Source organism: Ictidomys tridecemlineatus, unplaced genomic scaffold, assembly GCF_052094955.1.
Source record: "Ictidomys tridecemlineatus isolate mIctTri1 unplaced genomic scaffold, mIctTri1.hap1 Scaffold_78, whole genome shotgun sequence".
Classification (NCBI taxonomy): Eukaryota; Metazoa; Chordata; class Mammalia; order Rodentia; family Sciuridae; genus Ictidomys; species Ictidomys tridecemlineatus.
This window is the reverse complement of record NW_027525752.1, coordinates 599955-824410: the sequence shown is the minus strand read 5'-3', so window position 1 is coordinate 824410 and position 224456 is coordinate 599955. Positions and strand designations below refer to the sequence as shown.

At 37.1% G+C, this 224456-nt stretch overlaps 2 long non-coding RNA genes, 1 other non-coding gene and 1 pseudogene across 5 annotated transcripts; 1 reads left to right on the top strand and 3 right to left on the bottom strand.

Moving 5' to 3' along the window:
- The first annotated feature begins 42929 nt into the window (after positions 1 to 42929).
- On the top strand, positions 42930 to 178829 carry LOC144374619 (transport and Golgi organization protein 1 homolog; annotated as a pseudogene). The gene is made up of 31 exons (XR_013433974.1): positions 42930 to 43153; positions 65795 to 65884; positions 66739 to 66870; positions 95978 to 96092; positions 96516 to 96611; positions 96885 to 97038; positions 100321 to 100486; positions 131509 to 131642; positions 138892 to 138978; positions 140720 to 142041; positions 142660 to 142814; positions 162429 to 162444; positions 163368 to 163456; positions 163698 to 163775; positions 163863 to 163973; positions 165042 to 165113; positions 165293 to 165397; positions 166033 to 166155; positions 166254 to 166359; positions 167364 to 167419; positions 167508 to 167598; positions 167770 to 167908; positions 172601 to 172702; positions 173555 to 173615; positions 173731 to 173766; positions 173843 to 173910; positions 174027 to 174127; positions 174309 to 174446; positions 175409 to 175485; positions 177065 to 177215; positions 178209 to 178829. The product of XR_013433974.1 is annotated as a transport and Golgi organization protein 1 homolog (transcript).
- Positions 145829 to 145935, bottom strand: LOC144374634 (U6 spliceosomal RNA). Its single transcript, XR_013433984.1, has one exon. It is a non-coding gene; the product is annotated as a U6 spliceosomal RNA (small nuclear RNA).
- Positions 178830 to 182148: 3319 nt separating the features above from the next.
- Positions 182149 to 184593, bottom strand: LOC144374631 (uncharacterized). The gene is made up of 3 exons (XR_013433983.1): positions 183988 to 184593; positions 183058 to 183176; positions 182149 to 182923 (listed from the first exon to the last, which is right to left on the bottom strand). It is a non-coding gene; the product is annotated as an uncharacterized LOC144374631 (long non-coding RNA).
- A 16449-nt stretch (positions 184594 to 201042) lies between these two features.
- Positions 201043 to 216856, bottom strand: LOC144374630 (uncharacterized). Of its 2 annotated transcripts, XR_013433982.1 has the most exons (5): positions 216774 to 216856; positions 209059 to 209112; positions 208687 to 208741; positions 201391 to 201454; positions 201043 to 201124 (listed from the first exon to the last, which is right to left on the bottom strand). It is a non-coding gene; the product is annotated as an uncharacterized LOC144374630 (long non-coding RNA). The 2 variants fall into 2 exon arrangements; XR_013433981.1 differs by lacking the exon at positions 201391 to 201454 and having other exon boundaries at positions 201046 to 201124.
- Positions 216857 to 224456: the final 7600 nt, after the last annotated feature.

The window sequence follows — 224456 nt, the reverse complement described above, 5'->3', positions numbered from 1 at the left end:
TCATGGTTCTGAAGGCCTGAGGTCAATTGCCCACATCTGGTTATGGCCCTCTTGCAGGCAGAATCCTGAGGTAGAGCAGACGGGTGTGTGTGTGTGTGTGTGTGTGTGTGTGTGTGTGTGTGTGTGTGTGTTCATCCTCTAGTCTATCTCTTCTTATAAAACCACCAACATTCAATCATGGGGGCTCCACCTTGATGACCCTACCTAATCCTAATTGCCTTCCAAAGACTTCCACCTCTAAGCATCATTGATGGATTAATTTTCCACCCTCTTGATCTTCACAATGAGGACTAAACTCCAACATGAATTTTGGAGAAGAGAAACCATATTCAAACCATACTACCTTCCCAAACCTGTATTAGGACTCTCTTTTTCTTTTGTCCCTATGCAACTAAATTTGGATGCTCTTCTCAGTGATTTTTTTCTCACTGTGGAGCTTTGTGCTACAACGCAGGTTGGTTTATTATCACTGAGAGTTTGCAGGACCTACTCTACTCTGGTCCCCTGAGACTTAATTGAGATCCTCCTGCCCTCACTTGCTTTACAGGTAAGAAAACCTCTCCCAATTCCAGTTGCTTTCAAAAGTTGGCCTTTCTAAATTTCCAGAAAGAAACCATCACCAGGCTTGCCACATAATTTGGGGGCTCAGTGGAAAATGGAATCATAAGAAAACAAAAGATAAAAATTGTCTTCTGTGGTTTTTCTCCCAACTTGTAATGGTGTTTTTTACCTGCTGTTTATTTTTGCACTTGGTTGCACACAGAGAAACTTGTGGGCTGAGTGCAAACACACTTTCATAGGCACTGGAACCTCAATTCACAGTTCAGCACCTGGAGTGCACATATTTAGAACTCTCCCTCAGGTCCCATGGGGTAATTATGGTTGTTAGGCAGAGGCTGAGTAGTGGAAGATGAGAAATCATCTAGAAAGGCAGCAAGACATAGAATCACACAGAAGCTGAGCCTCCAAGTGCCAGTGTATGCTCTGTTGTCCCACTGGGCAAATTCAAAGATAAAATCATTAAGAATAAATCTTTAGCTGGAGGTGTAGCTCAGTAGTACAATGCTTGGCTAGCATGCACAAGGCCCTGGGTTCTATCCCCTGCACTTCAAAAAACATTTTTTTTATTTGTAAAGAAAAAGAATCTAGACAGCAACTGCAGAACATTAACTTCCAAGCAGGATCCCTTTCTAAGTACTATTTCCTTGCTCATAAAAATTGGCCCTGCCTTAATTGTGTGTGTGTGTGTGTGTGTGTGTGTGTGTGTGTATGCACATGCATGCAGGGGATTGAACCAAGGGCCTCATGCATGGCAAGCATGTGTTAACAACCCTCTTTATAGTTATATTGAAGGTCTCAGAACTCTCGGACACCCAAGCTACACATGCCTTTGGGAGGTCAGTGTTTCCTTCTTGTATTCTGGACTCTTAGGGATGCTGGGTTATCTAGCTCTATTGTTGAGGCTGTCTGTGGAATTGAGGTGTTGCTATCCCCATTTCTGTGTACCTATGGGGAATCAGGAGAGATTAAAAAATGATGCTGTGGCTTGTACTCTTCCCATATTCCTTGAAAAAAATAGTGTAACTGTATATAGAATTCTATTTTGATAGTTATTTACATTCAGCTCTATGAAGATATTATTCCACAGCACTGACATGGCTCATGTCCCATTTCTCCCAGGAGCCAGAGGCTTCTATCAGCTCTCTAGTTTCTGTTTTTCTAGGTTTCTCAGATGTGATTTTCCTGCTTTGCAGCCTGGCTGCACATTTTTAAAATTTTGTTTCCCTGTATATGTTATCTATGTGATTGGAGGAAAAGGAGACTTCGGAATATGATCTTTCAACACTACCTTGACTTAATTTAAGATTTGTGTTAGTTGACTTTTGGTCTCTATAACAATGCCTGAAGTAATTAACTTATAAAGAGAAAAGGATTGTTTAAACTTGTAATTCTAGAGGTTTCACTCCATGGTCTACTGACCCCTTGCTTTGGGCCTGTGGCAGGCCAACATGGTGGGAACAGGAAGGGAACAAAACCACATAGCCAGAGAGGAAGAGGCAAGGTCCCACTATCTTCTTTGCGGGCATTTCCCCAATGACCAAAAGATGCTCCCTAGGCCACCTCTTAATAGCACCCAGCGGGGGACCAAGCCTATAACAGTGGGCCTTTCCAAACCATAGCAGATTTTATATTCAGTATTTCAAATTAGTAAGGATTAAAAATTCTGATAAAGTCCAGAGTCTAAGGGGCTTAAGAAAAGATTTATTCCTATACACTATTGTGGAGAGTGTAAATGGGGCAACTCTTTAGGAGAACAGTTTAAGAATATCAGGAAAAGATTTAATTTTCAGGGCTGAGGCTATGGCTCAGCAGTAGCACACTTGCCTGGCATGTGTGAGGCACTGGGTTCAGTTCTCAGCACAACATATAAATAAATTAAATAGAGGTCTATCAACAACTAAAAAAATTTTAAAAGAAGATTTAATTTGAATTCTATTTAATCTACTAATTCATAATATATCTTGCAGTATATAGTAATGCATGCATTTAGAATGTAGATTAAAATATTTATTATAGTACTATGCTTATTAACAAAAAAGAATAAGAAATTCCATAAAAGCCTGTTAAACTCCAAGTTGAATAAAAGATGACATATCCACAAACTAGATGCTATGAAACCTTGCAAAGAATGGGATAGATATGTACATATAGAAAAGATATGAGAAGCCACTCATAAAGAAGCTAATAGCACATATAATATGATTCCATTTGGGTAAAATAACTCTGGAAACTAATCAAGGGACTGTTGGCAGTCATTAACTGCAGTAATTAGAAATGAGGTAAGAAGTGCTTTTATATTTTTACCCTTTCACATAGTTTGCAGTTTTAACATAACTTTTTTGTGCTAATATTTAAAAAGCTACCCTTCATCATTGGTGAGAATGTAAAATGGTTCAGGTACTCTGGAAAGTGGTTTGGAATTTTTAATGAAAGTAAACATATGGTGGTGGGCATGTAGCTCAGTGGTATAGTGATTGCCTAATATGCGCAAGGTCCAGGTTCCATTCCCTGCAAAACACACACACACACACACACACACACACACACACACACACACACACCAAACAAATATGTGATTACCACATGGCCCAGTGATTGCACTCATGGGCATTTATCCCAAATAAATGAAAACTCATCTTTACACAACATGTTCATACATGTTCACAGTGATTTTATTTTTAATAGCCCCAAACAAACCAACTCTCCTTCACTGGGCAAATAGTTATATAAACTGTTCTATCCATACCACAGACTACTTCTCAGCAATAAAAAGGAATGTCCTATTGATAAACACACAACAACTTGGATAAATCCAGGAAACCAATAACAGTAGACTATCTACTGTGCAATTCCACTTATATCTCATCTTTTAAGTGGCAAAATTATGTAAGTGGGTGACAATGGTTAGAGATGCAGTGGAAATGGGGAAGGGGAGGCAGGAGCCTGGATATATAAGGCAACATTAGGGTCCTTTGTGATAATTTAACCATTGGGTATCTTAAGTACAGTCATAAAGACATAAACTTACATGTATGATAAATTGCATAGAACTAAACACACACACACAGACACACACACACACACACACACACATACACACACACAAATGAGATGAATTTGGGAAATCTGAATTTGGTAAGTCGATTGTGCCAATGTCTGTTTCCTGGCTGTATTGTAACAGTTTTACCAAATACAATTGAGGGCAAAGAATACGAAGCCCTCTATATAATATTGCTCACAAATGCAGGTGAATCTATAATTATTTCAAAAATCTTTAATTAAAAAATTCAGTTCTTTAGATTGTTTTCCTCTGTGCAGATCTCATAAATTATTTTTATTAGGTTTTCCTAAATATTTTATAAATATGATTTCTATTACAAATTAAATATTTCTATTATACATTCTTTTTAAAAATTATTTGTCTTTTTTGGAGAGAGAGAGAGAGAATTTTTTAATATTTATTTTTTAGTTTTCGGTGGACACAACATCTTTATTTTATGTGGTGCTGAAGATCGAACCCAGCGCCCCGCGCATGCCAGGCGAGCACGTTACCATTTGAGCCACATCCCCAGTTCTATTACATATTCTTAATAGTTATTACTAGTTTAGAGGAATGAAATTCATTTTTTTATACACTGGTGCCCTATTGATATGGCAATTTTGCTAGTTGCTCTTATTTGTTCTTACAGATTATTAGCCAAGTCTCATTTACTGTGGGTTTTCAATGTGAGAAACACTGAAAATTTTAATATGATTTTTATAAGTGTATTGAGAAAACCATGTGATTTTCTTCTTTACATGCACTCAGATAGTAAATTGCACTGGTAGATTTTCTGATAAATAATCTTGATGTTGAATCTTCTCTGATGGCACTCCTACTTTTCTGGGATCAACACTACACAATCACTTTGCTTCATTAATTTAAAAAATAATATTGGTTTCATTATCTAATATTCTATCTCTGATTTGTGAATGTATGTTCACCCATGAAATCAGTCTGTCATTTTCTTTGATGGTAATTTACTTGCTCTGTTTTGGTATGAAGGTTATTAACTGACTTCAGAAAATGAGTTTGGAAGCTTATTTTCTGAAACAGATTGTGTAAAATAGTAGCTACATAAACAGAACTTTGGTAGAATTTTCCGATATGATATTGTCTGTTTCAGCACCTTCTGGGGCAGGGAAGAATCTGATCAATTTTAGTATTTTCACTTGTTATTAGTCTTTACAATTTTTTTAAAGAAATGGTTTTCTTTTTTCTGGTATCAAATTTGTCATTTTAACTTTTTATCACAAAACTTCCCACTTCATCTAGGTTTTTATGTTTAATTGTCTCTGGTTCCCATAATATTCTTGTCAATGAATTTTAAATTAAATTGTTGTTCAAATTTATCAAATAAATACTTTTCTCTTGTGTTATTTGCTTTCCATTACTGCAGCAAACACCTGAGATAATCAAACTAAAAGGAACAAAGATTTATTTTGTCTCATGCTTCTAAAGGTTCCGGGCTATGGTTGCTTTAGGCCTAAGGTAACACAGTACATTATGGTGGAGAAGCATGTTCACCTCCTGTTGACTAGGAAGCAAAAAGAGAGGAAGAGAAAGGCCTGAGGAAGTTAGGTCATTGGGGGCATCGCCTTGAAGGATCTGCCTCCAGCCTGGTTAGGCCTTATCTCCTAAAGATCTCACCACCTCCCAGTAGCACCACAAGCTGGTGATCAAGCCTTCCACATAAAAAATTTCTAGCAAAGAAAGGCACTTTTTCCTAACATTTCCAAACCACTAATAACTTCCCATTTTTCCCAGATAATCTTCCTATGGAATCTTGAATTTAGTGAAAGCTTAATACCTATTGCCATCCTCAAGATTTTTCTTATCATCATCCTAGAAATTCTTTTTGCTGCTTCTACCAATTTTTTAAAGATATCATACTAACCTCTTTTTTTTTAAAAAAATTATGTCACATTTCAGTAACCAAATAATTCTCAGAAAGTATATACTGCAATGGCAAATATATGTTTTAAGACCCTACTATCTAAAATTATTTTCACTCTATCCTTAGGCAAGATTGATTGTTTAAGTTATATAGAAGTCTATGAGGAAATTTTTTTTTTCAGTAGCAAGGTAAAGGCACTATTTGCTGTGTGAGGACATTTTAATGACTCCGTTTATATTCCTGATGTTTTGAACATATTTTCGGCTCTTTTCCACAGTGTTCTGAAATATCACAGTGGTTTATTTCATGAAATTCCCTTTTATACCTAGTATCAGGTATTCAGTGGGAACTTCGGATCTGGAAACTCCTGCCCTCAAATGCCTAAACTCTTTCTAGTATTATTTTCTTGTTATTTATCTTTCTTCTGTTTTATCTGTTCTCACATTTTGGAACCCCAGCTATATGGATATTTGTTCTCCCAAATTGCAAATTGGTCATTTTTTTTCTTTTCTCTCTTAACATTTATCTGTTTGTTGTTTTACGACTTTGGGAGAGAGAAACTACTCTTTATTATCTGTCCTGTTTTCTGTAAAATATTTTGTTTTCCCATCATATTTTTAATTTCTGAAAATGTTTGTTTTCTCAATGGTATAAAAGCTTCATGCTCTTACTCCCTGGAGTAAATACTCTGTTTTATTCCTTGGCTTCACTGCACTTAGGCACTTAGCATTCTGTGGACTGGAACTCATATTCTAAGAGTCCTTCTACTTTCCCACTTTTATAAGTTTTTAATATCTCTTAATGGATGTTATCCTACTTCATTTTTTTTACACAGATGCTTTGTTTTCCTTCTTTACTCTGATTTTAGAGGAATTTTTCATATAAATTTAATATTGCATATTTAAAATATCCTTACTAAAATATCCAATATATTCATGTTAATTCTCCTACATTTTATGTCTTCTTTAATTGTATTTTCAAAGTTTTTAATAATCTTTCCAGGTATTAATCTATATAAACAGATTATTTCTAATAGCTAGGTTTTATTTTTGCAATCATCTTATTTGTGGAAAATTAAGAAATGGATTATAGAAGTTCATAACTTACTAAACAAATTCCAAAAATAAAGCTCAATATGTGGTAGTAATAATACGTAGTACAAAACCATTTGAATAAAAAGTGTGCTAGTAGGACAGGAGCCATGGAAGTAGCCTAGACCTTCCAGCAGAGCCAAGTATGTGTTCATGTATGTGTCTACCTTACAGATGCACATAAAAATACTATCAAATAGGTTCGTTTCCATAAGAAAGTAAATTTAAGCTAATAGAAGAAGTCGGACAAGAAGAAAATGGACAAGCCTCATTCAGAACTGGTGATTTCTATTTAGCAAATGTAAACTTAACATATTAATGGCATTGAGCTTTGCTTTACTCTGCATATAGAAAATACAAAGAACTTCTGTAAATCAGCAAGGAAAAGACCAATAATTCAATACAAAAAAAATGGTCAAGAAACATGAGAAAGCCTTTGGATGAAAAACTAGGCAGAATATCTCTTAACTGAATGAATGTGTGCTTAACCTTGCTAATGATCTTGGTATAAAAAACTAAGCATCATGTTACCATATTGACATGATAGAACCAAAAATCTGAAAACTTGACCATTTTAAATGCTAGCGAGTATGTGAACTTTGGGAATTAACAACTAATGGAGCCTTTCTGTAATGCACTCAGGAAAAATTATATAATTGTATACCTTCTGACTCAGGAGTCTTCCTTTAGGGTATTTCCCATGAAAAAAGAAAAGGGACTTTAGTTGTGAGAGCCAGGCTCTGAGGTTAATGTGGATAGCCTTCCCTACAGAAATGGATAGTGATAGTTATATGTGCACATAGTACATATCTCAGCACCAAAGTTAAAGAATTAGAATTTACATATATCAACGTACGTGTAGTTAGTGAAATAAGCATTATTTGCAAAAATCACATATACATACAACAACTCTTATTACACTTTTGTTTACGTGAATGTGTTAAAGTGCTTTGAAAGAACTTTATGTCTACGTGTGCCCATTGCAAGGACGAAGGTGGGGAGCAGAATGGGAAAGGGGATTGTGGATGAAGGATACAATTAATAAGTAATATAGATAAAGAATTAATAACTGATTGAGGAAGGGAGTAAGACAACACAAAAGGAATTTTGGAAATATTAATGGCTAATGTGCCATAAACCGAGGGATAGAGTTGAGTTGATTTTGTTCATCTGTGTTCCTTTAAGATAAAAACTCGTTAAAAATTAAAGGCCAGTGATTCAAACGTCATCTCTGGAGAAACTCACAGCCCAGCTGGAGACTTGGGTAACAGCTACAGAGATGGCTATTATTCTCAAGAGGACAGTAATCTCACCACCCAACAGAACATTACTATATAATATGACAGAAAATCTATCAGGGGAAAACAAGACTGTGACCTTTTAGTGATCTTCCAGGGGAAAGCGTTTTTCTATATTCCATTAGCACTGAGATTGATGATTCAGGTTTAAGGTATAAGATCTCTGATCATGTGCTTGGATTACATAAGAGACTCAGGACTGATGGAGGGCTGCTGGATGCCCAAATCCAACCAGTTTGTGCTCCATCCAAAAGAGAGCTGATTGCTGATTGAAGAGCCCATCTTGTGCTGTGTCATGGTGCGTTATGATGGCTGAGGACAAAGAGATAGGAGAATGAAATACTTGAGTCCACATTAGAAGCCAGTAGTTATGAAGGCCCTATTGTGTGCCAGGTGCACATGTAGGCTGCATTAATCAATCTTCATGACAAGCCCAACAGTCAAGTATGCTCATCTTACCCTTTAGAGATGAGAACAAGAGAGATAATGTAAATTGCATAAGGTCAACTGGTAAAAACAAGCTAAAGTTCAAACCCAAATATTTCTGGCTGTTTGTAATATATAATCTAAAAGGCTAGAGTTGCATCTCATTATCTATGTGGATTCATCCAATGCTGATTTTATCATCTTCTTCGGTATGCCAGTCACAGGGTTTCTTATTGTTTCTAAGATAAAATGCTGTGCCTACGCTTCTGAGACGGTACAATAGGTAGTCATGTCAAGATCTCCACTCCTAATTAGTTCACAGCTGCTGAATTAGGGACCAGTAATGGCTTGAATTTAACTACTACAACAGCCAGGAACCTAAGGGATGGTCTATAAAGACAAGATTTTCCCTGATAGTTATTATGGATGTGAATTAAATAAAGTAGGACCTATCTCTTTAGAATTTAAAGTGAGAGGTTTGGTAACAATGAACCGATTGATAGGTAATGGGGAAAATGGAGCCACACAGAGAACAATGGACAAACACACATCACACTTTACATAATTACATATATTGGTTACAGAAAGGCTTAAGGAAGCCATAGGGAGTCAGGAGGCTGAACTGAGAGCAAAGGCAGAGAGAGAGAGACAGTGCAAAGAGTCACTGAATGTGGTCAGATAAATGAGGAACCAATAAAAGAACTTGTTCAGGGCACAGAACTGTCAAACCACAGGAATTTATTCCAGGCCAAGCTCCAGATGTATGGCTGGTTCTCTTTCAGGTTCGACTGTTAGCCCAAGATGTTAGGTTGGGGTTGGCTGTGGGTGGTCAACATAGGTAGAAGAAACTGTACTCCCCTAAAGCCTGAGGACAGAGATTCTGAAGTTTGTTGTTTTCCAGGGCAAGACTCATGATGAATGAACAGAGCAAGGAGGAAGAGCAGGAAGAAAAGACTAACATTTAACAGAGTCATGAGATGAGAGGGAAAGGGAGAGAAAAGGGAAATTGCATGGAAATGAAGGGAGACCCTTATTGCTATACAAAATTACATATAAGAGGTTGTGAGGGGAATGGGAAAATAAACAAGGAGAGTAATGAATTACAGTAGATGGGGTAGAGAGAGAAGAAGGGAGGGGAGGGAAGGGGAGGGGGGATAGTACGGGATAGGAAAGGCAGCAGAATACAACAATTACTAATAGGGCATTATGTAAAATTGTGGATGTATAACCGACGTGATTCTGCAATCTGCATTTGGGGTAAAATTGGGAGTTCATAACCCACTTCAATCTAATGTATGAAATATGATATGTCAAGAGCTTTGTAATGTTGTGAACAACCAATAAAAAAAATAAATTAAAAAAAAAAGACTCATGATGAGTGAGGGGTTGTATCATTCAGTGGTCTGATGTGTTTGATCAGATCCCGGGCCTGGTTTCTCCAGTACAAATTTGATATGCCCATGCATCCATGTGCTTCCATGTGCTTCTGATTAATATGATAAGTCCACAGGTGTTCATTTTTATTAACATGATTAAATTATTTATTGTGACTTAGATTGTGACTTATGGTTGTTCCAGGCAGATGATGGTTGTTCACTTGTACAAACAAAGGGTAGAGTCATTCCATCTCAGCACATGAACTCAAAACGGGGTAGCAAGTAGCATATGGCAAACTATTGCTTTCCAAAGTGGCGTAACTTAGGTTTAGGCACAACCTGAAAACTAGTGGTCTATACAGCATGAAGTAACTCAAAGTAAAGCACAGCCTGCTCTCTACAAAGATCCACCTCAGATTAAGATTCCTGTTGTTCATTTTCTTTAATGAATCCTTAAGATATACTCCTAGTTACATAAGGTATTGTGGAAAAATCTGTATAGAAAGGGGGAAAAAAGCCTATGGTAATAACTGTTTTGCTTTCTTAACTTCCTAGAAGGTGACCTTCAACTTTGAACAAGAATACTAAGTCAGGAGTAATAATAGATAGCTAGAAAGTGCTTCATGCTTCTGTTATCAATGACTATGAGCCACACAAGTTGCCTGATCTGACTATGAGCCACACAAGTAATCTGATCTGCAGAGACAGAGTTAATAGTGTCATTCTGACTTAGAGGTGCTTGTGAATTAGGGAATAGGGGTTGTGTTCGTTAAAGAATAAAAGTGAAGCAGGAGTCATGTGTGAGAATGGAAGCCAGTGAAGGTTAGGATGACATCTCAAAATATATGTGGGGAATGTACTCAGAATCCCATGTGGTTAAGTTAAATAATCATGGTGGTTCATTTAGGAACCCATTTGGGAGAATGAAGAGAGAACATCCCAAGAAATCCAGAAGCAAAATAGCCAGAACATGTTGGTAGCAAGTGGAATAACTGACCATCTCCATTTTACTGCAACTGCAGTGTTTCCTGAGATATGAGATTTTCCAGAACTATATTCAGGAGAGTCCTGGGCAATCTGGGAAACTAGGTCAATTCTTGCAAATAACAGAAGCCCAAACCTCAATAGTTAAGTAAAGATAGGCAATTTGTTGACTCCAAAGAAGAAAAGCCCTAAAACATAATTCACAATGTCTCAGGAGAGGAATATGAAGTTCAGGGAGCTCCTACCTTGAGTATCTAGGGACTTTATCTCTGTCTAAACATGATTTTGAAGAGCATCCAGGCCAAGCATCCTTTCAGATCCCATTCATCTGGGTTTGAACTTAATGAAGAACTGGTTTTTAAATGAAATCATTGCTTACCAAATAACAAAATAATTCTATGGCTTCCATTTTTTTTTCCTACTACAATCAATTATCAGGAGAGCTCAAAATATATTCATGGTGGTAATCCCCCACGTCCCTCTGGGGATTGTTGTTTAACTGGCCTGGGGATCGCCAGAGCTTGGGGAGTCTTTAAAGATCAGGAAGTTATTCTTATGTGCAGATCCATTAATTTGGGATCCACTCCTATGTCCTCTCCCAGAATAGCCCTGGGATTTGAGAAGAGGAAGAGTAAAGTTGTGTGGATACTTAAGTACTCAGATTATCACCAGAAGACCATTTGCAAGCCCCGTGAGTTAGCTAAAAGCCCATTCTTGCTATTCTGCCCAGATGAGGAGTAGGTGCACATGATTAGGAGATTTTGCAGGTAACTGAGGTGGACCCTGGCTAGAGAGATGCAGACTCCTCCATTATCTTTCCCCCACCACTGTCATTACCATCTATCTAAGCTTCTCTGAAATTGATCTCAAATAATTAGAGAATAGAATCATGGTTACCAGATTCTGAAAAGGGTGTGGTAGAGGGGGAATGGAGAAAGGATGAATAATGAGTAAAGATAGGGGTGCAGTTGGATAAAAAGAATAACTTCTAAATTTCTATAAGCACAGTAGGATAACTTGACAGTAGGATTGATTGACAAGAATTAATTGAATATTTCAAAATAGCTAGTAGGATTTTGAATGTTCCCAGCACAACAAAATCATACATGTCAAAAGTGATATATATGCTAATTATTTTGATCTGATAAATACATGTTACATACATGTATTGAAATGTCACACATGGTAAATAGGTACAATTATTATGTGTAATTTAAAGAATGTAATAAAGACATTTTAAATATCTCACAGCTTTCATGAACACACATACACACACAGAAGCTTCTGACAGATGTGGTATTAAAGTCCTGGCTCTGATACCTACCAGTTGACTTTTGACATCAACTCATTCTCAACTTTGGTTTCTTTATTCCTAAAATTAGGATAATACCACATCTTGTACTTGAACCATATTATGCAACTGGTATGTGACTAATGCAGTATATACTGCTAGTCTCTTCCTCCTTCTCACCACTTTGAATATCTGAGTCCCCCAAAAGACTCTGTGAACAATGAGATATTCCTGCCATAGCCAAGCATGTCCTCAATCTTCACATTCTCAGTTTGCATGAAAATACTGCTCCAGCATCCCCAGCTGCATCTTTAAGACATTATGACTGTATAACTCATAGTTTCTCAGATTTATGCATGTGTAGTCAGAATATTTGAATCAAAGCTGAAGTTTCCAGAGAGAATGACTATGGGATTCCACAGTGGTGGTTTTAATATTCTACTAATGCAAATTATGTTTTAAATCATACTTTTCTTGTATCATGACTTAGCAGATTTCAGATTCCATAGATGATAGATATTCAAAACTTATAACTCAATGATTCTCTGATATTACGGCACTGATTTTCTATGTTGGTGACTGATATGCAGAAAAGATAAATCTGAGTCTACAGCCCCTATGCAGAGGATGTTTACCTTCAAATCCCTACCCCAAGCCAGTCTTGACTTATTTGGCCATGAGAGATCAGGGCTGAGACCCTGAGAATCACTCACAGGAAGCTCCTTCTGAGAATTTGGCTCTGAAATGCTGGTTCATTAAAGAAACTGCAGCTACCAAGTCAGTTGAAATTTCAAATTGAGATTTAATTTGTATTTGTCCTTTTAAAAGAGAATGGATACTGCTTAAGTAATAATTAGTAAAGCCAAGCATTTGGATGGTGAGCACAGAATAAGGATAAGATAATGACATTTCTCAGATTGATGTAGGAATCTTCAAATTTAATGACCTGATAATTTTAAGTTTGCATGACTTGACAATTCTTATGCACAAATAGACACAAAAAATTAAACAAATTAATTCAACAATATGGATAGAAAAGTTAGGCTATCAAAAGGGAAGGTGACCAAAAACACACTCAACAAGAGATACAGACCATAATGAAAATGACAGTAACTCCTTTCCTCTTCTTCTATGAACACACAGAAAGGAGAGAATCCCAGCTGCCCCTGGACTTCTTTCTTTCCTCAGATGTTGTATGCCTAATCTAAAGATGAACACCTCAGTGGCTTGCTAATCCAGTCACATTCACTCTTTTGTCATCTGGTGGCTGTAGCTGACCTTGGAGCTGGAAAGTCAAATAAATCAGAAAGCTTTGTGTGGGGCCGTCTGAGCTGATGGTCAAGGGGCTGTGATTTGTACAGAAGGGAATCAGACAGAAGGAGATCTCAGTTCTTCCCCTAAATGCACTTTATTTCTTTCAAATTCCAGAATATACTTCCCATTAACTTTTTTTTTAGATTTATGTATACATTAATTGATTTGCTATTTATCTTAGTATTTTCAAATGAAACAGAAAACCAGACCAAAACAAATGTAAAGATTAGTTAATTATGATTATAAGACAATGCCTTTGTCCCCACCTCCCAGGTCAAGAAATAGAAGTTTGCAGCCACCCCCAAAAGCCCTCCTCCATGCCCCATCTCAGCCAGTCCCTTCCTCTAAATGTAACTATACCAACTTTTATAAGAAGACTTTGCTTTCATTTCTTCATGGTTTTATCATTTCAAGTGTGTGTACTAGACACTATACTATAGTTATGTGTACTGTAGCAACTTGCTAAATATCTTTCAATCTAAAGATTACTCCTCTACCCTTTCTCCTCCATCTTCTGTTTTTCATAATTTATCTGTTGAAGAATCAGAGCTGTTGTACCTATGAAGTTTCTTACTTCCTGAATTTCAAATTCACTGGGCAACTCAACATGTTTTTCTGACCTATCCATTTTCTGCAAACAAGGAGCTCAATCCAGCTAATCAATCAGAATCAGGTTCAATCCTGTTGATGAGGCTATAGTTGATGGTGTAGTCTTTCAACAGGATTGTGGCTGGTTTTCATTTTTCTCATGTCACCAAATGATACTCAATGGATCCATTACCTGGTTGATCATTGTAAAACTGCAAAATACTTACTTTATCATTTTGCTTTCATTTATTCTTTTAAATATGTTAAAGCATGTTTTATGACCCGAGAATATGATCTATCCTGGTGAAGCTTAGCATGCAAAGTAGAGGAGATGGTATATTCTGCCGTTGTTGAATAAAGTGTTCTGTAAGTGGCAATTAGATCCAGTTGATTGATGGTGTTGTTTTTTTCAGCTATTTTCTTACTGATTTTCTCCCTGCTGGACTGTCAATTGCAGATAGAGGAGTATTCAAGTCTCCAACTAGAACAGTACACTCCTCTATTTCTCCCTGAAGGTCAGTCTGATTTTCCCTCGTGTATTTTGATGGTTTTGTTAGGCTCATGTATACTAAGAATTGGTTGAATTAATCAACTTAATCATAATGAAATGTCTCTTTTTAATCCCCAATAACGTTCCTTGCTCTGAAGTCTTCTTTGTTTGAAATTAATATAGCCATTCCAGCTTTCTTTTGATTAGTATTAACATAGCATATTTTCTCTGTACTTTACTTTTAACCTATTTGTATATTTACAGTTAAAATCAATTAGTGATAGACAATCTATTGTTGGCCCAGATTTTTCAATATAAACTTTAACACTAATTCAATTTCATTTTCAAATACAGTACACCATTTCAAAGATCTTATGACACAAGACAAACTCCCTCGTTTATGTTTGGGAAAGTTGTTTATTTCTCTAGTTTTTGAAAGATAATTACTCTAGGTACAGAATTCTAGTGGAGATTAGAATTCTATACCTCTAACTTCTGCTGTCTGACTCTACGAGTCCCACTCTTTTTGATCGCACATCTGCGTGAGATCCCGTGCCATTTGTCTTTCAGTGTCTTGCTCATTTCAGTTATCACTATGCCCTTCAGAATCATCTATGTTGTCACAGTTGATGGGGTTTTCTTCCTTTTTAGGGTTGAATGGTATTCTACTGTGTAGTATTCTACATTTTCTTTTTCTTCTCATCCACTGATGGACTCTGAGGTTGTTTTCCTATCTAGGCTATTGTGGATAATGCAGCAGTGAAGATAGTATCTCTTTGACATTGATTCCATTTCCTTTGGATATCTTTTCTTCCATTTTCTTTTAATTATTTCTTAGACTTTTCATCCCTCTGCCTACATCACCAGTCTGTTCTTGCATTCTGACCACTTTTGCCACAGAGCTTTATACTAATTATAGTTGTTTCAAATTATCAGTCTGAGAATTCCAAAATCTCTGCTTTATCTAAGTCTGGTTCTGATGCTTGCTCTGTCACTTCAAATAATGTTTTTCTTCTTTTATTACCCTTGAAGTTTTTGTTGTTGTTGTCAAAAGCCTGACATGATGTACTAGATAAAAGAAACTGAGGTTAGTAGCTTTCACTGTGGGGTTTCACACTTACCACGCTAGGAGTTAGCAGTATTTACCATTTGCTGTAGGTGTCAGAAGCTATAATTTCTTTCCATTTTGTTGTTTTTGTCTTTCCTGTTTTCCTTAGGTCTCCTAGAGATTTTCCTTAAATAAGGTCTGAGACATGCCATTCTATGAATTGTGATCTCCTGTTGTCACACAGGAGCCCAACTAGTGGGTTGTCATGGTGTGAGGAGAGAGACATACTCCATAGTTCCATAATTAGGTCTCAGTCTTTTAGTGGGACCATACCCTTGGGCTGTGACCTTCCTAAGTGCTTCCTGGTGACCTGTTTGCCCCCAGTGTGAGACAGGAAGTATGGGAGAGATAGACTTGGGTACTTCCTTCCCCATAAGTCAGTTAGACTCTGATAAAATAGTTTCCATTGAGGAGAGGCCTTGTTAAGAACAAAATATTCTGGTCATGCTTCAAAATGCATGTTTTCCTCTCCCTCTGGTGGAAGCACAGATGTGGAATAAACTGAGATGTCCTTTGATGAATAAATGGATAAAGAAAATGTAGCATGCATATGATAGATTATTATTAATCCACAAAAATTAAATTTGGGGGGCTGGGGTTGTGGCTCAGCGGTAGAGTGCTCGCCTCGCACAAGCAAGGCCCTAAGTTTGATCCTCAGCACCATATTTAAAAAATAAATAAATAAAATAAAGTTATTGTGTACAACTATAAAAAAATAAATTTTTTTAAAAATAAAATTTTATCATTTTTAGCAACATGGATGAGTCTGGAGTACATTATATTGAGTGAAATAAGCCAGACACAGAGAGACAAATACTACACATTCTCACTCACTTATATGTGTAATCAAAAAAAAAAAAAGCTGATCTCATTGAAGTAGATTAGAATGATGGTTACCAGAGGCTGGGAAGGGGTGGAGGATAGAAAGAGGTTGATGATGGGACACAAAATACATCCAGACAGGAACATGAGTTCTAGCATTCTATAGTGCAATAAAATAGCTATAGCTGACAATAATTTTATAATATATTTCTAAACAGTGATAAGAAAGGATTTTGAATGTTCTCAAAGCCATCAGCCATACCTGAAGTGCAGCAGTGGCTAATGATGACATTTCTGTTGTCGCAGAACTTTCTATTGGATGATGCTGATCTGGAAGGAAAGAAAGGACAACTGATAATGGCAGTTACCTTGGCATGGTGGGGACAGGGATCAAATGCATATTTATTGCCTTCACTGTGGCCACTGTCCTCAGCACTGGGGCTACCCGGATGCATAAACAGACCCATGGCTGCCCGGGGAGCCGCCATGCTGGAGGGTGGTTTGTCAAGAGGAAAAGCAGGGCCAGGGCCTGGGTACAGAGTGTGGGCCAGTGACACAGGGTGGCCATGACACATTGTTTTCACTTACCTGCATGCTTTTCAGATGAGGAGACTCCTTACTTGTATAATTTACACTTTGTAAAGGAAACAAGGGGCTGGGGTTGTGGTTCAGGGGTAGAGCGCTTGCCTAGTGTATGTGAGACAGTGGGTTTGATTCTCAGCACTGCATATAAATAAGTAAATAAGATAAAAAGGTCCATTGACAACTAAAAAATATTTTTTTAAAAAAAGAAATGAAAGCCCTCAGTTGCTGAGAGAGGAAGACTGGATTCCCATCTGATTCTCACCCTAATGTGCACCTTGTGGCCTGACCCTTCTGGGACTTTTCTTTACCTCCCTTGTGCATTGGGCAGGAGCTCTGGGCCACCCGCCTGCCCTCCTGGGGTTGGCTGCATCTGTGATCCTCTCTACCTGCCCAGGAGACCCGTGGAGCCTTGGGAGGTGTTAACATGGCAAGCTTCTATGGGAACCTATTGTGAGAATTACAAACACACACACACACACACACACACACACACACACACACACACACACGGAGAAGGCAGCAGAGGAGGCCTCTGAAGCCCCAGAGGCTTGAAAATCCTGCAAACTGCCTCTGGGCACCTGGGTTAAAGTGATCCAAGCTCCTGAGACAGCAGCTCCAGCAGCGAAGATGGCCCTGCAGACCCTTCCTAATGACATTTAGCAGCGTGTACCTTCCCCTGGGCACCTTTACACAGACTAATTTATTTAATCTTGAGGACAACTCTGCCAGGTCAGCACAATATATCACCTCCAATTTACAGATGGGGAAACTGAGATCTCAACTACTACCTAACACCTGATTATTATTTTGGGGGGGTACCAGGGATTGAACCCAAGGGCACTTAACCACTGAGCTACAGTCTCAGCCACTTTTTGTATTTTATTTAGAGACAGGGTCTCCCTGAGTTATTCAGGCTGCCTCTGGACTCCCCATCCTCCTGTCTCAGCATCCTGAGCTGCTGGGATTACAGGCGTGTGCCACTGCACCAACCTAACACCAGATTATTAAGTGGGGAGGCTGGACTTCAACTCAGAGGGCAGCCTCCAAAGCCCTGGGTCTTAACCACCGTGCCTCAGCACCTGCTGCATACAGCCAACTAGGACAGAAAACAGAAGAAATCGAGGCTTTGCTTGTTGAAAGCAGTGTCTGCTTGTGTTTGGGGGGCACAGACCAAGTGGGGAGGAGCTCTGAGGGAGGTTACTAGAGTCTCCCTGCTTCTCCTTTGCCAAGATATTCTCTGGATACCCAAGGGACCCAAAGCCAGTGCCAGCTACAGGAGCAAGGGCTTGTGGGCCACGGGAGGCCTTCAGCTTTTATTCTGAATAAAGGTGGGAAGGACTTGGAGAGCAGGATTGGCAGGGCAGTCCTGGTTCTTCCCAAGGGAGGCTTGGTGGGGAGACTGGGGTCCCCCTCCTGGGCCCCACTTGACTCCCCAGTGCAGAGTCCTGGGAGAATGTCTTTAAGCTCGTCCTCAGCCTGCTCTCTGGACTCCCCTGTACATTTCACTGGGGTCTCCACCTGACTCAGCCATTCTCACCCGAGCTGCAACTCAGCCTTCCTCTTGTAGCTACAGCTACTGGGTTGCAGTACCCATTTTGCCATTTACCAGCTACGGGAATTGGGTAAATCTGTGCCTTAATCTATTCCTTTTCCTCCTCCTCCTCTTCCCCTCCTTCCCTTTCCCTCCTCTTCCTCTTCCTCCTCCTCCTCTTCATCTTCTTGTACTGGGGATTGAAACCAAGGACACTTTATAGCTGAGCTACATTCCCAGTTCTTATTTTTTGAAACAGGGCCTCACTAAGTTGCTGATGCTGGCCTCAAACCTGCAATCCTTCTGTCTCAGCCTCCAGAATTGCCAGGATTATTGGTGTGTACCACCATACCTGGCTTCAGTCCCTATTTCTGCAAATGGGGATGGAAAGGTTACTAATTAATAGGTTTGTTGAGTGGATTAGCTAAATTAATATGAGTGACATACTTGGTGTTGTGTCTGACACAGAATAAGAACTTAATAAATACCAGCTGTTTTGATAATTGCTGCTGCTGTTTTCTTTCTTTCTTCCAGCTGGTCCTGGAGACAGGGTCTCGCTAATTTGCTTAGGGCCTCACTGACTTGCTGAGTCTGCCTGGAACTTGTGATCCTCCTGCCTCAGCCTCCTGAGATGCTGGGATTGCAGGTGTGAGCCACCATGCCTAGCTCTTTGATCCTTCTCTCTTTCTTTTCCTTCTGATTTTGCAGTGCTGGGAATCAAAACCAGGGCCTTGTGCATACTAAGCTCATGCTCTACCACTGAGCTGTACTCCAGCCTTGTTTCTTAAATAAGTCCAGGGAGCCCAATCTTCACTAGCAAAAAAAAACTTTTCCACCCTTTCAAGCATAACGGAGATGTTAAATTACAAGCTTGGGAGTTCTACAGAGATCCTGGTCCCTGGCACAAACCTAGATAAGTTTCTGTTGCTTATAAGCCACCTGAGCCACCTCAAAAGACAAAGCCTGAAAGTTGGCACCCACAAGTGGGGGAGGAGCTGCTGTTGCAAATATTCATAGTGTGGAAGAAACTTTGGAACTAGAGGAGTTTTGAGGTGCACGCCAAGAGAAACCTACGTTGCCATGAACAGACTATTAATATTAAGGGTGAAAAAAATATATATTAAGGGTGATTCTTATAAAAGCCCAGAAAGGAAAGAGGGAGCTTGCCCTTCTGACCATCAAAGAGAACACTTTTGAGGCCAGGAACAGAATGCTGAGGGGTTATGAAGAGTAAGCCATTCTGATGAGGAATGTTATTGGGAACTGGGGGAGAGGCAACCCTTGTTATACAGTGGCACCAAATTTGACTCAGTTGTATGTCATGGTGCTTCATGAAGATGGAACCTTGTGAGCAGTTAAATTGAATATTGCAGGGCATGGTGGTGCACACCTGTAACCCCAGTGATTTGGGAGGCTGAGGCAGTAGGATTGCAAGTCAGAGGCTAGTCTCAGCAACTTATTGAGAACCTGTCTTGAAATAAAAAGTAGAAAGGGCTTGGGCTGGGGATGTGGCTCAAGCGGTAGCGCGCTCACCTGGCATGCGTGCGGCCCAGGTTCTATCCTCAGCACCACATACAAACAATGATGTTGTGTCTGCCGAGAACTAAAAAATAAATATTAAAAAATTCTCTCTCTCTCTCTCTCTCTCTCTCTCTCTCTCTCTCTCTCTCTCTCTCTCTCTCACTCTGTCTTTAAAAAAAAGAAAGGGCTAGGGATATAGCTCAGTGGTAGAGCACCCCTGGGTCCAATCTCTGGTATCTCTCACACACACAAAAAAAAAAAAGAAAGAAAGAAAGAAAGAAGTATGTTTTTAAGCAGTGTTGTAGGTGTAGATAGTTCTTTCCTAAGTGCTTACAGTAAATGGGAGAAGACAGAAGTGTTAATCAAAAGGTCTGAGCCCTGGAATACTGGGGGAAAATGAAATGCTGCTCAGGAGAGAATAAAGGTGTCACCAGAGGACATTCTGATAAGGTTAGTGTGGGTCTGTTGTCCTAGAGAACTGGAGAATGACTGAAGGCATTGCAGGGGGTCACTGGCCTGCCCCTCCCATCACAAGCCCGGATTGCCAGACCCCGGCAATTTCAAAGGAGGTGTGGGTGCTGTGGGGCCTTGGCTGCCAGTGTCGCCCCAAGGCTCCCCACCTACATTCTGTCTCCTCAGCCACCCAGTTACAGCCCCAGGGAGTCCCGGTATGGCACACGCTGTGCCCCCAAATCTGGGGAGGGGGGTAAGGCTGCATCCACCTGTTACCGCTGTTGACCCCAATGTTGAAGAATATCACAGAGAAGCATGCCGAGGCGAGGTCAGAGTAGAAATTAGAAGTTTATTAAAGGACAGCAGGAAAGACTTCTCAAGAAGGAGACCCAAGAGGTGGAATCCGTGGACCTGCGGTTGTCTCCCCTTTTTATAGTTCTTTCGGTGATGGAATGTAGGTGCAAGGCCCGAGAGGTGGGGCACAGGTGGGCCAAAGAAGAAATCTTCATTAACATTTCTTTGGGATGGGCTCTGGGCCTTGGGGACATTAACATGCCAGTTGTTCCGCTGTTCCGGGAATTCGTTCTCAACCTGGCCTCCCTTTTGGATCTCACTGGATATTAGACCCGGTTTACCTGACCACACTGACTGCCTAACTTTAAATCTGGCTTCACACCTAGGTTTCCAAGAATGGCCACAATCTCGGGGGCTCAGGCAGAGAGTAGCTGCAGGAACAGCAGAGAATCCCCCGAGGGAAACGTCCAGCAGGGCTCTGGGGCAGGGCTGCTTTGGAGCCCCCAAAGCACAAGTCCAGCCCCGGAGAGCCCCAGGCTCTGACTCTAACCACCAGAGTGTGCAGAAGCTGCAGCAGCAAAGCCTTGGAGTCGGCTGTTCTGGGAGTCTGTCCTGGGAGTCAGGCTGTGGGGGCAGGACCGTGGGGGCAGGACTTCCACCCTAGGGGGTCTGGAAGGCCACAGCCAACCCAGAGAGCCTAGGGGCAGAGACTTGAGTCCAAGACCATTCTCAGGCCTCGGGGGTTGGAGCTGCTCTCGGACCTGTTACCCCTTCTTCCTCCCAGTTCCTCAGGAATGTCTCCGCTGAGCAATCTGCCTCCTGTGAGTCATCCAGTCCTTCCCAAATCTAATTTAGATAATCTTTAGATGAGACTTTGGACTTAGACTTTAAAGTTCAAGGAGTGAGTTCAGACGTTGAGGCTGTTGGGACAGAACAAATGTATTTTGCATGAGAGACAAATAGGAATCAGAGGGCTGGGAGCGGCCTCTGGGAGGGAGTGATCTTGCCTGAAAGCCAATTCTCCAGAGTCCATAGGTAGACACTGGAGGCTGGAGGGAGATTTCCCGTCCACCCTCTGAAATTTTACTGGAGTGAATTGACATTAGGCAGATTAAATAGGAGAAAAGATACACACATTTATTAACATGAATGTGGAAAAAATCAGAGACATGACTCACACAAAACATGAGACTCTCCAGCAGCCAGCTTAAGTAACTTTCTGAGCTACCTTAATGAATAGTTTTGAATAGGGAGGTTTTTGGGGGATCTGGAGGTGCTGGTGACCAGGGATGGCAGAGGAGAGGGGAGAGATACCTGGTAACAAAGTTTGTTTCATTATAGGTAAAGTCTCTCAGAAGAATAGATGAGACGTCTGTCCAGATAGGCAGGTGTCCTGGTGTGGAGATCTTTAGTCTTTTCTCTCTGGTTAATCTTACCTGATTAATGAAATTTCATAATTGTTGCAGTCCTTCTGGGAAAGGGACCTCAGAGGAAGCCCCTCCCAGCACTTTGGGAAACAGAGAAAACCCAGAGACAAGACAGTGGCGGGTCAGGGGCATGTGAGGGACTTCCCAGGGCGACCTGCTCTCCTGGGTTCCAAGTCAGGGCACTTTGGATCCGGTGTGTCGTGATCTCGGTACGGCATCTACACACAGAACTTTTAAAAGTGTTTCCTCAGGTTTCTTATTACTATAGTGATTTAAGTTACAGCCAACAACTTAGTCCAACTTTTCATGGCCGAGAAGGAGTGGGAATGACATCACTCCCAGGAATCAGACGCCGATACAGCAGCCCTTCAGGTAATCGTATAGGACCGAATTCTTCATAGGCAGGGCAATCATATCAGGTATTAGGAGACCGGACCTTGAAAGGGGTAGGTCATGAGGATGGAGCCCACCTGGATGGAATTTGTGATCAGTGTCCTTATAAGGGGCCCCAGGCAGCTGCCTCCCCACTCTTCCACCCTTGAGAGCACTGTGAGAAGACCCCAGCTAACCAGAAGGCAAGGCCTGGCTACTCACTGAATCCGCCAGTGTCTTGATCTTGAACTTCTCAGTCTCCAGAACTGTGAAAAATACACCTCTGTGGTTTATAAACCGTCCAGTTTATGGTAATTGGTTATAGCACCGCCTGGATGAAGACAGCGGGCGGGCGGGCGGGTGGGTGGAGGTCTAGGGAACAGGAAAGAGGAGCTAAGCAGGCCAAGAAACCCAAGTACAGGGACGGAGAAGCACCATCCGCTCACTACAAAAGGCTGAGTTCTCCTAGTAGAGAGCATCTTCTTGTCAGAAATAGAAAGAAAAGTGTGCATCCAGTGGGGAAGCGACAGAGAGAATGACCAGAAAAATACACATGGCTCCTGAACATGTCGAAAGAATGCTCACAGAAAACGAAATACAAACTAAACTACAGAGACGCTGCCTCCCTCAGCGAGGCTGGTGAAATCGGGCACCACGCACTTTGCTGCTGGGGACGTGCATGGTAGGGCCAGTGTGGCACCATCTGGCAGTGTCAGTCACCACTACGGAGATGCACTTGTTGATTTAGAAAGTCCATTTCTGGTCATTTATCCTGCAGGATATGCTACAAAGCATAGAACAGCTATGCTTTGTAACATTGTTAAGGTAAAAAGAGGTGGGGTAGAGGCTGGGGGTGGGTTAGAGGCTGGGGGTGGGTTAGAGGCTGGGGGTGGAGTAGAGGCTGGGGGTATAGCTCTGCTGTAGAGCACTAGGCCACCAGTTCTATCCCCAGCACCAGAACAGAGTTAGGAACAACTCAAATGTCTATCCCAAGACTAGTTAAACGAATTACGGTTTATCCATAAAATTGAATGCTACATGGCTATAAGAGGAATCAGGAAAGTGTAAATGCACTGGCACATTATAGGAAGGGCAAAGCAAGATGACGCTTCTTGTGTACCAGGGTGAGAGAGGAGAATCTATATTTATATTTACTTTTTTTAAAAATATTCATTTTTTAGTTGTAGTTGGACATAATGCCTTTATTTTATTTATTTATTTTTATGTGGTGCTGAGGATGGAGCCCAGGGCCTCACACGTGCTAGGGGAGAGCTCTACTGCTGAGCCCCAGCCCCAGCTCTTATATTTACTTTTATATGCATGAAAACTCTGGAAAAATCGACAAGAAATGAACAATAGTGGGGTGGGGCTGTGGCTCAGTGGTAGAGTGCTCACTTAGCACATGTGAGGCATTGGGTTCGAAACTTAGCACCACATTAAAAAAATGAAATAAAGATATTGTGTCCACCAACAACTAAAAAGAAATTAAAAAAGAAAAATGAACAATAGTGGTTAGCTGTGTGTGTATGTGTGTGTGTGTGTGTGTGTGTGTGTGTGTGTGTGTGTGGGTGTGTGTGTGTGTCATGAGAGACTTGTAGAGATGGGAATCAGTTCAATAAAAAATAAGTGTGGGATGGGGCAGGAGTTGAAGCTCAGCAATAGAGCACTTGCCTTATACGTGTGAGGCACTGGGTTCGGTTCATAGCAACACAAATAAATAAGCAAATAAAATAAAGATCCATCAACAACTAAAAAATAAGTGTGGAAGTTGATTTATTTAAACTGGATTTAACACACACAATCTCTCTCTCTCTTTCTCTCTCTATCTATACACACACACACACACACACACACACACACACATATATATATATATATATATATATATATATATATATAAATGTTATTGAGAAACATTACCCATAGCATACAATGAATCCATTTAAAATATACAATTAAAAAATAAATAAACATAGGATTCAATGCTTTTTAGTGAATTCACAGAGTTGTGCAACCACCATCAAGTTTAGAACAATCAAGTTTAGAACATTTGCATCACCCCCCCCAAGAAACCCCACACCCGTTAGCAGCCCCCCCCCTCCCTGCATCCCCCATCCCTAGACGACTACTATCTATAGATTTGCAGATTCTGTACATTGCCTTAAATGGACTCACACAATCTGTGTCTTCTTTCACCCAGCATAAAGCTTCCAAGATCATTCCCATAGTAGCATGTGTCAGTTCTTTCTTTCTTTCTTTCTTTCTTTCTTTCTTTCTTTCTTTCTTTCTTTCTTTCTTTCTTTCTTTCTTTCTTTCTTTCTTTTCTTTCTTTCTTTTTCTTCTTCTTTTTGGCTGAATATTATTCCTTTACACTGACATAACACATTTATCTTTTCATCAGTCAATGGATATTTGGTTTTATGTTTTTGTTTTGTTTTTTGGTACTAGGGATTGAACTCAGGGGCACCCCGACCACTGAGCCACACCCCCAGCCCTATTTTGTATTTTATTTAGAGACAGGGTCTCACTGAGTTGCTTAGCACCTTGCTTTTTGCTGAGGCTGGCTTTGAACTTTCAATCCTCCTGCCTCAGCCTCCTGAGTCGCTGGGATCACAGGCCTCGGCCACGGTGCCTGAAGTCAATAGATATTTGACTTGCTTCCACTTTTTGGCTGTGATATCCAATGCTACTCTCAACTCTCGTGTATGGTTTTTCTGTGGACGTGAGTTTCCATTTCTTTTGGGTCTACACCTAGGAGCAGAATGGCAGTCAGGGTAGCTGATTTTAACTGTTTGACAAGCACTAGTTTATTTTCCAAAGTAGCTCCATGATGTTGTTACATTTCCCCCCAGCAGGGCAGGAAGGTTCTAATTTTTTGATACTTTTTACTTTAGTTTCTGGTGTCCTGCTGGGGTTGCGGCAGCCCTGGCATGGTAAGCATGAGCTCTACCCCTGAACTGCCTCCCAACCCGGGCCCTGCTTTCCTTTGTGCACAGCATCGCTGTGTGAACAAGGTGTGGAAGAGGTGCAGGCAGGCAAGCCAGGCAAGGCTAGGGCTGGGCCTTCTTTCATTTTTTCCTCTAATATTGATGGTTCCATTGTTGGTGTGTGCCAGGCCAGCCAATGTCACCCCGCTGTGCATCTCATGTCTCCTTTTGAGCCCCCTCTTTTCTCATAACATTATAAATATCAATTACCGACACACAGGAAGTTCTAATTCATTCATTGTAACTGCTGCGTGGTGTGCCACCAAGTGACCAACCCATATTTCATTCACCATTCCCCAGGGGTGGGATTTCAGCTGCCTGCAGTTTTTACTGCCGAGCTCAACCCTGTGCGGGGAAGGGTGGGGTGGGGTGGGGAGGGGGGGTGGGGGGGTGGGGGAGTGGGGAGGGTGGGGTGGGGTGGGGGGGCAGCCCTCTATGGCTCTTTTTTTTTTTTTTTAAGAGAGAGTGAGAGAGAGGGCTGGGGATGTGGCTCAAGAGGTAGCGCGCTCGCCTGGCATGCGTGCGGCCCGGGTTTGATCCTCAGCACCACATACCAACAAAGATGTTGTGTCTGCCGAGAACTAAAAAATAAATATTAAAAAATTCTCTCTCTCTCTCTAAAAAAAATAAAAAGATAGAGAGAATTTTTTTAATATTTATTTTTTAGTTCTCGGCGGACACAACATCTTTGTTGGTATGTGGTGCTGAGGATCAAACCCGGGCCGCACGCATGCCAGGCGAGCGCGCTACCGCTTGAGCCACACCTCCAGCCCCCCTCTATGGCTCTTCTCTGCTCACTTGGCCAGAGTTTCTTTGGAGCACATTTCTAGAAGCAGAGTTTCTGTCAATCTCTAGATGTGAGCTGGTATCTCATTATGTTTTTAAGCACATTTCTCTGAATACTTCTGAGTGGTAGCAACTTTTTATACGATGATGAGCCCTTTGGGTTTCCTAGTCTCAACAAAATGCCTTTTGAAATCCTTTATTATTTGTGATTGGACTGATGCTTTCTCTTCATATCTCTCTCTCTCTCTCTCTCTCTCTCTCTCTCTCTCTCTCTCTCTTTGGAAGGGGTAGGTACTGGAGATTGAATCTATGAGTGCTTTACCACCGAACTATATCCCAGCTCTTTTTATATTTTTTATTTTGGGACAGAGTCTCCCTAAATTACCCAGGCTGGCCTTGAACTTGCGATTCTCCTGCCTCAGCCTCCTGAGTAGCTGTTACAGACTTGTGCCACCTCACCTGGCTGGAATATTGAACTCTGATGTAGGCAAGTGTACTATTCTTCCCCTCATAGTTTATGTTCTTTGTGCCTGGTTTAAGAAAATCCTTTCTTGGAGTGGGGTACAGCTCAGGGGTATAGCACTTGCTTAGCTCCAGCACCACGAACAAACAAAAACAAACAAACTTCTTCCTGTCTCAGTTAATTTAAAGATATTCTGGATTTGCCTTCCTTAAATCATCTCAGAGCTTTTGAAGACAAAATTCTTAAAAGTATAATGTGGTGGGCTTGGTGGTGTGTGTGCCTATAATCCCAGCTACTTTGGAGGCCCAGGCAGGAGGTAAGTTCAAGACCCTCCTGGGCAATTTAGCATAACCCTGGCTAGACAATAAAATCGCATTAATGATGCCAGAGGAATCTGTAAGATGCTCTTATATTCCATAAAAGGGCGCATGGTTTAAAAACTTGAGAAGCAACAGTGATCGCCTCTTCCCATCCTCGGGCCTGGGGGGTACCAGAATACGCCACTTGAAATGTGCTTCTTTGGCATATGGATATTCTGAGTTAAAGGTCACTGAGAACCATCAGAAAAGCTTAAAAATAGGAACCACATTTTCCTTTTGTAGAGGAAATTTACATCGATAGAGGAAATTGAGTCACTTTCCTGTAAATTGCCTCCCCTCACCCCCCCAGTAGCCCCCAAGCCCTTTGTTCTATGTTTAGCACATGTTGTCACTGAAGCCCAAGTTCCACTCACCCCTGAGGTCAACAGCACTGGGAGCTCCTGCATACACGTGATGGATGCCCACGTTAATGAACTTGTGTTCCTGCTTCTTATTAGTTCATCTTGACTGGTCTAGTTTAAAGCGTCCAGTGAGGAGCCTCAGATGGGTAGATGAAAAGCTTTCTTCTCTACAGACCTCGAGCTAAGGCCAGAATTGTATTCGCTGTCATGTGGGTTTGATGGATGGTGGCTGGGCTCTGGGATGTTAAGGCCCTGGACTCGATTCTCTTTCCCTGCCTTTGATCAACAGCCTTCATTCCCGCTTGTGACCCTGGGGCTTAGTTGGGCCATAATTCCCCGCTCTGGCCCCATTTCAATGCTCTGGCTGGCTCAGAGCCCTCCCCTGGGACTCGTGGGACACTTGTGGGGAAAGGGAAAGAGAAGCTGAAACAGCTGTTGCTCCTTCCTGAGACCGTGACAATATCTGATTCCTTCAGACACCTGCCACAGCATACTGTCCTTGGCCAATCGGCTTCCATTGTGGCCACAGGGATGGCCTTTCCTCGAAGCTGGGTGCTATCTGGAGCTCGGTCCATCTCCCGAGAGTCACTCGGTGGTGAATGAACTGGGCTTGGCTTTGGGTTGTCAGTTCTCAGGGACTGGGTTGTAGAAGGGGCCATGGGTGGCTTCAAAATGGGAACTTCCCATGGAAACTTGCCCGCAGCTTCCTCCTCTAGGGCCATTTCAGGATCTTCCTGGGCCCCTTGCATTACTTTTAAGTCCCTACCACATCCTATTAAGCCTAAGAAAATTGCCTCTTCACGTTGTCAATAGGTGCAATTAGATACAATCATCTGAATCCAGAGGCAGTTGATTGATACTACATTTTGTAGACATTTTAATTAAACATTGGTTAGTTTCAATTTTACAGTGTTTTGGTTTTTTTTTTTTTTTTTTTTTTTTTGAGTCAGTCTTGGTCTCCAGGTCTCCCATGTCTTTATGTGTCCTTGAAATGTTCACACAGTCAGGCTCTGACTTATGGAGTCTGATGGTGAAACAGTCCAGCCACCAACGTTCATCAGACCAGACTGACCAAGATCCTGATAGCCACAGAAATGCCAAGGATTCCCCAAGCACCTTCCTGGGTTTAAAATCATGGGCTGCTTCCAAAACCCTTTATACAGAGTAAGTGGATATTGCAGAGATTCTTTCTCCCCTTGGCAGAATCAAGGAATCTTGCTGGACCCCTTCATCTGTGTAAGATCTTGGAATGGGGTCTGAACCCTCTTCTACGTACGGATAAAACCACAGGATATTTGTAGACTTTCAGATTGTGAGTACAGCCGTGGCCTGTTGGCTAGCCTCCTCCTCTGGTAAGGGGCATATTTAGAGAATGGCCTCCTATCTCTCGCATCCTGAACGCACACAGAGTCCCCCAGGTTCATACCATGGGATCCCAGATCTAAAAGAGTCTAGCAAATGGACACCCTTCTCTTGGCAGAGTTGTTCATTGTGAGGAGTTCTCTCCTGTCTTAGGATAGCCAGTGTGGAATCTGCTTTGACAAAAGGTCTCCACAGCCGGTCTCTGTCTGTAGAACTATGAAATACAATAAAGCCTCCTCATTATGAAATCACGAAACACTCCTGAGTACTTCCTGAGGATAGAATTTGGGGGTCGTAAAACAACTTCTTCTTCTTGTATATAGAATTTTGAAGAACAGTTAATCATGGGATGTTTGCAGAGCCCCTTCTTGTGCCTTGAGTTTTGTTCTGTTTGCAGACCGCCTGCCTGGGTAGGAAATCATGGAACGTCCACAGAACCGCTTTCCTTATCATGATGGAACATCTGCAGAGCTTCCTCATCTGTGTGGACTTGGAATGTTAGCAGAAACCCCTTCTGTGTGGAATTATGGGAGGCTGATTGAGCTCTCTCCCACATATGTGCTCCGGGAACCCTGACTGAGCCCCCAATCCTGTAGGAACTCCTGAAATGCTGACTGAGCCCCCAACCATGGAGAGACTCCCGAAATGCTGACTGGTCTCCTGGTGGTGTAGAATCACAGGCTGTTACTTAAGGACATTCTTCAGTATAAAAGCTTGAAGTCCTCAGGAGGGCTGGAGGAAGAGAGCAGACATGGGCCATGGCTGTGCTCTATTACATGTTGGAGAGAAGCAGAGGATACAAAGTGCGTGGCCAGATTATGGAGGGTCTTAAAGACCAAATGAAGGTTAGGAATAGTTCTACAGACTATAAAGAGCCACCAATGTTTTGAGGTAGAAGAATGATGTGATGCAAATTATATTTGAAGAAGCTTGGGGCTGGCTAGCTCAGTTGGTAGAGTGCTAGCCTTCCATGCACAAGGCCTTGGGTTCGATCCCCAGCACCAAAAACAAAACAAACAAATTATATTTGAAGAAGCTTAATCTGGTAAGAGAAATAGATCAAATAAACTGAAGGGTGGTAGTTTATAAAAATAATTTTAAAGACAAAACAGAAAATTGATATTTACTAAGTACAATAACCTATTGTAAATACTTTCATGAAATAAAGGCTCATCCTCTAAAGCGAGGCTCAGCAAACAATCACCTCTGGGCAAATCTGGCCCACCACTTGTCTTTGTAAATAAAATTTTATCAGAACAGCCATGCACATTTGTTCATTTACTGTCTATGGTGGCTTTTATGCTACAATAGCAGATTTAAGTAGTTGTGCCAGGGATTGTACAGCTTGTTAAAACCAACAACATTTACTATCTGCCTTTTACAAAAGAACTTGGCTACAGAGCTATAGAAAACTAAGAACAGGGCTGGGAATGTGGATCAAGCGGTAGTGCGCTTGCCTGGTATGCGTGCGGCCCGGGTTCGATCCTCAGCTCCATATACAAACAAAGATGTTGTGTCCGCCGAAAACTAAAAAATAAATATTAAAAAAATTCTCTCTCTCTCTTTAAAAAAAAAGAAAACTAAGCAAAAAATTGTAAATGACTTAAATAGACCTCATCAGAAAAATGATTTTTAAAAAAGTGTGACCTAGTTATATGATAAAATATTATATAGCAGTAGAAATAAATAAACTCAATTTTCATGTATCATTATGGATTCATGTTACAGAAATGATGTCAAGAGAAAGCAAGTTGCAGAAGAGTATATTTATATTCAGTTAGGATAGGCCAGGTTATGCTGCAGTAACAAACAGCCCTGATATCTAAAGCTTAAAACAATGTTTTCTTTCTTGTTCATGCTATGAGTTCATCACTAGTCCAAGGCAGTTGGAGGATTCCTTTTCATTCTAGAACTCAGCTGCTCTGTAGAACATGATGGTTATTTGGTAGAGAGAAAAGAATGGCATAGGACCCACTGACTTTTATAGCTGCTGACAGGAAGTGATAAGTGTCCCTTCTGCTCTGAGTCTCATTTCTCCTGAGAGTGACTGATTAGCCATAGCTCAGCTTTAGGCTACCAGGGTGAATCTCAGGGTCAACCACTGCTCAGCCTTCAGGAGTTCTTGGCACTGGGAGCCCTTGATGGCTGCAGTTATATGCATGCTTGTGCTCTCGGCTGCTGCTCCTGGAGTTTGAACTTATAGTCTCTGCTCTGTGATGTTATCTTACTCCTGCATGTTTATGGATTATGCAATGGCTTCCTCAGGGCGTGGGCCTGGGACCTGCTGTAGGAGAGTCGGAAGGGGTGAGCAGGGCAAGGTGATACTTATGATTTTTACCTTTAGGCTGGATCCTTCTTTTTGTGTTTGGCTTGGGCTAACCTGCAGCTGGGCTGTTAGAAGCACAGGAGGCTCAACTATGCTCTCCTGAGATCTACTCAGGGGCCTCCCTTTCTTTAGGCCATTCCCCTGCTCCAGAACCTCCAAGGGCTCTGTACAGCTCACAGGAAACAGTGTAAGAACAGCAAGGCTCCCGTGGATTGAGCACTGTTACATGCCAGGAACTGGAGGGACTCTTTCCCGAATCCTCTTGGCAACTCTAAGGCAAGGAACTATAGGATCTCCATTTTACAGTTGTGCAAATGAAGGTCCAGGAGATGAAGCAACTGGTGTGAATGAAAGAGGAAGGCCAGGAGGAGGTAGGACCGGTTGATCACCAGATATGGCTGGCTCCAGGGGCCTGCTGAGCTCCAGGGTCAAGGTCTTCCAGTCTCAGTTCTCACCTTTTCCTGTTTCTTGCAGGAACCAGCTGCTGCAGCCAGCCAGGTGCCTCCGTCACTGCCCCTTGAGCAAATCTGTCTCATGTCCCTTCAAAGTCAGTCTAGAATTTCTCAGGTTGCCTTCCCTAAGGCCAGCTACAATGAGTCCTGCCTTCACCTCCTTGTACCATCTTGCTCACCTCCCTGTCATCCCACAGCAGGACTACAGGAACCTTCACTTAGTCATCTCTGCCCCTGTCAGGCCCAGCATGCGCTCAAAGCACATCTGGTGTCTTTCCAGCATTTGTTCAACAATTATTGAGCACGTACTGGCCCTGGACACTGTGTAACATGCAAGAATATGGCAGAAAATGATTCAAAATCCCTGCCCTTGGGGAATGTAGTTTCTGATCTGGGAGACAGAAAAACGAACAAGTGAATACATGCATGGACCATACGATGGCAGGGGATGAAAAATGCCTCAGACGGGTCAGGGATGGACAGAGAGGCTGGGGACAGGGAAGCTCCCTTGGAGGAAAGTCTTGGGAGAGGTAACACTCGAGCAGGAAGCAGAATTCAAGTCTGTTTGACGGAGGGATTGAGCAGTCCAGGGAAGGAATGAATGAAAAACGAATACCCAGGTGAGCTGGAAACTTAACTTGGAGATGAAAAAGGAGCATGATGGGGGGAATTGAGACAGGGACCCCCGATATCTTTTTTCTCCCTTCTTCCATTAAAAAAAAAAGTAACCTGTAATCCTAGCTACTCAGGAGACAGAGGCAGGAGGATTGCAAGTTTGAGGCCAGTCAGACCCTGGCTCAAAATAAAATAAAATAAGATAAAAAGAGCTAGGGATACAGTTTAGCTCCTGGATCAGTCCCCAGTACTGCCAAACAGGAAGAAAAAGAGGGAGAGATGTAACAGAGGTTGGTCATCAGTATTTAGTCTGGATGTAGCAAGACCTCCTTGTCAAGGCCTCCAGAATAGACCAGAAATTATAAGGATATGATACGATTGCTAATTTACTTGTTCTTGCTGCCCCCCTTCCCCCACTGGAAATTGAACCCAGGGGCAGGCACTGTACCACCAAGCTTTATCCTTTTTATTTATTTATTTTTAAATTTTGAGACAGGGTCTTGCTAAATTGCCTAGGTTGGCCTCAAATTTGTGATCCTTCTGTCTCAGCCTCCAGACTTGCTGGGATTATAGGCATGTGCCATCGCAGCCAGCAAGGATAACAATTGTTGAATTCAGGTGGAGAGTGTACAAATGTGTTGTATTGTTCTTTTTTTTTTCTTTTTTTTAAAGAGAGAGAGACACACACACACACACACACACAGAGAATTTTAATATTTATTTTTTAGTTTTCGGCAGACACAACATCTTTGTTTGTATGTGGTGCTGAGGATTGAACCCTGGCCGAACGCATGCCAGGCGAGCGCGCTACCGCTTGAGCCACATCCCCAGCCCTTGTATTGTTCTTAAAAGTCAAAACTTTTCTGTGCATCTAAAAATATTTCTTAGACATGGGTGTTAAAAAGGGTTATTATATTGGCTAAAGAAAAAGTATTCAAAATCAGATTAGTTTAGAGAGTTTGGTTCAGGGCCTTTCCACACTAACCTCACCTAATCTACATCACATCCCTGTGGGGTAGGTGGCACGGGGTGGGGTGCATATCACAAATGAACAGAAACTCAGAGAGATAAGAGGTTTGCTCAAGGTCACACAGTAAAGTTTAGGCCAAGCCAAGAGTTGAACCCACATCTATCCAAATCAAAATTCTCTGCTTCTCTTTTTAAAGCCTCTTCTCTCCCATCCCATTTCCCAGGGCTGTTGGATAAGGCGAAACCCATGTGCATTTGCCATGTGTCAGGCATTGCATGTATCAGTCAAATCCTCAGAACAATCTCATATGGTCATTACTAATGACATTCCCATTGTATTAAGGTACAGAGAGTTTAACTAACTTGCTTAAGGTCACAAGCTAAGAATGGAAGAGCTGGGAGTTAAAGAACCCCGGCAGTCTGGCTCTATAGCCTCCCCTTAAAAGGGTCAAGTTAACAGTGGAAAAAGTTCAAATTGCTTTAGGAATATAGAGTAGGATTAATTTTGGTTCTCACAGAATCCCTGAAAAGTTCCCCACTCCTGGCTTCTGACATATTCCAAGACAGGGCTCTGGTTTCAGATGTTCCCACATGGGGGACACTTGCCTCTTGGATTCATCTGGGAGCTTCTTGAAGATGGTGGGGTGCTGCTGTCACTCCCCATGGGTCTCTAGCTATTGCTCACTGCCTTCTGAGGTGCTCTGGATCAAGGCTGGTCTTTAGATATGGTCCTGTGCTAAAGTGATGGGATAGGACACCAATTTGCCTACAGAATGAGCTGCAGGGTCCAGAGAGACCACTGAGGCAGTTTACGGCTCAGTAGTCAAGGGCCTGCCTTCAGAGTCAGGCCAGTTTTGCGTGGAAGGGCGTGACTTGCTTCTCCTTATAGCAATGTCAGTTTCCTCTTTGGTTCCCTATTCCGTGGGATGTGCACCTGTCTACAGGTCTCCTACTTCACTTGCTGGCCTTGGGTTCAACCTGGGGCCAGAGTGGCCTTTCTCCACCTCAGGGCCTTTGCCCTGCTGTTCCCCCTGGTGGCACTGTTCTGTCCTCACTTGTGGCTGGCTCTTTCTCACCCTTGGTCTCAGCTGATGTCAGCTGCTTAGGGAGACCTTCCTTGTCTACTGTAGCCTGCTGCCAACACATCCTCCTGTTTTATTTTGCTCATATCTGTTATTAGTACCAGATAATTATTGATTGACTTGCGTTTATTCTCCTCCACATGAATATAAGTTCAAATAAGACAAGAGATTTAATCTGTTTTGTTCTCAGCACCAACAACTGCATCTGGCATCCAATAAATAAATAATGAATTGATTGAATGAATAAATAAACGAATGAATGAAAGCCGAGCCCCCCAAGCATTACAATCCCAGTTCTTCTGCTGCAGTGGGCTATCAGACCGTCAGACTTTGCAGATGGCCCCTTGGCCCCCTTCTCGAGGAGCCTGAGCGCAAGCCGGCTGGCTCTTGAGACACGCTCCCAGCAAGCCTGGGCGGTGGCCCCGCGGGGAGAGGGGCTGTCGTCATTTAGTGACGCTCCCTAAAGCCGCTGCGCGGCCGCGGGGGCTACTGGGGTCGGGTGGCGAGCGCGTGGGTCTTTTGCGACGGTGCCCGGCGGCGCTGGTCCCGCCCCTCCGCCCCTGTGCGACCGCCCGCCCCGCCCCCGTAGCTGCGCTTGCTCTGGGCTCAGGGCAAACCAGCTGGGCTTGACAGAAGTTAGGGTTAGATTAGCTTCATTTGACAAGGATCAGTACGTCTGATCCAGTTGCTAAATCTTGGAAGACTAGAATTTTCCATTCTATAAGCACAATTCCATGACATCTTGCCTTTCTTTTGCTCTTAAGACATCTTCATCTTAGTTGTATCTATTTCTACAACCTCTCAAATCTGAATAATTGACTTAGATCCATCTAATGGTCAGCTACATACCCCTGTCCCGTAATTCACTTGATCCCCTCTGTCACCCCTTTAATCAAAGCTTTCCTATGCCTGTGGTTCCATTTCTGTGTAACTGGTGTCCAGGTTAGGCATTCTGACATTTTTTTTCTTCATCATTCATTCAGCAAGTATACGAGGTAGGTTCAAGCACTGAGGGGATGAGGGGATGACACACATTTATAAAATAGGATGCAAATCTCTGAAGAACAATGGAAGAGGAGAGGCAAGACTTGGACTCAACTGTAAAGTTACCTATAAAGCAAGGTGGGAAGCTGAAGGTAACTGTGGACTTTGCTCTTCCTCATGGGAAGAGCCTCACTCCCGCTGCACTGTGCAGACGTGGCTGTAGCAGAGCTCTTGCTAATGTCTTTTAAACACACTTTCTCCCTGTGTCTCTTCCAGTTCTTCCATTAATGTGGGAAAATCTTCCCTCACCTTTTGTTTATATTGCTGCTAGAAAATGTGGTCAACGCAGAGCAATATTGGTGCTCTGCCTCCCCTACCTGCATTTGGAAATGTAATTATGTGTATTAAAAATATTGTGTCACTGACTTCTAAGGGTCACAAGTGCCTAGTTTCCCCCAGAAACCCAGCACAGGTCATCTCCAACTCCTTAATGCTTTAATTGAGAACTTTCCCTGAAGCTTCTATATTTCAGAGAAAAGAAGTTCTTTTAGTGGTGTTCTCCTTGATTGCTTTCCAATATTTCAATGAACTAGTTTTCAATTATTTATCATTATAAAAGTATATTGTTCCAGTGGTGAAGTAAATAACTTCTGTGGGCTACCTGCAATGCCACCATTTATAATATCATGTATTTCATTTGCCATATGACTATAAGTTGTGGCCTTCCACCAAGGAACATACTGTCCCTAAATACTTGATTGTGTATATCCTTCCTGTTTTCAGCCCTGGCTGCATTTAAAATTGTGCCCTTATGCATTGCCAAACTGGTTGGCTTGTCCATGAAAATTGAATCCTGTGGAATCCCTGGCATTTTCTGTGGACGTTTCTTCCTGCTCCCCATTAAATAGAATTTTTAATGGTTTTTTAGGGCCTTCTGTATAATAACCCTCTTTTCTTTCTTTCTTTCTTCCTTTCTTTTTTTTTTTTTGGTAGTCCTAAGGACTACACCTGGGCTTCATGCCTGCTAGGCAAGTGCTCTACCACTTAGCTGTATCCCCAGCCTTCTTTATTTTTTATTTTGAGATAAGGTCTTGTTAAGTTGCCAAGGCTGGGATCCTCCTGCCTCAGCCTTCCAAGTAGCTGGGATTACAGTCATGTATAGTGACACCTGGAGTAATGTCACTCTTCATAGAATTATTTTAAAAAATCACAGTAGCAGAAGGAATCATGTTTCTCAATTTACCTTAGTCTGGAATGACTTTGAGCACCTAGCCTGATATCTATCAATAAATATGTATTAACTATCAACTGTATACAGGGCTTAGTACTAGGTGACACCAAAAAAGATCTAAGAACAGCCTATTCTCACGGAACATATAGTGTGCTTACAATGAAATAAAGTAAAACACAATCAAGGAACAGGTCAGTCTTATTGTGAAGTGACAGCAATGATAAAGAAGAAGAGAGAGGAATCAAATATTATACCATTGTTCTGGTATAATCCAAGAGGCGAGCATCTGAGTATTCTTCCCGTTTTTCTCTATGGTATATGTGATATAGCTCATGTGGTAGGAAGTGCTTAGAGGTAGGCCAGCTCTTTAAGGAGATTTCTCAGAGGGACTCCCTGATTTCTAGTGTGTATTCTTTATAATCAGAGGTACTCTGTAATTGGCAATATCTTATTCTCTATGGGGAACAATAAATGATATGTCAGAGTATTTTCTCTTCTCCTTGTTCTGTGTTTTTTGATCCGTTTACTTAGAAAAATCTTGAATCTTCAGAGACCTGGGTGCATTTGTGAATTAAAAGAAAACACTGGTACATTTTCAGTAGGTCTTTGGACTCCCAAATCTTTTCCTACACTCTTTTTTTTCCAACAGTCAGCCTTGTTTTTTGGTCCTTCAGGTACTTCCTGGTTTCAGTGCCATGGCTGAGTTTTCTTTCCTTATAGTCAAAAGGTTTGCTTTCCAACTAGCATCTCTCTTCTTTGTGGCCAGTGTGTCGATTTGACATGGGGTAGTTAAGTATGGGCAGAACCTTGGTGGGGGGAAGATGACGCTGTGGTTTCCAGGACTTCACTCCTACTCTTCTGTTTCACTCTTCTTCTCTCTTTGTATGTTGAAAGTAATATGTGCTTATTAAGAAAAATATGAAAAAGTTACACAGTTTTATTGTCTTCACCTAGGCTATTGCATTGCAGTTGTCATTTTGCTGTGTTTTCTGGACCTTTTTTTTAATTCATGAGTATTTAGTTTTTATAAAATGTATTTGTAGTTATTCTACACACACCCTTCTTTTTTCACTGGTAGGAATCACTTTTCATTTTTGTTTGATAATTTATAATCCTCCTAGTTAAAAAAAAATTAACAGACTGCTGTGTATCTTTGTTTATAAAGTGTTTTAATGTGTAAGCCTCTTTCTGCAAGTAGAGTCTCCTGTGTGTGATTTCTAGGTCACAGGACACGACTTGTTGTTGCATTCTATACTGTTAGGTTTTACATATTGTCATATTTCTTTTCTTTCTTCCTTTTTTTTCAGAGTTCTTTATTTTATAATTTATTTATTTTTTATGTGGTGCCGAGGATCGAACCCAAGGCCTCACTTGTGCTAGGCAAGGGCTCTGCCACTGAGCCACACCCCAACCCACAAGTTGTCATATTTCTTTTTTTTTCTTAAGAGAGAGTGAGAGAGAGAGAGGGAGGGGAGAGAGAGAATTTTTAAAAAATTTTTTAGTTTTTGGCGGACACAACATCTTTGTATGTGGTGCTGAGGATCGAATCTGAGCCGCACGCATGCCAGGCGAGCATGCTACCTCTTGAGCCACATCGCCAGCCCGTCATATTTCTTAATAAATTAATTTTCTTGAAAAAACAGGTTCCATTTCACTTCCAGTCACACGTTTCACTTTTCATTTCACATAGTATAAAGTTTATTGCTCTAATTGGCCTTTTTTCTTTTTAAAAGAGTTATTTTTATTTTAATCAACAATCTTGAGCATTTTATCTGATTTTCCCCCACTATAGATAGTGATGCAAGGAATATTCTCTCATGAATTTTATCTTTGTTTTTTTTTTAAAAAAATTTGTTTTTTTTAGTTTGTAGTTAGATACAATACCGTTATTTTATTTATTTATCTTTATGTGGTGCTAAGGATCGAACCTAGGACCTCGCACATGTGAGGTGAGCACTCTACCACTGAGCCATAACCCCAGCCCCTGTCCATGTTTTTATGATTATTGAAAGGGAGATTGCTGGACTGAAGAATATAAACATTCCATGAAACTAATAGCCAAGTTTCTTTTAACTGATACCAATTAACACATTTACCAGCATGTGCAATCTTCCTAGTACTAAGAGTAAGCATTTTAAAAAAATATTTATTTTTTAGTTTTAGGTGGACACAGTATTTTTGTTTCACATTTATGTGGTACTGAGGATCGAACCAGTGCCTCATGCATGCTAGCAGAGCACTCTACCATTGAGCCACAACCCTAGCCCCAGAAATAAGTATTTTTTTTAGTGCAAATTTCAGGGAATGTGAGAAGGAAAAGACCTTGGTGTTTCAATTTACATTGCTTTTATTACTAGGGAGGCTGAACATTTGCTCAAGTTATTTGTTGGTTAATTGCATTTTCTTCAGCTTTGCTTTCAAGGCCCTTTTCACCTTATCTCGCATTATTCAAACTTACAAATATTTATTAAAGCCTGCCAACTACCTTCTCCCATTCCAAACATATACCCACACACTAATCAAGCTAATCTCCCTATTGTTCCTTTGAATGTTAAGCTTTTACTTTGAGTGCTTTTGTTCATGGTTTTTCTGCTCCTAAATGCCTGCCTCTCCCTTCTTCTTAAACTATGCTGATTTCCATCCTTGGGTTCAGTCCAATGGTCTTCCTAAAACTGGTTTTCTGGAGAGCAGACTCTGGGGCTGCAGCTCTGTAGTAGTCCATACTGCCTTCTTCAGGCTCTGCCCTAGGAGCAGGCAAAGAAGATGAATGTAGAAATAGGCATGTCTACATTTGATTTCTGGTGTAAGTTACTTAGTCCCCTGAGCCTCCATTTCTTTGTCTCAGTATCCTTATAAAATGTGAATGACAATAGAGTCTGCCTCTGGAATTGTGAGGAGCAAATGTGATAAAGCTAAGAGGGCCTAAGGCTGGTGTAGAGGGCCTAAGGCTGGTGCTTAGTATATAGGAAACTCTCCTTTAGTGCCCATTGTTTTAATTGTCATCTCAGCATTTGTTGTTTTTTTTTGTTCCATAGGACTCTCCTGTACCACCCCAGAGGCTGTGTACTGTCTCTTTCTTGTAAATTAGTTATGTACTCTCAAGTGAACACAAGGTTCTAAAGGGGAGGGATTGCATTTTAAGTCTTTGCATGTCCTAATGCACTATGCTGCTTGAGTATAGTTGGGTAGCTTTGGTAGTGGTGGAAATTAGAGGAAGGCAGTGATGAGGACCTCATTTTCAGCTTTTCATAAGACCTTTACTAGGAGAACTTTCTCCTAGGGCCTTTTAAAAAATGTTAGCTTTTGTTGCTTATTCAGCCAACTGGAGTTACTCAGTAGAAAATGTTTAAGAGATCCAGATTATACCACCGGATTTCACTTTTCCATATAGTGTTTCAAAGTGTTGTATTCATTAGTATTTGTGAGAGGGCTGGGGATGTGGCTCAAGCGGTAGCGCGCTCTCCTGGCATGCGTGTGGCCCAGGTTGGATCCTCAGCACCACATACCAACAAAGATGTTGTGTCTGCCGAGAACTAAAAAATAAATATTAAAAAAAATTTTTTTTCTCTCTCTCTCTCCTCTCTCACTCTCTCTTTAAAAAAAAAATTGTGAGAAACCTATGGTTAATGTAAAGGGGGTCCGGCGGATCATCGGAGGGAGAGACCACACAAGAGACTTACTCCATGCAATTGACAAAAGGGGATTTATTGGGGATCCATTCCAGCGCACTGGGGCTCTGTGCTCACTCAAGGAAGGAGAGCAGCCCAGAGCCCAGAGCAAAGGTCAAGCAGAGCTTAAGTACACTTTTTGGAGAGGGCGGTGGGCTTTGCATACATCAGAACAAATCATCATGAGGCGCGGGGAAATTGAACAACAACTCTGAGACGTGATTGGCAAATCCATTGGCGGGAACAGCTCGGGCAGGGGTGATTGGTCATTCCTAAGCGGGTACACATTCAAACTGATTGGTTCGGGCCCTGTGACAAACTGCACAGGGCCTTAGGCTAAATGGCTAGTAGGGTGTTGTCTTAACTATCTCAGGAAGCTGGGTGTAACAGAGGAACTCAATAATAACCTAATCTTTTACATTTTAATTCAAGCCTTCCAGCTTAGAAACTTTACCCTTTCAGTTAATACCACAAGAAGCCATAAACTAAACCAGATTCTTTCCCCTTTTAACTTTCACATGCCCTGGATTAATGGCAATGTTACTCCCTCATTTACACCTGGTATTTCCTAGCATTCTCAAAAAGCTGAAACAATGATTCATGTTTAGTCACTGTGTAACTGGCTATTTTCATTTATTTAAAATAAAAATAACAAAAAATATCCCCGGTAAAGATCTCCACGTATTTTAGCTAGTGACAGATGCTCTGATCAGTATTTCTACTTAAGTCAGGCATTTTTTACATACACCTCAAGCCTTGCAATTAAGCTTTATGTCTTTCCAAGCATAACAGTTAACTAATAAACCAAAATATCAGCCTGGTCTGGCTTAGCTCAGTGGTCTTTTGATTTCTTCCAGTCTGTTTGATGTGGAGGCTTATTGAGATTTATCTACTGAGCTGTTCATAGTTTGTAGGGCTGGGAGCATTGACTATATTATATAAGATTCCATTAGTGACAAAAGAGTGTGGACAGTCTCTGCAGTGTAGATAGTCTAGCCAGTTGTACTGGTCATGATTTTGTTGAAATTTTTAAGACTGTTGTTGAGCTTTTTATTAAATACTCAATGGTTTTTCTTATTTCCCAGTTTATACTCCAAGCCTCAAAGCAGATATGCTTTGATTGGTTCAATTTAGTAGAAAGTTTCTTAACTTTCAGTATGCAGATTTAAAAACTTTTCCAGTTATTTGGACTAGTTATCATCAAGGGAAGTAAAAATAGAAATATATAGTAATCAATCATAAATATTGCTAGATGGGGAGGTAAACATCATTCCATTATATTGTTCAAGGTGGAAACAGCATTGGCATATCCAACTTTATAACAAAGCCTGCAGAGGGCTTTCTTATACTTATCTTATGTATTCCTAATAGGAATGTTCAATATGGAAAGTATTATTGTCCTCATTCTAGATGACACACTTGGAGTTTAGATGATTAATTTGCTACATGCCTCATACCTAGTGTGAAGCAGAGCTGGTGTTTGAATTCAAATGTGACTCCTAACCCAGTTATTTTTCCATTACATCAAAGTTTTTTTTGTTCAATAATATACAGTATTTCTAAAAGTAACAAGAGTTTTGCCAAGCAGTTTTCCAGTGGTTTAATCATGTCCTCTTTCCTGAGAAGTTGAGTAGAATTACTCATGTATACCCTGCAGGAGATAAAAAAAAAGTGTCATATTAGAGGAATAATGAAACTTATCCATTTTTTTCTCCTTTAGTTGCTTCATGTACAGAATTGGGAAACTACCTGTAGGGCTTTTGTTTGATTAAGTTAGGAGTTGGCATGAGCAAATGCATGTTAGCATTCATTTGCTCATGTAGGTTTATTGACGTACTCCTGTGTACCACCAATGTGCTAAGCATTAAAAGGCACATAAGTGGAAAATCTTTGCTCTTAAGCATCTCAGAATCCAGCAGAGCAGATATGTTCCAAAGTACATGACCATAGTACGGTATAGAGATGGCAAGAAGAAATTTAAAAGCTTGAAATGGAGATAAATGGTATCTCTCAGACAGGCTTCCTATAAGAGTCAGGGTCTGAGCTTGAAAGATGAGTAGAGATTAGCTAGATGAAGAAAAACTGTGTGGAGAAAGGGAGCCAGGAGAACAGGTGTGGCATAGATGGGTTGGTGTGAATGTGTATCTTCAACCCAGGCTTTCTTGAGCACTTTAATGTGAATACTCATTTAAAATATTGAGTCATGGAATTCTTCTTGTGGGATATTTTGCAAAGAACTGTGTTTTAAAGAACCCATTTTGGAAAACTGTATGGACCAAGTGGTGAGAAAAGAAAGTTGTGCTTTGGGGAAAATTGAGGCAGGCAAGGAGGATGGAGAGGGATATTGATTACAAGAGAGAGTATAATAGTAGATTTGATAGGACTTGATGGAAAATGAGGGGACCAGGGAAGAGGAAAGATAGTGGAGTTTTGGCTTGGATAGTTTCTGGGACCATTTGTAAAGGTGAAGATTTAGAAAGAACAGATTGTTGAGGGAAGATTTCAAGTTCAGTTTTGCAACTATGTTTTGAGATACTGAGGCATGTGGAGTGGGTCATATCCATTTGGCAGTTAGATATGTGAGTGGAGTCTGGGCTAGATGAAGGAGTCATCTGTGTGGAGATGATATACCGTACCAAGAGTGAATGAGATCACCAGTGGGGTGAGGATAGATGCCAGGAGACATCAGTAAGTAAGTGATGTGTGCAGGAAGAGGATCTGTCAGCTCACAAGCATTTCAATAATCTAAAATTGTTTGGGATATGCTTTTCTGTTTCAAGATCCATCAGTTGTGTTTTATTTTGTTACAGAGTGCCTGAATCCACCCATGAAGGAAGTCTATTCTGTGGATTTGCCCTCTCAAGATTCAGGGTAGTCGTGGAGGAGGTGCTTCACCCACACCCTAAGCTCGCCAAGGAGCACAGAGTGATTCCCACCCAGCCCTTCTGAATTCAGTGGGAAAGGTGGAGCCATCTTGCATTGTTAAGTTTTTGAGTGTTGGGTTCCTTAAATGTAACTGGAGAAATAATGAAAGAGAAGTAAGTATTCCACTGGATTAAATGAATTCAATGGATTTTAATTTTCTTGATAAACTGTTATTAAGAAATTGTTTTGGAGATTTACTCCCTGAGTAGGATTAGCTAACCTACATTTTTCATTTGAATAAGTAGTTCTTTAATTAGAAATCAAGATTGGAGTAATAGTTTCTCCTTGCTTTAAATAGTGTAGAGAAGGTATGTGAAACTGCCAAATGAAGGTTTTCCTCCTCACAGTGGTGTGAAGCAGGGAAAACAAGAGGAAGTTATAATGTTAGGGGAAAGGGTTCTCTTCATCCAGTATACCTGCTTTTATCTTCAATTCTGGAAGTCTCGATGGAAGGGTTTTTTACCCCCTTATTCTTGTCATGCTAAGAGTTGCATATTTTCTGGCAAAAAGTTCATTACTGGCTAGGAGTGCACAAGAAATCCTTTACCAGAGAATTAAGTAAGCAGAAGTGTGTCAAAACAAATATTCAATTTGAAAATATAGTCCTGCAGGAGGGGCGGGGATGTGTGGGTAGTGGAGGAGGCCAGGGCATGTTCTAAGATTGAGTATTTATTTCATAAGAATTCTGTGTTCTGAAGGACTGTTGTTTGTAGGAACTCTGGAGGAATCAGGATTGTGCTGCATTAAATGTACTGATGAGCACGGATAGTTTTTCTGGGATTTGGGGTTTGCTCTTGTGTTTAGTGTGCAGCTCATATGATGACAGCCTTTACTATGAGTGAAACATTTTGATAACAAATAGCCTTTTAAATTTAATTCAAGAGGCATTTAACAAAACTTTTGTTTACATGGAAAAACTCTGAGGCTTGAGAATATTAAACACACATAAACAAACATGCACATAAACAAACATGCACATAAACACCAGTCCACTTCATAAGCATTTATTTGGCTAGGAAATGCCAAATTTATGTAACTCCAATCTTAAAAGTATTTGTTGATTGATTCTAAAAAGCAAAACCTTGTTTTTCCTTCTAACTTTTCCTTCTACCTTTTCCTTGTTACTTTAAAAAAATCATCATATAAATGAATAAGAGCATAGACTGGGTAAATAGAAGTTTTGTATACTTCCTTGCTATATAGTTGCTCAAAACAACTACTAGAGAAGTCACTTTTCAAATTGGAGAAACATTTTTTTAAGTTAGCTGACATTTTCTTTTTTTTTTTTTTTGTCAGTACCCACTGGGATGGGTGTGGGCGCTAACCATGTTAAGTAAGTTTCAAGATAAAAGTTATTGCTTGCAGAAATGGACTTGAGTTCTTCTACAGGATTTCCTGACTGTATATTTACCTGCAGCTGACATTATTTTCTGAGAGAATTTTTAAAATAAAATATACTGCCTTGTAATATTGCAATAAGTGATCACACATGATAGAATGTATAGATAAAAATAAGCCCTCAAAATAATATTAATAAAATACAGACCCTTCATTCTTTTCTCCTTTTGGCAGATTTTAGGTCTGTTGCCATAAGCAGTTCAAGGAACACATGCTTGCATCCAGAGCACTGGGAGGAAGTCTGCCTGCACTTTGATTCCCTGATTTGATACATGTTAGTTACTGGAAGAAAGATGAATTAATGTAAATTTCTTTAGTTTTAGTAACTCAGAAGAGTAAAAAATTGTTGAGGGCTTGAAAAGATCATGGTGCACCATTGGAATTTGACTTTAGTAAATGTAACATTTGTTTTCTAAAGAATTATAACAACATACTTAAATTCCAGAACAGTAAGCAAAATAGCTTAAGTTCACTGACTTGAAAAAACATTCTTTTATACTGCACGGTTCTAAAATAAATACTTAAAAGAAACAGAGAACAAGCCATTCTATCTTGGATTTCATTTTCCTTCAGATAGAACAGCTAGAACAAACATTCTTGCTAGTTAACATTGCCTGTGTTTTTATGAAGTTAATAACTGACCTGTCAATCACGCCCTATATAAATATGGTAGTTTAATGCTTTCTGCTTTAGAAGCACTTTTATTTACAAGAGCTGCCAGCCAAGATTTCCAAAGGACTCCATGGGCTTTTTGCTTTGATCTGTTTTGAGGGCTGGTCTCTTTATACCTGTTGGTTTGCTCTTTATGATACCTTTGTGTAATCAGGTATGGGGAGAGCAGATGTGCAGAATAAACACATCTTAAGGAAACCAAAGCTCAAGAAAAATCATGTAATTATGAACCAACAGCTCTAGAAAAGAGAGAGAGAATATTTTCTTAAATCAACTTAGTTGCTGTTATGAGAAGAGAACAGATGTCATGATATTCACCCCAGAGAAGCCTCAGCTTTTCTTTTAAATCTCAGCTTCTAATGGATGGAGGTTGTGTGTGTGTCCGTTACCCCTTAAATTTGTAACTTGCTGAGATGTTGCAGCTCTTCTCTGTTGTCTTTTACCTTTGACCTTTTTTCATTTCCCTAGGAAATGTTTACCACATGTCTCTGCAAATAATCATTGCTCATTGGGAATCATTACCTTTGAATTTTGAACTGGAAATGCCTTTTAATGTTTAAGGGAGGTTTCAAAACAGGAGAGCTTTGGATTAGTTGTTTTAAGATTTTGATTTTTGACTTCCCCAGCACTTGAGGGTATTGAATGCTTGATTCAATTTTTTTTTTAATCCTTCAGAATGCCATACATATTAGTCAGTGAATGAAAGAATGATGGAAATAAAGAGAAACCAGAGTTCTTGGTTCCAGAATAACCTATTCACCTTTCAATTAATTGTAGCCCTAACAATTCCTATGCATTATATTCACATATTACTTTTCTTTAGGAATCTGAATGTTTGGACATGTTAATTTGATTAAAACAGTTTCCCTTACTTTTTTTTAAACTAGGAATTTTATCATCACTTAACTGAGCTTTTGGAGGAAACGAGATTTCCAGGCATTCAGAGCTCCACTACTTTGGGAGGTTCTCTTTATGCATTTTGTGTTGATTTCGCTGACATTTTTTGGTCAGCACTTTTATCCTTTTGTAATACTGGCATCAATTTTAGATTTCCTGTGGAATTAAAAAGCAGGTTTTTTATTAGTCAGTTTTCTCCTTTCTTGCTCAGAAAACTTTCAAACTCTAGTCTTTTAACAGTTATTGCATTTTATTTTGTTTCTAGTTCATATTTTTTAAATACTGGTATCTCTAGGATAACAAAGTATAAAATGCAGCCCCAAATACCCTTGGTTCAGCAGCTTTCCTCAGATAATCACTTGCCAGAGTCAAAGTATTTGGTGAATGTAGAGGTATGTTAAAGCCAGGTTTTAAACTCTTGTTTCCTCTGCAAAGACTTTGGGGTCAAAGGTGGGAAAGCTCTGAGGTTGCCTGGAGCCAGTGCACAGGAGCGCAGTCTTAGTTGTGCTGCCTGCATTGAGGCAGAAGGGTATATAAAACTCTAAAGGGTATAAAACTGCCAAAATTATGGTTTAGCATCTTTGGGCCTTTGGTTGCAGAGCCCTTTGTCAGAAATGGTTGTTGTAGGACAGTCAGAGATCAGGCCAGAGAAGCAAATTAGGAGTAAACTAGGGCAGGACATGCTACAGACAACAGGGAAGAAACTGCCTCTACAATGCACCCAGGGACACTCCTGAAGTCGCATGGGTCCACTTAGTTGGCAGATTAGCTGAGAGTCCCCTCCAGTGTTTTTCTTTTGCATTCATCCAAGGTTCAAACCTATAATTAAATTTTCTGAACAAAGACCCTATTAACCCACACCATCCAGACTGATGACTAACAGCTCTTCCTTCCAGGTACATAAAGAAACCTGTAATGCTTAAAGGAAAATAAAGACCCTAGTCAGGTTTTTGGGAGAGGGTGAAGTGATGGAGTAGGTGTAGGAGGATTAGATTTGCCTTTCAGAAGTCATTTTTTAGTGCTGTTTAAAATGGATCTTTCGGTAGTTATAGCTCTTATTCAGATATGTATGATTTACTGCATGATCTAAAACTTAGTCACAGTGATATGACTTTATTTAAATATCTATGAAAATATGTTGGTTTTTCAACTTTTAACACATTAAAAAAAATTTGCTCTACTTCTTTTGTGTGGACAGTGTAGACTTACATGAACCTGTTTAGGGAAGACCCAAACACAGTTCATTGTGATACTTCTGGGCCACATCATCAAGTGTCTTACCAGTAATTGGAAATAATTCATTAGTTTGGAGTTTGAGGTCTCCACAGTCTGGCCTGCTCTACACCAGAGCCTTTTGCTGTAGCCTTCCCCACCATGGCTGCCTTACACATCTCTGCCTTAGCAGTGTGTCAGTCTCTTCCTTCTCCACACATTCTCTTCTTCCTCCTTCAGCCTCGCATGGCCCAGGGAGAGGTGATTCCCATCTGTCCTTCAAGACTGAAGGGCACCTAGAACAGTGTAGGGCTCTTCTCTGCTTTTCTCAGTCTGCAAACATCCTGGTGAGTCCCACTCCTTGTGAAACCAGCCTTGCTGAGCATCCCTCTTTGGGCTCTCCCCAATTGATTTGGCCTCCAGAGCAACAATCTACTACTTCTCTGGCTGTTAGAATGCCAGCCTTTCAATCTGGTTTGCATTTTTTTTTTGTTTTTCCATTCATTTCTGTCTTATTTTTTAAACTTGATTTAAAGTTCCTTAAGGCCTAGAATTATGTCTTTCTTATATGTGTGACTATGCTTCAGAGCACTTAGTACATAACACTGGCTTGTCAGTTGGTTGATGGATTGGTGCGTGTCTCAGTCCCAAGGCTTGATGTATTTGCTGTCTGTAAAGATAGTGAGCTATTTTCAGAACCACGGGTACCTTTGTACCAGGTTTATTTTTTGGCTTTGAACTTGGTAGTGGAGATGTTAGTCCCCAGTTCTGCCCAGAAAATCTGTTTTCCAAATTTTTGCATGAACAGAATGGTGTTACAGTCACATCCTGGAGCAGTTTCACCTGGGCACTGCCAACTCTTACTTGTGCTGACTGGCTGACCTGTGTTGAGTGTTCCTCAGATCTTATTTCAGCTTTCTGGGTTATTTTTATTTTTAATTAAAGGAAAGCTTATTTCTAAGACTTTCTTGGACCAAAGGCAAGTGAATATTCATTAAATGTTTACTTTCTTGACTTTAATTTACTTCAGCAGGTGATAACTTAGGTAGGATTAGGCCTTGACAGTGATATGACAGGGTCCTTGTTCATGGTAGTTATTGACTTTTCCAGTATTAACCTTTTATATATAGCACGAAGCCAGCATTCTGGTGTCCAAACCATATAAGGAACTGGCTTTCTTTTAATTTTGTGTTTTGAGTTTGAGGAAGATGCACAGTATGCCAAGTTGGGACTTTTGAGACTTCAGTGCTTAACTCATTTGATCTGAAAATTACTGGTAAAATTATGACTTTTGCCAACTGTAAAACCAAGTCTAAGTAGTGAATGGCCTGGTATGACTAACACAACATGCTTTAGGCCTCTGAAAGCTTAGACAGATTCTGAGAAGAGGTTTTCATAGGCAGTAGACAATACTTCACATTCACATAGCATCTTTTCACACTGCTGTATTTATTCATTCAGTAAGTATTTTTTGAGCACTGGCTAGGAGCGAGGCATTGTCCTAGGTTCCTGGGATATAATGATGAGCAATCACCAAATATTCTACTTCTTTGCTATTATTTTGACGTTAATTTCTAGTCTGCTTCCTCTTACTAGAATGTCATCAGCTCCATGGGGAGGAGTTCTTTGTCTTATTCCCTGTTGTATCTCAAGCACCAAGGGCCGGGTCTGACAGAGCAGAAGCTCAGTATTTGTCAAATGTATGAATGAAGGTCTTCAAGGAAGGATTTAAGTGTTGCCTTGAGAGCATGTGGGAATGTATGTTAGAGCACATGGGAATGGTCTGGGGCATCAAGGAAAACATCCAGAGAAAGAAGTAGATAATGGCAGAGAGGAAGGCCAGGAAATGTTTGCCTGGGAGAGAGTGAAGGTGGGGGTGACCGCTTCTGTGTAAAAGCCTGGGGATGAAGTGTGCACAATGCAAGGAGGGACAGCCCGAGGTGAACAGAGGACCTTGTTAGCCAGCTGAGAGCAAAGAAAGTATTTCAAAGCACAGGTATAACAGGATTAGCTTTGTTTAGTATAATAATTTTGACGGCTGCATGGATGATACACTGTAGCTGGATGACAAGTAAAAGTTGAAGACTGGGGACATCCATTTGTTTACTTGGATGGTTTTGTTAGAACAGTATTGAGTAAGATACCCAGATTTTGAAATTTTGTGCATCAGTATTTTTTTTTTAATTTTGAAGATCAACATAGAGAATCTTTTTTCTTTTTGCTTCTCAGACTTAATACTTTCAATTGTCATAACTTCAGTTTCATTGATCTTTCTTCCTCCTATTCAAATATGTCTTTGAATCCCTGTAATGTATTTTTCATTTTGGTTACTATAACTTAGTTAATATTTCCATTTTGTTAGTGTATCATTTTCTTGTCTTTGCTCATGTCTTCCTTTAATTCTTGGAGCATCTTTTTATTTTTTGAGCCACATTCCCAGTCCTTTTAACATTTTTTTAAATTTATTTATTTTCATTAGGTATATATGACAGCAGAATGCATTTTGATTGTATAGAATGCATTGTACACAATTGCAGCACAACTTTCAGTTTTTTGATTGTACATGATATATTATCACATCATATATATGTTTTATATATATATATATATATATATATTCACATCATATATATACATATATATACATGATGTATTGTCACATGTCCCTAGGATAATAAAGTCCATCCCATTCTATCATCTTTCCCACCCCCATATTTCCTTCCCACCCTCCCTTCCCTTCTCTTTACCCAAAGTTTCTCCATTTTTTACATACCCCCATATGGATCAGCATCCACTTATCAGAGAGTAGATTTAGCCTTTGATTTTTTGAGGATTGGCTTAATTCGCTTAGCAGGATAAACTGATTCTTTGAGCATCTTTTTAATTTTTTTTTTTTTGTAGTTGTAGATGGATAGAATGCCTTTATTTATTTTTATGTGGTGCTTAGGATCGAAGCCAGTGCCTCACACATGCTAGGCAAGTAGTCTGCCTGTGAGCTACAGTTCCAGCCCTTCTTTGAGTATCTTTAAGTCAGTTGTTTTAAGGTTTTTCTAGCAAACCCACCATCTATATGGTCTTTCTCAGGGAAAGTTTCTGTTGTGATGATGTTGTTTTCCTTTGAATGGGCCACACTCTCCTGTTTCTTGGGATTTTTCTTTTTTTTAAAATCTGGACATTTAAATCTAATAATGTAGCTCTAGAAATCAGATTCTGTCTTTTCTCCAGAATGTGTTGATTTTTTTTTTATTGTTGCTGTGCTGGAGATTAGCCTGAAGTATAAGTTTAAGTTCTTTTCAGTTCTTTTTCAACCTGCACCTTTTATTGGATGTGTGTGGTGACTTTTTAAATTTCCTTGTATATGTAGTTGCTTTTTTAAAAATGTCTGACTTTCAATAGGGTAAGAAGTAAAAAATGAATGGGTAGAAAAAATGAATGGGTAGGTTAATAAAAGAAAGAAAAAGGTCTCTGGCTCATTAAATCTCCTAGATTTTTCTTCAATCAGAGGAGGAGGAACTTGGGGGAGGATTACAACAATGGCTGCCTGCCCATGGGTTTGTGTCTCTAAAATCAGAGTTGTATCTGTCAGTAATCAGTATGTAGATCCTCAATTTTTGGACAGAGTTCTTCTTGTCCTATAAATTTGTGCAGGCTCTCCCAGAGAAGATCTGTAGTTACCTGTCGTGAGACTGGTGCATAGGCAGGTGCTACAATGCTGTGAACTGAAATTGGCCAAAATTTACTACTCTCCAAATCTTAAGGTTGACTCCAGAGTTTCAAAATACTTACATTTGATACATTCTGCCAGTGCATTTGTTGTCTGAGGAAACAAGTTCCTGGTGTTTCTTACTTGGCTATCTTCCCAGAATCCTCTCTTCATTTTTTTAAAGAGTTTTATTTTTTATTTTTTTTTATTATTTCATTTTTATTTTTAACTATTGGGATTATATTTGAGTAAAGTAGTCTATTGCTTTAAAGCTTTAGAAAACAACAGCCTTGGACTAAACTAGTATGTTCATTCTTGTGCTTAACTCTTGTCTGAGCAGTTGTGACAGGCAGAGTAATGGCCCCTAAAGAGACCAAGTCTAAATTCCTGGAACCTGTAAACGTTACCTTGTACGGAATAGATGGAGTGGGGTGTTTGTTAATGTAACTAACTTAAGGGCCTTGAGATAGGGTGATGTATTAGTCTATTTTTTTTTGTTACTACAAAGAAATACCTAAGGCAGACTAATATTTGGGAGGCTGAAAGTCCAAGTTCAGGTGGCCCAGTTGGTTCTGCTTCTGATGAGGGCTTAATCGTGGACAGCATGAAATGGTAGGGAACATGTGTGGGAGCCAGAGATCACATCACCAAACAGGAAGCCAGAGAGTGATTAGGGGTCTAGAGATTGGGCTTGCTCTTATAACAACTCTCGGGAGAGTTCAGGGTTTTATGAATTCTGGGAGCAGCTACTTAATATTAATATCCTTAGGACCTTCCATTAGAGCCCCCACCTCTTAAATAGTGTCTCTCAGCTCCCACCTTGCCACATTGGGACCAAATCTCCAACACGTGAACCTTTGGAGGGTAATATTTTAAAACTATATCCAAGCCATAGCAGGTGACTCTTTTGTATAATTTGGATGGGCCCTAATGTAATCACTTATAGACATGAGGTAGAGGGAGTCTTCAGAGAGAGAAGAGGAAAAAATGGCATGATTGCAGAGGCAGAGATTGAAACAATGTGACTTCTTATGGTTTGGATATGAGGTGTTCCCCAAAAGCTTGTGATCCTGGAATGTTCAGAGGTAAAATGATCAGATTATGAGAGTTGTGAGCTAATCAATGGATTAATCATTTGAATGGGTTACTAGGTGGTAGCTAAAGGCAGGTAAAGTTGGAGAGGGTGGGTCACTAGAGGTGTGCCCATAGGGATTATGTATTCTGTCCCTGGCTCCTGCTCTCTCCCTGCTTTCTGGCTGCCATCAGCTGAGCAGTGTCCTTCTGATACACCTCTCTGCCATAATACTCTTCCTCACCTTGGGATCAGAACAATTGAGTTGACTGTGGACTAAAACTTTGAAACCATAAGCCAAAAATAAATGTTTTCTCCTGTAAGTTGTTCTGGTTAGGTTTTTGTTCAGCAAATGAAATCTGATTAACATAGCTATAAGCCAAAAAGTGCTGGCAGATACTAGAAGCTGGAAGAGGTAAAGATAAGATTCTCCAGTAGAGCCTCCAGAGGTGTCATGCTGACACCTTGATTTTCATACCATTGACTGCTGGCCTCTGGAGTTGTGTTCCTTATTATCAGCTTTTCTTTTATTTATTATTACTTTTCCCTGAAGTTTAACACAATGCTTTCAGTTTTATGACTATTTCACTTACATATTGCTGCATAACAAACCATCCCTGAGTTTAATGGCTTAAAATAGCAACAATTTATGATTTCTATATTTTTCTTGGCTGACTAGATTCAGCTGGGGGTGGTGGTGGTTTCTTCACTGTGTGATGTCCTATGGAATCACTCAGAAGCTGCATTCATTTGAGACCTCAACCAAGGTTGGAAAGACCAAGATGACTTCACACTTATGTGGCTGCAACTGGAATTGCAGGCATCAGTGACTGGGGACTGACCGGGCTTTAAGAGGATAAACACGGAAGTTGCCATGCTTATTAAGTCCTAAGCCAGAACTAACACAGTGTCACTTCTGCTGCTTTCTGTTGATTAGAGCAGATCACAAGGCATCCCAAGTTGAGGAACAGGGATGAAACAAACATACAGAAAGGAGGATTGTGGGGCTGGGGATATAGCTCAGTTGGCAGAGTGCTTGCCTCAAATGCCCAAGGCCCTGGGTTCAATCCCCAGCATGAGTAAAAATAATAAATAAATAAATAAGGAGTTTTACACAAGGGAAGGTAGGAATTTGCCAGTCATCTCCAGAAAGTATACAACAGACTGTTTAGAAAATGGACTTCAGCAAGAAACATTTTTTTTCTTTCTTTCTTTTTTTAAAATATTTTTTGGTAGTTGAACACAATACCTTTCTTTCTTTCTTTCTTTCTTTCTCTCTTTCTTTCTTTCTTTCTTTCTTTCTTTCTTTCTTTCTTTCTTTCTTTCTTTCTTTTTCTCTTTCTCTCTCTCTCTTTCTCTCTGTCTTTCTCTCTTTCTTTCTTCCTTTCTCTCTCTTTCTCTCCTTCTCTATTTTTCTCTCTCTTTCTCTCTTTCTTTCTTTCTTTCTATGTGGTGGTGAGCATTGAATACCCAGGGCTTTGCACATGTGAGACAAGTGCTCTACCACTGAGCCATAACCCCAGCCCCTTCAGCAAGAAGCATTTTCTAAGAAATAATTTCTGGTGTGAAAACAAATCCATAGAAACTGCCTAAATAGAAACCTGCACACATGAGGCGTTTAAGAGATGCATGTTTTCTCTGGGTGCAGTGGTGTTTACCTGTAATCCCTGTGACTTGGAGGCTGAGGCTGGAGGATTACAAAGTTTGAGGCTAGCCTCAGCAATTTAGCAAGAACCTGTATCAAAATTAACAGCTACCAGTGAAGTGAGTGCAAATATGTTTCTAGGACTACTTCTGGACCAGTGACTTCCTTGGCAAATGGCGGAGCACTTCCAGAACTAAACCTTTCACTCCCTCCCTGGATATGGTATTGTGATAGCCAGTTTAGCCATTTGGAAATTCCCCATCTTGAGAGCAGCTTCTGAAAGGGAAGGGTTACAAAAGCATTCACCAAGTCCAGCAATTTCTCTGTCGTCTGCAGAGGATTAGAAGGGAAATGAAGAGACTGGGAGGATAGCTAATCCATCAGCACTTAGAGACCCTGGGGCAGATCCTTTCCTGGGCTTCCTGCATGGTTTGCCTGTAGCTGAATAAAGGGACTTCCTGGTAGAACCACTGCTTGGGTACAAGGGCTTGGTTTTTCTTTTGCTTTTTTATTGCTAGGGTTGAAACCTAGGACCTTGTGTGCAATGCTCTTTACTCCTGAGCTATGTCTCTAGCCCAAGGGCTTTGTTGAGTATGAGATTCTGACTGTGAGACTCCTGATTTCTTTCTAATCATTCTTTTCAGTTTCATTTCATTTCATTTAAAAGAAAATTCTTATGTAATTGTTATTCACTCCTTCTTTTACTCATTGCTGCTCTGGGGAATATGTGATGGTGTTGCCTAGTAGGAGGTAGGGATAGGATTCCAAGAACAGAGTCAGAGATGTTCCTCCTGGAGAGTTTCCAAAGCCAAATTTCTCTTTTATGAGTTGTTTCTATTTTTTTATTTTGCATTTGATCATATCCTTTGAAATGCTTGTGTGTGCTTTGTCTTCCTTTGTACGTTTGTTTCCACTTGGAGGATGTTGTTTTTCTTAAGATGAGCTTGCTATTTTATCAGCAATCAGTGTGGCAAGGAGACAGGCCCTTTTGCTGATTTCTGTCCTCTGAGTTGGTTTTATTAGCCCAAATCTAGGGAGTTGCTCCGTTTTAATAGTTTATTTGGTTTCTATTTGAAACACCAACTGAAAAGCTCTAGGTTTTTGCCTTTAGCCATTGTTTCCATCTAATGACTAGATTTATAGTGTTTGCTCCATGGCCTGTGAATAAGTCCTGTCCTTTTCAAAGCTGGGCATCACCTATGCCTTTGCTGCTGTTGCCCAGCAGTTCCTCGAGCCTGCGGGGTTTTGTTTGCCTTCTCTAGTTTTTTCCTTTTATATCTTTGTGAGTTGCTCCATTGATCTTGGTTCCTGGGATGATTGAGAATGATGTGGGATGTATATATATATAGGGACTAGGGGTGAATATACCTTCTTTTTCCTTAACACATTTTGCAAATTCTTTGTTTTTTTCATTGCATAATTATTTTCATCATAATAATGCTTTTGTTATGAAGCATATACTTCTGGCATTTTAACTTTTTCTGTTTATGGCCAATCTAGGTTCTTTGACTGGGTTATGAATTAAATTTACATAAGACAGATTAGCAGGACAAATGCTATTTTAATTATGTGCATATACATAGGAGAGTCCCACAAAATATGAGACTGGGCCAGATGACCGACACTTATGAAGTTTCCCAAGCTCCAGAGAGGAACAGGGATCAGGGATTCTGGGGAGATGGGAACAAATATAGCAAGGTGAGAGGAGAAATTATATAGTGAATAAAGACTGTCTTGTGTGCAGATCAGCAGTGTCTCAGGTAATAAAAATTGTCTCTGAGCAGCCCTCTTCCTGAAATAGATCCTTTCACTAACGTAGATTTCCTTTATGGACAGAAATTATTTTATGAAAGCTTTTTAAAGTTATTCCTGTGACTGTAGTTTCTCTGAATAACCAGATGAAAATATGGCAGTGAAGCGTATGTGGTGTGGGGTGTCTGATCTGTCCTCATACGTGTAGTCATACTCTTGGGTGGGATTCCCTGGGCCCAGCAGTCCTCCCTCCCGTTGTACCTGTGTATCCTCCCTGGGGGGCTAGGGGTTTGTGCACCTCTCTTTCACAGTCTGGCATCCTCAACTTAAAGCTGCCTTATTCTCACCCTGTGTCCTGGCTTGTGTGTTTTCACCTATGTCTGCCTGTTTATCCCATTTACAATTTTTGGTTGTCTTTTCTCTTCCTGGGAGCTTGAACTTACAGAGCTTTTCCCTTTTGGTTATCACTTCTATTGTTTTCATGAAGCTGCTGAACTAGTTTTGACCATATAAATAAACAGGTTTTAAATGGCTGTCACTGGAGTATTCACCCCCAGGGCTTGTGGTGGTAACATCAGTCTGTTTGCTTGTTTGGATGAAATCAAATTGAACTGTTTATAAACCAGTGAGACAAGCTTTATCTATTTGTGTTTAAGAAAATGTCAAGCCCTGGCAGGATACTCAGTTTATTGACCCGAATGATGATTCTGAATGCCATTAGGTGTGGCTAATTGTGAGCTTCATGAAATTATTCTGTTCCCATCTTCATCCTAATTTCTTTCTCTTCGTCTGTCTTAAGGACTCTGTCCTTTTGTTTGCTTCATGCAGTAAGTTTGCATTGGATACAGTTGTGAACTGGACATCATACTTAGTATCAGAGAGACTGTGGAAAAAACATTAGTTAGAATCTCTGCCTAGGCCCAATTTATCATCTGGTGGGATAAATACACAAACAAAGAGGAAGTTCAGTGTATGACATGCTGCAAGTTCTGTGATGGGGAGAGCACAGGTTGCAGTGCAAAACCAAGGACAGGTACCTAACCCAGATGCTATGGTTTGGATGTGGTTTGAGCATGTCCTCTAGGGGTTCATGTGTGGGGAGCTTGGACCTCACTGCAGCAGTGTTTACAGGTGGTAGGACCTTTAAGAGGTAGAGCTTAGAGTGAAATCATTTGGGGGTACTGCCCTCAAAAAGGATTGAGGTCATTCTCCAAAGAGTGAGTTGTTGTAAGAGTGAATATGACCCCCAAATCACTCTCTGGCTTCCTTCCTGGTGTTTTAGAGAAAGACCTCTTATCACAACAGAGTTAGATTGAAGCCGGTGGTGGGAAGCAAAAAGGGTATTATAGCATCTGGGGCAGTAGCAGTAAGGATGGAGAGAGGTTGACTCAACAGACCTTCTGGAGGTAGAAGCAGCAAGATTTGCTGGTTGATTGTGCATGGGGTGTTTCATTTCTGACTTGGGGAGTCAGATGGCTACTGGGTGGGTAACAGTCACTGAGAGAAATAAAAGGGCATTGAAGGATAGGTTTGAGATCAACCATATTAGAAAATTTTTCTTCTCTAAGTTTATTTATTCATTTATTGCCAAAATATTTTCTGGCCCAGTGGCATTTATGTAATATTGTGTTGTGTATCAGGAGGGACGTGAAGAAGTGTGAGTTCCAGTCTTCAGAAATTCAGCCATAGTTGAGGTAGCAAGGTAAACATTTAGTGAGTGACTGTTGGGTCAGCAGTTTTCTACGCTATCTCCCTGCCTCGTCCATCTTCTTTGTTTCTCTATGTCCTGCTCATAAACTTTTCAGGCCAGGCACAGATTTACATTTAGATGGGAGAAATAAGTCCTGGTATGTGATCGCACAGTAAGATGACTATAGTTAAAATAATGTATACATATTTCGAAATAGCTAGAAGAGAGGATTTGAATGTTTCATCATAAAGAAATAACTTGTTTGGAGTGATGGGTAGATATGCTAATCATCCTGATTTGATCATTACATAGTGTACACATGTAATGAATCACTGCATTGTATCCCATAAATTTGTACAACTCTTGTGTCAACTAGACTTTTTTTTACAAGGGAAACTTTCAAATCCAGTAAAACATAAGTGAAGCTGCTTAGCTTGGCATTCACATTTTTAAGAAACTTTTGCCAGTCTACCTTTTCTACCTTCTCTTGTCACAAAGTCCTTTTGTCTTACATCCAGCTGGGCCTACCCACTCTGTTTTATCTTGTTTTTAATTCAGTGTTACTAGTATTTCAAGACTCATCTTGTTTTCCCTCTTTCCCACAAAACTTTCCCTAACCTTTTTACCCCCAATGATATGTTTTCCAACTCTGAACTCTTATTATAAACATCATTCATTTGACCCTGACATACATATCTTGTTTTCTAAACAGATTTTAAGCTCCAAGAGCAGTAACTATCTTATATTGTTAGTTATCTCCCACAGGATCTAGTACAGTGCTCAATAGGAAGCTTGTAGGTACTTTTAAAAAATATTTACTACCTTTGTGAGAAAATTACAATCTAATGATAATTTTAATTAAGTAGCAAGTGAAAAACAACAGTCAGGATTCAGAGGAGAAAGATTCGTATATGACCTAAAATGGTACCATGATCTTAGCCTTTTAAAGTAAGACTGTATTACAGACCTGTATCCAGGTATGGTCACACTGCCTATAATTCCAGCTTCTCTGGGAGGAAAAGGCAGGAAGATTGCAAGTTTGCAGACAGCCTCAATAACATATTGATACCTTATCTCAAAATAAAAAATAAGAAGGGGATGAGAATGTCCCTTGGTGGTAATCTTTCCAGGTTTTAATTCCTTGTACAAAAAAAAGGGCAGACTCATAGACACCCCCAAACCTTTGAACTACTTCCACAAAGAAGCACTATTGTAAGTAGTGACTTTGCATTCAGTGTGGCCATAAAAACAAATATAGCCATTGTTACTTGGAATCTGTTATTAGCAGATTATCATTCTAAGCTCTGTATTCAAGGTGCTGTAGACTTTTGGATTTGAAAGTTATAGATGAGTGAAGTTTGAATTAAGTCCCTAAGATAACAATATCTCCCTGTCCTCTACCTCTTGGGGCTTTTTATAATACACATAACTGTTAATATTACATATCTTTCAGGCACAGTATGTAAATATTTAGCCAAGTCTTTAGGAGCTTTTGGCAGATACAGAGTTGAGATGATGCTCCCTGGCAAGCACACAGAGCTCAGCTCTTTTGTTTGTAGTAAAATGGAATCCTGGTCTTTCAAGTGAGCCGAACCAGAAATAGGGTCAACATTTTCTTACAGGATGGAGGAACCTAAGAATGGTAGTCTTGAAGAACACCTCCTATGTTCTCAGAGTGCTCAGGTGAAGTTAAAATTCACTTTAGAAAATAATTTTGGTTTTCCTTAAACACTGATAAGTGCATAGTTAATTCTTGAAAGTCCTATGCCATCTAGCATGGTGACAGTGATTTTAACAGTATATACTCGGTTCTCTGTATATACAAGTTCTGCATTCATGTATTCAACCAAGGATAAAATGAAAATATTTTGGGGAAAAATGCATCTGTGCTGAACATGTTCAGGTTTTTCTTCCTATTAGCCCCTAAACAATACAGTGTAACAACTATTTACATAGCATTTATATTGTATGAGGTATTATTAATCATCTAGAAATGAATTAAAGAATACAGAAAGATGTACATGGGTTATATGTAAATACTATGCCATTTTATATAAGGCATCTATGCATTTGGGACCTGTGGGGGTCCTGAAATAAACCTACCCACCATGAATACTGAGATACAACTGTGTACTTTTGAAAAGATGTTGTCAAAATCCTACTTAGCTTCTAAAATAATTAAAATATCCACCAAATGTTTACCTTTGAGTAGTATACCTTATTTATATATATATATCTTTCAAGATAAACTAGTTGGTAAATATTTGATAAGGTATCTGAATGAAGTAATTTACTATTTGGGACAGTTAGCTTTAATTCAACTGTTTTAGTTGAGTTAGTTGTTTTAGTTGTTTTAATGACTTCAATCTTCAATAGTAGTTCTGCAGCTCTTTTTCATGGCAGTATTGTGGTCAACAGAGCTAGTTACCTATCAGGACACTTTCTTAATCAAAGTGTGAGAATCATATGATCTGCACATGTACAATTGCTTATTTTTCTCTCTCTCAATCAAGAGATACCAGGCAACTAAGAAGTGGCTTATTCCCTTAGACATTAATAATTGAGTCCTCAAGAGGACATGTCCACTGACCTTTTTAGTTGTATATGAAGAGTTTCTATTGGGCAAGTGCATTTAGAGATCCTTCTGTGAGTTGTGATTTCGATAGGTATGTCCATCTTTACATTGAGTTCATCTTTTGCTTATTGATTCATTAAAGTTCTTTATATATTTTGTGTATTGATTATGTAACTCTTAGATACATTTATTATAAATTATCTCCTTAATTGTGACCTGACTTTTATTTTTAATTAAAAACAGTTTTATTATGAGAATTTTCAACATATGTAAAAATGAAGAGAGTAGTATAATTGACCCTTACATACTCATCACTTGGCTTCAGCAGTTAGCAACATTTTGCCAATCTTATTTCCCCCGTTTTTTACCTTCCCATAAAGGAGATTGCAGATCCATGTCATTTTTTTTCCTGTAAATTTACTCATTATGTATTAATGAGTGATAAAGAAGTTTAAGAAGAAATACCACCATCCTATGATCATGCCTAACGAAGTTAATAATTTATTAATATTCAAAATTTCCCTTTTGTTCTATAAATATCTTTTTACAGTTGATTTATTGGGATGAGGAGGAACTGAAACAACTTCCACACATCGCTTTTAGTCTTTAAAAATTTTTTTCTTTTCTTCACTGTACTGGGGTTTGAACCCAGAGGCATTCTACCACTAAACTATATCCTCAGCCTTTTAAAAATTTTTATTTTGAGACAGGGTCTTAATACATTGCTGAGGATGGCCTTGAACGTGTAGATCTTTCTTTCTCATCCTCAGGAGCAGCTAGATTACAGATGTGCACCACTGTACCCAAAATATTTTATAGATAGTATGTATGCTTCCTAATTCATGAACCCTTTAGATGCATATGTCATTTTTAGTAATGCTGAGGTTGATCAGTGGATTTATTGCAGATTGTGTCATCTTGATCTTTTTACAAAATTCCTTTCACTTAATAGTTTTAGCGTCCATCAGTAATCTCTGCCTAGACTCATTAGTTTGTTTTTTTTCTTTTATCAGGTGTTGTAAAATGATGATTGTATAATTGTATTTTCTTTCAACATGTATTAGCTGGATGCCCCTCTACCCATATTCTCCCAGTACTGGGTGCTCTACCACTGACCTACTTCTGTAGACCTTTTTCATTTTTTCTTTTCAGAATCTCACTAAGTTGTCCAGGCTGGCATTGGAATTGAAATCCTGCCTCAGTTGCTGGGAATATAGGAATGGGCCACTGCACCTGGCAGAATTCTTTTATAAAGAAACTATTTTTCATCAATTACTTGTTCGTATATAATGCAGGTTTTTTAGGGAATGTAGGAAAATGCTTTTATTACTAATTTTCTTCATTTTAACTTTCATAATATTAAGTTGCTGTCTTAGCAGCCTCTAGTAACCATATGGTCAGCAATTTTATGTTAGTGTCCTGAACTCCAGTAACCACAGGAAGTATGAAGAGAGACAGAAAATACCTGTATGCTCAGTAGGTTGCATCACAGGAGTGGATCTCAGAGTTAAGGAACCAAAATCTTTTATAATGGGTAGTATACATGTCTGCCCTTTGCTCCAGATGGAGATATTCTGTCTCCTAAGGCTATTCATTACATAAACATCCTTGAATAGAGTCCAAAACATAAGTAGCCATTGCCTTACTTTTCAAGATGTGTAGTAAGGAGAATTTTCTCTCAATTTTATCCATCCCTCATTTCTATACTATCTTGATTTTTGCAGAATTTTCCCTTGAGTACGTCATGCTGTCAGCTCTTTTGATTAATTTGACTGACAAATTGGGACTAAGCCCATTTATTTTATCTCATACAACATTTAGTTTAGGTTACTGTCAACAGGGATCCAAGCAGCCGGATAAGTATAACTTTCAGTATAACATCAACCATGCCCACCAGCATCTCAGATCCAATCAGTTGCACAAATTTAATTAGCCAATAGAGTCTTTGGTTTTCTCTTGAATTTTCTATATTGACCTTTCCACTTAGCCCAAGGCATTAATCCAGATAGCTTAAAATGTATTAGTGATTGCACAGGGTTTGTCTTAACATGTAAATTGGAAGTCAAGGACAGTTTTTCATCCATAAGAACCCTGTTCATGATTTGAAGCAAACCTGAGTGACCTCAGTTGAGGTACAATGAAGACTTCAGTTGAAGTCAGATGATAAATATGTTGTTTTTTAATTTTTTAAAAAAACATGTTTTTTAATTGGAGGACTCTCATAGTAGTATGTGTAAAAATTGAGTGACTTACATCTTTAGGAAGCTTCTGTGAATAACCAGCATGGCCTTGTTTTGAAGTCATTTTAACAATCATTGGAGGGCACATGATCAACTGGTGGCATTCCCTTAAACATTTGAAAGTCTTTTACAACTGCGCCTAAGTGCATATTTTGAGGAGTGAGGCAAGTTAATGCCTGCTTTCAAAAAAGAAATACAATCCCAGGACACGCATGATGCCCCTGTAAAAAGATAGCATTTGGACTTTTTGGAGCTCTGCAGGATCCTTCCAACATTACCTAACAACAAGCTCTAAATAACAAAAAACTTTAGAGTTTATCAGTGAGTCCAAGTAATTAATTCTAGTCTTTGGATTTGGAGATACTGCTTGTAGGTGGTATGTCTAAGTTGTTTTGTTATACCACCAGCTGAGAGGCATTCACCTCCCTCAGACAGTGCTTGAGTGGTGGCCTCAGAAAAGGGGAAGACATCCGGAGTTTTTGACAGGTGTTTTGCATAGAAGGGTCAGCCATTGGAGGCAGGGCCATTATGTACAGTTTTTGATAGATTTTTCAGTAAGGTTAAGGGGAAAGGAAGTCAAATTGTGAGCAGATGGAGGATGACAGACCCAGCAGATGAATTTAAAGTGGTTACAACAGTTTGGGAGAGACATAGCAGAGCATTTTCCTAGGTGAGGAAGACTGTAGGGGCAGTTTCTTTCTTATTTTTTTTAATTATTAAAGATATTTATGGTCTAGGGTTGTGGCTCAGCTTTAAGACTCTCGCCTAGCATGTGTGAGGCTCAGGTTTGATCCTTAGCACCACATAAAAATAAATAAATAAAATAATATAAAGGTATTATGTTCAATTACAACTAAAAAAATTAAAAGAGATATTTATTATTCCTGATTGCATAATATAGGTATAAGTGCCAGCTACAGAGTTTCTGTTTTGTGCTCTGAGTTATATGTATGAGAACCCTACACTTTCTTCTCATTACAGTCTGTGTCTGTACCTGCTAATCTAAATCCAGCAAGGAATTTATATGGTGTAACACAGTTGACTTTATAGAGGATGCTTCTTTTTGCTGCTTCTGTTTAAAATTTTTCTTCCACAATGTCTGTTTTCTGCTTTTCCTCTTTTTGGAAACTGATTTTTTTTCCTCCTGAAGCAGTTTCAAATGACACAGAACATTGGCATTCTTCCTTCTGTTGTATCTTCTAGGGTCAGGGATGTTCCCCTCCCAGGTGTCCAAGTTGTTCTCCCTCTACCTCCAGAGAATCAACTGCCCCACTTCGTAGCATCACCTTTCCCCCATCATTCTCTACTGCAGCAAGGCTTTTTGTCTGGAATGGTCATGTACAAGAGGGGCAAGAAACTTTTATAAAACTCCACTTTATCCCACTAGGGCTACCAAAGGATCAAGGAGTGAATCAGCAGCGTACTCAAAAAAGTGGTTATTATCTTATGATACAAAACTCAGCCTCGGGAGAATTCAGATGTGGTTGAACAGAATGAAGTTTGAGTCTTCTGTACACCCTTTGGCTAGAGTATGCAGAAGATGTACCAACTAGGCTGTCTCAGGATATCCTTACTGGAAAAAAAGAAGCAGGCCAGGAATAATGAGGACAGAGCCATAAATTTCCAAAATAGGGAAAAACTTTATTTATTATTTGTTATTTTACTTTATGGCTGTTTTTGAGTCTTCAATTCAATGGAATTTAATTTTATATATAGTAAGAGGGCAGGATCCAATTTTAATTTTGTTAGATAATCTATTACCATACCATCCTTTTCTATAATCTGCAGTATCAGCTTTTCTGTTAATCAAGTTTCCATGTATGTGTCTGTCCTTGTGCTCTTGATCCTTTTTTATTGGCTTAATAATTGTCCCCACACTATCCTAATTACTAAACTTTTCTAATATTTCTGGCTATCTGATTGGTGAGTCTTCCAACCTTGTTTTTTAAAATTATCTTTGCTTTTCTTAATTCTTATCACTTGGTGTGTCTATATTAATTTTGGAATCTGCTTTTGTTAGATCACTTTCTCTCTCTCTCTCTCTCTCTCTCTCTCTCTCTCTCTCTCTCTCTCTCACACACACACACACACACACACACACACACACACACACACACACCCATTACTGTTTATATTGGAATTGCATTGTCTTTATAACCAACTTGGGGAGAATTTCATCTTTATAATATTAAATCTTTTAAGCCATGAGCACAGCACATCTCTCCTGTTTGAGGAACATCTCCTTAAAAACATGATATACCAGTGCAGGGGGTGGGGGGAGAACCTGACTTCTCTGTCACCCTATACACAAAAGTTAATTTTAGATGGATCATAGACCTCAACATAAAAGCTAAATCCATAAAGGTTCTAGAAGAAAACAAGAAATGTTTTACTTTGAAGTAGGCAGAGATTTCTTAGGCCATGAAAAGCATGAGACATAAAGGGAGGAAAAGAAGGTAAAGTATTAGACTTTACCAAATATCTAAAAACCTCTGCTTATCAAAAGATTTTAGGAAGAAAATAAGTTAGCAAACTACAAACTAGGAGAAAGTATATGCAGTGCATAATTATGACTATATAAGAAAGGAAAGAAGCAACCTGTTTTTAAAATGGACAAAAATCTTGAATAATGTTAGTCAGCATCTATATATCAGAGAGAACATTTGACATTTGGTTTGGGTGAATTGGCTTATTTCATTTAGCATGATAATATCCATTTCTATCCATATACCAGCAAATGCCATAATTTCATTCTTCTTTATGACTAATATTCCATTGTGTATATGTAACACATTTTCTTTATCCATTCATCTGTTGAAGGATACCTAGGTTGGTTCCATAGCTTAGCTATTATGAATTGAGTTTCTGTAAACATTGATATGGCTGTGTCACTATGGTATGCTGATTTTATGTCTTTTGGATATATGCTGAAGAGTGGGATGACTGGGTCAAATGGTGGTTCCACTGTAAGTTTTCTGAGGAATCTCCATACTGTTTCCAATAGTGGTTGCACCAATTTGCAGTGCCACCAGCAGTGTATGAGTGTACCTTTTTCTCTATATCTTCACCAACATTTATTGTTACTTATATTCTTGATAATTGCCATTCAGTCAGGGACCATTTTATTTCACTGACTACATTTGGCAATGTCTGGAAATATTTTGATTGTCATGATTGGAAGGAGGAGTGTCATGCTATTGGCATCTATTTGGTAGAGGCCACAGAGCCTGCAGGGCACAGGACATAAATAGCCTGCAGTGCACAGGATGTTGCTCCGCACTGCCCACCAAAACATAGGGTTATTTGGTCCAAAATGATTAGTACCAAGGTTGGGAAACCTTGTTCTAGAACGTACCCTTATCACCAAAGCTGAGTCAGCATCAATCAGATTTTTGACTGTACGCATAGTCCAAATCAATTGCTCAGACTTGGCATTTTCACATGTTAAGTATTTCTTCCTGACAGACTTAGTATCAAATTTTCATAAATATATGTAATCTGGGCTGGGGATGTGGCTCAAGTGTAGCGCGCTCACCTGGCATGTTTGTGGCCTAGGTTCGATCCTCAACACCACATACAAACAAAGATGTTGTGTCTGCCGATAACTGAAAAATAAATATTAAAAAATTCTCTAAATAAATAAATAAATAAATAAATAAATAAATAAATAAATAAATGTAATCTTAAATTTGGAGTTAAAAGTCCACAAATCCAAACATGTCCAAAGTCAAAATTATATGTATCATTTCTGTTAAATTTAAGTTGCTATAGGTTTTGTTTTTAACTTGCACTAAGTATCCAAACAAATGACCTTTGTCACTGTTCTTTAAAGTGTATGTGAGGGGAATGGATCAGGGGAAACACATGATAGTAATTGATCTTTTTTCTTTCTCCACAGAATGACAGGCAGAGAGTTTTTCTCTCGTTTCCCAGAACTCTATCCCTTCCTTCTCAAACAGCTGGAAGCTGTAGCCAGTACAGTGGACAGGTAAAAAGTTTTTCAGAAGCCCATGATGATTTCTTCTGTTAAGAGTTATTTTCTGCCAGGTGCGGTGGTACAGGCCTATAATCCCAGCAGCTCAGGAGGCTGAGGCAGGAGGATTTCGAGTTCAAAGCCACCCTCAGCAAAAGTGAGGTGCTAAGTAACTCAGTGAGACCCTGCCTTTAAATAAAATACAAAACAGGGCTGGGGATATGGCTCAGTGGTCCAGTGCCCCTGAGTTCAACCCCTAGTACCACCCCCCAGAATCCCCCAAAAAAGAGGGCTTCCAGTCTCATCAGGGCAGTTAGAGAAGTTCATCGTTGCCCTTTCAACCACACCCTATCACTGGTAGTGGGATTTTTAGTATGGACATTAGAACATGTGCCATTATATTCTGCCAGGGGTATTTGCATATTGTGTGAATATATGTGGATAGTCTATAATAGGAAAATAAAATTATATCAATTAGTTTTTCTTCTGTTTATGATACATTTCCTCATATTAGTAGTTTGTGCAGACAGACTTTGGCCCTAGTATGTTCATGCCTTAAATACATTTGGACACCAAAAGTTTCACATTTCATACTCAAGAGTAATAGACTCTGCTTAAGCAAATGACTGACTTTGAGAAGAAAATCATGTGCAAGAGCCCAATCCCTGATTTTTCCTAGAGTTTTTTCCCTTTTGATGAATACTAGGAAGATATGAAATAAATGGAGAAAAAAGTGAAAAAAAAAGGAAAACTCAAAAGAGTCTCACTTCATATACAGAATTAATTAATTACTTAATGAGAAAGGGTTTGAAGATAGTGCCTCAATTATTAAAGTTCAGATCTTTTGTGTACATCCACTTTTTTTTCAGTGATCTGGGGCAATTGGACCATCACCCAAGCATGTTCCTGTTACTTTTGGTGCTGGAGAGACTGTATCCCTCCCTGATGGATGGCACCTCTTCTGCTCTCAGCATTGTACCTTTTGTTCCCTTCATTATGAGGTAGTATCATCCTAAGTGAAAATACTGGGGGTGGTCATGGGAATTTTGTGAGGATATTTTAGTTTGTTTTTATTTCAGAAATTATTATATAATAAGAGATGTTAATTAATTAGTTTATGTTTTTCCTTGGGAGGGATCTTGTATATACAGGAGCAGGAGGCTTATTGCCCCTGTCCCAGACCACCCTCCAGTGTTTTAGTGGAAGGTTCTTCTCTCATGGGTGCACCCACTGTGTAAGTAGTGTTTTCCTTGGAGACCTGCCTGCTAATGGGTGTGTGGTACTGATACAAGGTACTCTTTTGAAAAACATAGCCTGGGTATTTGCATTATCCCTGTGTTGAGCTCACCCAGCATGGTGCAGACTTGCTCCTGGCATATAGCCCCTGTTGAGCAGTTCAAGAGGACATCAGGACACCTGGTTCTTCACTTGGAGGAATGTGCTAGGGCATGCAGGGGTGGCTTGTTGATGGCAATGCCATGTAGTACAAGTTCCCACTCATCTCCTTCAAGCTTGGAGTGCCTAAAAAATGAAACATGAACATAGAATATGCATGGAATTCAGAAACAGGCTTTCCTGCTTCGGGAGCCCATGGCCCCAGTTTTCATTTTGGATTAAACACCACAATAAGCAGGCCTTCAAAAAGTATTCACATTTTCTTGAGAAACACTCTGGAAGCCTATAGTACTGGTTAACTTTTACCTTTATGCTTTCTTCTTGACAAAACGGCAACTTCATTTTATTGTATCCACTGAAAATTGAAATGGACTTGGAGCAGAAGGATAAGAATACCAAACTCAAGAGAGTGTGTTTATTATTTATGTGGTGCTCTGGGTTCTACTTCTGGTTTCACAGAGCCGACTTATGCAGTTTATTGTGAGAAACCATTAAACATGAGATTCTGATGTGTGCTAGCTGTGGCCATTTGCTTGCAACAAGTCCTGGCTGTGGCTCTGTTATCTTTGATCACAGAGATGACTCACTCAAGCTGGTTTTGTTTCCTGATACACAAAGTTACCAGTCTCCTTCATTCAGCATTTGGTGATTCATTTTAGGAATTTGGGTGGTCAGTTTTACTTTCAGGTTCCCTTTTATGACTATCTGGGGGAAAAAACCCAAGATATAGTTTTAGAAAGTTAATGTAAGGGAGAAACACAGAGAATCCCAGTGTACATTACAAACAAAAATATGCCATGGAGGGCTGGAGATGTGGCTCAAGCGGTAGCGTGCTTGCCTGGCATGTGTGCGGCCCGGGTTCGATCCTCAGCACCACATACCAACAAAGATGTTGTGTCTGCCGAGAACTAAAAAATAAATATTAAAAATTCTCTCTCTCTCTCTCTCCCCCTCTCTCATTCTCTCTTAAAAAAAATATGCCATGGAACTTGGTCATCAGTCTGTGTTGAAAACATTGTTTGCAGGAGTTTTTTTTGTTTTTTTTTTTTTTCTTTTTTCTATCAGACTATGATGTGTTGGATCCTGGAAGCCACAAATTACTGCATTAAAAATATCTTTCTAAACTTATTTGTTTACATATAATCAGAATGCACATACTACTTATTATCTTAAAAGCAAATATTATATACAACAAAATTGCATTAATATAGAAAATTTAAATACTACTTTGGAGCTACTGTACTTAGTGTGTTTTTTAAAAAAACAAAAACTAAAAAGACACAAAGTAAGAAGTTTTTAATCATATTGTCCTGATGAAAATGTTGTAGTCAATAGTTGCTTTCTGCCTGAATACAGATTTATAGTGCACCACCAGAGGAGAAGCTCTGCAGTGGATTCCTTAGTTGGTCAGTAGGCTGGGATTCATTGAGGGTACGTGTGTCATAAAGCAATGTTTCTCAAATTTTAAGTTATAAAGATACCACTTGGGAATCTCATGAATTCTGATTCAGTAGATTCTGGGATGGGCCTGAAAATCTGCCTTTCAAACAGACTTCCAGGTAATATGATCCTGCTGGTCTAAGGACCACACTTTGAGTAGCGGGATTACATTTGGGATATTAAACATCATCAGTGTCATGTACACAGAGACATTTAATAAACTAGACAGGAGTAGGGTCACACTTGGATGTACTTGGTTAGGCTATTTAAGGAGTTTTATAAAAGTAGATTTTGACTCAGGAGTGTAGAATAAGCAAAGATGTATTCTGAGCAGAGAGGTCATTAGAAAAAAGCCTGCTTTTTTTTTTTTTTTTTTTTTTTGTTTACCATGACTTCTAGAGGAGGAGTTTTCACTCCTATTTTTCCCATTGAGGAAATTGAGGTTCAGAGAGTGAGCCAGTTGCAGAGTTGAAATTTGAACCCAAGAGTGCAGGGCTTTGTCAGGAGTATTATATGTACTCTTTCTATTACACCAAAATAACCAGCTCCCTTTTGAGTTGCCATGCACTTAAGCCACATTGAATGTGCCTGTGAGGCTTGAATGTTATGCAATGAAGAGAGACTGAAGACTATGTCTCCAGTCACTGCATCTGAATACAGGTTGTTTTCAGGGTGTATCCATTGGTGGGATTGCGCATCATTTTGCTTTTCCAGTACTAAAGGTTAGTTGATTGGGTTTATCAGCCATATGTAATCAGACACACATCTGTGGGATGGTGGTCCATGGCCAAATACACTCTTGTCCCTTGACCATCTACTGTGGTAAATGGAAGGAGCCTAGATTAAAATTAGAATATCCAGTTCTGAGTAGCATCAATTTGCTATAGCAACAACCTATGCTACCCCAAAATGTTCACTGGGGAGATGAACTATAAGTGGATCTTTAAAAAATAGCAAATTTGATAAAACTGCACACATTTGATTTAATGACCTCAGAGAACATTACTCATTAAGAATGTAAAATATTGATTATGAATCCTATTATTCCAAAGCAATGTTTGTGGTTCTGATGAAGACTGAGCAGTTTTGATTTGGGGTAGCTGTTGAAAATATGGATGTACACATGGGAAATGGGTGGTCTTTTATCTTGATAGCATCCTTAATGGGAACATAAGTACTTAGAAGAGCTCTCATTAGACCCAAGGATACTCTGAATCTAGCTAAAGAGAAAATTTTCAGGTAGTGGGAGTTGCACAGTTGCTTTGACCATACTAAAGTGAATCCTACAATGCAAAGACGATTAAAAGCCTAACAACAGCTTTTATTTCCCTTGATTTATGTATGCTTACCTGCTATTTCTATCCTCTCTGCATTGCTAAGTACCATTTGTATTTTTAGTCCTTTGTTCCACATTTAAGAATATATCCAAGCTTAAGGTTTTTGTTGTTGTTGACTGAAATCTTAGAAATCTCTGGTTTGGATTTTCTAGTTGCGTGTATGTGCTTGCGTGCACACAGTTATAATTGTTACAACATCTTAGGACAGAAATAATAATATTAATCCCAACATCTTGTTTACAAATTTTCTTTAATCCAGTGTATTTTATGTGCCTGATGTTTTGCTGGATCCAGGTCCGCAGTCCTTTAATATATTAATATGATAACTCTGATTTAGGACTATTCACCCTTCAGTTGAAATACTACAGAGCATAGTAATTCATGTTTTCAAAGGAAATGTGTCTGGCTTTGTGACACGCTCACTAGTGCCCACTGTCTGGGGCTTTCTAGACACTAGAAGTCTTTTCAGAGACTAAAATGTCTCCTGACATGCATCTTTGAATTCCTTTTCACAGGCAAGTTTCAAGTTTCCCTTGAAGAAGTGTAAGAAACCACATATGCCCCAAACCTAGGATCCTGGAGTCTTGAACAGAGCAAAGACCCAGGACTCAAAAGACTGGGTTCTGTCCAGGTTCTGCCATTTACTAGTTGTGACACTTAGACAAAGCTCTTTATTCTCTGCAACAGCCTGGTGATCTGTTTGAGGGAGCTGGGGCAGTTGGGAAAGTGGCTCTGTTGCTGAAAACTGAAATTGGAGCATCTGATTAATATCTGTGGAGAAACTCTGTCATTGCCTTTCATTTGCTTTTGTGGTTGATTTTAAAAGGTCTTCCCTCCCACCCTCAGCACTACACCTTTGGGCTTATTTTTATTACAAATGACTTTCAGCACCTTTTTTTCCCAATCCATTTTAGTCATTGTTCTCTTAAAGAAGTTTTCAGTGAAATCTACTCTTTTTCTGACAAACACTAAAGTACAAATAGCAATACAGTCTTAAACACATGGTATAGGAATTACCTATAGGGACCTATGTAGTAGAAACTTGTTTAGATGAAATATGAAAATCTAGCTGACAAAGAATGGAAAAATACATGTTTTATGTATTTTTAAAATATTTCATGGAAACTTCCTCTCTTATAAGAGGAAGGTGGGAATATAAAAATTGAGAGAAAGGATGGGAGAGGAGGGGAGGAGTAGTGGGGATAGGAATGGCAGCAGAATAGAATAGACATTATGATTGATGTATGTACATTCCATGTATCTATTATATGTCAAATTACATTCTGCTGTCATGTATGACTAAAAAAAAAAATAAAAATGAATCGTATGGTTAAAAAAAAATCCTCTGCAAGATTACAACCCTCCCCCCCAAAAAAAATAAAATAGTTGATTTTTTTAAGATTGTGTCATTGGGAAGTAATATTGACTCTTTTGTTTTCTTTGAAAGTTATATAATTCAGGTATTAACACTTTAGTCCTTACCCAGGCTATGAAGTGAAACAGCTCATTTTCCACGGTAGTGTGTTGGGGCTTTTGCAGGAGGCAGTAGCTGACTTCTCCTTCTATTTGTGATTGTAACACTGGAAACTCTCCTTCAAGATTGCACATCACATTTCTATCGACCATATTCCCAGCATCCTTGTAGATAAATAAAGGACAAGATTTTTTTTTTTTTTTTTTTTACAGAGAAATAAAGAAGCAGAGTGGCTACAGCACTGCTGAGCTGGAAGTCAGAAAAGTCCTCATTTTCTGTCCATCTCAGTTCTGGATCACCTCCCCTCCTCTATAGCCTTTGTCATTAAACCTCTTTTCTTGCCATTCATCACAACTGTAATGTGCTATCATGCTCAGTCTCCCCAAGTAAATCTTAATCTCTTTGCACACAGAAATAGTTGTGGGGTTTCTGTGTTTTTTTGTGGGTTGTGGTACTTTTTTATAATTTGTTCAGGTTTGGATGCAGAGCTAGACAGAGTCACGTAAAAATGAATCAAATTTTGAGATTGTGACTTTTTGTCTGAGCAGTTGTGTATCTCTGAAGTACACAAGGGATTCCTAGTCCTACTATATTAGAGCCACATTTTGTATCCCACTGGTTACTAGTTATGTAGAAAAGAGGCCCTGATAAGTTTCATATTTTACCTAGCTTTTGAGGAGTATTATGTTCTAATATAAGCTCTGACATTTTGTTTATATTGTGACTTCCCCTCTTTGACCCTGTTTCCTTTTCTGTCAAATTAAGATATTGGCCTTGTTGTTACCTAGGTCTGCTCTGGCCTCATGAGCCTGTGACCTGAGACCTTCCTGGACTGTAAACTTCTCTCCCCTGATTGCTTTTTAGGGACTCCTGTGGAAGCCCATCTTTCTGTCCCCTGCTGCATGTTTTAGAGCCATATGAGAGAAGCCTGGATTGATAAGAGTAGGAGAGGGGGTATTTTTTCTGTTTAAAATCATAGAATTATAAGTAAGCCAAAACAGGTGGGAAAATCCTCTCAGATTAATGCAGCTTGAATGGAAGACTCATGCAGGAGAGCCCTGTGTGCTTCAGTGTGATGGGAAGAAATAATTCTGCTTATGAAATAGTGCTCCTAAGATTGCTTATTAAGAAAAATTTTAGAGAGAGGAAGGAGTTGGTAGTATAATGGAGAGAGAGGGCACTTCCTTAAATATATTTCTTCAATATTCAGTTGATAAATGTGTATATGTAATTTACGTAGGGCAACAATGTATCCTTTCAATACATGTCTACATGTATACAGAGTTAATAATCAGATCAGGGTAAGTGGCGTATCCACCACCTTATGTTTCTTTGTGTTGGTAACATTCAAAATCTGAGAACAGACTTTTTCATCCTGCTTTGGCATGTCTCTGCTAATAAACTAGAAACTCCTGAGGCTAGAAAAGAGACATCGTGGCCTATGAGTGAGACCACATACCTGTACCCAGATAAATGATGTGCAAGTGAGCCCAGAATCATGTCAGTAATTTGAGGAAAGTGTAGGATGGGAATGTTATGCCTGGGGCCTACAGAAGGATTTTTCAATAGAAAGGAAAATATTTTATTAATGACCAAACCAGTTGTGTTGATATCAGACTGGATCATTAAATGTATCACTTGCTGAGAACTAGTAAGGATTCCCAAAGAATAAGTCATGCCTGAGTCACCTCATTGTTAATGGGATTACTAGGATGGTGGATATAGATAGTGCAGCTTTATTTAATATTTGATTTACTTAAATGAAAACAGACTAGATTGCATGTTTATCAAATTTGTGTGTGAAGTAAACATTACAGGCAAGGGAATAGAAAATCAAAATAGTTTTCAAGCATAGGCATGACAAACACAATTTCAGCCTTGTGGCCGTTACCTCTGTGTGGCTATTACTTCTGTGTGGCTGGAGGGGAAGGGTTCAGTTGAAAGCCATATACTCTAGTTTCCATTTAATTTGTGATGTGTTGTTTTTGTTTGATTGTTTATATGTCTGATATAGTCCATAATTGAAAAGTAATATTCAAAATAGCTTTAGATTGATGGGCTGAGACTATCAAGATAACATTTAATAGAGATATGTATCATATTCTGATTTTTTCAATTAAAAAATCATACACATGCAAAATGAGGGATATCTGGGTTCATGGAAGTTTTTATGAAAAGTAAACAACAAAAAAGTCTTGTGGAGTGGGATTTCCTTGTGACCTGTGACAATTGTAGTGTGACAATTGCTACTTTTTGATAGCAGAGGCAATAATCCCCCTGAACTCTGTTGCTTAAACTAAACCCCACATTATTCTGTTTATTATTCTGCTCTGGGATCCCCATTTTAGAAGGGTCATTGATAAACTAATATTTATCCAGGGGAGGTGACCAACATAAGGAGGAAGCTAAACATCTGGAAATCATTAGAATGGAGAAGACTTAGAGGCAACGTGGTGATTGTCTTTACATACTTGATTGTCTTTACATACTTGAGGGCAGAAGGCATACAATTTCTTTCTTTCTTTTTTTTTTCCTTCTCGATAAAATAGTTGGAGATTTCAGCTTTTAATATAAAAAAGAGTTCTGTGAAAGTCAGCCTTCTCCATCAAGGACATAAAAATTTTCCTAATACTGAGCTGTCCATAGTGTTTGAGGAAAACTGATCATACGTTGAGAATATTTTCTGAAGGGTTTCTGCAGTGTGTCTGTATTTGGGTTAGATGACTATCCAAGGCATCTATTTGGGATGTCTTATTTCAAAACAGTGGAACCACTCGGAATTTAGTAGATTCTAAATGGGCAGTGAATTACATGTTAGAATCTTCCTTTAATGGAAGCATATTTGATGCATATTTGCAGATTTTTAAATGGATCTTCAGTTTCCCAAAGAAAGGGGTGCAGTTTTTAACGTGGCCTGCAAGGTTATGGTGATCTGCTCCTAAATGGTGCCCTCCAGGAATTAATTCACCTAAATTTAGCTTCTAAATAACTTCTATAACTTTGTTCTGAAAACATTTTTTGGCCTATGTGATGTTATGTCTGAAAAGCATTCCTTATTAATTTAATTATCTTTTTTTTGTGTGTGTGTGTGTGGTTGCTATATTTTTCTCTATTCCAGATGTTGGCTTAAGCCACATTTGTTTTCTGAGAAGCATAAGAAACATCTGAGTCTTTGAGAAGTTAGAGATGCTTTTCTGAATTGATTGAAATAGATAACTCTTTGTGGTCCAAACTTACCAGAGGAACTTTTTGAACGGAGATCCCTGCAGAGAGAGTAGCAGAGTCCTCAAGCGTTGCCCATTACAAAAGTAGAAACACCCAAGAATAGGGCTTTCCCAGTACTGTTAATGTAGAATATCCTCTTCCCCCAGCATAGAATTCCCAGACTCCACCCTTCCTGTGGTTACCACTGATTTCCAGGAGGCTTAGGGAAACAGGGTACAGGAAATGAGTCTCCCTACACCATCCTCATTTGCTAAGAGTTGTTGGTGAAAGAAGGAACCTGCTACCTCATCAGTCTGGAAACCCTGACCTCTTGGTTTAAGTAGTGTGACTGTGTGACACCAGGCCAGGCTTTGGGCCAGATGTCAAGGTGAGATGTTCATTTCTGCTCAAGGGTTTTTCAGTTGCTCACTCTTCCTCTTTGCCTATAGACTAAATTGTGTCCACTCTTTTTTTTTTTTCACAGACATGTCAATGACCCCAGTGTTAGTTTCTTTGAGGCTGATTGTATCACAGGGACATATATTTGAAATAAAACCATGAGACTTTGGTGATGGCATTTTAGGACTTAAATAAAGAAGACATAGAAGCAGCGTTTGGAAGGTTCTTTCCCAGTGCTGGTGGAATCACACTGGGCAACTGCCTACTCTGCCTCCTTACTGTGGCTCTGCCTAGTATTTATTTAGAGAGCTGTGCTTGTGGCCTTCCGAATTCTATGTAGCAGTAGCTGAGGTTCAGCATGTGAAATGAAATCATGTTTTTGTATTCTATGGCTGTTTGCATAAAAATATACTCTGTTGTCTGACACCAATTTTTTTCCGCTCTCCGTTCCTAAAGAGGGCCCAGCCAATTTCATCTCTGACAGATCTCTTTAAGACCTTTTTTTAAGTATGTCCTTGAGCAAGAGGAATGAGGAGTTCACCTCTTATGGAATGCATTCACAAAGCAAGCTAGAAAAACAAAACTTGTAGGGAGGAGCTTTTCTTAAATGTTATCTGTTACTTTCACAGGCCAATTCAGGTCATGTTAGAACAAGTTATTTGATCTGCAAACAATCTCATTCTTAGGTGAAATTTCTGACAATGATGATAATCTGTGGCCTATTGCTGCCATTCACTCTAAAACTTAGAATCCAATCAGTTGATTGTTGGCTAAACATTCCTTGTGTACTTAGTGGTTTTAGGTCTTGGGCAAAATGCTAAGTAAAGAAAAAGGTCTTCATCCTCAAAAAGAATATCCAGTCTAGCTGGTGAGATAGAACAACAGCCTATAGGCCTGACCATGTATATTAACCACTTCCTTATAGGATATCTTTCCTAAGGATAAGGCTTAGTGGGTTCCAGAAAGTCCAGAAAGCTTCCTCAAGTAGCAGAGCAGGGGAAAAAAGGAAATTCAGCTTGCCATCTCGAGGACTTTTAGAAGTCACTCATGGTGATTTCATGTGAGAACAAAGTCAGGCCATGCACTCTGCAGACAGTGGGGCCCAACAAGGGGGAGATTGTGATAGAGCTTTATGATTCATAACTTGGAAGTCATCATAAAGAGCTTTGCTTCCACTTGAACCATGGGTGACCCAAGAAATTCACAAAAATAAATGGCTTATTGTTTAACAGGAGAAACCATTGATATGGAATAAGAACAGTATTTGCCCCAAAGATGGCATTTTACTCTTGTGGGAATACTGAATAGTAATGGGGGAAAGTTTAAATTTAGTAATATTAAAATTTTTAAATGCTTTAGCAATATTTTTCCAAAAGGAACTGTCATTTTCTTGGCCATAAATATTTTCTCAAAAATAGTAGACAAGGTGCTCAGCAGGCATTTTAAATTCTAACTTAAGGATTTCACAGTACCAAGTTCCAAATGCTGACAATATGCAGTTTTTTTATCCTATGTAGTAGGGATCATTTTAAGTCCAGAAGTATATATGTATATTTTTCTTTTCAAACAGATATGAATTAGGGAATAAATAGGCAGGCAAAGATTAATTATAGTAGGCTTCAAATGAAGACATGGAAAAATAACATTATAGTATGTTTTGGTTATCTTTCCCTGACTGGCATAGTTTTTTTCTACTCTGCTTCTGAGTCTTGACCCTTGCTAGACTATAGTACACCCTCCTGCCCAACCTCATTCTCAGGGGACAAGTTCAAAACCCCCACTGGTGCCTGAAACTATAAAGTACCAGATCCTACGTGTACTATGTTTGTTACTATAATACCACACACTATAGCTGTAACTTGAATTGTGGCAGAAAAACTAGCATGAATTTCTTTTTTCTCTCTTTACAGTTTCACAGGGACTACTTCATTTGTTCTTATCATAAATCTTACCACCAACCTGATTATTCTCTTTCCTTATTAAGTTGAGAACTTCTACTTTTTAGGAATCATCTTATCTTGGGCATATCTGAATTTCAAGCATCACTGTTGTTATGACTTGAACACAAGCACTCATTACTGCCATGGTCAGTCTGATAAGTGAGGTGGCTGGCTGTTCACAGGTGGGTAGCATCTATATTGTGGATATGCTGCACAAAGGGCTGACTCACGTCTCTGGTGGAACAGAACAGGGTCGAATGAGATTTATTCATGCTATTCAAAATGGTACACAAACTAAAACGTATCAATTGTTTATTCCTGGAATTTTCCATGTGGTATTTTTGGGCCATGGGTAACTGAAATTGCAGAAAGCAAAACCTCAGCTAAGCAGGGACTCCTTCATTTATAATCTAGTTAAAACAAGCTTCATTAGTCACATTGGCTGGACTAGATGCATTGTGACCTGCATGCTTTTGCTTGTTCCTCCTTAGCTTATTTTTCTCACTCACCTGGAACATTGAGACATTCCGCTGCTTGTCTCTCTCCAAGCCAGTTACAGACATCCTCTTTTTTATAGTATATGTTCTCTTTTTTATGTTTATGATCAAGAAGTTTATTTATTGGCATTGGAGAATGTTTGCACTATTGCATGACTACATGAATTGAAAATATGTAAAATATATATGAAATTGGATGGGCCCCTCTCATGAAAGAGAGAAAAGAGTAAATGGTCATAGGTCAGCATTAATAAGCATTTGTTTCACCATGTGTTCTCATATTACTTGAATTTGTGACAATTCTTCATCACCATTAAATATATTTACTGAGGGCCTGTTCTGTGCCCTTGTCTAACATCCTGGGTCTCATCTCTTGTTTGAAAGAGAAGAGAGGTCTGCAGTCCATCTTCTGTGGTCAGATGTTAGAAAAAGTTCTGTGTTCATAGGCTCCTACTTCCTCCCCTCCTAATCATTCCTCAGACTACTGCAGCCAACTCCTTCTACCACTGCGCTGAAACTGTATCTAGAAAGATGAAATTGTAGTGACCTCCTAGTTAAAAAAGCCATTGGATGCTTTGCAGTCATCTTTTTTGGTTTGTATCTGGAGTTGACACTATTGCAAACTTCCTTTCATATGATACTCTTTCCTCAGTGACCTTCTCTGGCCACTTCTTTCTGCTTCCTCCTGTTGCCTTTCAGACATTGATGCACCTCTTTGTCCTGCCCTCAGCCCACTTCGTTTTCGATCTTATGCACTCTGGAGTTGCCACACACCTACACTGATAAGTCAATTCTAGATCTGGAACTCATAGAATCAAATGAAGCTTGCCCACCCCCCCTGCCCCCCCCAACTGGGAATTAAACCAGGGGTACTCTACCACTGAACCACATCCCCAGCCCTTTTATTTTATTTATTTATTTTTTTGAGACAGGATCTCACTGAGTTGCTTAGGATCTTACAAAGTTGCTGAGGCTGGCCTCAAACTTGAAATCCTATTACCTCAGTCTCCCAAATCACTGGGGTTATAGTGATGTACCACCTATTGGACAGCTTCTTCTGCCTGTGCCACAGGCACCCATAAGTTAGCAGTTTCAGTTACCTTGGCACACTGAGGGCTGAACATCCAGTCCTCTCCTCGTCACATGTAATGCCTGACATCACACTCCATCCACCTGGCAGAAGTTCCCTTCTCCAAAGAAAATGATGGAATCTGGACTCACAGAGGCTTCTCCACCGTAACTGACTGCTCATGCTTGCTTGGTTTTCTTTTCTTTTATTCTCTTCCTTCTCTTCCTCCTCCTTCTTCTTTCTCTTCATTTTTTTTGTCCCTCTAGTGCTGGGAATGGAACCCAGACCTGATGCCTGCTAGGCACTGTACCTCTCAGGGGCACTCCACCACTGAGCTACACGCCCAGCCCTCCTGCCTACTCAATAACAAAGGAACATTTGTCTTTAAAAATATATATATCACTTTCTTCCCAAAGCCCTTTAGGGAGTGTGAAATGATTTTTTTTTTCTTATATTGATTATCATCAGTTTGAGGTAGCAAGTGGCAGGCATTGGTAACTTTCTTTGGAGATAAAAAAAAAAAGATGACACTCCAGAGTCCAGAAGGAATAAATCTAATGTGTCCACAGTGAAAAAAATGACTGTGGAAGGAGTCAGGGACTATGAGTCACTCACTCAACAGATATTTATTGGGAACATCAAAGTGTCAGGCACTAGAAAAATGCAGTGTTGAGTCAGACCCAGGGTTCTGTCATGATGTGCTGTGACACTTCTTGTCCCTATCTTTTGTACTCTGATTTTTTTCATCCTAATTAGTGATTAATGAAAACAATTAGCAAATGTTTACCATGGGCCAGGCACTGTTTTAGAACCTTACACATACTAACTCATTTAATCATCACAAAAGTCACTGTGAGCTTATTATCATTGTTATTATTACTGAGGGAGGGCAAAGGCTGGGCAGAAGAAAATTTAGAAATATGCCCTACCTCAGTCTGCTGGTAAGTGATAAGGCATGGATTTGAATCCAGGTGATCTGACTCCAGAACCCATCTGCCACTGTCTTGGCTATCCTAACTCCTCACCCCATAGCAAGTCCTTCCACTAGCTATCCATGATGCTCTGTGATGTAAGACAAGCTAGTTCTCCACGTGCCAGAGTTAACCTGTGGTTTTGAATAACAAATATTTAGACTTTTCTTTCTTGAAACACTTGCCCCCTTGGGCATTGCATTGGCAGTGGTCTCTTTTTCTAATCTGAAATCCACAGAAAAAAAAGAAAAAGTTGCAGTTAGGTCCAAGTGGTTTTGACAGGTTGCTAAATAAAACTGGCTTAACTGAAGTTCTGAGAATTTCTTACAAAAGAAAATTTCCTTAGTATAGGAAATCATGGGTCATTGCAGTTATAAGTGTCTTAGTAAATAGAAAATGTGGCTTGAGGCTAAGAAGCATAAAATCTTAATGAGATTATTTGTGGGTTGCTATTTATGCATATCTTTTAAACCATTAAAAAATGTTTCCTGTCTTCAGTGTGTCATGTTAAGTTTCCACTGTTGAAATCTTACATAATTTTTGAGAATCTCCAGAGTTGCTAAAAGGAAAGAAAAAAGCAATAGTAACAAAAATTTATGTAGAATTTGAAATTTACAAAGTACTTTCACATACAGTAACCTTTCTGATCATCCCTGTTTTTATTCTCTTAGAAAATAGAATCACAAGGCTTTCAATGAAAATTTATAAAATTACCTATGTTTTCTTATATGGTAATTCTGAACTGATTTGGAAAAACTCAAATCTGAATCAGTGATGTGTTTAAATTACTAATGTTACTCCAAATTGCAGGTAGTAACTTTGGGGAACTTCTCTGACAGATACATAACAGGAGCATTTGGCTGATCGTAAGGTCTATGAAGTGGTTAAAACCTCCTTTGGTTCCTTAGTTTTGAGTTTTCCTTGTGCTTAGTCCCACTTCCCTCCTTCACCAACTTGAGGTGAGGGCACACTGAGGGCGAGGTAGGCTCCTCTGAGGCTTTTGGCAGCAGGGAGAACACTTGGCTAGGCCATTTGTGCCCCGACTACCAGCTACAAGAAATCAAAGATTTCTCTCAGCTGTAGATGAAAACTCTTAGACACATAGGAAAATTTTATATTTCTATATAAATATCATATGTGTGTGTGTGTGTGTGTGTGTGTATGTATATATATAGTTGTAGATGGAAACAATGCTTTTGTTTTTATGTGGTGCTGAGGATCAAACCCAGGGCCTCACACTAGGCAAGCACTCTACTACTGAGCCACTACCCCAGCCCCCATAGGGAAACTTTAGTTCAGCCTTAGAAAGAAAATTAGGCATGACCCCAGTAGTGAGATTTTTCTGCTCAGTATATAAAGTGAGAGCATTAATAAAGTATATATTTGTATGAAAGGTGCTGCTCTACAAATAAATCTGCTCTTTTTTGATTATTAGAACTGTACAGGAAGAAGTCATCTGTTTTGGCATAAACTATGGAAATATATCTAGGTAGCCAAGGAAAAACTGAAGTGTTACTGAAGGATGTGTCACACAGAAAAGAAATAATTTTCAAAGCAGTGGCTGGAAACTTTTCAAACATGAATCTAGGGAGTCCCTTGAGCTGTCTGTGTGGGTGATGGGTGAGTAGTATTGGTTTGGTTCTTGCCGGGCTACTTATTTATTTATTTTCCCACAAAGATTCCTTCTTTCCTGTGAAATGAGAGTTGAAGGTGCAGCTCCATTTCGGTGAAGTAGAATTCATTTATACTTACTATAACTTGTATAAATCTAGTGAAGAGAAACAGGTTTTCTTGCTAAGCTTCAGTATTATATAATTAATATAATACAATTATTTTCTTTAACCTTTTTTTAAAAACTACATGATTTAAGATATTTAAGAATTTAATTCATAAGAGATTGAAACTGGACATAGGAGAAAGACTAGAGAAGGATCAGCATTCTGCTACCTGGTTGAACACATCTCTAAAGTGGCAGCCTTAGAATACCATGTCCTGGTAGAACTCCCTATTGAAAGCCAGCCAGCAGAGCCACTTCTTTATGCCCTACTCCTTACCTGAAGCACTGTGAATTGTCACCAGGGCCCTGAGTATGAACATAGGTTACTCCACAGGATTGCTACTCAGCCTGACAGAAGGGAACTAGTGTCACTGGGCAATCCACACTCTGATTTAGAAAACCCAGGCTGTGGGTTTGGCATTGGCCAGATACCCTGGCTCAACCTTGAATAAATATTCCTGAGGCCTAAATAGGATAGGGAATTCAAAGCCCTATTTTTCCCAAGTTCTTCCATAACCAATCCATGGCTGCTTGTTGTGAGATTTAAGTGGAGAGGCCAGGTTTTGGAGGGGAAACAAGGCGTCATTCTTTACTATAAATTAATTCTCCCATACAGTTCCCTTTTCTCTTAGAAGTGAAACCATTAGAGGGGCCAGATCAAACCCACTCTAGTCATTGACCAGGGCCAGCTTTATCACACACCCTGCCCAATGTAGTAACAACCTGTGTGAAATGACTTGAGAAATCTTAGGCAGTGCCCTCTCCCCACCCAGATATCTCAAATGCAGCCTTCATCTTAAGCCAGGTCTTAAAGACTCAGGTAGACTTTTATTCTTTTAGTATTTGGATTTCATCCCTTCTAAGAAAATGGACATCACAGTGGGAGGTAAATGACTTTTATGTTATTATAGTCACTTATGCCATGATATAAATTAGTTTAAGTTTCTTTGGTTTTGAAAGAAAGATAATTAGATGACAATGGGGAGAAGGTGCAGAATTGGAACAAAGGCAGGAAGCACAGTCATCACTCTTGTGGCCTGGCTGAGGACTCTGTGACTTCTTTCCCATTAGAACTTGCTTCTATGCTTTCAGGGAAACAGGGCATCCTATTTTCCATTTACTTCTCCCTTCTGTCAAACAAAGACTTGGAGGTCTTTTTACGGCTTTGACTCTTCCTTACCCCTTCTAGATGTAGTTCCATTTCCTTTCCAAGATGAAAGCATGTCTTTGTCCCCTCCCAGAATAGTTCCAGGCAGCAGAACATAGTGAATCCTTCCAGATAAAGAGGATGCTGATAAAATGCCAGATTGTTATCAGAGAAGCAAAGTGAGGGGAGTCAAGTCCCTACCATTAATTACCTCATTACAGCTTTGTTTATATCCTGTTCATTTGGGGCATGTTTTTCTTGGACAGTTTCTTATCTGTGTTCTGAACTGCAGTCTGAAGTTTGCAAAACTCCCAAAGGTCAGGAAATAGTGGGTTCCTTCTTTGCTTAATGGCAAGGAAGAGAAGATCAAAGTTTCTATCTTCATCTGGAAGGAAATAGACAAATGCTTGGTTTGGGCAGCCTATTCCTCTCCTCAGTAGACAACTATACTGTGCTGATTGAGCTCTGGCTCTAAATATTGAGGAAGTTACCTGGAAATAGAATGGCATTTATCTCTGTGAAGCCATGAGCATCAAGCAGTGATTGTATATCCAGACATTGAGGCTGGAGTCCAGTTGAATCTAAAGTAATACTACTTGGTAGTTTTAGTAAATATACTTGATGCCACTGAACTGTATTCCTAAAAATGGCTAAAATGGTTGACAAAGTTATGTTTCTTTACTAAACAAGTTCATATCTGACCTCATGTTGTTTTATTCGGTTTGGTCTGCAGCGCAACCCATCTTAGCTAACAAGACTATGGACATAATTCAACCCACCCTCTCAGCTCACTGGTGATGTGGGCTTCTGAAGACCAGAACATTGTGTTTTTCATAAGACAAAATCCTACAAGCATGTTATCTGGTAATATACCTGCAGTACGAATTTGAAGAATAAAAGAAAGAAAAAGCGAATAAGAGAATATACCTCATTCTAAATCATGAAACTTAGTTCTTATTAACTCCAAAAGCCCTCGCTCAGAGCTCCAATGTAAAGTGTCTTGTTTTTACCTTGTGTGCATGTCTCCTGGTTCATCGCTGTCATCACTTGAAGTTAGCTGATAAAGTCAATTTGATTTTTGCAGGCGCTTGCTCATATTTAATTTAGTATTTCCTTAGAAGAGGCTAGAAAAATGAGGGACTTAAGGAAAAGTTAAGGTAAATCTTGAAATATATAAAAGCTCACTTTGAGTGAAAACTAATTAAAAACTAGCCCTGGCCTTTTCATAGGCAAGAAAAAATTGGAATGGCGACAGGGGATGTATTCTTTAGGAAATAAAAACTTTGCCAGAAATAGCATGGGTGGTTAAAGGAGTCTGGTGTGAAAGTTGCATCATTTAAAAAATAATATATCTTTACTTTCTTCTTGACTAATGGTTTTGTCAGAATAACTGTTTAGATAATAAATGAAGTACTTTGAAGTGCATAGGGGAATGAACATTTCTGTGCCTTGTACTAACTGGTGATACAGATTATAAACTAAATGATGCCAAACTTCATCAGTTCATCCCAGATCTGCACACTAGCAAGCTTAGTCAAAGCCGTAGAAATCTACTGAGGAAATCATGAAAATGAATGGAATTGATCCAGAATGTTTTAATTTTCTTCCGAAATGTTATATTTATTAGACCTCAACACCCAAAAGTTAAAACAGTATTGAATTTCACACATAGCACTTTATTTGTAATCTTAGGTTAAAGGTTATGGCTTTGGCATGACTGAAGAATAATGACTCATACATTTTACACTGACTTTATTTTATTTCTGATAGGCATAAAGGAGAGCTAGGGAGTAAGATGATAGTGCATTAAGGCTGAATTTATTAGTTGATTGGACACAAATGGAAATACAGAATGTCACTTAATGATTTTTTTGTTTCTGTTGATATTTGTATTTATACTTTGGGTGAAGACTGTGAAATGCTAACTTATACTTAAAATGCAATATAAAATATCTCTTGACTATTAAAATTAGGAGTGAGAATTAACAGTGATTTTTTTTCTAATAAATGTCTCAAACTATACATAGCTAAAATCTTATCATGTGGACATTTTGGAGAATGTGACCAGTACTCTGCATTTAAATGTGCCCCATCTTAAAATGTAGTCATCATGAAATTAATACATTAAGGCATGGTCACAATCCAGGAAAAGACTTGAAGGTAATATGAGTCTCCCCATAATCAGTAACCTAATTAAATGCTAGATAGCTTCAGCTTTACAATAATGTACCATGCTTCTGAACAAAGATAACACCACCACTGAAACTGTATACTTGTAACACTAGTACATTTTTAATTAGTGGCAGGGTACGTGTGTGTGCTCATTTTTGTTTCATCTTTGGACTTTGCACAGCTGTTTCCATTGTGCATTCATTTGGACTATATCCAGTGAGGACAGTCACTGATTTGGCTTGGTTTTTTCAGAATTTGGAATGATTCAAACTGGTTTGAATCAAAGTTACCTTTTTGCTATGGAAAAGGCAACTTTGGGGGGTATTTAATATATAAAACTGGTTTAATCTACTCAAGAAGAAGAGAAAATCTGTTTTACCTTAATAGCTCACATAGAAAATTGTACCACCAAATGCAGATGAGTTTATTGAAGACGGTCCATCAGATTTGGCATCTCTTGGTTGAATAATTTGAGTTGTATGTACACTTAAAAGTAATACAGCTGAATTTCTTTTAATATATATTATTGCTCAATTCTTTGATGGTAAAAATGCCTTAGAATTGGAGTGCATCAGTTTCAATATTAGTGTAGGCTTTTTTTCTTTCTTTCTTTCTTTAGTTGTACATAATACCTTTATTTTATTTATTTATTTTTGTGTGGTGCTAAGGATCGAAACCAGGGCCTCACATGTACTAGGCGGGCGCTCTACCGCTAAGCCACAACCCCAGCTCCTAGTGTAGGCTTTTGAGTTAGAGGCACCTGACTTTGAATCCAGCTTGTTCACTCACTTCCTTTATGAGCTTGGGCAAGTTACTTAATCTCTCTGAGATTGTCTAGAAGAGAGCATGTGGAAGCTTCAGAACATTGTCCTAAAAACATTTTTGGTTTTTAGTTCTTATGTGATTATTAGGACTTAAGTATTTATTGATTTGATTTTTTAAGAGAGCACAAGGAAAAGTTAATTCTGGTTGGAAAAGTTTAAAAGAAATAACTGGAGTTGTTTAATCTGAGGGAGAGAAGACAGGATGTTCCAGAGATAGGGCTAGAGGAAGAGAAGAGAAAAGAAGACAGGATTATACCTCAACTTTTCTAGTGGATATGATAGGATTTTCTTTAAGAACAGTTTCAGTGAGGCCTGACATAAACTGCACATGTTTAAAATGTATAGTTTGATAAGTTTATATACAATCTAAAACCATCACCATCGTCAAGATAGTGAACATATCCTTCACCCTTTGTAGTCCTTACACAGCCACTCCATTGCTGGCATTGGCTGTTCCGGGTTCTGTCACTCTAAGTTAATTTGCACTTCTTTGTATTTCATGTAAATTAAATCATACAGTACGCGTTCTATTTTGTCTGACTTTTTCACTCAGCCTAATTATTTTGAGATTCAGCCATTTGTTACACATACCCATGATTTTTTTTCCTTTTTATCATCAAATAGAATTCCATCATATTGATCTACCATATATTTATTTATGTAGGCAACTGTTTATTTATGTACTCAACCATTTTAGACATTTATCTTGTATCCAATTTGGGACCATTATAAATGAGTTGCTATGAAGATTTCATGTACAAGTCATATTCTAGACGTGCTTTCATTTCTCTAGAGTAAACATACAGAAGTGGAATACCCATTCAACTATATGGTTGGTGTATGTTTAACTTTAAGAAATTGAACAATTTGTTTTCCAAGGTGATTGTATTATTTTACATTCCCACCAACAGAGTATGAGAGTTCCAGTTGTTACATGTCCTAGCCAACACTTCGTGTGCTCGATGTTTTTCATTTTAGCCTTTCTAGTGAGTATGTAGTTATGTCTACTTGGGGTATTAATTTGAACTTCCCAAACAACTGGGGATCTTGACCATCTTTTACATGTGTTTATGTGCCATCCATATATCTTCTTTGTTGAAGTGTCTGTTCAGAGCTTTGACCCATTTTTTTTAAAGAGAGAGTGAGAGAGGAGAGAGAGAGAGAGAATTTTTACTATTTATTTTTCAGTTCTCGGTGGACACAACATCTTTGTTGGTATGTGGTGCTGAGGATTGAACCCGGGCCGCACGCATGCCAGGTGAGCATGCTACCGCTTGAGCCACATCCCCAGCCCCTGACCCATTTTTTTTAACTGGGTTGTTTGTTTTGTTATTTCGAGTGTATTCTGGGACCAAATCTTTTAGGCATAGATTCATTTATTTCTCTGGCATGTAGAACCAGAAAAACAAAATTAAATTATAGCAAGAAGGAGTCTACTTACACAGAAGGAAGTACTTTTTGACTGTGGCAGTCTAAACATGGGCATGGGTCAACCAAAGGAGGATGTAAAACTTTCCCTGGACTTATTTTAAAAAGGGCTGGCTGTAGTCTATTTGGGATACTGTAGGCATGCAGAAGTATGACTCAGTTTACCTAACTGAAGTTTTCATTTGAGAGAAGATATCTTCCCTGGGATGGGTCTCTTGCTAACATCTTAGTATCCCTTGCTCTTTTGTGCTATTTTTTCCAGGCAAAAAAAGTGCAATTTCTTGGGATTTTTCAAGACTTTTCCTGTACTTTATGATTTTTAAAAAGTCATTCTTTCTGATTTTAGCTTGAAGTATTGCTACGAAATATGAGGAAGGTCATTCGGGGCATTAATTAACTTCAGCAAAAACAATTGCAATCTCTACAGAGCAATCATATTAAAAGAAATGCTCAAATTTCTCTCATCCAGCAGTAGCACCAATCATTGTTTTTGCTGATGGTATTGGACAGATTAATTCAACTCTCTGTAGAGGTAAAATAATTAACTTGATTCTAGAGAGGAGGTTTTCTGTGATTAAAGGACTTGGGTTGTTGTGGCCCTTGGATGGGAAGAGTCAGGGGTGCTTTAATGACAGGATTTCAGTAGAGCTAATGAAAGATTTTCCTGTATGTAGAAAACACTGGTCATTTATTCTCCAACTCCACAGATTGCCCAAACTGGAGGATGTTGGCTCCAACTATAAGGAGATTGAGTATGGTTAGTGTTAGGCATAAAATTTTTATTATCAGCATCAATATTATTATGAGATTAAGCAATGGAACAAGTCAAGAGAGACCATGAAGATATGTGAGAATAATAATAATAAAAAAAAGATAGCCATCTGCCTGGACTGTTTAAATGCCCATTGATTTATAGGATCTTGTTATTGAAGGAAACTGTAGAGATCACTTCTCCTAAAATAACCTTTTACAGAAGGGAATATGAGAGGACATTATGTAACTTGCCTCTGGCTACATTGTTAGATACTAATATTTTAATTTTAGGATGTTGCAAAAGTAATCTCACTTAAAAGAGACACAAAGGAAACCATGTGTTTCTGCTTCATGAGAAGGTTTCACATGACCAAAATAGTCCCTTAAAGCTGATGACTTATTATTTTTTCCTAAGCCCATGAAGATTCTGACCTATGTTTATCTTTGCTTGTCATTAAAAATATTAAAGATTTTTATTCAGGCATTTTGAACTTCTCTCTAAATAAATATGATACTTCAAGTGACTGAAGGGTAATTTGACCTGAAGTGATCAATGATGATAGAGGACAGCAGGGGACATTGCCAAATCCTTTGTGTAACCTAGCCCAGTATGATATGGGTTCTATATTTTGAAGAAAGATTACAATTTGGTGGATGCCTTTGGCTCAAAGTCCTGTGACTGATTTGCCTTTTAAAAGGTAGTACTTTATAAAGCTGTAAGACTTTGTTTTGTTAAAGACTAATTGGATTGGTAGAAAACATATTTAGGCTGTCAATTCATTGTGAATGGGGTCTGCAAATACGAATTCTAACCATTGGAATTAGTGGGCTAAATTGCTTGTAAAGGATTCCACATCCACAGTCATGACAGAAAGAAATCAGTATAAGGCCTTTTATTTGGTTGTGGTTATGTTTTATTTGGACTCATCATTTTGTACATGTTCCCACTAAAGTGAAAAACCAACATATATTTATATAATGTTGTGTACTTGTTGTATAGGGTTTATCTGAGTATAAAAGTGGGATAAAATACTTAAAAGTATCACCCCATGATAATCAATGGATTTATTTTCAAAATTGCATTTGTTGTTGTCTAGGCAAAAAATGATGAAAAAATTTAAATGAAACATAATTTTCATACTTCATCTCTGTTTTGATAAGAATAAGTAATAAGGGATTAATATACAGAAATCATGCATCCTTTCATTTATTTAAGAAATATTTGACACAGTGGGCATCATGATAGGCACATGCCTATAATCTCAGGATCTCTGGAGGTTGAGGTGGGAAGTTCACAAGTACAAGGCCAACCTGGGCTATTTGGTGAGATCTTGTCTCAAAATATAAAGTAAAAAGGAGCAGGGGAGTAGCTCAGAGGTAAGACATACCTGGGTTCAATCTCCCTTACTGCAAAACAACAATAACAACACAACAAAGAGTGTTGGGGATGCAGCTCAGTGGTAGAGTGCCCCTGGGTTCAATTCCCAATTCTGCACAAAGAAAAAGGAAGAAGAAGGAGGAGAAGGAATGTTAGTAATTCCGATTTTCTGTGTGTGGGGTGGGTACTGGGGGTTGAAACCAGAGCCTTGGCATACTAGGCAAGTGCTCTTCCACTGAGCTTGAGACAGGTTTCTCTATGTTCCCTCAGCTGCTCTTGAATTTGCTATCCTCCTGCATAATTCTCCTGAATAGATAGGATTACAGGTATGTTTCACTATACCTGGTTGTAATTCTGTTTTGTGGCTTTTTATCCAGCCCCCATACTGGGGATTAAACCCATGGCCTTGCACATACAAGGCAAGTGCTCTACCTCCTGAGCTACACCTCCAGCCCCTGGCTGTAATTCTAAATAATTAAAACACATTCTTCCAAAAGCTTTTAAAAATAACTACCACACTGTAAACCTTTCCCTTTCTTTGGTGGAAAAATTCCCTTACTTTATTTTCTTGCACTAAAAGGAATGGCATGAATGCTAGCAGCCATTATCTCTGTGACCTTGTGTCCTTGCTACATTATGTGGCTGAGTGCTGTGCCCAGTTCTTGCTACATTATGTATAACCATAGAAATGTGAAGTTGTGTTGCAATTGTGTACAATGAATCCAAATGCATTCTTCTGTCATATATATCCAATTAAAATAAATTAATTTTTAAAAAAGAGAGAGATATATCAAGGTGATGTAAACCACTCCCCAGCTCCTGGCAGCTCCCATTTTCATAGCCTAGAATTTATATTCTGTGGCAGATCAGCCTGGACAAAAGCCTTGGTAACTGAGAGCCAGAGTCAAGGTGGCCTCAAAATCATGCATCTGCTAAGGCCCAGGCTGCTGTTTAGCTTCTCCCAATTGGTCATGCACTGAAGTTTTAAAATATTCTATCATTGCTTATTATTGTCAGCATAAAATGTCACTGCCATAAAAGTATACTTTAGAAAGGTTTTAACATGATAAGAGTCTTAATTTTTAAAGAGCAGTATTACTTTTGAGCTACTTGGTAGGTCCAGAGATTTACACTAAACATTCTACCTCAAAAGCATAATAGTTTTTTTTTTGTTTTGTTTTTTAATATTTATTTTTTTAGGTGTAGATGGACACAACACAATGCCTTTATTTTTATGTGGTGCTGGGGATCGAACCCAGGTCCCGCCTGTGCTAGGCAAACGCTCTACCACTGAGACACAATCCCAGCCCCAAAAGCATAATAATTTTTGCTTTATTTTGTTTGTTAGATCTAGAAGGCTTTCCACCCAGACTTCTGGAGATGTACAGTTTTTAGCTCAGTACTCTCTACTGTTCTTACTTTCCCCTTAATACCCAAATGAAGGACTTTAGAAAATCAAACTTGAAAAATTCTGAATCCACTGCTTTTCTAAGAAATATATTTAAATAAAGAAATTCATGAGCTGTGCAGAGTGCACAATTACAGTAAATGCAACTTTTTTGAGTTACAGGAAAGGAGCAATTAGTTCAGGTGGTGGTAGATCTTTTGATGACATGAAAATGGGTCTAGGAAGGACAAGTAGAGAATCTGGCAACCTTGACCATTGCTGTATTCTCCAAGAATGCAGAGAATGGTTTTAGGGATGCCTGGAATTGCAACATGGTTAATAGTACCAAAACACAGAGAATGACTGCCTTTTCACATTCACTAGATACAAACTTATTTTGTTTAGTATTTCTCTTTTTTATACATGTATATGTATATACACATGCTTTTAAAAGCACATGCTTTCCTCAGTGCAAGATTTAAACCACATGAAAAAGAAGTCTTGTGGAATATCACCAGAATCAACAGAAAATAGATTTGGACTCTGAACCCAGAGAATAGTCAGTAGGTGCCAAAGAAACCCCAGCTTCCTGCCCCTTGTTGCAGCTCATTTGGTGAGGAGGGAGAAGGGTAGGTGTAGTAAGCATGAAGAGCCTCTTTGGTACAGGCAGGGCTGTTTCCTGGACAGTTGTTGAGACAGAACACTGGAGAAAAATAGAGAGAGTGTATATATGTTAATGGAGGTTTTAAGTTTTCACATTATTCCACTTACTAGATTTGATAATAGCTACCACTTTTTGATCACTGTCTGATAGGCATTGTGTTTTACATGCTTTATCTCATTTAATTTTTACAAGGCCCTATGTGGTATATGAAGAATTTAGAAAGTTTACTCGCTTGTACAGGGTCACACAGTATTAAGTGGTAGGACTTGGATTTAAACTTAGGTCTGCTGGATTCCAGAACATGTTCTTGACTCCTGTTCTGTGTGCTCTATGAAGATCCTGTTTCTGCTCTCAAGATCATTTCATTCTAGTAGACATGATGGCCCGAGGGATACTGTGGGAAAGGTAGATGAGTCCTCCCCTGCTCTGAAAGCCAACTGTTCAAGTGCAGTACCTGCACAGTGATTGACTCTGAGGTCATTCCTTAGCAGAGTTCAGATGAGATGTTTCCCAAGGATGCAAGGGTGAAAGGACATTCATTGCAAGTGTTCAGGGAATTACAGATTAAATGGTAGTTGGCTTGACAAAATAAATATAGGAAGAAAGTTTTTTTAAAAAACAAACAAAACCCAAAATGAGCAGTATGACCAGGAGGCTGCTTAGTCTTACCCTACCTTCAGCAAAAGGGTAATCCCAATTGTGGGTTGCCAGTGGGTGACCATTTTCCAAAACCAGGCAGCCATACCATATGAGAAATATTAATGGTCAGGCATTCTTGAATTCCCTCAGTAGGTATCGTGAGGATAGTCAGACACAGCTTATTTGAACTCAGCTCAGCTCCCAAAGTGCTAACTTTGATTAAGTCGGGGCTCCTGTCCATCATCATCTGAACTTTGGGGACCTCTACTATATAGAGAGTATAGCCTAAAAATCAAAGCTCAGCACTGGAGGTAGGGTCTTGGATTAAGGAGGAACCAGGGGAGCATTAATAATTATGTTAGTGAGGAAGAGTCGAAGAGGATATTGGCTAGAGCCTGAAACCAACTAAGACTTTCAAAGACTGAGGTTGCTGTGGGTACTTAGCGGATCTCCCTATAGGTTGGGTGGGCAGAAACACTTTTGGTGCTCTGCAGCCACTTAACCTTTGAATTCTTTAGGAAAGGAACAATTCAAAGGGTGAATGTACAAGGGGAAACACCTTATAAGTACTCTGCTGCGCCCTGTGAAAGGGGAAATTAGAATGGTCTCGGCAGAATAGTTCTCCTGTGCTCAGAATACTGCATTCTAAACTTGCCTGGTATCTGAAGTGTTAGGTACAAAGGTTGGAAGGATGATATATACCTTGGTACTCTCTCCTCCAGAAAGCCATTCCAACTCTCTCTCCCACTTCCCTTTGTTATCCTTCTCCATAGCATGTGTGTCTCTGTGGGTACCACAGATTTGTGACCAGCATGTATTCCCTGAGCTAGTGGTTCCCCGTGAGCAGTGTCCTAATTCCATTTTTATATCACATGAAATAGAGCACACACCTGACTGCCACACTGTGTGGCCATCCAGTGTGTGCCAAAGAATCTGGGGATTCTTGACCTGGATAAACTATATGGGAAAGTGTGTGTGTGTGTGTGTGTGTGTGTGTGTGTGTGTGTGTGTGTGTGTGTACATATACATGTTCATAAGTCTCTCTTTTGAGGAAGTCCATAGTTTATATTAGGCTCCAGTGTGTTTTCATAATCCTGAAAATGTTTATAAAAAACTGAACTTATTTGGAGATTTTCCATATTCTTGTAAATGAATGTGTGTGTATGTGTTTGGGAAGGTGGATTGAACTCAGGGGCACTCGACCACTGAGTCACATCCCCAGCCCTATTTTGTATTTTATTTAGAGACAGGGTCTCACTGAGTTGCTTAGTCCCTTGCTGTTGATGAGGCTGGCTTTGAACTTGGATCCTCCTGCCTCAGCCTCCCAAGCTGCTGGGATTATAGATGAGTGCCACTGCCCCTGGCATGAGCGTGTGTTTTTATATCTGGTAGATACTTTTATGCTTCCTTAACTTCCTGTTGTGAACAACAGCTTAGGGTAGCCAAGGAACTCTCCCTTGGAGCCATGGATCACAATTCTGTCCTGGTCACTGCTGCTTACACATCCTGACAGGGGGTCTACCTAACCTTCCTGAGTTTTATCTTATTTTTCACCTGTTAATTCCCTCTTGTCCTACAGGAATGTTGCATAGTAAAGAGATTACAGGTATACAGGCATCTCATAAACTGCCAAGAACTATACAATTGCAGAATACAAGTATTGTAATTAAAAATACATCATTTTTCTTGTCACACAATGCCAGGATAACAAATATGTGATTAAAATGAACATTGGGCCAGGTGTGGTTGCACAGGCCTGTGTTCCCGGCTAGAGGCAAGAGGATCACTTGAGCCCAGAAGGTCAAGGCCAAACTGGGCAACATAGCAAAACCACATCTTAAATAAATACATAAAGTGAACATGGAATGAATTTATTGGAGTGAGAGACTAGAAGTTGAAAGGCATTAGTATCTGCATGTCTTTTAGGCTTTGTAGATGCCCAGAACAGTCTTAGAGTACACACAGGGCTATTGAGGAAATGATTTTCAGACAATGATAAAAGTTTATAAGACCTTCAAGACCTCAATTTGTTTGCTTTACTTTACAGAAGAAGTGGAGTCTGGGAGATGGAGGGTATTCTTTTTTTCAGAAAGGCTGTAGATGGGCAGGGGATATAGCTCAGTGGTACTTGCCTGGCAGGTGTGAGGTCCTGAGTTCAACCCCCAGCAGTGCAGCACAAACAGAGGCTGGAAACTCTTCCTCATCATTGTTAATAGAGGACAAAGAAAGAACCTGTTTGTCTTCATGTCATCAGTTTATTATCATATCTTTTTAAAACAGTGTAGTATTACCCCATGATTTTAAATCTCTCTTTGGGGCTACCTAGAGGCCAGCAGTTCAACAGTGTGAGCACTTGGCAAGCCATGGGCACAGTGCATCGAAACAACTTTGTGTTTCCAAAGCACCTTCTTGGAGCGCTTCCCGGAGAGCACATCAAAGGGCTGGATGTAGATTACTGCACGCCTCTCAACTGGACTGAGACTCAGAGGTTACTGGGACTTGCCAACTCAAAAAACTCAGTGTCCAAAGCAGAGTGAAAACCCAGATGTTCCAATTTTTTATCCTGGTAGTCACTAGGTTCTAAATTTTCTCACTACTCCAGCTCCCTCCTCTCAATAGCTTGCAAAATGGTAACCTGGAAATGTGTTTTTGCTTAGTATGTATATATATATATATATATATATATATATATATATGTAAATCCAACTATCATCTAACCTTTCATTTAAACAATTTGTACTAGAAGGAAAGTTGAAATTACATTTAATCATTGCTTTATAATTAATGTCATTTAATTAAATATTACTTTAAAAATGGCTTCTTCTTTGGCAATTACATTACCTTTTGAGCAGTTCTGTTTTGCTTTTTAACCTGGTTATGGGGTTTAGAGAGTACCCTAGTATAGGGTATCTGAAAGCAGAAAGTTCTGGCACTTTTCCCACTTTCCATTCTTTCTCCTGTATGGATGCCAGATTCCTTTGGGAAATCATCATTTGCTAAAGGTCAGGAGCAAAAGGAGGGGCATTCTTGAGTGTAGGGTTACTGCTAATTGGAAACTAAACATCTGTAACCATGTCAGAGTTATTTGTATTTGAAAGGAAACATTTATATATAAGAGCCCTTTCGGTAACATAAAACACACTATAACACAGAGTGTGTGCATTGGAGGGGTGGCGATGGGGTGGGGAAGGACAGCCAGGGAAGCTTCTGACAAATGACTGTGCTGTGCTGAGTGAGGTCACTTGCTAATTAAATCTCAAAGCATTTTCAAAGTATTTTCTTTTCTTTGTCAAATGAAGTTTTCTTCCCTCATATGCCAAAGCAAACATTTTACTGTGTTTGCCATTTACAAATGAAACATTTCACCATTTTAATGGAAAAATAAGGAGAAAATGGGTGTGTGTTCAGAACCTAGTCAAAGATCAGTGGGAACTCTCTAGTTTCCTTCTAGAACCTTAGCTCTCAGCGTCTTCCCATGGTATGATGTGAGACTGGTTCTTCCCTTCCCTGAAACTGTGTGCCCATAGGCTTCCTGATACACCTACCCTTTCAGGAAAAAAAATCAAACTGTTTTCCACCTGTGCCTTTTTCTCCTTTCTTCCTAGTTTCTTCTTAGAATAAAATATCTTGAGAATTCCTTTGAAGAAAGTTGAGAATCTACCCCTTTCCCCCGTAGAGTCTAACACCTTCTGTTTTTTCCCACCCTTGCCCTTGGCATCTAAGACATTTCTGTAATTTTTTAAAAATTGGATGAAAGATCACAAAGTCGAGAGAACTTACTTAAGCTAGGACCTGTCATATTGTATGAGCTACAACTGCAGCCCCCAGACCTCTTATTTTTGGAGCTGTTTTCTGAAAGAACTTGTGTCCTTATTCACAGACTGTTTGAAGCAAAATCCAATCAAGGTTTTCAAACAAATATTAAATGTCTTCGTGCAATTAACTTAAGCATCCTTTTCTTCTGCTTACCTCTCATTCTGTTATATTTGATAATTAAATTTTCCCAGTTCACGCAATGAAAGGTGAGGTAGCACTTTTGACCACTGTAGGGTGGTCAAAACCTGAAGTTTGGGGCAGAAATTTCAGTTTGAAGGATGAAACCAGTCAGTTGGACTGATTTCAGATTTTCAGTAGGACCTAGTCCTGCCTTGTGTGTTTTCTAGTTCCTTATTTGTGTGTTGCTGATCATGCTCCTTTTTTGTATGGTTTTCAGGTGGAGTTGGCATGAACTTAAAAGCAGCAGATACTGTTATTTTTTCTGACAGTGATTTTAATCCTCAAAATGACTTGCGGGCAGCTGCCAGAGCTCACTGAATTGGCCAGAACAAGTGAGTGAGTTAGTCATTGGCACCTTTCTGCTCTGGTGGCTTGCAGCTGTGGATTGGGGAGGAAGGTGGACCGTGTAGTGCTGACAACAGTGCCACGTTGGAGTTAGAGTCCACTGGGTTTGAACCCCGTTGTGCTGCTGGCTTGTAGAGCAATGTTGGGGGATCAGTGGTCCCATGATCAGTTCAGACTCACTTTGTTGAAAAGAAGAGTTAAATTCCAAAATGATTAGAAGAAACTTAGAATTTATTTAGTTCATGTTTCTCACGTTAGATCCTAATTCAGTTTAAAAATGAAGTTAAAGCCAGTGGGTGCACATGCCTGTAATCATTATCAGCATGGGAGACTCAAGCAGGAAGATCAAGTTTAAAGCCAACCTTGCAACTTACCTAAACCCTGTCTCAAAACTTTTTTTTTTTTTTAAGGCTAGGATTATAACTTCATGGTAAAGCTCTCCTGGATTGGGTTCCCAGTATCACAAAGAGGAAACAAAGTTGTGTTCAGCTACCCTTTGACTTGAGGTAACATGCCTGCCAGGGGTTATCCTGGCTACAGATGAAGGCCCAATAGTGGTCACTTCATCTTCCTTCCTCTTTCTCTTTTGGGGAAAAGTTCAGGAAGAAGTTGAGGCCAGATTTCTCTAACAAATGCTCAGGTCCCAATGAGCAGTGTCCTTTTCATTGTTTCCTGAATGTGGCATTTGGTTTTGCTTCCTTTTGGGTGTATTTTCCTGGCATGCTTTTTTCCCCAGCTTTGCAGACTTCTAACACTGCTCTCATTTGACTCCCGTACAGGGCTGTGAAAGTGATCTGGCTGATTGGCCGAGACACTGTTTAAGAAATAGTTTATAGGAAAGCAGCCTCCAAACTGCAGCTCACCAACACGATCATAGAAAGAGACCATTTTACTCTGGGAGCCCAGAAACCTTTGGCTGATCCTGACCTCCAGGTAAAATGTGTTCCTTTTAGAGTCTCATGATTTATAACCAGTACTATCTTTGGATGAGAATGCAAATAAAAAGGACCAGCATTAACCACCCATTGTTGCAAATTACACATTTTTTTCATTGGCCTAATTCTTACCCTCTCAGTACCTAACTACATGCAAGGTGCCATACAAGCTAAAAATGAGGGTGGCATTTAAAGGCAGAGAAAATAGAATAAAGAGAATGAGCTTTTAACCATCTAACTTGGATTGAAATTCACATCTTATCCCTTACTGGATGCATGACTTTGAGCATGTAACTGAACATCAAGGATCTAATCTCTTTATGGCTTCTAAAGATGAGTGTGCCACGAGTTACCTCAGAGAGAATTTGTTTAAGTTCTTTTTTTTTCTTCCTTTTTTTTTAATCAGTGATGATTAGTTCCATAGCTCCTCCTTAATCCCAGACGCTTTGAGTAGTGACTTACAGTACTCATTCCATACTCAGAGATGAGTGAACAAGATTAGGAATTCAAAATTATGCTATAGGATATAGGGATGAAAGCACTAGAGTTAATTTGTTGAAGAAGGAAAAATTAGATGGGAGTCAATTGCTGGCTTAGAATATCCTAGAGAGCTCTCTTTTGGTAGGAGGTTTAGAGTTATTCCTTAGCAGAAGCCTTTGAGATAAAATTGAACCTATATTATAATATACCCCAAGTCCTTCTGAGGGATTAGATGCAGAGAGATCAACCCCTATTATCTAGTATGATTCAAGCATGAAGAGAGTAATAAATGTCTGAGAAAAGGTAGTAGCTGTGGGAAAGTCTGCTGTAGGAAACTGCAGAAAAATGACAGGAGTTGGCTATTGTTTTGAGGCAGGCAGTGTGAGAGAGCAAGTTCCAAGATGGCTTTAAGCCTTTAAGCCTGAAAGATGAGAGTAGAAAGTAGGAAGACAGCGATAGAAATTAGAAAGATGAAGATAATGTAGGCTTTAGTCAACAGAATTTGTAGTAAAAATCAATATACATTATTGTTAGAGGGAGACTCAGAAAAGAAAGGAATTAGAAAAATTTGCAAGAAAAACCAGGCTTTAAAAGGATCAGCTTATCAAACAAAAAATTCAAGAGGTATATGAAAGGGAAAAAATTACACAGTATTACAAGCAGAATCATCAAATTTACAACTAGCCCAAGCATGAGTTTAAAAATGGCAGTTTTCTCACATCTGTATCTTTACTCATCAGCATTACAGACAGGGAAGGTGCTGTTTTTGTTAGGGAGTCACTCACCTGCAGGAAAGGGTCACAGATTTGGGGGTACTAGAACTCGAAAGAAGAACCCTAGGTTTTGTTTGTTTGCTTGACTTTAGTTTATCTTAGAGAGTAACTGGAGTCTTTGGCCTTTTGTGTTTTGAGTCTTCTGCATGCTCATCTGTCATGGTGGCCGGGCAGGCTGTGCATTTTATTTTCACACTATTGAAGAGGCAATTTCAAATGGAAGGTGAAAGCTTGAGAGAGAGGTGCGTGTACACTGTAGGTGTCTAAATATACTTCTTCACAGGACCTTGGGAGAGGAGCTCATCATGGGCTGTTGTGAAGGCACAGGCGTCAGGAGTTAGAGGAGATGCTTCCCCAGTGGAGGGAGCTCCAGGCATTCAGTCAGGGGTTTCCCTGTGGCATTGGCTGCTAGCACATCATTGTGAAATGCACAGGCAAAAACTCTGCCATGGGACCAGATCCTGGGGCCAGTACAAACTATGGGCTGGTGGAGAGGACCTCGGTGGGACTTCCTGCCCAAGCCATGGCAAGAAATCACACTCTGGTTCTGTCTTGATTCTTTCCTCCCCACCAGACTGTGAGTTATTTATGGTTGCCAGGAACAAGGGTGATAACTCACTGCCTTGTCTCAAAATACAGCAGGACATTTTTTAAGTTATTAAAAGAATCTAATAGTAAAAGACGTGGTTCTGGTTTGATAAATCTAAGCAGTATAGAGCAGTGAAGTCCTGAAAAAGGAAAGCAGGTTCCTTGTCTTAGAAGGAGAACACAACAGAAACAGAGAACAGATACAGATGCGGTGAACACTTATTGAATTCGTACTGTGTGCTAAGCATTGTGTGACATGCACTTTTTCCAGTTGTTTCAGAAGAAGAATAACAAAAAAATGAGATAGACGTTGTCTTTACCTCCATCTTAAGAAATTTTCCAAACATCAGATTCATGACTCTAATCCGAGCACTCTTTAACTTCCAACTACATGCTCTTAGTTACTATAATAAAGTGGTTTTCATTTAAAAAATGGGTAGTTCCTTAAAGACATGTTGTGAGTGAGCAGTAGCGAGGGAAACCAGGAGACATAGTCCAAGGAGTGGAAGAGGAAGGGTCCCAGTATGGACTGAGCCTCATCATAAATACTTGGCTTTCTTCTGTTTTGGGTACTAAATGCCAAAGCCATAGTTTTCATCTCGGGTATTTTCAAGCTAAAGTTTCCAAGTTACAGAATAGGCAATCTAGAGATAATTAACCAAATCTAAAAGGGCAAAATGAAAATGAAGTCCCATGATGTGGATCCCAATTGGTTCAGAATTCCTAAGAGATAGTACTTAGGGAGGTGGAGAGTTGCAAGTAGCAAATGAAAGCCAGGTAACACTATCTAAGATTCTGGTTCCTGTAGCCATAGGAAGTAGGCTGAGTATATCCCCTAGGGGGAGCAAGAGGGCAGGATGGGGAGTGCCGCAGGATTATCCAGGGAGATTGAAATTGAGAAAGGGCTTTTGGGTCTGGTGATCAGGGTGGTTATGGTTTTGCCAAAGTGGGTCCCATAAACCACTGTAGTAGCAAAGCGGCTTGGCAAGGACAGGTGGCAGCTCATGGTGAGATGAGGTATTCAGTGGCACCTTCTCTTTATAAGAGTTTGGCAGTGGGAGAGGTAAGAAGGTAGCCAACAGGTTCTCTGAGTTCTCTCAGGACTGCTGGAAGTGCCTGTAAAAAATGCTGGTGAGAAGTGCTATAGAAGATGCTGGAATCATTTTATCTGCCCCCACTCCTCAAAAAAATTGGAGGCCCAAATTTTTTTTGGTATTGTAAATAATTGTCAAAGTCAACATCTCTGATCATCATTTATCACCTCTCTGCTTATTCCTCATCCAACTTCAAAACAGCCTGGCAGGTGTCATTTGTGATGGAAGAGAAGAAAGTCCATCAGGGAAAGAATTACCTGGTATCATTTAGACACTTAGCAAGTGACACATCCTCATCTGTGTTTTCATGAGAACTAACTGGATCTCTCGTTTTCTTCATTCAAGTTGAGTGACATACTGAAATTTGGCTTGGATAAACTGCTGTCCTCTGAGGGGAGCACCCTGGAGGAGGTAGACCTGGAGTCCATCCTGGGAGAGACAGAGAATAGCCAGTGGGCCTCTGATGCCCTGCCTGCAGCTGGAGGAGGGATCAGAGAACAGGAGGAAGGAAGTGAGTTGGGGTTAGGTGAGCCAGTGACTTCATCACCTCAAGGTAGGGTGTGAGTGAGATGCCTCCCCACGAGAAGTCCTGTGTCCTGCTCTGGGACCTTTCTTTCCTACCCAGCCCTGTAGTCATCTGATAACATTCTTAAGGATTCCTGGTCCAAGAACTACCAGAGTAATCCTTGTTCCCTTGAAGCTGGACTTTGAATCCAAGTGATGATATTAATGTTTATGGTCCTGTCAGTCTCAAGGATTAAATTTGAACCTTTTCTCCCTTGACGCAGAAATCTTCTCTGGAGTTTATTTGGTAAACCTCCTATCTTTATGGTGGTGCTTTGCACAGTGATTCCTCTTCTCAATAGTAGAATGTTTTTTAAATTGCAACTGATATTTATGGACATTTATTGTGTTCATAAACAGTACTGACTATGTCATGTGCTTTAGGTCGTTTAAGACCCATGAGGTGGGGGGCTGGGGTGGTGGCTCAGCGGTAGAGCACTCACCTCGCACGTGCAAGGGCCTGGGTTCAATCCTCAGCACCACATAAAAACAAAAGTAAAAATAAAGGCATTGTGTCCAACTTCAACTAAAAAAATACATATTAAAAAAAAAGACCCATGAGGTGTAGGAGATCATTTTGTCTTCCTTTTTCTTTTTTCTCAAATTTGGTGGCCCCCCCTTCTCTCTCTCTCTCTCTCTCTCTCTCTCTCTCTCTCTCTCTCTCTCTCTCTCTCTGTATATATATAGTTGTAGATAGACAGCATGCCCTTATTTTATTTTTTTTAATGTGGTGGCTAAGGATCGAGCCCAGTGCCTCACACATGCTGAGGAAGCACTCTGCCACTGAACTACAACCCTAGCCCCAATATTTATCTTTTTGTCCATTTTCTGTTGTGAAATATTTGAATTTCAGACTTGAAAGGGTTTTTTTTTTTTTCCTCATGATTATTTTTAAAATGACTGTTCTCCTGTATCAGCAAGAGGGAGTCAATCTGGGCTGGTGTGAGAGGGTTTTACTGACCTTTTTTAAAAATTTTTATTCATATATGACAGCAGAAAGCATTATAATTCGTATACATATAGAGCACAATTTTTCATATCTCTGATTGTATACACAGTATATTCACACCCAGTTCCTGTATTCAAACCTGTACTTTGGATAATAATTATCACATTCCACCATCATTAATAACCTCATGCCTCCTCCCTTCCCCTCCAACCCCTCTGCCCTATCTAGAGCTTGTTGTTCCTCCCATCTCCCACTCTCTATCCCACTATGAATCAGCCTCCTTATATCAAATAAAACATTCAGCATTTGGTTTTTTGGGATTGGCTAACTTAGCATTATCTTTTCTAACTCCATCCATTTACCTGCAAATGCCATGATTTTATTTTCTTCTATTGCTGAGTAATATTCCATTGTATGTGTGTGTGTGTATGTGTGTGTATACATACACACACACACATACACACACACACCCCACAGTTTTTAATCCATTCATCTATCGAAGGGCATCTAGGTTGGTCCCACAGTTTAGCTATTGTGAATTGTGCTGCTGTAAACATTGATGCATCTGTGTCCTGTAGTATACTGTTTTTAAGTCCTTTGGATATAGATTGAGGAGATGGACAGCTGGGTCAGATGGTGGTTCCATTCTCAATTTTCCAAGTAATCTCCATACTGCTTTCCATATTGGCTGCACCAATTTCCAGTCCTATTAGCAGTGTATGAGTGCCTTTTTCTCCCACATTCTAGCCAACACTTATTGTGGTTTGTATCCATAATAGCTGCCATTCTGATGAGTGAGATGAAATCTTAGAGTGGTTTTGATTTGCATTTCTCTAATAGCTAGTAATGATGAACATTTTTTGATGTATTTGTTGACTGATTGTATATTATCTTCTGAGAAGTGTCTGTTCAGGTCCTTGGCCCATTTATTGACTGGGTTATTTTTTTTTTTTTTTGGTGTTTAGCTTTTGAGGTTTTTTATATACCCTAGAGATTAGTGCTATATCTGATGTGTGAGGGGTAAAGATTTGCTCCCAAGATGTAGGCTTTCTATTCACCTCACAGATTGTTTCTTTTGCTGAGAAGAAAGAAACTTTTTAGTTTGAGTCCATCCCATTTATTGATTCTTGATTTTAATTCTGGCACCAAAAGAGTCTTATTAAGGAAGTTGGAGCCTAATCTCACATGATGGAGATTAGGGTCTACTTTTTCTTCTATTAAATGCAGAGTCTCTGGTTTTATTCCCAGGTCCTTGATCCATTTTGAGTTGAGTTTTGTGCATGGTGAGAGATAGGGGTTTAATTTCATTTTGTTGCATATGGATTTCCAGTTCTCCCAGCACCATTTGTTGAAGATGCTATCTTTTCTCTAGTGCATGTTTTTGGTACCTTTGTCTAATATAAGATAATTGTAGTTTTGTGGGTTAGTCTCTGTATCCTCTGTTGTGTACCATTGGTCTATTAGTCTGTTTTGGTGTCAATACCATGCTGTTTTTGTTACTGTTGCTCTGTAGTATAGTTTAAGGTCTGATATAGTGATGCCCCCTGCTTCACTCTTCTTGCTAAGGATTGCTTTAGCTATTCTGGATCTCTTATTTTTCCAGATGAATTTCATGATTGCTTTTTCTATTTCTATGAGGAATGCCATTGAGATTTTGATTGGAATTGCATTCAATCTATATAGCGCTTTTGGTAGTATGGTCATTTTGATAATATTAATTCTGCCTATCCAAGAACAAGGTCGATCTTTCCAGAAATAGTAAATGAATTCAGCAAAGGAGCAGGATATAAATCAATACCCATAAATCAAAGGTATTTCTGTATATCAGTGACAAAGCCTCTGAGAAGGAAATGAGGAAAACTACTCCATTCACAATAACCTCAAAAAAAAATGATACTTGAGAATCAATGAAAGAAGTCAAAGATCTATACAATGAAAACTACAGAACCCTAAAGAGAGAAATCAAAGAAGATCTTAGAAGATGGAAAGATCTACACATTCCCTTCTTAAAAGGAATTTATATTCTTCAAGAACTTTTTCTTGTTCTCAGCTTGTTGTTTTAATCGTATCCTATTCCCATTTCAAGGATATAATATCCTCCCCGAGGACATTTATTATAGCTTTTTAAAATATATCTCAGGGAGGATATTTATTATATCTTTTCAGAAAGTGTTACCCTGCCCACTGTATTATCTCTTTTTCCTCTATTTGCTTTTCCTTCTTCCTCCTCTTTTTAAAAGTTTTGTTTTGGAGTCTCTCGTTCTTGTTAGCAGTTTATCTGAAACATCTGGTGTCCTCTGATCATCGTGCTGGTGAAATTCCCCAAAGCTGACAGGCAGCTCTGTTGTGAACAGGTGGGTGGCCTTTGGGCCTCATGCCAACAGCACTGGTTGGCAAGCCAGCTTTTGCACTGAGGGAGTCAGATTTGAAGATTTCACTGGACAACTCATTGTATCCTAAGACGAGTCCTATACCATTACAGTGAAATTGGTGGTTTAAATTGGAAAGACAGGGAGCTGAGGGCACATGATGCTCTTGGTGTTTGGTGTGCGGATCCTCTCAGTTCCTCCATACTGTGGTGCCTGTGCTTGTGCATCTGAGTTTTTGGAGAACTGAAAGGGTTTCAGTTCCTGCAGTCAGCCCCAGCTAGATACCAATGTTTTGGTTCCACAGCTCTTTTGAATCTGTTGTCCTCTTCTTATCCACTTTTTATCTTCCAAAGAATTCGTGCACTGTTTCATCTACCATTGCCTCATATATCTTTTTAGAAATCTGTGTATTGTCCTTTAGCTGTTTTGGGTGAGAGAAAAAATAGATGTGTGTGGTCATATTTTTAAGTTGTATTTGATTACCTTAGTACCAAATTTCCACCCTTTTCTGTACTCATCTAGATTGACTTTACTTACTAGAACAAAATAAAATTGCAGTGTTTTCAGAAAGATAATTATATATCTCAGTCTACCTACAAAAAAAAATTACATTTTTGTAGACAGTTTAACTGTTGGATTCTCTACTTGGATAAAAATTTGGAATGTTGTCTTCGATGACTGTCTTGATTCTCTTTGTGGTAGATGGTTCCTCTGGCAGGACCCAGATGAGGGTCTAGACCTGTGGGCTCCAGCTGCCTCTTCGAAACAGAGTGAAGACATAAAGCATGGTTAAAAATAACAAATGAATATGAAAGAGGAGTAGTTAGAGCAGCCCATTCACAATTAAGTATAAAGTAAGGTTGCTTTATCTTTAATGCCAAGTTTTTTAAACAGCACAGTTAAATGGTAAGGTGAGCATGCCCAGAAACCTGCCTTGGGAGCATGTGCAAAACCTAGCCCCGCCCAACTCCTCCTTTGAAGGTGGAAATGGAGTTGCCTGCCCCTTGAGCCGGTACTGGTTAATGGAAGTGAACCAGGAACTAACAATAGGCTGCTGCCTTTTCATTTGTTTGGCCAGCGATTTATCATTCTGTCTCATCCAGAAGGTGTAAGATTTCCATTGCAAATAGAGATTGTGGAGAGGGGTCAGCAGCTGGACTAGGGGAGTAAGATGTTACTTTTCCTGGTGGTCCTTTGGATTTTGCTTCGCTTTCCAACGTCCTGTGCAAACAGAAGCATGGCTGATGGTTCTTAGGAGAAAAATACATGAATAGTCTTTTAATTGGTTCCTTGATCATTCTTTTCTCTTTTATTACAATTTTAGCTTTTAAGTGACTCGGCTGCCTTCTCTACTATTTGGTCATGAATTTCTCTTTTTCCTTCTCAACAAGGATTGTTCTGGGGACCCAAGTGCTGTCAGCTTTTATAAGGAATAAAAATTTACTTTATATGAAATAGGATGGAAGGAGGTTGATTAAACCCTGTGAAATGAGAGACAGTTGGGGAATTCTGGGAAAGATGGCCATGGACAAAGATTCGTGGGATCACAATGTACTTCTACAATATTTGTGAGAGGGATGTGTGAGATAAGGATCAGATTTTTTTTTTAAATAGCATCAGGTATCAACCAGCACTAATGAGTGAAAGCTAAAGGGAGGCAGCTTGAAAGTCTTTGCAAGAAAGGATTTTGTTCATAACTATGACTTCACAAATAATGACTCTCCCAGGATTCTCTGAATTTCCCCTCTGAGAGTGGACCATTTGAGTAGAACCAGAGTATCAAAGAAGAAATTTTAAAGTCTAGTAAAAATTTATATGTGGATTTTTCAAAATGCTACAAATAGTTGATTCTTTGCTGTCTTTAAACAATATACAGTAATCACAAGAAAAGTTCCTTCTGTTCTTTGTGTCATTAGTTCTTGGCCTTACTCAAACCTAAGTGATGATGTGGAGGAAGAAAGCACACAAGATAACATGGCTATTAGCTTCCAGTTTAGAGGCTTGTCCTGGCAAACATTTCTTCTCTTTTCATGAGGTATAAAAATATAACCAAAACCCATCAGGACAGATTTTATATGGCTAAAAATTCATGATTTCATGAAAATAGGAAAGAGTATTTCTGATTTTTCTTAAAGTTCTCAAATACATCTAAATAGTAGATCGAAAAGACAGTGGAATGAGATTACCATCATTACCCTAAGTACACATATAAAGACACAACTAGGGGCTGGGGATGTGGCTCAAGCAGTAGCGCGCTTGTCTGGCATGCATGCAGCCCGGGTTCGATGCTCAACATCACATACAAAAAAAGATGTTGTGTCCGCCGAGAACTAAAAAATAAATATTTAAAAATCTCTCTCTCCCCTCCCTCCCTCCCTCCCTCCCTCCCTTCCTCTCCCTGTCCCTCTCCCCCCCCTCTCTCTCTCTCTTCAAAATAGACACAACTGATGTGACTCTGTATACAACCAGAGATATGAAAAATTGTGTACCATATGTGTAATATGAATTATAGTGCATTCTGCTGTCATATATAACAAATTAGAATTAAAAATAATTTTTTTAAAAAGATTTTAAAAAGTGGGAAAATCAGAAACTAATATCGTTCCATGCTGTACATATCACTTCCCTTTCTCAAGTACAATCTGGCACAAAATGTGTTGAGAAGAGATTCCCCTCCAAAAAAAAAAAATCCACTGGGGCTGGGGATATAGCTTAGTTGGAAGAGTACTTGCCTCACACACACAAGGCTCTGGGTTCAATCCCCAGCACCACCAAAAAAAAAAAACCCAAAATCTGATATTACATCCAATGGCATGAACAAGATTTAAAAAGCCACATAACCATAATGAGAGCACAAAGCACACAAAAGGCTTTCTAGATTCCAATCTAGGAAAAAAAAAAACATCCCAAGGAAGGAGAACAATGTTCTTGCAATTACTTTTCTCTACGGAGTGTCTTAGTATGGTGATGAATGACCTTTTTTAACCCCCAGCACTGAGGATTGAACTGAGGAGTGCTCTACCACTGAGCTACATCTGCAGTCATTAATGTTTGTTTTGTTTTTATTTTTCTTGAGACAGAGTCTCACCAAGTTGCCCAGGCTCTCCTCAAACTTACCATTCTCCTACTTGTCAACCTCCTGAGTAGCTAGGATTATAGGCATGCACTATTGTACTGGCTACAAATTATATGTTTTTAAATCAGGAAATTGTCATTTAGAGAATATTATTCCCATAAGTTTTTTCTATATAAATTATTATAGAGCAAGCTTCACACAACCAATTGAAGAGACATTATCATCAATAGATTATCCTATATTGTAGTTAATTGTATGGAAAAGAAACAATGTAGCAAAAATGAAATCATGAAAACAAAGACATTTCACATAGTAATGTAGATTAAAATGTCATCCAACTATAAATTCCCCCAAAATGCATGGACCAAGATCCTACCCAAGATTGAGACTTGAGGAAGGACTGACTGTATCCTTTAAAGGCACAAACTCATTTTTTCTTCTCTGTGGTACCCTGTGCCACACTGTAAAGAAGCCCAGGCTATCTTGCTGGAGGGAGAGTCCTTTTGAAGAAAGCCCCTGACATATGAAAGACCACATGGAAAGGGAGACTACATAAAGCCAACAGTCAGCACCTTAGTTCCGGACATACAAAGACATCTCAGACCTTGTAGTCTAAATCAGGCATGTGCTGTATGGGTGAGCCTAGGTGACACTGGAGCAGAACCTTGGTTAAAGTCTTGACTTACAAAATTATGAGAAATAAAATGGTTGTTTGTTTGGTAGTGGGGATTGAACTCAGAGGCTCTCGACCACTGAGCCACATCCCTAGCCCTATTTTGTATTTTATTTAGAGACAGGGTGTCACTGAGTTGCTTAGTGCCTCGCCATTACTGAGGCTGGCTTTGAACTCTCGATCCTCCTACCTCAGCCTCCTGAGCCACTGGAATTACAGGTGTGCACCACCACTCCTGGCAAATGGTTATTTTTTAAAGCCACTAAATTTTGGAATTTTTAAAAATATAACAATAGATAACTAAAACACTGTTTATTGATGATTTGTAGGGCTTTTATTTAATGACCAGTTTTATTAAAGAATACCCCATTTATTTCTACTGTGATCAGCAAACAAACTGAAATTCAATATTTAAAATTTTTTGCCAAGAATATAACCTATCTTGCAAGTTTCCATGAGGACTAGAAAAGAATATATATTCTGGAGTTGTTGGGCATTGTCAGTCAATGTCAATAAGGTTAAGGTGGTTGATAGTTTTGTTCAGACTCTTGTGTATCATTAGTGATTTTTTTTATAGTGTTACTATCAGTTGTTAAAAGGGTGTTAAAAATTCAAAGTATAGATTTGTCTCTTCAGTTTTGTCAGCTTTCATATATTTGGGGCATATAAATGTTTGGTTGTATGGTGTCATGTTTCTGTGTTCTTAAAAACACATTATGGTATTATGAAATGTCTTTCTTATCTCTTATAAAACTCTTTATCTTGAATTAAATTCATCTGATGTTAGTATAGCCTCTGCATTCTTCTTGGCTTACTTTTCATGATGTATTTTTATCTATTTCTTGTTTTCGTTCTATTCATATTTTTATTTAATGTAATTAAATAAAATTACATTAAATAAAAATTAAATTTTATTTAATTTATCCATTAGCATTTAGCTTTATTGCTTTACATTATTGTTTTAGCAATGTTTCCAGGAATTATGAAATGCATTCTTTAATTTATCACAGTTTTCATAATTTAAATTGTGATACTTTCTCACATCTCCCCAAGTCCTTTGTGCTTTGTCGTCATACATATTACAGCTGTATACTCTATGTTTTTTACCTTAGTCATGTTTCCAAGAAATTAAAAGAATAAGTATGTATACATATTGCCTTTTATATTTACCTACATTTTAGTACTTCTAGTACTTTTCATTTCTGTTTATGGTGCATTGTCTTTAAAAATATCTACCCCAAATTCTCCACATTCCTGTATCATGTTGCTTCTCTCATTATGAAGTAATATCTATTTCCCACCTGCTGAGTCTGGGCTGGTCTTTTGTCTTGTTTTAATGAACAAAATATATTTTTGGTGAAAGTGATGCCATGCCAATCCTAGACCTAACACCTTGGGAAGGTATATACCTTCTACTTTTATCCTCTAGAAATCTAATCAACAAATAAAAAATTTTAGAATGACTGAATGACTAAAAGCATTTGAGGAGATAAGCTGACCCAACCAGTTGAGCTAGCAGACATGTAAAGAAAGCTATTTTGTCAGTTCTACCTTTGGTTAAACAATCCCTGCTAAAGGAAACCACATAAGCACTAATAAATACCTAGAGCAAAGGACCCATCAGGTTACGTAAAGCCAAATCATAGAATAAGGAGAAATAACAAAGAATTTTTATTTTAAACCATTAAGTTTATTACACAGTAAACTAAAACACACAGTGCATCTGTTTCTACCTGATGGATCATCTCCTTTTATCCTGAAGAGGTTCTTTTAGCATTGTTAATAGTAGAGATCTATTGGTATTGAATTTTCTTACTTTTTATTTATTTGAAAATGTCTATTCTGCTTTCAGTTTTGAAGAGTACTTATCCTGGATTAGCAGTTTTTGTCTTCTAGCACCTTAAACCTTTCCATTAACTTAAATCTCTCATTTCTGATAAGAAGTCAGCTATCATTTTAGTCATTTTTACCTATGCGTAACACACCACTTTTTTCTAATTGCCTTCAAGACCTTTTTCCTCCTAATTGATTATTTACAGTTGACTCTGATGCATCTAGATGTGATTTGCTTTGTAACTAACTTTAGTATTCACTGAGTTTCCTAAATCTGTTAACATCTTTTTTGTTAATTTGAGATAATTTTAGCCATCATTGTCTTAAATATTTTTTCTGTACAATTTATGCCTTTATTCTTCTAGAAATCTAATTATATGTATGTTAGGTCACTTTGTAATGATAGTAACCAAGTCTCTATTTTTTTTCTTTCTGATTTTTAGACCAGATAATTTTTATTGGTCTATCTCCAAGTTAACTTTTTGCTGTTTTTGCACTATAAAATCTGATGATAGATTTGTTTCATGAATTTTTCATTTCGAATACTATACTTTTTATTTCTTTTAAAAAAATTTTTTCATTTATATGTTGACACCCATATCTACTTATTCATTATGATTAAGCTTTTCTTTAATTCCTTGAAATTAGTTATAAAAACTTTTTAAATTTTTTTTTCTGCTAATCCTGTCAGTTCACGGAACTTTTTTTTATATGTGACATTTTCTCTTGTGGTTCTCATTTTTCTATCTTCTTTGCATTCTGGCAAAATTTAATGATATTCTACATGCCTATAATCCCATCGACTCAGGAGGCTAAGGCAGGAGGATCAAGAGTTCAAAGCTAATAAATTATGCATGGCACACATTGTTTAATTTTGCATGTAACTTCTTTTTAGTGTGTCAATGAGGTTTCAGTGACATTGTCACCCAACATTTGGCCTTTGTTGTTCAGGGAATGCCTTCATGATTTTAATACTGGTTTTCCTATTCAGACTGTGGATTGGGTTTGAATATACTGTTATCAACCACCTGGTCTTTTAATTACTCGTCCCAGTAAATTTATAGTTTGTGAAGCATTTGTTTCTCAGATTCATGACACTGTTAGAACCTGAAGTAGTAGCTGATGGGTATCTGTGAATTCTTTTTTTTTTTTTTTTACTTGAAGTAGATTGTCTGAAATAGGCATATTCTCCTCTGTGTTTATCCAAACCTCCCTGTCATGTGCACTACAAGTTACAATTTGTAAGTTACTGTATTAAAATTCTGTCTGTTCATGGTTCTAGAAGAGTGATATTCTCTCCCAAACACTGGTTACTACAGCAGCATTTTTAATGTTGTAAAATAAGAATAAGGGCTCTGAAGGCCAAAGATTTTAAAAAGTCATTTTACAAATGTTACGTTAAATTAAAACTGAGCTTTGCTGTAATACTGTTTTCTCTTCAAAATGTGATGGTACAGGAAAGGTGTTATATGAAGGGGTGATATTGCAGGGGAGCATTTTAAATTGCAGAAGTAAAAAAGTTATAATATTTATAATTTTGATGAGTTTATTTTTATAGGGAAGATTTTTCTCCCCTGAAATTTTTTCTGGAATAGCAAAATGTTTCCATTATTAAAAAATTGAAATTGTTAAAAAAAAAAGAGTTCAAAGCTAGCCTCAGCAACTAAGGGATGCACTTAGCAACTCAATGAGAGCCTATATCTAAATAAAATGCAAAAAAGGGCTGAGGTTGTGGCTCAATGGTTAAGCACCCCTGGGTTCAATCCCTGGTACCAAAAAAAAAAAATTTAAATTATATTCTGGTCATTTATAGATGATACATCATAGGAAGTCTGGATTATATTGTCTTCCTATAAAGGATATTCTGTTTTATGTCTCATGCAGGCTAATTACTGGTGAATTGTTTTGATCATATTAGATTTGGTATTATTATTATTATTATTATTATTATTATTATTATTATTATTATTATTATTATTTGGTACCAGAGATTGAACTCAGGGTACTCAATTACTGAACCACATCCCCAGACCTGTTTTGTATTTTATTGAGAGACAAGGTCTTGCTGAGCTGCTTTAGCACCTCGATTTACTAAGGCTGGCTTTGAGCTCGTGATCCTCTTGCTTCATCTACCTGAGTCACTGGGATTATAAGCATATTCCACCTCACCTTACTAGGTTTGGTATTTTTCTTTATTTCCATATTTCATGGTGCATTATACTTGTACATAATGGTGGGATTTGTTGTTATGTTTTCATACATATGTACAATATAGTGATAAAACTTAGCCAATATCATTCTCGAGTATTTCTCTTTTGCCTGCTTTCCTCTCTCCCCTGATCCCTTTCCTCTATTCTACTGATCTCCCTTTGATTGTCGTCAGATTCCTTTCACACACACACACCTTTCTTTTCCTTTTTTCTTTCTGGCTGCCACATACATTTTCAGCATGAATCAATTTTGATTTCAAATTTAGGTCTACCATTTTTCCTTTACTCTTTTGTGTGTGGTTCTTTTTGCTAAGGTTTATTCCTGAACTCTTAATTAAGTACCTGATATATTAATGAAGCTGCTGCAACCTGACTCTGCTGGAAACCATTTCTTCCAACATTGCCATTTAGCATCATCTTCAGTCTCCTTTATAGTAGTCAAACTCTGCTAAGCCTTAAAGAGTCTCATCTGGTACATTCATATAAAAAATGAATTTCCTCCAGGCTTTTAGTATTCTCTCTCTAACACACACATAATTACATTGCACCCACCATAAATAGCTCAGACATTCTTGTCCACAAAATTCCAACCACTATGATAATCTTGCACTTTGATAATTTTCTCCTTAACTCAGTATGACCACCATCTTACTTGAGCTTCATCTCCCTAATTGTGTTTTGTGCAGCAGGCCTACAGTCATGTCTGAAATTAATACCTGAAAATGTTTAGTTTTTCTAGTTTTATACTCTTTTGTGTCAGGAAAACAAATCAAGTACATTAGATCTATAACAGTTTCAAGTAAAAATACTAACTTACTTATATCTTTGCCAATCAATAGTGGTAGACACTTAGGTCAACTTACATAGAAACTGCAACATCTTATATACTCAACAACAATTTCATTGTCCATGGAACGAAAAATTAATTGAAAGAGTAAACCCCAAAATGGATATCTGAAAAATAAACTGGTCAAAATTAGTAAGGCAATCAGACTTATATAATCATATATTTTACCAATAGCACTAGCTTAAAAGTATGAGTCTACAATAACTAGAAAAATACATGTTAATGGCTAGAGTCATAAAAGTTTCTATTATGATAGGCAGTCTCTTATGATGCTTTAATATTATATGATAGTTGTGAAATGATTACAAACTAATAATGAACATAATCTATTTGCAGATTAAAATGTTCTTCCCTGTATTATCTACAAAGTTTAGATAAACCTCAAAATGCCCTGGAAAAGTAATTTCTTAAGTCTCATCAAAATGAACTGCCAGGTTTTTTCCTACATTTGACATGACACAGTGCCAAGATTTCTAGTCCTGAATACACACTTTCTATAGGGAAGAGACTTTTATCTTGGCATTTAATAGATCATTTATCTCATTTCATACAGCCAATTTTAGTCGTAAGAAAAGAAATGTTTATGTATTTATTCTTCTGACTTTAATCTATAATCTAATCAGGGATCAACAAACTTTTCTTGAAAAGAGACTGATAATAAATATATTAGACTTTGTAGGCAAGTCTTCATTGCCACTCAAGTGCCAGTGTAGCACAAAACAGCCTAGACTGTGGGTAAATAAGTTTCTGTGTTCTAATAAAACTTTGTTTACAAAAGTAAGTGTTATTGTTGGACATCGTGGTGTGCTCCAACAGTCACAACTACTCAGAAAGCTGAGGCAGGAAGATTACTTGAGCCTAGGAGTTTAGGCCAGCCTGGGAAATAAGAGAGAGAGGGGGGGAGGGAGGGGAGAGAAGAGAGAGGAGAGAGAGGGAGGGAGAGAGAGAGAGAGGGGAAAGAATGAAAGAAGGAAGGAAAGAAGGGAGGGAGGGAGGGAAAAAAGGAATAAAGAGAACAATTAAAAAAAAAAAAAAAACAGTGTCAGGATCATCACTGTTCCAGAGTATTAATGTTTATGCTCACAATAGATGTTTGGCTAGGCTGTATACATACATACATACATGCATACATGAAAGCAATTCTGTTCTTTTGTTTGCTTTCTTTTATTTTCTCCATTTTTTTGTTGATACATTATAGTTGTAAATCATGGCAGTATTTGTTGTTACATATTTCCACATGCACAATATAACACTCCAGTTTGGCCTATATCATTCCCTAGTATTTTCCCTTCACTCCTCCATCTCCTGGTCCCTTTCCTACACTCTACTGATCTCCTTTTGATTTTCACTTTCTTTTCCTTTTTCCTCTCTTGCTTCCACATCCGAGAGAAAACATATGCTCCCTTGATCTTATGAGCTTAGCTTATTTTGTGTAACAGAATGTTCTCAAGTTTCATCCGTTTTCCAGCAAATGACATAATTCATCTTTATGGCTGAATAAAGCTCCATTGTGTGTATATGCCACATTTTCTTTATTTATTCATCCTTGATAAGCACCTAGTTTGGCAACTGTGAATTGTGCTGCTATAAACATGGGTATGCATGTACTACTCTAGTATTATGACTTTAATTCTTTAGGATAAACATTGATTAGTTGTATAGCTGGGTTATATGGTGGTTTCCTGCCTAGTCTTTTGAGGAACCTCCATACTGATTTCAATAGTGGTTATATTCATTTACAATCCTATCAACAGAGAAAAAAGTGTCCCTTCTTCTCCACATTTTCTCTAGCATTTATTATTGTTCATATTCTTTTTTTTAAGTAGTTGGACACAATACCTTTATTTTTATGTATTTATTTTTAATGTGGTGCTGAGGATCAAACCCAGGGCCTCCAACGTGCTAGACAAGCAATCCGCTGTTTTTTTTTTTTTTTAAAGGGCGGGGGGGGGAGAGAGAGAGAGAGAGAGAGAGAGAGAATTTTAACATTTTTTTTTATTTCTTAGTTTTCGGCAGACACAACATCTTTGTTTGTATGTGGTGCTGAGGATCGTCGAACCTGGGCCGCCCGCATGCCAGACGGGCGCGCTACCACCTGAGCCACATCCCCAGCCCCAGCAATCTGCTGTTGAGCCACAACCCCAGCCCCATATTATTCATATTCTTGGTGGCTGCTATTCTGACTAGAGTGAGATGAAAGCTCACTGTAGTTTTGATTTGCATTTCCCTAATTCCTAATGATGTTGAACATTTTCATAGATTTGTTGTCCATTCTTATTTCTTCTTTTGAGAAGAATCTGTTTAATTCATTTGCCCAATTAAGCTAGGTTATTTGAGGTTTTGGTATTAATTTTTTTAAAGTTTCTTATATAGTCTGGATATTAATCCTGTGTCAAAGAGTAGTTAGCAGGGCTGGGCATGTGGCTCAAGTGGTAGCACGCTCGCCTGGCATGCATGCAGTGCAGGTTCAACCCTCAGCACCACATACAAACAAAGATGTTGTGTCCGCCGAAAACTAAAAAATAAATATTAAAAAATTGTCTCTCTCTCTTTTTTTAAAAAAAAGAGTAGTTAGCAAATATATTTTCTCCCATTCCGTAGGTTCTTTCTTCATGTTACTAATTGTTTCCTTTGCTGTGCAGAAGCTTTTTAATTTGATGCCATTCTGTTTATTAACTTTTGTCATTATTTTCTGAGCTTTAGGAGTTCTAATAAGAAAGTCATTGCCTGTACCTATATGCTGGAGTCTCAAACCTATATTTTCTTCCAAGGATTTGCATAGTTTCTGGTCTAATTCCTGGGCTTTTGATCTCTTTCAAGTTTGTACAGGGTCTAGTCTTATTTGTCTACATATAGATAACCAATTTTCCTGGCACCATTTGTTTAAAGCCTGTCTTTTCTCCCAATATATTTTTGGCATCTTTGTCAAGAATCAGATGACTGTTAACTGTGTTGGATTTTTTTCTGTGTCTTCTCTTCTTTCCCATTGGTCTATGTATCTGGTTTTATGACAGAGCCATGCAGTGGTTATTTCAATAGCTTTGTAGTATAATTTGAAGTCAGGTATTGTGATGATGCCTCCAGCTTGCTTATTGAATTAGAATTGTTTTGGCTATTCTGAATATTTTATTCTTCCAAATGGATTTCAGGACTGTTTTTTCTAGGTCTGGAAAAATGACATTTATTATTATTATTATTATTTTAAATTTATATATGACAACAGAATGCATTACAATTTATATTACATATATAGAGCACAATTTTTTATATTTCTCTTTGTATACAAAGTATATTCACACCAATTCGTGAGTATTTTGATGGGAGTTGCATCAAATCTGTATGTTGCTCATAAAACCAATTTCAAACATATACAATCATATTAGTAGTGATTTTAGTGTCCAAAAAGAGATCTACTAAACAATAATTACTGGGCTGGTATGGTGACTTATAGTCCTAACTACTCAGAAGGCCAAGCCAGGAGGATTGCTTGAGTCCAGGAGTTGGAGATCAGGCAAAATAGCAAGACCCCCATCTTAAAAATAATAATAATTACTGATGTCAAAACACATCTCAATCATTATGATAGTCACTAACTCTTCATTGTTTTCCTTGAAACTCTAATATACAATTAGTGAATGTCAATTTAGGACTAATTGTGCTGTTTTATAGAGGAGAAAGCTGATTATAATAGTAATGAAATCAGTTATCATGAACTGATTTGTGTTTATTTAATTACAATTATCATGCTGATGACTCTACATATTAAGTCTCCACCTATAGTCCCCTAGGTGCTAATTTTAAAGATATGAGTTTTCATTAAAAATAAGAAAAGAAACCCCTCCATATGCATTTCAATAATTCAAATTGTATCATAATTTGACTATTAACACAAGGGAAAATCAATGCAACTAATTCAGATTTAAATTCAAGATTACACAGTGCAAAAGAGGGAATAGTCTTGGAAAGGGAAGTAGAAAAATGTAAGATCCCTCTTAGAGGTCAGAAAAAATAAATTAAAAAATGTGATTTTATTTTTTAAAGGTAGTGTTAACTTGAAGTGGAAAACAAAAAGCAAAAATCCTTTGAAGCAAAGTCAGTTGTGTTTACAAGGACCTTGAGTTTCTTTGATGTTTTAGTGATTCTGGTTTTTAAAATGTTGATTTGTGGAGGATGGGCACAGGGGATTGAATCTAGGTGCTTAACCACTGATCCACATCACCAGCTCTTTTTTTATATATTTTTTTTATTTTGACGTAGGAAATCCATAAATTACTTAAGGCCTTGCTAAATTGCTGAGGGTGACTTTGAACTCAATATCCTCCTGCCTCAGCCTCCAGAGCCACTGGGATTACAGTGTGCATCATGAAGCCCGGCCTTAAATGTTGATTTTATAATCCTTTCTTTTTAGCTGATAAGAGAAATTACAAAATACAGAATACTTGCAAACTACAAAATATAGGATACTTACAACTAAAGGTGCTTTGTTAATTGATCAGAATTTAACTAACTCTGCAAGTGACTCTCAAACTGGGAGAGTAATACTAGTCTTATCAAGAGAAGTTTAGAAATGCCTGGGGGCATTTTGTTGTTGTTTCACCATCACTGAGGAAACTACTAACATTTTTTGGCCAGGCCCATAGATAGTATATAACCTTCAGCTAGTAGGAACAGTCCAAACCAAAGTACCAATAGAGTTCTATCAAGAAACCCTGGTGCAAAGAAGTAATCTACCAAGGAAAACACAGTTGCAGTTAAGTAAGAGAACAGAGCAGGTGCCGGGTGCAGTGCTGCATGCCTGTAATCCCAGTGGCTCTGGAGGCTGAGGCAGGAGGATCATGAGTTCAAAGCCAGCTTCAGCAAAAGTAAGGCCCTAAACAATTCAGTGAGACCTTATCTCTAAATAAAATACAAAAATAGGGCTGGAGATGTGACTCAGTGGTCTAGAGCCCTTGAGTTCAATCCCTGTTACCAAAGAAAAATAGACCACCCAGGTGACTTGTTTGTACCAGTAGGTCTACCTAAAACGAAAAGGGATTTTATGCAGTCAAATTTTTTTTATTATCCATTTAAATATAATTCTTTATTTCTTTATGTTTGTCAAGAAGTAAATATATTTAAGATAACAATGAAAAATAATAAAAGAATGACAAATGTAGGAACCTAATGATGACTTACACTTTTTGATTATAGACTTGAGATTCATCTAAAATGACAATGCAATCCCTAGCTATTGCAACAGAAATCTTAACCTCTGAGTGAAAAAAAAGGAGGGATGTTGAGATACCTTCAATCATCTTTTCTCACTTCTGCGTAAGTACCAAGAGAGGTTGGCCAAAAATATTTTAAAACCTAAAACATACTATTAAACTTGGCTTTTCTTTAAAATAAGTGCAAGTATATGATATGGCCTAGTGTTAATTTACAATTCCTACTTTCTTATGCTGCGACTGTCTTTAAATGTGCCCAGTTTGAACTGAGATGTGCCATAAGTCAGATATCAAAGACTTATTATGAAGAATGTAAAATAACAGTTATATTTTTATTTTGATTACAAGTTAAAAGGATGACATTTTGAATATATTGAATTATGTAAAATGTGTTATTAAATGAAGCTCATCTGTCTTATTTTTTAAAATATGACTTCTAGAAAATTTAATTTACATGTAGAGTTAATATTATATTTCTATTGGTGGTTCTAAGGGATCAGTGAGAAATAAGAGAAAGATCATGTTCAGATTCTCTATTTCATCATTTGGGTTTGATGTCATTCACTGATCTTCTTATGTATTCCAAACCGTTTCAAATTTCATGTGGATTTGGGTAAGACTGAGCTTTCATACTAATCACAGAGAACTTACTTTCCCATATATGTTTGTTCAGCGTCCCCCACTGAGTATAGTCTTCATAATAGTGTTTATGGTCCTGTTTCTAATTTTATACTGCATGCATCAGTTAAAATGCTGAAGATTCAGGAGGGTTTGCTTTGCTTCAGTGTATGCTCTGGTAGACTATATGTTATCCCGAAGAACATATTTTCTCCTCCACTCTCTCTGTCTCCTCCCAGAGGTGCTTGTGATCTTCCAAGCACACTTTGGGAGGATGTTATCAGCCTTACTTTGTTTCAGTGAGAAGAGAACAGTTTCCATAGTAGGAACTATCTAAAAATGTCTCCTTAGTAATGAAAGCATTTATTGCCAAGACTTTTGTTGCTTTGTCAATTGTCTATATTGGCTGTAACCGCCAGGATTTTGCTGTTTAATTATTCAAACCACATAAATGGGCAATCTTTCATATATTATCTCTATTTCTTCTTTAAAATGAATTATAAAATTTTAACTTTGACCCATATTTGTATAGATGAAATATCTGAGACTCAGAAAAGTTAATGATTTGCCTATAGTCACACAATTAGACTTCTGACTACAATCCTTTTGGCTGTATTCCTTACTTCTGCTGTTGTTCTGGTAAGGAAGTAATTTATATTTCTGAAAACTAAATGGATAAAGCCCAATAGTGCACTGTGGAAATTGAGATGTGCAGGCCACAAGTCCCCAATGTCTGTTCTGCATTTATTTCAACACACCAAATATTTGACCTCCGTGAAAAGAATGCCAAGGTAAATTAGGCAGAACCAGAAACAGGAACTCATATACATGCCATATATTAGTGGCAATTTCAGATGTTTGAGTTTCTTTCTTTGTACAGTTGAAAGTGGAATAATATTTGTCAGGGCTAGACAAACAGTAGGTGCTGGCAGAAGACCTTGCCTTGTATATGACTCACTTCCATTAGTACAGTACACTTCGACATGACTTTTTAATTGTGGGGAGTGCCTCAGCCCTACTCATCATGCCCAGCCTAAACCTCCATCTTCCCTGGATTTAAGGACAAGATACTTGTTTAAATTCCACTTAAGTTATATGATCCCTTTACTTAAAGTCTAATATTTTATGCATTTTTATTCTATTAAGTCTAAATCCTTATGCTTGATTTTCAAGGAATTTCTTATTCTGACCTAAGCACACAAATATATCATCCTTTATAGAATCCTTTCCTCTTAGCAAAATGAGGTGTCCTTACTGTCCTTTAAACATACTTCTTTCTGCTGAGTCTTTTATGCCGTTTAATTCACTTGCCTTTTATTCTCTTTTTAGAATCTGAATCCTATGTACTTATCCAGGTCTAGCTCAAATCCCAAGACTCATCTCTTACTTTTAACTCTTTAGTGTTTACAATTTGTACCAAAATACAATTTAGAATTTATTTTGTGGCAGGGTAGGGCCCTTGCCACCCTCCCACTACACTAACTTTTACCAAGGAGGAAACTGGTGTTACCAAGAAAGACCTGTTTATAATTTAGGAGTTCCCATTCTCGAGATTATAATGAGGATCTAGAGTCATCTCCACCCTTGGAGATAGATCCAAGATTGGGGTCCTTCGGCACAGGTGTAAAGGTTGATCCATTGCCTAAATCTCTTACATTGGCACAGAAGATGATGTACACACACACACACATACACACACACGCCAAAACTCAGGAAGGAATGAAGGGAGGGAGGGAGGGAGGGAAGGAAGGAGGGAAGGAAAGGTGAGCGGGCGGGGGGGAAAGAAAGAAGGAGACCCTTTGAAATCCATTGAGAAATGATACTGTTCTGGTCAACCTCACAGAAAATGGATATTTCTTGTCATTTTCTGACTTACCATATTGTGACCAAGCATAGTGCTATTATTTTAGTTTTTTTACTAAGACCTTTACTAGGATTCACCTGGTTTATAACTTTCTACCTTTAAATATAACTGAATCTGCTGGAAGGTGGTGGCAGAGTCTGTAATCCCAGATATTCAGGAGGCTGAGGCTGGAGGATCGCAAGTTTGAGGTAAACTTGGGGAACTGAGCCAGACTCTGTTTCAAAATAAAAACTAAACTGGGCATGGTGGCACACATCTGTAATCCCAGTGGCTCAGAATGGTGAAACAGGAGAATTGGGATTTCAAAGCCAACCTTAGCAACTTAACGAGGCCCTGAGTAACTCATTGGGACCTATCTCTAAATAAAATACAAAAGAGGGCTGGGGATGTGGCTCAGTGGTTTAGTTCCCAAGAGTTTCATCTCTGATAGCAAAAAAAATTAATAATAAATGAATAAATAAAATAAAAAGGACTGGGGATGTGGCTCAGCAGTAGAGCACCCCTGGATATTTGTACTAGGGAGTACAAAAAAAAAGAATTTTCAATACATATAACTTTTTGTCTAGTTTATTTATTCAGAATCTCCCTGTTTTTGCTATTATCAATAGTTCTTTATTCTTGCTAAGTATGTTTCCAAAATTTATTATCTATTTTCCTATTGATATACATTGGGGATTTTTTTTTAAGTAAACCAGGTTATATTTATACAGTCGAAAATTATTAAGCAATGAAAATAAGAAGTACATTCACATTCAACAACTTGGATAAATCTTATAAAAATACATATGGAGCTAAAAAAGCCACATACCAAAGAACACATGTGTATGATTACACTGTATAAAGTAACAAAACAGGCAAAACTAATCCTTGTTATTAGAAGTTAAAATAGTGCCTAACTCTGGGGGAGCGGAGGGAATAATTAGGGGAGCAATGAGAAAGGGCTCATGAAAGTGCATTTGATGTCCAATTTCTTGACCTGGGTTAGGGTTCACTGGATATGTTACTTTGTGATAATTCATTGTGCTATACGTGATTTTCTTTTGTCTGTTATATTTAATAAAAGAGAAGCTCTATTAACAGTAAAAAAAAATCAATCTCTACATTCATGTAATATTAATCAAATGTCTACTATATGGTTAATATGAGTATAAGGGTTCTGAGGCATGTAAGACAGACATGTTCCCACAGTCCAACATTGGGGATTTTTTGACTATTACAAATAAAACCACCATGAATAGTTGTGCACAAGTCTCAGTGTGGATGTATGCTTTTATTTCTCTGGAGTAAATATCTCGACAGATTTGATTTAATTTGTAAAGCAACTGCCAAACAGTTTTCTAACAGTTTGTGCCATTGTTTATACTACATGTTATAGTCTGCAGTTCTAAGAGAGATACCATAGTCTTCATCTTTGTCAACATTTGTTATGATGAGTCTTAAATTTTGTCCATCCTACTGTATGTGTAATAACATTGCAGTTTTGTTTTACATTTCAACTTATGTTGGATATCCTTTCATGTGCACATTCACCATATTTGTGTCTACTTTGGTGAAGAAAAAAAAGTCTTCTGCCCATCTTTTCAAATTGGGTGATTTTTCTTATTAATAAGTTGTAAGAATCATTTGTATATCCTAGATATCATTCTCTTGAGAGAGATATGTTTTGCCAGTACTTTTTCCTAGTCTGTCAGCTTACCTTTCCATTTCCATAACAATGAACATACAATAGACAAAGTTTGTTGTTGTTGTTGTTTTTGGTACTGGGGATGGAACTCAGGGTCATACCACCACTGAGCCACATCCCCAGTCCTATTTAGTATTTTATTTAGAGACAGGGTCTCACTGAGTTGCTTAGTGCCTCACTTTTGCTGAGGCTGGCTTTGAACTTGCAATCCCCCTGCCTCAGCCTTTTGAGCCACTGGTATTACAGGTATGCACCACCACACCCAGCATGAGACAAAGTTTTTGAGGAGAGGAAAAAAGAGAGCGTGAGGCAGAGAGAGCTAGTTAGTTTTAAAAGCCTCTGCCAAGCAGCTTTTTATATTTTCTTCCAGAAGTTGTATAGGTTTAGCTGCTACATTTAGGTCTGTAGTCTATTCCTACCAGTAGTGTGTGAGGGCTCCCATTGATCCACATCCTTGCCAACTTATTATTATCTTTTTGATTATAACCATCTTGATAGATGTGAAGTAGTATCTCACTGAGGTTGTACATTTCCCTAATGGTGCTGGGTATCCTTTCATTTGCTTATTTGGTTTTGCATATTTTCTTTGGAGAAATGTCTATTCTAATTTCTTGCCATTTGTCTTTTCATATTGAACAATAAGAATTGCTTGTATATTCTAGGTAGTTATATATATTCTAACTACATGAATTGTAAATGTTTTCTTCTATGATTGTATTTTCACTTTCTTCGATGGTAGCCTTTAAAAGTTTTAAATTTGATGAAGTTCATTACTTTATTATTTTTTCTTTTGGTGCTTGGGCCTTTGGTGTCTTAAATACAAAGTCATTGTCTACCCCAAGATTTACCTATGCTTTCTTACATTTAGTTTTGGTTCTTACATATATATGTGTTGTCCATTTTGAATTCTTACATTTATGTCTGTGGTCCATTTTGAGGTAATTTTTATGTGGGGTAGGGCTTAACTTAATTCTTTTGCATTAAAGACTATATAATTTTGAGATAATATTTTCATTTGGAATGCAATTCTAGGATATCAGTTTTTTTTTCTTTCAGAACTTGAAAATGTTGATGTTCTGGTTTGCATGGTTCTTGAATGAATTTTGACATTTTACTTTCACTCCTTTGTACATAATGGTATCTGTTTTCTGTAGATGCTTTTCAATTTTTTTCTTAGCACTGGTTTTAAGCATTTAGTGTAAATTTGTGTCATCTTTATCATTTTTCTTATTCATTGAGCTTTTTGAATCTGAGTGTTCATCAGATATAGAACATTTTTATTTATTATTTCTTCAAATGTGTTTTTCCCACCTCTTTTAGGAACTACCATAACATATATATTGGACTGGTTGAAGCTGTGCATACTGATGCTTTGTTCAGTTCAGTCTCTTTCTCCGTGTTTGATTTTGGAGTCTTTATCACTGCATATTCAGTTTGCTGATATTGACTTCTTCAATGTTGAATCTGCTGTTAATCTCATTCAGTGTAATTTTCACCTTAGCCATTGTTTTATCTGATTTTATCTAATTTTATCTGTTTTATCTAATTCAGACATTTTTATATCTTCTTTTTCTCCTTTACATGCTTATGCTTTTCCATAGCATCTTGAACATATGGTATACAACTGTATTAATGTCTTTGTATAATAACTCTGTCACAGTGTAATTAATGATCATTTTTATTAATTTTCTTTTCAACATGGGTTATATTTTCCTCGCTCTTTGCATACCTCATACATTTTTATTGGATTCCAAACATTGTGAATTTACCTTGTTCAGTACTGGATATTTTGTATTCTTTTAAATATTCTTGAGCTGTGTACAGTTTTTTGCTGAACTATCTTGGAAACATTTTGTATTCTTTTAAATATTCTTGAGCTGTGTACAGCTTTTTTTCTGAACTATCTTGGAAACATTTTTATCTTTTTAAGATTCTTCTAGACAGGAGTTACCTTCAATCTTGGGCTATTTTGTCCCTTTTACTGACTATGTTACTTGATGCCCTTTTATTATAGATTTTCCATTCTAGCTGGTGATTACAAAAATTGATCTGCATGCCAACAATCACCACCACCTTCCATTCTGTTCCTTTCTGAAGGTTCTTTCTCTGGCCTTACATGTGAGCCCATTGTTACATAGCCACAGACTTCAGGGGAACCCTCCATAGATGTCTAGGGAGCTAGTGCATGTACACAGTCTCCCTCCCTCTGCAGTTCTCTACTCTCTCCTTTATTCTGCTCTGGGACTTCTAGCTGCGTCAGTCTCTTCAGACTTTAAAATCCATCTCTTTAACTCAGGAGATTTTCTATTTGAGTTTTCCTTCTCTGGCTGTGGCCTGAAAAATTCTTTCCAGGGAGTAAATTGGGATAATCCTAGCACTCATCTCTCATGCCTAACTTTATCTTAGAAGTCACTCTTATGCTGCTTATTATCTAATATCTGAGAACTGTTGTTTGTATTTTGTCCACTTTTTTTTCCAATGTTTCATATGCGAGGGTAAATCTGTTGCCCCTCTTGGAGAGATTTAGTCTTCCATAAATGTTTAACACTATTCTCTGGCACATCATTTACAATAGATGAGGTTCTTCCTGGTAACAGCAGCGGTAGGCCTACTGAATGCTCCTAGGCAAGTGCCTTCACAAATTTCCAATGGTATATGTTATTATGCTGCCAATTATTTGTTTCAGATATGTTTTTGTCTCATTTAGATTGTACTCTGACATTAGGAACCCTTCATATCTTAGAATTTTATGTCCCCTCCACCCAAACTGGTCACATTTACCTTTAACAATTACTCAACCCTTACCCCGTAAGAATTCCCTTTGAGGTATTAAAGAATAATTCACTTGAGATTATTTATCTCCATGCCAACAATCACCACCACATTCTATCCTGTTCCTTTTCTGAAGGTTTTTAATATAACCTTATATTAAACATGTTAAACATCAATGCCACATATTTAAATGCTATGAGTAAAAGTGAATGCTGATTCATCCACTAATTGTATGTATCCTGGTAGAAAGAACCACCACTACTTTATTGTGGCCAGTTGAGAAATTTTCTTCTCATTATCCACCAGACTAGTTAATATGTCTTTAAGGCAATAAGTTTAAAAAATAATACTGATAAATCAAAATATTGAAAACTCTACAAACTAAGCAGCTAGTTCTTCAGTAACTGGAAGCACTGACTATGCATATAAAAGTATATCTGATTATGAGTCAAAGTAAATATCAAGAAGGTAATATGCAATTAGATCATTTTGGTCTTCTGATTTTTCCACCAATGAATTATCATTAATTTCTATTCTACAATAAGAAAAAATCTACAACATACCATATTCTATAATAAGAAAAATAAGAAAAAATTAAAACTAGTTTTAAAAGATCTACTTAAATATTCCAGTATCATGTAACCAAACAACTACTCTCCACACAAGTATGTTTTTATTCAACAAACACATTCAGGGGTACATTCCTGGAGTTGAGGATGCATCCTGCTGAGAGGTGGACCTTAAATGCCTTGTTCTCATAGCTTATTTCCTCTCAGTACTATTTATATATGGGGGCTTAATAGTTAATATATGTGTTTAGGTTAATAGTGTAGTATATTTATAATATTATTGGAACCATGAGTTTATCCAACAAATCATTTGTTAACTCTCTCATACATTCTAGGCATTTCCCTAGTCACTGATGTAACAGTAGTGAACAAAACAACTAATTTCCTGCTCCTGTTGGAAATTGTGTTTGAGGTTGGGTCAGAGCATTCAAATAGATAAACAAATGTAAGGCAAGTGGTAAGAGAAGTCTAAAGTAGTAAGGCAAGTCTGAAGAGAAAGAAAGGCAGGGTAATGGGCTTGATAGTCATGACAAGAGGCTCTATTTTGTGTAGGATGGCCAGGAAAAGTCTTTATCACATGAAATGCCACTGTTACAGAGACATGATAAAGTGATAACTAGTTAGCTAGTTAGATGATTTGGGCAGTTAAGGTTGAGGCAAAGTTGCAAGTATAAATGCTCTGAAGCAGGGGTGGGATTGGTGTATTTAAATGGAACTAACAGACTAGAGAAGAATGTTAGGAAATGGGGAGAAAAGGATGAGGGGAGTCACATTGAATAAGAACAGTCCATAATAAGGCAGGGCAATCCATAATCAAGTCATGGCTTTTTTTTCCCTGATACCAGAGATTGAACCCCCAGGGGCACTTAAACACTGAGCCACACCCACAGTCCTTTTTAAAATATTTTATTTAGAGATAGGGTCTCACTGAGTTTCTTAGGGACTCACTACATTTCTGAGGCTGGCTTTGAACTCAGGATCCTCCTGACATCCTCCTGAGCTGCTGGGATTACAGATGAGTACAACCAGGCCTGGCTAAAGTCATTGCCTTTTATTTGGAAATGGGAAGCTATAGGAAGTTTTTGAGCAGAGAGACACAATCAAATTTATATTTAAGAATATCACTCTAGTTGCCATCAGGACAATAGATATTGGGGAAAATGAGGGCAGAAGCAAGGACAGAAGAAGGCTATGGGAATCATTCAGGTGACTTATGATGTGGGTTTGGCCTGTATATTGGCTTAGCAGATGCAGAGGAGTGGTCAGATTCTGGGCATGTTTCAAATGCTTATTTGGAAAGAAGGATGTCAGAAAAATAAATGAATAAAATGCTTTATAATTTATATCAAATTCTAGAAAATGCAAAACAATCTATGATGACAGGAGATGTTTGGAGTCAGCCCAGAAAAGGAGAGGGGAGGGATTACAAAGAAGGATGAAATACTTTTTTGATTTTGGTGATAGTCTCATGAGTATATTCATGTCAAAACTTATAAAATCGTACACCTTAAATGTGCAATTTATTGTAGGTCAACTATATCTCAATAAAATTATAAAAATAAAGACATAATATTGTCTAATGGACTGGAGTTGGAATGTGAGAGAAAAGAGATCAAAGGTGGTTTGTAAGTTTTGGGCTTTGAGCACCTGGATAATGGGAATTAAATTGTCATTCTTATTTCTGAGATAGGGAAGACTGAAAGCAGATTTTGAGAGAAAAATGAGTTCAGTTTTCAACATGTTGTTAGAGATGCCTACTAGATACATTTTATAACATAATAAATACATGGTAGAAAAGAAATGAAGAATGACTCAGACAGTTTCTCTGTATGATCCACTGGTTCTCCAGAAAGCGCAGAAGTACACTGGACCAACGGGGACCTCTCATGGCCCCTGTAGACAAATGTTTGTGCACACCTTTTTTTCCCATCGTTTTCTTTATTTAACATTATGAACATGGTGGACTACATTCTTTTATCTAAGTTTTAAAGATTCAGTTAATTTGGAACTGATGGGTTCATTGTTGGAGGTTGATGAATAACCTTAGCAGAGACTATAGTAACAAGCCCTTGGTCACAGACAAACGAGAATGGCTCCACCCAGGATGGGAGCATTGCAGACACTCTTCCTTGGGCTGGCTAGCTTGTGCCTTTCCCCCCTTAACTGTACATATCAGTAATTCAGCTATATTATGATTTAAATCAGATTTTGCTCCTCTTGTCAGAAAGTACAATTGCTTGTTAGTTGATAGGTTGTGATGAAAAGGAGTCTACTCCTTGGGCTTGATACTTAGCTCCATTACTCACTGGATGTGTGACTGCCTCAATTTACTCTAAAATAAGGATTGGAATAGGACCTACTACTACTGTAAAGTACTATTGTTATGAAGATTAAATGAATTGATATGTATAAAACCTTCAGAATAACAACTGGACATAAAGAAAGCATTCAAGAAATGTTAGCTACTAGCTTTCTTCTCTGACAATCGGTTTTGTCAGTTGGTTCCCACTAAGTTGTGGACTTTTTTGGACCAGGACCAGATATCTTGTCTTTTGATTTTCATCCACTCCCACACCATGCTAGGGCTTTGTCCAGCGTCTGGCATGAATGGTAGCACAAAATGAGAGTTAAAAATATGCTTTTGAATTAAATAATTTCTTCCCTTACGGATAAAGATAAGAATCTCAAGATCTTAGCCTGAAGACTAATGTCCATCTCTCTGCCCCCACCTGTCCCCGCTTTAAAAAAAAAGCAGGCCACTGTCTCCAGTTTACACCCTCACTCACAGTTCCATTCACCTTCCCCTTTCCTAATCAGAGGGATCTTGGGGTGGGGCTTCAAGGAACCTCTAGGAGTTTGAAGGGGAGGGAGCCTGGAACCATAGACTAGCTGTGACAAGTCAGGGGTGGGATTTGGTAGTTCAGAAAAGGAGGTACCAGACCAGGAATGGGGGATGGGAGTGATGGTGGAGTGGGCTAGTTCAGGATGAACCAGAAATGAGACGTTGAGGAAAGCCAGAAAGGACCAGTTGGCGGGGGGGGGATGGGTGGGTGATGACTAGAATCACGTGGAGGGTCGCTTGTGAGGGCACAGAAGCAAAGGCAGGTGATTGGACGAGAAGGAGAGTCCTAGTTGCCAAGGCAGCGACTAGAGGAGAAGGTCTTCAGTCGAGGAGAAGGTCTGGACTAGAGAAGGACGGAGCTCCAGCTCCGTGCATTCTCCAGTAGAGTCTGTGGATCGACCCCCAGATATCCCTGCTGAAGTGTCACCCGGGAAAGGCTTAAGCCTTCCCTGGTGCCACCCCTCTGCGCTTGGCTACCCACACGCCCCTTGAGCCCCATCTCCTACGCGCCCACAGACGCCCGCCGCAGCCTACTCCACCGGCTCACCCAGGTGACCACAACATGGCTGTGGCGCAGGTGCTGGTCTTCTGGCTGTTCATGGTGCTCTTCTGGCTGTTCGTGCTGCGGCCGAACTGGCGAGTGCCAGGCCAACCGGACCCGAACACCGGCCAGCGCTGGTCGAAACACAAACTCTGTGCAGACGACAAATGCAGCAGTGAGTGCGCAGGCGGGCGGGCAGCCCAGGGTCTCCACTGTGGCTCTTTGGGGCCGCATGGGGCTCCGATCTCCCGGTGCCCAGCCCCGAGGGCTGGGTGAGGGGGTCGCAGGATGACGGGTGGGGAGCAGGAGTGACAGAGCCTTGGGACCCTGCGTGTGTCACCTCTGGCTCTGCTGGCGCCCCAGCCAGCCCGCTAGGGTTGTGGGGGGCTTCGACTCCCACTTGTTGCCAGTGTTTTATTTTTCTCTACTGACTGAGGCGGGGGTTGGGAAACACGATTTCCCAGGGACAGGTCTCAGTTTATTCCCTTCCAGGATTCGCCTAGGATCTCAGTGGGTGATGGGGATGTGCCTATGCTGTAGCAGAGCGCTTTTCTGCCCCCTCTACAGGGACCTGGGCAGTATCAGGGCAGATGCTCTCCAGGGCTCGGTGGCCCTAATTCCTGTGGCAGGTTGATGGTGGGGCTCCTTGGGAAAGGCTCACTGGCCCCTTCGTCCTTTTGCGTCGTTAAAAGGCTGGTTTTGCCTTTTAACAGGGACTAGAGTTTAGGCTTGGGAAGAGCACCGAGTCCTGGCACGCAGTGTGTTCCGAGGTCTTGGCCCCGACTCTGCTTCAATCCTGTCATTTCTGTGCATAGAAGCCTCCCTTCATATTTGAGGTAGGGTAGCAGGTGGGCCAATAATCTTTTGCTTTTGAAAGAGGCCAAGGATCTGCACCAGCCACCTGGGAACTGCAGCCTCTTCTGTGCGCAGGAATCGGACAGAATTGCTTCCCAGTCCTGGATTGGAGGTGGGCAGTGGGGAGGATGTAGCCATTCAGATTCAGATGAAGAGGTTTGTTGCAATAACAATAATAAATACTCCAAGATTTTTATAAGCCAATTCAGTTTTAGACTCAGTCACTAGTGTTGTTGGAACCTCTTTCCTCTATATATTTACTGGCCCAGAATACTTCTTATGGACTCCCGCTTGGTTTCTAGTAACCTTGCAACTTGATGACCGTGTTGTCCATAAATTGTAAGCAGTACATATTTTAAAATATTCATGCTAAAAAGGCCAAGAAGTTTACCATTGAGCTCTTTATGCCTAAATTGGTGTTACCAAAACCAAATTTTGTAATTTGAATTGTTTGTTCCACTCCAATAAAGAAAAAAGATGTCTCCAATATATGTTAAGAAGTTCCTAGAGGTAACCCTAAGGCTGGAATAAATAAACACTCAGAGAAGCAAAGCAGCTGCCATGATATTTTCTTTCATTTTTGCTATTCTTTGCTATTGAGCGCTATCCTACGTGGGATACCTGGACAATCTCATCACTGATGCTTCGTCAGTACTAAGACATGGTGTTGGTTAGGTTCAGTGGGGTAACATAACTTGGGAAATGGCCTGTGTCCAAACAGATGTGACCAAAAACAACAGGTGGGTCTGTGTTGTGTTGTAGGAAGTAGTGAGGTGTGTATGTAAGGTGTCCTTGTGTGCCTTCCAAATAAGTGCTCCAAAAAAAAAAAAAAAAACTTAATAGGTGCTCCATAGTATGCATTATGTTGTCACCTAATATATTACTGATTTATAAATCCTCTATGACCTAAGGGGGAACAAGAGAAACATTGCCATTTCCACTTGTGATGAGAATTCCCCACCTTAAAGTGTCTCTCACCTTCAACTTGGCCTCTTAATTATATATGAATTAGGATGCTGACAGTTCTGAAAATAGTCCTATTTTAGCTTCAAAAAAACAAGTTACCCTCTCCAAATCTGTGTTTGTTCCTCCGACATATATTTTTATAAAACAAACATTCTTGTGTATTTTACTGCTAATTGGCTTTTAGAAAAAGTGTTATTTCCATTTCTTTGTGCTTTTTACATACATCTATTGTCCATTTCATCTTAAATCAGAAACTGTCTATTTGGTCAACCAAAAGAAAAATGTTGCTTCTACCAGTTTCTAGATCAATTGTGATCCTAGTCCTGCATTTTAAGCATGAAGGTATTGCCTGACATTTTCTCATGGTTAAACTTGTTCCTTGTCAGATAGGATACCCATTTTTGATTTTGTTTATTAAAAAAAATACGAATGAGGATGTTTTGAAACAATCTTAATGTTGGATATAGTCAACAATATTTGCTCAGAGAAAATATATTTCCTGGTTATTTACCCAGATCCTGAACCCAGAGACAGCAACTCTGCTGCAAATGAAATTGACAGTGTTTATGGCTGCATGGTAGCACTTGCAGCCACTTAAAGGTAATGTCTTTTAGCAGTTAGTTCAAGTTAATTAACCCTTTGGGGGTTCCTGGATATTCTAACCTCTTCCCTATTACCTCTGCATGAATCCATACTTAAGCCTGTCCATGTCTACACTTGGATTTACATATTTGCAAAATGAAGCTTTCTATGATTATGAAACAGAAAAAAATTGAGGCCTGCAAGAACCAAGAGTTTCACTGAAACCAGCTATGGTTGGTGGTAGCCACTTTGCTTTTTATTTCTCAGCACAGAGAAAAATAGAGAAGCTTCCTTTTCCCTCGTCTAATTGCAGGGAATATTGTATTTTATAGCAATAAAATCTCTAAGGATTTTAGATACTTTGAGCAGGTGAATTAAAAGTGATTCCAGAGAGTACTGGAAAAACTTGATTTTTGTTCATAGTGGGATTCATATTTCCTGATGAGTCAATATGGACTGTGAAAAATCAAATCCTAATGTTTGTTTTTTCTTTTTTCAATGTTCATATACAGTGTTAATGTATCGAGGTGAAGCTGTTGAAGATTTCACAGGACCAGATTGTCGTTTTGTAAATTTTAAAAAAGGTGACCCTGTATTTGTCTACTATAAACTTGCAGAGGTATCACCAGAACTTTGGGCCGGAAGTGTAAGTAAAAGTTTGACAGGTGTTATATTCTTACTTTTGATGGGTAGCAGTGTAGATTTAAATGACTGATTTCTTGGGGTCTTTGTAGAGTTAACCTGACCTCTTTGCCAGGCCCTGTGCTCCTAACACACCTTAGGCCTGGCACAGCATAGAAAGTCAGGAGACTTTCTGAAACAGAACTCTACTGGTTGTGGTTGCTACCCCTCACATCAAGTTCCAGAAGGCTCTACACATCATGAAGGTCGTCATGGTGAAAACCTGACAATTCTTAGCTTTGCTGCTTCAAAAGGGAAGGATTCATGGACATTAGAGTTAATCCTGTAAATTAAGTCTGAGATAGTAACTCAGGCATGCATATTTAAAGTTGATTTTTTTGTGTATTTTACCTAATCATTTGTGCTGTTTTTACTCTAAAAAAGCAGAATATTATGTTCATTGTGTGCTTCCCCCCCCCTTTTTTTTTGCAACTTCTGGGTCATCCATTTCCTGCTTTTCCTATATTCTATGCCTGAAGGTTCCCCCAGGGGTTCTACTTCCAGCCAGTTGTATGGATCTTCTGATGAAAGACTTGACATTGTTTATATCATGCTTTGATATATTAAATGGGGAGATTCACTAGGAGTGACCTCATTGAGAGGCTTATGAGTATTGTCCTTTTCATTTAAAAAAATGTGATAGGTGGATTGTTTACTTAAAATAGTAGCAAGGGTCTTTGATGACTGTAGGAATGTTCCAGTTTAGAGACATTCCGGGTTGCATCCTTGAAAGTTCTCACCCTAAATAAAACACCACACAGCAGAAAATAAGACAGAAAATAAGAGTAATCCCTATGGAAAACTAGTTTCATTTTGTTGCCATTTCTGACTCTTAGGGAATGATCTTGAAACATGGTGCCTCTGGGTACAAACTTTATATTTAGACAGAGTCCCAGTTGCAGTACTCCATATAAAGAACCATCTATTGTTTCTTTCAAGTATACCAAATAGGATTGGTAACCTTTAAACTTGGAACTGTTTTTCCATGTACCTAAGTGGCATTTTTCATGTAGTAGTCATCTTTCTCACCTTCTTTGGGCTTTTGGATAAATGGGCTTGATTTGCATTTTCTCCTCTCACATTATAGCCTGTTAACTCTGTTCATCCCTAGGACTCTTGCCATTCTGGGTGGCAGCACTCATCCTGTCTTCCTGAGGAGCCCTGCTTTCAGCACCTGACCAGAAAGGATCTTTGCCAACTGAATGAGTGTTTGGGTGGCACTTTGTTTGCATTGCTCCTCTGGCATTCATTTGTCTTCTTTGCCTTCAGTCAGGTTGTGTTTTATCTGAGCTCCCTATAAAGTGAAAAACTCAGTTAGGAAAGGACCCCTGTCTAATCCATCTTCCTTTTGAATATTTCCTTTCAGGGCAGTGGCACTTAAGTAAATTTGTTCTGATAGTAGCTTATGCAGAATTTGTTCTCTTGTGGCAGTTCTTGGCTCCCCACCCACAAATCAAATCAACAGCACCTTGGCAGGGATGATGTATGGAAGCAAAATTAGATATAAAAATTATTTCCAGTCATGAACCTCCATGATTCTGCATCATTTTTTTTCATATCACAAGAAATGGGATACCACCCAGTGTGTAATTATGGAGCTTTATATAATCTATGGTCTCATTTGACACAGATTAAGAAGAGATAAATGTGTTCCCTTTCTCCATACATCTCTGGTTTCTCTCCCTTTTCCAAATTTAACCTTAATAGAATTTTCATCAGAAGGGAATAGTGTATTTCCCCTCAGACTCGCCTCTCATGTCATAAGTGTTATACTTAAGAAATTAAAAACTCTTTAGTTTTCAAAATGATTCTCCTTTTGAGTTTTTAGTTTTTATTCTGCAATGTTGTTGATTTTCTAGAGTCTCAGACTTTATCTGCAGTGATGAAGCTTTTAATTGCTCCGTCTTATCTAATCTTCATGGCAGTATTCTACCACTAATACTGGCTCTCAGATGGTTTCTAGATATAACAAGAACATTCATGAATAGGGATATTTTAGAGGTAGTGATAAGATGCCTTTTTTAATTTTCTTTTTTGGGCATTTGATTTGCCTATCAGTTTCCTTTAATTATTGGCAAGAATCTTCTGTTCCTTTTAGTCAGTAGTTAGTAATAGGAGTGTCTTTCTCAAGGAGAACTTTATATACCTTTTGTACACTTTATGTAACTTCATATAATTTAACTGTTGGTGCTGAAAATAAATGGGGTTCTTTTCTGCAGAGGATTTATTTTGGGTGAAACTGAAGCTTGATATGTGGTTTCATATGCATTATATTGTAATTTTATTTTCTCCCCTGCTGAGGGCCATTGTCAAGTAGGAATGAAGCTTCAAAATTTCCTTGCCAGCGTACCCCATGTTAAATGGATTTCACTGTTGACATTGCATGTAAGGTGACCTTGCTCAAGGACCAAGGCAGATCCAGGTTTAGAGCTGATCAGGTTTGAGGAAGTATCCCACTCCTTAGGGTGTTCCCGGTTTAAGACAAAAGGAGTTTTAGGGAAGTTGGAGGTTGAAGATGATTGCTGCTGGGAGTAGGGCGTGCCTGCAGCCTGAGTTCCCGCTGAGTTCTCCTGGAGAAAAAGTTTTTAGGAGGTGAATTGTTCGGGAGATTGGATTGCCCCTGAACCTTGTGTGGAGGTGGTGTGAGTCGGGAATAAAGAATTGCTGTTTGAATCTACAAGGCTGTGAGTGCCTCCTGATTCTGTGCCCAGCCAAGACTGCAGCATTAATTTTCTCCCCCCTTCTGATTAATTAAACAACAAGCAATGTGGCTAAAGGACTGTGCCTGGTAGGTTGTTCAATTCAACATATGGTTCTTACCCGTCATGGGAGAACTGACCTTTAGACGTCAGTTTCCTGTCTTGGGTTGAATCCACTGCAACCAGATCAACCCGTCACTGACTACCAGTCCAGCATTCATCCATGCTTGTGGATAGGCCTAAGCACCAGTGTGGGGGGGTGAGGTTCTTGCCTCACCTCTGTTGGCCCCCAAATTTAACCTTGGTGCCAGTGGGGGGGGGTGAGGTTCTTGCCTCACCTCTGTTGGCCCCCAAATTTTAGACTATCACTAGTAGAAGGGAGGAGGATAGAGAAATGCCACGACACCAAGCCAATTGACGGCTCCTTTGGAAAAATTGTGTCACTGGTGACACCATCAGCAAAGATGCCAGCATTACCACAATTAACATGGGGTGTGCTGGCAAGGAAATTGCATCACTGGTGACACCATCAGCAAGGATATGCCAGCAGTACCACAATTCGCTGCACCAGACGATAGTTCACAATGCATGCAACTCATATATAGTCCAGGCAAGTTCTGCAAGCAGTTCAAATCGGAGGAGTCTATCAATATGTCCATTTCCTCCAAAAGTAAATCAATTCCTTGATTGAGCATTACTTGTTGAGTTATATTCATTGATGCATCAGTTTATACACTTTACTGTGATAGCTATCATAGAAGCTGTAGTTTGGTTTTCTTAGTCTTTACTGGCACTGGGATGGAGATGGGAATTCTGGCAATAATGTTAAAGAGACATTATCCTGAACAGAATTATTAAATATAATGAAAAGGAAAAGTGAAAGTAAACAAACAGATCTGTTAATCACCTTTAAAAACAATAGTAAGCAAACAGTTCTGTTAACCACCTTTGAAAACAGTCATTAACAGCTGTTTACCTAATTTAGATTAAACCACTTAAATCACGTGAATAAAAAAAAGAAAATTCGGATCCATTTTTTCATGAGCGCTCCTCATATAAAAATATGGACATACACACATACTGACATGCAACACAAAACAGTGCACACAGAACATACAACACATAAGACAATAATAACAGCCTTGTAGCTTTACCTAGGTAAAATCTCCATTGCAATGTTTAAAAACTCCACAGTCAAAAAATAAAACACAGTCAAAAAACAAAGTTGATCAGAAAAACATTAACCTAGGTTTGTATGAGCTCAAAAAATAAAATACAACTTTATGATGTGGGAAAAATGCAATAATAAAATAGATATTGAAAAAAGGCACCGTGGTTAATCACTGTCGCAGATGTAAGAATAGCCAAGCTGGAGCTCTGAATATCAGCTGTTATGGATTTGAGTCAAATTATCTTCTTTTTGGTCTGTAGAAATTGATTTCGTTAGTGTCTCTGGAATCTAAATCGGCTGCTGTTCTCCCTGTGGAAACACAAAAACAGAACCCCGACTCCAGACAAACACTGGATCAGGAGCTTTCCAATGTCCTGTTAGAATATCTTTCCAAAGTACCTTAGGCTTATGTACATTTTTTTGGATACATGTGTCTTTCCACAGCATTAAGTCCTGATGAATCCAAATTTAAAAAGTTTAGAGTAAAAAAAGGGTTATTTTAAGTTTATCTTTGGGGGTATATACCCCTTTAAGATCCTTTTAAATTTAAGTCTTTCAAAAGCATTTTGCCTTAGTTTTTAGAATTACTTTAGTCCTTTTAATTTTTAGATGTGGTTTGAAACCATAGTTGTCTTAGCCTTTTGTATTTTCTATCTGAAATACCTTTACTTGACATTTTTAACCATTTTCCATCTTATTTCTGTCTTCTAGTTTTCTTCTAAGGTTTTTATATTTACCCTTAGTTGCTTTCTTCTCTCCTAGTTTTCTTTTGTTTCCTATTTTGTGGGTATAAAATTCTTGTCTTTCTACATCTTTTTATCTTCCTATATCTTTTTTACCTTTCTACATCTTCTCTCTTTTTTTACCTTTTTGTACTTCTGTTTTTGAAGTTTTCCACTTCAAATTTTTAATCTTCTTTATCTAAATCTTTTATCTTATTATCTTCCCATTTTCATGGGTTATATTTTTTTTCCTCCATCATGAAGGCATCTTAACCACCTTCAATTTAACCTTTTAAAGCTTTTTGCAATGTACTTAGGCATTTTATAACTTTTTACTTTAACAAAGATTATCTCATCTCCCTCTTTTTAGTTTAATAAGTATATTTTAATAGTTTGATGAGTAAAGCAATTTTTTTTCCCGCCATGAAGGTATCTCAACAACCTTCAATTTAACCTTTTAAAGCATTTCATTTATCATCTATACTGTACTTTTAAATGTACTTTTTCACCACCTACAGCTTCACTCTTTTAAACGAGGCTTAGATTTTGTTTAAATCGCTTAATATTAGTTTACATGGCTGCCCTTCAACCAAAGGCTCTTTTTTACTCCATTAAGAAGCTTTTTCTCAATCTTCCATGTACAAATACCTTTTTTTTCTTTCTACCTTTCTCAAGCTTTTAAATTAAGTCTAGTTTCCTGAAAATCTTTTTAAATGACATTTTACAACTTTTCACTTTACCACACAGAGATTATCTCAACTAGAAACATTTCTTTTTCCTTTAACCTTTTATATTAAAATATATTTCCACATCTTGAATCTTTTTATATCTCTTTTTTAACCATTAACCCTTTTTATAAATTCACATTCTAAAACAACCCTTATAAAATTACTCCACTTTAATAAGATGAAATACTTTCATGTTTTTTAAGGTACTGTTATACTGTAATTGAAACCCAGCTGAAACTTCTTATACTCTCTGTATATAAATTACACATGATAGAATCTTAACACTTAGTAACCTTGTTTCAGCAAAGACACAGACCAAAGCAATATTAAACATTTTTCCATTTGCCAATTTATGAAAACACACATAATGTTTAAATATATTACCTTATGGAACTTAATAAGTAAAGAGTACTTGATTTCATATTTACTGGTTGATATTTTAACATTTTAGCTTTGTAAATAAATCAGCTGTCTGTAAAAACCAAGACAAGTATAGTGAACAGAACTAGCCATCTCTTTCTTGTTGAAGAAAAATCCTTCTACAGGATACCATAATGGTCCCATTGATATACTTAATAACTCATCTTTATAAAGCCATGGGCTACATTTTTGTATTGTATCAACATATGCCATAGTTTTTCTTGGTCTTACTGGGGTACCTTCTTCCTCTAACAATTTTTCTTCCTCGGAGGCGAACAACTTCAAACCTTGAGTCAACCATTTTTCCCAGTTTTCCTGAGAAAGTTTTAGGAACAGGCCACTTGAAATGAAAACAAAATAAATCAAAACAAGAACACATTGTTTTTTGAAATGGTCACCCATTTTTTTGCTCTCCTTCAGGAGCGAGCAAATTCACTTACCCCCAAGCTTCAGACATCCCACGTACGGGCCACCATAATGCCGCAGTCTTGGCTGGGCACAGAATCAGGAGGCACTCACAGCCTTGTAGATTCAAACAGCAATTCTTTATTCCCGACTCACACCGCCTCCACACAGGTTCAGGGGCAATCCAATCTCCCAAACAATACATCTCCTAAAAACTTTTTCTCCAGTAGAACTCAGTGGGAACTCAGGCTGCAGGCATGCCCTACTCCCAACAGCAATCATCTTCAACCTCCAACTTCCCTAAAACTCCTTTTGTCTTAAACCGGGAACACCCTAAGGAGTGGGATACTTCCTCAAACCTGATCAGCTCTAAACCCGGATCTGCCTTGGTCCTTGAGCAAGGTCACCTTACATGTAATGTCAACAGCGAAATCCATTTAACATGGGGTACGCTGGCAAGGAAATTTTGAAGCTTCATTCCTACTTGACAATGGCCCTCAGCACTCCCCAAGTGCTTGTAAAAGTAGATTTGGACAAAGCTAGGAAAGCATATACTATCAATACATCTGCTATAGTGGTAATACATTCTAGAGATTTTTGTATTGTTTTTACTTATTAATTTTTATGAATATTGTGTATTGGTTAAGAAAGACATAAATATTGGTTTATGAGCAATGCTACAAAATGTACAGGTAAATTGTTGCTAGAGGTTATTTGGAATTGCATTTATAACCAGCTTTGATTTACATAGTTTTAACCATATAGTATCCAATAATCTTCTATGCAGATCTTTTATTTACTTCAGAAGTCTTAACTTTATATGCTCTGTGTTGAGAATTAAGCTAAATGTAAAAAAGAAAACTTCAGTGGTTGGAAATGTTGCTTTAATAGTTCTGTACTTAATTTTTATTTGGAATAATAATCTCAGTGTAATTGTTATAGCAACTTTCTTTCTTGGTTATACCATATACCTATCTATTATGTGTATATTTCCTGCCACTTCTGAGAAATCTCTTATTTATATTCCTTGTACAGAATTTATTTGATATTTGTCTCTTTTGCACTATAGGTTGGCCGTATGTTTGGATACTTTCCAAAAGATTTCATCAAGGTAGTTCGTGGATATATTAAAGAAGAGCTACAAATTCCAACAGATGTAAGTTATGGATTTCTTTTTTGTTCTCAATTGTAAACTGGCTTATAAATCCATCAGTTATATTCAGTTAACTGCTTCTGAATGTTTTATAATGTGTTTGGGGGGCAATCTAACATTTGTGTGTCAGATTTTCATTTGAAATCAGACTACCTGTAAAAAAAAAAAGTTTGAAAGGCATTCAAGGGTGATTATATTATAATCTGAGAGTTGTCTAATATATTGAAACAGATATTCTAAGAGGCAAATAATTTCATTTTACAGGCAAATCTCATTGGATAGTTATTAGACATTTTAAGTATATTTAGGTTAAATTAATAAACTCTTTTAAACTAGGTTAGAAATATGTACTTACAAAGGTTTTCTTATTCTTAGTCATATATGGGATCATCATAGTCATGTTATAGATTTGGAAAAGGGGACCTGAGCATTTCAGGTGATGTTCAGTCTCAGATCTTTTAAGGCCCCAACTGCTTCCTTTATACAACATTCCTGTATGGTGCTCTGACTTAAATTGATTTTGTGACTGAAAGGATTTCGTGTTCTAGAATTCTCACTTCAGCTGATTATTTTCTAGAGTTTTAAATTGTATAGTAATTGATGCCCACCAACACTGAAACATCTTTGGGCAGCTCTTTGTAGTGGCTGTAGAATATGCAAGCTGCTAGGCTAGGACAGTTCTTAGATTAGATGGACTGAATGGATAAAGTCATCCTGTTTGTTGTTGCTGTTCCTAAAATTTCTTTATAATCTCAGGGGCCATAAAATCACTTCTGTTGCTTGTTGGACTTCATTGTTGGTAAAGAGAGTTCTTGGGATTTAAGCTGTGACAGCAGTTCACTGATTACAGAGAACTCATTTGTTTTGAACTCTGCCTTCTTATTGTATTTCCCATTACATGCATCCCTCATGGCTTAGAAATGCATGTGATGAGGAGAGGAAATCACTCATCCCTACTACGTTGAACTGCCTCCCCCACCCCCCGGAACCCCCGCAGAATATTATGGAGATTTAATTAGGAATGGAAATTTTTTAAAAACATGTCCATTCATACTATGGCTCCTTTTATATCAATTTGCTTACTAGTAGCAAGAAGGAAGACTAGATAATATACACATAATCCTGAGAGAGATCTTAGTGACTGTGAAACCCTGATGAAGAGAAAGGTGTATACCTTGTTGAATCTTGTTTTCAGTTTGTTCTTGTGGTAATAGTAATGTGAGGAGCCTCCTTAATATCATTCTTTATTCCATCCAATGTACTTGTATCTCAGTAAGATACTTTAAAACTGATTCATCTTTCTCAAGGCTGCAGGATCTTCCAGCTTCTCCTGAGCAAATGATTAAGAGTTAAATTTCTGAAACATAGGTGTAGATATTAAGAGCTGGAGGATCCTATAAGTGATACCTTGCCTTTCCCTACTTATGTTCAGAGCAAATTGAGAGAGACCCAAGAGTCAGGCAATTGGAGACCAAATTGTCACCATTTTTACTCATTATGCTTTTTAAAGAATATGACCCATGTTAAAAAAAGAAAGAAAGAAAGAATAGACTTTCTAACACTGTAGTCTAGAAAAAGACAGATTTACTCAGCCATAGATGGAGTTAGGCAGTGGGGGTTGGAAGAGGGTAATCTGGTTGACCTCAAAGATTCTTTAGAACCAATCCTGAATTTGGGAGCGTGGATGAGTTTGCTTTTGTGATACTTTGTTATTGACACATTAATGGTTTTCTTTTCCTTTTAGGAGACAGATTTTGTTTGTTTTGATGTTGGAGTAGATGATTTTGATAATTATAACATAGAAGAACTTCTAGAATTTTGGGAATTGTATGATTCTGCAAATGAAGATTCTGAGAAAGCTATAGAAAAAGTGGGACAATTTCCTGAAGTCTCCCAGGATGTTGAACCTGAACCTAAACCAGTAGTAGCAAACTCACAAGAAATTGAAAGTGCATTCTCAGAAAACACTGTGGATCTTGAGGAACAATTTTTGGCTCAGAAGAACCATCCTCATGCAGATAGTCAAACAGGTAATGCTCAGGGTGAACAAACTTCATTTGAACTTTTTGAAGAAATACTACCAGATAAATTGAAAGTGCCAGAAAGTGAAAAAAAACAAAACCAGCAACATTTCTCAGGTCTCAAACGAACAGGAGAAGACTGATGCTTATAAACTTTTGAAAAAAGAAATCAATCCTTATCTAGAAACCAAAGAAAACAAACAAGAAATGAGTATAATTTGGAAGATTTTAAAGAAAACTGAAACCACAGCCAAAAGGGTAGACATGATGGACAAGGAACGAGGTGATATGGAAATGGGAAAGGAGGAAAGTCCTCTGGCAGATGAGGAAGCCCAGGGACTCTTTGACAGAAGTGACGAGGAAAACACTCAGACTTCAGGGATAAGTGAAGTATTTCAGGATAAAGATTCTGACGATCTTGAAAAAGACAACCCTAAGGAACATCTGAACACTTTAGGGTCTACAGAAAAAGCTACTGGAAAAGAAACCTCAAAAGAGGACCTTGAGGACATAGGGCATATCACAGACGCAAAAAGCCAGGGTCCTGCTTCTGCAGACCTTGAAGATGATATATTCCCACAGAGTCCACATATAGCCCTAAAGCCAGAGCTTAGCAATCAGGAGGAAGACTTGCCCATAATCCGCAGCTTCTTTATAGAACAAAAGTCCTTGCAACGCTTCCTGAAGTACATTAATGTCCAAGAACTGGAAGCCATGTTGCAAGAAATGTCTTTAAAGCTGAAATCAGCACAGCAGGAGAGCCTGCCCTATAACCTAATGCCCTATTATCTAGAAAAAGTTCTAGATAAGGTCTTCCGTGCCTCTGAGTCACACATTTTGAGCGTAGCAGAGCAAATGCTTGATAATCGTGTGAATGATAATACAGACTCAGGAATAAAGGAAAGTAACATATTTGAAGAGGCTGCAGTGCTTGATGATATCCAAGACTTGATCTATTTTGTGAGGTACAAGCACTCCACAGTGGAGGAGACTGTTCCATTGATAACAGCGCCTCCTCTAGAGGAAATCTGGGCTAACGCTGAAGGTAAATACCTGCCTGCGGCTTGGGCTGGAGAAAAGGAGTTGTTCTTCCAGATGTTTTCGTGTATTATTGTAAAGTTCTGTTCAGTTTCCATGTGCCTAAAGGAGAAAGAAGGCTGACTCAGGAGCCCCATATGTTCCTTTATTCATTCTTTTGGGCTACAGTATGAAAGGATATTGCTTATTCTTTTTTTCCTTTAGGACAGTTGGGATTGGTTTGCATGTTCAATAAGAAATTTTATAAAAAGCAAAAGAGAAAGATATAAATGAGAAACTAATGCACAAAAGTAGACCTGTTAACAGTACACATTTTATGTTAAAATTATAAAAGGGCTTTATTAAACATAATTTCTTAATCATAAAATACCTGTACTAGATCATGTGGGTGTGGAGTGACTAGCATAACCTTTTTTTTTTTAGTATTTAATCTCTTTTTATGTGATGCTGAGGATCGAACCCAGTGCCTCACCTGCACTAGGCAAGTGTTCTACCAGTGCCTCACCTTCACTAGGCACTGTGACTCATATATTTAGTGAAACACTCGATGAATATTGAAACTGAAGAGAGACAGTTCTTATTCTATAGCATAAAATAAAATAGCCATTTCCCCTTTCAATTTTAGAGCTACTTATAACAGGAGGTACTCCTGTTGATGCTGCTGATACAGAAAACCAACTAGAGATAAAGGTCGAAGAGCCAGCAGATGCCAACCTTTTGGACAACATACTTTTCTTGTTATATTCATTCTTGCTTTATTTGTCTAAGATGGTAAGTTTGACATAGTTTCTTCAGTTAGAATGTTGATTATTTATTAGTTTTTAAGTGGCTTCTGGTCATGAAGTGAAAAACTTAAAATGTCTTTATGAAAATGACTCTTGACCCTTTGAGTAGATAGCTCCTGAAACAAAAGCCATAGGGGTGTGGCTTTATTGGCTACTTGGTTTAGCACATGAGGAAGATTTGCTATCTACCAAGGCTGGACATTTGCACACCTGTAAAAACTTTGTTCTTCCTTTCAGAACCTTTCATTCTGGCAGGGAGATAACAGCATTCACTTGAAACACAGTAAGATAATGGCAGAAAGAGAGGTATTTATTTGATGGTAGAACATTATTGTCCATAAATGCATTTATTATGGTTGGAAGGGTGATCAGTAAGGTCAGAAAGTGGTTGAGATGTGTTTGAAGCACAGGCAAAGGGCAAACAGGAGTCTGACATGTGGTTTGTTGTTGATTAGACAGGCTGGGGTGGTGGGGGAAGCTGGCAGTCAGAAGAAATGTGTTCAGAGAAATGGAAACATGAAGAAAGGATATTTGGGGAGGGCAGGAGAATGTGAATAGTTGGTGTTGTAAAGTGTGAAGTTGGAGGGGGATGGGCCTGTTGGAGAGGCCAGCAAATCTTAAAGGAAGTCATGAGCCAAAGTAGCATTAGACCATTAATAGTGGGGATCCTTAGAAAGTTTTAAGAATGAAAGGAATTAGGTTAGATCTGTTTCTTAGAAAGAGTCACTTAAGGCTGATCTTTCTAAAGAAAATCATGATCCAAACAAGACATTTAATCTGTCTAGAAGCTTATCTAAGCATTTTAGGACTTACCTCCCCCCTATTGGTATTTGTTGATATTGGACTTTTAGAGTTTAATTATAGGAATGAGAAAGCTTTTAGAGGTTGGAGGATAAGATGGTCCTAGGGCCATTGTGACAGTAATCCTCCTCAACTGAAGTTGTTTCCTGTAGGTTGTGTTATTTCAAGGCTTGTGTAAGAAAGATGATGTTGTTGTTTTCCTTGTAAAATGTATAGATTTTGAAGCCAGGTAGATCTGGTTTCAAATCCCAAGGTTATCATTTAGACGTTTGGGCAAATAACTAAACTTTTGAAAAAAGTTTTCCTCATCTGAAAAATGTAGATAATGCTTACTCCAATCATAAGAATTAAATGATTTGACAAGGTAAAATGTCTGGTGAGGTGTCAGGCATTTTGAAGGGTTTTACCCCTATACACGCCCTAATTCTCATGTAGACAGTCAGAAGGTGGTATAAAGACAATGAATACCTGGGGAGGAAAGACCACCAGGGTGGAAAAGATGTGGTGGGGAGAAACAAATCATTTTTCAGTTGGCTCCATGTTTGTTCATGATGGTGGCAGCCACCTGGGTAAGGGGTATATATGAGCCAGGCAGTTAGAATAATTATATTTCCAGTGATTAAAGCAGTCTTCCACAGTCATAATTTGATTATCAGAATGAATCAGCATCACTTAGAAAGTTAACAGCCTCACGATATGGGAAGGATTTCTTTATTCATATTTTTAGGTATGCACAGAGCCCTCCTCTAGGTCTAGGTCAGGGGACATGAATGTGGTGCAGGTATGGTCAGTGATTGTACGGTGATAGGTAAGACATAGACGTGAGTGGCAAAGAAGAGGCACAATGTTAGGAGACTGATTTGAAAGGAGATTTCAAAAAGGCATTTTGATGGCCCAGTATGTACAGGACATTGTGCGAGGACTAAAAGACTCTAACAGGTGTAAGGCATGATTGTGATTTTTGAAAGCCTTAAGAAAAGGACTTAACAAATATATGCAAAAATTATGAACAAGTCAATGTAAAATCTTAAACAAGTAGTATGATATCTGATAGGACTGGAGAGTAATAGGCTCTGATGTGTTTGGGAGATGTGCACCAATCAGATTCATTGATCAATGGAATCCTAGCAGAATCTTAGTGTTAGAAGAAACCTTGGAAGGCTGTTAGTCTAGTTTCTCACTCATTGCTATTATTTTCTTTACTGTGGCCCTGACGAATAGTTATGAGGCCTGTACACCAGTATTTCCTAGCATGAGTCACTCTCTTACAAGGCTATATGTTCTTCTGTTGTCTAGTTCATCCTTGTATTGACTCCAAATTTTCCTCCACATGATTTCCTCTATAAAATTGAATTCTTTTCTACATAGAAATCCTTCAAATATTTGAAGTTATATCTTAATTTAAAAATTTTTAGTATTTTTATCATGGAAACTTTCAAATAAGAGCAGAGAGAATAGTAGGGGACTATAGGTAACCATAACATACTGTATATTTTAGAATACTAGAAGAAAAGATTGTGAAAGTTTTACCATAAAGAAATGATGTTTGAGGAGGTAGATATATTTAACTGATTTAAACGTTACATAGTGTATTCATGCATCAAAATGTCATGTTACCTACTTCAATAATTATAATGTTTGTTTCTATGTAATAGTTAAAAATAAATTTAATTAGAAAAGCTTTAAAGAAAAGCATAGAGAATAGTATAATGAACCCACAGGCCATCACACAACTTAACAGTAATTCCTTGATAGCCAATATCAGTGAGTTTTTTAAATTTGTTCTAATTGGTTATACATGATAGCAGAATGCATTTCAATTCATTGTATATAAATGGAACAAACTTTTCCTAGTTGTACACAACATGTGTAGTCCTACATGTACCTCGGGTAATGAGGTTCATCTCATTCCACCATCTTTCCTATCCCTCTGCCCCCTCACCTGTCCTACCTCCCCTTTGCCCAAAGTTCCTCCATTCTTTCCATGCCCCTTACCACCCACCTCACCCCCACTATGGGTCAGCATCCACTTTCAGAGAGAACATACAGCTTTTGGTTTTTGGGATTGGCTTACTTCCCTTAACCTGATATTCCCATTCACCCGCAGATGCCATAATTTTTTTCTCTTTTAATGCTATAAGAAATATTCCATTTCATATATGTACCACAGTTTCTTTATCCATTCATCTGCTGAAGGGTTGGTTCCACAAAACTATGGAATGCTTCACAAATGTGGGTGTCATCCTTGCTCGGGGACTATGCTAATTTTTTCTGTATTGTTCCAATTTTAGTATATGTGCTGCCAAAGCAAGCACACTCTGAGTTTTAACAAATGTAGATACCCATGTAAAAACTACCATAATCAAGATATAGAACAGTTTTTTATTCACTAGAATAGGGGTTTCCTTGGGATCCTTCCCAGTGAGTGCCTTCACCACCTGTTCCAGGCAACCATTGATAACTTTTTTTTTAAAAACTATAGATTCATTTTTCCTACAGTACTGTTTCATATATATGCCACTATAAGTGGACTCATATCTAGGAGTGCAATTGCCTCCTACATTTAATGTATGTTTTTATCTTATGTGATACTGTCAAGCCATGCTAAAAAATGACCACAATCATTTTATACTTCCACCAGCAATTTAGGAGACTTCCACTTGACTTCATCTTCACTAGCACTTGGGCCATTCTAGTGGGTATGTCTTTGTGAGTTTATTTCCTGATAATTAATGATATTGAGTGAACTTTTTTTTTTCTTTTGAGATAGGGTCTCACTAACTTCCTTAGGCCCTTGATAAGTTGCCAGCCTCAAACTTGGGATCTTCCTGCCTCAACCTGGGATTGATTGCTGGAATTACAGATATGTGCCATGATGCCAGGATCAAATACTTCTTCATGAGCTTGTTGACCATACTGTTTTTGTACGTCAACTCTCTCTGGCTAGCTGGAATCCAGACTTCTCCCAGCTCAGTGCCAACTGTGGGATTGGTTAGCTTATAGTTGTTTTTGGCCCTCACAGGTACTGCTTAGAACGTAGCCCCAAACTGAAGACCACCTCCATGCAGATTTCTGGAACTCTTTTTCTTTGTGGCTCCCATGTTTCTGGTAGTTTTCTCTACATATTTTTGGCTGCTTAATCTCCTGGAACTCTGGTCTCTCTCTCCTCAGTGAGTCTCTTGTGCCCCTTTTGTGTTCCCCTTTTCAAACTGAGGTCTAGAGGGTGCCTCCAGGTAGAATGCTCACCTATTTGTTCTCCTGCTCTTAGGGGTGACAGTTGCATGTTCCTTGTGGCTTTCTATCTGAAAAATAGCTCTTTAAAAATCTTTTTTGACTGGGCATGATGGCACATGCCTTAATCCTAGTGGCTTGGGAGGCTGAGACAGGAGGATCACAAGTTCAAAGCCAAAAATGAGGTGCTAAGTAACTCAGTGAGACCCTGTCTATAAATAAAATACAAAATGGGGCTGAGACTGGGGATGTGGCTCAGTGATCAAGTGCTCATGAGTTCAATCCCTGGTACCAATATATATATTCCAACTTTCTGGTTGCTTTCAGTGGGAGAACAAGTCTCATATAAGCTCATATAAGTTACTCTCTATTGATTTCTTTTTTTTTTGTAATTTTTTGCAATAATTGAAAAAAATATGTTTGTGGGACTTCTAGGATATATTGTACTTTGGGTGAATAAATGACATCCCCCTGGTACAACAATTTAACCTGTTTTCTCTATTGCCTTTTTTTTTTTTTTTTTTTTTTGGTGGTGCTGGGGATTGAACCTCGGGCTCCATGCATTGTAGGCAAGTGCTGAGCTAACAACCTCAGCCTCTCTCTGTTGCTTTATATTTCTTGGAAATTGGTAGTCAGGTTTAGGTTCAATTCTGTTTCTTATGAAAACTTAATAGGAAATATTGCATTGACATCTGCATGTCCTCTCCTTTGATGTTGACTACTAGTCAACAGTGACCTTGGTGAGATTTGCTAATATATTACAGGTTGCAAAATAGCAATGGTCTGAATTGCTGGGATTTTTCTTTCTTCATTTAAAGGTTGGGATGCCTATACAAATAAAAATTTATGATTGATTATTCTTTCTTTTTTTTGGTACTGGGGATTAAACTCAGGGGCACTTGGCTAGTGAGCCATATTCTCAGCCCTATTTTGTATTTTATTTATATACAGGGTCTCACTGAGTTGCTTAGCAATTCGCTTTTGCTGAGGCTGACTTTGAACTTGCTATCTTCCCTCCTCAGCCTCCCAAGCTACTGGGATTACAAGTGTGTGCCACAGCGCCTGGCTATGATTGATTATTCTTTACACAAATATTCGGTTTGTATAGTTAAGGCAGGAGATAAACATTTGATTCTTTTTCTTCATTTAAACACTTTTCAGAATAGTAAGGTATTATTCTAGCATTATCAAATGATACCCAAAGGGGCTTTTGAAATCTTTTTAACTTTTATTTAAGAGTCAATATGATGTCATGCATTTAAAAATATTTGGTGTGTTTAATCCAGTTAGGAATAGTAATTGTTCTTACCTGATGCTCAATTTCTCCCCCTTTTGCCTTATAGAAGCCTCTTTATCTTGGCTCCTGGGACCCTTTGCCACCACCTAGTGGTCATTTTTACCTGTTTCCCTTGCTTTTGAAGTATGAGATGTTCCAAGTTCATCTTAAACATTCCCTGTCCAGACCTTGAAGGAACTATTTCTCTAAAAGAACTTTGGTTTCTTTCAATAGGAAATGATATTTAGAGGCTACATTCCAAGTACTAGGATTGCTTATTGCTCAAATTGACTGTCATTTGTAAGCCTTTTTAGTAAGTAAAATCCCCACATATTTCTGTAAGCTCAGAAATATGTGGGGATTTTTGATCATGTCATTTAGATAATTCCCATGAAAATTCAGTATGCTAGAGAGATTTTACTTCACTTCATCTATCTTAGATTTGTGTTTTCTTTCTCTGATGTTGGAGTTCCAGTTTTCAATGACATCAATATAATTGTTTACAGTCTTGTGCCACTTAATGACATTTTGGTCATTAGTCCATAATAATGGAGCTAAAAAATTCTTGTCACCTAGTATTTTTAATCTTTTTTATGTTTTGATATATTTAGATATATAAACATTTACAATGTTACAATTGTCTACAGAATTCAGTATAATAATATCTTATAGGTTTTTATCCCCAAAGCGATGATATACCATATATGAATACCTACGTGTGGAAATGGCTATATTTTCTAGGTTTGTATAAGTATACTCAATGATGTTTACACACTGAAATTGCCTAAGATGTGTTTCTCAGAATTTATTCCCATTATTAAGCAACACACGACTATATTTATGTTGTTTAAAATACTTTCAGGAATGTATTCCTGAAATTAAATGAAATTCTCTTGTCTTTAAGCTATATCCCACTAAGGTATGTTTGAAATAATTCATTTCTGTGGTTTGTCACCAACATGATATCACAGGTTGTTTCATTTTTGCTTTCAATATTTAGGTGTTAATTTTTAAAGATTTTTTGTTTATTTTACAATTATTTAAATATTTAGAAGAGCCAAAGTTAATTTGTGAAAATAAGTTGTTTCTGTTTTCTGGTACTGGTGATTGAACCCAGGGCTCCTATCCACTGAGCCACATACCTAGGTTCTTTATTTTTTATTTAGAGATAGTTCTCACTAAGTTGCGTAGGGACTTGCTAAGTTGCTGAGTCTAGCTTTGAACTTGTGATTCTCCTGCCTGATTTTGAAAGAACTCTAGCTTTTGTCCCAGTTCTGTCTACCCTGATGTTACTCTCTTTTATAGTTAACTTTAAAAATTTATTTCCTTATGCATTCTGCTATTAAAAAAATAAGCAAATGAGAAAAGGGATATGCAGCTCAGTGGTAGAGCACTTGCCTACCATACATGAGGCCATGTGTTCAATCCCCAGCACCATAAAAAGAAAAAGAAAAGCAAATGATTTTTACATCTAGCTATGATAGCTTTATATATGTACTGGCTTCACCTTCCCAACTGAAACAATTAAAATAAATATGAAAAAAACCCCACAAACATATAAAATTTTAAGATCCAGTAACATTGAAGATCAAGCAACAAAGAATGATTCTGGAAACATAAAGAACAAATGCTATGAGCTCTTTAGTTGCCCCAGCTTTTACTATGTTAAGAGATTCCCAAGTCATGACAAAGAAGGGGAAGTCAGGCAGAACCAGAGGATACCATGAATTGAGAGATGGTGCTGAGATTCCAGGAAAACCAAAGTGACTAGAATTCACAGGGTGGAGTACCAAAAGAAGGTTGCTACATTGAGAGACAATTCTGGAAATCTGTGAAAGGCTCTCTGAGTGTTCAGCAGGGTATTGATCTGCACATAAGTGTGATGAAACTGCTTAGCAAGTCAGAGAAACCATCTTAAGTGATTAGAAGGAACAGGTCCTAACACAGGGACCAGAATAGCACCTGGAAAAAACTATCTAAGGAAGTTGGGTAGAATAATCAGAAGGGTGTTACCTCGGACTGACTATTACAATTTATGTCATACCTAACAAATATTCAGACCCAAGAGAATCAAATTGTTTCCAGTAATTTAATTGTATACGAAATATTAAGAATAGTAATTCGTAATGTATGGCATCGAATCAAAGCTTACCAGGCATGCAAAGAAGCAAGAAAAATACAATCCACAATGATGAGGAGAAGAATCATCCAATCAAAGCCAACTGAGAACTATCGGAGATGTTAGAATGAGGTAATGGCATTTTTTAAAAAGTCATTACTACTATATTTCGTGTGTTAAAAAGGTAAAAAGAGATATAGAAGATATATTTTAAGAAAATCAGACTTCTAGAGTTGAAAATGTATGATAAACACAGTGGATGGGATTAATGCCAGAATAAGCATTGTGATGAAATTGTTAGTGAACTTGAGGACATAGCAGGAGAAGTACCCCAAATGAAACAGGGAAAATTTCTTCTGTTAAAGAAAAGTGAACCCGAGCATCAGTGAGCTGTGGGACAGTTTCAAGTTGAGCGATGAGAGGTATTCAGAAAAATATTTTAAGAAATGATGGCCAAAAATTTGTGAAAACTGTACATCTGCAGATCCAAGATATTAAATGGGACTAGAGTACAAAAAGCATGAATAAAGCTATATCAAGGTATATTATATCATAAATAAATTGCTCAAAACCAGTGATAAAGAGCAATCTTAGCAGTTAGAGAAGACATTTATGTAGAGAAGAACTAAGGATGATATCAGATTTCTTGTCAGAAATTAGGCATAAGAGAATATAGTGGAGTGATACCTTTAATATATTTGAAGAGTAATAATGTTGGCCGATAATATCATGCCCAGTGAAATATCTTTCTAAAATGAAGACTTGTACTGACATACAAGCTGAAAGAATTCACCTACACTTGCACCAAGACAGCAGATGGAAATAATGGAATAAAGGAGTAAAGAACACTGAAAATGGTGACTGTGTGCATAAATATTTAAAATAATTTTTCTTATTTGAACATTTTAAAAAGTCATTGACTGTTTAAAGACAAATATCAGTGTAGTATGGGACTTAGAAAACACGTAAAGTAAAATACATGACAACAGTATAAATCTCAGAAGGGTAGTAACTATTGTAACGTTCTTATTGAATATGTGAAGTAATATAGTATCATCTGAAGGTAGATTGTGACAAATTAAAGATGTATATTCTAAACCCTGAAGCACTAAGATTAGAAAACAGAGTTATAGCTTAATAAGCCAATAGAGGAATCACTAAAAATACCGATAGTGGTATTTCTGCAAAAGAAGACAGAAAGAAAAGAAAAAGAACAGAAGGAACAAATAGAAGATTATATTAAGCTTACACCTATGCACGGCAGTAATCCTATTAAGTGGAAAGTATCTAAATACATCTGTTAAAAACAGAGATTGTCATATTGCCTAAAGAAGCAAGACCCAAATAGATGTCTAAGGGAATAACACTGTAAATAGAAAGACACAAAGAAGTCAAAATTAAAATGATTGAAAAAGATATCTCATGTTAAACACTAGTCAAAGGAAATCTGGAGTAGCTACATTAAACCAAAAGAGGTTGTGGGGCAAAATATATCATCAGGACTAAAGAAAGTTATTTCCTAATGATAAACGAATCAGTCAAGATTATATAATAAACCTAAATGCTTGTACTTTTAATATTAGACCTTCAAAATACATGAAGTATCAAAATTGATAGAATTATGAGGAAAATGATGAATCCTATAGATTACATTTAGAGATTTCAATATCCTTTCCTCAGCAATTGGCAGAAAACGAAAAATAAAAGTAAGGTTGTAGAAAGTGTGAATGACATAATCAATCCATCCATTTGAAATTAATTGACATTTATAGAAAACCCCCAAGGAGCTTAGTGCACATGGAACATTTACCAAGATAAACTATATTCTGGATCTTAAAAAAATTATCAGTAAATATAAAAGTATTCAAAGTCAGGCAAAGTTTATTCTCTGAACACAATAAAATGAGAAATCAATAATGGAAAAATCTGGAAAATTCTCAAATATTTGAAAACTTAAGTGCCAGGCTGCTATCTGCTATCTATCTATATATCTATATCTATATCTATATCTGTATCTATATCTGTATCTATCTATCATATATATATATTTGGTATAAATGAACAACACAGTACATTTATTTTTATGTGGTGTTGGGGATCGAACCCAGTGCCTCACACATGTAAGGCAAGCACTTTACCACTGAGCTACAACCTTAGCCCCCACTGCTAAATAATTTTTGAGTCAAATAAATCAGAGAAGAAATTCATATTTTGAGTTGAATAAAACTGAAAACAACATATCCATTTGTGCAATGTCACTAAAGTGTTATTGGAAAATTTATAGCACTACCAGGCCCAAGATAGCTTTATTAAAAAAGAAGTCTCCAGTCATTGACTTAGTTCCTACTATGAGAAACTAGAAAAGGAAAAATAAGTTAATCTCCAAGTAAGCAAGAAAAAAAGATATAATAAAGACCATAAGTCAGTAAAATTTTAAAAAAAGGAAAATAAGAGAAAATCAATGAAACCCAAAGCTAGTTCTTTATGATGAATAAAATTGATCAACATCTAGTGAGGGAAATAAAAGAGGAGACACGGGTTACCAATATTCGCAATCAGAGAAGGGATATCACTACAGATTTCACAGATACTAGACTGATAATGGGGATATTATGAACAGTTTATGTTAATTAACTTGACAATTTAGATGAAATGAAGAAATTCTATTTAAGCCACAAATTGCAAAAGTTCACTCAAGAAAAACAGACAATTTCATAAACCTTGTTGACTATTAAAGAAATTGAAGGTATAGGTAAAAACCTTTCTACAAAGAAAAAAATATAAGACCAAGATAGCTTTATTGGTGATCCAATTAAACCTGTAAGGAAGAAATGATACTAATTCCTAATAGTAGTAGTAATACTAAACCCTTGTAGAATATTAAAGCAAGGAAATATTTCTCGATGAATCCAGTGTTATCACTACACCAAACCAAGACAAAGATATAATAAGAAAAGAAAACCACATACCTCTCATGGGATCTCCAATGAATCTGTACAGAAATTCTAAACAAAAATTTAAGTCAAATACAACAATATGTAAAAGGAAAATACATCATAGACAAAAACTAGACGGATGATGGGGATTTATGTCAAGAATCCAAAATTTATTTAACATTTGAAAATCAATGAAATTTACCACATTGATGTACCTAAAAGCACAATCTTTGTGTTTAGCTTGAGAGATACAAAACAAGCATTTAAAAAATATAGCAGAGGGGGGAAATGTTGGGGAGTAATATTGGCCAAATTATATTGTTATTTTGTGTGCATGTACAAGTAGGTGACAATAAATCGCATCGACATGTAAAAAAAATCAGCCCTGATTATTATTTAAAATAATTTTTTAGATGTTGATTGACTTTTATTTTATTCACTTATTTATATGCGGTGCTGAGATTTGAACCCATTGCCTCACACATGCTAGGCAAGTGCTCTACCACTGAGTATCAACCCCAGCCCCTCAGCATTGATTATTGATGTAGAAAAACAAACAACAAACTAGGAATAGAAGGGAGCTTAAAACATCCTCTGAAAAATGCAGCTAACCTCATACTTAATGGTTGATAATTGAATACTTTTCCCCAAGATCAGAAACCAGAGATGTCTACTCTCATTACATCTATTCAGCATTGTACTGGGGTGCAGTAAGGAAATAGCTAGTATACGAAGGCAAGAAAAAGAAATAAAATGCACTCAGATTGGAAAGGAAGAAATAAAATTCTCTTTCTTTTCAGATAGCATGAATATATATAGATACAATCTGGTATGATCTAGAAAAAAGCTATTGTAAGGTTGACAGATAAAATTTACATCTAAAAGCAATTATATTTTCTATATATTAACAATGAATAATTAGAAATTGAAATTTTAAAGATTTCCATGTACAATAGAATAAAAATATGAAGTATTTAAACATAAACGTGGCAAAAACTAAAATGTATATATTCAAAACTATAAAATATTGCTGATAGAATTTAAAGAGAACCTAAATGGAGAGATATACCTAATTTATGAGTCAGAAGACTAAGGTGTCCATTCATCCCAGTTTAATCACCAGAGTCAACATTATTCCAATCAAAATCCCTGCAGAGTTTTGTAGAAAATGACAAGCTGATTGCAACAGACCTAGAATATGTGGCTTCAAGACTTAATCTAGGGCTGGGGATGTAGCTCAGTGGTAGAGGACTTGCCTAGCATATGCAAGGTCCTGTGTTCAATCCCTAGTACCATACGAAGAGGAAAAAAAATATTCTAAAGCTACAGTAATCAGGATTGCAGACAAAACATATTGAAACAGAGCCAAGAATTCAGAGATAGATACACAATATATATGGCAACAGTCATTGACAAAGATGGAAAGACAAGTAGAGAATGGAAAGTTTTTTCAGCAAATTGTACTGAAATTACTGCATATTTATATGCAAAATATTGATCCATGCCTTGCATTAGACACCTGAATTAACTCACAGACTTAAATATTAAACTCAAAACTACAAAACCTCTAGGAAAAAAAATAAGAGAAAAATTTTTGTTGAACTTAGGTTTGGCAAAGATTTCTTAAATTTGACAACAAAAGCATTAAAAAGGATTTGACTGTGGGATTCATCAAACTAAAACCTCTGTAATTCAAAATACACTTTGAAGTCAATGAAATAGACAAAACACAAGCTGGGAGGAAATTACTGTAAAGCATTTATCAAGACTTGCATCAAGGATATATGAAGAACTCTTAGAACGCATTCGAAAAAATATAGTCCTGTAAAATAACACTTCATCAAAGAAGATAAACAGATAGTAAATACATTAAAAATGCTTGACATAATTATCAGGGAAATGCAATTTTGAAGCATAAGAGTTACCACTACACACTTATTAAATATCTAATATTAAAGACAATTGTGCTGAGTGGTTGGAGAAGAGATGGAGGAACTGGATGGGTACACATCTGGTGGGGATATAAAGTGGTAGAATCACCTTCTTAAAAAGGTAAACATACACCAGTCATATCCAACCATTCTTTTCCAAAGAAAAGATAAGTTATATAGCAATAGGAGGAATTTTATATCAGTGTTCTTGGCTATTTTATTTGTAAAAGCCCCAAACTGGAAAAAAATCCAAATGTCTGTCAATAGATGATAGACAAATTGTGGTATGTACATGTAATGAAATGCTACTCAGCAATAAAAATAGATGATAGATAAACTGATGTAGATGAATCTCAAATTATGCTGAATAAGAGAAGCCATAGAAAATACAATATATTATCCCATACACATAAAACTTGAGGAATACAAAGCAATCTATTAAGATAAGACATTTTGCTGGAGGAATGGGAAAGTGGGGGGCAAGAAAGAAGGGCGACAAAGGGCAAAATTACCTAGAGAATGAGAATATTTTTGGAAGTAAAGGATGTGTATATTATCTTGATTATAATGGTGATTTCATAATTTCATGTTAAAATTCATCAAATTGCACACTTTAAATACATGTAATTTATTGCATGTCAGTTTTACCTCAAAGCTATAAGAATATCATCTTTTTTCACTTTCTAAGATACAAATAGTATTCTATAAATATTTTTCTCTACTTCATTTTTAAAAAATGTATTCTGGAAACCAGCTCTTAGCAGTATTTAAAATTATTTTCTTTCTTCTTTGGTTTATTCAACAACTTTCATTGATGACGGTTGTTTCAGCCTTTTGTGACCATCTTGTATTGTTATAATTAATGCTTGAATAACATAGTTTTGTAAATACAAGTTTTAAACATTTGTTGTTGTATTCCCAGTATCTTTAGAAGTTAGGGCTGGTGGACTATATAGCTCAGCAGTAGAGCACTTGCCCAAGATACCCTTCCCCAGCACTGAAAAAGTTAAAAAAAAAAGTGGGATTGTTGAGTTAATAGGTAAATATATAAGCAGTTTTGGGAGATGTTGCCAAATCTCATTCATAAGGGTTGTATCATTTTGTATACTTATTAGCAGTGTCTGAGAATTTGTATTCCCCCACATTCTCTCACCTACTGAGTATGTTGTCAAACGTTTGGATCCTGCCAATGCAAGTGAGAAATGGTGTCTTGGTGTGGTTTAATTTGTATTTTGTTCATTATGAGATAAGCAGAGCATGTTTCCATATGTTATAGCTATTTGCATTTATTTTCCTGAGATCTGTTTATTTCTTCAGCCCATTTTTGTATAGGTTTGCTGGCCATTTTATTTATAATGTTCTTTATATTTCAGGAACATGATTCTTTGGACAATAATATGTTGCAAATATTTTTTCTCACTTTGTCATTGTCAAACTGCGTGTGTGTGTGTGTGTGTGTGTGTGTGTGTGTGTGTGTGTGTGTAGCAGATTTAGATACAGCCAGGAAAGATTTTTTCAATGAGGCAGGTTTTGCCCACTCATAATACATAGAAAATTTCACTTAATATTTTCTAGTACTTGTTTATTTTCTATTTTTACATTCATGTTTCTTATCCATTTTTAGTTTATCTTTTGAATAAGTAGAGAAAAATCCAATTTTATAATTTTCCATGTGGTAACGCTACTTATTAGAAAGTCTATTTTCCCCAAACTAACTTTTATTGTACCCCAAATGTCCAATTGGTTCTGTTTCTGGATTCTCTATTCTGTCCCACAATCTCTATGTATTCCTGGGCTTGGACGAGGGTACATGAATTAATTATATAGTCTGCCCTCCCTGTACCCTTCATTGCTCTTCTTTTTCAGTGCTTTCCTGCTTATTCTTGTTCTTTTGAATTGACTATATTCAACTTGACGACAGATTTTTAAAGATCCACAGATGTTCATTTCCTCCCCAAGTTAAATGTCCCCAGTTTCTTCAATTTTTAGCACGTGCTTTTCTGGCTATTCATGATTCTGTTCTTTTCCACAAGTCATGCAACCCTAAAATGTGGCATCCAGAAATGAAGCCACCGGCTTGGGGTGATAATGACATGATTCCTTAGGGTAAGGCTTTTTAAAAAGAGTGTCATCCAAAATTGGAGAAAGTAACAAGACTAGAGTGAGCAGGGAAGGAAAGCCCAGTCCGAGCAGTAGTCTTTTAGAAGGGAGCAGAAGAAGCTTCTCCTCTTCTGTCTGCACTTTTGGGGCAGGTAGGTACCTGGTGTCTCAACACGTTGACAAAAGGGTTTTGCTCTGGGAGGGGCTGGGAGGCCTGACTTTCTCCTTTTTCCTAGTCTCTGCCTATAATCCCCTTCTGCTAGTTCCCTGGCTTCCTCCAGGGCCTTCTAAATCTCCGGTCCTCTCCCAGTTCCGGGGACAGGTGAGCCTCTTTCCTTCTGGAGTCCTTTCATTTGGACTCTTCCGCTTGGCTCTACTGGCGCTGTCCCCCGCCGGGCTCCGCAGTTGGTTCTTCCCGCTCCCAGCCACGCCCCTCGGCATCCTCTGTCTGCTCACTGCAGTCCACCCAGGGGCTTCCTCTGATGACGGGTTTCACGTGCCTTGGGCGGAAAGCACCTGTGGTGGAGGAAGGCAAAGTTCACTCCCAGTACCCGCCCCTGCGCTGGGTCCTACTGAAGTAGGAAACGGTGAAAGAGAGGGTCCTGTGCTGTTCTGCAGGGAAGCGTCGCTTCCACTCAGCTGTCCCTACACCATGGACTCAGTACCTGCCACTGTGCCTTCTGTCACTGTTTCCCTGGGGGACCCAGAGCTCCTGGGACCCCTGTCGGGTGGCTGAGTTCTGGCGGAGTGGGTGCACTGACTGTCATAGCGACAGAGAAATGGAGTGTGTCAGGCCCAAGGCAGGCAGGATGTGACTGTATGGTTAAGCAAGGCCGGTGAGAGTGTACTTGAGCTTTCCCCACTTGCACTTTTTTTTTGACGGAATAGAGGTGACAACCTCATGGTATGTTCTGAAATGCAGCCAACAATCCAAACAGCTAATGTTACTACAGGTCTTTTCCCTAAGGAGACTGCTGGGGAATTGGGCCCAAGTGACAGTTATCTCATATTACGTGTAGAGGGCGGTGAAAACAGGGAAGAGTAGGCATGTGTTTACTGCACTGCCTTTGAGCAACCATTTAAAATTAGGCTCTGATACATCCTGGGAACAAATCTTTAATCCACACACTTCAGATAGAGCCCTAATAACCAGAATATACAAAGAACTCAAAAAATTAGACAATAAGATAACAAATAACCCAATCAATAAATGGGCCAAAGACCTGAACAGACAGTTCTCAGAGGAGGACATACAATCAATCAATAAGTACATGAAAAAATGCTCACCATCGCTAGCAGTTAGAGAAATGCAAATCAAAACTACCCTAAGATACCACCTCACTCCAGTAAGATTGGCAGCCATTAGGAAGTCAAACAACAATAAGTGCTGGAGAGGCTGCGGGGAAAAGGGCACTCTTGTTCATTGCTGGTGGGACTGCAAATTGGTGCAGCCAATTTGGAAAGCAGTATGGAGATTTCTTGGAAAGCTGGGAATGGAACCACCATTTGACCCAGCTATTCCCCTTCTCGGTCTATTCCCTAAAGACCTAATAAGAGCATGTTACAGAGACACTGCTACAACGATGTTCATAGCAGCACAATTCACTATAGCAAGATTATGGAATCAGCCTAGATGCCCTTCAATAGATGAATGGATAAAAAAAATGTGGCATTTATACACAATGGAGTATTACTCTGCATTAAGGAACGACAAAATCATAGAATTTGGAGGGAAATGGATGGCATTAGAGCAGATTATGCTAAGTGAAGCTAGTCAATCGTTAAAAAACAAATACCAAATGACCCCTTTGATATAAGGGGAGTAAACAAGGACAGGGCAAGGATGAAGAGCTTGAGAAGAAGATTTACATTAAACAGGGATGAGAAAAGGGGAGGGGAGGGGAGGGGAGGGGAGGGGAGGGGGGATAGTAGAGAATAGGACAGACAGCAGAATACATCAGACACTAGAAAGGCAATATGTCAATCAATGGAAGGGTAACTGATGTGAAACAACAATCTGTATACGGGGTAAAGTTGGGAGTTCATAACCCACTTGAATCAAACTGTGAAAGATGATGTATTAAGAACTGTGTAATGTTTTGAACGACCAACAATAAAAAAAAAATATAAAAAAAATAAAATAAAATTAGGCTCTGAATTTTATAGAAAGATGTTAAATTCAGAGAAGTTTATCTAAGCCAGTTTTCAAGAGTTGTCTGAAATTACATGTCACGTATCTGTATATAAGAGTGGAATGGAAGTAAGATTTAAAATCTTATACATATATCGTCATTGTTTTTATTTGTTGCCATAAAATTAATTAGTTCTTTCATATATTTAAGTTTTGTCTTAAATGAATTTTTTAAATTATAAAAACCAGGTTATCTAAGAGAAAAGAATGATACAGAGGGATTCTAGCCAGGTGTTAGATAATGTGATGATATAGGGCCTGTTACAAACTGGAAATGTATGCTCAATTTAAAGTATTTAGATTCGGGCTGGGGTTGTGGTTCAGTAGAGCGCTTGCCTAGCATACATGAGGCACTGGGTTCGATCCTCAGAACCATATAAAAACAAAACAATGTGTCCACCCTAAAACTAAAGATACATAAATAAATATTTTTAAAAAGTATTTAGATTCATTATACTTGAAAACACTGGAAGCGAACAAAAAATATGAGACTGCCAGTATTCTCTCTCTTGAAGAAGCTATTGGAAAATATTGAGGAGGTGGATTTCTGATGAGGAGGTTGGTTTAGAATTGCCATGATTCTTTGTGACTGTTTTGTTATAAATTTAAGGTTTCCCATTTCTTCTAATTTGTCTGTTTAAGCTGTTTACTACATTGCCTGATGATGATACTCAGCCTGGGCCTGATTTTTATGGACTACCATGGAAGCCTGTAGTATTCACTGTTTTCTTTGGGATTGTATCCTTTGTCATTTTCTTTTGGAGAACTACTCTTGTGAGTAAATTAACTTACTTATACCTTAGCACATAAGCACAAGGATTATTTTATATAGTCACTGCCCCCCCCTTTCTTTTTCTTTTTCAGTTGCTAAAACACAAAATAGTGGTTTAAGTCAAACTAACATTATAAAATAATTTAGTGTGGGTGCAGTTGGTAGAACTGGTAATTCTTACAGCCATCCTGACCAGTAGTTTCATATGTATCAGAAGTCTTAAAAGTGGGATAAAAGATGGGATAGGTTAGATAAATATCCTTTTATGTAGCATATATGTCTAGTAATCTATCTTAAAGAAATAACTATGCTTTGAAGATTTTGGTAATGTTTTTCAATGGAACAGTGTATTAGATTGAAGACTTAGCACAACATAATTCATTTAGGGGTTATTGTATGTTCGATTAGTGGAATAGTAGGCAGATTTATTTATTTCAAAGCTTTGAGGTACAGAAAATGCTCACAATTAAATGTGAAGTGGGAAAAAAAGCAGAAACTAAGATTTAAATGTTGATGAACTGTATGTTAATATAAACATACAAACGGGGAAATGCTGCAAAGAAATACAGTAAAATGAGAAAAAGGAGATGAGATAATTTTTCCAGTCTTTTATATAAATTTTTCCCAGATTTTATGATTTGATCATATGTACAGAAAATACCTTTTTATTTGGAAGTATAGATTATGTGTTGTCCAAAAATCCATTAAATGTTTTGTTCATTAAGGTTTTTTTTTTTCTGAGCAGAATTAGTCTATCTCTGTGTATGTGTGTACATATATGTATAAGTGTGTGTGTGTGTGTGTGTGTGTGTGTATATATATATATATGCGCTTATACATACTTATGTTTGTACTGTAGGTCATTCTGTTTCATAGTTATTTAACATAATTGGAAGAAAATTATTTTAGGTAAATGGACTTTGCATATGAAAAGCCTAACAGTTAAAGAGGCCAAAAGCATTGGATACAAATCTTTTCAAATCTGAGTGTTCTTTTTCTGATTTCTTAATTATTTCAGACATATCATTGTTAAGATAAGTTTCCTCTCCTTGTACAATTGAGTGTAAAATCTCTTAAAAAGTATTCCCTTCTTAAATAGAAGAATCGTTTGCCTGGATTCCTGTGAGGAATTTTCTAATCTCATTGAATTTTTCTCAGCTAAAAGTAAAAAGGAAATAGAAGGATAAAGAGAAGGGAAAAACATGAAAACATTTTATATTTCTCTCTCTTGTTTCTTTCATTTCAAGAACCCTGGTACCTGTTTCTCTTTTCACTAGGTTATGTGGGATGTGGTTCCTAGCTTGTTGCTCCTCAGTTTCAGCATTTGACTTTGGAACTTTAGTCCCTACCTTAGATGACTGCTTTTATGCTACTTCCCATTTTCCTCTGTTGTCATTTTGAGTAAAAGGTTAGCAAGGCTATGACATTAAAGAAATGTTCATTTATTTCTGTGTTGGAGTTTTCTGAATGCAATTTCCTATTACGAAGATCCCATGGATGATCCGTGGACACATCTGGGTATCCCATTACCATTTATAACATTTGAAAGGACAAGTAATATGCTAAGTTACAAAGAAATTTAGTGATGTTTTAAAAAAATTTCTGCTTAGGTTTTATTTTCAGGTAGTTTATTGCTGTTTTTTGGAAACGATTGTTTTTGTCCTTTCCAGAATATGTTAATTGTCATTTCTCTTATTGCTTGTGCATTTTCTTCTAGCAGTCTTTCCTTTCAGATTTCTTGCTATATATTTAGTGGTTTACAGAAATAAGATGATGTAGCCTCTTAGTTTCTAAATTCAGCCAATAGCCAAATTTAAATTGGAGTTCTAAGATGTTTTCTGGTGAGTGAAAATGGCATATCTTAGTACAAAGATTATGCCTTTAATATTGTTTCCTCAGATTTCTTTTGAATAGTCATTGTTTCTAGACTTTATCCTGGTTATTTAGAATTGTCAAGTAAATGATTTTGAGTATACACACACACACACACACACACACACATCTTTACTGTGAAATAAGGTACATATCTTAGTGTTTTTATGTCAGAGGCTATTTATGAAATATCACTACCAATTAAATTTAAAAGGCTTGTTAACCTTTACTTATTTTTAATCCTATAAATTATTATCCTGAACCAGAATGTTATTAAATTCTCACTTGGTTATGATTCTGACTGTTATTTTAGGAATGCTGTTTCTATTGAGCAGATGTTTGACATCAAATTTAATCTTTTTTCTCTCTTCTAGGTAAAAGATAGAGTATATCAAGGTAAATTTTTAGGTTTCTTAAACTTGTAATAACCCTTTGTATTGGTGTTTGATGTGTGTTTTATGTATATTAGAAGTAGATACAGTGACTTTTAATGTCTATTATCTTTTTTACCTCCTGAAAATTTTACTATTCCTAGGTTGCTAGTATGGATAATAGAGAAGATGATGATGGTTCCAACTCTGAGATAGGAGATAAAGAGGAGGAACAAATTGTGGATAGGGAGATGATGATAAGTTTTAATTTGGGGCAGATTAACTTTGAATATTGATGTAATGCAGATGTATTACATTTGAAGAGTATTTCTATGCTAATGATTTAATCATGCATTATGTAATTGAGTAGATAATTTGAAGAATGGTAATGTGAATCAGTATGTTTTCATTTCTGTTTTTCTTTGCAAAGAATTAAATGATTCCATTTTCGGAAAAGAAAGTGTTTTGAGAAGGGGGGAATATCAAACTACAACACTTTACTGTATTTCCCATCTGTGAAATAAGCTTAAATTGAAATATCATTTTGGATGGGAGGGGTTCCTGGGATTGAACTCTGGGGCACTCTACTGAGCCACATCGCCAACCCCCTATATTTAGAGACCAAGTCTCACTTAGTTGCTTAGTGTCTCGCTCTTGCTGAGGCTGGCTTTGAACTTGGGATCCTTCTAGCTCAGCCTCCTGAGCCACTGGGATTACAGGTGTGCACCACTGAACCCAGCAAAATATCATTGTTCTTATATTTTTCTTAAATTTTAATAATTTTTATACTCTTATTGCTAATAAGCATAGATTGCTTTTTAAAAGCATAATAGTTATGCTAAGAAGTATTTCCTCATAGTACCATATAACATGTCTTTGCTTTTAGTAGATTGAGTAATTGAATTTCATTTAGTGATTGTAATAATCTTGTGTATTTCCCCCTTTTAGTCAATGAACAGCAAATTTCCAAAAAGGTGAACAATTTCATGAAAGAAAATGAAGAACTAATGCAGAAATTGTCAAATTATGAACAGAAGGTATAATTATTTTTTTTGTTTCTTTCTCCCTTTGTTCTAGCTTGAATCATTCCTACCTGTTTTAATTTAAAAATCATATTTTAAAATTTTTGTTTCATTATTTCTTACAAATCATCCAAATTCTAAACAGTCATATGTATTAAGTACTGCTTTTTTCTGGAAAGGGTCACTTGTCTGGAAGTAACTTGTATGGTAGCACTTTAATTTGTGAATCTTAATTCTGAATGCTTTATTTACATAGATGAAGGAATCAAAGAAACAGGTCCAAGAGACCATGAAACAAAATATGATTCTTTCTGATGAAGCAACTAATTATAAGGTAAAAATCCCTTCTTTGGGGGGAATTACATTCTAAACTCAAAAGTAAATGTAATGAGTGAGTAATCTTGACACCTTTTTTTTCCAGGATAAAATGAAGCTTCTTGAAAAAGCTAAAGAACTTCTGGATGAGAGAGCTAAAAGTCTTCATGTTATGTTAGAATCTGAGAGAGAACAGAAAGCTAAGAATCAGGACTTGGTAAGAGTTTTGCTGCTAAGTATTACTGCAATTTGGCTTTTCAAATATTTTGTAAAATTGGTTAGGTTGAACTTAGTCCAGCTGTTAACTAAAGTAAGATTAGGAGTCAAGGAAGTTGAACCCACTTCTGCCCATTTTGTGGAACTTTTAAGTACTGATACAACAACTTAAAACATTTTTACTTACATATTTCATTTTCAATTTCTATAAGTTTCTGTAATTACATAAAAGTTGCAAAAGATGGTAGAGAGTGTGTTCTGAAATATCCTACACCCAAGTAAGCTTGATCACCTAGCTGAGGTAGTATTTATCAGATTTCTCCACTGTAAAAATTCTTTCCAATCCTTTTCATATTGTATTCTTTGGAAGTTACCATGCACAGCCCACAGTTAAAGTATGAAGAGTTACAAGCTCAGGATGCAGCTCATGGTAGAGCACTCGCCTAGCATGCATGAGGCCCAGGATTCAATCCCAGGCATTGCAAACAAAGATTGCAGATTTATGTCCACTTCCTTAAGGAGCAAGTATCTTTATAATTTTTTTGGAATTCTTCTGTATGTGAGATTAGTCTGTTCTTCCTTAAATTTTATCATTTTTTACTTCAGATAAGAAAATTTTAAAAATGATCTTGGGAAATTTTTTTCTCTATCACTAGAAAAAAATTACTAATTTGAACTGGTTTACTTGAAACAGTAATTAATTAGTTAATTTTCTATGCTTTAAAACATTTACTTATTGCATTATGATTTTCTATACTTTGAACTTTTTTTATGGTTATCTCATAAACAGTAAGGTTGTGGATGCCATGAAATATTTATGACTTCATTTTCCCTCATCTCTTTCAGTTCTTGATTTTTTGCTTAGTCCAAAGCTGGATTCCCTGCATTTACCTGAAATGTAATGGGATGGCTTGACAAAAATTTTGTTGTGTTTATCTTTTTTAGTATATATATGTATGTGTACACACACACACACACACACACACACACACACACACACACACATATATATATCAGTATTTCTACTGAAATCCTAATGCATATTTTGTGTTCTGTTTTCACCTGGCAGATAATGGAAAATAAGAAATCTATAGAGAAGCTTAAAGATGTCATTTCAGTAAATACTTCTGAACTTTCAGAGGTAAAGCTGCCAACTATTGCTAACAGATATTAATACTACATCTTAGTTTTGTTGCGGACCAAAAATTTGAGGTGTGCTAAAATGTGCAAAAAATGAGAACTATATGATGTCTTGTTTGGGAAAGTATAACTTTGTTTCTTCTTTGGAATTAATTCACTAACTGTAGTGTTTTTCATTAGCTTCAAATTCTCCTTAATGAAGCTAAGCTTCGTGAAGAGAAGGTGAAGTTGAAATGCTGTCAGCTTCAGAAAGAAAATACCATGCTTAAGAAGGAGAAAGAGCAGGTAAAGAAAATTTGATGTCATACATAATGTAAACTAGAGAAGTGAATTTCATTATCTTGTATCTTTCTTGGATCTGTTTCTGAGGTAAGGAATATTCATGTAGGACCTTTTCTAGATATGCAAAGTTTAAACAATGCTCCCCAATTTGAGTGCATATATATGGTCTCCATCTGTTTTGGATTTTTGGATTATTGCTTTTCTTATCAAATGTCAATCAGTTATTAACTTGCATAGCCTCAAAGAAACTTTTTAAACCAGAAAATTAAGTATTTTATGATCCTCTTTTGAATAGTTACTGATTCACCGGCCAAGGGAAGATTACATGATAAGGAATCTAAATTTAGGAGACAGTCATATATGCCCAGCCATTCCTGCTGGAGATAAATTATTTGAATTGGCAGCAATTTTCTGGGGAATGCAATAAACAGGGTCAACTTCCTGATAGCTCTGATGTTCTTACTGCAGCTGTGAGAGTTGGGGCCACTCTGCCCTCTTCCTTAACCAAGGACTCAACCCCCTCGATTGAGGCAGGCCACCAAGGAGTATGGCTCTCTATTTCTTTGTCTAAGTCCTGATATATCCAGTGCAGAAACCCCTCCCTAACCCATAGGAATTCATGTGTTTTGACTTTTCAGTTGCAGCAGGAAGTAAAAGACTGGAGTACATCACACGCTGAGCTCAGTGAACAAATGAAATCATTTGAGAAGACCCAGAAAGATTTACAAGTAGCTCTTAGTCAAAAAGATGATACTATTAATGTAAATTTATACTCCAAATATATGTTTCATCTCATGAATTCTCCTGAAATCTTCTGAATTAAAATTGAGAGTCTTCCAACCTTTTGCTTCTTTTCTAGGCTTTGACTAATCACATCACACAGTTGAATCGGTTACAATGTGAATCTGAATCTGAGGATCAAAGTCGAGATGAGTCAGATGAATTAACCAATGGAGAGTTAGCAGGTAAGATCAGTCTCAGGGAGGTTGAATCCTTTTTTGCTTTCCTGTCTTTAATTAAGTATACAGATGCCACTTTTCAGCTGGCTGAATTTCTTCTTAAGCTTCAGGGTTGTAGACACATATCACTGGATCTATAGATATGTCTGTTGCATTGGCAGAGGTGGGTTGTTGGGGTATAATGTAGCAATAGGCATGTGAAGAACACTGACTTTTTCTATCCCATTGAAAACTAGTAAGTACACTGCAGCTACAATAGTCACATCCTATACCTCTAAGTATTGAACATTGTACAGTAAGAGAAATTTATTTCTTAACTTATGCAGATGATACTTGATTTTGATACTCATCATCTCTATGGCTCTGTGGTTTTAAGGTCCACAGTCAGTCCGGAGGCAGTTGGAACAATAAACTAAGGCTGTGAGAACAGAGGCTAGAGACTATCAGAAAGCTAGAGAGGGAGTGTAACAGTGTTTACTGATGAGGAAAATATTTCCAGATGTTTTCTCCCAAGTTGGATATTGCTTACATAGCAAGTATTTCAAACCACACCTGGTAGTAGATTCAGGGAGAAAATAGAGGATTGAATCTTTCTAAACAAGACACTTATTGCCCAGGTGAAGATAGATCTGAGAGAGAAGAAAAGCTTTTATCTTACAAGAATAGCATAGATAACATTTTAGTTGTGCAAACTAGAAATTCACCTTTTTTTTAAGACAGACACAGTACTTTTATTTATTTTTATGCTGAGGATCAAACTCAGTGCCTCACACATGCTAGGTGAGCACTCTACCACTGAGCCACAACCCCAGTCTGAAATTCACCTCTCTCTTTTTTTTTTTAAATCTAAGCTTGCAATTCTCTTAAAAGTCATTAGTCTAATCAGTTTAATTATTTAATTGATTTTTTTCTTCCAGTATTTGAACACAATCATTCTTTAGTTTAGGGAAGTTAGGAGAATATAGAGTTAAAAGTAAGGAAAGAAAAAGCTAAAGTCTTTTGTTTTTTAGGTGATCGGAACGAGAAGATCAAAGATCAAATTAAGCAGATGATGGATGTCTCTCGGGTATAGTTCTTTGTAAGAGTCCCATAGTACCTGTGAATTCTTCCTGTGCCTCACTTTTAAGAATACCTCTCTTTTCTGCAATTTTTAGACAAAAACTACAATATCAGTAGTTGAAGAGGATCTAAAACTTTTACAACTTAAGCTAAGAGCCTCGATGTCCACAAAATGTAATCTAGAAGGTGGGTTCTTCTTGAGAAGAAATTGCCATGTTGGAAAGACTTAAAAATTTATTGGAAAGATAAAGAATGGCTTTTTGCTTTCATGCTTCTTACTTTTCTTGGCACTACTCCCTCAAGCAAGTTCTTAAGTCCTTGTACACATATAGAGATAAGCTGTTTTATCCTTTACAGACCAAATAAAGAAATTAGAAAATGACTGCAATTCACTACGGTCTTCTAAAGTTGGACTGGAAGAGGAATGCAAAACTCTTAGGCAGAAAGTGGAGATTTTAAATGAACTCTACCAGCAAAATGAGATGGCACTAAAAAAGTAAGATTTCCATTGTTTGTTATTGTTATCATTGTGTGAACTAACAGATAATTTTATCTAGTAGAGATTTGTCTTTTTTCCTTTGTGTTTTGTTTCCTATAAGTTGCATTTTTCTTTCCATCATCAGTCTTAAGAGTCCTGAGGTAGTTGGAACCATAAACTAAGGCTGTGAGGACATCATAATCAATTGTCAAATTCATATGAAGGCAAGAAGTGGTAAACTGGTATTAACAGTCACTGATGTGGAAATACCTCTCAAAGATCTAGACCCTTTCTATGATCCCACTATTTATTTTAATTTCCTTTCATTGTGATCAGTTATGTAATTCTAATGTTTTGAACTTGTATCTCTAACTCTGGACCTTTAAAAATACTGAGTGATTTGGAATGACATGTTTTAGTAGAATAAAAACTTCAAAAAGGAATAATATTTACTTATTGATGGTACAAGTTTTGGACTTGAATATCTCAGATGTTCACACTAAAAATTGAACTGTGGCAAGGATTTTAGGAGTTATGATTACAGAAGTACTTGTTTGTAGTATATATTTATATATTAATCTTCTCAGTGTGGAGCTAGTTATTTTTTGGAAGTTCATTTGAAGATTTTAATCCACAAAAATACTTGAATTCTCTAAAAATAGTTTTTTTGTGTCAGATTTTATTTGTTTGCACCTGATTTATTAACAAGATATATATATATATATATATATATATATATATATATATATCTTGTTAAAGCAAAGACAGACCTTCTTATAGACCTAACTATTTTTAGGTATTTTGACTTCTGTTGCCTAATTAATGCATTAAATATTGAAACCTTTCCATTAACTTTTCTAAAATTCTGTGATCTCCAAGCGACCTTTTTAGAATCTCAAATTTTTGTTCAGGCCAGTTCTAAATGCCTGGCCTGTTTCAAAGAAACATTTCTCATTTTATCACTTTTTTTTTCAAAAGAACACTTGTTTTCTCTGTCCCTACTAGTAATATGAATGACCTAAATGGCAATTAATTTTCTTTGTAATGCAGTTAAATTGTAGCACTATTTTCCTCAACTCCTCCAAAATTCATTCAGTCATCATCTGTGGTTTGTACTCTTTTTACTCATCCCCAGGTACTATGTTAGTTCATGCCTGTGTCATCTTTTCTGTTTCTAACCTAGGTCATCTGTCTTCATTCTCCATTATTTATATTTTTATATAATTTATTTCAAATTCTTAGTAATTTTCTCTATAGCCGCTTGAGTGGACTTTCTAAAATATAAGTCTGTTCATGTCAATATGTGCCTGTGGTTTATGAAGAATTTGCTTTCTAATTAATGACCTGTTCTTTTTTTCTTCCTTGTATCTTTTTAATAGTTTAAATATTTTTAATTATTTTCCTCATTCCCTCTATAAGCTTGATGTAATCATAAATTATAATGGAATTATAATTATATAATTATAATTTTATTCATCTTCTCATAATTTAAAGGCCTTGGTATATATTCTGGATTTAATAAAAACCTGACATAGATTAATAGGTTTATTACTTGTTTTTATGGGCTTTAAGTAGCTCCTGAATCAGATAACTGTTGTGGCATCGTATGTTAGTACTTCGTATACTGTGAACTCCACAAGACATTCATTCAATTTATACACATATTTAAAGTTTCTGTAGTTCTGCATTCTACACTGTTGGTTTCTTATTTGAAATTATTTTCATTCTATTTGAACATTGTCCTTTAATGATAGATTTGATTAGTGTATCAAAGTAGTACAAGGATAAACAGAGAATAGTATTTTATCCACTAAATATTGCTACCTTTATAATCTGTATTAGGTTGACATGAACTTCATGATTAGAGTTAAAACCAGTTTCCATTTTTAAAGGATCTTTCTTTTGGCTACTGAATTTTGACTTTTACTTAGTTTTAGCAATTTGAAAATATCCAATTAATTACCATCTGTTTTAATTTTTTTTCTTTAAGGAGTCCATTATCATTGTTGTTTGGTCTTATCTCCCTCCCCTAGTTCCTGTAGTCATTTCTCTCTTTTTTTAACAGTTGTATTGGGAAGTGCCTAGGTGTAGTTTTCCCCACCCCACCCACTTTTTCCTCTTGCAGTTATGTTGCTTGGGACCATTAAACATTTCTTGAATTTTCGAGTCTTTTTCTAAATGTTGATTTTACCTCATTCTCTCTTCTGTAATGCATATTAGAATTTGATTTCCCCTGCCTCCTACATTCTGGATTTACTTCTTCTGGATATTTTCTTCTGACCTGTCTTAAAAGCGGTAGGATTTATTTTACTTCCCAAATCTGTTGTTAAAATCATTCATTGAGTTTAGGATTTTAAAAAGTTCAGGGTTTAAAATATTATTTTAGTTGTAGATGGACATAATATTTTATTTTATTTTTTATAGGATTTTTTAAGAGAGAGAGAAAGATAATTTTAATATTTATTTTTTAGTTTTTGGCGGACACAACATCTTTGTTTGTATGTGGTGCTGAGGATTGAACCCGGGCTGCACACATGCTAGACGAGCGCCTTACTGCTTGAGCCACATCCCCAGCCCGACACAATATTTTATTTATTTTATGTGGTGTTGAGGACTGATCCCAGTGCCCCACACATGTGGGGCACGTGCTTCACCACTGAGCCACAACCCCAGTCCTATTTCAGTACTACAGCTCAAACCCAGGACCTTGAGCCATGTGCTCTACTATTGAGCTACCTCCCCAGACTCCTTGCTCTTTCTCATAAGGGACTAGTGTCTTACTGCTTTCCAAGCTATCTTTAATCTCATCATTCTGCCTCTGCCTCCGAGTATCTTTGACTGTGTGTAGGTCACCACACCCAACTATTTCTTGGTTTTATAGTTTCTAATCCTTTGACAAAATTTATAATCTTTTTTTTTCCTCTTTTGTGGTGCTGGGGTTTGAACTCAGAGCCTTGTGTATGCAAGGCAGCACTCTACCAACTAAACTATATTCCCAGACCTGAAATTCATAACCTTGACTTTACTTTTTTGAAACATGTGCGGTTAACCCCATTAGGTGTTTTCCTTTTCTGTGGGATTTTTTCTCACAGAATTTTGTCTTATGGAGTGCCTGGTCAGTTTTGATTGGCTAACATTGTTGTGATAATTATACATGAAATTTGAGGACTAAGATGAAGTTATCTTCTTATAGAAAAGTGTTGAGGTTACTTGAGTAAGATTGTCACTTCAAACGTAGTCAGCAATTAAGATAATTCAAAAATGACTTGTCTTTTCAATGTTTCAGTATTGTTCCTTTTGGATTTTTTGCCTGTTCATCACTTAAGTGTGCAGTACTTTCTAATCTAAACTCAAAGGCTAGGGCTTTTATTAAGGGTCCCTTTATTTGTAGCCCCAAACACTTCTTTTTTTCTCTAAGCCCAGGAATTTGATGAAGGCTTAGTTCAGACTCATTATATCTTTGTGTTATCTTCAATATGTGGGTAAACCTAGGAGAAAAGTACCTTAAAGTGCCAGCCTTACTTGTAATTCTGAGATTCCTTTTTCTAATGGATCTTGGCCACATACATATATCTTTACTGCCTTTTTAGCTTGTATCCTTTCAAACACAATTTTATATTCTTATAAAGATGTTTTGATTGTTCTTAGTGCTCTCAGACTAACTCTTTGGTAATTGGAAACAAAATTCTCTCTGTCCTTCAAGATTCAGTTTTCTCCATATTCCTTCTTAAGCCAGTGGGGAAAATTATTATATTCCTTTAGGCATCATTTATACCTGAAACAGTGAGCTCTTTTATTCTTTAGCATCTTACAAGGTAACTAGTATATTATAGCCACTCATAAAATACTTGCTGAAGAATTAAATGAGAAGCTATATAAGAATATATAATCCCCTTTTTCTATTTGGTATCAATAATCCTTTTTTACTATAGTTCTTCTGATTTATGGAAAATTAAGTTTCAAGTTAATTATCTTTTGAATTGGAACTATGGCTAAAGTAGTACAAGGATAGCAGAAAATAGTATTTTTAAAATCATTAAATGTGGCTACCTTTGTCTCAGTAGATGAACATCTTGAGTTTCATGATCAGAGTTAAAACTTGTCAGTAGATAATACTCTGATCATGGGTCAGTTTGGCTTCTTTTTCTGGTTGACAGACATTATCAAAACTCAGATTTGTCTTTTTGCTTAATTGCAATTCTTTTGAAATATATATCTAAAGTGTCAAAAATGTTCTGTGGTTAATTGCATAGCTAAAAGACATATTCTAGAAGATTTTTTCTTTGACTGACTATATCTTTATTATGGTACCAGTCTTGGATTGAGAAAAGAGTTCCTCCATGACAAAGATATACTTAGTGTCCTACCCATGGCAGAAACGAGAAAAGAATTATCCCCTGCTTTATCCTAATATGTTTAATTATGTTAGGTTGATCAGTCCTGATCTTCCACATTGAAGTAAAGTGAGTTTTTATTATCTTACACACAGGAGACTTGCCCTTGGGGCACATGTTGTTTTCACATTTATTTTATTTACTGGTAAATAGAGAATTAAGAGGAGAAATTAGAAAATGTAAGTGATTTGCCAGAGTTTGATTTAGGAAATTGCAGGTTTGAATTCCTATTTTATGTGCCTAAGCATTTTATAGAATTGTGGGAAGTGATATTCACAGAGAAAAACTTTTGATTTGATAACTGGCTTTATTTTAGGAAACTAAACCAAGAAGAATATGAGAGACTAGAAAGAGAGCAGCGGCTGTCAGCTGCAGATGAAAAGGTGGTTTCCGCTGTACAGGAAGTTAAAAATTACAAGTGAGTTCAGTTTCTAAAGGAGGGTGTCAGTGTCTAATGAACTAGTGTTAGCTTTCTTTTTTAATCTTTTTTTACATTATGTAGATAGAAGAAAATAGCATGGAAGTATAAATAACGAGAGGATATGAATACATTCAATTCACACAGGAGAAAAAATAAATTTCAACTTTACAAATGAACAATGTTAACAAAAATTTACTTATAGCCAATGGGCAAGACCATAGGGAACTTGGTCAATGCAAACAGTTCTGGGGGTTTTGTATGTTGTAGTAATTCTTTAAGAAATCAATTTGCTGTGTGATGTATCAAGACCCACAAAAGTGTGGCATTTGATAGACCTTGGAAATCTTTTATGGATATAATTTGAAAAAAAGAAAAAAAGTTTTAAGGAGGAAGATATTTCTAGCAGAATTACTTGAGAACACACTGATGAACAGTTAAGGAAATTATAATTTATCATTCAGAATCTCTAGCAATTAAATGATAAATAAGTTATTAGTATTGGGTCTTTATTTTATTTATTTATTTATTTATTTTTGGTGTTTTACTACTAAGCTACATCCTTAGACCTTTTTTTTACTTTGAGACAGGGTCTCAGTTGCATAGGTTCCCACTTAATTGCTGAGACTGACCTCGAACTTGTGATCCTCCTGCCTCAGCTTCCCAATCATTGGGATTACTGGCATGTGGCATTGCACCTGGCCTGTAGTATTAGTTTTGATCACACTGGATTTATATAACTATAGAAATGTTTTTCTTATGTATGATAAAGTCTTTAAAAGTATAGCTGATGGAATAAAGGGAAAATGGTCAGAAATGTTTCAAATGTTATTCAATTGTTGTAATTCTTAGGCGGAGAATTGAAGAGATGGAAGAAGCATTACAGAAAACCAAGCACTCATTTAACAACCAGGTAGTAATTAATACTGTCCTGTAGTTGCAGAATTCTTTGATATCTAATACAGACAATTATAGGCTATTATAATGAGTCCCTAAAAACATATTTTTTAATGTGTTGTCTTTTTCAGATTGCTATGCATGTGAAGAAAGCTCATGATAATTGGGTAAGATTTTTTCCCCCTTTTCTTTATTTTGTGCATAGCCTACTGCAACTGAATTTGAATATTTTCTCTTTAATAGCTCAAAGCTCGTTCTGCAGCAAGAGCTATAGCTGAAGAGAAAAGGGAAGCTGCTAATTTGAGACAGAAGTATGTGATTTTGGTATCTTCCTATATGTTTTATAGTGTTTTAAGGTTATGCTAGATATTATCTATGAAGGAATAGATTGCTGTTTCATAATTCAGAATATTTCTCAATATTCAAGACTATTGGAAATGACCCAAAAGATTGCAGTGCGTCAAGATGAACCCGGGATTGTAAAACCTATGCTGGGAAGACCAAATTTACGAAATCCTCCTCAGAGAGGTAGGGGGCACTTTGTAAAAGGAGCTATTTTATTTCTTGGTGCAGAATGTACATAAATTACTTTTTATTTCTGTGTGTAATGGTTATGAAATAATCTGAATGATTTGCTAAAGCAGGAGGTGAGGGTTGGTGTCAGGGAGAAGGCTGCCTTAAAGTAGTAACACGGCATTGTTGTCTTTAGGTCCACTGAGCCATAATGGCTCTTTTGGTCCATCCCCCATGAATGGTGGAGAATGTTCCCCTCCACTGACAGCAGAGCCAGCTGGGAGACCTCCTTCTGCTACTCTTAATCAAAAAGATATGCCTAGAAACGGATTTGGTGAGCATTCACCTGTTGCTTTATAGTAAACTGCTTCAAGGTTTTTTTTTCCCTTTTGAATATTCTAATGAAAACATAGAATTTGGGCCTGTACAATATATAGAAGATAATTTCTTACTTTATCATAGTGAATGTTTTCTGTAAAATCTGTTCTAGAATAGAAAACATTTTTTTTTTCCTGGAGGTCCCTGTATTGTTTTTTTCTTTTAAATTTTACACTGTGAAGTGTAAACCTTTATCTTTAAATTAAATCTCTATGGTGTTCCTTTCCCAAATATTATAAAAGTAGCCTTAAACTTTTTGTAGCATACATATTTCCAACATGAAATACTGAATCTTATTTCAAATTCTAAATAGGACTGTAGTCTTGGTAAGATTGGAAGTCAGGTTATACAGACTAAAGAAAAGCCAGCCTACACATACTTCAAGTCTATAGCTTAAAGTTTAGGACCAGTACTTATTAATCTCCTGTTCTATCAACCCAAGGCAGTTCTTTATTTTACTTAAGTCTCTTCATAAATTGTGATTTACGTATTGGGCAACCCATTTTTTTAAAAAATATTTTTAATTGTAGATGGACATGATATTTTTATTTATTTTTTAAATGTGTGCTGAGAATCACATCCAGTGCCTCACACATGCTAGGCAAACACTCTACAACTGAGCTATGACACCAACCCCTGGGCAACCCATTTTTCATGTTGCTTTCTAGTTATTGTTGAACTCTGACCTGTCCACCAGTGGTTTATTTCTTCTGAAAAATACATACAAGGGCTCTGATCTTTCTTTCCCAAGGTCAATGGATGGACCTTTACCTCGTACTGGTCTTCTGAGGCATCTGGGAAACCCGTTGCCTCTGGTAAAGGGACCAAGTAATTTCAAAGAATCTTTAATTGTGGATGGAGGATTTTTATTCTTTTCATGTTAGAATAAGTCTGAATCCATTCTTTGATCTCTAACAGACTCAGGATGTGGTCCAGCTCACATGAACAGCAGCTCCAGAAGTTCTTCTCCAGCTAAGGTGACGAATGAGGGCAAGGTAAGTTCTGTAGTTACTGTGAATCATGTGGTCATGCAGGAACATGTAGCTTTCCTACAGTACTTGCTCTTTGCTTTATCCTTCTTTGTGTTCTATTTTTACTATCCCATTTGTTTTTTAAAAAGCAAACTGTTCCCCAAGAACCTGAGACCCCCTCAGTCTCCACCCTTACTTCTTTGACTGAGCATCCAGTTGGAGTAAGTACTTAGAGGTTGAGAACTGAATTGGGTTTTATTCTGTGCATTTATGGGAAGGATATTCAGAGCATGACACTGATCTTGTTTGCTTTAAACTGCATGCAATATTGAGCTTACTTTTCTCCTTAACTTGGGAATGTTGCTTAAGTGTGTACAACTATAATGAACTACAGAATGTGAAAAGTTATCACTCTAACTTTATATGGTGTTTTGTGTTGAATGTTCTAAGGCAAAGTAAATTCATTATAAATTATATAATTCATCATTTTTATTTTTGTTTGGAAGAATATTATTTAAGAATTCCTCCATTTGTGCAAACCCTATTTTGAGTGATTTGAATTAGATTGGTATCAGATATTCTGTGAAACAATGATCATCTGAAATGACCTCTTGAGCTAGTCCCAAGAAATGGTCTCATTTGTTCACATAAGTGTATTCTCTTGTAACTGTGTTGCTATTATATCTGGTAGGTCTTCTGCAGCTCTATAATAAAATAAATTTTTAATTGTTTAGTTTCAAACCCACTACTCATAGGAAATGATAAATCAATATCTCAAATGGTGTACAGTAAATGAAAGTAAATATTAAAGGCTTGTCTTCCTAATTTGTGTATATAGCACTGTGATGGAAAATACTTCTCAAGTTCCAGTGTATATATATTCCAGGAATATACATCTCTTGAGAAATCTAAGGGCAGCTTAGATAAGACCCCAAACCCCTTTGTAGTAGAAGATTTAAAAGAGAGCAAAGACCCATTGTTAGAGAGGAATAGAGGTGGGAAAAGCATGGCTTGGAGGCAAAACTGGGATTGAGTTCTTTAATATGCAGTGTGGCCTTCAACAAATTATGATATCCCATTTGCTTTTGTTCCCTCTTATTTAAAACAAGACAGTCTACTTAAAGATCTCAGAGGTTGAATAATATATGAAAGACTTACTGAAGATATAGTAGAATAGTAGCTATTATTACATGAGTAGAGAATGGATTTTTCATTTTATTCTGTTCATTCTTAATATGGAAGTAATGAGCTATTGTGATGAAAGGGAAGTGATGGGGATGGGGGGACTCCCTTTGAAATAGATTGTAGTGAATACAGCATGACATACTGGTCAGAAATCACCTCTGTTAATAACCCCTGCCAGTTCTCTTGCCTTTCCCTTTCCTGTGCAGATATAATCAGTAACAAACTGCTCCCTCTTGTGGCATCCTTCCAACTTCTGTAAGCTGTCAGTGGGAATACACAGGAGGGGTGGGTAGAGTTTTGTTGCACTGATGGTGTTCTCTGGACAGGTTTTGGGTTTTAGCTTTTATAGGTATTGGTACTTTGTCTTAATACATAGGAATTTTAAAACTTTTAACTGCTTTCAAATCTTAAATTGCAGGTTCATATGGCTATGAAAGGGCCCCCTCCTTTCTCAGGGGTACCCTTCATGGGACCCCCGATGGGAAGGCCTCCACCACCTCCCATTTGGTATGGACCGCCACTTCTGCACGGTGGGCCTTTTGGGCCTTGGCCAATTCCTCCACCATTTGGTATGATGATTGACTTATAAATCACATTCATCTTCCACTTCTATTGCTTGCTAAAACAGTTGGTTGCTATCTCGGGTCTTAATAATGAAAGGATAAAGCTGAGTACATTTTAACTTTTCCTCCAGTTTTCTGGGACATATGGGACACTACATAATCTTATACTGAGATAGGCAATAGCTATCTCTCATAGACAAGGATAAGGGGCTATATACAGAAAAGCCAGAAATATTACTTCTGCAGATGTTTGTTGAAAATCTGTTGATATACACTGCAATAGATGGAAAGGTGGATGAGACGCATGCCATAACTTAAAATTTTGTCACATATATGAAAATCCTATAACATAAAGTTTGTAATCACCCATAATGGAAGCATAAGCAGTAGGTTATAGAATATAGAAAAGGAAAAGTCAAACCCTCCTTACCTTGAAAAATGTCAGAGGGAAGTGTTAAAGAGGATTTAACAGTGACCTAATAAATGTTCCTGGTTTAATTAGGTGGCTGTGGAAGGCCTTTTCCGAGGGCATGCATGCACCTTGATTCTGATGGCATGTGTAAAGTCCATGCTGAAATACTTCATGAATTTTTAATGGATACAGTAATAAATAGTGAGATTTCCTTTTATCAAAATTTCTTTGATGTAGTAAAGTTCTTATTTCATAATCTATCATCTTGTCATGGTAATACTTCCAAATATAAATGGAGCTCTTGTGAGATAGAAATAATTCTGCAATTATATAGTAGGGAAAGAAAAAAGACAAGCCTGGAGCTAGGTAGAGCCATGTTAAATCCTTAATATGTTACTTCATGGCTGGTTGGTCAAAGGCTATAACCTAAACTTGTTCCATCTCAGTTTGCCTCATCTGGCAAGTCAGGATGTTCACCAGCTGATGTTCTAGGCTTGGGAGAAATTAAAGACTATATTAACATACTTGAAATCACCCTAGTTCAGAAATTTCTGGGTATTTACATAACTTCCTTTTTTATTTTCCAGGTCCTGGTATGCGTCCACCAATAGGCTTCAGAGAATATGCACCAGGTGTTACACCTGGAAAATGGGATTTGCCTTTTGACCCTCGTGATTTTTTTCCAGGACCTGCACCAGCACCATTCAGACCTTTAGGCTCATTTGGCCCAAGAGAGTATTTCATTCCTGGTGCCCCATTACCACCTCCAACTCATGGTCCCCAAGACTATGGGCCACCACCTGCTGCAAAAGACTTAATGCCTTCAGGCTTTAAAGATGAACCTCCACCTAATTCTCAAGAGTAGTGAGGGCTGTTCACAGGCCTTAAAACAGGGCCCATAAAATTAACCTCTGACACTTAGTCAGAGTTAAAGGATTATTGGCTTCAAAATATAAAAGTTTATTTTAAATGGTTTATGTTTTCAGAATGAAGCTGCCTTGGCGCAGTATACATTTTGAGCCAAAATATTTTCCCCCTAAATATCCCCCACTTAAGCTAGAGTATCCTTCCAATTTAAAAATGTGCAATAAGGAATACCTTTGTTTTAGTTAATGTAGCATATACAATTGCTAAATGATTTAGAATGTCATAATTATGGACATTTCCTGTGGAAATGCTTTAAGAACTTATATTTCCATTATCCTATTATTAGTGTATTCTAGTTGATAACAGAGAAATGGTGTTTTTTAAGCTTGATTTTTTTTTCTCTTTCAATATCTGGTCGCAGAGACTGTTGGGCTAAAAATGTTTACTCAAAGATCATAAACTTCATTTTCCTTCTTGCTGAAGTTCTTTGTTGTAATAGTTCATAAAAATTGTTTATTAATATTTCCCAAGTGTCTGTTGATTCATTGGATCGTCATGAGACTTTGTGCCATTGGGGAAGCATGTAAACGCACTCTCAGAACTGAAGATGGTGACTTGGCAGCATATCCCTGTTGCTCACTGTTAAGGAGGCTGGACCTTGGTCAACTGTGGACTTCTACAGAGGATTTCTTTTACTTGTGAGAAGTCTTGTGGCGCTATTTTTGTAGCACATTCATGTACTTTTTCCTAACCACTGTCCATGTGAGAATGCTTTTCTGAGAATGAGTTTACATTAGTAGCAAGAGCTACTGCTTTTGCCATTATTGCATTATAACAGTAAAATATAAGGTGGTATGTTGTGTCTATAAAAAATAAGGAAATTTCTTTTTAAAAATGTACACAACACACTCTTCTCTTTCCCATACCTTCCCACTGATTTTCAAGGAATATGATAAAAAAATTAGAAAAGTATAATCCTCTAAGAATGAATGAAACTCTAAGGCTTATAATGTCTTTACTCAGCAACTACGGGCTGAATTAAATTCTTTTTTTTTTTTTTGATAGATACTCAAACATATTTTATTTAAAAAACAATTAAAGCAAGTCCTGAATCTGTAACTACTGTCTTTAAAACAATGTTTCTAAGAACTAGCTCTCCAGAACTGTAATTTTAATTACAGCAATTTTAACAGTACATTTTAAGAGGTTTAAGATTTAAATAAAATTATAAAAGCCTGATACTTTTGTTTACTGCTAGACCATATTCTTCCATTCTTTTAAATTCTAGAAAGTAATAGGATTGTTGAAACCTAGAACGTAACATATCATTGTTTTTTTATGTCCCCTAAGTATTCTCAAAATAGGGGCAAAAGCTTCAGTGTGAAACAAAATCTGTGTGAAACAAAATCTCTAAACTACTGAAGATAACTCAGAATCAAAATGAATTCTTCCTAAAGGACTCAAATTCTATCTACATAACCTCCATTTAATATTAGAAGCAGCAGCTGTGTGTAAGAGGAAAACCATATAATAGCTTATGCCATTTTTAACCATGTAAAATAAAATTTAAGTCACAAACACATTTTGAATGTATCTTTCAACCTCTACAGGACACAAGGCAATGCTGAAGTTACTATAACTTCTAATTTTAAAATAGCATTTAAATAAAGGTGATGTCAGCTAGGAAGATAGATTTTCAAGAAAAGGCAGATTTATTATTTTATTCAAAGCAACAGTAGTTTTCCCTCTAAAGCCTTTTTTGTATTTATTCTATTAGTAAGTTATAATGCGTTCTATGTAGTTTAACTGAGCAGTTCTGAACCCACCCATAGTTGCCTCTCCTTACATCCATCTGATTGATTGTACCACTTCTGTAGCAAAGCCCAAGGTAGCTGCCCATATACAGGTTGTGTAGAGAATACTGTCCCTTGATTCAAGTATACTTTTGTATCTCAAAAGTTTTAGAAGTCCTCTCCAGCAAATTGTGTTTTAGTTTAGTTACTAAAATCATTTCATTTGTGAAGCAGTAGTGTTTCAACCTGAAAGTATTATTGCTATAATTGTAATTATTGTCCAGTAACTCATCCCCTCCCACACTAGAAAGTAAATTTAAACAACTAATTTGTGAGATACAGATTGCTTTGTGTTAACTGCTTCAAGATAAAATCACCTTTTTTTTGGGGGGGGGGAGGTTTGGTCATTCTGGTCTGAATTAAAGCTAAGCTGATGACAATGTTCAATTTAAGTTTGTTTAATGCTGATGAAAGACATTCATACAAAGCATCCTCTTTTTTTTTCATATAACCCCATTCTTTGGTGGAAGCTGGGGTTGTGGCTCAGTGGTAGAGTACTTGCCTAGCACAGGCAGGACCCTGGGTTTAATCCTCAGCACCACATAAATAAATAGAGGTTAAAAAAAGCATTCTTATGTGAAGGATGCTAAATGTTTCTACATACAAATTATCACTTTGAGGGGCTGGGGTTGCATGTGAGGCACTGGGTTTGATCCTCAGCACCACATATAAATATAAAGGTACTGTGTCCATCTACAACCAAAAAAAAAAAAAGGTTTGTTTTTTTTTTAAATTATCACTTTGATATACATGTTTTATAGTATTAGAGAACAGAAAGAACAATGTATCAGTTTTGCTACATTTTAATAGTAGATTTTAAGGGAGCAACATCAAACATCAGTAACATCAAACAAAAAAGGTACTGAGTACTCCACAGAGTACAGAGTGCTGCCAAGTGCCTTGGAAAGTTTACATGACATGGAGAAGATGAGGCCCTTCTCTTGAGAAGTTTACAGTCTGGAAATTTTGACTACTCAGAGTTTCAGTTGAGTGAACATTTTATTAAGGCAAATTCTTCATTTCCTAGAACTACTGTAGACTGAACTATTTTTGCACTTGTGAAATTAACTCAATCCAGATGAAAGAAAAGACTAAATTTGGTTGATAATTCTTTCAGGCTCATATAGTTTTATGAGTCTAGTAAACAAAACTGACCTAACAGACAACTGAAAAATTAAAGACTAGATCTCTTGAAGTGCAAGGGCTAAAACAACTGTTATTTGTTTTAAAAAGCAAACGGATGGTATGATTAGGGTTTACACTAGTTTAAAAATAGGCCAAGTATTGCATTCCCTTCATGCATTGTTCATTTAAAATAGTGAATATTAAAATACGTGGGTTCTACATGTAACCCACAAAAAAGCTCCTCACAAATCTTTATGTTCTGTGTATCAAATATACACCTTGTGTACTATGAAAGATTTATGTCTCATCAAGCTAAAAGTAATGTAAATAGTGAAATTATAATAGGCTAATGACCTGCATATTTTCATATGAATGTAAATATATCTAAATAGGAAATAAATGGCAGTCATATCTACCTATATTAAAAAAAATAAAATATCTTTCCAGATGTTGCATACTCATCACTTTATGAAGACAAGGTATGCAGGTTTTAAGGTTTCACAATCAGTTGTCAGAAAAACAGCAGTTGTTCCTAAAGTATCTCATTAGCATCTGACTCAATTATTTTTAGATGACATGATTTAGAAGATGTAAACCCACCCCAAAATTTGTAATTATTCTGAGATGGTTTTAATGTTAACCCTAGAATCATTAATGTTAACCCTAAAAAAAATAGCAATGTGATGTAGAACAACTAATCAACATGACTAAAAATGTGCTCACTTTCAGAAAAACAATCTGGTCATCTGGAAAAAAAAATCACAGCTACAATCTGGGGAACACTCCCATATAGGATATTGATCTGATCAAGGCACACTATTTCTAAGTAGAACTATCAGATGAGGGTGAATTTAGGCCAGCTCTAAGGAACAGCCTATAAGACAGACCATAACTGATCCAATTTCCTTTCAAAGCAATCTGGTACTATCCTACCCACTTCAATTCAAAAGTTTGAAGTTAATTCAAATCAAAAGACCATATTGGAGCAAAAGTGAGCAAATGTGTAAACTCTAGCACATTCTTATTGCTATATTAAGTTTGAAGATGAGCATACCTACCACAGCAGTATTGTTCCAGGAAGCAGGGTAGGAACAGTGGTAAATTAGGAAACAGGCTATTAATTGCACAATTAATAGGAAAGTAAAAACAAGTTTCAAAATCTACAATAAACCTGTATCCAAAGGAGTCATAACAATGAGGTGCTGGACTTTAGTTCTGTGGTACAGCTTTGCAATGGACTCACTGGCCTATAGGTACGGCTCACTTCTTGCCTCCTGAAGGATGAATATGCTACACAGAGCTATGATGGTTTCTACTGAGTGGTAAAATTCACAGAAATTAGACATTACTCATGTCAGAATAATTCCTTGTGCAAAGTTTGATGTAGATAAAGATAAAGTGGTTTCTTGGTCAATAACTGCAATTTCTTTCTTTTAAAGTCAGTGGGTTTCTTGTATCTGTAACCACAATAGATTTAAAATACTTTGATGATTGATCTACTCCAATGTTACATTCTCGATAAGAGGGACTAAGAAGAAACATGAACTAGTAACCATTAGAACAGTATGAATCCTATATGTATATCACTTACAGTTCTATTACAGTTGGCCCAGGTTTAATCTCATCCATCTCCATGAAAGCAAAACACTTGGTGCTGGTAAACCTTTTTTTTAAGCTTGTAGTGTTTGAATTCAAAGAAGATAGCTGCACCTAAGGAATTAAAACAAACAACATAAGCCAGAGACCACACATTTCTTATGTGTCACCAGAAGCCTATGATTTTACAAAGTAACATGTGTCAAACAGTCTGATGACACAACTGTTGATAACTCACTGTGGCTGTCACTCCAAGCTCTGGTACTAGCATGTCTGAGTGACATTTCTCCATATCATTTAATTCTACAAAGTACAACAAAATTGTATAGCAAGAATGTAAGTTATGTACACAGGTAGAATCATAAACTACCAAAGAATATAAAATATTAAATACCACAAGAAAAACAGAAGTTACTTAAGTATCAGCAGTACCTATAAAAATAGTTTCAATAAGCACCTATATTAGATAGAATAGAAATTTAAGAGTTTCTTTAAAAAAAATTCTACCTTATATCATTTCTCTCCCTCCTGAAACAACCACGCCCAGATTGTCCTTTCCATATTCTTACAAACTAACTGCCAGTTATAGTATCTTTTTACCCAATGCATCTTATTGAAAGAAAAAAAAATAATTTAACTGTTAGAAAGTAATCATTAGGTTCCTAAAAGGACGTAAGGTAATTATTAGGGAACCTGCTTCCTTAACTCTGTATTATGAGAAAAACTTCCCTATCAAATAATATTTAACCACATTATTACACAACTAGATAATGCAACTGCTAATTCTCATATTTTAAAAAAATTGATTTGACTTTAAGTCAATATTCATAACTATGTGACATAAGATCTTGTGTTAAGTACACTATGAACACAAACCCAGATAAGTACTGTGTCCTTAAGAAGTCAGTAACTGATAATTACAAACCTTTGGTTAATTTTTCAATATGCTTCTGGAGCTCAATGTCCACATTAAAATGAACATATGTATCTTCTTTTCTTGAAGCCACAGGAGTATCTTGCACAGGAGTTAAATCTATGTCATTCAGATCTGGAGAAACAATTAAGTTTCTGCTTATGAGCATTCACATATACAGACGGAAAATATAGAAACTGCAAAGGTTACAGTTCCTAAAGAGGCATGGAAAGAGCTGAGAGGAGATTCTCAGGCTAAGAGATTCCTATTTGGTGTGAGCAAGTATGTGAGAGTTGTTGAAGTTCATGGGGTATGTGGAGAGAAATGAATATAGACTGGATAGGAGACCTCATGAAGGGGACAAGGAAGCCTTTACATGGCCAAGTGGACAGAACTTGATCTTCATAGTGAAGTGGTAAAAAGAACAAACATGTTTTTCTTAGGGAATAGCCCACTGTATTTTTCTATGCGAAAAAAAAAAAATCTGGAGTATATAATTTGCCACAATGGAGCTCTGCCACCAATTTCTAACTTTGATCAAGTATGACTTATTTAGAAAAGCCTTTAAACCTAACCTTATCATAATTTCCCTGTTAAGAACCAAAAATGGATGAGAACAGCCAACAAAAACCTTTTTGTTAATGAATAATTTTTCATATATATTATCTAAATTCTGGTTATACTGTTTACAACATACCCTGAATTTACAACAACCAGATGGTACGTTATATATAGTTTTAATTTTCTGGGTTTTAAAATCTCAGTTTAGTCAAATGCAACATGGACTCATTTAATAACTCCTCAGTGTTTATGTGTTATTCATTTATGTGTCTCAAAAAGCTCAAAAACAATTTAGTACATTTAATAATTAAAAAATATTTACATAAAAATATTTCAGTTTAACATATGCAAAGGTAATTTAACATTTACAACATCGTTAAATATTTTTGTGTTTTAAGTATACTTTCTGAATGAGTATGCAGTTTTACAAATGGCCTATCAAACAATGTAAATATTTTCCAGTATACTATATATTTGATAACTGGTAACATCGGAATTTAAAAGTGTACCAGTATTAGTGCTGTGGATTATGTTCTTTAAATAAATGTTTTTCTTTGTGGTCAATTGATAAAAGTTCCTCCATTTAATTTCAGCACCAATCTGTTCCTTTGGTGCAAAACTATAGATTAAAATAAGCCGTTTGTACTAACTATAGTTATTTCTGTAAAATGGTATAATTTATTCCTTAATCACATCATCATCCCACGGGATTGCTTTCAGGGCATGGATGTTATGGTCGCACCCTATTTCCCTGTCCCCTGATTTTCATCTGCCTCTGTAGGACTCACCTAAGTAGATACCTCAGTAGCACAGGAAGAAGAAGGGGCTGAAGCAGGAGAGATGGGAAAACAGGACATGGGGCTTTGTGGAGAGAAATGAATATAGACTGGGTAGGAGAAGGTGAGGGGTGCTTTTGTTAATCTACATCCTGAAGGCTGTAGCTGCTGTTAAGGACAATGTGTATGTTTAGTCTGCACGTTAGATGGAATCTGAAGAGCAAAAATCTATACAAACTCAAAAGCAAAAGTGAGTGTATAAGTAGGAAATATTTTTTTGTAAGTCTTTCGAACTATGTTCTGTTATGATCTCTTCTAGGATTTTGCCTCATTATAGAATGCATTAAAGTAAGTTGTCACATATACAAGATCATCCCCTGTCAAAAACTTTGTCCCATATGAGAAAAAAATAATGCAATTTGCCAGTTATTTACCCTTTACACTAACTGTAATATAGGGATCGATGCACTGTCCAGCTTCTTTCAGACCAATTTTCTCAATCCTGATAGTGAGTAATGTCATTCCCGGTTCTAATGGCAACCTTGGTAATAAAGTACCTGGCAACAGAGAAACCTCAATAAAAGTTAGCTCCACCAATAATGCAGAGTAAATACTTTGATAAACAGAAGACATAGCCTACCTCTTAGGAACTAGCTAGGCATTTTTATTTTTATTTTTATTTCCAAAATTCATGAACATCTGATGTTATACTTTTTAGAAAAATATTTAATTTTACACATAATATATCTGCATTTCCCAACCATACAATCACCTTTAAGCAGAAATAATAATTTCTATAATAATAGTATATAGTATGTATAATAAAAGTATGTTAAAAACATCACTTGAGGAAGCCCAATGATACATAATAGTATAATATGCTCACATAATATTTATATTCAATATGTACTTCTATATTATATTCAGCATCTTAATATGAAGTGGTAGAACAAAGACAAGAAAAGCTTTTAAAATACTTGTTATACTGTTCTAAAGTCTGAGACATTTAATATCACAGTTGATCAATACATTCTTCTCTTTAGTTACTCCTAATAAAGAAAATAATTTACAATTTGATATTTATGTTTTAATTTAACTATATAGTCTAACTTCTATTCTTCATTCTATTTTGTATGATTTATTCTCTCAGAAATTAGTACTATACAGACTGCCATATAAAATGGCCATTTGTATAACTGAACATTTTCCCCAAAACCAACTAAAATTTTTAAAACTAACCCCCCCCCAGAACAACATGACAACATTCACCCACCAAGAACATATGAAGGAAGAAATCAACTGTTCAGTATGTTCCCTTTTTTGAAACTGACAATAGAGAACAGATGCAAATAAGCTGATTTTAATCAAGTATGTATACAGAACCTCAAAATACACTTAACAAAAGATTTTGGTTGATGTTTTTCAAGTTTCTATTCAACAATGTGTTATGCTACTTTTAATGAGTTATTTGAAATACATGAAGTAATCAACACACTACATTTGAAAATACACATTTGATTGATGGCAAATGTGGCTTGAGGAAATTTTGGGAGGTGATGGGAATGTTCTGAACTTGTATAGTGATGGCAGATGCAAAACTCTATAGAGGTGTCAAAAATCGATGAATTTTATACTTACATAAGGGAAATGTTATGAAATGCAAATTATACCTCAACAGTGCTGTTAAAAATGTATTACTTTCTAATTTAAACAAATATGAAGACAATATAGACAAATGCAACAATGGGAAGGCCTGGAGGCTGCATTCCACTGTTGCATTAACAAACCTAAATGGGCTCAGGCTGATATCATTAAATATACACATAATACCTTTTATGCATCTTCTTTGATTGACAAATGAGGGTACTTTTAGAAGAGGGGCTTGTACCTGGACATCTGGGATGAACTTCAGAAAGTTAAGAAACACTTCTGAAATTTTATGAAAAATGTGAATATGTATACATTTATATTTATATATATATATACATACATATTCATATATGAATTTTTCTGCAGAAAAGTTCATTCTATTATGTAGTACATGGCTGTATAAATATGCTACAGTTTATGTACACATTCTTGTGTTGATAGACATTTGAATTACTTCAAGTGTTTGGATATAGTTAACAGGCTCTTCTGAACATCTTCTAGTGCCCATAAGCACCCATTTCTGAAACAGAGGAATCACTAAGTCACCTGGAATGTTACCTCCATACCTACTATGTAATGACAATCCATTTCCCAAGGTGGTTGTGCCAACTTTTATTCCTAGCCCAAGTGCAGTAGTGTTCCCATTGCTCCACATCCTCATTAGGTACTGTTTTCTCAGATTCTTCATGTTAGCCAATTTTGGTATAAAGAGATCAATCATTTTAATTTGCATTCCTCTGAAGATTAATAAGGTTGAGCACCTTTTAGAATAAATCAAATATATGATTTCCTCTTTTCTGAAGTGTGTTCAATTATTTTGCTCGATTTTCTATTGAGATGTCTATCTTGTTGAGCTGTATGAGGTCTCTATTATTTTGCTGGACAAATGTTTTACAAATAGCTTCTTAGTAGTTTTCCTTTATAAAGACTTTTTGTTGAAGTAGAGCATATACATTTTAAAATGCACAAATTGTTAGTACAGTTTGCTGAACTTCCACAAAGTGAATACACCTGTATAACTAGTATCAGATCTAGGTAAGATATGATCAGCCTCCTGGGAGTGTCCTTCCCCCCACCCTATGCAATTCACTCTTCCAAAAGATAGCAACCATTGCTAACTTCTAACACCAAGTGTTAGTTTTGAATGTTAAGAATGACTTTTCTCTGCCATGGTGTCTTCTGATTATGATAAATACTTACTGCTAGTAATATTCAAATTTCTTAATATCTTCCTTTACAATCAGTGCTTTTTATATCATATTTAAGAAAACTTACCCCACTCCAAAATCATAAAGGTATTATCTTGAAAGCATTTTATAGTTTTGCCATTCACACTTAATTCTATATGTCACACAGAATTATTGACTACGGTGTATAGTAGGAGCTTTAATTTCATTCAATTTCACATAAATACTCAATTGTCTCAGCACTACTCATTAAAAAGACTGACATTTTCCACCACTGATCTGCAGTCCCACCTCAATCATAAATCATGTGGCAATCACTTTCTAAGTTTTCTATTCTGTCTTACCGGACTGTTTATCCTCTTACCACTAATATAGTATCTTAATTCTATAGCTGTATAAAAGGTCCAGGAACTGCAATAAAAATTCAGATGAGTTTCAGAAAGAGTCTATCTTTATAAACTGCTTCTTCTAATTTATGAACTAGTATATATCTTTACATTTTAAAATTCATAACAATTATTTAATAGAATTTTATTTGACCTAAAAGCCTTCAGAAATAAAGACCTACAGATCCAGGGAAAACTCCTCTGTTTTTTTGTTTATGTTCCATGAAGAATGGATGGCCATGTAGAAATGACTGGAAAAGGGGGTGTGAGCTAATGGTAAAAGGCTGCCAGGGTCCCAGAAAGCCCTGTCTGGTCAGATTCTTCTTGGCCTCTCTGTATAGCTTTATTTCCTTCTGGACCTAAGGCAGGTCCTGTCTGGAGTGAGGGTTTCTAAGGGAGGGGTAAGGGAGGGTAGGGGGACAGTAAGGGAATAGCAGGGAGGGAAAGAAAGAGAAAGAGAAAGAGAGAGAGAGCGCTTTCTAGGTTTTATGACTGGCTTTGGGAGAGAAGGGTGAACGGACAGGAGGGCAGGAGGGCAGAAGGAGAGCAGAGGCTTTGCTGCTGAGGTTGCTTTTGGGATTCCAATCTCCTTCAGTTAGAAGTTCTCAGCAGGCCAAAACCTCACCCTTTGGGCTATCATATTCTGATCTGACCCTGCCCACCTTCCCCCTCTCCCTCCCTCCTCCTCCCTTTCTCCTTTTAAGAAGGGAATGTGTAGATCTTTCCATCTTCTAAGATCTTCTTTGATTTCTCTCTTTAGGGTTCTGTAGTTTTCATTGTATAGATCTTTGACTTCTTTCATTGATTCTCAAGTATCATTTTTTTTTTTTTAGGTTATTGTGAATGGAGTAGTTTTCCTCATTTCCTTCTCAGAGGCTTTGTCACTGATATACAGAAATACCTTTGATTTATGGGTATTGATTTATATCCTGCTCCTTTGCTGAATTCATTTACTATTTCTGGAAAGATCGACCTTGTTCTTGGATAGGCAGAATTAATATTATCAAAATGACCATACTACCAAAAGCGCTATATAGATTTAATGCAATTCCAATCAAAATCTCAATGGCATTCCTCATAGAAATAGAAAAAGCAATCATGAAATTCATCTGGAAAAATAAGAGACCAAGAATAGCTAAAGAAATCCTTAGCAGGAAGAGTGAAGCAGGGAGTATTGCTCTATGAGACCTTAAACTATACTACACAGAAATAGTAACAAAAACAGCATGGTTTCAGCACTAAAACAGACTGGTAGACCAATGGTACAGAATAGAGGACACAGAGACTAACACACAAAATTACAATCATCTTATTTTAGACAAAGGTGCCAAAAACATGCACTGGAGAAAAGATAGCATTTTCAACAAATGGTGATGGGAAAACTGAAAATCCATATGCTACAAAATGAAATTAAACTCATAACTCTCACCATGCACAAAACTTAACTCAAAATGGATCAAGGACCTAGGAATTAAGCCAGAGACTCTTCGTCTAATAGAAGAAAAAAGTAGGCCCTAAACTTCATCATGTGGGTTAGGCCACAACTTCCTTAATAAGACCCCAATGGCACAAGAATTAAAACCAGGAATCAATAAATGGGATGGATTCAAACTAAAAAGTTTTTTTCTCAGCAAAAGAAAACAATCCGTGAGGTGAACAGAGAGCCTACATCCTGGGAGAAAATTTTTACCCCTCACACATCAGATAGAGCACTAATCTCTAGGGTATATAAAAACTCAAAAAGCTAAGCACTGAAAAAACAAGTAACCCAATCAAAAAATGGGCCAAGGACTTGAACAAACACTTCTCAGAAGAGGATATACAATCAATCAACAAATATATGAAAAAATTTTCAACATCTCTAGCAATCAGAGAAATGCAAATCAAAACTAAGATACAATTCCAGTCAGAATGGCAGCTATTATGAAGACAAACAACAATAAGTATTAGAGAGGATGTGGGGAAAAAGGCACACTCATACATTGCTGGTGGGACTGCAAATTGGTGCAGCCAATCTGGAAAGCGGTATGGAGATTCTTTGAAAATCTGGGAATGGAACCACCATTTGACCGAGCTATTCCTCTCCTTGGACTATACCCAAAGGACTTAAAAACAACATACTACAGGGACACAGCCACATCAATGTTTATAGCAGCACAATTCACAACAGCTAAACTGTGGAGCCAACCTACATGCCCTTCAGTGGATGAATGGATTTTTAAAAATGTGGCATATATACACTATGAACATTTTTAAAACAGAATAAAATCATGGCATTTGCAGGTAAATGGATGGCATTGGAGAAGATAATGCTAAGTGAAGTTAGTCAATCCCCCCAAAACAAATGCCAAATGTTTTCTCTGATATAAGGAGGCTGACTCATAATAGGGTAGGGAGGAGGAACATGAGATGAATAGATGGATTCTAGATAGGGAAGAGGGGAGTGAGGGAAAGGAAGGAGGCAGGGGATTAGTCTCCTAATGAATGTGATGGACATCATTATCCAAAGAACATGTCTGAAGACACAAATTGGGTGTCAACCTACTTTATATAGAGAGATACGAAAAATTGTGGTGTATAAGTGTAATAAGAATTGTAATGCAAAAAAAACCAAGTACATGAATAACGTGAATTGGCGTGAACATACTTTATACAAAGATAAAAAAAATTGTGCTCTATATGTGTAATAAGAATTGTCCATTGTCGTGTATTAAAAAAAATAAAATCAATAAAAGAAAAAGAAGGGAATGGGGAGTGGGTAGGGAAAAACTGTGGAATGAACCCAAACTAACTTTCCAATGTACATATGTGAATATACTATAATGAAACTCATCATTTTGAATATCTATAAGATACTAATTTTAAAAAATGTAAATAAATAGATCAGTAAAGTGGATGAAAGGGAACAGTGGGAGGGAGGATGGGGAGGGTGAAGGGACTAAATTGGAGCAAATTATATTCCATGCATTTATAATTAGTCCAAATGAATCTAATGTCAAGAATAACTACTATGAACAAATGAAAAAAAGAATAATGACTTCACTGTTTTTGTAAAATGCATTCTCATAAACAATTCAATTGAGAGAAATGAAAAAAGTGAGAGAATGTACAATTCAACATCTCACCAACCATAACAATTATTAAGTCACTCTTCCATCTTTTTCTCTAATTTCAAGATGGCTCCAGTTTCATTTTCCTTTTGATATTCTTTTATTTTTTCAACAAAGGTTTATTTTCTACATAAAATTCTTATATTTCTTTTGTTGAATTTATAATAAGGTCCTTGATATTATTTAATACTACTATAAATATTATAATAGTTCATTTTCTAAGCAACTATTACTTGTTTGAGATAGAATTGATTTGTCTGTACAGATTTTATATCCAGGAACCGCATTATCTTATTAATGAGTTATGAATAGGTTTTTGCATATATTCTCTATATATTCATAAATATGCAAATAAAGAACATCCCCCCTTTTATATTTCATTTTCTTGTCCTAGTGCAGTAGCTAGGGCTTCCAAAACAATGCTGATGAAAAGAAGTAATAGACACTCTTGTTTTGTTCAAATTCATCATTAAACGATTTGGGGCTGTAAATGTCATGTAGCCATGTTTTATCAAGTTAAGGATGTTTTTCTGTTCTTTGCCAAGAATTGTTTAAAATCAAGGCTGTATTTCAAATTTAACTGAAAACTTTTTCTGCATTGTTGACAACTATATGAAATCTTTCCCCTTAATCTGCTAATGTGAACTACCTTGATAAATTCTGCTAACAATAATTTGAAAAATCACTCATTAGTTCAGGGAGATTTTCTGAATTATTTTCTACAGCATACTATGTTTATTCAGTCAATCTTCATATGGCAGTTACATTATTTCTAACTTTTTATCATTATAAAAAACACCTAAACAGAGAATCTTGTGTATATGCAAATGTTTTTCCCTCTTTTTCCTGTATTTTGGGGGTGCATCTTCAGAGTAAGTTCTCAGGAATGGGATTGCTAAGGAAAAAATATATACTTATATGTTGTTAGAGAATGCTCCATTCCCCTCCAAAGGAACTGTACCATTTTTCTATTCCCACCAGTGATTAATAAGTATCTATTTCCCCTAAGACTCTCCAACAGTAGCTTTAATTTATGTTTTTATTAAAAATAAAGTTGAGTATCTTTTTATATGTTTAACGGGTATTTTTTAAATGTGTGTGTGTGTGTATGTGTGTGTGTGTGTGTGTGTGTGTTTGTATGTGCATGCTCACGCGCTTGCTCATATTTTCTGTTCCTCTCATGTATTCTGCTTTGGTTATTACAATTAAAATTTTTCTTTATATATTAAGAATGTTGGGTTGGGATGTAGCTCAGTGGCAAAGTGTCTGCCTTGCATTTGCAAAATCCTGGAATCAAACCCCAGTTCTAAAAAAGAAAAAAAAAGAACACACCCCACCCCACCCCCAAAAACCCCCAAGAATGTTACCTCTTTTATGTATTACCTCTTTACTACCTGTTTTGAAATTCAAAAGATGATTGCTTTACAACTTTCAAAAAGTCTTTTTGATGTTAAGATTATTTTTTGCCAAGTTGATATTAAACTTGTTGTTACTTTGGGGTGAGTCAATTTTATAAGCTGTCATTATCTAGATCTTTCAGTTGAAATGGTAGGGCTGATGCTACATTCCTTACCAACAATCTTTTTGCCTGAGACTACACAGTAAGGTTTAATGTAATCATTATGCTTCAGATAATTTAATATGGAGGCAGTGATTTCAAGTCTGAATTTCTTGTTTAATTTAAGGTAGAATGTCAAACATTGTGTTCCATGATGAAGGAAGCTGACTGTAATTAAGATCATAGATTACATAGAAAGGTGCCTATTTAAGGTGTTTCAGAATGCTCTATGATGTGCTCTCTCTGCATGGTCAACTCCTACATACTTAGTGAGTCCTAAATCTGGCCAGATTTATTGAACTCCCTCAGCCCTTCTTTTTTGCCAATCTACGACATTGGTGCACATCTCTAATCATAATCATGTGCTTTTGGCTCTGTCTTGCTGACTACACAATAAGCATCCTGAAAGGTGTGGGAACTGTTCCTTTTGTAGTATGCACAAGGAATAAACAGATCTTTGTTGAAGAAATATTTTATTGAATGAATGACTGAATTTCCAGTTCTAGAGGTTATCATACTCTAGTAAACAAATGGCTAGAGAATCTATATCAATGAGTGAAGAAATAATAAACATAAAAGAAGATCAAATACTAGAATAATACCATACCATCTATAGCTCCCAGGTAGATGAAAAAGGGTGCATGTTTTTGCATCAAAGATAAAACCATGATAGTTGTAAATTGAGCCAATGCATTAAAAGGAAGATTTCTAAGTGAAGTATTAACATATCCAATTACATAGTGTAATATGAGAACAAGTCAACTACATTCATAAAATTCGAAGACTAACAAGGATAAGAAAGAAATCACTACACAAATTCCAGTGTAAACTGTGCTATTCCAGCTAGATCATCTGCTCTCAGATCTAGAGCAAAGATCAGAAGAAATGTTCTTCCACATGGAACTGCTATGTAAATAAGAAATAGCTAACACTTGTGAGTATTTGTGTTGTGCCACATACTATCCTACTCCTCTCATCTAATCCTCACAACAATAGTTTAGTTCTATTTTTCAGAGGTGAAAAGTGAGGCATAGAAAAACAAATTATCCATAATCACACAGCAGTTTGGCTACAGAGTCCATGCTTTTAACCATCATGTCTCATTTTAACATTTTTATTTTAATTGTCCCTAAAGCCTTAAAAGGAACTGCAGGAGAACCTCCCCATCTCAAGCTTCTGCAAAGTTCCTTTTGCCATGTAAACGTAACAGTAACAGGTTCCCAGGATTAGAATATAGACATTTTTGTGAGGCCACTATTTGTGCCTCATACTTTTAAATATGGAAAACTCTAAATGGCTACAGCTGTCCAAACCAAGTTTTCAATAACATCCCAGGGATGTTATTGAGCTGTCACTAAGAACTCCCAAGTAAGGGATTGATTAAAAAATAGTAACATTTGAACTTTGTACACTGAGCAATGCACATTCACAGGAATGGACAGAGACTGAGTAGCCCAGATAGCAATATGATAGGTCTTTAACACTCATATAGCAGTGAGCAGCAGGACTGTGTTCATTTGGTTAATTCCACTTTCAGTTTTTACTGCAAGACAAAGGAAGCCATTGGTAGCTGGTGAGCCCCAAGTTGTACTGAACACAGAAAGCACGTCTTTTTCTGACTTATCTGCCCCCAACCACCTCTTATGCACCAACCAGAGCAAGCATGCTCTCACTGGTGTCAAAAAGAGTTGGAAGGAATTACTCAATTCAGTGTGATTTTCTGCGAGAGGAAGATTCTAAGCCTAAACCTAAAGACAACTCTGATAAAGTAATGACAATGAATTAGAAGGTTTGGAACCATTTTACCACACTACTGTAATAGGGGATACCAAAAAGTCCATCTTGTTGATGGAAACTGTTTATTAACAGGTGGTACTTGGGTAAAAACTCAAGTTGTTCTATTTCATTGTGCTTCATCTGTGGAAAACAATTTGTGAAGGTAGCTATGGATCCCCCAAATGGCTGTTTGTTAAACATAGACAAGTTCCCTCAAGAATGTTTTAAAAACTGTGTAAAAGCGTCTGACCTAGCCAAGAATGTTACAGCCACTGCCACTGTGGAGAGGAAAGGGAATTGTGCAAGTAAGGCCTCGGCCTCTGCTGGTCACCCCACAGCACTGACACAGACCAAGCAATGAAGCACCACTCTACCTGCAACAGGTACAGAAAAACAATGGGAGAACATCTGAAGCCCCCCACCCCCTGCCCATAACTTCTTTGTTCCAAGAGGATGCTGAGAAAAATGAAGGTCTAAGTATCAAGTAGGATGGCCATAGAGATCATGGAGAATCAGACAATGAAAGGACCACCAGCCTGAGGATGAGTCTGGAGTGACATGGATATGAAGGTCAATGGGATCCTTAAGACCCTGTCCTCACATGCAGAAGAGGAAGTCATTCTTTTCTTTCAACTTTTTTATTTTTGCTTTTTAAAAATTTCTATTGTTTATATCTCATATCATACTATAAGGACAATTTCTAGTCCAAAATTGGAAATGGCATGACAGTCTTCATTCCAAAATAGTACATCATTTTCTAGGTCAGAACATTAAAAGAGGAAAATTACCAAAGATTATATTTTTTAAAACACTGATTTGAATTTGCTTTTTACATGATATTGTACAAATGTTTGTCACAGGCATTTACTTCAATAAGAGGTGAGTCAGTCTTCATTTTGCCTTGGTGCTTGGTAAATTAAATGTCATGAATAAGGAGTACAAAATTTGTTGTCCATACTTTTAGGACAGAGATGAACCTGATATCTAAAATGTAAACTAAGCATTATCATATGTGTGTGATTATATATTTATGTCTTCTTTGTTTTAGATTTATCATACTTGTAATTAAATTCAGATGTTTGATACTACAAATTCAAAGTCTGTCACACACATTTTTTAAGTGCACATTTCTTTGTAATTTTAAAATCCAATAAAAATGATATATATAATATAATATTTTCTATTATTTTGGGATAATTTTAACATAATTTAAAATAATGGGGGGCTGGGGATGTGGCTCAAGCGGTAGCGCGCTCGCCTGGCATGCGTGCGGCCCAGGTTCGATCCTCAGCACCACATAGCAACAAAGATGTTGTGTCCGCCAATAAATTAATAAATAAATTCTCTCTCTCTCTCTCTCTCTCTCTCTCTCCCTCTCTCTCTCTCTTTAAAAAAAAAAAAAAATAAAATAATGGTATTATCAAATCATTATTTGGTCATAACATTTTGTAAATGGCACAAAACATGAAATGGGTCTTAAAAATCTAGCAAGAGAAAAATTTTGCAATTTGTACTGCACATCTGCAATTTGTACACACATACAAATTGTGTGAAAATATGAAAACACATGCACAATTTCTTTTGGTTGGTAACTGATTAGTAGTTGAGAAACTGGTCCAACCTTTCAAGATAAAGAGTAAAATCATAAGAAGTTTGTTCACTTTGAAATTATATTAAAAGTTTGATAAAAATCTTAGGGGTCATTAGCATTCAAATAATAATATTTCTAGGTCTGTGAAAAATTATACCTGATTAAAGTTGTTTGTATATAAGTTATATGAATATATTCTTGTTTTTATTTTCTTTATTGACTGGTACTAGAAATATGTATTTTTCTGTGTTCAGAAATATGTGATTTGGATAATGGCTGAATTCTTAAGTGTAACCATCATATCTGGAAAAAATAATAAATACTCTCACAAAACCTAAGATGAATCAGTGGGTATATGCTTCATACACAGATGACATTTAGCATGCAAGGAAGAGTTACTACAGGTGTTGGGTTAAAAATTTGAGTGGCCAGAGGACTTTCAAGACAAAGCAGGCCAGATGTTGCTTAGAGCCTTGATGAAGAGCATACTCAATAGAAATTTCCTATAAACCAATTTCTGCAAAGCTCTGGAGAAAACCTTTTGACTTCAAGTGACAAGATTCATGGATTAAAAAAAACTTAGCCAGACTTAGTGGTGCATGCCTGTAATCCCAGGAACTTGGCAAGTTAAGGCAGGAGAGGCCAGCCTGGGCAACTTAGCAAAACCCTGTTTCAAAATAAAAAAAAAATAAGTCAAAGAGCTGGGGATGTAGCTATGTGGTAGAGCACCCCAGACTTCAATCCCCAGTACTACAAACAAACAAGACAAATTATAAAAAAGAAATCTTAAAATGTTTCCAAAACTGCTTGAGAGTAATAGAATATTAACAAACCTTAAAACTATTGAAAAATAGCTAGGAGAACTTCCAGATAACATTGAATGGTATTTTCCTTTCCTTTCAATATAAGTACATGACTGGATAAGGGACTCTGGCTCTGACTGTTCGGCTCAGTCTGAGAATTTGAGACTTTGAGAGAAAGGAAGTGCACGGAGAGCCAGAGTTTAACTGCACACTTTGGTAGTATTTACTGCTTAACCCTAAATATATTCTGAAATTCTGTGAAATAAGGATGCCCTAATATTCATGGAACAGCAATGAATATTTTGTTGCAGTTTTCAACTTCCTATATGCATGAGTAAGAAAAACACTGCACTTTAGCTGAAAATGAAATCCATATTTGCTTAACTCTCAAGTTCAACTCAGAATTGAATATTTATGCAGGAAAGAAACAAGTACAGGCTTGATATTAAAGAAGTAAGATTCACTCTTCATTTTGAGTTTCAAAAAACAGTTTTTGTACATATCTAAGACTATATAAAAGATGAATAACCAATACAAATTTAGAATAATGTTGAGATTGCTAGGCTTATGTTTAGGTCACTCAGAAACATTTTTTTAAATTTTGTCTAAAATTGTGACATGGCTATTTGTGCATGTGGTACTAGGAAATGAATGTAGGGCTTCACACAGGTGAGGCAAGCACCCTACCACTGAGCTACATCCCTAGTTCTTTCTATTTTGAGACAAAGTCTCTCTAAGTTTCCCCCACTGGCCTCAAACTTGCAATCCTCCTGCCTCAATTTCTCAAGTAGCTAGGATTATAAGCATATAATCTTGGCCAGCTATTTTTTTTAAATTTGTATTACTTTGGTTTATCATTTAGAAGCTTTAATATTCAACATGATAAATAAATTTTCAGGTAATAAATAATAGGTTATAAATTTTTATCCTCTATTTAAATGAAATCTACTGAGATTACCTTAAGAAAATTAAACTACTATTTGGACTTAAGCCAGTTAGTGTTTAAAGCAGTACAAAAAAGTTACTGTCTTATGAGAATTGAAGGCTTTGAAAATGATAATAATGTCAAAGAAAGGTTTAACAATTTTTTATTCTTTTCAAGAAAGGTTGGATAAAAAATCCATTTTTGATTTTAAATGGGAATAAACTACTCTTGATCATACCATATTCATATATTATACTTCATCTCATTAGCTTAACAGTAGTAGTGTTTACCATGTGTGTTTGTCAAAACTCATAAAGCTGTACACTAAAAAAGATGTCTTTTATATATGTAAGGGACACCTTAATAAATCTTTTTTTAAAAAGATCACAATAAGCTAGATGCTATAGCACAAGCCTGGAATCCAGGTGACTTGGGAGGCTGAGGCAGGAGGATCCCAAGTTTAAGACTAATCTCAGCAACTAAGTGAGGTCCTGTCTCAAAATAAAAAATAAAAAGGGCTGAGGATGTGGCTCACTGGTAAAGTACCCCTGTGTTAAATCTTCAGTACCAAAAAAAAAAAAAGGAAAACAAACTTACAATTATATAAATTACATAAAATAAAGGTAATAAAAATGTTATAATTCTTAGAATCACCCTGCCATGATAATGTAGACACAACAGCCTTATCACGAATGAAATCTCGGATGTACACAGTATAACAATTTTTTTCCCATTCTACAATTAAGTTAAAGGTCAAATTGTCCTTCAATGATATTTTCAATTTTATAATGACACAGGCCCTGGAAAATATGATCAAAAATCAAATATAGCCAATTGAACTATATGTACTCTTTCTTACTTTGAGGAAAATAATTCAGGAAATAGAAAGGTTTAGTGAGCTTTCTGTATCTCTGAAATAAAATACCAAAATGCTATATCAGAATAAAAAAATCTAATTACTTTGGGCTTAATCTTTCATAGCAAATAGACTTAATTTACAGAGTTTCTTTTCAACTCAGCAACCTGAACCCCATAAAGACCTGTCCATTTCATGACTTACATCATCTGCTTTAAGGATCTTGTTTGCTACAGAAGTATAACTAGTGAACAAATAACCAAACCGAGAAATTTATAGAACTGGAATCTATTTCAATTACAGCATGTGGTTTTAAAAGGAAATAAAAAATGCAGAAAAAAATTAGCAAATTTATTTACCTCATCATCTCAGCAATCTTGAAATTTCCTACAAATATAACAAGTAAAATATAGCTCTTTCTTCATAAGGACAAGCAGATTGGAAATAATTACCTTGTACCAAAGAAACACCAACAATAACATTTTATAGTGATTGGAATTTTTCTAATAATCCTATGGTGTAAGACTGTTAGCATCATTTATAGGTGATAATGAAAATACAGTAGCCACCACTACCCCAGCAATGAAAAGTATAATGCCAAATGATTTGTATGTGGTGCCTAATTTTCATTGTGACCCTATGAATTAGACATTGTCAACATCTCCTTTTATAAAGAATTAAGTACAGTTACTTAACTACTGATTGGCAGATGTTAGACTCAAAAGCGCAGGTATCTTATTGGTCTAAGCCTATACTGTTTATATTTCAAACGTCTTCTACCAAAGAGTATTTAAATTACTGGAATATGACTTTAATTATGAAGTTTTATGGATGATATGTATATTATATTTAATTATACCATAAAGCATAGAGTCTTTTTAAAAAATGCATCACAATAGTACAGTGCTATTTCTACACTTCCAAAAATGAACTAATTCATCAGAAGTAAAAACTGTGCACTGTATAAGAACAGAAGAAAGTATAGAAGTAGAAGAGGCAAATAATTTACTCAGGGTGCTTGACTAGGGTATTTTACCACCTTGTCAAGATCTTCCAAAAATAAAAAGGACTTGTTATGTATTCTTTATTTCCCTGTTAAGGGCAACTGTTTAGTATCTATTCCTCCAGGTCCAGGTTTCACAATCATATATGATTATTTAAAGAACAGCTAGATATATAAAGAAAAGAATTAACATAGCAAACAGTTACTCTAGAAAGCCTACTTACAATGTTGGTCTATGGCTAGCATCTGGGAACCTGGATTTCAGCAGGATTCCCATCATGCCCTGTTAAGAAGATCACTGTGCCTAAACCGTCCATGCAAACAATATGGTTTGTGCTGAACACTTGCTTTCTTCCTGGAGTCTGTAGTTTTGGTTCACGCTAACCCCAATAAGTGTCTTGTGCACTGAATCTCTACAGTGCTTCCCCAATAGACAATATTTTTTCATTTCACAGGTGTGAAAGAATGTTGAGAGAATCAAGTACATATTTGACTCTGCTGGAAGAGGACTCTTAGAAGTTTGGTTTCCTCTGGAATTTGCCTGTGTGCCTTTACCCTTTGCTGATTTTGTTCTTGTGTTTTCTTGTTGTAATGACTCAGAATACAACTGTGAGTACAACTATATGCTGAGTCCTGTGGGTCTTCCTAGCCAATCACTAAACATGGGATGTTTTGAGGATCCCTGACACAAATAGTAAGATACTTTCACAATAAACCGATAGTTACCGCTAACAGAATGGCCATGATAATTTGCTTAAGATTGGCAAACCTGGAGATGTTTTACCCGCCACTAACAAGTACAAAAGTAAGTTCCAAACACCTGACCTTGAATTATATAATGTACATTTTTTTGTACCCACCAGGCACTCTAGCAGGAAAAAAATTAGGAGACCCTGCTCCAGCACCACCTTCTTCTTCATCTTCTTCAAATTCCAAATGCTCTTCCTCACCAGGGGCTAAAATTCTCCTATATAAAAAAGGACCGAAAAATTAGTGAGCTACTCCACTTAATACACCAGCTAACCCTCATAGCCACTAACTTCCCAGATAAGATGATGATTATTAGGTTGATGTTGATATAAATGTCAATGTCAATCATCTCATTGCTACCAATGGTAACAGTCATATCACCAATATCAAATTTGATAGGGAAAAAATACAGAAATATTTGAAAAACAGGCATAAAATAGATAATAAAATCAGAAGACAAAATATGGATGCTTATTTATTTACCTTAATGGGCTAGGCTGAACATCAAATGGAAATTCTTTATTATATGTGAGAATATTTTTTAGGACTAGAATAAAGACATAGACAAACATTAGTCTTATATCTTAGTCTTACATGTTATGTAAGTCTTATATATTAGTTAGTCTTATATGTTATATCTTAAATTGATACTTTTAATCATATTTTATAGTGTATTAAGCACACATTAATATATGTATTTTAAATTCCAAGCTTCACTATCATTTTAAGACTCTGCAATTGACTACTGAGTGTCTTAGCAAAATAAAAATGTCCATAGTGGACTGCAGGTACCAGTATTTTCAGAGTACTGTAAGATCTCCAAGGAAAGTCTCAGAGCCCTCATAGAAAATGAACCATAAAATAGTTCTCCAATGTACAATTTCTAGGTGATATGGGGTACAGTGAAAGAGAATACCTCTTCTCCTGAAGTATTTTAATTAAAAGATTGATACTGAAGATGACTAATTAAAGAGAAATAGATAATCACATCTTATTCTTTATCCTAAATAGATTTCCCTCAATACTTATCACACTGGTAAGGTTTGTAGCAGCAAGGTTATAATTCTAATATTCCTTTTATGATGAAATTTATTGTATATGTGTGCACACATATATACATGCGCATATATATATATGTGTGTTTGTGTATATATATATATGTATATATATATATACATATATATATATTTACACGTGTGTACACACACATACACATACACACACACACACACAGCAGACTTTCTCCGCAGGGAAGTCATCAAACAACATAATGCTATCACCTCTTGTGTCCTGGTTGATTACTTTCTGGCATGTAAGCCTACAGACACATGTTCTACAATTCTATCTGTATCTGGAAAAGTATTTTATGAAATTTATTGTTTCATTTCCCAATTTATGGGTTCCTAGTGACTACCTGCAATTATTTCAAGGTGAATATTTAGCATTATTAATTGGGCAACCCATGGTTTTTACTCTAATTACTCAGACTTTAATTTTGGAGTCTTGCAGATTTCAGTTAAAAGGAGTATGGCATATTGGGTTCCTAAATAAGGAAATTCAAAAAGAACAGGTTGTAATTACATAACTTATTCCAATAGGAGTCAATCATCCAGTGAGAAAGAAGTTGGAAACTTGTACCTAGATTCTCATTACTCACTCTTATTCTCTCTCCCTTTAGCTCTTCTTCATCCTTTATCTCTTTCTTCTTCTCAACAAATGCATACCGAGTACTCACAATGTTCCAATCACTGTTTTAGGTGCTAAAGATACACAGTAATCAAGAACTCATATTTGGACCTTAGACCTTACTAAGGAAAAGTAGACAATAAATATGCCAACAAATAAACAAGATAATGTAAGATGTGATTAGTGGTATGAAGGATACAAACAGGATGCTGTGTAAAAGCAGAGAGAACTTGGTGGAGTAGCTAAGGTAGACAGGGTGCCTTTCAAAACTAAACTGTAAGAAGACATTTGAGCCAAGACCTGAGATGAGAGGAATCATCCATAAGTGGCTCTAGCGTAAGGCTTCCCAGGTATTAAAGAACAGGCTGGAGCAACAACAAAGGTTCCAAGTAGGAAACAGTTTGCCTTATTCAAGGCACAGAAAGGACTGTGGGAACTTAAGTCTGACAAGCAAAGGGGAAGCAGCAGGAGATCAAAGTAGAAGGTTTAAATCAAAACCTAGCACTACAATTACAACAATAACTTGAACATTTACATAAATACTCTAATCTCCCCAGTTCTAAAATAAGAATGCTACTTCCTTTACAGGATATTGAGAGAATTACAGCCTAAATAAATGTATACAAAATGGCAAGGGAAAATCTAAAATGGACATTCACTCTCTCCATGACCTTTTTGATCTAGTTGACTAGAATCCTAATATTTCTTATCTCACTAAGAAGTACTGTTTATTTTTTAATACAAGAACATCTTTTCTATACTTCTGCATGATCATTGTTACTAAATTATTAAATCAACTCAATATTAATAAGTAATATTAATAAATATTGATCACTTACACAACAATGGAATAGATACCAAGAATGGGGAGCAGGTAACAAAAAGATCATGTCTCACTCATATCAGAAACAAACACACAGAAATGATCATATTGTAATAAGAGTTTAATAAAATGAGCAAAAAAATCAACCATTAAAAATGTATATAACAATAATTTTTAAAAGCTGATCCTGTTATGGTGGCATGTGTCTGTAATCCCAGGTACCAAAAGCCTGAGTCAGGAGGACTAGAAGTTCATCTGCCTAAGCAACGTAGGGAGACCCTGTCTCAAAATAAAAATAAAACAATAAAAGGGCTGGGGTTGTAGTTCAGTGGTAGAGTGCTTGCCTTGCACATGTGGCAATGGGTTCAATCCTTAGCATTACATGAAATGAATAAATAAAATAAAGGTATTGTGTCCATCTACAACTAAAAATATTTTAAAAAATAAAAATAAAAAGGACTGGAAATATAGCTCAGTGGTAGAGCACCCCTGGGTTCAATCCCCAGTACGTCAAAAACAAACAAAAAAGTTGAAAAATATCTTGGTTATTAAGAATATCTTGGCTGAGTGTGGTAGTGCACACCTGTAATCCCAGAGGCTTAGGAGGATTAATAATTCAAAGCCGGCCTCAGCAAAAGTGAGGCATAAGCAACTCAGTGAGACCCTGTCTCTAAATAAAATACAAAATAGGGCTGGGGATGTGGCTCAGTGGTTATCTTGCATTTGTATTGTAACAGAATAATTAAATAGTATTTTCATTTCTTTGGTATCAAAGCTCTGAAGAGGACATATTTGCTTTAGAATAATAGCTTTGTTATATTATTTTTACAAGTTAAAGTACTATGAAACATTTAATTTATGTGAATAGCTTTAGAACAAATTTAAATAGCTTTAAAACAAATTCTGTTTTACTTTCTATAACTGTATTATAGGTTTACATTTTCAACAACTATGGAATAACAGATTCTATTGTTCTTTTAAAATAGCTTAAACTTTACATAGAGTTTTCTTTCTACCAATACTAGCAATGATGTCTTAGGAGGATCTCAAGAGGAGCTTGAATTTTACAAAAGACATTATCATAAGTATGAAGCATGTCATGGGTTGGAGATTCATTGGCTGATTTGGTAGGACTTACACACTTTGGATCACTACATGGCAGGCATCTGATGCTACTCCACCATGGAAAATTCAGCACTCCCAGCCTTTCTCTTGGAGCACAGACCTACCAACCTCCTGAAGCTAACCTTCAAAAGATGACACACAGGCAAATATCAAAATGCATTTTGCTTTTGGTGACTGACGTGTTTCATTTTTGTGGTAGGAAAATGGGCAGCTGCCTTAATTTTTAAAGGTTATTTTTTAAATTATAGGAAAAGATTCCTTCAAAACATTCAAATCTATTTAACTCAACACAATCTTGCCAAGTTCATACTACACTTAAAGCATTCAATAGGCTCTGGGGTGGGGGAAGAGTCCATTCATAATCTCTTTGAGGACTAAAACAAATACAAGTGAAAATAACACATGTGAGAATCTGACAATGGATAGTTAAAATGATTCTATACAGGAGAGGAGGCAGAGTTTAATTATACCTCTATAGAGACAGCAGAGAAAGCTTTCAGGGAGAGGTGGAATTTCTGTGAAGCCTTGAAGGGTGGCTTAACAGAAGGGAATTTTGCAGGGTGGTGGTGGGGAGATATGCTTGAGTAAGCAGCAGTACATTACTGCAATTAACATAAGAAAAAATGGCTCAGACTTTCACAATCATAGTTTTAGTATTTTCAGACAGAATTTAAAAGATTTCAAAATGTTCAAGTAAAGAATACATCAGCCTAATAAACCAGCCAAGAGCTAGTGATGTAGCTCAGTGGTAGAGCATTTGCCTTATATGGGAAATGCCCTGGGTTCGATCCCCAGCACCACACACATGCATTAAATTTTAAAAAAAACTTTTTTTAAAAGAAAGGAAACCAGTTAAGTTCAAAATATTAAAAGTTAGAATTCACTATTTTCCTTAGAAGAGGCTTAACGTTTTAAAAAGAAAGCTTGAAGAAGTATACTTAATCTGAAATATTACTAAATACCAATTTGTAGAAAATATTTAATTCCAACTCAATAATTTACTCACAACAAGTGCCCTGCTTGGATAAATTCCAAATTACAGAGTCTACCCTACTGAAATACAGAATACTCACTTATGTTTCTTTGAGAAGCAACAGCAAATTAAAATCATCTAAAAAGATAACTATCAAGAAGGGAAAAGTACAAATGAAAAACATTATATAAAGTATAATAAAGTGAATCTCCAAAATACTCTTTCCATTTCTATTCCAAATCTTTTTTAAAAACCCAAAAAAGTAATAGATTTTAACCTGATCTTCGACTAATACATGGGTCAATAATTTCTTAGGAATTTGAACTGGAGAGCTGTACTTAGGAATGATGTAGTACAGCACCACTACAGGTATTACTAATAGCATAGTGAAAGAACCAATCCAGGTGACCCTAAAACTCATTGCTGGGATTTACAAGCTAGTGTCGGTGTTGTCCTTAGCAGAATGTTACTGAGAGGATTCGAGAGCTTAGCATATAGATGCTATTCTAAAAAAAAAAGGCAATTAATGAAAGATCTTGTGAGGCAATAGAAGTACTTGAGCATGCTCAGAGGAAGAGAAGAGATAATAAATATATGAAATAAACATCCACAGTCTTTACGGCCACTCTGTGTATCTATAAGATTCTTAAATTTTGTTTGGAAACAAACAACTAATAGGAAATAGTGACTGAATAAGAAGCCAAAATCCTAATAATTTTTATCATAAAAAACTGAGGGCTGGTGACATAGTTTATGGTAAAGCACTTGTCTAACATGCCCAAAGCCCTTGGTTCAATCCCCTGCATCATATCTCTCTCTCTCTCTCTCTCTCTCTCTCTCTCTCTCTCACACACACACACACACACACACACACACACACACACACTCACACACAAACATAATTTTCAGTAGAACCACCGTATAAACAACTGTTGCAATCTTTTATTTAAAGCCATCAATGTGTTTTTCTCAAAATAATCTTATATGTAGCCAGTCATAAAAGATCATATATCATATGAGTCCATTTAAATAAAATGTCTACAATAGGACAATTTATAGACAGAAATCAAACTAATGGTTTTCTAGGGCTGGGAATTGGAAGGGATTTTAGGGGGATGGCAAGAAGTGAATGACTGCTCATGGGAATAGGGTTTCTTCTTGTGGTGATGAAAATGTCCTAAAATTGATTGTGGTGATGTCTGCATAACTCTTCCAATTTACTAAAAAAATTGAATGATATGTTAAATTGGTGAATTGTGCTTTATATAAATTATATCTCAATCTTATACAAAGTATTTATTAATGCTTTTGAGAAATAAAGTTTTAGGTACAAAAAACTCCCAAAATTTGTGAGAAATATTACATTGATTAGTATCCTTATATACATTGGATATAGGCATAAGAACTATTTATGAATATAAGTTGTGTCTCTTATAACATCTCCAACTCTTATGATCTAGGGCTGGAGATGTAGCTCAGTGGTGAAATACTTGCCTAGCATGTGTGAGGTCATGGGTTTGATCCCCAGAACCACAAAGAAAACAAAACTTTATGATCTGGATTACATAAAGAAACCAAAACTATTAAAATGCCAGAATTCTTGCCATATTCAGAAGGATGGTGTTCTGAAGAAATGAAATATGATCATCTGAAACTATGGAAAAGCCACCAGAATCACAACAAATCCGCTATGCATTCCTTTGTTGTTGTCTGTTGTTGTTGTTAACTTCTCTTTTCCAACCCAAACAACAGAAAATCAGATCCCCTTCAGTATACTCTGAGAATCCTTTTCTATCCTGGATCTGCAATACAATCACATTTCAGCTATCTCAATAATATATGTCTTTGTTAGAATTGCTATAATGAATTAGATATTGGCATTTTGTGGAATTTATAGGAACATTCTATTTAGTTCTTTTTTGGCAGGGGTACTAGGATTAAACTCAGGGGCACTTGACCACTGAGCCACATCCCCAGCCCTATTTGGTATTTTATTTAGAGACAGGGTCTCACTAAGTTGCTTAGTGCCTTGCTTTGCTAGGGTTGGCTTTGAATTTGATATCCTTCTGCCTCAGCCTCCCGAGCAGCTGTGATTACAGGCATGCGCCACTGTGCAAGGCTCTCTTTAGTTCTTAAATTAATTTTTTACCTCTTACTCAAAGCATGTTTACATTAAAAGGATTGCACTAGTGTGAACTGAGATACACTGACAAATGTTCTGAGATTTAGGCCCAGCTCAGTTACTGGAGATTGAAGTGAAAAAGGACAAACAAATCATTTCATTTCTTTCCTCAATAGAGAATGTGATCACAAGTCTGAGACTCCTTTCTGTTTGAAAATGCTTTGATTTTATGATTCCCTACTTAAAAATCTTACTTAGTTGGATAAATAAAATCTACTATTCCCTAGTCACATAAATGCACTGAGATGTGCAATCTTATCTCAATAAAAAAAGAGTACAGGAGCTGGGTTATAGTTCAGTTGGTAGAGCATTTGCCTTGCATGTGTGAGGTACTGGATTCGATCCTCAACACCACATAAAAACAAATAAATAAAATAAAGGTATTGTATCTGTCTACAACTAAAAATGTTTTTTAAAAAGGCTACATTAACTTACATTCATTCAGTTATTCACACTGTGCCTTTGCCCATACTGCAGACAGTTCTAAGAGAGCAATCATTTGAAACAGCAGAAAGGCTTTATTTGGGAATATCCTAACCAACAAGATAACTGAAGGAATTGTTTACTTTTTAAAATTTTGAAGAAGGGAAAAAAATGGAGACAACAAAAAAACACTTTGTAATGCATTCCCAACATTCAGACTGTAGTTTTCAATAACATGTAATGTGAATGGGCATTAATGACTGTAACCTTATATTCTCTACTGGACTCTACTGAAAATGTTTATCAAAATAATTATAATCTTATTAAAGCCATTAAGACAAATTAAAGGTTAATTTGGATATTTAGATGAAGTACAACATATATATTCTATAATAAAGATTAAATCCAAATGGTAATTAAAATACAAATATTGTAGGAATTTTAAAAGCACCAAAAAATAAGAGAAATAAATCCAATCACTTTCTGTGCTAAACAATCTTAATATTCACAACAGATAAAACTCTCTTCCTATAGGAATATCACTAAAAAATATAAAACAAAACTTACTTGGTTCTAGCTTCTTGAGGTCCTCCAGTTTAAATTCTTCCTGGGACTGTGTGGACTAAATTTAAAATATGCATATTATATCTTTTCATTACAAAGATTTCACTGCACCCTATGTCTTTTAAATGGCAAGAATAAAATATTTTTGGAATATTTTTGATTTTTGGAATATTCAAGCTAATAGAAACAGAAAAAATTAGAATCATATCTTTTATTTCTACCGTTTACAAAGTATGAACTAAATCATTTAAGTGTGAGTTCAGCTGATCAATTCCAATTGTTATAAAACCCTTCTGAGATAATATTACTTTGGGCATGAATGTCTAATATCTTATCAGAACAATTTAGTATAATTCATTTAAAAAATCCATTTACCTGTAAAGCTGCGCTTTGCAATTCCAAGCATGTTGCAATTTTGCCTATGGTTTTCTGTAGGGAAAAAAATGCTATAAATCCCAAGATAATTTTAACTGTCAGTTACTAAAATCAAGAATTTTTATTTATAAGAGATCTATAGGTACTGGGATTTTAGCTCAGTGATTGAACACTTGCTTCACATGTGTGAGGCACTGGGCTCGATCCTCAGTACCACATTAAAAAAAAAATAAATGAAACAAAGATATAGTGTCCATCTACAATTTAAAAAACTTTACAAAAGAGATCTATACTTCTTTAAATAAATTATTATTCCTTTTCTAGCACCTTGCAGATTTTAGAGAAGAGAATCAGAAGACAAAGGGCTGAGAAGTGGGAGAGAGATGAGTATATATTCTATTCTAAACTAATATGCCACAACCAATTCTAAATCAATTTTGGTTTGGTGATAGGTCTAGATATGATTTAAAGGGCAACAAAGATAGCCATTATGAAAAGCAGTGTGGAGGTTCCTCAAAAGATTAAAATTGAACTGTGATATGATCCAACAATTCCACTCCAGGATATATGGCCAAAGGAAAGGAAATCAGTAAGCTGCAGAGACACCTGCACTCCCATATTCATAGCAGCACTATTCTTATTAGCCAAGAAATGGAAACCTAAGAGTCCATCAACTGATAAGTGGATAAAAAAAGTGTTATATATACACAATGGAATACTATTCAGTCATAAAAATAAAGAAATCCTATCCTTTGCAACAACACGATGGAACAAGATCATTATATTAATGAAGTAAGCCAGGCACAGAGACAAGACCCACAAAATCTTATTCATGTGGAATACAAAAAAGCTGATTTCATAGAAGCTAAAAGTATAATGGTAGTTACCAGTGGTTGGAGACAGTAGGGGTGAGTGGGGGGATAAATAAATGCATCCTACATTTCAAAAGAAAAAAGAAAAAAATTTGTAAGTTTTTAAACATAAGAAATGATATGTGAGTAGAAAATGTTAACTGGATTTAAATATAACACAATATATACATGTATCAAAACATGTTACCCCATTTATATGTACTATCTTTGTTATCTGTAAGTTAAAATATTGACTATTTATTTTTTAAAATAGCTTTTTTTAGCTGTAGATGGACATAATACCTTTATTTTATTAATTTGTTTTTATGTGGTGCTGAGGATTGAACCCAGTGCCTCACACATGCTGGGCAAGCAAGAACTCTACCACTGAGCTACAATTCTAGCCACAAAATACTAACTTTAAAAAAAGAAAACAGAAAATTAAAAAGGGGGAGGGCAATGAAAAGAGAGTTTTGACATCTTCCCTTCCAACCATCTTCTCATAAAGCCTGAAATTTACTAAAAGATATCTGAAAGATAGCACAATGGTCTAATTTAATTCTGATTTAAGCTCAATTCTGACTTGTATAAAAACGTAGGCAATATTAACAAAATTAGTATTTGTGATGAATGGTGCAAATTTTACAGTCAATCTGTTTTATAAAATAAGCTATAAAACACATGTGATAGGGTACAGTCCTTGCTTTTAATATGCTCATGTTCTATTATGTGTGATAAAACATATATCAAATCACTATATTAAAAAGAGAGACATTCAATCTATAAGCTTCAGCAAAATAAGTTCCTTTTATGTCCTAAAGGAAAAGAACATGATCTATATTAGGAATCCAGTCCCAAAGACTAGGGAGGATTTCCAAATCAAAGAGTTTGGAAAATTGTCAAGGTTCAATTACTTAAAATCCCGAACTGAAAGCAGAGGGATGGGTGTGAAAAGTAAAGTGAAGTAGGGCATAGTCATTCTGAAATGGACCTTTCACAAACTCCTTGCTGAGGAATCTAGGATTTCTTTAACAATAAGTTACATAGAAGTGTGTTTTTATTTTTATTTTTTTTTAACTGACATGCCCTTAAGAACACTGCTGTGAGCTGGGCATAGTTACGTGTACCACCTACTGGGAAGGCTAAGGCAGGAGCCTAAGAGTTTAAGGCCGGTGTGGGCAACACAGTGATACTTTCTAAAAAACAAACAAAAAACCCCTTGACTGTTGTGATACAGGTATGCAATGCATACATAATTTAAAGGAAAGGGGAAAAACTGAAGGAAAAATCATTTAAGTTATTTTAAACTGTCTAAACAATATTCAGAATAAGAATATGAATAGCTAAGGTGGACATGAAAAGGGGAGATTCATGAGAATCATAAAAGAAATTATCAGGGCAGGCAGCTGAACAATGCCACTGAGACTTCTAGGTCCTTCCAAAAAAGATATTTCTGAAATGTGTTTAGGAATAAGTCTAGATAATAAAAGCAAAGAACTGTGTAACATTTACAATGTAAACATTTACAATGCTTACAAAATGACATATTTTGGAAAAAAACTGACATGTTTTTCTGAATGTATTTTCTGTATGACTTACAAAAAGTTTAGTAAATTGGGGATTTGGTGATTTTGTGTTTGGTTAATGTTCTTTGAAAGGTAAAAGAGGAGTAAAGGGAAGTAACAGTATTGTCCTGGCCTCTGGTGCTTAGGCTAGTGGACATTCTTCAATTACTGAATCTTCAACAAACAGCTAGGATAGCAACTCACAGAAAAACTTATTATTGAGCAAGATATGCCTCTCAGACACACAAGTAATAATATTTAATTATCTCCATAATCTTTTTAAAATTTCAATATAAAATCTTAGAAAATATGCAATTTTAATCTGAAAAGAGATTACATTTGAAAATTATGTTTATACATAGTTTGCAAAATACTCAAGTTTATTCATCCTCTTAAATAGCTATGTATAGAAACCAGCAGTAAGCAATCTTTTCTACATAAAGTCTAATATCCCCAATCATTATTGTTCAATATACCACTCAACTCCAGCAAAACTAGTAAATAATTAAGTATAAATATAATAATCAAATAATTTATTAATAACAAATACTATTAATTATTAACCACTTATTAATAACTAATGAGCACTTACTTATAGGCTCTCCTAAATGATTGATAAACATTAATTTAATTAATCCTCCCCAACTCTGAATTAGCTGTGATCATTTTACCGGTGTGAAAACTGAAGTACAGGCAGGTTAAGTAATTTGTCCCAGTCATCAATGCCTTCTATACAACACACAAGATATTCAATAAAACCACACACTTCCATCAATTCCATTTATATATGACTTACTATATTCTTTCAAAACTGATTTATAAAAGAATTTTGCTTGTATTGAGATGTATCAATGGGCTAATCTTCAAAATTGTAGTTAGCTTTTTTCCTTCTTGACTTTAAAATCCATTTTATTTCACACTTCAAACATTTAAGATAAAAATGTTGTAGCTGAACAATAAGAGACCACTAACAAACTATTATCACTTAAACATTTCTTTAAGTTAAGCAAAGGCAATAGCTTTTTATATATAAATGTACTGAACTATGGCAAAATACCAACCGGCCTTATTCATAACTATTTTAAGGGACCACACCCAGCTTCAGTATTAAAAAATAAGTGAAACACTATTATTTCAGCTGTGGCAATAACTTTTAAAACATGTAGAATTTATTGATGTCAAAAATCAAGTGCTTGCTACTGAAACAGTGTCACCTTCCTTAAAATGAACAGTTCAGAAAAGTAATAAAGAAGCACAAGTTCACATATGCCAGAGTATAAGTATTGACTACTTTAATTAATGTACATTAAACCAAGCACTGAAGTGATGTTTGATTTTTAGAAAGACTTAAATCACTAGCATTTTATTCAAATTAATTGCTCATACCTAATATGATAAGAAACAGAAAACAGTATCATTTTTAGAGTATTAGCTACTTTAGTTTGTCATTGCTAAGAAAATTGAGAGCTCTAAAGATCAGTTAAAGGTAAACATGGAATAAAAATGGACAATTAATGAGCTAAATTAATTTTGCTAAAATGTATTCAATTTATGTAATGAATAAAATGAGTTTAAAAATAAACATAATTCAGTACAGTCTTACTTAATCCAGACTTATCTTTTAAATATTTAAAAGCAGCCACTCATCTTCCATCTAGCTGTTGGGGGAGAGAAAACACTGGGGTAGAGAGAAAGTGGAAGTAGAAAGGTGGAATCGATAAAACATAAAACAAGTATATATTTCTGGGATTCTCATTACCACCAAGTTTGATTCAAAATAGGAAAAAACTTTCTAAGTGTCATGAGATAGGATGTTCTATTTTGTCCAGAAACTTACATGAGAAAATCTACAACACCAAAGTAGGGAATTCCATGGAATGAAAGCTTTTGGCAGCTTTTTGTTGGCCACTAAACCCACTTGTTATAATGACAAAACTATTGAAAACTGAAATGAAACTAAGTGAACTAATCGTGAGAGAGGATCAAGTAAGAATCATAAACTCTTGTTTTAACTAGAAATCTTTGAGAATATTAAAAATAGGAAATAAATGTGAAGTTTTTATTCTATCACCAATTAATATGGCTTAGACAGATTAGTAGTTCTGCTTTAGAATTCTTTAGATATAAAATAAATATTGGAAAAATATGTTATTCTCTTAAAAATTAGGATTTATTTTAATAAATATAAAGTAAATATCAATAATAGGTCCAATAAAACATTTATTCATCAAATATATTTGAGAGCTCACTGTGAACTAGACAGCAAAAAGTTTCATAAAGAAAGCACTTTAGTAATAAGATTAGTTTTTAAAAACCAAAAACATTTTTCAAAGTTCCACTAACTACTGAATGGTTGGCATAATTATATAACTTGTCACTGCTATCAATACATGAAATAGTATAAGCATAAGAAATATAACTCAAAATACAACAATATTTTTGCAAAGAATAAGGTTAAAAGCATTTTCTATTTTCCTTTTTGGAGAAAAATATTATTCAGTTTTCTCTCCAGCTTATGTATAGGCATAGTATTTAATGCAGATCTAACAGTATGTGTCAAAATTTCCTGTATTATGTTCTTTAGAACACTAGATCCAATGAAATATTCTGTAAAGAAAGGAGGGGAGCTTTTCAAAAGCAAATAATTTTTAAAATACTGTACAACCAAACTCTTTAAAATATCCAACATACACATTAGAATATTAAAAGTCCAGAGAAGTCACAAACTGTGTGCAAGTAATGCCTATTGGGCTGGGGATGTAGCTTACTGATATGCAGAGTGCTTGTTTGCCTAGCATGAGGACCTGGGTTCCATTCTCAGCACAACACACAGACACACAGACACAGACACAATCTATTAATTTTTAAGAGCCAGTGTTTCCTAAAACATGTCTTGAAGACCTCTCTTTTCTAATCATTATTAACTGAAGACTTTGATAATTTTTTTCTTATGGAACAATCATATAATGCCTATACATCAACATGAGTGTTTCTGTCTGTTGTGAATATTTCACTTGCATTTTCACAGAAATTTAAACCTTTAAATGCATAAAACTTGCCTTATATGGTAGAACAGAATGACTTGGGGTCCTTCTCCAAGACCAAGGAATAGACAGACTGCAGCTCTGTCTGCAGTTACACCTGGCAGCCAGAAATGCCTCCTGGGCAGGTATTATAAATAATATGTTCCTCAGAAATCAGGCTTCCAGGAAAGGAGGAGGTACAGACCACTTCACAGGTAGAGGTCACTGGAGTTTTAGGAAGGAAAGACCTTTTAAAGTCACTTAAGAGTTCTCTAATCTCTCATTTCTTATATAAGGAAAACCAGGCCCAGAGCCAAAGCCAGGATGCAAGACTTAAGTCTTCTGACTCTAGGTCTCAGCACTCTCCTCTAGGTCCTGCAGCCTCCTGGATCTTTTGGAGTACAAGATCTGGGGGTCTTTATAACCAAAGACAAGCTGAACAGCTATAAATTAAAGAATCAATAGCATTATCAACAACAACTCTAGTCTCAGAATAATAAAGAAAATAAAGAAAAAGTTAATTTTTTCCTCATCACTTAACAAGGTTCATTTTTTGATATTAACCTGTTTGTTTTGTAATTTTAAAATGTTTTAGGAGGTCAAAAGACTTTAATCTCAGGCCATGTGGCTCACATGTTCTACTCCTGAGCAACAAATGCTGGAGAAATCTAACTAATTGAAGGCAAACAGGTCACTAAAATATGGGATCATTAAAACTTTTTTACATTTTTTATTGTCTTCATATTCATAACATACTTTATTAACTATTAATTTATGTACCTGGATATCTAAGATTCTATTCATCAAGATTTAGATATTTTAAGTCTTAATTCAATGATGCCAGCTGATCACTTCCTAATCAGTTCCTAGATAGATTTCACAAATCTTACAGAAGTGGGATAGTGTATAGTCTTTGTTCCTTTCCTTAAGCATATCAGCTATTTCCTTTGTGATAATTATTTTCCAGGACTAATATCCTAAGTCTCTTAAATCTATTGTGGATATTAGCACTTACTAAGGAAAAAAGAAAAACACCCTTTCAAATTGTAGTAACATAATTTTTTAAGTAGATTTTAAATATTTTAAAAATACAAATATATTTGGGCAAGAAATACGGCTAACCCTCTGGGGGATTTTTCTCCCCAAACTCCTGTAACTAAGAATCAATAAACACAGGCCTATGGATTAAAAACTTGCTTAAGTTTAATTAAAAAGTTATGCAAAAAATTACTCCCATTTCCCCTTGTGCAAAAAAAGAAAAGTATTAATAAGACTGAATTAGGTCACCAGGGTTTTCACACTGCCTTTTCTTAAGAGATGAGGAAAAGGGGGATAGTAGAGGATAGGAAATGTAGCAGAATACAACAGTTACTAATAGGGCATTATGTAAAATTGTGGCTGTGTAACCAATGTGATTCTGCAATCTGTATTTGGGGTAAAAATGGGAGTTCATAACCCACTTGAATCTAATGTATGAAATATGAAATGTCAAGAGCTTTGTAATGTTTTGAACAACCAATAAATAAATAAATAAAAATAAAATAAAATTTATTCAAAAAAAGAGATGAAGAAAAGACTAACACATATTTTTCACTATCTACAAGATTAAAAATTGACTTAACACTACTTACTCTGAGCCAGGAGAAAATGGGAGTTGTTTCCTCCCATTTCTTCTCTTCTTTTAGAATAAGTTACTTTAAAGTATTCCCTTTTACATAATCTCTATCAGGGAATCAACTTGACATACAAAAATTTTAATTCAATGAAGAAAGAACAGTAGTGAAACATTTTGCAATCTTATATGTTTATTTAGCTGACAGGTCTGTATGCCAAGTTCTTGACTTGACCTAATTTTTTTTCCATTTGTTTTTTGGTTTGGGGGGTTTTGTGTGTGTTTTCTTTTTTGCTTTGAGAGGTGATACATAAAGAGTTATGAAAATTCAGAGTTAAGCATTGAGGTGGAATGCACTTATTCCCAATCCTTCTGTTTTTCCAAGTGACTCGGAACAAACTCCAGTCTTTGGGTTACCCATGCTTTTCAACTAAAGTGTGGATGACTTCCGTTAGAGTTAAATAAGACCTAAATAGTTAAGAAAAGAAATTCATTAAGTGATAAGTTATATATCTGTATAAATGTTCACTTAATGTTAGGCAAAGCATGATCAATCTGATTTTTTTTACTTAAATATAACAATTTTTTGTTTATTTTTCTGCTTAATGGACTCAAGAGCAATTTCATTTGGAATTGAATATATCTAGATATTATTTGATGGTACCTTTTGCTCTTCTGTGAATTCAGAATTATTGTGTTGAGCTTGGGCCTTTTTTTGTAGATGTCTTGCTAATCTGTAAGAAAACATTTTTTTTAAGAACTGAAAGCAAACTATCTCAACTGCAACAAAGTAAAACAAATTAAATCTCTTAAAAACAATAAAGTACGTAATACTTCGTTCTGTTTTTGAAGTAATTCCACATTTTCAAGGCAAATCTACATTATCCTGAGAATCAAACTTTTTACAAAAAAAGTTTGTACAAAATAATGATGCAATAAGATACTTTTCATACCATTTCACTGGGACAAATTTCAGAATCTTAAAGCTGCAAAGAATCTCAAAAAGCACATAATTCAACTTTCTTTATTATGCACTAATTTCTTCTATAAACAACCAATAAATAATTTTCTAGATTCTACTTTAACACTTCCAGTGAGCACCAATAAGAGTATCAACCATAGATACGTTATCATTCTGTCATAATTAATTTCCCAATAAGATTTGCCCAAATCCAAATTACAGCCATGACAATAACTCCATCAAAATATGCTTTTGAAACATTTTTAATGGAAAATAAAGAAAAGCCGTCCACCAATCAAAAACAGAAAATACTGCTTGCTCAGTTATCATCATATCTAAAAATGGCAGGTAGGCCTTGAGTGAGTTTTCCAGGATGAATTTATGATGCTAGTCCAAGCTCAACAGTGAAGATCCAAAGCTATTTCTGAGACAGTAAAAGGCAAAAATTTACTCTTATGAAGAAAGAGGGGAAAAAAAGACCTATTTTAGACACAGTATTTGATTAGACATATTTCTAAACAAGATATAAAAATGGCCAATAAACACATGAAAAGATATTCAGTATCATTAGACATCAGGGAAATGCATATCAGAATCATAAAATAATTACTTAGCACCCATGCAGATGGATATAATTTTAAAAAAAAGAGATGAAGAAAATAATAGGCGTAGGGAGAGTATGGAAAAAACTGGAACCCTCATGCATTGCTGATGGGAATGTAAATTGGTGCCAGCCATTGTGGAAAAGTTTAATATAGTTAAATACAGAGGAATTGTATGCTCCATCAACTCCTAGATGGATACATCCAAAAAACTAAAAATAAATGTTCGCACAAAGCACATGTACACAAATTTTTATAGCAGCATTATTTGTAATAATCAAAGTCATACAACCAAAATGTCCATCAATTAATGGATGAACAAAACGTGGTACATATATTCAGTAGAGTATTATTCAGTCATAAAGAGGAATGAAACTCAGATAATATGCTAGCTGCAGTATGAATGAACTTCAAAAAGATTATGCTATATAAAAAAAGTCAGATGTAAATGGTCATGTTATATGATTCCATTTACATGAAATGTCCAGGAAAGGTAAATTCATAGAGAAAGAAAGCAGATGAGTGCTTGCCAGGATATGGAGAAATTTAGAATGATTGACACGAGGTATGAAGTTTCTTCTGGGAGTAGGAGAAATTTTTAGGAATTACAATAGTGATGGTTATAACACACTGTGAATACATTAAAGACCACTTCACTATACACATTAAAATAGTGAGTTTTATGGTATATGCTAAAAAAATGCAAGAAAAAAGCTAGCAAAAGATTTTGAAAATAAGATTGCTATTTTGGTTGAGGTATAGGAGTAGGAATGGCAGCAAGTGCTAGCTAGAAAAAGGCAATTAAAAAAGAGAGTTAGTCAAATTTTTATCCATTTACTTACTTGCTTCCAAAGCTGGAAACAACACAATATATTTTCCTAAAATGTCATTCACTTACTCAGAGTCTCACAGTTTTATGAATTCTTATGCAGGAGAAGGTACAAATAAATATGGCCCATTATCCTTTTTCTGGATTTGCTTTCTTTTTTTAAACTCTTGCTGACCTATGTGGACTCTTAAAGGAATTCATGGTCTATACACCCTTAGCAATGTCAACTATACATCCCTGAGTTCAGGGAAGTTATAGTGTAATAGTTTCTTTGAATATTTCTACATATAATTTGCTAAGTGTGGCTATCAACCTAAGCAGGATTCTTTTTTTTTCTTTAAATAGTTTTGTTTTGTTATTTTTTTAGTTGTAGTTGGAACCAATACCTTTTATTTTATGTATTTATTTTATGTGGTGCTGAGGATGGAACCCAGTGCCTTGCACATGCTAGGCAAGTACTCTACCAATAAGCCCAAGCTCCAGCCCCAGCCCCTAAGCAGGATTCTTGTCAGGAAAAAAAAAGTATAGCTTTCAACTCCTGTTTAAATACTAATAATCAGGGCTGGGGTTGTGGATCAGTGGTAGAGTGCTCGCCTAGCATGCACAAGGCACTGGGTTCGATCCTCAGCACCACATAAATGTAAAGAATACCTACAACTCAATAGGTAAGAGATAATTCAATTTAAAAAATAGTTAAAAGATTTGAACAGACATTTCACAAACAAGATTTACAGAGGGAAAAATAAGCATATGAAAAGACATTCAACATTATTAGACATTAGAAAAATGTAAATTAAACCTATAGTTAAGTATACTGATAATAGCTACAATCAAAAAAATAATAATAAATGCTGCTATACAGAGAAACAGAAAACCCCTTCATACTGCTGGTAGAGATATAAATGGTACACCCAATTTGGAAAATTTGACAGCTACTGTAAAAAGTTACAAACTGAACATATGACTCAGCAATTCTACTTATAGGTATTTATTCAAGAGAAATGAAGAATATGTCCACATAAAATATTGACATGAATGTTCAATGCAGTTTTATTGATAATAACCAAAATTCAAATATCAACCAACTAATGAGTCAATAGGCACATAAAACATGAGACAGCCATACAATTTAATACTGTAAATTCACCAATAAAAAGGAATAAAATCATAATACATGCTAACCCTAACCCTAACCCTAACCCTAAATCTAACCCTAACCCCCAACACTAACCCAAAACCCTAAACCCTAACCCTAACCCAACCCTAACCCTAACACCAACCCCTAACCCTAAACCCTAAACCCTACCCTCACCCTAATCCTAACCCTAAACCCCAAACCCTAACCCCAACCCCAACCCTAAACCCCAACCCCAACTCTAACCCTAACCCTAACAACCCTAACCCTAACAACCCTCACCCTCACCCTAACAACCCTAACCCTAACCCTAACAACCCTAACCCTAACGACCCTAACCCTAACTACCCTAACCCTAACCCTAACCCTAACCCAACCTAATCCTAACCCTAAATGCCTATTCTGTCTCTAGAAGCAGGTTTCTGCTCTCAAGGTTCTTGAGACAAGATTTACTTATATAATTAACCAGAGAAGAAAATAAGGCTATGTATAATGAAATGCTGAATTAGCTAAATGAACACAAATGAAGTAAATTCAGAGTTAAAACAGGATCCAGGCTTGAAAAAATTGGCTATTTGCAGAGATAGAATGTGGATAAATAGGTACCTTAAGATAAACAATAAAGCTGGGCCTGGTGGTATACACCTGTAATCCCAGTAGCTTGGGAGGCTGAGTCAGAAGGATCATGAGTTCAAAGTCAGCCTCAGCAAAAGCAAGGTGCTAAGCAACTCAGTGAGACCCTATCTCTAAATAAAATATAAAAAAGGATGGGGATGTGGCTTAGTGGTTGAGTGCCCCTGAGTTCAATCCCTGGTACCATCTCCCCCACAAAAAAAAGATAAATAAGAAAGTTTTCAAACCATGCTCTACAGGAATCCTCAGGATCTTGTGAAGGGCAGGGCTACTATGTAAAACTGGAGAAAGGACACTGCCCCTGCTCCTACCCTGGACTTCAATCAAAAAAGCTCTACTTTTTCTTGAAGTCTGATACTGGGGCTGGGGATGTGGTTCAGTGGCAGCAAGCAAGCCCTGGGTTCATCCCCTGCACCACCAAAAATAAAATATACAAATAAATAAATAGCGTGACAAGCTCCTTAATTTACAAATGCATTTTTTTAAATCCATAGAGAAATGTCCCAAAGCTATGCAACTAATTAATGATACAGAACCCAGGTCTCTCAAATCCCAGTGCCCTTTTCACACCCAGCATTCCACAGGAAGGTGGATGGCGGTCAGTGCAAGTAAAGATTCTCAGAACATCCCAAACATTACAGCAGAGCCCCCAAACATTACAGCCAGGCCAAAACGTGGGTATACCGCCATGTCACAGGTCTCAAATTGGGACAAGCTTGGAGGAGCATAGGAAGAAGGACCCAAGAAAACTTCAAAATAATACACAGTCACCCTCCTGAAACAGGTCTTGAAGTTTTAGGGAATCTTCTAAGAATAAAACCTGCTCAAAGAAATGCTATGTTTGAGGTGGGTCCGTGATGGGATTTCCTTAGCAGAATCATTGAGCTGTGTTCCATAAGGGAAGCAGTAAAAGGTTAAAAATGCAGGAAAAGCCTGAACTCAAGGATGAGTTTGTATTTGTTCCAAAGCAATGCTTACACTGCACAGTTTTCAGAAAAGCACTAAGAGGGTGCACCCCTTTCCCCAGGCTGCTGGCTGCAAGCAGAAATGTATAAGCTCCACCAGCCTCTAAGCTTCTACAGCAACACAAGTAATAAAACTGCTAATTTTACTCTTGTGCTCATGTAAGAAGAACTATTATGGTACTTTAAAAATGCTTATACCATCAGTTGGCTACTCCCCACAGCATCCCTTCTACACTGGTATTGTGACCACCTTATTATTGGGGAAAATAACTGTAGAAGTCAATACCAGAGTCAAAATAAGATGTCTGGAACTTATTAAAATACTCAGTCCACACAGCAGCAGCAGCATGAACACATATCTCCCTAGCTAGTACTCATATGCTTATCACATTTAATTTACTAAAAAAAATTCAATTTTCACAAGGAACTTAAAACCTAGTAAGATCCATCCAATCATGTCTCAAGCAACACATTTAAAATGAAATTCCTACCTTGCTCCCCAAAAAGCACCCATTCTCAACTTCCTTACAACTATCTGTTCACAGCACTATTCTTCTCTGGATAACCAAAGCTCAAAACTTTAATATTTTCTTTGTCTCTAACTAGCTGTTAAACACTTTAGAATAAGTGCTTTGGTCTCAGCATTGTCCAGAACAAAAACAAAAGACTTCAACACTCCCTACTGCCTAGCAAATGAAAGCAAACTCTTCCACCAGGGCAGGGTACTCAGTGCTCTGTACAGAAATGCCCCAACCTGCCTTCCTCCACTCTCCAATATACAGCCCAGGCAACAGCTAGTCCAAAAGCCTGTACTTACTTCCCAATATACTTAGTGCTTATTACAGGATAAGATCTGGGGAAAGTCACTTAATCTGAACATTATTTTACTCCACTCTAAAATGGGCATAATAATGCTTGCCTGAAAAGTCTAACTGAGGTAATGTAAAATGAGTGCTGTCATAAATTTTAGGGCACTATAAAAATACAGACATTATCATTATGTCACAGTTATGGTAATTTTATTTATAGTTCTCTTGCTCAGAAAAGAGGTAAGTTAGCCCCAATAAAACACAAAATAACAAGATTTTAAAGATGGAAGCAATAAAAGAAATACAAAACAAATGTAAGATCATAAAATGGAACTAGGAATGAGTCTAAGAAAAATGCACACCACAACTGCATGTAGATTAGCTTCCTTTCAGGTGAAAAATTTGGCCTAAATACTGTATTTGATTTGAAAACGAAACAAAGTCAATTAGACAATTCTATGTCTACAAGATTAAAAACAAACCCAGTGGTCAGAAATAAAACAGTTCCTATGACAAAATGCTGTTCTTCAAAGTCATGTAATTGGACAGTCTCCTCACAGCCCTCACAGGGTGTCAGTGATCCTGTTGCTGTTCCATGATGTCTGCATCCCTGGCAGCACTTGTAATGCACATGTGGCTCCCAGAGACCCCTTGTTAATCCTAACACACCACTTCTATCTCCCCAGGCTTTATTTCAGAACTCTCCAGCACCCCTGCAGGGACAGCACCTGCTGGCCTCTGAGCACAGTCTCTCTGCAGCAACCTTCCACCAGCAACCTTCCATTTTCCCACTCCTCTAAATTTATTTTGCTCAGCTCAAGTCTCACCTTCTACATAAGGCCACTCTGAGCAGCAGGAATGTAGGAAAGGGAGAGATGGAGGCTGGAGAGTCAGCAGGGCCCACCTATGTGGCTCCATGGAGACACTAGGCTCTCCACACAGGAAAAAAGGAGAGGAGAAGGAGGGAGGTGGGAGCGAGCCCAAAGTCCTGTGTTCTTATCTGTTAGAACAGTTCAGCAATAAAGGCAGGTCAGGTCGGCAGGTCAGTTACCACACCAGGGTAAGAACACGGTGCTGGGTGAAGCAAAGCTTTACAACAGATTCTATCTACACTGCCTTCAGGCCATAACAGGCTACTACGGATGCTCTGGTTGATTCTAACTCAGACATGCCTCATTTCTTCTCTGATTTTCACTTCCACGTGTTTTAATATGCAATATATACCTTGTTTTTAAATTTCCCTTGCTGAAATAAATAAACCAATCTCTTCACAGTCTTATATTTACTTGTTATCCACAAAATGACAGACACAGGACCAGATATACAGCAGGTCATTTTTTAAGCTAAAAATTATTTAAGACACCTATTTTTTAAAGATAACACCTTGTTGCAGTATAAATCAGCAAAAAGAAGCAACTTTTTTTTCATTAAGCAGACCATTAAAATAACTGCACTAAACATGAAGACACCCAAGTCACTTTTTCAGTGCATGCACACAGCCATCAGTACAACTCCAATACTTAGACCACATCACATGTTAAAGCAAATGCGTCTGAAAACATGTAACACATTTCCTTCCCAGCCATTCCAGTTTATATTTTCTATTGCACAGACAATGCTCACTAGGGGGAAAAATAAATCCTACCATAATTTGTTATTTCATTCATTTAATTTTATACACTGTTTCTTCAGTTCTAACCTAAGACACAATAAAGTTACAGAGAATTATGAATTATGTGACAAATTAAACTGTACTTGATATGATTTTCAGTACTGCAGGCTATATAAAGCTGACACAAACACTCATATTAAGCTTAGTTTTATACTTTTCACATTTTTTCAATTAATATAATGTATCCTCTCTAAATATCCAGTTTCCTGGACAGAACTTCAAAAGACAAGCAAAACTAGTTTGCTGATTCTTCTTCTGCTCAATTACTAGTCCTGTCAGCAAAATTTGAGCAAAACTGAAAACTTTTGTCTGCTTAAACTGGGGAAGGTCCCACAGAAAAGCTCTGTAAGATATCCTCTCACTCAATGAATTAACATCCTACAGTGAAACACACAGAACCTTGTCAACTACACACACTGCATATTAAGAGCTTCTTCAAACCACGACTTGTGAAACGAAAGAAAATTTTCATATTCCAACTTCTACACTGTGAATAGATCAGTAAGCCAGGCAATGGCTCCACACGCTATTTTTGTTGCTATTGCTATTACTGATCAAGAGTGTGTAAGAGCTCATTGTCAGTCTAGAACACAGAAATACTTCAGCACAAAATAAAATCAATTTAAACCAGTTACTCAGTCATCTTTATTCATAAAGATTATAACAACAATGTGCAAAAATATATAAGGAAACTACTCCTGTGCAGCTTGGTTGGGTGAAATGTGTACAGATGTTTCCTAT